A 227,022-nucleotide genomic window follows, 5' to 3' on the forward strand; every position below is an offset into this window, starting at 1 on the left:
CGAGAAGAATGAGGACGCGCTTACCACCGACTAGTGGGAGTTGTCTTATCGCGATATAAATTTCCACTCAGGGTGCAGATGTACCTGCCGAAATCTTTAATGAAACTCGTAAAATTTTTGTAAATTTTAACGATGATGAGTCGGTGGACGTTTTAGCAGCGGCGGCGACACAATTTTCGAAAGCGCATTTAATTAGTCAAGAACACCCGGAAGCGGCAGATTTTTTTTCTTGGTTCACCTGTGAATCGTAAAAAATACACGAGTTAACGAGTTTGCGGGTGGACGACACGTGGCCTCTTTATTTCAATCAAACTTGACGGTTATGCAAAGTCGTCGTTAAACATGATTTAATCCCAGATCGGCTACTAAAAAGGAAGACGAAAAGAAAATCGCATACATGGCTCATGTGGCGGATGCGTGCCGGGCATCTGCACAAAAACATGTGCGGGCAGAGGCGTACGGAGACAAACGACGCGCGTTTGGGCCAAGTTTCAGCAGCCAACCCTGGAATTTCAATGTTTTCAATGGTTAGCTGTGATGTTTTACACAAAAATTTGAACAACCAAAATGAATTTGCAAAATTTCAGGTTTCTTGCAAGCAAAAAATGTTCTGATCCGGACCTGGAATTTAAATAAAACTTATATCATTTGACAGTCCAAAGTTTAAAAGATTTTTTTCATTTTATTCAATTAGTTTAGTATTTGCTGTAGCCGCTAGAGATCTTCAAATATTTTCTACATCAAACAGTTTCGCAGAAGTCATATTTTATGCGAAAAATGTTGTAATCCAGCCCTGGAATTTAACAATAATTTTTGGGCGTTTGGGCGAAGTTTCAAAAGCCAACTCTGGAATTTTAACTTTTTCCATGATTACCTATGATTTTTTTACACAAACTCAAAACGAATTTGCAAAATTTCAGGTTTCTTGCGAGCGGAAAATTTTCTGATCCGGATCTGGAATTTAAATAAAAGCTACATCATTTGTCAGCCCAAAGTTTAAAAGATTTTTTTCATTTTATTCAATTAGTTTAGTATTTGCTGTAGGGCCGCTAGAAATCTTCAAATAATTTCTACATCAAACAGTTTCGCAGAAGTCATTTTATGCGAAAAATGTTACAATCCAGCCCTGGAATTTAACAATAATTTTTGAGCGTTTGGGCGAAGTTTCAAAAGCCAACCCTGGAATTTTAACTTTTTCTATGGTTACCTGTGATTTTTTACCCAAAAATTTGAAAAATCAAAATAAATTTTCAAAATTTCAGGTTTCTTGCGAACAGAAAATTTTCTGATCCGGACCTGGAATTTAAATAAAAGTACATCATTTGTCAGCCAAAAGTTGAAAAGATTTTTTTCATTTTATTCAATTAGTTTAGTATTTGCTGTAGCCGCTAGAAATCTTCAAATAATTTCTACATCAAACAGTTTCGCAAAAGTCATATTTTATGCGAAAAATGTTGTAATCCAGCCCTGGAATTTAACAATAGTTTTTGGGCGTTTGGGCGAAGTTTCAAAAGCCAACCCTGGAATTTTAACTTTTTCCATGATTACCTATGATTTTTTTACATAAACTCAAAACGAATTTGCAAAATTTCAGGTTTCTTGCGAGCGGAAAATTTTCTGATCCGGATCTGGAATTTAAATAAAAGTTACATCATTTGTCAGCCCATTGTTTAAAAGATTTTTTTCATTTTATTCAATTAGTTTAGTATTTGCTGTAGCCGCTAGAAATCTTCAAATATTTTCTACATCAAACAGTTTCGCAGAAGTCATATTTTATGCGAAAAATGTTGTAATCCGGTCCTGGAATTTAACAATAATTTTTGGGCGTTTGGGCGAAGTTTCAAAAGTCAACCCTGGAATTTTAACTTTTTCTATGGTTACCTGTGATTTTTTACCCAAAAATTTGAAAAATCAAAATAAATTTTCAAAATTTCAGGTTTCTTGCGAACAGAAAATTTTCTGATCCGGACCTGGAATTTAAATAAAAGTTTTGTCAGTTGACAGCCCAAAGTTTAAAAGATTTTTTTCATTTTATTCAATTAGTTTAGTATTTGCTGTAGCCGCTAGAGATCTTCAAATATTTTCTACATCAAACAGTTTCGCAGAAGTCATATTTTATGCGAAAAATGTTGTAATCCAGTCCTGGAATTTAACAATAATTTTTGGGCGTTTGGGCGAAGTTTCAAAAGCCAACTCTGGAATTTCAAGTTTTTCCATGGTTACCTGTGATTTTTTACACAAAAGTTTGAAAACTCAAAACGAATTTGCAAAATTTCGGGTTTCTTGCGAGCGGAAAATTTTCTGATCCGGATCTGGAATTTAAATAAAAGTACATCATTTGTCAGCCCAAAGTTTAAAAGATTTTTTTCATTTTATTCAATTAGTTTAGTATTTGCTGTAGCCCCTAGAAATCTTCAAATAATTTCTACATCAAACAGTTTCGCAGAAGTCATATTTTATGCGAAAAATGTTATAATCCAGCCCTGGAATTTAACAATAATTTTTGGGCGTTTGGGCAAAGTTTCAAAAGTCAACCCTGGAATTTTAACTTTTTCTATGGTTACCTGTGATTTTTTACCCAAAAATTTGAAAAATCAAAATAAATTTTCAAAATTTCAGGTTTCTTGCGAACAGAAAATTTTCTGATTCGGAACTGGAATTTAAATAAAAGTTACATCATTTGTCAGCCCATTGTTTAAAAGATTTTTTTCATTTTATTCAATTAGTTTAGTATTTGCAGTAGCCGCTAGAAATCTTCAAATAATTTCTACATCAAACAGTTTCGCAAAAGTCATTTTATGCGAAAAATGTTATAATCCAGTCCTGGAATTTAACAATAATTTTTGGGCGTTTGGGCGAAGTTTCAAAAGCCAACTCTGGAATTTCAAGTTTTTCCATGGTTACCTGTGATTTTTACACAAAAGTTTGAAAACTCAAAACGAATTTGCAAAATTTCAGGTTTCTTGCGAGCGGAAAATTTTCTGATCCGGACCTGGAATTTAATAAAAGTTTTATCATTTGACAGCCCAAAGTTTAAAAAAATTTTTTTCATTTTATTCAATTAGTTTAGTATTTGCTGTAGGGCCGCTAGAAATCTTCAAATAATTTCTACGAGTACATCAAACAGTTTCGCAGAAGTCATATTTTATGCAAAAAATCCAGCCCTGGAATTTAACAAAAATTTTCATTTTTTAATAAAATTTTGCAGCTGCAAATTCAGACTTTTTCTCTACATTTCCTTTCTAGAAGTGTTCTAATTACGGCGATTTAAAAACGAGACCATCCAAAATTACCAAAATTTCGTTCTTTTTCCAAGTTGGCTGCGATTTTTTTAGTATGACCTTCAAACAAAATTTTGGAAAATTTAAGCTGTGCGCAATACTTTGCATGTTCAAAGTTTTGAAATTCAAATATTATTAGACATTATTTTCTATTTAGCCACAAAATCAAAATCCCTGAAACGCTCTGAACACGCATCACGCCACAAATGTGCAAACAAAAACGCGTGGATCAGTGGCGTGCGTGAATAAAAACCTCGACAAGAACTGTCCAAAAAAGTTTTTTGCGTGTCGCCCGTTGAAAAATGAGTCATTTCGCCTCTTGACTGTCCGTTTTCGCATGAGATAATAAGAAAATTACGTCTGCAATTAAACCGCCATCGAACCGCTGCTGGCGCGCAGAAAAAACCCTACAAAGCAATAAAATGTCAAACATCCTTATTGCACGTCAGTTTTGAGAACGTCGTCGTTTTTAGATGACATTGTTGAAACGTTCCACGTCTTGAAACATCGTCGCGGCGTAATTGCCATTCGAAAAAGGAATGACAGTGTTCATGTGTGAGCTCTAATTTGAGGTTGTTGCAGAATTCCAAGATTTTTAACACAATATTGAACCATTGCATGCTCGTTTCTGATTCCCTTTATGGAGGGAGCGGACTTGTCAGCCCTCTGTAATCAAAGCTGGTGATTCCCAGAAGGGCGTCTAATAGACGAGTACATCTCTTATTATCGGATCTATTATTCAAATGAGACTTGCTAAACTGCCGGTTTAGAAACGGATATTAACCCCAAATCCACCGCAATTATACACGATTGGAGTTGTTCTGATTTCTGATCTGATTCCAATGCTCAAAACGAGTTCCGATTACATTGTTTCAAATTACACGCTGCTTGCTCCAAACAGTACAAAAATTTAATTATCGTTCACTTCCTTACATGCTTGCCGAATATCATTATAACCCGTCATCCACTACACCTTTGCGCACATCTGCACGTAATCACTGATTTTATCTCGTACAAATGAATTATCGACTCAACTTTGTGTACAATTAAACGGAAGTGCTCTTATTACATAACGACAATTAAAGAAACGCTCTAATCTCCGACAGATGTCTGTTTCCGTAACCTACTCAAGGCCGACTTTTTCCACTTTTCTGATAACGCCAAGTGTCGATGTAAAGGAAGGAAGCTCTAAAAATGTTAATTATTATCGCGCGTAATCGGATAGGGGAGATCATATCAGCGCTCGCGTGTCCTGACGGGCTTCCAACTAAACTCTTTCGACTCAAAATGAGTTTCGTATCATTTTTCCAAAAAAAAACCTTTTCATTTCTCACGAATAAATGAAACCAATTAATTTAAACAAACATGGAAATGTCGAAACAAAGCGCTGATTAATCTGATAGTCGAGAATCCCAAGCGAGTTGGTTATAAAAATGTTTATTTGACGATGAACGATTAGCTCTCAAGTGGCCACGACACTCATTTACTTCTCTCTATAAATTAGAGAAGTTGCATGCCGCAATTACATTATGGCGCATTTTTGTGAAGACATGAACGAGATGGAAGAGATACAAGTAATTTGTTAGAACTCGATTAATACGCTAAGAAATTGGCCATTTTAATTTGAGTTGGTAACACTGGTATCTATCAACTTTCACGCGAAAGTGATATAATTAATTGACAAGCAGAGCTGCCAACCCATTTCTATTAAATTCAAAGCCTTCTGCGACGAAAGATTACGATAACACAAAAAATAATGTAATTCAAGTCTTCGTTAACTGGATTAATTACACTGTTTCGTAAATATAGGTACTAAAACATTAATTATAGTCATAATTTCCGTCGCTTCTTGTTAAAATTATAAATATACCATAAAATGGCATTTATGAGAGCTAAAACCAGCGAGAAAATAAACTCGTCAGGTGCTGAAAATGGTAAAGGGAGCAAATGAAACACGCCACAAATGACTAAATAACATGTTGATCAGATCATAAGAATAGAAATCACTATAAGAATGGCACTTGGAAATAAAACTTTGAACTCCAAGCACAACGGTGCCTTGAAAAAATAGATACACATAATTCTATATTTAGTATAAGTAAAAATTTAGTTTGTACGATATTGCATTTACGACTACAAGTGTTTGGGTCAATGCTGTGAGATCGAAAAAAAATTACCTTCAACCGTAATAATTCACTACATCCTACAAGCTCAGTGATTACAGCGTAATAAAAATAATACCACAACAATCCTTAATCTTAACCTATTTGAATTTCGAAAAAATAACTTTTAAGATTAGTTTGTACTTTTGCTCTCACCAAAACTACGAATGCCTGTACATTTCTAGTACGAACTTCCAACTTTAGTACGACATTTAAAAACACCGGAAACAATGTGAACACGTTAAAACGAAAACGACTTTTCGAACTAGTAAGCAAGATCCACTTCGTCCATCATAAAGTCGGTGGCGTAGCCCGAATCCATGTTGAAAGGACTGTAAAAAAAACAGTTAGATCGTTTTTTCATCCCAACAGAAAAACTCACTTTACGGCTCGACACGTGAAGAAAACGATACGTTTGAGTCGTTTGTTGTAAAAAAAATAATTGAAACTCCAAAGAAGGCCGTCTTCACCAAACGGGTCGGACGCCAGATCCGGACTGTACGAATAAATGTCGCAGTCTTCGAGGGAGATTTCGTCGTTGATTGCGGCCCACAAAGAGGCACCCAAGCTGCGGTACTGCTCGCCCGCTGTGGCGATCAGATTCGAATCGATGGCGTTTTCTACCCACTGGCGCGAGGGCTCCTTGCTGAACTCGTGGCTCTGGAAAAAAAGTGGTCAAGAAATAGGTTGGTGGCTCCATCTGTCCGGGAACAGTGCAACCAACACGTGAGTGTTTTGCAACCGCGATAAACTTATCGCTGACCTCAACTATAAATATTATGAGTGCAATTATAGAATTGAAACAACAACAACAAAACCCGCGGGCTGCCAAAAATTATGGCGCGCAATCGATTTCACATTGAGTAAAACCGACTAAAAATAACCACATCTGAATATTTCTCACGCTTGGGCAAGCATTTGTACTCATGAAACAGTTTCTTTACCTTTGCATCCATGAAATCATAATCAGGAAATGCTGAATTGAGCGTCGCAATGAGGTAGAAGAGCGTCTTGCGACTGATGGTGTCGCAAAGAGGTCCTTCTTCGTCTCCTGAGACGCTTCTGCTGTACTGCGAGTGCCCCGGCGAGACGCCCTCCGGGGGTGACAGTGCCTGTAAATCGTTGGGGTGCACCCCCTCAGGGTTGAAACGCTTGTACAGAGCCTTGTCAGCCCCAGCCATTTTGCAGGAGTAGCTCTCAATGCGGCCAATAATATGACTGTCTCCAGTTTGGATCGACAGCAAATTACTGATAGTTTCAAATCTTGTACTCTCGAGGAGTTTCATTGTCGCGATTTTGTACTTTAACTTATTTCGGTAAAGACGGACTCAAAACACAAAGAAAGTTTTTGAACATTGCTGTGGGATGTATGAATATTCCTTTTCTCTTCGAGTGTAACAAACTGTACGACGGGACCAAAGTGCGCTTGACTGATTTCTCCAAGAGATGATTAGGGCACATTACAATTTTCGCTGGAAATGAAAAGAAAAACACTATTCCAACAGTCTTTCGATGAGTTTTCACGGATTTTCGAGAACGAAAATGGGCGAGTCCACTTTGTTGACACCAAAACTATAACAACACAATTTCAGTTTAGCTAGTGTTCAGAATACGAAGTATCGATCATTTTTCAAACACTTGTGGAAACACGACACTTTTAAAACCACCAAAACAAAAATATTCACGAATTTACAAGAAAAAACGAACGTTCTGACATATAAAGAAGCTTGTACACAAATGAATGTCAAGCTGAGTCGCTGCCAACATAACGCGACCAAAATTAGAAAACAAACGCGGTTTAAACCGACGCGGGACCTTCTCCCGGTTGTTACTAACAATTCTCGCTCAAGGGCCCCCAGAAATGTTCACAATTTGGCACTAACTAAACTCTGGCAACGACTTTTGCGGGAGGATAAATGTTCCGAAGTTGGCGGCCCTGACTCTTTGTGTCTTGATTTTCTATATTTATGCGACCTTTAGGTCAACTTCAGTGGCGCCGCACTAGGGCAATTTTTTAGGTTTGAAAAGAACGAATTGTTTACGCTTTCTAATCCGCTTTTGGGTAATCAGTTGAGCGGAAATTGGTAACTTGAATTTTTTATGACTTTTGCGATCAAAATTCGGTTAGGTGCTAATTAGTAGAAAGTTGAAGAATCATAATAAACATGAGACGAGCGCCACTGATCGTCCGAAGAACTCACCTTGATTAATTAGGACAAGAACACCGAAATGGAACTGTTGATGTAGTATTTAATGAAGCTATTAAATTCGGCTTAAAGGAGTTATTATGTTAAAAAATTCACACAGGTGCATATAAATTAATTTACATTTAAAATTAAGAAAACAATCAGCGTGCACCTTTTGTTTATTTTATGAAGAGCGGGAAGACAGGAGGCTTTGTATTATTTCTACACGTTGGTAGAAGTGTCATTTTTTGCGATATGACAATAGGGGCTGCCAACCCAATTTAAATTCCAAAGAGGATCAGATAAATACGCTCAACTTACGTAACCCGGTTTATTTCCGATGCAGTTGTATCGAAAAAACTGTAGGAAAATGAGAAAAAAACTGTTTCCCGCGCAGCGTCTCTCTCATATTCCCGTGTTTATTTTCGACGGTATTTAGTAAACATAAAATTGAGGAACAATTTGACAACCGGACGTAGCCGAACCGTGTGCGTTGACTAATTTTAACTCAAGCATCGGGACGCTGAGCGTCGTTTCCATTCGCTTCCAACGTCACGAACGTAAACTCTGAAAATACACTCGAAGAAGCTCAATTAACTCAACTTTTCCGCGATTTATTGCAAGAGAAACAATTGGTAAGTCGGGTGTGGTTTAAGATGTTGCGATGAAATCAGTGCGTGGTGAAGAGGTTTTCCCGGTGACGATGATGTGATAAGATTATGAGTCTGCAGCAAGATTCACCAGAGAGAGGACAAAGTCCTGGCTGTGATCCAAAAAGCAAACGAAACAGTGGTCTTTTTGCTTTCTTGAAATGGTTTAAGCCTTCGGCGTCGCGAGAATCCATAGACACGCAAAATTCGAGTAGTTGTGATAGTTTGAATTCCATTCAGAGCAGCGGGACCGTGGCGTCTTTCTCTTATGTGCCTCCGAGTGACTATACCAATAAAGTCAGCGAGAAGTGTATCATTCTAGAACCTGAGACGGATACGTACAAAGCGAGGCTCAAACAAAGGGATAAGAGACGAGAGAACGACAAGAACGTCACTCTTAGGAAGAAGTACAATCTCTTTTTTAACAGGGAGACGCTGCTGAAGAGTGTTAAGAAGAACGACGAGAACAGCAGGAGTCTACCTCTGATGACGCGACCGTCCATGGAGCAAGAAGAAGAGAAAGCGCATCGGAGGACCAACAGCGAGTCCTCCAAAACGAAAAAAGCGGGCGCTTATCTTCACGTGAAAGGAAAGAGACGGGCACCACAACCCCCAACCAACACCTTGAGTCTGAGAAGGAAGAAGCGTCTGGCACCACCTCCACCAACCGTAGAAAAAATCAAAAACACTTTAGACAACGAGATCATCTTCAACGACTCCCTAAAGTTAGACCACGGCATCTTAAAACCAACGAAAGAAGTCGTCAACGAAGAAGCAAGCACCGCCAGACTTAGCATCGTGGTGGAGGCTCCAGTGTTACCCAGACCTTGGTACAAAAGAAACGTTTCCAACAAAAAAGACGACATCCGCAACTCCACCACCGACTTAGCAGAAGACAAGAAAAACGAGAAGCGCAAATCAGGGATGTCATTCTTAACTAACATCAGCGAACTTGACCGCGAAGCCTCCGAAATAGTTAAAAAAGAACACCAAAAAAACGGAAATGACTTGCAGGAAATACCACACTTCATGCGTCCCAAAGACGAACCCAAAATAAACACGGATAGTTGGGTCTCGCCGAAGAGGCGCTCAGCTAAAGATTTAATAGCCAAGTTCAATGCCATTACTAACGTTACCAAGGCCACGGTCTTCGGAGTGTCCCAGAACCAGAAGAACTATTTCGGGAGGCGGACGAGTCTTTTAAACGACGACCGGAAGCAAGAAAACCTCCTGGAGTCGCATAAAAAGCGAATTGAGCAAATCGACAGGAAACTCAACAATTTGATGAAGTCGGAGAGCGCGAGTGCCATCAAACCCAAACCTGAAACTCCGAAAGCTGAGAGGAAAAACTGGAACTGTCCGAAGTGTTCAATTGAAAACGACTACTGGAGGATTATTTGCCATGTCTGCTCTACCATTAAACCGTACTTTGACGACTTTTCTTCAGCCACACCCGCGAAACCGAGCGAAGAACCAGTTAACAAACCCGAGAAGATGTTCGAACGAGCTAAAACACAAATCGGATTCTCAGCACTGGCATCGTACAACCTCAACAAAAACAAGAAAATTGAAAAATCTGTTTCGTTGGAAGAAAAAACTGAGAAAAGCACCGACAAGAACGAAGAGCGCGAGAGACTAAAGAAGATGCTGATAGAGATGAAGAACTCGCTGCCCAAACGAAAATCCAACATCCTCATGAAGCAGAATAGCAGACAGAGCATCATCGTTGAGAACCCCGAAGCAGCTGAAGACACTAAACCCGTCGAAGAAAACCCTCCAGTTAAAACCCAAGAAGAGAAAGTCGCTGAAATCATCATCGGCACCTCCGAGACAATTTACGAAAACATCAAAGTGAAGAAAACCGACAATCCCAAACCGATTAAAGTTTCGTCTTCCGTTCAAACCACGTCCGTCGTCAAAAAAGTTGAGACAAATTTTGAGCTGATGAGGCCCAAAGACTTCGAAAACATCTACAGCGACTCTAACGCTCAATCTGCAGCTCGCGTTTACGCAAACTTGGCTCGGAGCGACGAGTTGTCTTTGTTCTTCAACATGCCGAAGCGTCTCAACGAAATCAAGAATAACGTGAGTCAGATGGACAAAAACAAAGACACGATCGAGATTAACAGACTGTTGAAAAGACTAGAATCGGCAATCGCGAAAGGGGAACTCACTGAAGCTGCCAGTTACGCCAAAGAACTCGCGCAATTGAAAGTTAACTGTTCAGTGGTCCGGCAGAAACCCCCAGACCAAAGCGGGAAGAAGCAAGGATTCAAGTAAGTTCTGAAAGCTTATGGTTCTTTTTTAATGTGAGTTTTAGCATTGAGATGTACGTGGAGGATAAGATCTCCCACAGAGGTCCGTTTTCTCTTGAAGTCACGGAGAAGCAGACCGTGGCGGAGCTGAAGAAGCAAGTGGAGGCGGAGTTTGAGATTCCCGTCAACGTGCAGAGATGGATTCTTGGGAAGGAGTTGGCCACGGAGGATAGCGCGACTTTGAAGGACCACAACATCACCACCGAGAGGTGTCCAGTGTTTCTGTACCTTGTGGCGCCGGGTAAGGAGGATTTCCTTGTTGTTTCACTCTAATTCGTTACTTATTTTAGATGGTAAAGTTGAAAAGGCTGCAAACCCGGAAGTTCCGAGCACGTCCAAAGCGCAAATTGACAAAGAAACGATTAACCACGTTCCCAAAATTGTTGATGTAATCCCGAAGGTGATTGAACCACTTGTAAAAACAGAAACAATCATAAAATCATCCGTTGACGTAAAACCTATAAAACCAGAAATAGACTCCAAGAGAGAGGAACCAACTGTAAAGGTTGTAACAGTAAGCGCGCCCCTACCAATAAAACAAGAGGAAAAGCTACAAAAGTCGAGCCCTTTGCCTCCAGAAGCAAAAAAAGACAATCTGGCTCAACCCGAGGAAGATTTCGAGGATTACGACTCGAAGACGCTGCGACCGCAAGCCAAAGAATGGGAATGTCACCTCTGCACTCTTCTCAATCCCGTTTCTAGTAATATTTGCGCGGTGTGCGCAACAGTCCGACAAAAAACGGCGAAGAAGTCGCCGAAGAAAAAGGCTCCACAGCCAAGTTCAGATCAAACGTACCTCCAACTGGTAAATCTAGATAACAAAGATTTGATTGAAAACAGAGAACGCTTCGAGTGTCTGGTATGCCTCTTGGAAATTGCTCCTGGTCAAGGCGTCACATTGCGTGAGTGCCTTCACCAGTTCTGTAAAACTTGCTTAGCTGATACCGTACAGTACACCGAAGACGCTGAAGTGAAATGTCCCTACAGAGACAACGAGTACTCTTGTAATATCGCCCTGCAAGACCGCGAGATCAAAGCTTTGGTTACTCCTCAAGCCTATGAACACTACCTTGCAAAGTCTGTGACCGAAGCGGAGAACAAAATCGGAAAATCGTTTCATTGCAAGACTCCCGACTGTAAGGGGTGGTGCATCTTTGAAGACAACGTCAACGAGTTTCGTTGTCCAGTTTGCAGGAGGCTCAACTGCTTGACTTGTCAGGTAAGACGAGAATCTCTTCTTTTGTGGATTAATAGAGGGTTGCAGGCCATCCACACTGGACTCAACTGCAAGCAGTACCAAGAGAAGATGAACCAAGAGTCGGAAGTAGACGAAGACGCACGTCGGACCAAAGAAATGGTTGAAGAGATGGTCAAGAAAGGTGAAGCTTTAACGTGCCCAACTTGCCAAGTGATATTAATGAAAAAATGGGGCTGTGATTGGGTAAGGTGTTCCATGTGCAAAACTGAAATCTGTTGGGTGACCAGAGGACCGCGTTGGGGCCCCGGAGGGAAAGGAGACACTTCAGGAGGCTGCCAATGTGGAGTTAACGGAGTCAAGTGCCACCCACAGTGCAGTTATTGCCATTAATTTAAAAGCGAGCATTTTTAATGTAACGTTAGAACTAATTATTGTAATGTAGATTGTTACTTTTGTTATTGACTGAAGCCTTACAGAACTGCCTTAATGTAATACTGAAATTACAAATAAAGAATTTAAATTTAGCGCTAAGTCAGTGCTACCAACACTACGGCACCGACGCCGGTAGATTTCCCAAGCGCTGCATTTTTAGGTTAAGTTCGTTGATTCAACGTTTTCTGATTTTCTGTTGAAAGTGCCCCAAACAAATCGTCCAAGATGGTAAGAAAGGTAGAAAATTGCAAGTGTTATCTAACTAACCCATTTTTCCCTTAGACGATGGGCAAGAATAATAAAATGCTTCAACACATTAACTACCGAGTCCGGATAACCCTTCAGGACTCGCGTACTTTCATAGGCACTTTCAAGGCCTTTGATAAACATATGAACATGATCCTTGGAGACTGCGAGGAATTCCGAAAAATAAAACCCAAAAACTCCAAAGTAGAACGTGAAGAAAAGCGAGTTTTAGGTTTTGTTTTATTACGGGGCGAAAGCATCGTTTCATTAACTGTAGAAGGCCCTCCACCACCAGAAGAGGGTCTTCCCAGAGTTCCCATTCCAGGAGCTGCCCCAGGTCCTGGTATTGGACGCGCTGCGGGTCGTGGAATGCCTGCCGGTCTCGGCGGAGTTCCTGTAGGGCTTCAAGGACCGGTACGGGGCGTAGGTGGACCTTCACAACAAGTTATGACCCCTGGAGGACGTGGAGCTGTTGCGGCTCCGCCTCAAATGAGTCAAGGACCCCCAAGAATGGGAGGACCTCCACCAGGAATGATGGGACCACCACCGGGAATGATGGGGATGCCACCGGCGCCTATGGGAATGGGACGCGGGGGACCACCGCCACCGATGGGCATGCGCGGGCCTCCTCCGGGTATGATGAGAGGCGGGCCGCCGGGGCCTCCACGACCGTATTAGACTAGGCTATTTTTACTCAATTATAATCATTGTAATTAATATAAAAATTAAACAAACCTACGTGGTCTTTTATTCAATTTTTTCATCTGTGAAGTTAAGTTGAGGTTTGCGGGGCAAAAAAAAATTATGAAAATAAATAAACGCTCCATATAATTCAAAAATCAACAGGCAAATGCGCTTTTTGGAACAAAATAGCTTTAAACCATTTTGAAATTGAAATATATCTGGGGATTTTCATTTCTGGGTTGGCAGTAATTGACACATCCGCAGCCATTTTTGGGTACTTCCTGCCGCCATTCTTTTCCGCTCATGAGAGAAACATGACGGGTTTTAGTGAAAAGGTAAATCCGTTTATTTGTGTTTTTCACTTAAATAATTACCATTATTAACCCAAAAACGTTATAATCGAAAGTTTGCCCGTGTTTTAGTGTTGAAAAAACCCAACTAGTGTCTTACTTATTGAACACCGTGATCATAACCTCATCCCGTTTTCCATACACGTGTTACCCCAATTTAATGTCGCTTTTTTTCTTTTTCAGGCCATTTTGATCGATGGCAGAGGCCATTTACTCGGTCGGCTAGCCACAATTGTTGCGAAAACACTTTTGCAAGGAAACAAAGTCATTGTTGTGAGATGTGAGCAATTAAACATCTCTGGAAATTTTTACAGGTGAGACTTAAAAAAATGTGATTAGTTTCTATTTTGTCGTTGCAGGAATAAATTGAAATATTTGTCATTTTTACGCAAACGCTGTAATGTGAATCCAGCGCGTGGACCCTTCCATTTCAGGGCCCCATCCAGGATCTTCTGGAAGACAGTCAGAGGTAAGAAATTGGTGCTTTTAGAACTGTGGTAATCAATTGCTTTTAGGGATGTTGCCCCATAAGACAGAACGGGGAAAGCAAGCTTTGAGGCGATTGAAGACTTATGAAGGTGTGCCCCCACCTTATGATCGCAGAAAGCGCGTCGTAGTGCCAGGAGCCCTGCGTGTGATCTGTTTGAAACCTGGCCGCAAAGTAAGTGAAGTTTTGATCAATCTAACGCGTTTTTTTTTAACATGATTACAATATTTACCTACATTAGTTGATGTTAAGTGAAAGAAACCTCTTTGAATGAATAATGATATCATTTTAATTGCTTGAATTGGTTTAAGGGATGTGTGTTTATATTTTTCTCATTTCTTACAGTTCTGTCATGTAGGACGTTTGTCCCATGAAGTAGGATGGAAATATCAAACTGTTGTGCGTGCACTTGAGTCTAAACGTAAAGTTAAAGCTGTCCTTTCTATCCGTAAACGTGACAAGCTCAAGAAGCTTACAAAAGAGGCCACAGCCAAAGTTGCCAAGCAGGTGGCACCTTTCCAGGCTGTCATTAACTCTTATGGTTATCATTAAGGACGTTTATTAAATAATATGACAGAATTTCGTTTATCATTCAGCCTTTGACCTTTTTTCACGATTTTGTATCTGTATTAATTTATGAGGGCTAATAAAAAGAAGTAATATAATGACAAATATATTGGAGTACAAAAAACACTCTAAAAATTGGAATCCCATCCGCTGGTTTCGTCAGGCGGCACATCCGTGTCCTTTCTAAACGCTTCAAAGTAACGAGTATCAATTTTTGAGCGAAGTTTTGGTTTAAACGGCGCCGACATTTTGCCCTGGTTCAACTTGGCCCAATCAAAACCCAAAAACCACCGATGGTCTTTAATATCCTTGACTCCTTTCCGTTGACATCCCAGTCGTTCAGTCGGAATGGCTTTACATAATTTTTCTATAATATTTCTTGCACTTCTCGAGACGTACGATGGAAAGTCGACGTTGTCGATGCCCGTCAAAATTTTATTGTACGTTCTCATGTGGCTAACGTCGTTGGTTCTGAACGGCGTCCTTCCAGTCAACAACTCAAAAATGAAAATCCCGAAAGCCCAATAATCCACCGCCTTGTCATGTCCGCGACTTAGGATAATCTCGGGAGCGACGTACTCGGGGGTCCCCGCGAAAGTGAAGGTCCTTCCTCTGGAGCCAAGTTTCTTAGCGAAGCCGAAATCGGTGAGTTTAACATAGCCGTGCTCGTCTATGAGGATGTTTTCAGGTTTGAGGTCTCTGTAGACGATGTCTCTTTCGTGGAGATACGTAAAAGCCTCCAAAACACAAGCGGCGATAAAACGAGCGTCTTTTTCGTCGAATCGTCGACTCTTCTGGCGTTGGAGGAGCGTCCAGAGATCGCCCCCAAGACACGGCTCCATCAAGAAATAAATATACTTGTTGTCTTTGTAACTGCGGTACAAGCGGATAATGAACTTGGAGCGACAGTCTAGTTGGAGGTTCCTCTCGTTGTAAACGTGTTCCTGTTGGTTTTGTTCTAACATGTCAATCTTCTTCAGGTATTTCAATGCGAAAATTTTATTCTTGGCTTTGTGTTGGACGAGCTCCACGCGTCCAAAACCCCCGACTCCTAGAGTCGTGATAATCTTCAAGTCTTTAAGTTCGATATCTTGGTGTTCGTGGACGACTTTTGAATCTTTGCGTTTTTGCATTGGTGTCGTATTAAGTCCTTCTTCTCCCAATTCCCCGAAGTGGGCGATAAAATCTTTGCCTTTAAGTTCGAGACATTCGACACCTCCTGGTGAGTCTGCCGTCACCGTTGCTTGACGCACATCGTCTTTTAACAGTCCCAACTCCCCGAAGTACTCGCCTTTGCCTCGTTTCGCTACGACTCCTTCACCCTCGCGAGTTATTGTAACAGACCCAGCCCTGATTAAATAAAATTTATCCCCCTTTTCCCCTTGTCTTATTATAACAACTCCAGGTCCGTAATACTGAACTTTCAACAAATTCGAAACCTTCTGCAATGACGCCGCTCCGACTTTGTTCAACCTTGGCACGTTCTTCAGGAACGTTAGAATTTCTTCTTGTTCTTTGATGTTAAAACGAACCATGAGCTTCTGGTAGACGGTGCGATCTAAAACCCAAACACGTCCAGGCTGCAGAGCTCGAATTGTCGCGTTACGTTTGTTGTTGTAGAGGATGGCCATTTCACCAAACACGCGGACGTCGTCGAAAGTGTTAACGACGCCTTTACCTTCGACGGAGACCTCGAAACTCCCCGTGCCGGAGACATACATGTGAGCACCAGTCTCACCTTCTTTGATGATGGTCTCTCCTTTGATGATTTCACGATTGTACATTGCGTCTACGACTTGTTTGAGGAGATCTCCTTTAAGGATCTTATTGAGGAATTCGCTGCGCTCGATGGCTTCGCGGATAATCTTGTCGTCCCTAAGAAAAAAACGAAAATTGGAAAAATAAAAAAAATCTCATTTCAAATTTTAAAAATTTAGGGAATTTCAGGTGGTAATAGGTTCAGTACTGCGTCGTCCCAATTCCACGTGACTTGTGTATGGTGTATGTGTTGTGACTTCGAGGTTAGGTGATTCGGCGGCAAACTTGTTGCAACTTGTTCGTGTGCTGTGTTAAATTTGTGTTTGAAAATGCCGGTGGCATCCAAAAAGGACGGATCTGTGATCTTGTTCGATCTTGCAACGCCCCCCTCGGCCAAACAAGCTCTAGTTAAAATATGCACCACCTCTTATTATACCGCTCCCAAGGACCTGACTAAACTCATTTTGTTTAATTCTAATGTTACCAAAAACTACCTAAATGCTCGTCATGGGGGCTACGAGAACATCTATGAAGTCTCCGAGGAGGTTACGCTCTACCACCCTAAAGTCATCCACGAATTGATCACCCAAAGTGAGGTTGTATTTTCCTTTTTCTTATTTCTAATTCTCCATTAACAGACAACACAGTCGGTGAGGCAAACTGGTTGGAAGGTTTACTGGTAGCCCTTAAAAGTCTAGAAGACACTTATGAGTTGATTGGCGGAATTGTAACACTCCAATTGTTGTTTATCACAGATCTTAAAACTCCTCTGGGGGCTTATGACCACAGCTTGATCGATAAAGTCGTGAGTGGTCTCAAGCAACTAGACGCGTATTTATACGTGGTGGGCCCCGACGTGGAGCCTCCGTTTACCATTAAAAGCACCAAAGACGTGAAAAAATGGATGCAAAATCTTGATGTTGCCTCCAACGAGAATTTAATGGTCATGAAAAAAATTATTCAACAACACGAAAACACCGTCGTTTGCTCCTACAAACTGGGGGTACATTTGTTTAATTCGATGAGAAATTGGGGGGGCACCCAGCCGTGGCAAGTCCCATTATCGGTGGGGAGTAAGATAGAAGTCCCTGCACAAACAATGAAGGTTTTAGATACCGACACGAGTTGCAAATTGTCAAAGCCTTCAACCGGTGAACCGGTTTGGATACACGCGGAAGACGAGTCTATTGAAGTCGATAAATATAATGTCATTTTTGGTATCATGAGACATGAGAAATTCGTGCAAATGCCTGAGACGAAAATGTTTCAAATTCAAAATCCGCGTGGATTTAACATTTTGTGCTTCACAGACAGCGTAAACGTGCCAGAGGTAAGATTTTTGCCAGCATTAAAGACGCTACTTTGGTCAATTTTAGTATTTGATGAGGTCCGAAGGCTGCTATAGAGTCTTTGCAAATGGAACCCCCACAACAAGCGAGCCTTTTAACATTCTAGTTGACTGTCTCGCCAAACAAAACAAATACGCGATCGCTAGACGGATTTACAACAACAATTTCAACCCAAAGATCTCAGTTTTGGTCCCCCAACCTGAGCACAACCCTAAATGTTTCCTCATGACTTATTTACCCTTTAGTGATAGCGTTCGTGTTGGATATAAAGAAAAACAGCTCGGCGCAGCTCCGAAAGTCGAGACTTGCGAAGAAGTTTACAGTTTTCTAGACAGTATTAACATTGAAGATGAGAAATCAACGAAACGTCCGCCTTTGGGGATAAACATGATGCTAAATTACAACATTCAGAGGATTATCAATAAAATTGCCGATAAAATCTTTGGTACGTTCCAGCACGTGGAGAGTTCGTTTTTAGTTGTTTTGTAGGTCAGAGTATGGAGTTGGAGGAATTGGATTTGAATCTGATGGAACAACCCACCAGTGGTAGTATTGACGCCTTGAAAATCCTATGGACTGAGAGGAATCCTAAGGAAGGTGCAGAAAAAGCTAAAGGAGAAGAGGACTCCGACGAGGAGTACGATTGGTAGAGCCTATCTGTTTTAAAAGTACATGGGCATGGCCTGAAATCTCCGCAAAAGTAAAAGAGATCTGTCACCTATGTCAGTCAGGGACGTAGTGGTAGAACTGGGCTTGAAAGGTAAAGAAAAATATTTCGCCCCAGCCACAGTAGAGGACAAACACATTTTGAAAGTCGCTACTGAACAACGCAACCTTGACAGTTTTGGCATCTTATCACCAAATTTCGCTTTCTGCGCAATTTTACATGTACTTTTAAAACAGACAGACTCTAATCATGTTTCTTTTTTTTAATATAGTTTGTTACTTACTCTGATGCTTTGGGGTATTTTTCTATTTCATCCACCGAATCCTCATCGTACGTTACCGGGAGGGGAATAACCCCCGGCCTCCTTTCTCCTTCTACAGGAATCTCAGTAGGCTCATCATTAATCGACGTTTCGTGAATCTCAGAAACATCTTCAGTGGCGCCTTCTTCGCTCTGAGTATCGTAAATCGGTTCGGTGCTAATATCATTGTGTCCGTCTCCCAGAGTTTCGCTCTTTTCGTCGAAGGTCTCTTCATCAGTTTCGTTTTGTACCGCTTGAGCGATTTCCACAGGCGGTTCAATTTTGTCTTCTACCGTTTTGTTAACTTCTCCGGTAGTCTCAGCTTCTTCAACTTCGATTTCGTATTGTGGCGTTATACTGTCTACTTCTATCGTTTTATGGTCCCCAATATCGTTTTCTTCTATAGTTTTATTGTCCTCAATCTTATCTTCTACCGTTTTATGGTCTTCGATCTTCTCTTCTGTCGTTGTCTTGACATCTTCCGTCGTTGGTTTCACTTCATTTTCGTTCAGCTTTGTGTCGTTCGTTTCTGGTTCTCTTTCGTCGTCGTTTGTGACGCCAGGAGGCAAAAACGAATGGGGTCTCGTGACCGGCGACTTCCCTCGACCAAAACCGTTTTGAGGGACACTCGCGTGGCTGTCATTTATTTTGTATTTCTTGGTTTTGGAGAAAAATCTCGTGCACATTTTGAACTTGAGCAAACCGCTCTACTTACATGAGTTACACAATTAGGAAAAATTCCTTGATTAGATGTAACACTTAATCGTAGATTAGATTAAAGACTGTTAATTGTATTGTGCGACATCGCGAAGGAAGGAATAATTGCAGGCTTCACAGCGAATTTCTGTCTTCGTTCACTACACTTAATTATTTATTACTTGACTAGGTACACGCAATTGCAGCCTTCGTCTATGTTTAAGTTGTAAATATCAGTCAGAAACTATCGTTTTCTTATCACAAAGGTGTCATTACGAAGAGATAAGATTTCCTATTCTTATCCATGTCCTGAAATTACTATATTGCTTGTCGTAACTATAAAATAATTGAGAAGCTTAGAGACTTCACGGAATTTAACAATTGATATATTTAAATTTCCACATTTCTAATGGAAAAGTTCTTTTTGCACTAAGGTCATTAAAAAAGTTACCTTGACGTGTAACAACTACACTATGACTTGGTAATAAATGATTGTGAATGTTTTGCTGCTCCATGATTGTTTTTTGTGTATATTTTGATTCCGACTAATTAATTTCCGCGGCTTTTATCACCAATGATAAAGTTTAATTGACATCGAGCTGAGTATGCAATTGTGTCATCAATTCTGTGGAAATCGAACAAAAAGTGCTCTAAGATGAATTAAGTGCATTCTTTTTTATCACTGACATTCTTTAAAGATGATTGATTGGGAAAAAAATTACTAAACTGTCCCAGTTTTTGCGATATAATTTATAATCTGTCAACAAATTATGCCATAACACAACATTTCAGTTCGCAAATGAAAACCCACATAAAACATTGGAAATTTCAGGTTGTTATAACTTTTATTGTCAGGAATCAACTTTAATAATAGCCACCGATAAGGGGATTACATTTTTTCTTACTTAGATTTCTTAGTACTTAATGATAGTGATGATATCAATAACGTTAATGACACGTTCTTATCGCGATTACAGAGAAGAATTGCTGAACAATTTATCACTTAGTTTATCGCTAAAATATCTGAAATGTTTTGTTGAGCTGACTGATGTGACAGAAATTTCAAGTTATTGACGCAACTGCTGCAAATCAATCTGAAGTCAAATATCGCCGATTTCTCTTTAATTTTTAATTTTTTTTTCCCGCCATTATTGAACTGATTTGATTGGTAGTTCTGTTCCTTTCCACCAATTATCATTCAAGAAATTCAAAACGAGTGGAAATTGTATTAAAAGTCATCTGTCACCTGTCGTCATGACAAGTAAACATAACCTAAAGCCGGACTGTTAGTGTTTTTCCGCGAGTCTTCTCCAGTTCTTCCATAAGCGATGCATTTGTTGCGTCGCCAGAATCCAGGTTTGACGGGTTTCGCCCCTGTCAACGTCCACTTGATTGATACTAACTTGTATCTCGGCACTTTGGGCGCCGCCACAAGTCTTAAGACTTTGGAAAGGTACAAGATAACTCATATTTTGACAATCGAAGATGCACCTCTTCCTGATTTTATCCAACGTTTGGAACATATTACTACAAAGTTCATCCAGCTTTCAGATCAACCCAAGTCTGATCTCCTCAGTCACTTTGAGGATACCTACAATTTTATTTGTGAGGGTGTCTCAAAGGGGGCTGTCTTGGTCCATTGTTTCTTCGGTGTATCAAGAAGCGCCACCGTTGTCATTGCTTACATGATGAAAACCTACAAGTTATCAGACCAGGAGGCTCTGGAAAGGGTGCAGAAGAGTAGAAACCAAGTCTACCCTAATGCAGGGTTTATATGTCAACTCGGTTTGTACTACAAAATGGGGTACAAACTTGACTCCCAAAACCGCGAGAATAAATTGTATAGATTGAGGGCCGCCGCTGAACAAGTTAGGAAGTTGAAAATTGTACCAGAAGCATATTTGGATGTTATCAAACCTAATCCAGGTTTGAACCAGAATCAGGTTTCTTGCCAGTGCAAGAAATGTGGGCGCGTCCTGGCGTCTGATCTGAATGTGATTCCGCACAAATATAGAGAGGAGTGCAAGAAAACGTACTTTTTGGAGCCTCTAGCATGGATGAAGGTAACAGAGAGTGTGGGAAGAGATCTGCATTGCCCAGGGTGCGGGAAGATTGTCGGGGGCTTCAACTGGCTTGCTGGGTACCGATGTGCGTGCGATTTTAAAATGGCACCAGCTTTTTATCTGAACCCGTTGGAAATCAGCGTTAAGAAGAATACAGTGAAGTGATAAATAATATCAAAATGATTAATGTAACCCATGTGATTATTTATGTGATGCAATAAAGAGAGCTATATTTGACGGTTAAAATTCATTATCCCACTCCGGGGGCACTTGTCTCCCAAAATAGTGTACATCGACATTCGTCTTCAAGTTGGGACGAAACGGCGCTGGTAGTTTTCCTCGTTGGAGAGACTCCCATGGAAACTCATCGAACCATGCGTGGTCCTTAACATCCCTAATTCCCCCATTGAGACACCCCAACCTCTGACAAGGCGTGGACTTGCATAACTTCTTAACCAAGTCCTCTGCTGTTGTTGTTACCTGTACCGGAAACTGCACGTCTTCGATTCCTTTCAAAATCAACTTGTACGTCTTCATGTGGCTAACGTCTTGATTCCGGAAGGGCGTATATCCAACCAAGAGTTCGAAAATGAAGATCCCCAGAGCCCAGAAGTCTACTCCTTTGTCGTGGCCTTCGTTGAGGATGACTTCCGGAGCGACGTATTCGGGAGTCCCCACAAAAGTGTACGTTTTTTTGAACGACTTCTTGATCATTTGAAGCTGCTTGGCGAAACCGAAATCGGTGAGCTTCACGTAGCCTTTGGCGTCGATGAGGAGATTTTCCGGTTTGAGATCCCTGTAGATAATTCTGTGATCGTGAAGGTAATCAAAGGCCTCTACGACGCAAGCTGCGTAGAAACGTGCAACTTTCTCGTCGAAACAACAAGGACGTTGCCTGTGAAGATGGCTCCATAAATCTCCTCCAAGACATGGCTCCAAAAGGAGATGCAAGAATTTGGTATCTTGGTACGTTCGATACAAGCGCACGATGAAATCATTCTTGCACGATATTTGTGGGTTTTCCTGGTGGTTGAGGGTTTTCAACGCAAAAACGAGCTCCTTCTTCGAGGTGTGTTGGACGAGTCGCACTCTCTCGCCAAGAGCAGCTATAAAATTGAAATCTCCCATAGCCAAATCGGTATGTTCTAATATTTCCTCTATGGGTTTGTACGGATGCACTTGGAAGTTAATGCTGAAACAGTCGGGGATGTTGCCGAAGTGCGCAATGAACTCTTTGCGGGCTAAAATGAGGCACTCGGTCCCCGGAGCGTCGGCAGTAACTGTCGCTTTTCTCTCCTTCTCCTTCAGGAGAGCTAGCTCGCCGAAGAAGTTTCCTCTGTAAAGTCTGTCGATGCGACCCTCGCTGGATTTGCTAACAGTGACAGAACCGGCTTTGATGATGTAGAATTTATCAGGCTGCTTGTCCCCTTCTTCTACGATTTTGGTCCCCGTGGCAAAAAACTCCAACTTCAACAACCTTGCCACCTCCTCCAGAACCTCCCGGGGGACACTGTTCAATTTGGGAACTTCTTGTAAAAACTGCACCATCGCTTCGCAGTGGTCAATTTCCGAGCGGATCATTAGGTGTTTAAAGACCACGCGGTCAAGAATCCAGACTCTTCCTGAAGTTTTCGAGCGAATGGTCGCTAATCTCTTTGCGTTGTACAAGAGAGCCAACTCCCCGAAAACGCGTACATCACTGAAGGTAGTTACAACTTCCCCGCTTTGGATGACTTCATACAGCCCCGTTATGGAAACGTAGAGATGGGAGCCGTCTTGGTCTCCTTCTTTGATGATGACTTGGTGAGGTTGCACCGTTTCAGGATACATGCAGTCGATGACATCTTGCAGCTTCTTGTTTTGAAGCAAACTACACAAGAAGTCGTTGTTTTCGATGGCGGAGCGAATAAACATTTCGTCTCTGCAAAATTAGACTTAGAACAGTTGCGGCAATCGGCGGACTTACTCTTTCGTTTTGGGGTGCTTCGTGATTGTAGCGATGATATTTTCATCATAATCGAGGTGTTGGGAGGCCACCCCCGGGCGCCGGTGCTCCAAATTTTTATTTTTAACAGGGCTTGCGCGACGAAACAGCGTTTTCATCATTTTGTTGACTGGTTTTGAAAATTGTTTTGAAATTCGGGAGATTAGCGGCTATGATTTATGGTTTTAATCTCTTATCGGGGAGGAAGTCCTTCGGAAGGGCCGACAGTGGTCCAATGTCCCGGTTTTTGTTGGTGTTGAGCACGAAAAATAGGATTTGGTTTCGTGTTGGAAAAGTAAACAATTTATTGGAACCAACACAGATTTTGCAAATTTTGAGACTGCAGTAAATCTGGATTGTTTTTCTCTTGACTAAATCCCTAATAAGCTAATTGATAAAGAGATTAGTTTGGAATCGGGTCAAAAACGTGAAATTGATTGATTGATTGATTAATTTTTTCAATAGAATGAAATAAAAAAAATGGATTATGGCATGTCAGCGCCAACCCGTTGATGTTATGCAACCAATAATACATCACGTTTTCTGCGGGTTTTTTGTGCTCTTCGGCTTCGGCAGAATATTTCTGCGATACTTAACCCAAACTGTTATATGTTTACACTTCTGAGTCCACTTTCTCCATTCGAAATATCGCCCAACATGTACCAAACACCAGTATCGATTTTGCCACATGTTGGGCGCCACTGACCCGCACGTTTGTGTTGTGATATCTCGTGTTGTCCTCCCCCATGGAGCCTTTCGCTGAATACGAAAACGTGCAAATCGACGAAGTCTGCAGAATCTGCCTCACCAAAAAAGACCAAATGCATCTAATCTACGAAGCGGGCCTAGCCGATATGCTTTTAGAGTGTGCTTCTGTCCAGGTAAACAAACCTCAATGAAACCGCAAAAGTAATTTTTTCTCCAGGTTACCCCCGAAAACGGCCTCTTCAACTTTGTCTGCACCCACTGCCAGAACGAAGTGAGTCGGTGGTACGTTTTCAAACAACAAGTCGTTCGGTCTTTTGAAATCGGGAAATGGTTGTTGAGTAAAAAGCAGAAAACTGAGGAAAAAACAGATTTTGAAATTATAAATTGTCCTGTTGACTTCCCAGATCCTCCTGAAGTGGTAGAAAGACTCAGCGACCTTCTGGAGAAACCAGTCTTTGACTGTGTTCCTTCAGAAGACACGGCGAAGAAAAAAAAAGCACCGGAAGACTTACAGTGTAAAACCTGCAACAAGCAGTGCAGCTCAACAAACTCTTACAATAGACATATCAAAACTCACGACGATACGAGACCTTTCGTGTGCTGTAAATGCGATAAACCGTTCAAAACCTCGCAAGTTCTTTCAGAGCACATGAAGCGGCATTATGACGACAGACGGTACCAATGCGAACTTTGCAACCGAAAGTTTTACTCTAAGGCCAGTTTGAACGACCACACAAGGAGCCACACGGGGGAAAAACCTTTCAAATGTGACGTTTGTGGGCGAAATTTCGGTACCAAGGCTATCCTAAGACAACACATGGCGGTAAGGCCCCGCGTCGTGTACACCAGAAGCTTTTACACCTTTTTCAGGTGCACATGGTGCGAGAAAAGAAGTTTCAATGCAAAATCTGCAACAAGTTCCTCCTCTCGGCCGGAAGTTTAGAAACCCACGTGAAGAAACACAGCGGTGTTAAACCGTTTTCGTGCTCTGGTTGCGAGAAGAGGTTTTTTACCAAAGAGGCGATGCAGCGCCACTTCAGTGCCATCCATGACACGGATAATAACTTCCTCTGTAATGTCTGCTCAAAGGTGTGTTCTACTAAAGTTCACCTCAACAACCACATGAAGAAGAAGCACTTGGGGTTGGGGAAACCGTTGAATGCCGTGTGCTCCGAGTGTGGAAAGCAGTGCGGTTCCGCCGCAGAGTTGAAAGTCCATGTAAGAGTCCACACTGGAGAAAGACCTTTTGTTTGTGATATTTGCAACAAGAGATTCATCGCCAAAGGGAATTTAAACTCGCACAAACAGAGACACACGGGGAAAAAACCCTTTTTGTGTAACCACTGCGGGAAGGCTTTCGGGGAAAAATCCACCCTGAAGGTCCACGAAAGGATACACACAGGGGAACAACCCTACAAGTGCGAAATTTGTGATAAAGCGTACGTGCAGAGTAGCGCGTTGAGGACGCACATGAAGACGCATTGGAAACAATAAAACTTTACATTCCAGACTTTATTATAAAACTCCTTTTCACTCCGTCCGCGTGCTCCTCCCCACAGTCTTCGGCATCTTCTTATTAGTCGAATCTTCCAGTTCCTTCTGCTTGTAGTAGTGGGGCGCCACTTCCAACAACCATTTGCTTTCAATCTCGATGACCTGTCGCATGAACTCTTTCGTGGTGAACACAAGCTCGTGGTACAACACCCATCGTGGTAAATCTTCAAACAGCGCGCTGTTGGGGTGTATCGTCACGCTCTAAAACATGGGTTAGTACCATGGGGTTGCATGGGTTAGCCTCACCTGGTTGTGTTTCACAGTCTTGTAACTACCGCCTTTGGAGAGACGCGCGATGTGGTAAAAGTAACCAGCAGTTATGGCTTTTTTGATGTCTTGAGCTTCGTTGACGTTGGAGACCATGTCGATTTCCACTCGTTGCATCAGACCGACTAGTTGCTCGCGGACGTCTCTGGAGCGTTTCATGGACCTAAAATGTTTAATATTTTACTCGTACGAGTTGGTAGCACTGTTATATTACCTGTATTGTATAAAGTTCTCATAGCACCACTGGGTGGAGTAGTCTGAGTCCCTCCACTGGTTATAAACATTCAGTAAACTCAAATGATCCCCTCCAATGTGGTTAAAGTTTTTCCTGGCGGTGTCGGCATGAATGATCTTGTCCTTCGGCCTGTAGAAAATAGCCCCGTTGACTGATAGCATAGCCGCGATCGTCACGATTTCTTCAGAGCATTTGTACTTTTCCGACGCTAGTAGCATTTTTGCCATCATCGGATCCACGGGGAACTCCGCCATCCTCCTCCCTAACTTCGTCAATTCTCCGTGATGATTCAACGCCCCCAAAGCGTACAACTGTTCCAACGCCAACACGAGAGTCTCATGCGGCGGTGGATCAAGAAAATCAAAATGCACCAAGTCGTTAATCCCAAGAGCCTTCAACATCAACACCGCGTTCCCCAGGTTGATTCTTTGGATCTCCGGAATTGTGTTGTCTTCGAGTTCGTGTTTGTACGACCACGCGGTGTACAACCGAAAGCACTTCCCTGCAGCGACTCTCCCAGCCCTTCCAGCTCGTTGATTAGCTGATGCTTTGGAAATGGGGACGACAATCAAACTCTCCATCCCCGTGCGGGAGTTAAAATGGTTCTGTTTCGCGAATCCCGGATCAATGACGTAGATAATATTGTCGATTGTAAGAGAAGTCTCCGCGATGTTCGTGGCGAGGACGACTTTCCGGGCGCCTGGAGGCGTCTGCTCGAAAATCTTCGCTTGCATGTCACTGGGTAAATTAGCATAAACCGGTAAAATAATCAGTTCTTTGACTTTGGAGCCGAGGCGGCGAACGCGGTCTTGTAACAACTCCTGGCAGGTCTCAATCTCATCCTGACCAGTCAAGAAGACTAAAACATCCCCCAGAGGTTGCGTCGCGTGGATTTGCAGGACCGAAACCACGCAAGCATCCACGTAGTCCGCTTCAGGGGCCTTCGTGTAGTAGATATCAACAGGGAAACGGCGACCGGGGATACGAAAAATCGGAGCGTCGTCGAAGAACTCTGAGAACTTCTGCGCGTCTAAAGTGGCGCTTGAAATCAACAGTTTCAAGTCGGGGCGGAACCTCGCGATGTCTTTAACTAACCCGAAGAGGATGTCGGTGTGTAAAGTCCGTTCGTGGGCTTCATCAATGATCATGACGCTGTACGACTGCAAATCCGGCTCTGATAAAAATTCCCGATGTAAAGTTCCGTCGGTCATGTACTTGATGAGCGTTCTTTCAGAGGTGCAGTCTTCGAATCTAATCGCGTAACCCACTTCGTTCCCGAGCTTGACGCCCATTTCTTGGGCTACTCGCGCCGCGACGGACATCGCGGCCACTCTTCTGGGTTGGGTGCATCCAATTTTCTTACTGTCGTTGGTAAAACCGGCTTCGTGGAGGTACTGAGGGATTTGGGTGGTTTTCCCCGAGCCGGTTTCACCCTCGATGATCAAAACTTGGTGTTCTTTCACAGCTTGAATAAGGTCGTCTCTGAAAGGGAAAACTGGGAGACTCTTTTTGGTTTCCTCAATGTCTAACATTCGTTTTTCCTTTTCGCTGAGAACAGGTTCCTTTTTTACTTCGTCAGAACCGGGCATTCGTAAAATTTGGATAAAATCGATTTGGTCCTCTAAAACCAGCTCATATTCTTCTTTGTTCGCCGAGGCGTTCTTAGCGCCGAATTTGAAGACAGCGGACGCCATTTGGTCCTTTTCCCATTTCTTCTGTTCCGACTGGGGGACTTTCTCAAGATCATCAACTTCAACATAGTCGGCAGTGGAGCCTTTCCCCAGGTCCCGGGGCATGTGGTATCTCTGCACCCTTTCCAACTCCCGAGCTTTTTCATGTTCTTGCGCCAGTCGTAGAAGCTCTTTCTTGCGGTCGCGCTCCTTCTTCTCGCGGGACGACAAACTAAAAAACAATCAGATTTTGCCAATCTCACACAGAAAACTTACATGTCCTCCTCAAAGAGATATTCATCGTCCGCAATGTCTTCTTCCAGCTCCGCGATTTTATCCTCCTTTCGCTTTTCCAGGTATTTTCTCCGGGACTGCACCCGCAGCATTGGTATCATTTTTTCCTTGTCTTCAGCTTCCATTTTGAGTCTCCTGGCGGCTTCTTCGTAAGCTCTGCGCTCAGAAGCTTGGACAATGTTTCTAGTCTTGGCCTCATCTCGCTTCTTGAGCCTACTCGCGAATTCATCGCGTTCTTTGAGGTCTTTTCTTCTAGCCTCTTCCTCACTGTCCACAGAGTCAGAGCCTGAGCTTGACTCGTAGCGCTTTCGACGTCTTTTTTCTTTGGAACTCATTCTGTTTAGGCACTAACGACACGAACTTAAACGTAATTGTTTATTTATTTGGACGAATAAAAACATAACCTAATTGTTATGTGACAGTCCAAGTGTCAAATTTTGACGTCGAGAATTCCACGCTAGTTCAGTGAGCGCGTCATGGTATTGGTGCAATTACGAATTTGGGGCGGTGCAAATTAAGTGGGAGCCAATCATATTAAAGAAATTTTAAAACACTCGGGTGTGGTTAAAAACCCGACTTCGGCAACTACAACCGATGTACTTAAGGGTCTACGCTACGCATATACCCGTATATGGCTTACGATTTTTCGTTTTTGAAGCGCATTTTGGACTTTGAAAAATCGCTCGACCTCTGTATGTATGCGTCTCAGGTAGAGCTATGGAGGTGACATCTTCGAATTTTGAAAAAGTGAAAAATTTGACTTTAATTAATTAAAAACTGAAATTCCCATTTTTCGTTTTTAAGGAATATGAAGCAACCTACGAAGTTAAAAAAAATACCAACATGTGGAGAATTAAAACCTCTATGGAGGTGACATTTTTGTTTTTGTCATTATGCTATAATTTTGAAGTTATTAATAAAAAAACAAATCAAAAATAGGCAACCAACAGTACAACTAACGCAAATCTTCTTATGCAAATCTCATGATTTACGACCGCTCACTAGGGGGTCAGTGACGTTCCGCCCAATTGTAATAAACTGCTGTCGGGTAAAAGTAGGTAAAGACCCAACTCGCTCTCGGCAACAAACATCGAAGGTACTTGTAGCAAGTGAATTGAGAAATAATATTTTTAAACTGTAATATAATTCACTGTTTTCCACACCACCCTTGGGGTACAGAGAGACGGCGCGTTTTTTTTTTAGTGCTCTCCCCAATAGGCCTACTACACTCTTTTGACTCTAACTATAAAACTACTTTATTTTAGAAATGACAATCCGGACATTTGAACGAACATAATTTATAAGTCTTTCTTTAAAATTCTTCTAATCGTTTGTTCTCGGCTAACTCTAGAATCTATTATTTCAGGAAGTAAGGCATTCATATAAAATTTTTCCAAATGGGAAACCATAAATGTATTCCAAAAATCATTGTCTCTCTCTACAATTGTATATTTCAAATCTAGTTTTGTATAAACTACAAAAAAGCATCTATCCCGTTTAGTAATATGCAGCTGACCTTGAATTTGATACATATAATTATGGGACCGTTTTAATTCTATTGTACCTTCGTTATTAGGATTAATTTGACAGAAATCTATAAGTTTCTCGTTTACCGCTCTTTCAATGGTGCTGTTTCTTGCTGAATAAGGACATTTAATTTCAATTATCGCATCAGTTCCAATTAACCCATCAGGGGTGGCGCCTAAAATTTTTTTATCATCGTCTATAAACAAACCGCAATTTTGAACTTTTAAACCCGTGATTTCCATAAATTTATTTGTGGCTTTTTCTTCATTATCAACTCCGTATTGTAATGCATTCGGTAGTTTTTTTGACCTCACACCAGAACCATATAACAATGACTTTACCGTGTTTGACGTGTCTGTTCCGTCTCTCATTTTACAAATTTTTCCGAAATTACTCGCTGTCAATCTAATTTGCCGTTCTTTGTTCCATTCATCGCTATGCCGCTGCTGAACTGTTTTTCTTTCAATATCTAAACCATTGGCCAATGACAGCTCATTTAAAAATATATTTTTTCTTGTTTCGTACTCCTCCAATAATATGTCCGGAACTACTTCGTTGGATTCTGAGTTTTTGTTACACGCACCATAATCCGAATCTGCACTTTGTAATCTAACATTAATTTTTCTACCATGCTTTTTCTTCTTTTGTTTTAATTTATGTTCCCGAAATTTATTAACGTATATTCCCGGAGTATCAAATCCCGCATTGTTTTTTAAAAATTTATATACAAAAGTATGATCACTATTAAAATTCAATGCTGCCGCATAACATCTCCCTTGGTAAGACCCGGCAAGAGAAAAGTTAATTCGTTTCCCACCTACAAATTTATTAACGACAGAATTGAAACATTCCACTATGTTATTATCCACGTCGTAAAGTAAACTAACTGACAAATTCGCGACTCTATTTAATGCAGGTAAAAATATATCGTACAGAAAAAATTTCTAACTTGAAGGTCTGTTCTGGGAATTTTTGAAATTTCGCGCAATTTTGTACAATAATTTCTTAAAACATGATTTCTACACTCAATTTTTTGAATAAAATATGTTGGTCCATATAGTCTTGCTGCTTGAATTTTCTTATACACACTACTGTCTCCATCACCGATAATAAATTTAAATCTTAAATTATGCATCTGAACAGACTTTTTAAAAGCCTCTAAAATAACACCTGCCTCCATTGATGTGGATGATTTTTTCCAATTTGCAAAACATTTATGGCGGGGCACTGATTTCTTATCAGTCTTGAATCGTTTACAAAACTTGCATAATTTATTTTTAACAGCCACATATAAAATTTTTTTGGTTCTCGCACCGATTACACATCCAACTCCCGATAAAGCATTATAATTAGACTTATAAGAACGCTTGGACCATGCTCCATCAACAATTACAGTAATAAAAGGTACCCCATCAGCATCAATATCACCTAATTCCACCGCTAATTTACTTTCTTCTTGTCCAGCAGATAGCATTTCATCAATAGCCAATGTTTGTGTTTTTTCAAAAACTTTTCTTTCCGTGTTAACGTATTTTTTAGAACTCATTTGTGGAATATCTAAAGCGGCACAAAATTCCGTTAATTGCGCATGACCCCCACCTACAGCAACATTTCCGCAAACAATAGATTCATTAATTTCACATCTAGCATTTTCTGGTTCTGAACTGAAAGTATCTACAATTCTACACACGTTACACTTATACGTAAATATACTTTTTAAACCTATTCGTTTTTCCGCAATTATATCAAAGTTCTGAAAATTGCAATTAAATTGATCGTGTTTTAAATTTTTTATAGTATTAAACAAATGATTTATATCTACAATTCTACGACCACTGAGAGAAAAATTTGTATTATTGGAAACATTTTCTATTTCAAAGACATCGTCCGATAACTCTGACTCAAAACCGCTATTTACATTTTCACTTTTGGAACTCTTTCTAACATTTTTCCATAACCGCTTCGCAATTTGCTTTCTACTTTTTCGTTTAACTGATGTGCTTACATGATTTATTGAACCGTTCGCCATTGTAAAATAAAATAATTAAAAGCAAATAATAATCTAATCTAAAAAACAAAAATTTGCCAGCAACGATAAACACTCTCTATATCTGTAATAAACAGCAATTCTGATACAAGCAACTCACCCACTTTGAACAACAAAACTCACTAAAGAGATTTAGAAAAGTAAATTGATTCAGAAGTCGAGCACAGTCAAAAACACAAGTGTTCACAGACTGAAAGAATTTAAATATTTTTTTTCAAGATATTTATACATAGGGCTTTCATCCCTTTATTTGTTGTTGTAGTGGGATAAAGAAGTGGGGCTATCACCCTCTAAATGTCTTTTTCTAAGTAGGTAAGCTAAGAAACTCAAATTCGTTTTTAATTGCTTTTGGATGATTGGAGTTTAGGGATTTGCAATATTTTCTTGAAATGGAAATTATGGTGTTAATCTCGGGATTTTTTAAAGCAAAACATTTTTGAAAGCAAATTGTCTTATTGGTTAAGTGTAAAATCCACCGGTAGCAGGTAGCTTATTAGAGATGAGGATTTTTATGTAAAATTCGTACAATTAAAGACACAAGTGGATACAGGTTTTTAAAAAATAGTTTTTTGCATAATAACATTAAACGACAATTTTGCTTTTCCTGTGTGGTTCTGACTTAAAAAATATTAACCAATATAGAAACTATGATAATTTAAAATGTTAAAATTGTTAAAAATGAATTAGGGAACTATTTTTATTGATTATCGGGATGTATTATGAAGAGTTAATTTTTAAATCACAGAAAACAACAAAATAAAAAAGGCCCAAAAACTCATGTGTCAGGTAAAAGGTTTGGTTAAAAAAAATTAAATGCGTTTTTCTCAAATAAAAATAATAAAATAATAAGTAATTTTAAACTTTCCCCGGCGACCAGTGAGGAAAAATTTCGGACTACATTTACGAAAATTACATTTTTCAATTAAAAAACATTCTGCCATTACGTACTATGGAAACTGGAAATTTGCGGATTTTATACATACATTTTCCATTAATTGAAAAAAAAAATTACGCCCGTAAAATTTTTACCTACTAGAAACAGAAATTTCACGGGCTCAAAACGCAGAGAAACTCAAATCCTGATATTTAAACTCATCTTTGGTCCAACACGAATTTATTGTTCCAACCGCTGGGTTTCTTAGGAAATGTGCAGGTCAAGCGACCGTTTCCATAAAGTTTATGATCCCCTCATTACCAAATCCTCGGTAATCCCTTTTGGCAGCTGTCAATCAAAGGTGTTGTTAAAGTTGCATACTTTTCAAACAGAAATTTTCGGGCAGGCTCGTAGACCCTTAAATACCGAAGAGTAAATCACATGTTGGGTTTAAAATTTGTTTATTCGAAATAACGTAAAATCTACATCGTATTTCCACATTTTTTACATACAGTTTTACTACTAAAGATCACAGTTTCCAATTCCAAGGAATACAGACAACTCCATCTGATAAAACAGAATAATAAGTTGCGATATTTAAGTGTATTCCTCTGAGAAATTGTCGAATTACATCTTTTTTCTCCAACAGGTGTTCACAGCATTTAATCATGACGTCTGGTGTCACATTGTCGTCTTTTTGAAGCGCAAACAATTGAAATTCGGTAATACATTGTTTTTTAAGAGACCGTTCCACATGTTTATTACTGAAACGCAAAGAAGTCAGAGAAAAAGAAAACAATGAAATTAGGTCTCTCACTTTGTGTAGACTTGCGCCTTTTCTTTAGCTTCCTCTAGATTTTTTGTAATGAAATTGACCAATAGGAAGCCTGGAATAGAAGAGGGGACTATAAACTGTCCAGTTGGGGACACCATAACAGGGCCAGCTTCACTAAAAATTGGGAGTAAAATATCTATAAAACGAAAAAATATGATTTGTTACGTCTCTACTACGATTTCGTAGTCTTCTAACGTATTTGGCCATTGCTTAGGGAAGCCCCTTCTGCCTCTATAGTCGCTCAAAGAGGTTGTAATTTGCTGCAAATTTCGCTCATATTCTCCAGCAAGAACTTTGGGCATGAATTTCCTGCAAGTCATACATCAGAGCTGACTTCATTTAAACTCGATTTTTTTACCTTCTGCCTACTTTAATGCCTCTTAAAACTTGAGAAACTGACTTTTCAAATCCGGGTATTCTAAATAACGTGGCGTCGTATTTTTTCACATTTTTAATAAGCTGAAATTAGAGATGAAAACTGCCGTGTGTCTAAACTCAACTTACATCCAGCCAATTGTGTCTAACTTCTCCACTGTTTAGCATGATATGTCCTTCTAGACTTATCCCTGTAAAAGGGGCGAAAACGAGCGTGCGCCCCCTCAAAACGTGCATAACTTCAGGATGTTGCTCAGCCAAAGCCATGAAACTTTGCAAGCAACCTCTGAAATGCGTAACGTTCCACCCGCAGTCCCAACGAACTTCAATGAGCTTCCATTTTTGTGAAATTTGATTGCGTAAGCGGTCCACTTCTTCCCTCAGAGGTCTGTTTGCTTCCAACTTCTCCAAGGCACTTTCGTAGTTCTTAGCGAGCCAATTTCTCAGTCTCAGCGCTTCTTTCGCTTCGTTCATCTTTCGCCTCATGACAATGGGACCAAAAACCGGATCATTCTCGTTAACTTTGGAAAAATCAATATTACTGGCGTTAATTCGCACGGTTTCTTTAACTTCCGGAGGCTTTGGAATCTTGTCGACATATTCCGTCGGCAGGTCGCACGTTTTGAGTATTTTCAGCACAGCCTCGCGAACGTCGCGTTCTCGCAGATCTATTCTGATAAGTCGAAATGTTCCTATTAAGAAGTTGGGGTCAAAATTGTGACTTTTTCGAGCTCAATAATACGAACATTTTACCTTCTTCACATTTTTTATCACGGAGGTAGAATTGAAGATTCGTGGGTTTGATCGAACGCTTCGCCTGGAGCATCTCAATAATTGAACTAAGTTGTTTGAGGGAATTCTCATTTATGGCCTAAAAAAAATGAAAAAGTCAAAATCATGGGTGGTAGCACTGCTTACCCGTTGAATGGGGTACTGGCCGAAAAGATCCGGGTGGACATTGAAATAAAAGGGGCGGAGGGCTGTGGAGACTTCGGTGGTCGTCAACTGACGAATGCATGTGACGAATTTTTGGTGGACCTCGCCGCTGAAAGGAAATTTTGTGGGTTTTCTTACCACTTTTTAGAGACAGTACTCACTACATTCGCAGAGAGTGCAGCATTTTTGAGAAATGAAACGATCATCGTCCAGTGACGCAATAGTTTGAGGTTATGTTTTTGATGTTTACAACAACTGTCAAACAAAAAGTCGGGGATATTCAAATCAGAAAAGGAAAACCAGCTTTTATTCTCAATTTCTTATTCAAATTTAATAAATTCAAATTATTTTGTAATAACCTAGCGATAACCATTCATTTTGATAGAATTGCACGAGCGTTAACGCTTAAGCAAACTTGGGGTTTTTGCTTTCTTGGGTTGGATTTTGAGGTTATGTCCAATCAAAACAAACGTCAAGGAAACATTTTATTTATCAAACGCAATTTTTAAAAATGAAACGTTCCATCGAATCCACCGATATTCCTCAGCTCTTTCGGGATGACAGTGAACCAGACTCCAAAGGTGAGCTCCATGCTATTAAACGTTCCATTCATGCAGTTTTTCAGTGGTTTTGGTGGAAAGAGAGAAGCACCCCCTTGGAGTTTCCTTGGTAAGCCCCGTCGCAGTGGCTAAGAAGACATTCTCAGATTCTATGGAGTTGTCAGCAGGTGCTTCTCATGTAATGTTCACACTAAAAATAGTTTACTGGTAGTAAAACGATTCTTAGGTCTCCAACGCTATCCAAGCAAATGCGAGAAACAAATTAGATATTATTGGAAGACAGGTACGAGGCACTGTCATAGGAACAGACTAAAAATCTGTTTTAGATGAAAAATTTACAAGATTTGATGGTGGATGTCTTTGAAGAGACTAAACTTAGCATAGATCTTCACAATGTCGCCTGTAACTTTGTGAAGAAGCCTGGAAATATTTACCATTTATATGAACGACCATCAGGACAGAGATACTTTGGAATGTTATCTCCAGAGGTGAGGATTCACTTGTCAAAGAACTTTAATATTATTCTTTTGTAGGAATGGCAGACTGTTCCTCACAGTTACCTGGGGAGTTTTTTGCTTGAGGCTGACTCAAGTTGGACCCCTGCTAAACTTCTCAATGGTAAATACCATGGAATCAACTTTTTAAGAGAAATGTTTGGGATGCCCCTGCAGGCTCTCAGTTAACTGTAAGTGGTCCAAATTAAGAACATCTTGTATATAACAGTGTATTTTTTAAAATTAACAAGACTAAGCAACAATCTTCGGCTTGTAAAAGTTTAAAACCAGCAGTCCTCCACTTGAACACATTGGTACAATATATAGCACAAACAGTGTACCAATTGAGCTGATAACTAAACTTTATCACAATTTCTTCTAAACAAAACTAGCAGAGTTGCGTCTTTACTATGTTACGTTTACGCGATGAGCTAGAAAGTGCGATTAGAATAAAATAAAGTCACTTTGAATACTTACAATTTTTCGGTAACCTCAAGGACTCGTTGTCGTTGATGGTAACTTCATAGGGTTGTTCCCGATAATTGTAAATCACATGTAACATTTTATCTTCGCCTATCGCCGGATCAAAAAATCCCGGTAATTGACTCTAAAATCGGGAATTATTGGGGCTCAATTAAAACGGATGTTACCTTGGTGTTCTCGTGCATCACAAGTTTGCTGTCTTTGACTATGCACTGTATAGGAATCGTGACATCAACTACTTCGCTTGTGATCTCATGATCGCCAGTTTCGTTAGGATCTTAAAGGGAAAAATTCTCAAATGAAGCTTACAGACACCAACAGACCTGTTGAGATTTTCCCGTAGATCGCCTTTATGATGACCAATCCTTTTTTCCTTTCTTCATCCTCTTTAATCCTTGTATACGTCGCCGTCATCAAATCCTGAGCTGCCTGCGCTTCCTTCCGTTTCTCCAGAAGCTTGTTGAAATTATTCTGCCTTTGTTTCTCGACTTTTTTCGCCTTCTGCTCTTTGAGGAAGGGCTCAACGAAACCTTTTTTAACTACTATATACACTATTAAGGGCACTGCTGTGGCGTAAAAGACAGGCGATGGCATTATCTCTTCACAGAGGTGAATAGGGAAATTGTAGACCTGATTGGCTCTTGTTAAACGAATCTTTAATTTCACTCCCGATGGGACGCCCACTGTTACAGCAAAAGACAGGTTACTGTGTTTTGATATTTTCTTCTCAGCTCCGTATTCTACGACGCCCCCAAACGTGCCGGCTCTACAACGGTCCTTTAAGTACCACAACGTGGAGTCATCATACTTACTTGATGGAAATCTTCAGTTTCAGCTCCTGGCTTAACATTTTCCGAGTGTAATTCAAGGAAATGTAAGAGTGCGGAAGCCCCACTTGTATGGACAGATTGTAATGATTGAACTCTAAAAACGAGGCGTTAAAACCATTTAAAACCGCGGACTAGTATTACCAGTATCCCTGACTATGGACGTGGAAACTATACTCCTAATCCCGCCCTGGTAACTCAAGTACCCCACAGAATGTTTATCGATTTGCATCGCCAGCGCTACAAAAACCTCTTAGTGAAAGAACACAATACGGTTAAACATACTTGACATGACTCCCGGTCGAATTCCCTCAGGAGTAAACTGCAGGACTGCGCCTCCGTTCCAGAAAAACCTCTTAGTTAAAGTCCTAAACCCCTTGAAGGATATTGACGGTCCACTGCCTGTAAAAACCCACTAATAAACTGTTTTTGCAATCGTATCAAGTACCGGCAGCCATTTCAACTTCCGCCCAACTTTTATGGGAGTAGATGTGCCTCCAGCTGAGGTTGACTGCGCCGCCTCCTGTCCCATTTTGGGTCTGCAACTGTCCCGATAACGTACAAGTGTCTTTCTGAGTCAAAGGAAAATCAACGGACTGTGAAAATTGCATGGAGGAAACCTCAATGTTGGGGACTCTTTGAAAGATGTCTCTGCAACACAAAATTAGTTTTTGCAACCGTGAATGGGGCACTCACGGTTCGAATTCGTCGTCAAGAAACTCGTCTTCGTAAGGGTTGAACAAATCGGTGGCGTTTATTACAACGGTTACGTTCCCATGGGGGTTTGTTCTCTGCTGTTTTCTCCTTTCTGCTCTCTCCTCTGCTAGCTGTTCATACTCGGCTCTGATCTCCGCAGGGGTTTTAGTCCTTTGAACGATCTCCCACCCTTCAGTTTCCAAGCCTTTCATACCGAGGGAGTCATAGATAGCCCTTCTGTGGGGGTCTGAGAGGACCTCATAAGCTTTTTTGGTTTTATTGAATAAATTTTCAGCCTTTGTCTTGAGTTCCGGGTCCACATGCTTGTCCGGATGGTACATACGGCTGAGGCGTCGGTACGCATTGTTGATTTCCTCCCTTGTGGCCTAGAAGAATTTTTTAAATTCACATGACAGGGAAGTGACTTTGAGGTTAGAATTTTCTAAGCGCTCAAACTTGTGAACTTCAGTAAGAAAAATGGAGAAAATTATGAAAATTTAATCTACCTCTTTGGGGACATTCAAAAATGAGTAAAAATCCTCTTCTATCACGTTTTCTTCGTCCGAATCCACATCCATGTTTAGTCCAACACTGACTTGTCTTTGCCTCTCTGGTCAAAGATTTTTGGTTACGTCAGTTGCACGATTTGAAGAAATTCCATAAAGAGCGACAGAATGCGCTAATTCAACAAATCATGCACTAATTAATTATAAACGAAAAAAATAAAGCCGCAAAACGTTTAGTGTTGCTTTTATTGTAAAATTACGTGATTAGTTATGCAACCCAGAATACACCTGTGCGTGGAATTTGCCCCTAATTTCTCCAACTTGACAGTTTGTCACCGCTGCCAACACACCTACGTCAAAAACCCTGTGGTGTTTGACACGTTGAGGTTATGCGTTAATTTAAAAACCAAATCAAACAAACGATGTCTTCGCGGTCCGAGTCGGACAGCGAGTCTAACCGGAGTGGTAGCCCCATAAACCACGGTCCTGCCCCCACTCCCGGGCATGGTCTCGACCGCTCCCCTTCGAATTCGCCCCAATACGCAAGATCTCAAGACGCCAGCCCTGAAAGAGCAGGCAGTCGAGCCTCCCGTTCCCGTTCACGCTCCGGAAGCCCCGCATCGAGTGCCCGCTCTAGATCAGGTTCCGCTGAATCAAACAAATCAGCGACTTCTCACAGATCATCCAGGAAATCAAGATCTAGAAGTCGCTCGCAGAGTGCCGGGTCAGCCTCAGGAGGGTCACATAAATCGCAGAGATCGGGATCTGAGTCCCCCGCGAGGTCCCAAAGATCGAGATCTAGTAGCGGTGGCTCGAAGAAATCCAGATCTAGATCTGGAAGTGCGGCGAGTAATAAATCAAAATCCAGGTCTAGATCGGGGAGTCCGGGGAGCAACAAGTCTGGATCTAGATCTCCATCGAGGTCAAGGTCGGGATCGGCCAGTCCCGCGTCAAACAGGTCGAAATCGGCGGAGTCCAACAGGTCTAAGAGTGTGGAATCCAATCGGTCGCAGCGGTCACGATCACGGTACCGTCAATTTCATTTAATAACAGAAAAATTAACAAATTTTGTAGCTCCAGGTCCCCGTCACAGGAGAAGGGCGCAGCGTCTCGGGACCACAGCAGGTCCAACAGCCCCAATTTACAGATAGACGAACCGGGGTCCCCTGCCAACAGTGAAAAGAGAAAAAGGGACAGTTCTGAGGAACCCTCCGTGAAAAAGAAGAATCGTATTATAACATCCGACAGCGAGGACGAAGAAAAGAAAGAAGATAAAGGTAAACACAGGCATAGTTCCACTCTCTTCATGTTTTAATTTTAGAGGTCAGCGCTGCCGCTATCTTCGGTGACGCCGACGACATCAGCAGCGAGGACGAACGAGACAAAGCGGAATCCGAGCACGAAGCCGCAAGAAGCGAAGGTGAAGGACGCCGATCTGAAGAGGAAAACGAGGGGAGACAACCAGAAGAAGTAACTTGTCCCTCTTTTCCGAAGAGTCACTACAATTTTTTTACAGGATGAAGAAAAAGAAACCGAGCCTGAACCAATTCCAGAGACGCGAATTGACGTGGAAATTCCCAAAATTAGCTGCGATCTCGGTCGCGATATTCACTTCGTCAAACTTCCCAACTTCTTATCTGTTGAAACGAGACCGTTCGACCCCGAGACCTACGAGGATGAAATCGACGAAGAGGAGACGTTGGACGAGGAAGGTAGAGCCCGCTTGAAACTCAAAGTAGAAAACACGATAAGGTGGAAAGAAGTGGTTGATAAAGAGGGAAATATGAAGAAAGAATCGAACGCGAGATTGGTGCGCTGGTCGGACGGCTCCTACAGTTTACATCTCGGGTCTGAGATCTTCGACGTGTACAAGCAGCCGCTACAGGTTGGTGGATTCGATTAGCGACTTTGTTTGAACACGCGGTATTGCAGGGCGACCACAACCACTTGTTTATACGTCAAGGAACGGGTCTTCAAGGCCAAGCTGTCTTCAGGACAAAGTTGAGTTTCCGGCCGCATTCCACAGAGAGTTTCACGCACAGGAAGATGACGTTGTCGTTGGCAGATCGGTCACAGAAAACCTCAGGGATCAAGATATTGTCGCAAGTGGGGGCCGATCCTGATCACGATAGGAAAAATCTTCTCAAGGTGATGGCGAAGTGTTTTCTTACTGGTAGTCATTGTTGTTTGTAGAAAGAGGAAGAGAAGCTACGACAGACTGTGAGGGCGAGTAAGCCGAGGACGAGGAAAGGGGACAGCGGAACGAGGTCTCACAACAGCAGTGTGTATAGAGAGGAGGAGGGCAGTGATGAGGAAGGCGCGATTTCGCTGAACGCCATCAAGAATAAGTACAAGTCGGGAGCGGCGGGGGCAGCGAAGGGTGGAGCGATTTACTCGTCGGACGAAGAAGGCTCGGATATAGAAGCACGACGAGCGAGGAAACTTGATAAAGCGAAAGTTCTGAAGGATTCAGAATCCAGTGAAGACAGCGACTGAAAGAATTCGAGACAATTAATTATAGGCTTGATTTTCATTCAGTTCTTTTATTGATTCCTAATTACTAATTATCAAAAAATTAATACTAATATCGTTGTTTCAGAGTTAAACTGTGAAAAACAAAATTTTTTGTATTCACATAATTTGCACTATCGTGAGATCAGATCATTAATTCTATTGTTTGGGCTTGTGGACCTTCATATGCGTCGCTAGCGTCCCACTCTGCGCAAACGCCTGTCCGCAAACACTACAAATGTATGGTCTTTCCCCCGTATGCGTCCGCATGTGCTTCTTCAGAGTCCCTCTTACCGCGAAACATCTCCCGCATTCCTTACAGGAGTAGGGCTTTTCCCCACTGTGTATCCTCATGTGTATCACCAGCCTCCCACTCTGATTAAATCTCCTATGGCAAACTTTACATTCTACCGGTTTCTCCCCCGTGTGAGTCCGAATGTGAGCCGACAAGTATCCAGACTGCGGGAAATCCTTCCCACAAATCTTACAAACGTGAGGCCTTTCCCCTGTGTGGATCCTCACGTGAGTCATTAGAGTCCCCGGAGCGGCAAAACTTTTATCACACATTTGGCACTTGTACGGTTTTTCACCTGCAATCTTAAATATGAGATAAGAATTTTAAAGAAGTTGTGGACAGACCTGTGTGTATAAACGAGTGGATTTTCAGATACGACATCTGACCGAAACCTTTCCCGCACACGTTGCATAAAAACGGTTTCTCGCCCGTGTGGATGAGCTTATGACGTTCTAAATTGCTGTGGAATCTAAACGTTTTGTTGCAAACGTCGCAAGTTCGAGGTAAATTGCGTTTTTTCGTTATCCCGGTCTTCGAGCGACGTTTCTTGGGCTCATGGGAGGCTTTGTGTTGCTTGAGCAGGTTTTGCGTTTTAAATCTGAGAAGTATTAAATGAGAGGACATGGGAGATTATACTTACTCCTTTTCACAGATTTCACATTTGAAGTTCTTCCCGTGGATGTTAGCCATGTGTTTCCAGTACGCTGCTAAACCTAGACACTCTTCTTTGCACTCTTCACACTTGTAGGATTTCTTCTTTCTCCCATTTTCTTGAGACTGTGTTTCCCCAGTGTTCTCATCACTACTTTTTGAGCTACCTTCATCGCAGACTTCATTCTCGTCATCCCAATTCGTGACACCTTCAACGCTCGCTTTTGGATCGTCGCAAGAAGCCTCAAAGCTCCTCAAAGTGTTGTCAGAGTTCTCACACATTCTCTTGAAGCAGAACGCTTTTCGCAGTTCATTAACACAGCTCGTGCATATGTTTGGGGGTAATCCATCGTCTTGGTTCACCTGCAAGCTGATTTATTACCACTAGAACGTAAATTTTGGGGTGAACCACCGTCACTGAAGCACACTCCATTAACATGTCACACAAAGCGACGCTTTGGTCCATTACTTGTTCGATGTGAAACACTGATTCTGTGTTGGTGGCCTGTCCTAGACAAGCCCTGCACACGTTTGGGGCCATTCCTGTTTTCGTGGGACATAACCTCAACTTTGGAATGTCAACAAACCTGACAGTTCGGTTTCTACTAGACTTGTGAAATACCGCAAACGCGGGGAAATTTGAATGAGACAAAAACGAACAAAACAAAGACTTTAATGACTTGAAGTTAACTCACTTACACAAAATAAACATAAACTCATCAATACATAACAAGATATACAGTGGTAAGTACCCTAAAAACTTACAGAATTTAAAATAAAAAAAAGTATCACGCTGACTTGTAAGGCACAGTATAATAAAAATTGTTAAAAACGCAAGTTGTACTAGTGATTAGTCATACAAAATTTAGATTGAGTTCTAAGGCAGCATCTTGCATTGCACCGTTTTTCGTGATTGGGTTCCTAAAAAGTACAATTTACACAATGCACCCGTTTCTTACGTAAATGAACGAGAAAGCTAAAATTGTCACTTAAACTAAATTTGCACTGTTTATCACGACTAAAGTCCATGAGCAATTGTTCAGTCTACAACCTACTGTCGATTTTTGGAAAGAACCATCTGTCTGACTTCATCTGGGAGCTTCTCCGGCTCTGACAAGATTTCGGTTTTGGTACTCAGGTACTTCAACGAATTAAGAACCACTGAAACAAATACGTGGGTACCTGTCGCGATTTTGTCGCAATTACCTGGACGAAGATCCACAAGAGTGCAGTGCTGCTCGATCCACAAAACCGTCGACCTGTAGAGGTCCTCCAAACTCGACGTAGACACGAAATTGTTGAAAGAGTCCAACAGCGGGCGGAACAACAAACTGAACTAAAAAGCGAGTTAAGAAAAATCTACCAAGAAACTGAAAGACGCAAAAATTGCAAGGATACAATCCAGTATTTCCAGTTCTCCATGGTCCGCTTCCGCACGTAGTCGTCGAACATTTCTTGCATTTTGCTGTCTCTGCGTCGCGACACCGGCGCTCCAGTCGCCGGCAACATGGACTGACAATTGCTAAAATTCCAAGGTGAGTTACAGAATTCTAATAAGATTGTTGAAAGTACCTGATTGAAGTGTTGAGTGTTTCAATCTGTTGTCTCAAGCACTCCATTTCTTCGTTCAACTGGTTTCTTTCAGATCTTAGCTGTCGTATGTACTCTGCGCCTTTTTGAAGCATAGCTGCCTTACTTAACTACAACGGAACATAGAAATATTGTTTGCGCTACCGCGTCCTCTACCTTAGCGTTAGGATTCTGGTTGAGATGTGGGATAAGCGAGTGAATCATATCGAAACCGTTCTTTATGTTGTACCGTCGCTTTTGCTCAGCGTGTATGTGACCTACTCTTCTTTGATCGCGGTGAGGGTTGTCTCTATTAGGCGATCCCATGGACCCTTGTGATGAGGTAGGCGAATGAACACTTTGCGAGTCCAGAATCGGGCTATTTGAACTACTGAAGGAGTTTAACATCAACTGGAAGAAGACCGTCACAACCAGAAGGGGTGGTAAGGCAAACCTACCGGATCACTAGGAGAAGACTGAACGGCGGTGATGCTAACAGGCGTTGTGATTATAAGAGTAGCAGGGGCTGGAGGCGGAGGTTGGGGTAAGATTGGCACGGGACTATTTTCTTCTTTTATTCGAACTTGCTTGGATATTTGATCGTGAGCCGCCATCAAACTGTAAGGTTCGTTGTCATCTGAAACTGTTTTTTAAGAGTGCTACTAGTTTCTTTCTAATCTTACTGTTGGTTAATAATTGCGTTAACAGTGAGGGATCGCTCACAGCAGTCATCAGCGGCGGTCGCCTAATCGGCTCTCTTGTGTTGGAGCGAGATCTTTGTCTGCCCCTTTGACCGCCCCTCAACCGCGTTTCGGTCTTATCCTCCTTCTAAAGAAACGAAAATTAGACAAAGTCGCCACCAACGAAAGTGTTAGTAAGAAACGAAAGTCAAAGAAACTTACAGGAAAAGAATTGGTGTACTGAGAGTGTGCAGAGTGTATGGGGTGCATCATGCGGGATACCTGAGGTGTGAACTTAATGTTGGGGGCTGCTGGGAGTGTGAATTTATAACCCGAAGACTCCTGGGGTAACTTAAACTTCTGCATCTCTAGAGATTGGGTCGTTATCGGCTGTTGTGGGACGATCTGTTGCTGCATGGACACTGAAATTTTGATGAGTACCCCAGAATTGACCACCAACAAACTCACTTTGGATGTGATTGTCAAAGACTTGATTCTGTTCAGGGAAATTCTGGTACATATTGTTCGCCTGTTTGGGGTAGATATTCCCGAGGTTAGTTTGAGTTAATTTAACGTGAGTCGGAGTCACTTCTTTGTGACTTTTGGCATTTTTTGAGATCACTGAGGAGTGGTACGATGGCGGTTGAACGTACGGATTCACGCTCGATTGGATCATATTATTGTAGAGTTGTTCAGGGGGCGACCGATTCTCGATTTTCTCCAACGGCAACTGGACGCTTTGCTGCTGGTACTGACTAACAGGAGGTGCGCTTTGAATCGCGCCTTGGGGGATTAAATCCAACTCCGCATAGTTCCAAGCGTTGTGTGTTTGCTCCTCTGGTACAGTCGGTAACTTACACGCCATGAACTCTGTTATAAACAAACTTAAGAACGAATTAAAAGAAGTGACGCAGACCTTGAAGAGGCTCAAAAGTGTCCATGTAGTCGTCCAAATTGGGCTGCAGAGGCCCCAGACTAGGCTGTATAAAATCGGCAAGACCGGCCCTCGCTGCAACAAATAACTGCTACAATTGACCCAACTACAACCACAGACAAAACAACCTATTTCTCTTGAATCCGGGAACACAAACGGCTGATTCGTTATGGTAGAAAATAGCGTGTCGCTCATCAGCCCCATGTAGTCCTCGTCGACCATCATGTGCATGTTTTCTGTGCTCTGCGAACTCCATGTCAACAAGTCCACGTCGTTCAACTGCAAAAAATCGATGAGAACAAAACACCGGCGTCGGGACGGTTACCATTTCGACGTCGTCTTTGATGTTTTGACCCAGGGCGTGGTTCCGGTAAAACATTCGCCATTTTTTGTACTCTGCGGTGACGGCTGCTAGTTTTCGCTTCCAATATTTGCCTTCCAAGACGACAGCCTGAAAAGTTGCACAATTAAAATGCAATAAAACGCCGGGGGCAACAAGTTTATGCGCTTCAGACACGCGGCGCGTATTTCAGGCGGTCTAATTATAAATTGATAACAACACTTTGGCAGTTTGAATTATTGTTCTGCGCTAGTTTATATTTGTACTAAAAATCCAAGCTACCAATTAGCTTGCTGGCCACTTTTAATTGACCACAATAGCGAGATGTTTACATGGATATCACCTTGTAACAAATTAAAAAAATATGCGGCAAACAACAAATGAATTGTAATAGAATTTTTAAATTAGGACGTAATAAAGAGAAGTTAAACTTGCAGCTTTGCATTGTTAATAACTCCACCTTCCCCAGTGTTAGATATCAGTCCAAAACTAACAAGATAATGTTAACAATAGCTTTTTTGCAATGTTTAGTAATTAGCACAAAAATCCTTATATTTACCTCAGGCTTGTTGTGTGTATCTACATCTAAAGGCGACGCAAACTGGCAAATAAGCGTGTTCTCCTTCTTAATGACTACAACAAGAAAAATTGACCAAACTAATCACCACCAAAATTAAACTCACATTGTAAATGCCAGCATCTCCAAATGACATTATTGAGTCTTATTTTGTCTTTCCACCTCAGTCTTATCCCCCGAAATCGGTTCCATTTAGGTGATGTTAACTTTTGTCTGTAAACAATGACAATCGACGTTAGATGACCCTGAAGCCCTCAACTTACCTATAAGCCAAAGACATGCATTGGAAAAGCTTAGACAAGCTTGTATCTATGGAAAGTTGTTGCTGGTGGCTCCTGCGACTGACATCTTGCGTAAACTGCTTAACAGGGACGATGGAGCTGTTGGCATCCGACTCTTCTGGTATAGGCACGGCAAGCTCGTCCTCGTCATCTTGTGCTTCAGCTTCGAAAGTAGAAACCATAAACTGTCCAGAGTGAATAGTCTCACGTTCACGTTTCACTTCAAATTGCTGAACTGCGTGCATCTTTGGTAAATACTGCAAGAACAATATGCGGATGGTTGAGGACAACGACGCACACGAGCAACTACACGAGATGTCGTTATCAACACCAGAAAGATCAAGGACTGATTAGAAGGGTCATTCGTTAAATACGAAACATCGCGTTGAATATTATATACTTTTCCATAAATAACTACGCTGATAACTTGACACATGTGTGAAGTTCGTAGTTATGACATTTCATTGACAATCTACCAACATTGACAACAAACAAAAACCTGATTCGGGAGCATCTGGGGGCTTAACAAGCCATAATCCCGAAGTCTGCACTCATTACACGGTACTGGATCAACGAGGGATTAACTCTTTGGAGCTTTACTACGATATAAATCTAAAAATACTAGGGAATTTACCCGTCAAAGGTTTGTTGTTGATTGAGATTTGACAGTGGTGACCTTGAATTATGCGCTTTCGGTACCAAATAAAATTAATTTCTGGACGAGATAAGAACTGTTTATCCGATCTGCGCTGGCAGAATTGGATAGATAAAGAAAGAACATTTTATTAATTTATTAAGCTTCTAGGCTAAATTATCACACGTTTTCTTTCGGTTAAATCATTTAATCCTTCAATAATAGAAGTTTACAAAGCACCTGTAATGAAATTTCTTATCACAGACAATGATAAAACTTTTACGATTACCACAAATTCAACGATGATCTAATGATCTAAAAATGCCAAGTTTTGTTAAAATTGCAATTTCGCGCCTCATTTTAATGCAGTTTGACGTTAAAGAAAAAGCAATTTGTCAGACTTTTGGTAATTTTTTGTTTGACTAGAAATCGAGGGAAATTTGAAATTAAATTAGATTCAATCTAAACGTGGGTACTGATATTACATAACTCGAGTGTGTTGTGATAGTAACTCAAGTTAATGATGTTTTGCAAAAACATGGCAATGAAATGATAAGATAACGGCGATAATTTTCCATTTTTTTTGACTGAGAGTAATTAGTTTGTTACCAATTAGCATGATTTATTAAAGGCTGCCGTCTCGTCTTTGCAAGTCGTTTTTTTGAACTTTATTTAACACACAAATCAAACGTAAATTGCACATAGAAAAATATATTTTTAAAGTAACAAACTGTGTACAAAATATGAAGACAGGATGTGTCCTGAAATTGAAGAAGACCAAAAACCTGATTATGTAATTAGGTAATTACAAATTAGAGATTGAGCAGTAAATCGTAATGTTATCACTAGTGTACAATTGGAATAATGGAAGGCTTCCCAATATTCTATTTCTACTCTCAACGAACTTTGGTATAACTACTTAATGTGCTTCAATTTAACTAAAAATTTATGTAAAACAGTATCAAAAGTAACAGACAAGTCTTTTTTATATCATCTATGAATAAATAAATAAATTAACAACTCTTTAACAACTCAAGCCAGTTTCTTCTCTCTTCCGTTATCCAGCGAGTGATTTGGCTGCACCGACTCAGCAGCACTCTTTGAAGTTAGACTCTGTAGCTCTTTAACGAAGCTGATTTTGCTTTTAATAAACCCCAATAAACTACACACAATTTCACCAGGAGTTTCGTATTCGTTGGGCACAATTCCATCAACGCTCGACTCGAAATACGAAAACAACGGAAACCAGACTTTGGTCCTCGTGGAATCCCTTTGCATAAGAGCTTGATTATTCGATAAAGTATGATAATATAAAAATAAACGACTGGTAATATAAAACGCTACGAAGACATCGATAGAATAATGTTCATGAGCAGCCAATATAAAAAAAATCCCAAACATGTTCATCATCCACGTCAAAGTGTGCAGATAATAAATATGGCGCGGAGTATCTAAAACAAAGAGTCAGTTTTGCGTGGTAACGAACAATAACTCACATTCGGTTATAAAAAAATTCAGCATTGTCAATGCTACAGTGTGGCCACTAAACATGTAGTCGCCACAGGTTCGGACGCCTTGGATGGACATTCCGGCGCCTCTCCAGATCACGTAAGCTTGGGAGAGTTTGGTGGCGAGATCGCCGAAGACTGATGAGCTCTGAGTGGGGTAGTTGCGGGGGGTACATTGGAGATGCGCCCCAGGGACGCTGAGAGATGTGATGAGCATTGTTATGCAACGGAGGAGAAAGACGGTCCCGGAGAGGGCAAAAAAGCGACGCATTAGGATGAATCTGGAAGAAAAACAATTCAGTTTAAAGGGGCTGCAATGGAAATTGCGCAGGTGTGGCCTCCAGTAGCTCTTATTGTGATAAAAAACTGTTTTACATTCAACTTGTTCCGTGAAGGTTAAATGTGGCACGACTTTAGTGTCACTTTTCTTCGCTTTTAGAGCCATTTTTTCAAGTTTTTCAAGTTTAGATTTCTGTGTGCCCGAAAAATCGCTCCATTATCATAATTATGCACATTGACGCATTATTTTGCTAAATACGTACATCGTGACGTCGACTTTCGATTTACATAAATATCTTTTGATAACAGACCAAAAAATGCTGCCGAAACCGAACCCACGACCATCATCAAAATAAAAATAATTCTTTGTTGTTCCAGTCTATTGATTTTCACGGTACTTTTCATTTAATTTGTTGTAACAAGACCGTGCTTTAATCATCGATTATTCATTATCATCAGATGTTTTGCACGCATTGTTCCGACATTAATTTCAAGGTTCATTGTCAAGCGTCGACTGTTTGTTGCACCTCGAAATTATATTTATCGTTGTTTAGTGGTATTGTTATCAATACGGAAAGTAGAAACATCGAATTGTAAAAAAAATTAAATGGCAGTTTCGAAGCCAAATTCGTCTGATTTGGCCAGTATGTTTAGATTGCCAAGTTGTAGTTAAATGTCGAAATTTGGACTGTGCTTTGGAAGACCAAATATCAAAAAAAAATTACACCGACCTTAAAAATTCATAAAAAATTAATGAAGGCTCTTAACCACTTAATAGTACTTAACGAATTCTTCTAATAAAAAATTTAAATGCACGTTTGTTTTAATTAATTCTTAATACACAGTTTCTTTTGACTATTTTCCGACAATTGGACTTGAGTGCAAAGTAAAAAATGGTTAAAATAACAAATTTTTAAGAAAATATGTTGCTCGCCGCAAAATTAACGTACAACTTGGTAATTTTTAAAATGGCTTAAGGCGGTTTGACACGATCACATTTTTTCTCAAATTTTTACTCAAAATTCTTAGAGAAATCCGCTTATTTTGTTGCTAAACGACAATTTCTCGCTGATTCTCGCTGTTTTCTGGCTTGGATTCGCAAAGATGAGCTCGAAATCTACAAAACCATCAATTTTTATCAAGATTCAACGGCTGAATTGCAAGAAAACACCAGAAATCTACACGAAATCATCAAAATTCTTAGAGAAATCCGCTTATTTTGATGCTAAACGACGATTTCTCGATGATTCTCGCCGTTTTCTGGCTTGAATTCGCAAAGAAGAGCTCGAAATCTACAGAACCATCAATTTTTATTAAGATTCAACGGCGGAATTGAAAGAAAACAGCAGAAATCTGCACGATATCATCAAAATTCTTAGAGAAATCCGCTTATTTTGATGCTAATTGACGATTTCTCGCTGATTCTCGCCGTTTTCTGGCTTGAATTCGCAAAGAAGAGCTCGAAATCTACAAAACCATCAATTTTTATCAAGATTCAACGGCTGAATTGCAAGAAAACAGGAGAAATCTGCACGATATCATCAAAATTCTTAGAGAAATCCGCTTATTTTGATGCTAATTGACGATTTCTCGCTGATTCTCGCCGTTTTCTGGCTTGGATTCGCAAAGAAGAGCTCGAAATCTACAGAACCATCAATTTTTATTAAGATTCAACGGCGGAATTGAAAGAAAACAGCAGAAATCTGCACGATATCATCAAAATTCTTAGAGAAATCCGCTTATTTTGATGCTAATTGACGATTTCTCGCTGATTCTCGCCGTTTTCTGGCTTGGATTCGCAAAGAAGAGCTCGAAATCTACAGAACCATCAATTTTTATTAAGATTCAACGGCGGAATTGCAAGAAAACAGCAGAAATCTGCACGAAATCATCAAAATTCTTAGAGGAATCCGCTTATTTTGATGCTAATCGACGATTTCTCGCTGATTCTCGCCGTTTTCTGGCTTGAATTCGCAAAGAAGAGCTCGAAATCTACAAAATCACCAATTTTTATGAAGATTCTACGGCGGAATTGCAAGAAAACAGCAGAAATCTGCACGATATCATCAAAATTCTTAGAGAAATCCGCTTATTTTGATGCTAATTGACGATTTCTCGCTGATTCTCGCCGTTTTCCGGCTTGGATTCGCAAAGAAGAGCTCGAAATCTACAAAGCCATCAATTTTTATGAAGATTCTACGGCGGAATTGCAAGAAAACAGCAGAAATCTGCACGATATCATCAAAATTCTTTGAGAAATCCGCTTATTTCGATGCTAAACGACGATTTTTCGCTGATTCTCGCCGTTTTCCGGCTTGGATTCGCAAAGAAGAGCTCGAAATCTACAAAACCATCAATTTTTATCAAGATTCAACGGCTGAATTGCAAGAAAACAGCAGAAATCTGCACGAAATCATCAAAATTCTTAGAGAAGTCCGCCTATTTGGATGCTAAACGACGATTTCTCGCTGATTTTCGCCGTTTTCTGGCTTGAATTGGCAAAGAAGAGCTCTAAATGTACAAAACCATCAATTTTTATTAAGATTCAACGGCTGAATTGCAAGAAAACAGCAGAAATCTGAACGAAATCATCAAAATTCTTAGAGAAATCCGCTTATTTTGATGCTAAACGACGATTTCTCGCTGATTAGTATATTAAGCATCAAGAACGGTTAGGACACTTTACCGATCGAAGACAATTATTGTCTGAGATCGGTATAGTCCTTAACGTTCGTGATGCTTATAATATTTTTTGCACGATAGACAAATTTCGATTATTTTTATAAAACTAAAAATGTTACAAATAATTGGCATTATTGTTCTTCAATAACTCCTGAAAACTCAAAATTTCGGTATGAGAATGTACATAAATCCTTTTTTTTAAATGACTACTTTGAAATTTTTACTTACCGTTCTGTTTATCTTGGTAACCAGTAAACTCAACTTACTGTTCTAACAGCAAGCGCGGTAACTAAGCAAAATTGTTCTATCGTGCAAAAAAAAAATTATTGTCAATTCACACCAACTGAACAGGACTTTGATTTGATAGAGCATTTATAGGACAATCTGAAAATGCAAATTAAACTTTTGCAGTAGCATTTTGGAAAACTTTCAGAACCAACAGTGTCATTAACTGGTTTAACAAATGTAGGAAAAAATCGCTAAGTAAAAAGTGGCTGTATGCCACGAAGAATACAGAATACAGAATTATTAGAGGAGGTGAAACATTCTGTCAACTGTAAAACTTGAGACAAAAATCACCGCAATCTGCACTTTTGTTTTTTACATTTTGTGGGAAATTCTGAAAAAAATTCGACTGTCAAATTGTCAAAATTGCTTTAAGCATGTGTTAGGTACCCCTTTGGGAAAAAAACACTTAATTTATTTTAAGATAAAATAATTTTTCAATTTTTTTTTCTAGTTTGAGACAAAATTCACGGTCAAGTAAGCTACCAAGCAATCAAAATTTAAATGTCGCGCCTTACTTTGATTAATAAACCCCCAACAAATTCCCAGAATTGCCAAGTAACCCAACTTTCGCGCCAGGCTGACGTTTAAAACTGCGCGAATTGTCATGTCAGTGACAATCTTCGTATTATAGTTTCGTTTTTCCCCCAAAAATAAAGCCGCGAATTTTGAATTCGCTCACCAAAAATTAGTTTTTGGAGAGTTACAAATACACTGTACATTGTTTTTGTTATTGGTCGTGATTGACGTCAAGGTTGTTTTGAACAATAAAATGATAGTAGATAACCGTAGGTACATTTTCCCCCGTCTAAAAAGGCCCATAAAAAATTCCCACAGTTATTGATAGACAAAAACATGTTTACAGATGATAAAATCCAGATGTGTAAACTTTGAACTTGATACCATCAACTGGGTTTATCATAAATTACTCATTCATGGCAGAAGCACGTTTGAGTGGAAATGTACGCAATCACACAATGCTGTTTTATCTCAGTAACTAAAAATAGATGTTAAAAAGAAACAATGGGCAAATATAGAGGGTTCTTTTTATGTTGGCTTACCTGTGTTTATGGAAGAGCAGTACTATCAACCAAATGGAAAAAAGGAACGTCCCTGTGACTTCACACATATCAAAAGCCCACGGGATATGAGGTACATTATCCAAAAAAATATCAGGAAGTGGCGGGTACTTTTTCATATCAGGGACTCTGTCATGGACGATAACCATCACAAACGCTGTGATCCACGTAACACCAACGACATAACAAAAACTAAGAAATGCTTTGGTTTTTTCAGCTGGCAGTCTATGGATTCTCCCATCTTCAGACACTGGAGGCGACACCCTTTCAGATTCACTATATTCACTACATTCCTGTTTATTATAATGTGCCTGAGGAGCGTACAAATTGACACTAGAAATTTCAATAAGACCTAAATCCATCAGCACATTTTGGTTGTCCCTCTGTAGGGCTTTGCACGATATATACAAACATTTCCTATCTCGAAGAGTGAGAGTATTCAAAGGCTCCGTCGTAAAATCGTGTTCGTTCAACACGAGAAGACATTTACCGTTGAGCTGGTTTTGGTGGCACAAGATCTTTATAACGGTGTCGTCGAAGCCTTCTTTTCTTAACCATATTTCTGTGTCACCCACAGTCCATTCCATCACCGGAGGCTCCGACATTTTCGTGAAAGAACGACACTGTTATCTGCACATTGTTACGATATATTTAGCTACTGATCTACGTCCAAAGAACGGAATAAACTGACTAACCTACACGTGACGTTTGGCGTTTCTTGACACATTTTTTTTTGACAAGCGATCACCCGATCGTGGTCCGTTCACTGAAATGACAGATCACAGCTGATAGATGAAGAACTCTATTTACCACTTACCGGCATGTGGCGGCATCTGTTTAAAAACATTACGTAAGAAAAGAGCAAGGCCAAGTGCATAAAAACGCTCTCGAGTTTCACAGAGTTGTTTATTGCAGGTTGACATTGAGATTCTAAAATTGCAAACATGTCGTTTGAGGGTTTGAGGTTATTAGAGTGACATTTTTGTCAAATTGGCCGGTGTATAATTGGTTGCCTATACCACTAATTTTTTTATTTATTCGAACTTTTGAAACACGAAAATCTCGACAAAAAGATCTAGCAAAGTTCCTAATGGGCACAAAACACCTCAATTTTCAAAAGGGTAAGAAAAAAATAGAAAACCCGCAAAAAAAGGATTCAAATTTGAGCCAAAAATGTAAGGCGCGAAATTAAATTTTTAAACTTTGATCTTCTGTTTGATTAATTGCCCAGTAAAAACCACAGTTTGGATAATAATTCAAAAACTGATCAGAGTTGAAGGCTGAACTGGCCATTCTGCTTATCTGGCTGTGCTGACGTCTTGCAGAGGTCTAAATTGGTGGTAAATTCAGATAAACTATCACTACTAAAGCGTATTACCACATCCGTCATTTGCAAACGATAACTCTCTGATAAAGTTTCACTGTTGCCCGGCGCTTCTGCACATTCTTGTTGCTTTCCCAATTGGTTTCTTATTTGATTCCAACTCAGGTGTGTCCTGACGTAGGTATACAGATAATTGTCAGAGACAACAAAGTTAATTAGTGCATAACACGATAATAAGCAAATAAACGAGACCCATCCCTTGGCGACTCTGAGTTATCGATGGCATTGCCATTTCATTCATCAGTCAATACAGTGCTTCCTTTTAGTTAGGCAGCCAACAGAAGTGAACAAGTCTACTTTAGTCGCCGTGGGCAGCGTCAGTGTGATAGGTGCTCGTGAACAAACCGTGTGCGTTAAGCGTGTTCCAATATTGCATAAATTAAAGGAAGATAGAATAAATAAATGGCTGCTAAAGAAAGCGAAAATGGTACAAAAGGGTTCGAATTTCGCGTTTACCAGCATCAGACAAAATGGGAAGCCTTTCAAACGGCTATTTATAATCCCTCAACCAAAGAGTTTCTTGGAAGGACCGGAAAGAACTGGGGTAACTTGTTTTTGAGTTTTTCCTCGATTATTGGAGCGGCTTGAAAGTGATACTGTTGGGATTTTGTAATGAAACCTCATTAGGAATCTTTTTTCGCGTTGGCTCCGATTCCAAAATTGCGCGGTTTTTCCCCCAAATTAATCCACGATAAACGTGATCAATATGGCACTTTTATGATATATTTTATTTATCAAAAACATTGCGTAATGACCGTATTATTTAATGGGTGTTTCCAAGATCTATTCTTTTTATAATCCAATCACAAGTTGAATTTTCTCTGATCGTTTCTATAATTTTTATTTTGTTTTATTATTTCGGTGTTTAAGTACGAATTACGTAATAGATCAATTTTTATAACAAAGTGCCAGGTGGTAAAAAGTGTTTATTGACATTGTCCTGTTTACTTTTAGGGTCGTAGTTAGGGAAATTTTCACTATATTGTGTTGTCAATAATTTAGGTCAGTTAAAAGGGGTGGTAATTGAATAATTAATTTTGTTGATTTTTTGTAGGCAATCAATTTTGTTTCCTGTCTTCACTGGACGAAATGAATGTTTCTCGTTACATTTGTAGCTTCTGTGAATTGTTGTGAATCATGGCCAAACAAGCAAAAGCTAAAATATTAGGTAGTAATTTTACTCAGAACTAGCTATAAAGAAATTGTCAGTGGACACTTTTTTCTGATTTTAACACAAAAGAAAAACTTTGAAAAACTATAAAATTGCTCTACAATTTTTTGTGGCAGTCAATTAATAACTGGAAAGTAGTAATCAGCCCCAATTTCATGGCTTTTACATGAAAACTACCAGAGCTACACAAAGTTCAATGAAAAATATTGAAAATTGTTTGTGGCTTGTAAAAATTTGAATTTTTAATATTTGTCTCCATTGTTCTAAAATTTTAGAAGTTGAGTCAATTAGAAAGTGAAATCTACACCATTTCCAAGTGTATTTCAGAAAGGATCAAGTTAATATCAGAAAATATCAATTGTAATTCTGATTAGTAAATTGTATTTGTAATTTTGTAATTGTAATTTAATAATGATGCCGTCTGCAGGGTTTTAATGACTCTTTTTCAAAAATCTGTCAAATAAACAAATTTCAAATTGATTTACATACTTACAATCAGCATAAAATCTTAAATAATCTTAAAAAGTACAGATTTTTCTATAGTTAGAATAGAAAATTGGTGAAAATTTTTGGACAGTTCTAAAAATTAAAATTCGTAAAATTTGTCTTTACTGCTTTAAAATTTTTAAATTTTGTACTATTATTTTGCATTGTAAGAGCAATAAGTCCAAACGAAAATATTGGATTTTTTTGCCTTCTAAAAATAATTTTTTTTAAAGTTTGTCTCCATGGCTCTAAAACTTTGAAATTTAGAATAGCAATTAGCCAAAAGTAGTAGTTTCTTCAAATTTCATCGGTTTTATATCGAAATTACCAGAGTTATATAAAGTTCAATATTGGACATTTTTTATACCTTGTAAAAACGAGAATTTCTAAGATTCGTCTTCATTGTTTTAAATTTTGAAATTATTCAATAATTAGTAAGTGAAAACTAGTAAATTTCCTAAATTTCATCACGTTGATATTAAAACTACCAAAATTACAGGTTCGAATAGAAAATTAGTGAAAATTTCTGGACTGTTAAAATTAAAATTTGTAAAATTTATCTTAACTGCTTTAAAATTTTGAAATTTTGGATAATCATTTTGCATTATAAGAGCAATAATTTCTCTAAATTTCATGGTTGTAGTTTCAAACTTACCAGAGTTACACAACGTTCAACAGAAAATATTGTGCGTTCTATAAATAAAAATTTTTAAAATTCTCCACTGCTCTAAAACTTAGTAAACTTAATTTTGAGTAGTCAATTAGACGGCCAAAAGTAGTAGTCACTTCAATTTTCATCGCTCTGGCATCGAAACTAAAAAAAATTCAGGTTCAAATAGAAAACGTTCAAAATTTTAAATGAAAATTTCTAAAATTTGACTCTTCTGGTTTAAAATTTTTAAATTACGGACAGTTATTTTGCAGGATAAGAATAATAATCTCCCAAAATTTTATGGGCGTAGCTTCAAAACTACAAGGGCTACAAGGTTCAATAGAACATTGGAAATTTTTTGTGGGTTCTAAAAATGAGAATTTCTAAAATGTATTCCAGCAGGTCTAAAATTTTAAAATTTGGGACAGTCAGTTCGCAGGATAAGAAGAACGATTCTTCCAAAAATCGAAGTAGAATTATCTTAATTTAAAAAAGAGTCGTAATTTTACACTTTCTGTTTAAAAAAAATTGATCTGTAGAAGAAATTGAGAAACTTCTTCATCAGCAAATTTTTTGAATAGCTACAACCTCATAAAATGCAAGAGGTTATACTATTGCAACAAATTTTTCTTTCATTTCACATAATCCGAACTTTTTCCCATAGAAAATAAACAAATCGTTCCATCCTTGAACTGTAATTATAATAATCAGCCCCTTTTCATGTAGAATTCTAGTTCTTTGTAATTATAATTATAACAATTTCTATTTTATCTACCTTCCACCTCGTTCTAAGTTCCACCTTGTTTAGGTCGATGACACCTCAAAGAAGCGTACGCCCGCTGGCGTTGGTTCAAAGTTTCTTCCGATTTTTATTAAACTAATGACAAAGCTCTGGTTTTTCTGCAGTTCTCAGCGTATTTCATAGTGAAATGCGATCACCACAGTTGGTGTTAACTGTTCTTTTATTGTGCATATCAATGCCCGACTTTATAATAAAAAGCCTGGATAAATAATCCGTCACAGAAATGAGTTGTTTTACAAACATGTCTGCATGGTCAATGCGTTTTTAATTGTAATAACAAGGAAGTTGCTATAAAGAATAATTAAAAAACAGCGCTTCATCGCCGGATGCGGAAGTTTGGCCACAATTTCCACCGGGGAATAGCAAAATTGAGTTTTTTCGGACACTGCTAGAAGCATTGCTAATAAATAAAGATTCGCCCAAAGTAAGGATTCAAAAATTGCCCCTCCCAAGTGTTCGCAAAACAGATGTGGATATTACGACCCAATTCTATAAATAACATTAACATATTATTAGAGCATGCATAACGTTTCCGATCCGAATTTTAAGCAGTTTATTCGTTATTTATCGCTGGATTATCTGATCAATTTTGCAACTTTTTATCACAGATTTTTTTTTTAATTTCGTCGAGAATCAATGAAGTTACAGGTAATAAACTTCGGTAATTAAGTCGTGTGGGGTAAATCTCATCGATCGTTAGTTTCATTTCCAAATAAAGTAAATAACCGTGTTGACTATAAACATTATGACATTATATCGAACTAGATCAGAAGACAGCGAGGGATCTCGAGTACATTCTACCCCAAGCTAAAAATACGGGGTTCGACGTAAGCAGGTATTATTAATTCGGTTTGCACTAGTTTCATTCGGAATTTTCTGGGCATTCTGTAAACCTTTTCAGTTTTACGTATCTAATCGAATCTTTAAACGCCGAGGGACATTAAAAGTATTACAAACAATTAGCATGGAGACGCGAATCATAGATAAATTATAATTACACATGACGTGACAGCGGGGTTGTGGAAAATTTGGGTCGGAATGACCACTCCCAGGATTGAGGGTGTAGAAATTATTTTCATGCTCATTATTTTGTATTTAGCTCCGAGTTCATTCTGTTTTAATAACAATCCAATGTTAATTGCTAATCAGTCGATAATGATTTACAGTAATTTTCGAAAAAGATGTATTACTGGTTGCCTACGCGATTAAAAGTCGCACCCTCGAACCAATGGGGTTTATTCAATGCCGCGCCAACTTTGAAAATCCTTGACCTGGAGCGTCGATTAACACCTTAATCTCGTCGCTCTTCAAATCCCGAAATAAAACACTTCTAATTTCAATCCCACCCATCGCGTTAAGTAAACTGGAAAATTCCCAAAAGCAACATCCATCATGACTCAGCCACAAACAACTCTCTGTCTTATTCAAATATTTTTTCTAGGTCAGCTCCTCATATTCTACTCGATTTTCTACATAGTCTTAGCCGCTTTGTTTGCGATTTGTATGCAAGGTTTGTTAGCGACGTTGGATGACCGGGTACCTCGATGGACTTTAGAAAGAAGTTTAATAGGGACCAATCCAGGTCTCGGTTTCAGACCGATTTCGAACCGAACAGAGGAAGGCTCGTTGATTTGGTACGATCGCAAGAACCAAACAACAGTGGAAAAGTGGGTGAAACTTGTTGACCAGTTCTTAGCACGTAACGTGAGTTATTGATGCCTCTATAAAAAATTCACGTGTTTTTTTAGCGTACTTGGGCGAACAGAATGGGAAAAATTTCGAGAAATGCGACTTTGATAAGAGACCTAAAGATAAAAACGTTTGCGAGGTGAATATTCAAGAGTTTATGGACTGCTCTAGAAGTAACTCGTACGGATTCAACAGTTCCTCGCCTTGTGTTTTCCTTAAACTAAACAAAGTAAGTGACTAGAGAAACGTTTCTTCGTATTATTAAAGTGTTGCAGATCTACGGTTGGGAGCCCGAGTACTTCGACAACTCCACAGAAGAAATGAAGCAATATAGTCAGGATTTTGCAGACATTGTGGACAGAGTAAGTGAACTTGAGTTTAAAACGCCACTTATGGTCAATCTTCAGGAAACCAAGCAGTTCGTTTGGGTGAGCTGCCAGGGAGAGAAGACCGTGGACAGGGAGAACGTTCAAGACTTCAAGTACTTCCCCAAGCAGGGATTTCCCGCGTACTATTTTCCTTATACCAACGCTAAAAACTACCTCAGCCCTCTCGTGGCCGTGCAGATCATGAACCCCAAACGTAAGGACTGTTTTAAAAGTTTCAACTCTTATTTGTTGTTGCAGCGAACGTCATCGTGAGCATAGAATGCAGAGCTTGGGCTAAAAACATAAGATACCGAGGAAGCGACCTACTAAGAGAAGGCTCCGTTCATTTTGAAGTCCTAATAGATTAGTCTTTGCTAATTTTCTATTCTTCTTAGGCACGGTACTTACTCGTTTATGTTTGTTCTTTTTTTATTTTACGTTTTTAAACTGCGTTCACCGCGTATTAGGTACAAAGAGTACTTAACTTATTTTAGCTTTTAGAAGTGGTAGCCTAAGATAGAGTCATTGCTTTGAAATTGGTGTGATAATGTTGTTTTCCAGAGTGCGTGGAAGTAAGTTGTATTTTCTATAATAACAAAGCGTTTTATCATTCGAATTTTACGTTCTATTGTCTCTGTTATTGTTTTTAATTGTGCCTTAATAAGTTTGTTTTTTTTAATTTGTTTTTATATAGTAGTACTGCGACATTTCCACGTGGCCTTTTGGACAGATGTCCTCAAATTTTACTGTAAGCATGTGTATTGAAAGTGTTATTTTTAGAAAAATAAATTGTTCAGAGTGCATTTCATGTTTCATGTGATTTTACAGCAAGAAGTAGTATTTTCATTTGTGTTGCCACTGAAATAATTGGTAGTGAAATAACCGTTTTTACTCGTTATTTGTCTGTTTTTAAGTGTTTTGACTTGTTTACAATTTGTTTGTTTTTTCATTCGAATTTAATGGATTCGATAAAATCAAGGCCAGAGATGCAGCCAATAATCCACATACGAATCGACCTTGTTTGTTTCGTGCAAGGAATATCAATTTTTAACAGTTTCCACCCGCCTCTTCCATTTTCACTTATCAGCGTTAATTTCCCACGTTTCTTTTTTTAGTGTTAGCTTTAGAAGAATAGCTGTGGAAATAGGCCAAATACCGATTTTTCTTGCAGGAACAAGTTTCGTATCCTTTACCTATAGTATCACAGTGAAAAAATTAAACTGAAGAAGTGCAATAAACCCGAAAGGCAAAAGCCCAAGAACAGAGTATTGCAGAGTTTTCGCGCTGGGGTGTGTTCATAAAGTGAGACGTCTGTTGGAGCTTATTTTTTTGAGTAAACTTAAGTTATGTTAAGTTATACATCAGTGTACTCAGAATTTTTCGCAGATTCCAAATCAAAATTTTGGAAAGCTGATTTTCATTTTTTCTCACTTTTTGTAATTTTTAAAGTTAAATATCTCGGAAATTATTTGAGATATTGAGATGCGGTTTGCACCATTCTTTTTCTCGGCTCATTTTACCTTAGAAAATGTTCTCAAAAGCCCAAAATTCGGTAGTCGATTTTTCGCGAAAAAAAATTCTGACTCAAACGCTGAAAATTTTTCATTTTTTTAATTTTTGGCCATAACTCGTAAACTATTTGTTCGATAGTTCTCAAATTTGGCCAGTAGATAGATTCTGAGCTCCTCTTTGACTGATGTATAATTCAATGCTATTAAACGTCGTTTTCATTTTGAAAACATTGATTGAAAATCACCCTAAAATGACGTTTTCAAAACAGTTTTTGGGCAATGCCTCGTTTATTTATTAAGCAAACTTAACAAATTTGGGTCTCATTTTACGCAGAATGTCACGCTGAATCCAAAAACATGAGAATTTTTTGTCAACAAATAACTGAGTTATGGCCGTTTGAAATTTTGGGTTTTTCGTTAGATGGTCAAATTTTCGAAGGTTTGAAACAATTCATGTTTGATATCTCGGAAACTATTCCAGATATTGGAATGCGGTTTGCGCCATTGTTTTTCTCGCGATTTTTTACATTAGAAATAGTTTTTAGATTTTCCAATAGTCGAAAGTTGCAAATTTTCGCAAAAATTCATGACTAAAACTATACCAAATTTCTCATATCGATATCTCGCTTATTTTTAGAGTAACGTTGAGTTATTATACATCAGTGGACGCAGAATTTTACGCAGATTCCAAATCTGGGATTTAAATTCAGATCCGACGACAAATAACTGAGTTATGGCCGATCAAAGTTTCGGATAGTTGATTTTCGTTTTTTCTTATTTTTCCCAATATTCAAAGTTAAATATCTCGGAAACTATTAGAGATATTGAGATGCGGTTTGCGCCATCGTTTTTCTCGGCTCATTTTACGTTAGAAAAAGTGCTTAATAGTCCAAAATTCGATAGTCGATTTTTCGCGAAAAAAAATTGCGACTCAAACGATGAAAATTTTTCATTTTTTTTTATTTTTGGCCATAACTCGCAAACTATTTGTCCTATAGATCTCAAATTTGGCCAGTAGATAGATTTTGAGCTCCTCTTTCGACTGATATATAATTCAATGCTATTAAACGTCATTTTCATTTTGAAAACATTGATTGAAAATCACCCTAAAATGATGTTTTCAACACAGTTTATGGCCAATACCTCGTTTAATTATTAAGCAAACTCAACAAATTTGGGTCTCATTTTACGCAGAATTTCACGCTGAATCCAAAAATATGATAATTTTTTAAAATTTGTCAATAAATAACGGAGTTATGGCCGTTTGAAATTTTGGGTTGACGCCAGAAGGTCAAATTTTCGAAGGTTCGAAACAATTCATGCTCGATATCTCGGAAACTATTTCAGATATTGGAATGCGGTTTGCAGCATCGTTTTTTTCGCGATTTTTTACATAAGAAATCGTTTTTAGATTTTCCAAAAGTCGAAATTTGCAAATTTTCGCGAAAATTCATGACTAAAACTATGGCCAAACTTCTCATATCGATATCTCGCTTATTTTTTAGAGTAAACTTGAGTTATTATACATCAGTGAACGCAGAATTTTACGCAGATTCCAAATCTGGGAATTAAATTCAGATCCGACAACAAATAACTGAGTTATGGCCGATCAAAGTTTCGGATAGTTGATTTTCGTTTTTTCTCATTTTTCCCAATATTCAAAGTTAAATATCTCGGAAACTATTAGAGATATTGAGATGCGGTTTGCGCCATCGTTTTTCTCGGCTCATTTTACGTTAGAAAAAGTGTTTAAAAGTCCAAAATTCGATAGTCGATTTTTCGCGAAAAAAAATTGCGACTCAAACGATGAAAATTTTTCATTTTTTTTAATTTTTGGCCATAACTCGCAAACTATTTGTCCTATAGATCTCAAATTTGGCCAGTAGATAGATTTTCAGTTCCTCTTTCGACTGATATATAATTCAATGCTATTAAACGTCATTTTCATTTTGAAAACATTGATTGAAAATCACCCTAAAATGATGTTTTCAAAACAGTTTTTGGCCAATACCTCGTTTATTTATTAAGCAAACTCAACAAATTTGGTCTCATTTTACGCAGAATTTCACGCTGAATCCAAAAATATGATAATTTTTTAAAATTTGTCAATAAATAACCGAGTTATGGCCCTTTGAAATTTTGGGTTGTCGCCAGATAGCCAAATTTTTGAAGGTTCCAAACAATTCATGCTCGATATTTCGAAAACTATTTGAGATATTGGAATGCGGTTTGCGGCATCGTTTTTCTCGCGATTTTTTACATAAGAAATAGTTTTTAGATTTTCCAAAAGTCGAAATTTGCAAGTTTTCGCGAAAATTCATGACTAAAACTATGGCCAAACTTCTCATATCGATATCTCGCTTATTTTTTAGAGTAAATTTGAGCTATTATACATCAGTGGACGCAGAATTTTACGCAGATTCCAAATCTGGGATTTAAATTCGGATCCGACAACAAATAACTGAGTTATGGCCGATCAAAGTTTCGGATAGTTGATTTTCATTTTTTCTCATTTTTCCTTATTTTCAAAGTTAAATATCTCGGAAACTATTAGAGATATTGAGATGCGGTTTGCACCATCGTTTTTCTCGGCTCATTTTACGTTAGAAAAAGTGTTTAAAAGTCCAAAATTCGATAGTCGATTTTTCGCGAAAAAAAATTGTGACTCAACCGATGAAAATTTTTCATTTTTTTTAATTTTTGGCCATAACTCGCAAACTATTTGTCCTATAGATCTCAATTTTGGCCAGTAGATAGATTTTAAGCTCCTCTTTCGACTGATATATAATTCAATGCTATTAAACGTCATTTTCATTTTGAAAACATTGATTGAAAATCACCCTAAAATGATGTTTTCAAAACAGTTTTTGGCCAATACCTCGTTTATTTATTAAGCAAACTCAACAAATTTGGTCTCATTTTACGCAGAATTTCACGCTGAATCCAAAAATATGATATTTTTTTAAAATTTTTCAATAAATAACCGAGTTATGGCCGTTTGAAATTTTGGGTTGTCGCCAGAGGGTCAAATTTTCGAAGGTTCGAAACAATTCATGCTCGATATCTCGGAAACTATTCCAGATATTGGAATGCGGTTTGTGGCATCGTTTTTCTCGCGATTTTTTACATAAGAAATAGTTTTTAGATTTTCCAAAAGTCGAAATTTGCAAATTTTCGCGAAAATTCATGACTAAAACTATGGCCAAATTTCTCATATCGATATCTCGCTTATTTTTTAGAGTAAATTTGAGTTATTATACATCAGTGGACGCAGAATTTTACGCAGATTCCAAATCTGGGATTTAAATTCAGATCCGACGACAAATAACTGAGTTATGGCCGATCAAAGTTTCGGATAGTTGATTTTCGTTTTTTCTCATTTTTCCCAATATTCAAAGTTAAATATCTCGGAAACTATTAGAGATATTGAGATGCGGTTTGCGCCATCGTTTTTCTCGGCTCATTTTACGTAGAAAAAGTGTTTAAAAGTCCAAAATTCGATAGTCGATTTTTCGCGAAAAAAAATTGCGACTCAAACGATGAAAATTTTTCATTTTTTTTAATTTTTGGCCATAACTCGCAAACTATTTGTCCTATAGATCTCAATTTTGGCCAGTAGATAGATTTTAAGCTCCTCTTTCGACTGATATATAATTCAATGCTATTAAACGTCATTTTCATTTTGAAAACATTCATTGAAAATCACCCTAAAATGATGTTTTCAAAACAGTTTTTGGCCAATACCTCGTTTATTTATTAAGCAAACTCAACAAATTTGGTCTCATTTTACGCAGAATTTCACGCTGAATCCAAAAATATGATATTTTTTTAAAATTTGTCAATAAATAACCGAGTTATGGCCGTTTGAAATTTTGGGTTGTCGCCAGAGGGTCAAATTTTCGAAGGTTCGAAACAATTCATGCTCGATATCTCGGAAACTATTCCAGATATTGGAATGCGGTTTGTGGCATCGTTTTTCTCGCGATTTTTTACATAAGAAATAGTTTTTAGATTTTCCAAAAGTCGAAATTTGCAAATTTTCGCGAAAATTCATGACTAAAACTATGGCCAAATTTCTCATATCGATATCTCGCTTATTTTTTAGAGTAAATTTGAGTTATTATACATCAGTGGACGCAGAATTTTACGCAGATTCCAAATCTGGGATTTAAATTCAGATCCGACGACAAATAACTGAGTTATGGCCGATCAAAGTTTCGGATAGTTGATTTTCATTTTTACTCATTTTTCCCAATATTCAAAGTTAAGTATCTCGGAAACTATTAGAGATATTGAGATGCGGTTTGCGCCATCGTTTTTCTCGGCTCATTTAACGTTAGAAAAAGTGCTTAAAAGTCCAAAATTCGATAGTCGATTTTTCGCGAAAAAAAATTGCGACTCAAACGATGAAAATTTTTCATTTTTTTTAATTTTTGGCCATAACTCGCAAACTATTTGTCCTATAGATCTCAAATTTGGCCAGTAGATAGATTTTCAGTTCCTCTTTCGACTGATATATAATTCAATGCTATTAAACGTCATTTTCATTTTGAAAACATTCATTGAAAATCACCCTAAAATGATGTTTTCAAAACAGTTTTTGGCCAATACCTCGTTTATTTATTAAGCAAACGCAACAAATTTGGTCTCGTTTTACGCAGAATTTCACGCTGAATCCAAAAATATGATAATTTTTTATAATTTGTCAATAAATAACCGAGTTATGGCCGTTTGAAATTTTGGGTTGTCGCCAGATGGCCAAATTTTTGAAGGTTCCAAACAATTCATGCTCGATATCTCGAAAACTATTTGAGATATTGGAATGCGGTTTGCGGCATCGTTTTTCTCGCGATTTTTTACATAAGAAATAGTTTTTAGATTTTCCAAAAGTCGAAATTTGCAAATTTTCGCGAAAATTCATGACTAAAACTATGGCCAAACTTCTCATATCGATATCTCGCTTATTTTTTAGAGTAACTTTGAGTTATTATACATCAGTGGACGCAGAATTTTACGCAGATTCCAAATCTGGGATTTAAATTCAGATCCGACGACAAATAACTGAGTTATGGCCGATCAAAGTTTCGGATAGTTGATTTTCGTTTTTTCTCATTTTTCCCAATATTCAAAGTTAAATATCTCGGAAACTATTAGAGATATTGAGATGCGGTTTGCGCCATCGTTTTTCTCGGCTCATTTTACGTTAGAAAAAGTGTTTAAAAGTCCAAAATTCGATAGTCGATTTTTCGCGAAAAAAAATTGCGACTCAAACGATGAAAATTTTTCATTTTTTTTAATTTTTGGCCATAACTCGCAAACTATTTGTCCTATAGATCTCAATTTTGGCCAGTAGATAGATTTTAAGCTGCTCTTTCGACTGATATATAATTCAATGCTATTAAACGTCATTTTCATTTTGAAAACATTGATTGAAAATCACCCTAAAATGATGTTTTCAAAACAGTTTATGGCCAATGCCTCGTTTATTTATTAAGCAAACTCAACAAATTTGGTCTCATTTTACGCAGAATTTCACGCTAAATCCAGAAATATGATATTTTTTTAAAATTTGTCAATAAATAACCGAGTTATGGCCGTTTGAAATTTTGGGTTGTCGCCAGATGGCCAAATTTTTGAAGGTTCTAAACAATTCATGCTCGATATCTCGGAAACTATTCCAGATATTGGAATGCGGTTTGTGGCATCGTTTTTCTCGCGATTTTTTACATAAGAAATAGTTTTTAGATTTTCCAATAGTCGAAGTTTGCAAATTTTCGCAGAAATTCATGCCTAAAACTATGGCCAAACTTCTCATATCGATATCTCGCTTATTTTTTAGAGTAAACTTGAGTTATTATACACCAGTGTACGCAGAATTTTACGCAGATTTCAAATCTGGGATTTAAATTCAGATTCGACTGCAAATAACCGAGTTATGGCCGATCAAAATTTCGGATAGTTGATTTTCATTTTTTCTCATTTTTCCCAATATTCAAAGTTAAATATCTCGGAAACTATTAGAGATATTGAGATGCGGTTTGCGCCATCGTTTTTCTCGGCTCATTTTACGTTAGAAAAAGTGCTTGAAAGTCCAAAATTCGATAGTCGATTTTTCGCGAAAAAAAATTGCGACTCAAACGATGAAAATTTTTCATTTTTTTTATTTTTGGCCATAACTCGCAAACTATTTGTCCTATAGATCTCAATTTTGGCCAGTAGATAGATTTTAAGCTGCTCTTTCGACTGATATATAATTCAATGCTATTAAACGTCATTTTCATTTTGAAAACATTGATTGAAAATCACCCTAAAATGATGTTTTCAAAACAGTTTATGGCCAATGCCTCGTTTATTTATTAAGCAAACTCAACAAATTTGGTCTCATTTTACGCAGAATTTCACGCTGAATCCAAAAATATGGTAATTTTTTAAAATTTGTCAATAAATAACCGAGTTATGGCCGTTTGAAATTTTGGGTTGTCGCCAGAGGGTCAAATTTTCGAAGGTTCGAAACAATTCATGCTCGATATCTCGGAAACTATTCCAGATATTGGAATGCGGTTTGTGGCATCGTTTTTCTCGCGATTTTTTACATAAGAAATCGTTTTTAGATTTTCCAAAAGTCGAAATTTGCAAATTTTCGCGAAAATTTATGACTAAAACTATGGCCAAACTTCTTATATCGATATCTCGCTTATTTTTTAGAGTAAATTTGAGCTATTATACATCAGTGGACGCAGAATTTTACGCAGATTTCAAATCTGGGATTTAAATTCAGATCCGACGACAAATAACTGAGTTATGGCCGATCAAAGTTTCGGATAGTTGATTTTCGTTTTTTCTCATTTTTCCCAATATTCAAAGTTAAATATCTCGGAAACTATTAAAGATATTGAGATGCGGTTTGCGCCATCGTTTTTCTCGGCTCATTTTACGTTAGAAATAGTGCTTAAAAGTCCAAAATTCGATAGTCGATTTTTCGCGAAAAAAAATTGCGACTCAAACGATGAAAATTTTTCATTTTTTTTTATTTTTGGCCATAACTCGCAAACTATGTGTCCTATAGATCTCAAATTTGGCCAGTAGATAGATTTTCAGTTCCTCTTTCGACTGATTTATAATTCAATGCTATTAAACGTCATTTTCATTTTGAAAACATTGATTGAAAATCACCCTAAAATGATGTTTTCAAAACAGTTTTTGACCAATACCTCGTTTATTTATTAAGCAAACGCAACAAATTTGGTCTCATTTTACGCAGAATTTCACGCTGAATCCAAAAATATGATAATTTTTTAAAATTTGTCAATAAATAACCGAGTTATGGTCGTTTGAAATTTTGGGTTGTCGCCAGATGGCCAAATTTTTGAAGGTTCCAAACAATTCATGCTCGATATCTCGAAAACTATTTGAGATATTGGAATGCGGTTTGCGGCATCGTTTTTCTCGCGATTTTTTACATAAGAAATAGTTTTTAGATTTTCCAATAGTCGAAAGTTGCAAATTTTCGCAAAAATTCATGCCTAAAACTATGGCCAAACTTCTCATACCGATATCTCGCTTATGAGTAAACTTGAGTTATTATACACCAGTGTACGCAGAGTTTTACGCAGATTTCAAATCTGGGATTTAAGTTCAGATACGACTGCAAATAACCGAGTTATGGCCGATCAAAGTTTCGGATAGTTGATTTTCATTTTTCCTCATTTTTTCTAATTTGTCCGATCGATCTGTGGCTACGATGGCATCTGCATAGTGTTTAAATTTGGATAAAATTAAAGGTTAACGTATGATTTCGTCTTTTTTACATTGTAAGTTGTAAATATTAATAATAAAATCAACTCTTCGAAAAAGTTGCGTTTTTTTTTTAAATATTGCGCTTTCTTCCCACGTCGGTAATACAGTTGCCAATATGATTGTGCCGGTAAACAAGAAAGTAACCAAGCTTGTCATACCGGCCGAGTTTTCAGCGAAAATTACGAAAACTAGTTCGGGTCGCAAGTTTGTGAGTTTAATGTGGTGTGGTTCTGGAATTTGTAGTAAAATTCCGCAAAATAACAATTCAGAGGTAAGCTGTTTTTGTTTTATTCATATTTTTTGTGATGGCTTCTGTTTTGATGTTACCGCTAAAAATTCAGTTTTTTCCTGAACAAAAGCTGCTAATTGCTTTCTGGAGTTGTTTTTTCACTATATTACGTTTATTGGGTTCATTTTCTGGCAATTATAAAGAATCTTGTTTCCGGCTTACCGTTAAATTAAAAAATTGCTAGGAGGCTGTGACAAAAATCAAGTACCGACTTGTTTCCGAAAGCGTCTCGTGTCTCGTGAGATTTGTTTGTGATTTAGCGGTGTATGTTATCAGAATTCACGTGAAAGGTGCTCGTAATTAAAAACTAGAGGTAATTGGCTTTCGTTTAATGTACAAATTTTGTAAGAGGTGTGCAGTTACGTGTACTCTTTCGAAAATGAAGTCTGATTAGTTTTTTCGGTTTTTGAGACTTATGGGGGTGTAATTAATGAAATTGTGTCTACGGAATCGAATAGCCGATTTGGAAGGTTTTTCATTTTTCTTCGTGACGATGACATCATGAAACACCAATCAGTAGACTTCCCAAGAAATAAATTAACAAAATAGATGAGGCGCTCTTTTTTTTGTTGCAGGTTCAGTCAAATGAGTTTTTTTCATGAATAGTGAACTCTGGGTGTTAGTGCTTACTGAGGGAGATGCGGAATGGTCTCTGGCCCGAATGATGGAACTTCTGGATCGAAAGGTAAGTAATTTTACCTTTTTTTTAATTAGTAATCGTGCGGTTTTTCTTCGTAAAATAATCGAGCATTATAATGAAACTTATTGACGGTGAGGGTAAAATAAATAAAACAAAAAGTACTAGTACATAAAATATAATTGATTTATTTATATCTGTATTTATATTCTTTATACCTATAATATATTAATATATCTCTGTCGACTGTGCAGGAAGTAGCACATATACAAACCCAATTTTAGCCAACTTTAAACAATATAGATTAGATTGTAATATACTTAATAGATTAACATTAGAGTTATATAATTTCATTAACCTATATGCTGTATTATATAAGTATATATATTTAAAATTTTTATAGGTACAAGACTTTCCAGCCACTTAAAATTGATTTAATTAATCCTGCATCATAAATACATACATACTGTGTATGGGTTTGCTTACTATACATATGACTGGAATAACAACACATATATCAAACTACAGGTCAGCTGCGACGGCGTCACCGTCGTTATACATCACATCATTAATTAAATTGGATAGCACCACGCCAAGTACGGAAACACGTATAAAAAATACCAAAACTTACGCTTTGGTCCTCTAATTATAATAAGCCCTGTTTAATAATACTTAATATTCCACTCTCATTGGCCAGACGGCTGGGTATCGCTTAGTTTAAGTTTGTAGTGAGCAAAGCGACCACACATCAATTGCACTTAGAGAAAAGACGTAATCCACATCGAAATTATAATTCCTAATATCGTTACCAAGATGGCATAGAAAACTGGCGTATTGGAAACAGTCTTTAAGCGGTTAAATTGCAACATTGACGTCAGTCCGATGCGGCTCCTGTGAGAGTGGCTTGGTGAGCTAGGATTTGTCGAGATTTTTGATATAACAGTCGGTTCGGCAATCATTGTCGAAAAGTGCAAAAGAGGAGAGTAAGGTCCTAGGAGTTCCCCAGTGGCTGTCAGTCGAACGGGGCACACACGAGCGCTGTATTCTACACCGGGCTCCAAGTTCTCGATGGAACACTTCGTGTCAGCGCCTCTATACGCCTACAAACAATTCAAATAGTAATAAACGTTTCACCCTCAGAATTCACCGTCTCACCTCTTTGAAAGTCTGCTCCTTCATCCTAGCCACCTGCACTTGGAAAACAACAGGATCCACAAAGGAATTCTTCGACGGTATCCACTCGATGACACAACTTGTCTGATCTACCTCTCCCAACTTTGGCTGTTTGATTATCGCCGGCGGCGCTATACTCGTAATAAATTCATAAATCTCGGAAAAGTCCCCAACCCCTGCGTCATTTGACGCACAAATCCTAAACCTATAAGTCGTTAATTCATGCAACTTGTTAACTTTGTACGTTAGGGCTGTTCCTTTGTAAACACACTGGAAGTCATGGCTGCGCGAGTTTTCCATCTCCACCAAAAAATGAGTATAATCCACGTTCTTTCCGTCGCCCCATTTCAATTTCAGATAGTTGTGGCCGCTACCAATACATTCAAGTCTTGGGGGTGCCGGGGGCAATTTTAGCGTTGGAACTCTAACCGTGGGCGAGAGAGAGCCGCTGCCTATAGCGTTGACTGCTTGTATTTTGATTTTGTAAGTCGTTTCTGGGTGGAGGTCGTCGACGTGGTACTCCGTGACGGGGCCCTCCGTTACAATTAGTTTGTCGCCAAATTCTATGTTGTAATGGGTGATTTCCGAGCCGTTATCGGGGGGATGAGTCCAGTTGAGCGTTATTGATGTTGGGGTCGCTGCGCAACGTAAGGTGGTTACCGGGGATGGAGGCGCGGCTGGGGTCATTGTGGCGGCGACAGGGGAGAAGAGGCTACAACCTAAAAGAAAAAAAAATTGCGGTAAACCATAGTATTTAACTAATAAAGCAATAAAATATTCAATGCATGACGCAATTCATACGCCAGTTAATCACTTTAAAGAAATGCGTCAACACATTTCATTTGTTTTTCTCATCAGATAGTGTTTTTTCTAATTACGGAAATAAATGAAATCGCAACGAACCTGCCGAGTTGCACGCTTGCACTCTGAAAAAATACGTCGTGAAAGGATTGAGGCCCTTGAGGTCGTGGTAGTTGTCGGGTCCTTGATACGCTACATGGAAGTCTTCGGCATTTTTTGTGCTAACTTCTAGTCTATATTCGTGAATGGGGGCCCCGTTACACGTGGGCTCCGGCCACTCTAGGAATATATGGAATGGTGATTTGCAGACGGTCGACAGAGGTGTGGGAACATCTGGCGGAGCAGCTCCGCTGGTAACTTTGAGTTGGTCCGACCATTGTCCCGGACCTATCCTATTAACGGCTCTGACCCAAAATGCATATTCACATCCTGGATTGAGATTCGCAGCCGTGCATTCAGTTTCTTTGTTCTTGTGTACTAAATTCCGCACGTAATCCGGTGGCCCCGCCATTTCTACTTCGTACTCTAAGACTGGAGCGCCACCGTTGTAGTCTGGTTCGTACCACCTCACGGTGATGCTATTGGATTTCGGTTTTCCGTGGAGTTTTGGGGTGGCGCATTGACCTGGTGCGATGGCTTCCGTCGTCACCGTGCATGGATTTGAATAGTTGCTATGACCACCGGCACTCTTGCAGCTAGCGCGCAACTGGTAGGTAGTGCCGGGGGTTAGTTTATCACAGACAGCTTCCGTTTCGTTACCAGTATAAACGACTTCGTATCCACTACCAGAATTCACTTCTAAAGTATACTCGGTTATTTCGGCACCACCTGTATAGTTCGGGGGGTCCCATTTGAGTTTGAACCAATGGGCGTGAATGCGGCCCTTCACTACAGGCTTCGATGGTTCCCTTGGACGATCGGGCAACGTTTTATAAGTGACCTCGTCCGACCACGGTGATTGACCACCGTCGTTCTCGGCGCGTAATCGAAACTTATACTCCGTAAAATTACCTAAACCCGAACAAATGCAATACGTTTCTCTTCCGTTATAAACGGGACGGTAGTTAGTCCTTGAATCGTTCATTTGCAGCGTGAACTCTTCATCTGTAGGCCTTCTGTTCCAATGCAAATGCAAAGAATTGATCGTGGCTTCCACAAGAGCCGGCGCAGACGGTTTCGTCGGTGGATTGTTGCAAGTACTGTAAGCAACAACGTCAGAATAAGCGCCTTTACCGATCTCATTAACCGCCGCCAGTCGGAATCTATACGGCGTTGCCGGCTGTAACTTATGTATCGTGTATTGTTTCACTTTGCCTCGATGAAATTCCACAAAGTCGCCTCCTTTCCCTTCATCGTACTCCAATATGTAATTTGTTATGTGGGATCCATTGTCGTTAACGCTGTTCCACTTGAGTTGAAGCGAAGTTTTCTGTCGTTGGTGAAGTTTCGGCGGTTGTGGTTGATCGGGTTCACATGGAGGAGTTGTAAATTTGAGCGGATCGGTGGCGGCACCTTGCAATTCGTCGTAGTGCACCTGGAGACAGACGGAATACTCTTGACCTGGCTTCAGATCCCGAATGCGACAAGAGAGCGAAACACCGCTGTATATTGACTTGAATTTCATTTCTTTGCTTTTATCACTAAGTAATACTTCGTAGCGTAGATCATCGACGTCTATCTCGGGACTGTCCGCATTTGAAGCTTCTGATGGTTTTGATGGCGGGGCCCATTGAAGTAAGGCACTTCGGGAACTCAGTTCAGATACCTGAAATTCGAGAAAATTACACTTCTGATTTACTGGACTAGTAATTTAGTTTCTATAAAGCGGAGAATTTACTCAAATTGACGGAAATTGATTTTACAGGTGCTTAATCGGTTGACACGTCACTGGAGTAATGAAATTGGTTACGTTTTCATATTCAAATGGTTAAATAGTTTCAATTTCATTTCTCCCAAGACTCGAAGATTGATGCGTTATTTTTCGACTCTTATTTACAACATCCTGTCTTAATTTCCACTTTACAAACACACTAATTTTCTCATTGTGAATATCGCTCAATCTACAGCACCATTTCATCTGAGTCACACTATAATTATTTTTTTAGGCGACTTAAACTGAAAATGAAATTTTTAGGCCTTAAAAGCGGCCTAAAAGTGAGTCTTTTCTGGCCGCCAACATTTTCGGCCGATCTATGGTGGCGCCATCTATCCATAGTTTTGCATATTACATCAAGATACCGATATTACCCTCAATTTTATAATTATTTGGGTAAAATCAAATCGACAAACTGCTGTAAAGTGCAACAAAGACGTGTTGAATTATTGAAAATGAACATGTCTAGCAGTGCTCCTGCAACAACATTAAAAAACACATTGAACCTAATTCATACAAATTGTGAAGCTATAGTTTATCCGGTGAGAGATTGGAAGATTTCGACATTTGACATATAGGTTGGTAGCAAATTATGCTACAAAATACACTAAAAACACTAAATTCCTACGCGAAATGGGTTGACAGGGTTGTCAGTAACTAGGGTTATTTTGTTATTTTAAATTTCGCGCGTATGGTACACTTTTTATCGCGCAGATTTAGTGACTTTTCTGTCATTCAATCTCTAACCGTACAAACTATACACGTGCTGAAACTGCAAATGTAAATAAAGAAAATATGAACTTTTCTAAAGGATTCATAAATATTTACAATTATTCAGTTGTTATAATTGATTAAATCAATAAATCATAAATAAAAATCAATTAACATGTAAATTTAATGATGTCGCCTAAAAAAATCTTGTGTGTAACACGGCCAAAAAGTGCCATTTTGCCCTCGCCTTCTTACTGGCCTCGGCCATTAAAAAAAGGCCCGGCCAAAAAAGAACCACTTTTTGGCCTTGGTACACAAATAGCTATTTTTACGTACCGTTGGAGCCTGGACGGACGACAAAAAATCGGCAATGATTTGAACGGAATCCTCTTCGTCTGGAATACTGCTTTCTTCGCCGTCCTCCGACGTTCCGACGCTGTTCATATCTTTATCTTTGGCTGACGGCCTCCTCAAACCATTGACCAGATCCTTTTGCATACTGTCTAATTTCTGTTTGTCTTGATGCTTTTTTTTCAGTTTGTTGTATTGTCGTTTAGTTCGTTCATCTTTGTAATAGACTTGGTTTAACGGTGGGGAATGTCCGAGTCGGGTGGGACTAGGTCCTGGATGACCTGATGGGATGTTCGAGTGGAAATGGGACGCGGGGAAGCCCGTCGGGAGTCCTTGATAGAACGCCTGTTGGGGCTGATTTGTGCTATTTCCAGGACCGGCACCCTACAACAAAAAAGTGAATATTTTTAGAGCGACATATGTTAGTTTTTGCTCGGTGGAATAGATAAGAATGTGGGCGAGTGAAATGAGTTTTTCCCCCTAGATGTAAATTACCTTGCTAGCAACTTTATCTTCGCTCTCTTTGGCCATTTCGTGCGGTTCGAGATGTGCAGAATTCATACACGTATGCACAAATAACTACACGTAGGTTGGCAGGCAACGATAGGTGATATGCTCGCTGTTGCTCGACGTCATTCATAAATACCGAAACGTGGAAATGATAAGAGAACTGCAGTTTCCATTTTACGAGGTACTGGACTTTTTAATTAGATTGTTTCATTGGTTGATAACGGCGTTCACGTTTTCACCAATAATCGGCCACGAAACACATATTCATTTGGGGATTTTACACACTTTGAACTCGACGACGTCTGCACGAAATTATTTATCGGCGAAATTTCGAAAGAACATCTAAAATTGGAATGCGATAGCGATTCAAGGAATGTTTACTTTGAAACACAATAAATAACGATATTTACACCACCACGTATAAGTTACGCTATCAACCTTATCTACCATCTGCACTGTTACTTATCTAAGTGTTATACACGATGTTTTGGATAACGACTTCCGCATTACTCATAAATTCATAAGATATCAACAATAGCTCCACCGACGTCTATTCTAGCGAATTTTAGTTCAGACTACTTCCGTGACAGATATTTTTAAGTGTTACGTTTGACAACTTGTTTAAAAACAATAAATAAAGATATGACGGGAAGACATTTGTGTAAAATTAACTAACCATGGCTTTAATGGTTTTTATTGGCGATACATTTATCATTGCGATATAATTTTGGTGAAAAGGTCGACTACCTCTTTCAATATGTCTGCGACCTGGGCACATTCAAAGATCAATGCGATAACTCCGAGCGAGTTCATCGATCTTCATCAAAGCTTATCGAAACTAGGCAAGGGCTAAATTGTCTTTTAAAATAATGAGATTTTTCTGCATGTCTCCGTTAGTCTGAGAGGCTCTGGAAACTGAAATCTGTTGGCACCACTGCGCCCTTTTGACTACTACGAGGTGACCGTATTCAGAAATTTTCTCGAAGAATGAATGCAAAATGACGTAAAACGTCTTCAATTGTTGGAACACATGGAGAAACTTACTTGACGTAACAACCTAATTAGTAGAAAACTACCAATTACAAAGATATCTGTATAGTTATCCAATTTATAAATATGCCAATGATGCAAATGATCGATCAGGAATGCCTAATAAATTCTAAATACATAATGGACGACAGTGACGTGTCAACGTATCTCAACTGTTGCGCTCTACCTCCGAACCATTTTCCATGTAAAATTTATTACCGTTGTTTTTCCGACCACATTCTGGGTGTGTGACAATAATTTATTATTGAATCCGAGCGTTTTCGTGAGAAAATTCCGGCCAAACGGATGACCATTGTTGCACCTAGAGTGCGTGTCAGTGAGTGCCAACCTAATTAAAGAAATAATTTAGCAACGGCAAATCATAAGAGGGCTGATTGATGCCGTCAGACGTGTTATTGTACCGTATCAAATCGGACGATTGTAAAACGGTACTGAGGACGTACGACGCACTTTAGAGTATCCGGAGGCCTCGTGCGGGAGAGACTTCTTGTCTTGTAAATATTCCCATTGAAAACGCTGACTATTGAGAGCTCTTTCAGAAGTGACTTAAGTCGATTTCTTTTTTTTTCTGCTTGCATTGAAACGGACGTTGAGCTTTTGTATCCGATGGTGATGAAGCATGATTTCCGTACGTCTTTTATCATCATCGAGGATTAATTAAGGGTTCGTTCTATCAATCCTATCAAACTTACATAGTGTTGAGGATTATGTGAGGTTAATGGCACGAGTCCGGCTGGATGTTGCGGAGAGAGTATCACATGGCGTAGAGTGCCGCTCTCGTCGACAATTTGTTGTACGACATGACCTGGAGGAACTTGAACTGGCATCGCAATGGGAGGTGACGAATTCGTTGATACCATTGGAACTGTTACAGGACCTGAAGCAAGAAATAATAACGTGAATACTAATAACTGGAAAGTTTCATCGATGATTCATACCGGATTTTCACAAGGAAATTTTAACGATTTGGGCCAAGATGAACCAAAAAAAATCGAAAAATTCTAATGCCCGCAGTGTTCACATTCAAACCACTGAACCTATTTCGGTGTGGAACTTCTAATTATCTAATTTGTTTAATTGTTTTCTAAAACACTCAAACACGGATGTGATAAGAACTTGATAAAATAAAAAAGCCTACGCATTCTTAGTAAAATTCAGAAGTGTAAACATTTAAATGAAGAAATAACTAGATATTATAATTATTATTAGCTCATTATCTTTATCATTTTTTAATTAGCTACTTTGGTTTGTATATTATAATTAAGTTTGACATGAAAGCGGCCACAAAAACCACTCAACCTCATGTTTACGTTTTGGCAATAACAGTGCCATCAGCACTGTCCTTCCAAGAACAAATAAGTGTCCAAACCACAAATAATAATTGGCATACCAATTTAGGCGTATTATAAGTTGTCTCTATAAATTTTCGCAATAAATTCTTGTGAACACGCTTTTAAACTTTGTCAAACTTTTATTGTCAACTCAAGTTGAGTGGAAAAAACCGAAATGATAACTTCTTTGTATCCTGTGGATGGTCTACATGTTATATTTATGCTCGTTGTGATTTTTCGATGTTATCAGAATCAGTAAGATTCTGGTATTCAAATCAAGGCTCATGCTAACATGGCAGAGGTAGGTTTGGTGGACAGGTTGCAATTCATGATGCGCGCAGACTAACCAGTCACCGGGACCAAAGACGTCCTTGACGATGCCAATGTCCTCTAGTTGTTGGTATAGGTATAGGCTACCGTTTGACCTTCTCGTAACGACTTTCATTTCTGAAAAATAAAATTCCGAAGCCTTCCTATAACGTGTTTTCGTTATTAGGGTACAGGCTTGGATTTAAAATGCTGCTAAACTCGATCGAGATGATGGTTTTCTCGAAAACGTTTGGATTTGAATTGTTTCCAGAAAGGTACAATAAACCAGTTCATTTGGTTTTACATTCACATTCACCACGAGATTTGTAACATGTAGACATTCTTTTTGGCGTTACATTACAGCCAGCTTTGTTGCTAGAAAATAAACAGACATTACACTAATTTTTATCGTCTGATTATAAGATTTTATTGGCTTCTAAACAGAATTACCAGTCATTAAGAAGCTAAAGACAGAAATTTTACGTACGATTTGTTCCACTTGAGCCGTCGCTAATTAACTACAGGCGGCTTATAAGTGGTACTTAGTTTTGAGTGAAATAAATGTCAAAGCAGAGCGAATATCCGGCTTCTTTACAAGAAGGTACAACTGTTATCACTATCGATAGGTAAACAAGGTAACTGACCTTATCGTAGACGTCTTGGTCTACCTTACCTACGTGTGTGCTTTCTTCTGGTAGATAAAGTAGTCCCCCACAATGTGAATATTTACATATTTGTGTGGATACCCCATATTCTTACGCAAACAATCCCTTGTTAAGCCAAGAGCTCTTTGATGTGATGGAGATTGCTCGTGGTTTACAGGAGAAATTATCATATTATGTTGTTTTAGTCATATTTTTTGGTATTTTGTCTCTTGGTTACATTTTTTAAATAAAAATACTGTCAACGAGTTGTTTATAATCGATATTAATTCAATTAACTTACATGTGTTCTTTTCCTTGCAACTTTTCTAAAGAACTTTTGTTTGATCTCGTTCATGCAGCCGCGTATGTCACAGTAATCTTGTGTGCGTATTATTAATTTTTTTTTCATTTAAATAAAGTGAAAAGCGAACCATGGCACAAAATAATGAACGTTTTTAATTGACAGCAAGCACACATTGCAAATTTTTAATATCCGGAACATCAGAGATGCGACAACTGCTGTTGGCAACGATATTACGATGAGGATTGGACTGAGCTTTTCAAACGTCCATTAATACCTCGATGGATAAATATTGAATTTAAATTAATAGCTGTGAAAACAAACCGTTTTGAGTACACACAAGACGGAGTAAGAAATCTTTTAACGATTTGTAATTAGACGACATAATTTTCCCATTATCATTGCGGATAAATATTTCTTTTGTGTTTTTATTTCAACCCACACATCCACCCTGTTTCAATGACGTTCGTATCAACGTAAAAGATCGTTTGACGTCAAAAAACATGCAGATAAGTCTGGAGGTGGGTGTAATGCAAAGTGTGATTTTGATTGAATTGAAATGTTGGCACCGATTTTTCTTTAGTGTTTTCCGACACTTAATTTATGTAGCATAAAATTTGCATAAACTTGCTACGAAGAACCTTATCTTGAAGTTTGTGTTAGGTGAAATCTCCAGCTTCAAATATTTACGTTTGTGACCATTAAACGCTCCTACCATAAACTCGCAGTAATAGAGTCGGTATTAATGTAACAAGGAATTAAAAAAGAACAGGTGAAATCTCAGGATGTTTAGTTCAAGGTGTGAGCCCCTTTTGTACACATAATAAAAAGACGTGTCTCACCAAATTCGCTTTGCATAGCACAGACATGCGCAGGACACATCTCAGGTGGTGCCCCTTGAATGAAGTACTGATTATCAGGGTAGTATTCTCCATAAAGGGCACAATACATGTCGGCATTCTGTTGGGTGTCCACGTTCTGCCCTGCCACCATTCCTGAACGACGACTAGCACGATTACTAAGAAACACACCACGAAGTTGCACTTACTACCACTAACACCATTTAATATCGTAACAATGCACCATTATGTAACAAATCACAGATAAAATTTCGGAATAGGCGACTTCGTGCTGGATGGAATCACGTCCTTTACGTCTAAAAAGAGAATAGGGATGTAGTCAAGGGCTAAACATATTTCAAATTAAGACAACTTCAACCCAATTTTGCGTGATTTGTTAGGAAGCGAGAGAAATGTTAGTAGTTAAATTCAGAATTAATTATCTTCCAGGTCCGACTTTGAACAGTTATTTCGTTCGTTTGCTTACTACATAAACAATGTATATTTAGGTAGGGCAACACTGATCGTAACTGTTTTTCCAGCCACGTCACCGAACTATTTTCACGATGCATCGCTGTATTTTTCATGTTTTCGACATCCCAACCGTTCGGAATTTGTTTACAAGTTATCGATTCCGATTCGTGATGATGATTAATGAAGAATTACGAAACGTGCCGTATTGTCATCTTATCAGGTTTGCGTTCGGAATGTAATGTTTACGGTGACGTTTAAAATTTTTACTGCTTTTTAATTGGTATTTTTTGTACACAGGTTATGTTTGTTTATAACATTTCGTGATTATTAGCATTTTTTATGGGCGGTTTTTGCTAAAATCAAACTGGCTTTATCGACAAAATTATTAGATATTGGTGACGTCATTAAAAGTGCATGGCAACCAATGGGGGATTTCCTTTTCATCAGCGACATGTTTGCCAACATTATTTTATTAATGGCAGTTTATTTTCCATCGTTTTATTTTTGCACCTCCAGTCTAATTTTAAAACGTCGACGTGTGAGCATAATAATTTTTCATCGCGATTTGGTGTCATTACGTTTGACCATGATCATTTAAATTACAAAAAAATTACATCTTCCACTTCCGGTAGGACACTTTTGATTGTGTATAATGAGCAATTTTTTTAATATGAGCCTTATCGCAAAGTTCATTCATGTTCTGATGAAATAATCTAATTCCTGACTTTTCGATTATATAACAACTGGGTTGAATGAGTTTATCATCATCTCGGCCCACGTGGAATAGATGACCTCATGACAAATTTCAGCGTATGAATGGTATTTACAAGACAATTCGTACAAAAGCAGTGTTTCAACTCCGCCCATTAAAAACGGTGGTACTCTTACTTTTAGCGTGTCGCCATTAGAAAGATGAAGTGTATCACGGGCAGAATAATTGAATTTTCCTACATCAGCCAATAAAGTGTTTCATTTGTCATATCCGTCTTTCACTTCGGTCATCTTGATTGACACGGATATCTCCCAATCTTGCAACAATTTTCTCTTTGTTTCTTTTTTTTTAACGATCACGAAGAGAAAGATTGTCGGAATGTTAGCACCGAATTCTTTCTCTCGTCTATAATCAAAATTTAACTACGTTTTAACAGTGTTTACTTCTTGCAATTGAAGGACAAGTTAAATTGTAACCACCATATCACGAAACAGTTGTAATTCCGCGAATCATCTTAAGAGTATTGACGTAAGCAAATACCGAGCGTTTATTGGATCTCACCGCTTTGGTTTGTAAATGACTTTTTGTTTGTTTATCATTTGCAACAGGTTGAGTACTTGAGGAATCAGTGCCAATTTTACTTGAACTTGCAACTAAATAAACAGTCTGAAATTAGACAATTTCCTAATCGTATAGCTCCATCGTTGCAGCACTGCCAAGGTCGATCAACAAGAGTTTGTTGTACTCAACCTGAGATCCTTCACTGGTAATAATAATAATAATAAAATCTGTAATCTTTTGATAAAATCGTTTACGACTACTTGAAGATGCTGCAACTGTGGCGAAACGTAAAAACATTTACGACTGTATCACATGTCCTAACAATCAATTAATATGTCTGATCACAGGTAATAATATTGTTACGGCGCGATTCTTGGTAACCTTCCAGGATAAAGAAAGGAAAACTTGATGGACGGATGCATCGTCGTCAAGGAGACCGACTATAGTACGCTGTGTACAAACTATTGGTTTCCGCTGGAGATTTTTAAAAAAGGCAATTGTTTTGGAGCGGACCACGGGAAATTGTTATTGAGAATAATTGCGATTCTTTCAAACAGGAAATATGGTTCTTGCTTTTACATTGAGGCTGCTGGGTTACGTGTTATGAATGGTGAAAGTTGGTGATTTTTTTTAATGTCACCTCCACCATTCTATTGACTGTTGCTAGCTAGATACAAAACGACTCATGATTGGGTTATTACATTTTCATTATTGTGATGCAACGTTCGATTTTAAATAACAAGGTGCCATCTTCTTCGACATGACAGACCTGGCCTGGTTTATCATTGCCTAGAATTATCCTTAGACGAACTTGAGGAAATTTTCCAGCGACTTTCATTCTCGGTATAACAAGTTCCAATAAAGTCGCAAAAACACACTTGGAATAATAATTAATTCTCATTAATTTACGATTAAGATCCCCACCTTTGATCCCACTTCTGTTCATTACCAAACATCCCATTATGTACTAACAAAAAAAACTACTTCCACGGAATGTTTTGAAAGTAAATTTTGAGAATTACAAAGCCGATTTGCATAAAACCGTGGCGCGCTCACTAAAAATATATTTATTGAAAGGTCAACTGATTGTTGAGGCATTTGTGAATTCCAGTTAAGAGAACTCGGATCAGAACTCAGACACTGTTGCTAGGAGAGAAAATCGTGAACTATATTGACATGGGTGGTTGCTCATACCGGTATGAAATATTTAAAAACACACACTATAACAATATTTTGCGTAATTAGTGATTTAATCAACCATTAGTCACGATTCTCCCGTCTTGAAGTGATAAAGTGAGTACTTCATTGTACAAACAAACCGATTTCAAGGCTGATTTAATGTAAACTCAATAATGTTTTGGCGCTGCGTTTAGGGGGTACCTGATTCTTGAGACGTCATCTGCCAGAACATTTCATGCATATTGTTCATAATTCATAATTAATATCATCAGTTTGGAAGGTCAGATGACATCATGCGTCTGGAGTCTTGTGTTCGAGGGTGATATGGTATTTCTATAATTATTGTACGAGCACACTATAAAAGATTTACACATCTGCTCGTTTAATAAACTAGGTAATAAAATAAATATTCATCTAAACACGTCCGATCAGATCGTTATTCCCGTTTATTACTCTACTTCGACTTTTCCAGAAAAAACTCTTCAAAAATAGCTACAAACACAGGTTTTCGAAACTAGGATGAAAGTTAGTGTCTTGACAGATCGTTCTAAATCGCTGTTGTATTTAAAGTTTTCAAATTTATTAGGTTAAGGTTAGTTGCCAAGAATACCGTGGGCAACGAAACGCTAAACATCTTCATGTTCGTGTAGGTAAGGTTAGATTTTATTTGAAGGAAGCTTCCTATCCATTTCCACAATAAAAAGATACATAATTTCCAGTTCTAGGTATCAATAATATCCTATCTATGAATGTTTGTCTATCTTGACACAGTTACATTTAACCAACGATTTGTTTACGATTCCTGAAGAGTCGATTTTAGCACACCTGAGCCGCAAATGTCTATTTCCATAATCTTCATTGTTTTGCGTTTTAAAAGCCTAGAATATATCCCAGAGGAAACAACCAAGGTCGTGGAGGCTCGTATCGCATTATGCGATTGATATTCATTTAAAAATAACTGTTCTTTGTAACGAAATTTTATGAAGCGTGGCATATTACAACTGTTAAATTCTTGGGGTGTGATGGCAAAACCACCAACTTCCTATGCAGCTAATTTCGAGAAACTTTAAACTGGAATTATCCGATCGATCGGCATGGGAAAGTACGATATTTATCGTTCTCAAAGTGCGCAATTCTACTGGGTTTAACCAAAATAATTTCGAGTTTTCCTCTTTTTTTTTCTCCTTTCGATGATACCGTTATGAACGTGTTAAACCACATGCCTGTGATTCATTTTATTACGGCAATCTTAATAGAAAGTGTGGTAAAAACAATACAGATAGTACGCATGTCCTCACTGAACTGAAAAGAATGAAATTTTCGAGAGCAATTAAGTAATATTCCATTGTAGCCTTGTAAAAGAAAATCTTACTGGTTTATTAGCATATTAAAAGTCCGCTTGTTGATTCCAAGTAATCGAAATTTCCGTCTTTTGATACTAGAAGAATTTAGATAAGTCCACTTTATCAATTAACACTCACTCAAGAAAGAATAATATAATTGTCTTGGTAAGTTAAAAAACATTTAGAATTTCCTGACTTCGACATACCGCGTGATTTGTAAAAGGTCGAGGTCTTTTACCGACTGAGTTTTATATCTTGTTGAATTGGTTGTTAAAAGTTCATGACCGGACTGTCTTATTTTCAGTTAGAATTTGACGTATTGTAAAAATACAGATATGACTGTTTGGATTCTGTAATAAATCATGTGTAGAAATGAAGAATAATTGAGAGCCTGTTTACGACGTCATAAAAAAACCATGTTTTATTTACCGAGACTTTCTATGATCTTAGCCAAAGCCATATTTGTTCGCCTAAAGTTGTAGTTACTGCCTACACTGAATTTTCCCCAGTTACAACATTCACGTGAATTCAGCAATATAAAAAGCATCGTAAGTAATTAGTTGCATATTTCACGTTAATGACCCGAAATTTCTACAATTCTTCGGATGTCAGTGACATCGAATTAGTTCCTAATCTATATATCAATAACATATCTGAATTGTTTATAAGTACTAACAACAAGTCAAATAATGATCATTACGACACGGTTTGATGATGAAGAACGGGTTTGATGTTTTTATCAATGCATGTTTACTATTTTACTGAAAATACTTCGTTTCGTCACATTGTAATGTATCATCTCGACTCCATCTAAAAGCCTTGTTTACATAGTTCCGCTCATTGTTATAACCAACCTCACATACTAACTGAAATTCTCATCGAGACTTTCATGTTGGTAATTTCTACATCCGGAAAATAAGTGCGGAATTTGTAAATTTACAAATCGTAAAGAATTGTTTGAATGTTTTTAAAGAGCTGCTGACTACAATTTTCAATAAACAAATTTATCTGTTTAAGTGGAATATTTCGGTCCTAAATTTAGATTCAGAGCCTTTCCCAAGTTTTACAACACGAAAAATTGAAATAAATAAAAGTGAGCGTGAGAAACGAATGTGAGAGACAATTTGAAAATGAAGAGAACGCCACGTGGCCCTTTAAAAATTTAAATGTCCAATTTCCCCAATGATCAGATCATTATTGTTTGACACCGAACCAGCACAAATAACGGAATGTTGAGTGTGACACTCAGTAGATGGGTATGTCGAAAGTATGTCAAAGGTTCTTTGGAGGAAAAAGAATGAATTCCATCGTGTCTACGTCGGAAATACAATTCCACCCTGCGCAAGAAGGAAAAATCGCCGTCAAAACATCGCTGACAAAGTCGTCAATGTATGCGTTCAAGAAGTCAGGTGCAGTTAGGAATGTCATACTCAGAAGTGAGAGGGCGTGTATGTTCTCGAATAACTCCAGGATCCAGGCCATCGGGCAACAGGTTGTTATCATATGTGAAGATTATTTATTATGGATTTGTCGATAAAAGAGAACGACTTTAATCGATTTATTTTGAAAATGCGGCGTGGATTCTTCGCGTTCCTTTCACGGAAATTCCTCAGGTAAGACTCAGCAGCGTTCGTCGGCGCGGAAGAATTTCATATCCATGGTGAAATTCGCGAAAATAAACCGACTGTGGGTTAGGAGATGATTCACTGACCAATTTAGAGGGAAACGTCTCATTGAATATATCCGGATACACCACTTCTTGTGTTTATTTACAGGATTTGCTGGAATATGTTAATCGAAGAGTCGGACGCAATTTTGTTATTAAGAAGGCAACGACCCCGCACGGTTAGTTTACTTTCACCACCCGAAGAACTCTCGCAAAAATTTGATTTTTAATTAACCACTATTTAACACCGAAGAAAGCGCTGACCCCGCCGCGACGTAATCCACGGAAGTCCTTTTAAAATCTTTAAATTCGAGCGAAAAAAGGGGTCGGAACTTTCTTCAAGTACCATGATGGTAAAAGCGACACTTACACTGCTCAAAATTCTCAATATCATCACTTTGACCACCGATTCTTGTACTTTTTGTACACTCACTGATTTCCGCCACGATTTTTGTTAACACAAAACACATATACCTCACATTAGAATCTGACTGATTTGGGTCTCGGGTGGACGACCAGCGGGAGAGTTCAGTTCACTTGCGTACTTACGTGTCGTTGCAAGGCGAGAACCACCGAGAACGCTCGAGAACGTCCGACACTAAAGCACAACTGAATAATAATCGCTGTGGAATGCGCTGGTTCCACTGAATACTCAATGCACTCACTTCGAAATGAAAAATTTGACCTGGATTCTCAATAATTATTGGGAATAACGTATTCTCAAACTGATTTCTAAAGCGATTTTGCGGTAGGTAGTGGCCGGTAATGTTGAGACTTATTCAACTGCTTCGTTCTAGTTTCCTGGTTTTGTACAGTTGGCACTCGTTCTGGGTAAAATGACCATTGAAATAAGTAACACAATGAAATAAATACCGAGCTAATGATACTTAAAGCAGGTGGTAACGTGATCTCTTGGTTCACATGCGACCAGAGCACAAGGAACTCGAGTTACGCTTGTCGAGAACTGCAATAAACAAATTTCTCTTTTAGTTACGTTATTAGGTTGTTGCACCATTCTAATTCAAAAATCCCGCCTTCAGGGAATTCCCCAATGACCACAATTTCGGGAAGTCCACCAGAGCTCTCTGATCGTAAACCTATTAGTAACACTTTTACAAAGAACCATTGATAATAAATCAAAGTGGACTCTATCAATGATCACTTTTGCAACATTTTTTAATAACGGTGCAACTCAAGCAGGCCATGACTTTGGTCCTTAGTTTGGTAGCACTGGAAAAAAGTTCGTAATCAACACCTGTGGGTCAGTCTCAAATTCTTCATTCGGTGTTACCAAAATCGCAGTTACTTCCCGCTGAAGAAGCGTCAAATTTTTCATGACAATTCTGAAGAACTTTACAAATTTATGAAAAACTGAAGAAGTTTATGATCTAAGGAGATAAAAACCTGGAAGCTACAACCTTGAGAAATTAGAAAACGAACTGTGCTACTTTGGACCCAAAAACGAAAAAATCTCAGCTTCTATCATTTGAATTTTGAAACGATTTTACGAGGCCTCCAAAATTATTGTCGATTTTCGAGAAATTGGCAAAGGGTAATGAATCTAATAAACATTAAAATGCACAATTTTACGTAAAGGCAATGACATTTAACCTTTAAATGTCAACCGCATAAAAAATAAATAACGCGGGAAGTCGGACGATCCCCTGAGAAAATCTCACACTCGCTTCAGATTTGAGATTGTAGACGATAAACCGAGGTGAATTTTTTCGCAATATTTAGTTTCAATATTTTTTCTGATCAACGTCAGCTACCTGTATTGAAACGTTTGTCGCAGCTTTTCCGTGTAAGATATTCCACGGATAATACGAAATTGAGGTCTTCTGAAGTGGAAGTTTTTCCACCAGAAATGATGAAATAGGATTTCACATCCAGGTCAACCAACTTTATCAGTGAAATTATATAAGCAATCGGTACTATAGGTCACTAGATAATAGAGTAACCTTATGTTGATATTTTTAAAGCATCTTGTGTTGTTCAGGTAGCGAAAATGAAAATTGCTTTGTGTTGAAGGCTAAAATTCTGTTGGTACTCGTCAAGTGTGACTCAGCTATTACAAGTTTCTCTACGACGTTTAATGACCCTTAATCATTTAAAATCAGTCCTCTAGTTATGATCTACCATACAAGTAAACAGCTATTTTTAAGTCATCGTCCGTTTTGCACAAGTAGTACTTAAACTGTTAAAATTGCATTTCTTTCATTAAAGCAGTTTGCATTATCAAGTGCTCGTAAAATCCATGTTGAAACCTTTATTGCAACAAGTATTTGTTCCCATAGAAACATGCAGTCTACTTTTACCAACGAAAGATTAGAGAATGACGAAATAGCGCGCTAGAGTCACTTTTAAAAAATTCAATTAAGCGCATTTATTAATAAAGGCGAGTTTACAAGCGCAGAAGTAAGTATGTAGGTTATTTGGTTTACAGCAGATGCAAGTAGATGTTTTCTTACGGAAGCAGCCTGCTATAACCTACATACTTTGTACCTTGCACTTGCATAGTTGTCCGAAATTGTACAGTACAAGTTTAGACTAAAACGATGTTGTCTCAATATCAGTTCGGAGCAAATATTTTTTCCAAAAATAGTCCTGTAAATAACGTTTCCATGTCAATTTATCCATAGGAAAATTGAAGTTTCCTGCCATTGTACTGAAAAGACCAGTGGCGTAACAATTCTCGGGCTCCATAGGTCTGTCACGAGTTCGTAAAGTGACATTCTTAAATTTTGTGTTTCCTAGTTCAGAATGTTGTTAATTTTATTCCTGAGAAACCTGCGGAACCCCTGAAGGAACGCCACTGCTACGATATATAGAAATACGCGCACCGTCGGTTTTGTAGCTAAAAATCCGGTTTAAAATATCGCGAATTCGAAAATTCTATTTTTTCGATTTACAGTGGAACCTCGATTAACCGGGTTTGCGATTAACCGTGCTCACTCAATCCAGCTTGGACGATGACTGCGACCTGCCACAGTCAAACAAGTCATGTCAAGCAATGGAAGCAGTTGATCTCCTGAACTTCAGTACACAAAAAAAAATTGATTTTCATGACATGACAGTTTAGAAAAATTTAGAACTGACGTACAAGGTGTTTATAAATGTTTCTAGCATCAAGGGTGGCTCTGGAATTCCTGTCGTGCACATACTTTGCCGCTTTGTTTTTATAGTGAATATAACTATCTTGATAATTATTTATAATGTTATTTACGTCAACGACGCTTCTGTTACGGTTTTGTGTCAAAATTTTTGATTTTCAGGTTTCAAACCACAACTAGAACAGTTTTCTTCTCAAAACTAATTTTGCTCTATGATTGAGGTTAACTACAAACGTCAGTTAAAAAATCTAAACCCACGTTTATAATGAGCGGCAAATTTTTTTGACATTTCATAGCCACCCTTGATGCTAGAAACATTTATAAACACCTAATACAAAACATAGTATTAAACTGTAAAAAACAAATACTTCGTAATTTATCCTCTAAAAACTTGCTAACATGACATCTACATAGACATACGCTAATGTATAGTCGGAATTTTATAACTTTGGTTTAACCGCGCCTACATGAACAAATGACGATTTGAATTTGTCGAATCAAGAAATGGCTAGCCTCCTTTACTCAACATAATCAAAAATTTGACGGTTTAAGTGTCACACATGTCAAGAAGATCAAGGTTTTGCGAGAATTCAATTAATCGTGAAACTTTCGTCGATTTTGATGGTTTCATCTTCTAATGTGTGGACATTTCTACCCCGACTTTTAGCAAATATCGACGAACCATCAAAATTTTGCAGAGTAAATCAGACTTCCAGCTAAAATTCAATTGGCCCAAAAGGTAGACGGAGTTAAACCAAAGTTACAAAATCCTGACTATAGTTTGTAATTCGCTAAAAAAAGTTGTTTCGATTAAACGTGCTTTTCACTTATCCATGTTGCGACCTTTTCCTTCCATTACCCCGGATAATCGAGTGTATGATTCATTTTATTTTGATGGACATTTTACTCTTTTTTTTTAATGTCCCGGATTTGAAATTTAAATTTTACTCCGGTATTATACAGGGTGTTTTTGAAAAACACTACCAAACAAAACACGGTAATTGGAGAAGACAAGTAGAATCAATTCACAAAAAATGTTTTAGGTAGAAGTCTTTTCGTTTTCGAGATAAAATTAATCAAATATTTAATCAAAATTTCCAGTTCGCCACTGGATTAAAGAATTTAGTCTTGATTGCTTAGCAACAATTCAAGATTTGTTCTTTTAAAGTCCATTTGAATAAATTTGGCTCTTATGCAGTACTCTATGAACCGAAATTGTCACTTTGACAGATTCGAGTGGTTCTAAAAAGTTCTCTGCAGTGATCCTGTTTGATGCAATTCGCCTTTCCTCTGCCTAACATCACTTATTACTTCAACAAATGATAGTTATTTCTAACGCAAAGACAATAAACCAATAATAATTTTTGACGAATACATTTCACCCAGGTCAGCCCAGGTTTAACTACTATTTTTTGCCACTTGAATCTGTCAGTTTGACAATTTTGGTCCATAGCGTACTGAGTTAAAGCTAGCGGCCAAATTTATTCAAATAGACTTTAGGTGAATATTTTCATCAGTGGTGTTCCAAGTAAGTGGTTAAAGGTGTTTTCTTTTATATCGTTAAAAAAAATAAAAAAGTAGCCAATTGAGTTTCTTAAGGCAGCGAAAGACCGTGTTTAATTTTTTATAGTGTATTTTAAAAACAGTCTGTATGGTCGTATCACTTCAAAGTTAAAAATAATGAAAAATCTCACTTCTATTTATTTTATATCTGAATACAAATTTAGAACAGCCAAATCCTTAAAATCTGTGAAAAATAGAAACCTTCTAGAAATACAAGTTGGCTTTCTGTTTCTATCTCAATTATAGGTCTTATTAGCTAGAAGGGTTGTTATAATTTTTATGCTACGACCGAAATTTGTGCTGTTTCAATTTTACCGTTATCTTTCAAGCAGAATTCCCTAAAGTAAATTGCAATTAATGTGCTAAAATTAGTCTTTGAAGGTTCTCAAGCTTGTCGAGAAATCCGCGAATGCAGTGGGCGACAGAAAGATTTAGTGGAGTCTGATATAATTTGTCATTAAAACACGCAGTCTCAGACGTGACTGCCGTCATGAATTCGTTGTAGGTGAATAATAAAAGTACTCTGGATCTAACACTCAAATTGTTTCATGATAATTTTATCAACTTACGTTACTGCAATAAACCGACCGGCTGGAGACAACTCACCTGTAACAAAAAATCGTTTGAAAGTCCAGAAAACAATCAACAAATTTGGCACTCACCTCTAAGAATTTCCAAGTTATCTCCGATCTGGAACCTAATGGTAACCCCCGGATTGACATGGAACAGCACAACATATTCGGAACCGTTTTGACTGCTGGGTCCGGCACAGTAATTCCCACCGGAAATTTGGGGTTCGAATCCCGGCCCGAAATAGAATTTTGCAGGAGATCCTGCACCATTAGATCCATTTGTTTCCACGTTATCATTGGGATAAGTGCAATGATGATGAAAATACGTATAATGGTGTAAAGTTGAATGAATGTGATGAGTATGATTGTGATTGCGCGGTTTCCGAATATGAGAATGTGTGGTATTGTTGCTGTTTGTAGTGTTGTTATTGTTAATGGTTGACGATTGTGTTGTTGATGTTGCAGGCTTAGCCTCTGCCATCGGCCCGTCTTTTACCTTCACCATTCGTTTTTTTAAATAGCCGTGATGTTGTTAAACCTGAAACAAAAATCTCTCTCATAATATGCACAATGCACACGTAATTCCCCGATTCCGAGTGATAAATATTAACCCGGCGTCGCCTTAAACGCGGATATTTAGGTTAATTTACAAAATATGCGTAATTATACAATTCGTGACTAAATTAGCATTTATTAAATAACAAATGTGTGGTTTCCAACGGAAATCTTAAACTTGACGTGTTTATACAACGATGAATCACATCAAATTTCCAAAGATTCGTTAAATAAAGTATCAAGCTAACACTGGTGTGAAAATGTTTCGGTATCTAACAGGCAGATAATTAAAATGCAATTTTTGTGTGATTATAGATAACTAAATGAATAATAATACAAGGGAATTTTTAAAGTCATACATAATGGATAGTAGCATGTGAAACATTAAACTTCTCATGATAATAAAACCATTACAGTGCTGAGCTTAATTTGTGAAATATCTAATTCGTTAAAAGCTCGACTAAAATGGAAAGTGATGACATAAACTAATGGTTCTTTGAAAAACTGATAAAAATAAACAACAAACATGTGAACGGTGTCTAAGCGAACGTTGGAATTTCAATTGTGTTGGTAGCTCTGTCTGTCATCTCAAAACCTCTCTTTCGACAGGATTGTCATTATTGACGTGGTAGTGCCACCAACATGTAAATACAAGGTCTTCTAGTCGGGTGTACTATTAAATTATTACATAAAAAATTAATTGTTTTATGCATTACTGGGTTCTGACATGATAATGATCATAAAAATTAATAAAAAATCAGTTTTATTGTATGCAGTTAAGTGTCAATAAGCAACGGTGAGACTTTAATTCGAAACGTGCTAATGCAAGTACTGTAGTACCTTGATAATGTGGAAGTGGAACTTTTAGAAGGTTTTAATATACATTTTTTGTCGTTTGATATGAGAACAGTTCCTTTGGACCTCCAAAGTCGTCACTGCATGAAAAAGTAGCAAAAAATTGAGCTGATATCCACGAAACTAAAAAATTCCCAGCAGAAGACCAGATAACATAATTCCGACAAAGAATCTGGAGAATTGGTTCCAATAATTGATCAACATATCATCAAATAATTACCCAGTATGTATTACGAAAGCGCCATTCACGGTCTAATTAATCTCCGGCGATCTAACTGAACTGTAATGTAGTACTTGACTTCACTGTATCAAGTAACCTTTCAGTTACCACAAGTTTTGATTTTCCCTTTCGAGCGAGTGTAGGTCAGGGGTTGTTGTAACAAGAACCAATGGGCTCATCTCTGCTCATTTTTGCACAATCAGTTACTTTGAGCGTTGGTGGTCTTGATGTTGACGTAGGTCGGAAATCAACTAAAGGACTTCTTTGTTGTTGTTAATAAAATCTTGAAGTCGCATGTTTATCATGTGATAACTTTACCAATATGTGTCATCTGAGATTAGAATTCTGTTTGTGATACAGAATATAGTCTGCGACTATTAAAAAAAAAAGAAGCCACGCCCATTGGACGAAAAGATATCTCCATGATGGGACTGTCTTATCTGACCCAATAAAATATTTACGAAAAGTTTCATTCATGTGTTGATAAATGATAAGTCATGTGCATGCGAGGAATTAATGTCACGAAATCAACAGTTGTTTAGTAATGCATTAATCACCACTTTAAAGCAGTGAAACTGCCATATGCATATGTAAATGAATAGTTTTATGATTGTGATGTTACAAAGATATTTGGAAAATGCAAACGGGTGCTGGTGCATTTCGAAAATGTAACTAGAGCGAAGGAGGCCTTGGTATTAACAATATATTGACTAAAATTGTGTTGGTAACAGTTGGTCGCTAGTCTAGAAGATACGCTTCCAAGGTCCTCCCATAAAAGCCTTAACAATTAGTAGTTAAAACGACTGATTTTCCCACTTGCTTACTTCATTAGTTAATTATAATTAGTGGTTAACATTACGTCGGTATTAATAATAAATAATCAACATACCTGAGTAAAAAGTCAGTATAAACGATAAGTCACTAATTACAACACATGTCAAAGTACATGATAATTTCCTTTTTCTTTTTGCTGTTTAGTATATTACTTATAATAAGCAATAGTCACATATGCAAACAGATTGTTGTAAAAACAGCCGGAAGGCTCCAGTGTTTTTGCATAAAATTAAACTGTAGCCGCAGTACCACTCGCATTGTTGCTTTAACAAACTCAATTCTCAACAACAAAGATATCGTCTTCCGAAGCAATTAGTCCAAGAAACGAATTACATTTTGACAGATTTACGCCCACATGCGGCTGTCATGTTGGTATATGTCAACATTTTTTTTGAAAATTATGAAATAACATTTTGTACTTTTGTTGAAAAAACAAACGGGCGTTCGTAACGCGCTTAGAACTACCATTTTGTTGGAAAATTAATGGTTTTACCTACCGTTTTTTCAAAAAAACATTTCACAAACTCAGAACACACTTACACATTTACCACCATGTTTATTGATTTTTGTTTACGACGTTCTGTATATGCGCAGATGATGTATAAAAGCTGACGTTGAACGGATCTGCACATCCAACTTCTGTCTTTGTTTGTTGCTGGGTTGGGTTGTGGCGCCATTTTGGGGTTCGACGCCGAACTGAGCTTTTACAGGTTTCTGTTTGTCGCGACGAAGTGAGGTTAAGTTTTTGTGCGACGCTACGGTACTGTGCACTAGAGGTCGCCGAAATTTATTTTTTTTAATTACAATAATACAAGGTGTTTATAAATGTTTCTAGCATCAAAGGTGGCTCTGGAATTTCTGTCATGCACTATTTTGCCGCTTTGTGTTCATAGTGAATATAACTATCTTGAAATTTTTTTATAATGCTACTTACGTTAATGACGTTTCAGTTACAATTTTGTGTCCAAGTTTTTTATTTTCTGGTTTTAAACCACAACTAACACAGTTTATTTCTCAAAACTCACTGTACTCCATGTTTGAGGTTAACTGCAAATGTCAGTTGAAAAATTGAAACTCACATTTGTAATGAGCGGCAAATTTCTATAACATTTCGTAGCCACCCTTGATGCTAGATACATTTATAAACACCTTGTAGTAGATTTTGTTATACGGCAGAAAAGTGGTACTTTTTGTCGAGCAATTAAATTGCAGTAGCGAGGCGAAAAGTAGCGTAAAAATTGCGAGACAGCAAAGCCACTTTTCGGCTAAATAACAAATACTACTTTTTGTCCAAAAGTTAAATTCAGTTCCACAACCGGTAATGAGTGAACGCAAATTGAACTACAGGGTGATTTTTAAAAAACGGCAGGCGTTGTAGAATTTTTATTTATGAACCGATTTAAAAAATTAAAAAAACAAATTAAATGACTTTTAATTTACTATAAACTGATGATTTTTCTAAATGTCTTAGTATCTTTTGGGCGATATTCAACTTTCTTATTTTGAATTGGCACCTAGTATATTTTTTTTTGCATAATTTGGAAGATATTAATTTTCTTGATTCAAAAATGTGTAATATATTCTACTTTTACAAAAAAATATTTTTAAAAAAATAGGCAATAAAAGTTAATAAAACCTAAATGCATGGTGTCAATTGTGCAATGAAAAAAACGGGATGGCGTTTCAACAGTATTTTAATTAAATTAGCAAATGTTTTTTCTTATTTGTAATTATTATTGTCTTTTGTTATCAATAATTTCAAAAAAGATTGCCAATCCTTTTTGTTATTTGCTGATTTTTGACATTACAATAACGGTATTGTGTTATTTGACAGCACGCACCTACATTTTATTAACTTTTATTGCCTAAATTTTTTCATTTTTGATAATTTTTTTAAAAATATTTTTTGTAAAAATAGACCATATTCCCCATTTTTTAATGAAGAACATTAATATCTTCAAAATTATGAAAAAAAATTATAGGTGCCAATTTAAAATAAGAAAGTTGAATATCGCCCAACAGATACTAAAACATTAAAAAAAAATCTAAAATCACTAGATTATAGTAAATTAAAAACCATTTAATTTGTTTTTTAAGTTTTTGAAATCGGTTCATAAATAAAAATTCTACAACGCCTGCCGTTTTTTAAAAATCACCCTGTATAAACATGGATGCTTACGCATGTAGTTGTCATTGATGACATTTACTGTGAAAAATATTGGTTTCAAAGAGTTTCAAAGTTAAGATCGTGCAAGTGCCATACAAAATGTAAGTCTCAATTAGTAACCGTCATAAAAAGTACTTTTGCTGCCTAGGCAGCAAAAGTGTTTCCATATCAACGAGCATTTTTCATTACTTTACTGTCTAAAAACGACTAAAAAATAGTAACGTTTGGAGAAAAATAAATATTTTGATCTTTTTAGTAAAGTTGATCATTTCCTTGTGCTTAATGGTTGACTTTACAAGACATGGAACAAAAAAAAAAAGAATTTTTGCTTGCTGCCGCTGTACCAATTTGTCGACAGTACTTTCATAAATGGTGGATGCGCCGGGAAAACTGCTTTTATTTTGTTTTTTGAAATGAGTGATACAGTAAAAATTCAAAGCTTTGTTGCGGTTTGGCGCTGCGGGGTCTTTTCCCGCTAAAGCCTCTGAGCTATGACTACATTAGTTTAAATGGTAAACAGGATTTACAACAGGGTGATATCAGTATTTTACGATTGCGACGACCGTATATACGTTATTAGAGTTGAGTATGACAGTCTTTCCCAGAGCACATCAAGTAAATGTGTTACGTGCAAATGGTTTGTCTGCACACTGGTGTTAATCTCGTGCGGTATTGTCCTGATAGTTTAAAAAGAGCAGAAAGGAAGGGAATAAATAAAACTAGCCGCAAACTTTTTATCTTTACTTGTTCTAATGGTATATGTACAAAAACATTGGTACAGTTTTCAACAAAGGAAAAGGAGTTTACAGTGAGGAACACCTTTTACAATGATTTGTAATTCTTTGTTTCTACGTACGTTATTAAAGATGTGAACGTTTTTGAAAATCGGAAATATTTACATTGTACAGTTTTCACTCAGCACGTTTTCGTTATAACTGAAACGAAACGAGGTCACATGGATTTAACGTCTCGCGTTCTGGAGTGACATCGGGTCTGTTAATTTTCGATGAGGAACAAACCTCGTTCTGTGATTGCTATACAGATATCTCCTGTATCTGAACTCTTTTTTTTACCGTTCCTCCGGATAAATTGCTAGTGGTTCTGACGGGCGGCGGAGGCTTTTCCTTTCTCAATGTATCGTGTTTAAATGAAGGCACATCTGTACGAGATGGACTCTTCGGCATTACGCTGTAAGACGGGGGCAGTTCTTGTTTTTCTTTCCTACTAATGATGGGTGACTGGCGAGATGAACTGTCAGGGCTGGAAGGACGATGTGACATGGGTATTGTCTCTGTTGATGGAGATGAATTGGAGCGGGAAGAACGGACATGATTTTGTCTTCGACGATCGCGATCGCGCTGGTAATAGATGCCGGCGAAAATTAACATGTTAAGGATGAGGAGGAGGCAACCGACGCCCACCGTGACGCCCAGCGCGGCGGTGTAACTGTAGTAGTGACGAGTGGCGAGTTTTTGGAGGAGCTCTTCGCCGGTTTCGTCGTCATCTGCAACTGAGGAAAGGAATGGACGTAAATTAGAACTGTTGATCTTACTTAGATTCAATTCATCATCGTCTTCGAGGTGGTCATCAGCTGTGGTGTTGGGAACGCACTCTGTACCCTCTCCATTTGCGATATGGGAATCTGTCATTGAAGCCGGATGTAGGGATGGGGGTAAGCGAGTGAATGATTCCGCTCTGACAGAACCTACAATGAAAAAGCGAGTTGATAAATTGTATGCAAAGGAATAACCAGCGGCAAAATTAAGGGGAAATCGACAGCACATATTTTCAGAAAAAGCATTATTATTTCGATGACACAGGAAAAGGATCTTCGGAAGCCTCATCATTATTCTTTTGAATAAACCGCTCGTCGGAAAAAGCACCAAAGTGACATGAATAGTTTTTGCAACGCTGCAACACGATAATAAATTTAATTTTGTATCGAATAACATACCGGCATAGTAATGAGGTTCTCGTTCGTGGAAGTGGTGATGTCTCATACTGACGTCGTCGTCTCCTGGTTGATGCAGTTGGGGGATTAGATTCAACCAAACGGCCATCTTGTGGCCCCGGTAGTGGCTCTTCATCTTTGGCTTTAATGCTGTAATAGAATTAAGTCGTTAAAGCTGAGTGAGGGTGAGCGGACGACGTTTACGCCCTTCTTGATAAATTGTGTATACTACAGATTTTCTAGCGCTCTTGTTTTCTTCTAAGCCGATTAACTTATTGCCTTTATTAGCTTTATACATTTTCTATGCGCAACAATTAAGATTTGGGAGTCAAACACAGAAACGAACTAGCAAATGGTGGATGCGCGTCTTCCATAACTGTAGTCATTCTGGGAAATTTTCTCTGTCTAGATCTGAATGCGAGGAATTTTCGAAATATCCACACAATCTCATCACTGGAAAGAACTAGGGATTTATTAAAACAATATCTAGCATTCCACTGAATTAATGCAATTGTAATTTAATTAGGAATTTAATCTAAACATTTAAATCCCTTTTGAACTCTTTTGCAATTATATCCAGTGGCCAAGCAACTCAATTTTCAAACTCTAATTAGATTAAGTCGACGGATCGTTACTTGGATGTGGTCAAGAGTGCTCTTTCCGTTCAAAATGAAACTGGTCGAACATTTTTATTTGTTCACTAAATGAGTCGGAGCTACTGGTAAAAGCACCAATATTATAATGACGGACTTCCGCTTGTAATATACAACGTTTTATCCACGATTGCAACATATTTTTTTATAATTATGTCGGAAGCCATCAGCAAGTTAAAATTTTAATCGCGGGGTTTAATTTTGTCGTAAACACAATTTAAGTTTGATTTTATGCATCAGTTGTAAAAAACTTTCTTTTAAGGTTCAAGTGAACCCACAAATGATGACATTCTCCTACGAGAAATGTAAATGTTACAGTTGAATTTGATTTTTTATAGTATCATTTGTTTTACCATGATGCTCTTGCGTCCAAAAATAATGCACCATCCCATTGCTTATTTCCAAATAGCATCGGAAAACATTTTGAGGGCCTGGCCGGGGCAGGTACAAGTCCGTTCTTGACCGTCCCAGCACATCTGGGTAGTCATAACATGGTAATTTTTCAATGTTTGCAAAAACCCTGTTCTAAAATTATTTAGATCTTCTTTTGCTGTGATGTGATGGTAAAAGAAACGTATAAATACGGTGGAGCGTTTATGACTAACTTTTAAACAGTTTCCACCAAACTTACCGCAAGACCCTATAAACATAATCACCCTCAAGTGGTGGGTCTGATGACCAGAATTGATCCGCAATAAATTACAGCATTTTTGTTGATTCAAATTTACTGGAATTGGGGAAAAAATATTTGGAAATTAAGTTTCAGGACATACGGACAAAATATAGTAGATTACTCAACGTGTGAAGTTCAGTTTTGTTTTAATCTAATGTTAACTTGTAATAATAGAGTTGAAGAATGATTAAAATTTAGATTAGCTTAAAAGTGCAGTATAAAATTTTTCAAATTTCGCTTAACTTAAATAAAAATATAATTGTCAATTTTGACATGTCAAATCACTTGCTCTCATTGTTTTGTAACTTTTTCACTTACTAGTTAGTGGAAACATAAGTTAATTACTAGTGAAAAAAATGAAGAAAATTTGAGTTTCTTAGGTCCCAAACAATGACAGAAAATGTATTTTTATGGCAAAGTTAAAAAAAACTATATTTTATAGCTGGAGACAAATAATTAAAAAAATTATAAAGTCCGTTTTTTTAAAAAAACACCACCAACACCGCAATTTTCCCCTGCATTACGCCCGACAACGTTGCCTAGGGAGATTTTTGGTGAGAAAATATTTGTCAATTTTTTGACATTTCTGAAAATTAGGCAGTGTTCCCGTTAAAAACGTGTTTCTTTTACAGCCTGTTGGATTGCAAATCAGGATTTAATAGACTCGGCACAGCCTGGAAGGTCGTTTTGTGTAATCAAATTGACAATTAGGCAGCTAACCTATTTGATTTTATGACCAAAAAGTCACCATCGACGATGTGGTCACATGAAAGAATAGAAATATAATATAGAAATATTTTTGGTAAAAGTAAAACATATTACAAATTTCTGAATCAAGAAAATTAATATCTTCCAAATTATGAAAAAAAAATGGGTTCCAATTTAAAATAAGTTGAGTATCGCCCAAAAGAAACTAAGACATTTAGAAAAAATTTAAAATCATCAGTTTATAGTAAATTAAAAACCATTTAATTTGTTTTTTAAATTTTTGAAATCGGTTCATAAATAAAAATTCTACAACGCCTGCCGTTTTAAAAAAATCACCCTATATCTGTTCAGAATCACAGTCCGGGTGAGTGGTGCTTATTTTCCGCAAGCTGAGTTTACAGTTGCAATTTATAATAAAAAAATTAAGATAAATGTCTTGCAATAAGACAGAATATGCATGCAAGGGAAATTTATGAATTTCGTTGTGACTGGTAAAAATTTACCAGCAACATCCGGGATAAGTCCCGATAATTAGGCTAGAGCCTTCCCTCGAAAATCACTTGATCCTCTATAAAGAATTTATAGATAGGGTCAGTGAGAGTCCGGAAGAGTGTTAAATGGTCAAATTGATTTGGACCATTATACGCTAGAATAACAAGAGTTTATCTGGGATCAGTGTAGTATATCTCGCACTCTAAGACTCGTCTTGTAAAGAGTTTCAGGAAATGGTTTGACAGTTTGAGGATCGCCTAGAGCTAAATTCTATTCAGGATTCTGACAGATTTATGATTGCTTCAACTTACGCCTTTCATTATTCCCTACGATACGTGATCGATGAAAAAAATTCGGGTTGAGGCAACTTATTATTATACATCAACAAAGATCGTAAAGTCCACAAGCTAAAAGGTGTTCCTATTAAATCTCAGATTTGCGGTCAGGGATCGTTTAAAAAATTAACCAAAACAGTGTCGTTTTTTGCTTAGAATCCAGAACACGGTAAACGTTTCTATAAAGCCATTACCGAAATTGAGGAGGGCGCCTAGAGCAAATGCCAGACTAGCAATATTTCAAGCAATTAAATTGCAAGAACGAATGAGAAACGCCTGTTTTATCCGAGAACGTTCTTAAACGCAAACATGTTAATCGATACCATAAACTAAAGCTTTATCTATGGTGATACGGATAAATCGCGTTGCGAAAAACTGACTTAAGTCATGTTGTTTTTATTAAACGGTTGCTATCGACTAAAAGATAAAGTTCTTCAATATAACGTGTTTGCACAATATTTAGGACCCATCAGATTATCATCGCAATGTTGTTTTCGTGTTTGGGAGTGTTGACTTTTTATAATCTCCCACAAAACGCCGTGTTTAGTGCTTTAGCATCCTGTTAACCAAACCCGTAAAGTTTGCACCTAAATTAGTTTTAATTTGAGATGCGTGAAAACTAAACTTTGGTCCATTTTTTTTATTACTTAATTTAAGCGGAATTAGGGTCGAGTTTTCATTTGATGACTTTAATCAAGTTCGACAGGGTCCATGATTGAGTAGCAACTTTATTAAACTGTAGTTATTGCAGGTAATGGAAAGTTTCTTAAATTCCGGACTGCGTGAACGTCGATAGTATCATGATAGTCGGTGATCAAAGCACTGCAATAATTAACAATTTAACGAAGTTTAAACGAAAGCTGATTGTGCTAAGAGAAATAAACGAGATTAAAGATTTTAATTATAATTTTCAATCAAGAGCCTATAATAAAGTATATGGAAGCATAAATAATTAATGGGGGGCAAGTTTTCACAAAAGACGATCGAATAAACACTTTTTCTCCAACTTTGCAAGTCTGAAGTTAGTTGAAAACTGATAAAGCTTTGGCTTTTTTTACCGGGATATTTTTCACTAATTAAATTATTCCTTTCAATTAGATGAATTAACAAAATATCGTTTCAGATTACCCTTCATTTACGCCTTCATTAGCTCGTTTATTCGACTTTGGAAACTTTTCAGCGGAAATCAATGGCGTACATGGAAGGTGGAAGTCTAAATATATAAAAATGGGCCATTCTTTAAAGAAAAAAGTTTAGCGTGGAAAAAATTAAGGGGCGTAGTGTTCTATAATTTAACTCGGGCAACTCTAATAACTTGAAAAAAGTTGTACGAAATTATATAACTTCAAACATTTCATCTTAATTCTGTCGACATGTCACGGCTTCTTCTGTAAGGTTTTTTTAGAAAAAAAATTGCGAGGAGCGAGAGAATTGCTAAAGGAAGAGGGACGTTGCTTTATTAACTGAGTCATTGATTTATTAAAATAAAGTTGTATTCATTTCGAAATTAATCTTTGATCCAAATTGTGAAAAATCCAGGCTCGGGATTTAGAAACTTTCCAGTTGGAAACACGTACGCAACGTAATTTGAAAAACTTCTTTACTTTATTCAGTTTCCCTTCAATGCATACATTATGAAATTTTAACTCAGTTTTCAAAGAATTCTCTTAAGTGTTTACTTGTGCAGCAATAAAGAAGACTTTTCTCTTTGTAACAGAATAATTAACCCGAATCGTAGAGTCTCAACTCCAATTCAATTACCCCCATTTCTATAGTGTGAACTTTTTAATGCAAATGCATCATTAGTCGAAGGAAATTTTACAACCAAACTTAATTGTTATGTGATTCTGCGAGGATGCTGGAAATCGCCAGAAGCTCCGTTCCTTTATACAAAGTTTTTCTTAATTAAGCTGAACATTCTTTGTATATTTTAAAGAACATGGTAATAAATATCCAGAGCTACAAAGAGAATGTGTGGTCCAGTTTTAATTAAACACTCTGGGCAAGGGCGTGACTTTAACTTCAGCCGCACCTGGCAAAGGTGAAAAGTGCACCCTTCCTGGAAATTTTCAATTATGATTTAGGGCTCCCTGGACGAACGTGTTGAGGCGTGGAGAGATAAATAATGATAAATGCGACTTTAATAACGGAATATGGAACTTACTGATACTGAGGTAATATTGAGTCCCGATTTCGTATGGCTCCCATACGAGACCGCGATATCTCGTTTTTTCCCTGAGAGTCCCGTAATCGGGAACGTCCTTGTGGATTCCTGGAGCGTTGGGATCGCCGGTTTTGGCGAAGTTGCTGAAAAAGTTAAGTACAGCTTCGGCCACTCCCATGTCTTGCTTGCTGAAGTTCTGGGCGAAGAACGGCATCCCTCCGACCAAGGGCATCCCCAATATGTACGTGACGTCCTCACCCCTGACACTTCCTAGTCGCTGAAAACGAAAATTAATTAGACAACTTCATTAATAAAGATTTGACAGATAAATGCGAAACTTTGAATTGAACAATATAGTACCCAGACGGAATTCCTCTTCTATTAGAAATTTAATTAGGGTTGGAGGTAACTGTAATTAGCAAAATAAAACTCCAACTTTAGCCATTACTGAACTTTGCAGTGTTAAGAAAATATTCACTTTTTCATAATGCATTAATTTATCGTCTCGCTTTGAAATTCAGTGGCCATAGTGCATTCAATTGGCACCGAAACAGTGCTGACAACTTTGGGAATTTATAGCGTTTACAAGTGCTGCCGACAATTTTAGGAATGCGGTGGATACATGAAAAAGACATAGTAGTTTGTTTAACTAAAATTCAGAGCGTCTGGAATACAGATATTAGTTTCGTGCTCTCACTGATTTCTGAAAAGAACATTGATCTCGACGTGCTCCACTTTGATACTGCATGTGCAATAAAAAATCCAAGGAAAAGAAAAACACTTCATAAAAGAGGTCTTGTCATATGAAAAGACTCTTCAGCTTTAAGAACTCTCTGCAAGGTATTTAAAATATCGATTTGAAACAAAAACAGGTATTTGATAAGAAAAGCCTGCGATTTGAACAGACGTCACCTTGCATATTTGAGAATTTTTCTGTTGACTCACATTGTTGGCTTTTGCCAACATTTAATTAAATTTCATTTAGTGCTCTATGAATAGAAGCGAGCCAGCTATAACCGAATAATTTTAATAAAAGTCTGCGAAACTATGTAGGAAGACCAGCGTCAACAAGGCTTTAAGAACTGCCACGAAAAACAGCTTTTTATTTAATCTTATGTTGTCACACACTTAAGAACCGTCAGATCAAGTTCATGGAGCTTCACGAGCTTTTTCTTAATAACTTTTTTCAAGATGCTTTTTCGTGTAGAGTGGCGTCGCATTTTATTACTTGCATAATATTTTTAGAGAAAATAAAATTTTTACTTGTGTTTCATGTATGCATGAAAATTTTGATGTAATTTCAGTCAAATTAAAATTTCATTAGAATGTAAATTATTTTCGTATGGCGCGAATGTTATTTAACACACTTTTCAGTTATAAAATAGAAAAATGTTAGTAATTAAAAAACACATTATGGAAATGTAAAACAGCTGATGAAATATTTTATATTTAATGTTTGCGTAAAAACTAATATCCATAAACATTAATTGTAAATTATTTGGTCGATAGTAATATTATTTCAGTTGGTGAAATTATAATAAACTGCTTTGCCATGTTTCATGTCATGATTGAAAAAAAAACTAAAAATAAATCAAAGAAATTACTTATTTCAAAATATACTGATTATAGAAGCTGGCATCAATGGTGGCTCTATTCCTGCTATGCACTATTTTGCCGCTTTGTTTTCATAGTGAATATGACTATGTTTAACTATACTTAAAATGTCACTCACGTCAATGACATTTCAGTTACGATTTTGTGTCCAAGTTTTTGATTTTCAGGTTTCAAACCGTAACTAGAACAATTTGTTTGTCAAAATTAACTTTAGTCCACGATTGAAGTAAACTGCAAATGTCAGTTGAAAAATCTAAACCCACATTTGTAATGAGCGGCAAATTTTTTTGACATTTCAAAGCTACCCTTGATGCTAGAAACATTTATAAACACTAACGGATACTTTTGTGTGGCTACGTTGGATTTCTGAAATAACTAGGAATTAAACATTCTGTCAAATAAAATTATCATTCAAATTTGACAATAAAACGAGATGGAATTAACTATTACAAGGTAACCAGTTTCAAAAGGAAGAAAACAGAATAATTTCTTGCGGAAATCGGAAGGAACAAAGTCAGAAATTTATGGCCAAAATGAATTTCGCAATGCACACCAAACAACTGAAAAAATTTTGTTTCACACTGCGAAATAGATATTTACATAACAAGTACGGAAAGTGACCAATTTTGCACGAGTGTGAAAGTAGATGCACGAGGCGCCAGCGGAGTGTAGATACTACATGAGTGCAAGAAAGACACTTTCCGACGAGTTATGTACACTATTTTTCCTACGACCTTCCATCATCAGGAAGAAACCATAAGTTAAAATTGACAGTTATTTTAAAATACAAATGTAACTCTTGAATTTTTGGCTCAAATATGTAGACGATTTACTGTAAAACAACTTGCATAATGATAAAAATTAATTGGTTGGGTCGTTTTTGACAAATCTATTTGACAGGTCTGTGCGGATATATTAATATCACACTAGTGACGTTTACTTTTGGAAATGGATATATGAAAACTATCTAACTATGTGGAATACGTCACTTTTATATGAGCTTGTAGAAAAATGACATTTAGAAAAGATAAGAAATGAACTATTGTCGAAACTTATGGTTTCTTCCTGATGATGAAAGGTCGTAGGAAAAATAGTGTACATAACTCGTCGGAAAGTGACTTTTTTTATTTTGCGTTCGTACGGAAGCTAGTACCAATACTGTTTTCGGTGTCGTACTGAACAATTTCCGTATCGTACTGAACAGTGCAATTTTGTGTGGTAAGGTTGGCATCGGTCTCATTTGACGCGCATATTTTTTTTCATACAGGGTGTCCCAGAACTCGCGCCCCAGAGAGAAAGGGCTTATGGAGGCAACAATTCTGAACCAAAATTTTGAAACCATATTTTTTTAACTCAAAAAATAACCGAGATAAGACAAAAAAACTGTAGCCAATCCCAAAGCTGAACAGAATTTGAAAATTGGTAACTATGGTCACACACTATCATCCATTGGTCAGTTAAACATTAGACTCTCGTTGCCTAGGAAATTGGGATGGCCATTTACTCCACTTCTCGAATAAGCTTTTGGGATTGGTTGTTAACTTTTTATCAGTTCTTGAATACTATTAAACTTAGTCAATTTTTGTTTTGAAATTTACCATCTGTATTGCTGTCGGCACCCTCCCATGTTCTCTGGGGCGCGAGTTCTGGGACACCCTGTATATTGGCGGTGACTTTGTCGGGAGCAAATTACACATTGTGTTTGCAGCCAAAGCCCGAATTTGCCAACTGTGGCAAAATTCCCTAAATTTTGAAATGTGCTTGTTTTGTTTAAACATGCGCAAAATAAAAAAAATTGCGTATGATAGCTCGTTTATACTGGATTTTGTCGCACTTACTCCTTTTAGGACACTCCTCGCTGCGCTCGTCGTGCCCTAAACCCGTGCGTGCGACAAAATCTTCAGTATAAAACTCGTATCATAATATACTATTCTTGCACTCGTGTAATATCTGCACTCGGCTGGCGCCTCGTGCATCTACTTTCACACTCGTGCGAAATTGGTCACTTTCCGTACTTGTTATGTAAATATCTAGAGGCAAGACTGGACAGCATTCATGGGAGGCGCAACTGTAGACGATATTCCACCAATCATTGTAACACTAACAGAGTCAAATTCAGAAGATGAAATCGATGAACTAGTTGAATTTGATTGAGAACTCTGATGATTTTCTTCTTTTTCGTTTGAAAAATAAATATTTACCTATAATGACAAACCAAAAACTATCATTTTGATGACATCTGTTTTACAAGGAATTACACTAGAAAAGTTATAACTTTAATTACACAGTTCAAAAATAAAAATTACTAAATTTAGTTACTTCTACCGAACCTGAATCATTAATAAAATCCGTTTTTTTTTTTTAAAACCACCAACACCGCAATTTTTCCCCTGCATTACAACCGGCAACGTTGCCTAGGGAGATTTTTGGTGAGAAAATAATTGTCAAATTTTTGTCATTTCTGAAAATTAGGCAGTTTCTGTTAAAAACGTTTCTTTTACAGCCTGTTGGATTGCAAATCAAAGGATTTAATAGTGAAAAGACTCGGCGCAGTCTGAAAGGCCGTTTTATGTAATCAAATTGTCAATTACGCAATTAACCTATTTGATTTTATCACCAAAAAGTCACCATCGACGACGTTGCCGGTTGTAAAGTGCTGGGAGAGTGCGGTGTTGGTGGTTTTAAAAAAAACAGACTTTCGATTTATAAAGCATTAAAAGTAACTACAGAAAAAAGAGAAACTTTATGTACCTACATTTTAAATAAATGAAACACAATTTTTAAGCCACGCCGAGATTAGTGATCGTTTTATTTAACTAAAGCGTGCATACATCATAAAATAAAGATTTATGTTTTGTAGATATGAATAGTTAAAATAGAAAAGACACAAAAATGCTCGTAATAAAAAGTACCAGTATCCATTTTCCGAGTAAAATATTTCCATAAAGCAAGATAAAGGTAAAATATGTAAATATAGGGTAACATTATCCACGAACTTCTTTGATTACACGGTATTATTAAATAAGAATAAAGAAACCCAATTTTGTCGGACTGAGTCATAAATTCGTCGTGTCTTAAAGTAGGCCATCACTTACCTGAGGATAATCGCTGTCTTTCGTCTGGTAGCCGAAATGAAAGAAATAGGTTTTAGCTCCTCTTCTAGCGTGCAAGTACGCGACCCGGATTAACGGCGACACCGTATGCCCGTCACTTAACGCCTCCATTGTGGAGTCCCTAATATTAATGGGATGTTGTATGGGTTTATCCCAGTCCGTGTATTCGTTCCTAATTGCCGAAAATATCTCGTTTAAATGGTAAACGTAGGCGTTGCGCACATAAGTTCGAAGAACGCGATTTCTTTGGTCCTCCTCGAAACCGTATTGTATATCCGAAGCACTAAAGTCACTGTAACTTTCTGTAGTTGTTGTACCTAACATCACTTCGCACATGATGAAGTTTTCGCTGGCTTGTTCCATGGCAAAGGAAGGGTCAGGTGTCTGCGAGTCCACTGGGAGAGATGGGGCAATCCTTGGCATGAATCGTACGGTTTCCAGTTGGACGTCGAGTAGAGCTTGGAGTGGCCTATAAATACGTCGTTTACATGGTATGCGTGTAAGTACCGGAGAATGTTTTTGATGGATATCGTGTAATGTAAAGTATTCAAATTCAGACGGTAGTTACCGGCTGAGTATTGATCGAATGAAGAAACTGGATGGATTGCGGCGTTTTGTTTCAGAAACGCAAAAAGAAAACAATTTATTGTTGGAATTGAAATTTCAAGCCAAGTGAGTGTACGTACAAACTTGGCTTTAGAATTTATTGGAATCGTAGATGGAACAGCTGGAGGGGTCGTTTAAAAATAGGACTTAACTCAAATTAATTTCTATATTTCGCGAAAACAAGAAAAATAAACCGATAGCGAATTTATTTTCTCTTTTATTACCTTTGCCCAAACATAAATAAACATCAACACCTCGAAATCAGTTTCCGTTCCTCCTAATTAGACCTTCCGCTGAAATTTATGTGTGGGCTCAACAACGGTACATTCCGACACACCTACATAGTCAGCGCCCCTTCTTATTTATTATTATTCCCTTACCGTGATCTCAAGCAGGGCGCAATGTCTTGGTTCTGATCCGGCGAGTCGGTCCCTAAACAACCTGTCTGGTGCCCCACACTAACCCGAAGACTATCGGGGTTATGAATCGTAGCCCAAGGACTAAGTGCTGTTCCACTCAACAACACTACACGTTTAAAGAGTCCTGTAAAAGATTGCCGATTTTAGCTGAATCAGACCGTTTGAGATGCGATCGAGTAAATAATTAATAAGGAGCGCATTTAAGTACCTTTGGAATTGGGAGAAACAAAGAGTAAATTAACTAGAGCAGCTCCGGTATCGTGACCTACTAAGGTTACACGAGTAGGGTCTCCTCCGAATGCTGCAATGTTAATCTTAATCCAACGTAGAGCCGCAGCGATGTCCTTAATCCCCAAGTTTTCCGTTGAAGTCTCGCTTTTATCGAAACTTGCCTTCGTACGTAAGAAACCTGCAAAAGAAAACAATCACGATTTAAATATACAAATTTATAGGACGCGCCGGAAAAATGTAACATAATTTATCTCTTTCGGTTGGAAATTACAAAGAAGATTTAGTTGAAATAAATAGTTAAAATGACCAGTAACTTGTAGAAGCCACTCTAAATTGAATTTTCATTTTGCCACCATCTAGCAAAGCTGGTAACCTCTTTAACGCGATGAAGCTTTTTACTGGTTCGTTATGGCTTGGAACGTCAAAGGAGAAAACGGATTTATTTGTGCTAACATTATTTATATTGCAATTTTATAATGCTGCTAAAATAAGTGTCGTTAGTTGCGAGCGGAAAATATCTATGTAATACAATTTGCGAAAATCTGCAATCTTCAGGTGTTTCATATCCATGCAATTTCAATTTTTAAATTTTGTATTTTTCTCAGAATTGGAAATTGTTTTTAGTATTATTAAAATCCGCTTTTTATTAGAAAGCATGTCGACATTGATATTCAATTATTACTACCCAAAAACAAATTCTAAACTCCAGACATGAAAAATCGCTGCCTATTGTCCCCACCTAACTATGCTTGTAAATTTTAAAAATCGTGGAAATTTGCATTAATCGTCGCATTTGAGAGTTAGAAAAAGTTCGCAACAACATCAAAAATTTGAACTGCAGCAACGCTGTCGTCAATTTTCAGCAATTCGCCGCCGCTTGTTAAAACTCGCTTTTTTATTCTATTAATTCTGCCGTGAATTTATAGCTCGTGTACACGACCATAATAAATTGTTGGGTTAGCTAACGCCGCACGGCTCCTGTGTTAGTTAAAAATGTTTAAATGTAAGTGATTCTTTAAAGTTTGTCAATCTGTCTCTGTAAATTATCTCTCTTTTTCCTCGGCTACCTTTCTCCATTCGCGGCGATAACCTTCGTTTGCTTCAAAGCGTCGGATCAATATTATATCGCCCTTTGGTTGCTTTTGTATTTTCGCATCATTCCTTCATGTCATCACGTGTTGTAAAAGCAATTATAAGTTAGAAAACGATGCTTACATCGACCTGCTTTTCCACAAAGGAAAACTTATAATAACACTATTGCTTGGTGAATACGAAATCCTGTCTCATCCTGATGAGTTAATTTACTTTATCTTTGCGATTTTTCCGGCCTCGCAAGTTTTTCCAACAGGAAATTGATCACGTACGTATTGTCAAAATGTCACAGCTAATGGTTGACACGATGAAAGGTGAGAATTTATGGATTAGGTTGCGCTTATATGCTTAGCTAGACATGACATCGGGAAATTCACACTCTTTTAAAATAGATATAAATTAAACTGTGGAAATGTGCACCTTTGTTTTGACAGGATAAAATTGTTATTTAATGGAAATATATTTATCTCTTCCTTTCCAATATATTTCCGCTCACTTCTTCCGACATTCAGGAGATTAATTTATCTTCGCTTATAGAATTCATAATAATTTTTCATACCTGCAGACAATAACACGGAATTCATGCAGTGATAAATAACTATTTTCTTTAGCTGGGAACGTTGCGTTTGCGGTTGCAGACAAAGCAATTAACTTTTCATGCGTTGTTTAATTAATTTGTTGAATTTATATTTACACAATCTGGAGAAAGGATAATTAGCTGTCATTGTAAAATACTTAAGTTAGTATTTTTCTAGTCGGCCGGTGTAAAATGCTCGGTATTTCAATATCAGGCGCTAATAAATTTCAGCAGTAACAAACAGGCGCGTTGCAGTTGGAGTTTTAATTAATTCTTTATAGCCTCGGCGCATAATGATAGATGATACGTACTTCCAAGAAAATAAACCTAGTAGTTCAATATTGCATTCAGTAAGTTACGATCGTACTTACTTTGAAACTGATATTAAACCAGTACTTGGCCGCCATCAATTCACCTTCTTGTGCCGCAGGCAAACTCAATTGTTCCCGTTTAATTAATCGTCTCATTAGAAAAAACATTGGTACTCACCTCTCAAAACGTAATCGTTTTTTATGCGCGAAGCGTGGAAAGTTTTAAATTTACGATCTATCAAAAGCCTATTTATAAAAGGGAGCATAAAGGGAGATGAAGTGGGCCATGAGTGTCGTGTACTCTGGGCAAATCGAGAGACGTGCACTGGGAGAAATTTATCCCAGCTCCTGGTAGATTATGCAAAAAATAAATTTTTCAAGCTTGTAGCTGTTCTTTCTAAAGGGAATTCTCGTATCGAAATGTAAAAGTGTTATGTGCCTTAAAAATTGAATAAGTATGGATCCTTTTTAGGTTGCTTTTATCTCATTCAACAACATATTAAGTGCAAGGAAATTGTGACTCGATAAAAGTTATCATCTGTGGTAACTGCACTGCGGGCAAACCGGCATTGGCACTGTTCGAACGATTGGAAATCTTACGCAATGAATCCAACTTTACATTGTTTGCTTTGCTAATTTAACTAACACATCGTTCATGCATCGTTTTTTTGATAAAATCGCTCTTTCAGGTTTCCCAATTCAGCGGAATAATTGCTAATTATTATAAGGTCTAATTGGGAAATCTACAAATCTAACATTGCTGAACACCGCAACACAATGCCAATGTTGAACAATGGAAATGCATACAAGTGTATATCAGCTCTTACAAACAAAGCTCGAACGAAATAGTCGGTAATTAATGAATACGTCAAAAGACTGAAAGCGCAGCTTTATAAGACCTAAATAGTGGCAACATCTTTACCGAAATTAATTGATATAACGCACTAATAGTGACAGGTTTCATTTCATGATACGAGGAGCGATTTAAAAAAAACGTGTGGCACGCAATATGGAGTTCACGGGTTATAAATGAACCTGCAGAAAATTACGGATGTTTGTAATACAGCAAAATGAAGTTAATATTGATAATAATGAATTCATTATCACGTTAATGAGTTCGCACAATTAAAAATTTAAATAATTTACCTACATCATCGGCTTAATTCCGCGTTCTGGCCCAAATCACCTTCCATACATATTTATTGTATTATAATTCCCTGAAGTTTAATACTAAAACAATCCTCGCCACATCAGTATAAGCCGTTTATAGATAGTTATTAACATTTAACCCTTGCATATCGGAGGGATCGTAAAGATTTTATCCCACGCATTATAAATCACGGCACGGTTAGTCCTCGGGTTTAACGAATCTTGTAGAAAAATTAAATCAAGTACAATTCAACCCGGCGCATCCACCATTTTTCGTATTGTAGTTTTGTATACAAACGTCTCATTCTCGGCAAATCACCACATTTTCCAGGAGATAAATGAACCTTAAACTCTCAGTTAATGAAAATTTAATATTCCAGAACTTTTGCTCTTGAAGAACAAAACGTTTCAGGTTCATTATCGATGCAACTTGAGTTTCTGTTAGTTATTGCAGGCACTCGAACTGAAAATATCCTTAATTAACTAGATAGTTAGGTTTCTTAAAGAGGGTGTAATAAACTCAAATAGCTAAATTTGTAAAATTATCGATCGGCGCAGCGTCGCTCCTAGGTAATCACGGCGCTCCAAATAATTGCTTTTTAATTCGTAATTCATCTCTTCGTTACTTTTTAATTACCAGAAATTGAAAAAGCTGACGCTAACACAAATTGCCGATGAGACGTGATCGGAAATTTTTCAAGTAGGTAAATAGCAGTTTTTCGGGATTATTAATTCATTAGATTAGGAAATATTAATCGAGTAATAAAGAAAATTATTGGCATTCCATTTATTTTGGTTTGTTTCATCTATAATTCGTGGATTAATTAAGAGCCGCAATGTTGTTTGGGAAAATTAGCGTAATTATTGTGTTTGTCTGATAACAATGAATATGTAATAATTATACGGATTTATTGGACCCAGCTCGTAAATAACTCGTCTTTTTGATGAATATGTTTCAACCAAGTTAGCAAAGTCTTATCTTGGTGTGTTTCTGAATGCGTCCTGATAAGACAATGCCGCGGAATTAATATCGCGTCTAGTGTATGTGTGGCTTTCCTTAAATTAGGGTGAGCTAGGGAAACAGGACACAACATAACAAAGTAATTATTGAATCTAACATCCGTGAGTGGGTGAAACGCAAATGAATTTGTGTGAGCACCGTCATTTGCCAAAGAAATGGGATTTCAAGCCGTAATTAATCTTCTTTAAAATGCCACTAGATGGATACATTAAGGGAGTGTCTATCCTACGCCATCTTTTAAACTTTCGTCTTATCAGATTTTACTTTCAAATTTTCAAGGACTACAAGAAGGTGCCACTTTGACACAAAATGTTATCTGGCTTGTTTTAAATCGAAATTCCCACTGTAACAGTTCGTTTGATTTGTTATTATATTTTACGCACCCAGTAAAAAATCTGCTTTTATTACAGTCATCATCCTTAATAGAAGTTAATAAAAAGACTTGTTTGATAAATCGACAGGAGCTTTATTTCCACAAAGCTTTCAATAAATTGAAAATTGAAATAAATGTCTTTTTTATGCTCCGATAAAATTGAAAATTTTTATTGCCAGCTTTGTATCTTAAATGCTTTTTATACAATCGCATTCAACAGCGTTAATTCATCCGTTAAAATTTTCAATTAGAGGTCTACTTTTTCCAGTTAAATAATTGCGAGGATTTCTAGTTTGAATTAAAAATTAGCTTGTTTGCGAATTGCATGGCTGGAACGGGAGAAAAGCGACAAAAAAAGCAGTCGTTTACTAAATATCACTTTTTTTCTTGTTTTAAATTTACTAAAAATAGCCGTGAAATCAATTTTCCGGTAAAAAATGATTAATTTTTGCCAATACCATTTATTTTGGCCATTAGTCGGTTTTGATGAAAACATAAATGAAAATATTAATTCTAATTTTGCCCCGAAAGGAGGCTTTGAAGCTGAGTCAATTTTAAATCTTAATATTTTTTCTTAATTAGCTATTTAATTTCAAATCCTGGTAAATTAACTTGAATATGTCACTTCCTGCGAGCAGTTTATGAAGATTTTTCTTTTCATTATTTGGTTAATTAAGGCCAAGATGCAAAATTGAATTTGCGCAAATTCTTATTGCACTTATTTTAATAAAGCTGTATTTTTCGTTTTAATAAAAATCTGAATTATTAGATGTAATTAATAATAGTATTTAAACACAACTTTGTGGTTGTAATTTTCGCAGTGTAACAATCAATTAATTTTTACAAAAACACATTTTAGTACGTAATTTTTGTTATTGGAGCGGCTTAAAAGAAAAGGAAGCTGAATACAAATTCCAAATTTGCATTTTAAGTTGGTTATTATTAAATTATCTGGATGAGCTTTCTAAAGAACAAATTCCAAAGTGCGAGCGCGGAATAAAAACTCAGTTATAGATACTTCTTTAATAAAGAAAAGTACATGAAATATCTTAATTTATCGACCCGATCTGATCCAAATTCGCAAACTTTTTCTTTACAGCCACAATTAGGACCGTTATGTATCGAGATTTACTCACAACTTTCGTATTGATAAGGAGCGCTGTTCCGTGTGAGCAAAAATAAGACTTCGATAAATTTTACTCCGGTTTTCCGGTTACGCCATCAGCACACTCGATCGTATAGTGTTAATAGAGGCACGAAGACATGAATGGAATTTAAGGAATTTACTAGTCTAGATTAACACGAGAGTTTTTTGCTGTAGATGTAAATATGCGGCAGTAAAGAGTTCTTGAATGAGAATTTTATCACCTCCACTAGAGATAGCAGTGAAGGGTTATCTAGGTTGACCAGGAATTATCTAAATGAGGTGGTAGTAGAATTCTGTCCTTAGGACCGTAATTTTGGCAGTATTATTAATGACTTTTTCAACTTACTTCATTATTCGGTGTTTGATGGACAGGTAACGGTTCAAAGTTCAAAAAAGCGTTGCCAAATGACCCTGTGTAGACACTCGGTCTGCGTTTATCTAGTTTGGCAATAAAAAACGGGTACAATATTGTTTGTTTTGATCACAAACGTGAGATATTTACAGCCGTTTTACGAGGCACATCTCAGATGTTTTAGATGTAATAGGTACTCTTCTAATTGACTTATTTTTATAGCGTCTTTTATTGATATTATTTTGTTGTTTATCCTTATAAATAGTAAGAGATCGATTCTAATGATGCTGGTAAATATTAAATGTTAAATTTTTTGAATATGTGAAACAAAAATGAAACCAATGGAGAATGTAATTCAGAAAATTGTAAACATCAAAGTTTTGCGATATAACGAGGCGACTTTGATTTTGTGATTGGTATTTTGTTGGGTAATTATAAATCTTTGACGTATATTTAAAAAGGAGCGACGGCAATAGAGGAAATTAGAAATCCTTTCCCAACGGATCCGTTTTATGTTTACGTTTTTTATTTCCTGTGTTGTAATCGATTGGTTGCCCTAGTGGGCATTTTCAGGATGGATATAGGAGCCTTACATCCAAACACAGGTATAGAACTGTTATGCGCCCCGGCGTGTTTGTGAGATGGATATCGCTTTACAGGCTAGAAAATATTGAAAGCAAAATGTGTGATGCCAATATTGAAACCGGTAAACGGAAGGGTTTCAGAACAGCTTTTGAAGCTCTAGCTAGAACCTGTCGGATCAATGCAGAGTTGGCGTCGAGCGACGCCCTGACAGACGCTCTGACAAGTGGCGTCGACAGGTCTACTAACGCTTCCAAAATCCCTTACGTGCCTCGTAATTCAAGTGGAAATTCACTTTGCAATTCATCGAATTCGATGGTTTCATGACAACGAAAAAAAAATTTCACGAAAAACTTTCAAACTCATTCATATTAGTTTGCTGTAATTAAATTCCATCCCTTAGATATGAGCCCTTCGTCGGGTTTTATTCATCGTAAATACCCGAGTTTCCCTTGTTAAAATAAAATTTAAATTGGTAACAAAGTAAAGCATTAAAGTGAAATTTCTATATACCTATTAGGGGTCAAAAAGGCATTCATTAATGGAATAAATTGAGGTCAAAGGGAAGTAACAAAACAGCTACCATTCCGTTACGGCGCGATCATTTAAAAATAATGAACCATGAAAAATTGGTTTCAGTTTTGATTGAGCTATCTCTAAACCGGAGGTCGTGTTACTGCGCGGTATTATCTTTCTATTGTAAATAATCAATGTTTGTTTTATGAATACGATTGCTCAAAATCATCCAGGAATACTGAATATTTATGAACCGAGCAGCGCAATACTTCCTTTTGTGTAATTTATTGTTATTTATAGTTATTTTTCATTTTTACGTTTGGTACACCGTATTAATCAGAAAACCAAAGTAGGATTTGTATATTTTATCTACGACTGTAAAGTAATTGTCACTTATCCCACTCATTTTTAGTTTTAACAAACTTATTCCAGAAGAGGACAATTCGTTCGACGTTTCGTTGATCTCAAAATTGCTAATGTCTTTATATTATTTACTCCCAGAATTTTTGTAGCAATTTGTTTCTTATTTTCAAATGACGTTTCAATATATCCTTCAGCCACCGTGTTACTTTTCCAGCCTCCCTTGACTGTTAAAATATCCGCTCCTGAATTTGCAAGCAACGAAGTTGATGATCTCTTTTACATTTGGTAGTTTTAGTTTTAGTAAAAAAGATTTTTCGGCATGGCACCACTGCCTGTTTTGTGCATTTGCCATTCTTATATCCAACAAAGAACCTTTCATGATCGCAGCTTGTTGGACGCAGTGCTATGTATTTTCGAGCTATTTCTCCTAAATTGATTCCTTTAATATCTCCAGAAGTTATAACAAATTCACGCGAAATCTTGGTTTTCGTATTGGGCATTTTAATGCAGAAAACATTTCGTTTGTCTTTTACGTTATTAACGTACATGTAAGTTAGTTCTTTTTTCCTACATGCACCTCCAAGCCCCCAAAATTAGCACAACCTTAAAAATTGTTTTCTTAGATGTTTATAAATCTATGACCTAAATTATTTACCTTTGTTAATAGCCATGTTTCATCTTTGGCTTCCTGTAAAAATTTTGTTATATCTTGCTTAGTCAAAATATTAGATTTTTTCGGTTTATATCCTTCGGATTTTCTTTTTAGAAACATCACCAGCTCAATGTATTTACTTATGTCCACATTTTTCTTCATTGTTGCTCGTATCATTGAATAATACGCCCAAAGACTTGAAGGCTTGTAGCATTTGGACAAATTCTCGAAATAAGCTAGCAGTACTTTCTCGTTCGTCTCGTTCTGAATTTTCTTCCCATTGCACCATTGCATCATTGCACCATTGCTTGTTCATACTTAATTCACACTCACTTATTCTGATAAAACAAGAAGAATTGCAAAAAACTGCACTTTAGCAAAATTGTTGATTACAAATTTTCTCGTTTCCATGACGTCGGAAAACAGCTTCTTTGATCTAAACTTGATCGAAATAAAAAGGATCTGTTCTTAATTAATTTTTTTGCTTTTAGCAGTTGTAGATCAGTCGCAGATAAAAAGTTGTATGTAATACGTGGGCTAACGGCCATTAAAATACTCTTAACGCCCTCGTATGGGCAATTGTCGCATTCGTGTTTTAATAATGCCTTTATCCCACTGATTAAATAAATAACTATTACACTGTCAAGAAGACATTTCAGGGTAACAACTACCAACCGATTTCAAAGCTTTTTCATTTGGTCAAACGCTATGATCATATTTAAACAAATTTAACAGTTTAGTTGCAAGCAAATTAAATTCGACATCAAAGCTAATTCAATCTGGCGCGTTCCATTATGTAGATATTAATTTAGTCTTGCAATTGGATTCCTTTTTTAAAATAACAACGAGAAACTTTATAGCTTCCTTAGTTTTATAAGGCGATTTAATGATCTCGCACCTTTGATAAAATTATAACTGGAATTTTGCTAATAAACTGAGGAATTCAGGGTTTAATGGGATAAAACTGGAATTTCGCGATGTTTTATGACCATTGAGTTTCTTGGTTTCTTAGCAATTGTTCGGGTTTTAAAAAAATCGGGATTGTTATCCATCCACGACCAAGCACGTGTATTATAGTCTTCGTAACAAGATCTGCACAAGTGAGCATTAAGAGAGCTCCATCCGCTCTCCTCTGAATAGAATTATAAATTAGTTTCCAGTTTACAAGTACATGGTGGATAAGTTGCATAAGCCCTTGAGCATACACAACTTGCATTAATAACTGGTTCTTACTTGTACTGCTTAATATACAGCTTGTTTTAAGATTTCATCTCGGAGATTCTCACATGAGTTTCTATTGATTCCTGCCTCCCCAGGATAATGGCTGCAACAGCCACAAACGCCCGCGTTTCCTCCGCCTAATAAAAGAAAATAAATCTCACCTTGATTTGTGTTGCAACTTGCAAGCTTGAGCTAACGTTTTAATTATGCAGCAGATTGTCCTGCTACAAATAAATGATCCTGTTTATGTTATTTTGAGTAGTAACAAGCGAGTTGTTTTACTTTTGTAGCTCTTGAATTGTTTTTGCGCCAAACTCGGAAATCTATTATTTATCCACAGGCTTTCGGGTTAATACTTTACTATCATTTCAATCAAAGTTTTTGCTCATGCAAGTTTACAGTGCTCAAATCAATTAAGCCAAAAGTTAAGCTGGGTACTGAAGAGGGTCAAAGTTTTTTGTGTAATGGTTTGAAAAAAAGTAATTTGGAAGTTAATGACTTTGAACTAGGCCAAGATGAATTTGTCTTCGAATTAGTACAGCTAGTCGTCTTTATATTTATCCCGCGAAGATAAAAAGATCAAAATACAGATGGTAAATCTGGGAACATCGAGTAAACTGTAAACTCAGTTTCAACAAATGCACAATTACATCGGAGAAAACATCGATTTTGAAAAATAGTAAATAAAAAACGCATAGTTTATTGGGAAAAACAAAAATAAATAAAGTGATCAACAAAATAATAAGTAAATAAATTAGAAAAAAAATAACAAATTTGAGATTATTAAGAATAAACAAAATTCTAAAATATAATTCCCTTATATTAAATTCCAGCCTTCTTTATAAATATCACCAAAATCAAGACTAAAAGAAAATACATACATCGAAACCGCAATTATCGATTTTTAATGATACATCGAAAATAAACATATATGTATTAAAAATCGATGTTTTTTGGCAAAATCGGTATTAATAAAAAATCGATGTAAAAGTCCCAGATTTAACAGATGGTGGATGCGCCGGGTCTATAATTTCCCTATAGAAGTTTGCAGGCTCATGAACTTCCTCTCTTTTCTTCAAGTTTCCGTCCATTAGCAAAAATAGCGACGTTTATTTGCACAATTGCATCTTTTATTTAATTTATTTCAAGAGATTAACTGACGTATTTGCGTACTCCTTTTGTTCTTCCAACAATAAACAAGCATAACTCCCTTTTTTCACTTATGTACACAAAGGCCGAAGGAAAAAGGATTTTGGGCGAAATGTTTGTTGTTGACGTTGCAAAATTTATTTCAGTAAGACTTTACAAAAATACGTGAATTAGATCAAACGTAAAGGAGGTTTAAGCTGCATGTCGAGTTCAATTAAATTTCCATTTCCCTAATAGACGACATCGTCTTAAATCAATTTATTGGTGATGTCGCTTAGAAATAATTTCTTTGCTACGATTACGTCAGGAACTAATTTGCTTGAGTTAAAATCAATAAAAATAGAAGCGAAGTAACGACACGTGTAAAAATTTCTCCGATCTCAGGCCTCTCAGTTTACTTATTTGTCCTAGAGATTGTCTTCTCGCTCATCGAATTACCCGAAGCATAAATCATATTAAGGAACTTAATTCCAGGAACAGTTCTAATGTTTTAAGCACACACAGCATTGTAGAATCCACCGATTCCCGAGATATCAGAAACTCATAGTTTGTTTACGCAGACTAGATCGCGTTTTAATTTGCAGCTTAATGAAGCTCTCCGGAATCCAGAGAATGTTTAGAATTTTTGGTGTTTAATACGCACACGTTATTGATGTAAGAAATAGTTTGCGAAAGAGAGTTTATTATGTGAGTTTTAACTTACCAAGAATCCCGAGCCGGAAATTTAGGGTTACGACGATGACGTGTCCGTAAGAAGCAAGGACGCTGCCGTCGTAGGGGTGACCTGCACCCCATTCGAAGCTTTCGCCGTGGACAAACACCAGGACGGCGTAAGGAGCTTCGAAGCCGCGATTACCTAGAAAAGAGAACACCGATTTACACGATCGATTTTGACGGGGAATTATATTAAAATTTACTAGGGTGTTAAAATGAAATGTTGTGATTATTCAAAGCTGTAAAGTGTTTTTTTCAGTACAGTTTAACTCATGCGGGGGTTTTATGTTAGGGTTAAACGAACGCTATGATCGAAGAAAAACACAAAATTTGTCAATTATGATAGCAAACTTCATTTTTAGGCGACTTAAACTAAAAATGGAATTTTTAGGTCTCAAAAGCGGCCTAAAAGTGAGTCTTTTCTGGGCGCAAACGTTTTGGGCCGATCTATGGTGGCGCCATCTATCCATAGTTTTGCATATTACATCAAGATACCGACATTACCCCCAATTTTTTGGGTAAAATCAAATCGACAAACTGCTGTAAAGTGCAACAAAGACGTGTTGAATTATTGAAAATGAACATGTCTAGCAGTGCTGCTGCAACTACGTCAAAAAGAACATCAAACCTAATTCATACAAATTGTGAAGCTATATTGGAAAAATTGGCGAAGGGTGCGACATCTATTGTCGTCTTTGAAAAGTTTTTTTGAACCGTTTTCGTTGTTGAATTTTGCAAATTAACAGTTTTAAATACTTTTACTTTATGTCTAGGTCCTTTCCTGCGTATGACAAAAGTGATTTGTCGTTCTGTTTAGTATTTCAATGGTCAAATGTGTCATTGTTCAAGAGTAAAATGGCAAGAAATGTTAACATAACTAAACAAATCAGGCTCAGTGACGCTGTTAAATGTTGGAAGAAGTCTAGTAGTAACAATTTGTTTCATGAGATATTGAAAATTGGCAGAAACGCAGGCACTAAAAATATAAAATTGAAAAAAGCCAAATACAGCTACGTTGGTGTTAGTTTATGGATTTTACTTGCAAAAAAAATGTTGGAAAACATTCAATAGCCATAGGTGTATTATTTTCGTGACTATTATATAAATATGTAACTTTCTTTTAAAACCAGAGCCAAATTACAGAATAAAATCGTCAAGAACTATTAATCTGAACCGGCATAAGTCCACAACAGCCTTCTTTTAAATGTCCGAAGAATGCTAGTTTCTTTAAGACAATTATCTGCATCGTAGGGCATTTTAAACAAACAAAAATGCAAATTTTTATTGCTTGTTAGATACTGTTGTTCACCGCCATTTTGTAGTTTAGTGGCGCCATCTATTGGCCCCCGAATAGCCCCCAATAGCATATCCGGTGAGAGATTGGGAGATTTTGACAGTTGACATATAGGTTGGCAGCAAATTATGCTACAAAATACACTAAAAACACTAAATTCCTACGCGAAATGGGTTGACAGGGTTGTCAGTAACTGGGGTTATTTTGTTATTTTAAATTTCGCGCGTATAGAACACTTTTTATTGCAACTTTTGTGTCATTCAAACTCTCACTGTACGAACTTTACATGCCGAAACTGAAAATGTAAATAAAGAAATCATGAACTTTTCTTAAGGATTCATAAATATTTCCAATTATTCAGTTATTACAAATTATTACAAATGATTAAATGAATAAATCATAAATAAAAATTAATTAACTTGTGAATTTAATGATGTCGCCTAAAAAATCTTATGTGTATCACGGCCAAAAAGTGCCATTTTGCCCTCGCCTTCTTTCTAGTCACGGCTATCGCCTCGGCCATTAAAAAAGGCTCGGCCAAAAAAGAAACACTTTTTGGCCTTGGCACACAAATAACTATTTTCTTGCATGGCAGAAGCGTGTAAAATAGACCACTTTTACTAGTTAAAAAAACCATTTAGACAATTGGTGAGGAAAATTTAAAAAAAACGAAGGCAATTGAAACCAATTTAATTCAAGCGATGAGCTAAAAACTCAATTTGAAACTGCCACACATACTAGACAATAACCTCTAAAATCAATTCAGCAATGTGATAATGTGACAATACACAACACAGCATTCTAATGGCCAGTGTTATATTCCATTGTTGCCAACTTAGCATTAATTGAAAGTGTTTGAACATGACAGATTCTTCCAATCGCAGATTTTGCTAATTGAAGAGCAGCATCATACTTGTTAATGGTTTAGATGAGAAATACCTTGAAATAAATTCGGCCGGGGTGAATTTAAAGCTGCTCTGAAAGTAGCGAAATTCCATATTTACCTGCATTTGCATATTCATGTTGGTAATGGAAAAATCTTAGACTCCACCAAGGTCTGGTCCTACTTTTTTTGTTAACGCGATTATTCCCCCTAATTGATTTATTTCAATCGAACAAGCGGAGATGCTGCTCCCTAATGTGGTGGCAGACATAAGTAGACATGTTCTGATAGTAGCTAGTAGCGTGTTAATGAGTTAATTTTGAAACTGGTTTCAAGTTTCACTATTCTGGTACGAAGCAAAATGGATGCTTAATAATTGGATGAAAACTTCTCATTGAATTAACATTCTCCGATAACAAAACGTCATTATTGCCAATCAGCTGTTACTCTTCTCGTTGGTCGTAAGAATGTCACTTTCAAACTGAGTCATCGGTAATTCAGAGTCTGATTAAATGAATGGGAGATCAGCACATACACGGATGATTAAACCATGAATTTACTACGTTGATTTCTTAGTGGAGCAAAAAGTCAGATAGTTAATGGTTGACTATTATCGTAAAATTTTCTCACTACAAGATAATGGTCGGAGTTTAGCTAGTAATGACAATAAAGATAAGCGTTTGCTACACTTATGATTTTATAGGGGCTTTCCTGAAATTGTAACAATGAAATATTCGGCGCATTCACCATTTTTGCAACACTCTGTGTAGTTCTCAGTAACACTCAACGCCAGAATTTTATTTAAATTTACTAATTTGCCTCAAGTTGTTGAATGGAAACTCAAGCTGCCACAAAATGTTCATCACGAAGATATTTCATCACGCCCAAAGTTGTAACAAAGCCAAAGCATTTCTCATTGTTTCTTGAATCATGGAAGATCTCTACATGACCTTTGGAACAAAGTTTATGGAGAAACACACAAATATGACGAGGATATTCTCTATGGTAAAATTCCCCATATATTATTCCTCGAAAACTTATTTATGTTATTATCAGTGGAGTTTACATCTCTGTCTATGCTGCTCACTGATTGTTTTGTCTCGTTTTCTCGCATCACCCCAATTACTTTCAACAATCTCCAGAATGCAATAAAAATGTCACCAGTTATCAAGTGAATTCCTCGGTTTTATCAAATGAAAACTTTAATCCGAAATTCCGTGTAATAAAAACTTTGGAAAATTCACATTCTTCGTGTCGAATTTCAGAAATATAAAAATGTCAATAAATCCATCTTGCGGACCTTGGACGTGACACTTCAGATACTAAATATAGAGTTGTTATGTATGATAAATTGATCAACATTGAAATCCTAATTTCTATGCAATCCGTCACTCTCAGTGTGGCATTCGTGACACACAACAAGACAGTTTCACTCTCCATGTGCGAACGAAACTCGTATTTTGGACGTTGGATAAATTAAATTTTTCAATATACTCTGACGTGTTTTGAAGATGCATCACCTGTTCGATTATTTAGAATAGAGCGATATGTAGGTGGAGAGAAAAAAGTAGCTGAATCAATTTGTTTGTTGGAATAAATCCACGACTGGCTTATTTTATTGTTTGTTTTACACTGCAGGGTTTTATTAAAACTCCAAGATTCCAATTCTTTTTGCGATAATCTAGTTTTATCTATTTTCGTGTTTAGCCATCAATTAAATTAATTATTACAGGAGTTGACGTGTTGCGAAAGTTGAGATGCGGTTTGCGCCATCGTTTTTCTCGCGATTTTTTACATAAGAAAAAGTTTTTGATTTGTCTACAGTCGAAATTTGCAAATTTTCGTAAAAATCTACGACTAAAACTATGCCAAATTTCTGATAGCGATATCTCGCTAATTTTTTGGAGTAAACTTAAGTTATTATACATCGGTGTACGCAGAATTTTCCGCAAATTCCAAATCTGAGATTTAAATTCGGATTCGACAATAAATGACTGAGTTATGGCCGATCAAAGTTTCGGAAAGTTCATCTTTATGTTTTCTCATTTTTCCTAATTTTTAAAGTTAAATATCTCGGAAACCATTTGAGATATTGAGATGCGGTCTGCGCCACTCTTTTTCTCGGCTCATTTTTCGTTAGAAAATGTTCTCAAAAGCCCAAAATTCGATAGTCGATTTTTCGCGAAAAAAAATTCCGACTCAAACGATGAAAATTTTTCATTTTTTTTATTTTTGGCCATAGCTTGTAAACTATCTGTCCGATCGATCTCAAATTTGGCCAGTAGATAGATTTCGAGCTTCTCTTTCCACTGATGTGTAATTGAAAACTATTAAACGTCGTTTTCATTTTGAAAACATTGATTGAAAATCACAAAAATGACGTCTTCAAAACAGTTTTTGGTCAATGCCTCGATTATTTATTAAGAAAACTCAACAAATCTGGGCTCATTTTACGCAGAATGTCACGCTGAATCCAAAAATATGAGAATTTTTAAATTTCGTCAACAAATAACTGAGTTATGGTCGTTTGAATTTTTGGGTTGTCGCCAGAGGGCCAAATTTTTGAAGGTTCGAAGCAATTCGTGCTCGATATCTCGGAAATTATTTCAGATATTGAGATGCGGTTTACGCCATCGTTTTTCTCGTGATTTTTTACATAAGAAAAAGTTCTTTGATTTTTCTTCAGTCGAAATTTGCAAATTTTTGCAAAAATTCGCGACTAAAACTATACCAAACTTCTGATATTGACAACTCGCTAATTTTTTCGAGTAAACTTAACTTATTATACATCAGTGTACGCAGAATTTTGCGCAGATTCCAAATCTGAGATTTAAATTCAGATTCGACAATAAATAACTGAGTTATTGCCGATCAAAGTTTCGGAAAGTTGATTATCATTTTTTCTCATTTTTCGTAATTTTTAAAGTTAAACATTTCGGAAACTATTTGAGATATTGAGATGCGGTTTGCGCCATCCTTTTTTTCGGCTCATTTTACGTTAGAAAATGTTCTCAAAAGCCCAAAATTCGATAGTCGATTTTTCGCGAAAAAAAATTCCGACTCAAACGATGAAAATTTTTCATTTTTTTTATTTTTGGCCATAGCTTGTAAACTATCTGTCCGATCGATCTCAAATTTGGCCAGTAGATAGATTTCGAGCTTCTCTTTCCACTGATGTGTAATTGAAAACTATTAAACGTCGTTTTCATTTTGAAAACATTGATTGAAAATCACCCTCAAATGACGTCTTCAAAACAGTTTTTGGTCAATGCCTCGATTATTTATTAAGAAAACTCAACAAATCTGGGCTCATTTTACGCAGAATGTCACGCTGAATCCAAAAATATGAGAATTTTTAAATTTCGTCAACAAATAACTGAGTTATGGTCGTTTGAATTTTTGGGTTGTCGCCAGAGGGCCAAATTTTTGAAGGTTCAAAACAATTTGTGCTCGATATTTCGGAAATTATTACAGATATTGAGATGCGGTTTACGCCATCGTTTTTCTCGTAATTTTTTACATAAGCAAAAGTTCTTTGATTTTTCTTCAGTCGAAATTTGCAAATTTTTGCAAAAATTCGCGACTAAAACTATACCAAACTTCTGATATTGACAACTCGCTAATTTTTTCGAGTAAACTTAACTTATTATACATCAGTGTACGCAGAATTTTGCGCAGATTCCAAATCTGAGATTTAAATTCAGATTCGACAATAAATAACTGAGTTATTGCCGATCAAAGTTTCGGAAAGTTGATTATCATTTTTTCTCATTTTTCGTAATTTTTAAAGTTAAACATTTCGGAAACTATTTGAGATATCCTTTTTTTCGGCTCATTTTACGTTAGAAAATGTTCTCAAAAGCCCAAAATTCGATAGTCGATTTATTGCGAAAAAAAAATCCGACTCAAACGATAAAAAATTTTCATTTTTTTTTATTTTTGGCCATAGCTTGTAAACTATTTGTCCGATCGATCTCAAATTTGGCCAGGAGATAGATTTCGAGCTTCTCTTTCGACTGATGTATAATTCAAAGCTATTGAATGTCGTTTTCATATTGAAAACATTGATTGAAAATCACCCTAAAACGACGTCTTCAAAACAGTTTTTGGCCAATGCCTCGTTTATTTATCAAGCAAACTCAACAAATCTAGGCTCATTTTACGCAGAATGTCACGCCGAATCCAAAAACATGAGAATTTTTAATTTTCGTCAACAAATAACTGAGTTATGGTTGTTTGAATTTTTGGGTTGCCGCCAGAGGGCCAAATTTTTGAAGGTTCGAAGCAATTCGTGCTCGATATCTCGGAAATTATTTCAGATATTGAGATGCGGTTTACGCCATCGTTTTTCTCGGCTCATTTTACGTTAGAAAATGTTCTTAAATGCCCAAAATTCGATAGTCGATTTTTCGCGAAAAAAAAATACGACTCAAACGATGAAAATTTTTCATTTTTTTTATTTTTGGCCATAACTCGTAAACTATTTGTCCGATCGATCTCAAATTTGACCAGTAAATAGACTTCGAGCTCCTCTTTCGACTGATGTATAATTCAAAGCTATTAAACGTCGTTTTCATTTTGAAAACATTGATTAAAAATCACCCTAAAATGACGTTTCCAAAACAGTTTTTGGCCAATACCTCCTTTATTTATTAAGCAAACTCAACAAATTTGGGTCTCATTTTACGCAGAATTTTACGCTGAATTCAAAAACATGATAATTTTTTAATTTTCGTCAACAAATATCTGAGTTATGGTCGTTTGAAGTTTTGGGCTGTCGCCAGAGGGCCAAATTTGTGAAGATTTGAAACAATTCGTGGTCGATATCTCGGAAACTATTTCAGATATTGAGATGCGGTTTACGCCATCGTTTTTCTCGTAATTTTTTACATAAGAAAAAGTTTTTTGATTTTTCTACAGTCGAAATTTGCAAATTTTCGCAAAAATTATGTCAAATTTCTGATATCGATATCTCACTTATTTTTTCGAGTACTCTGACGTGTTTTGAAGATGCATCACCTGTTCGATTATTTAGAATAAAGCGATATGTAGCTGGAGAGAAAAAAGCAGCTGAATCAATTTGTTTGTTGGAATAAATCCACCACTGGCTTTTTTTATTGTTTGTTTTACGCTGCAGGGTTTACTAAAACTGCCTAAAATTCACGAGCCAAGATCCCGTCCAATTCTTTTTTGCGATAATCTAGTTTTATCTATTCTCGTGTTTAGCCATCAATTAAATTAATTATTGCAGGAGTTGACGTGTTGCGAAAGTTTGTTTGCAATTATAACTTGAATGGCAAAATAAAATGATTTAGTTTAAGCTGAAATTCGTTGCTCGATACTTAGTACTAATGAGCGTGTTTTTATATTTCTTAATAACTTACTCGAGGAATCAGAGTGACAGCGAAAATAAATCGCAAAAGTCTGCTACCACCATTTTAAATCGCCGGTTATGAAAAATCGCAATAGCAATGTGGCGATTTGGGATTTTCCAACTTTCAAATCACGTTTTTGATGTTAGCTTTAAAGATGTTAATTTTTTAAATTTTTTTTTGATTCTCCACAATCCTCAGTTTTGCGATTTTGAGCTTTGAGTTTCTCTAATTTTAAAAGTATTGGATTCTAAACATTCTCTTCTTTTTCTCCATTTGTTTTAAACTTTTAGTTTAACAATATTTGAAGCAATTTTTTTTCAATAACTGTTCGCCTTGTTACCTTTTTCTTTAATTGTCAAAATTGCTGCCCCTGTACTCGCTTAAATTACCATGATTGCTCAATAGCAGCGATGTGAAACATTTATTGACAAAATTGACAAGAGAATCCCGCCTCGAATTTCACTGCACTGCAATTAACGTTGAACCAAACAGAACCATTTTATTCTCAATTTATCGGAGCGAATCGCCTATAAATGTGGCGAGTTTGAATAAATATGTTGTACTCTTATTAGGTTTTTGAGTTGTGGTGCATTTAGATAATACTAAATTTAATTACTAGCTTCACGCAATTTAATATAACGATTCGAATTGGAATTTAACCAGCATTGTTTTGTCTGCGGTAAATATAATTTTGAGAGCAATTAATACAATATGTTTCCTCCTACTTAGGGAAAGTTTAATCTAAACGAATTCATTTCCGCATACAATTTCGTTAGCGCTAAATGGCTAAAAAGGAAATAATTCACTTTTGTAGACGTCCATTAAAAAAAGCCATCAGACGCTATTTATCATTCAACTGCAAATTACAGTTTAATTTTTAAGCTAGGAAAATCTGCACTTGTATGCGCTACTTCATAATTATTCCAGAGAATGAAAACACCTATAAACAAGTTGAAAATTTAATTACAGAGACAGCTTTTTGTAATGGCGCAATAGAACAGATTTCAAGTAAATGATCAGAATAACTGGATTCAACTCCTCTGAACTAAAAGTCACATTCATTAAGTACGATGAAGTGTAAAAAATATTTCGTATTGAAGAAAAGCCGCCGTTAACTTGCATAATTCAATGCACAAAAGAGCGAAGTGAAAAGGTTCAACCACTTTTTTCTCATTAGCTGTGTAAAACTTAAATTGGATTAAAAAGTTGAGCTTCTCGAGTGGCTAATGAGAAAGCAGAACGCTGCTTTCCAACATTTCTTAAATGTGGCTTTTCACAAGTAAATCGGTTTATTCAAGTTTTGTGAATGATTGTGGAACACTCCCACGTCGTATCATATTTATAACAAGTTACGCTCCAAGTATTAATATTTAAATACTTTTCCCTCAGTTTCCCAACTTTTTCAAACTCGACTGTGGCCATAGGTATATATCAACTTGACATTACTAGACACATAAAAACTCCAAAGTTACGACGCGGAATTTCAATGAAAATATTATCGAATTATAAAAAAATAATTTTGAATTTGTCGCTTATTAGAAATCTGTCGCGGAATCGGTGAAAAAGTGGCAGACCAAACAAAGATTTCTGGAGACATTAAGAAACAACTCGTGCATGAATGTGAGAAAATCCTTTACAGATAATTCAATGGAGGAGAATAATTCTCGTTTCAGATGTGATATATTCCAATCTAGCGCAGCGAGACTTACAGATAACTTGTTAATCGGGTCACTAACTTCTGCGATGTGTGACATAAAATGATGGAACGAATCTGAGGAGATTCAAATCAAAGAATTTATTAAATGCTTTTCAATTCTTTGAAGTTGTGGAAAAAGGCGGAATTCTAATCTAGCGTGGTGCTATTTATTAAAGTTGACAATATTGTGTTATAAATTGAATTCTATCAGAGTTGTTCGTGTATAATAAATTCAATTGCACTACGCCCAGTTTTAAATTTTGCAGTAGATACCGCTCAATTGATTGAATATTTGAGCTTTAAGTGAATTTGGTTCTAGCTACAGATAGTGTTTGTGTATAATGTGCTCTATTTGAAAGCGGAGTGTAGTTCCCAGTAAACAGGGTTAAGTTAATTAGGAAACTTTTGTGCACCTTAAATAAAACCTGAATTGGGCACTAACATGGCCCTTGACGGTTTTCAAATGAATCCAGTTAAATTACTTCTACAAACTTTACAGAGTGTTAAAAGTGAATTAATTTAAACGGCTTACTTATGTAAACTCGAATGGAAATCAACCCATTTACTGAGTGCGGATTAAAACGGTAACAAACAGATTTTATTAGAACTACTCCCCCAATTTTTCCCTAATGACGTTGTCAGGACTGCTTTAAAAAACACATAAATAAAGTTAATGCAATAACACGTCACTTCTGCCCGACGTCAGTTATTACATTTTGCGAGCTTCGAGAAACATTAAAAAGCTTTTAATTTCAATCATGATCAATAAATTCTCCAATATGTCAACAAGTTTGACAGGTTTAAAACTCGCATGATAAATAAAAAGTGTCGAAGGGTTTTTCCAGGGCGTCATTAAGAGACTTGGACTATGCCTTAACAAATAAAAGTTGGCGGCGGCGGCGATGTATTTGCGGCCGGAGGGCGGCAATAACTAAAGTTCGATGCGGTTGTCCTAACGACTGCGGTTGAATTTGATGTGTCACAAAAGCTGAATTATTGTGATGTGTCGTCAAATTTTAATACTGTCCTGTTTTACATTTACTATGCAAATAAAAGGGAAACTGTAGGAGTGCCGAGGCCACACCACCTAACCAAATTATAGGGGCTTATTTCCATAATATTCACTTCAGCTGGAGAAAAATATACTTTTTAAAATTAAATAAGCGTAAATTCAATTACAAGAATTTAAATGAAAAATTCAGAGAATAAAAAGCTTATAGGTTGGGAGATTTGCCAATTTAAACTCTAGTCTGGAACATCCTCGCTTTAAATATTTCGTTTTAACGCCCGGCTTAGAAATTAGCTCGGGTTAAATGCAGTCTAAATATGCACATGTCAAGACTTCAAAACTTTTATTTCATTTTCGCCCGTCAGATTGCGAAGTTTTTTAACAAAATTGTGTCCAGCGCAAACTTCGTGATTGAAACTCCTTTCGCTGCAATAAACTTGAGAGCATCGACATGATGCAGCCGGCAAATGTAACATCAATTACCTGGGACATGTGGAAAGCGTCTTGCGAAATAACCAACAGTCCTCGAGCGTTTGGTCCGTAATGGAAATACCAGATTCGTACAAACACTAATTGCGTGCTTTCACCATACACCTCGCAGTTACGTCTCAACACTGAAATATGTCGCGCGTTTCCTTCAGTAAACACGATGGAGGAAAGAATCAGAAGACAAACACGGAATTATTTCAGTGTTGGTTTTGAATTGACTTGAATTAACACGCTTATCTAAAGTAGTTGGGATTTTAAAAAGCAAATAAAAGTTTGTAAGCGAGTTAGAAAAGTACAAAGCTGAAACTGAAACGCAAACGGAATTTGTTCTGGAGTGTTATGTTTTTATGGCCATTCTTTTCTAGCTAAGACTCATTTTGACACCGCCGATTTGAATTCCCTGCAGCTGCAGTCGGAAAAATCGACACAATAATTTCTGCAGAAATTGTTAGATACGAAACATTGGCAGCTCGTGTTATCTGCATTTGCAACTAAATTCACGGCAGACACATACCAGACATTCTGGGAGCAAAAATTCGAAGCATTTTATGATAAAAGTGTGATTTTCACAAAATAGGAAGCTTATAATTATGAAAGAAAAAATTCCGGTGAAATCCAGTGAGAGAATTATTTAATTATAAAATAAAATATAACAATGTCACATGGAGATAATGCGAGTACAACAGTATTAAATTTTACGCGCACAAAGCGAATTATGACCATTTTAAATAGCGTCAGCAGAAATGTATTTTCAGTTTGAAATGTTCGACTGATAGCAGTGAAAACAGAAATCTGTCGGCTTCCCTGGACACCTCATGTTAATATTTTACCGCTGGAAGTTGTTTTCTGATGAAACAAAGCTTATATACTTTAGCAGCAAAAGTTTCAACTCAAAACTTTATATCTTATTAGAACGTAACTTTCAATAACTTGAAAACGTCTTCCAGTGTGTTTGCAGCCGTTAAATAATGAATAAAGTTGTAGGAAACACGGAAATCTTCAGTCAGTAAAATTATCGACTCGAATTCAGTCATTAAATCTCAAATTAAGCGACATATCCACTTTAAACCCCTAACTTTCTGCACACTTAACGCCATTGTGTTGTGCTATGTGGCATGAAATCTGGACACTTACCACTTCCCGGGACGTAAATGTTAAGGAATAAGCAGTCCTCAGACTGGTTAACTAACAACGGCACCAACTTCTTCAAGTACTGATATCTCCCTTTGGGCATCGTCTGCAGCGCCGCAGTCCTGTTAGTGATATCCGGCAATTTCTGAGGACAGACAGCGCCAAAAGTATCCGCCAACCTCGTTCCAGGCCAAGAAAGCGGAGATTGAGGTGGTTTGAACCTTAGCGGTCCAACGGGAGGAGCGGCGTAAGGAACACCACGAAATACTTCCACCGGTTCGAGATGGCGTGAATTCAGTTCGAGAATTATGCCACGAATTGCTCCCGTTTGAATGTCTACGATACGGGAACTATAACGGGGTCCTGATCGAACGTTTGTGGTCAATAACACTAACACCAGGAATCCTATTACATGGTGGGTGAACGCTGGGCATCTGGAAAGCATGGTCTGGGGGGGTGCGGCCAACGATGGGGCATCACTTCGCTCCTTACGGTTACATGGATGAACCCCTGAAAAAGAAAAAGTAAATTTCATCCTGAAACTGTTGGTGTTTGCAGAATTAAAGTGTTGCACGTCTAAAGTGCAGACAATGTGGTGGTGTTGAAAGCTTTAGCAAAACAGTTTCGCTCGCTTTATGTTTTTATAATGGCAGAAAAGTCGCTCTGTTTGCATCGGTGCAGCAAAATGCACAAATACGTTTTTTCCACAAACGTCACTATTTTTTAGTCGTTTTTAGACAGCAAAGTTGGCTCGTTGACATGCAGAAAAAGTACTTTGCGATTTGTGATTTGCGGCAAGAAAATCACCTTTTGAATCTCTAGGCAGTCATCGAACGTGACATTCGAATAGTTGTTTTTTTTGCAAGTTGGCATCGCTGCATAAATGTCAATTGTGTCAATTTGTGTGCAGATTTGTAGGCCAATGACCTTCGAAAATAAAAAGGTAAATTAAATAAGTAAAAATACCACAAAAATTTGCTGAAACACATTTGAATTTAAATTAATCTGCAATCGTTTGATTTGAATGAGGTGCTACTAATCTATTTCCCAGCTGATGAGGAAATGACGTTTTAAATTCAAACCAAAAGTCAAAATAAATGTCTATTAAAAATCACTGTGCTAGCTGCAAAATGCAACAAGCTGGGCAGTTGGTGGGTCAAACACAGCCTCCAATAATATGAATTTTATTTAAAAGTTAGCTCGCATTTGCGAATAATTTAAGTTTGACAATTTGTAACACTAGACCCAATCAAAACGCAATTTTTAAAATTTATTGACTATTTATTGAACTTAAATAATAGAAAATCACAACTAGATTCAAGGAGGTAAATCGGTTTTACTAAAAGTTTTTGCAGAAAACAGATTTCTCTTAGTTTTTGTTTTTTTTGTCATTAGCAATTCATTAAATGCATTTCCTTCTGGGTTTAATGCTTTTTAAGCATTTTTAATATTTTTTACAATTCCTAGTTTGATGTAAAGCTGTGGTAATCAAATTTTTTCGATAGGCACAAGTGCTATTTTTATTCTATTGTTTTGACGCAATCTAAATTCCTTCCTTAAAGGCCAGCACAAGCAGCACATATTTTTGGTATAACCCGTTTGTATATCTTTTAAAAGCGCCACTACTTTTAAGTCGGCACACATTTTCCACTTATGGTCATTAATTCTATAATTTTGACCACCTGACCTGACCTGACTTGACTTGACCTAATATGACCTGACCACGGAGTAGGAGGTTGGCTGAAAACTTCTAGAACGTTCACGCATCGTCTATGCAAGGTTCTCGAAGGTTTAGGAAAGCTCTAAAAGACTCCAAAAAGTCAAAATTAAAAAGCAAAAATTTTAAAATTGCAAAATTTCGAAAACGCGAAATTTCCGCTTTTGTTTGGCGTTTTTTGTTTTCATGTTTGTACAGAATGATTTTTTAAAAACGGTAGGCGTTGTAGAATTTTTATTTATAAACCGATTTCAAAAATTTTAAAAACAAATTAAATGGTTTTTAATTTACTAGAAACTGATGATTTTAGAATTTTTTTAATCGTCTTAGTATCTTTTGGGCGATATTCAACTTTCTTTCACATATTTTTTTTTCATAATTTGAAAGATATTAATTTTCTTGATTCAGAAATGTGTATTATGTTCTAGTTTTACAAAAATATTTTTAAAAAATTATCAAAAATTAAAAAATTTAGGCAATAAAAGTTAATAAAATCTAGGTGCTTGCTGTCAAATAACACAATACCATTATTGTAATGTCAAAAAGCAGCAAATAACAGAAAATATTGATAATCTTTTTTGAAATTATTGATAACAAAAGACAATTATAATTACAGAATTAATAATTGCAGAATAATTAAATCAGAAAAAACATCAACCTAATTTAATTAAAATACTGTTGAAATGCCATCCCGTTTTTTCATTACACAATTGACACCATGTACTTAGTTTTTATTAACTTTTTTGTCTATTTTTTTCAATTTTGATAATTTTTTTAAAAATATTTTTTTGTTGAAAGTAGAACATATTACACATTGCTAAAACAAGAAAATTAATATCTTCCAAACTATGCAAAAAAAATATGGGTGCCAATTTAAAATAAGAAAGTATCGCTCAAAGACATTCAGAAATTTTTTAAAATCATCAGTTTATAGTAAATTAAAAACCATTTAATTTGTTTTTAAAATTTTTGAAATCGGTTTATAAATAAAAATTCTACAACGCCTGCCGTTTTTAAAAAATCACCCTGTATAATTTATAGCAGTTTTGTTCGGCCAAGTGCAGGTAGTAAGAATTTTTTGATGTTTTAGAAAATATCAATTTTTTTATTATTTAATATACTTTTAGAAATTTTGAAAAAGTTATCGTTTCACATATTTTTACAATCCATCAGCCTATAAATGTAAAAATGAAAGTGTTGCTTGACGTTTATCGTTTTTTTAATATCGTGAAGGTGTTTAACAACAAAACTTCTTTAATTTGTGGCTGCGGAAGTTTATTGTTTTTCAAGTTTTTCTCAAAAAATTTGTGACAGTTTTGTACCGAAATGGTGAAGAAAGTTAAGTTAGGTGTGGAAATATCCGCGAAATCGCAAAAGAATTAATAATATTTTTAAGTGGGCAAATACTTTTGAGCGGTAGTGTACTTAACTAAGATTTTTTCCCCAACCTGTTGAGGAAAAAAGATTGCAATTCGAGCACAGTGAATTGTCGGCGCACAAAATTTCGTGTGACACGGCTAGAAAATGGCTAGAAGCATTTCCAAAACATTTTCTAGCCTAGTGAAACAAATAACTATTTTGTGACGGTTACTATTAGAGACTTACATTTTGTACGGCACTTGCACGATCTTAACTTTGAAACTCTTTGAAACCAACATTTTTCACAGTAAATGTCATCAATGACAACTACATGCGTAGCCATCCATGTTTATAGTTATATTTATAGTCGTGGAACTGAATTTAACGTTTGGAGAAAAAGTTGTATTTGTTGTTTGGCCGAAAAGTGGCTTTGCTACACTTCGCCTTGCTACTGCAATTTAATTGCTCGACAAAAAGCACCACTTTTCTGCCGTATAACAAAATCTACTATTTTTGAATGTTTTCGCGGAATGTATTTTGTTCTCATATTGACAACTTATTTTATCCACCGTTTATTCAACTGCCTTATAAGTTTACCGTTTCAAATGAACAAACGAAACAAACAAAAATTCGCCTCTGCTTTGATCATTTTCTTCCATAGTAAAAGTTTTATGGAAAACACATTCACGTTTCTCGCCAGCTTGGGTTATTTTATTTTAAAATTTACGAGACTGGCTAACTTTTCGTGTTAGTTTGTTGCGGCGATTCGTCCTGTTGTTTCGTCATACTAATAGCAACGTTGTTTACACTCGTTTTCTTTTTTCGAGACGTCGAGACTATTTGATAACAACTTTCGCAATAAGCCAGAAAGTTTAATTAACCTGCTGCCATCGGTGTTGTTCTCGGGACCTTACATGAGTTGTTGATGTAGGAAACTCGGGCATTATTTGAATACAAGTAAAGTTTGAAACAATGCGATTAGAAGTACTCGAGACAAAGCTTAAACTAAGAAACGTTAGGAATAAACTTCTCTTTGAGTTTAGTCTAAAATAATACGTCGGAGTCATTACTAATAAATTTCGCTTTGCTGCATCGTCCCTTGAAGGTGCTTCTAGTTGGCCGGGTGAAATATGACACAAAAACAATCGAGCCTAACAAAACACAAAGAAAGGATCTGTGAAAAAATCGGTTCACTTACTTTAAAAACACGCGCAGCCTATAAACAAGGGGTGTTCTGTCGGTTGAGAAAACTTTTAGGATCTATAAAAGCGGCTGATTTCGCTTAGTATTCACAATGGAAACACCCTTCGAGTTCCGCTGACATCTGTTGTTGAGCACTGGTTTGAGAACGCGCCTTTCATGTTGTAAAGTTGAAAGTTTCCAAAATACGGTCACTCTCCAAGGATCGGTACTTCCCATGTTCACTTTCTTGTTATTTTAGGTAATGAATGGCTCTTTGCGGGCGATATTTTTTGCTGCTCCTCCTGAAAAAAAAGACATTTTCAATTTCGCTAGAAACTTAATTAGGTGCAGTATTAACATTATTTTAATAAAAGAATTTTCGCTCGAGCGAGCAGAAACGTTTCTTTGAAATTTCTTTCACACACGCTTTGATCACTGTTTTTGTAAAAATTAGAAAAAAGTTGTTTCGTTGCTTTTACCTTAATGTTTTATCCGCAAATAAAATTATTCGGTTTCACGTGTGACACAGCTTTTTAGTTAAAAGCGTCTGTGAGTGGCTTTGTCATTTTCTCGTTCCAGACAAAACTTCTTAATGCCACCTGATATAAAATGTGATTTATTTTTTAACTTTCGCTGTGATGCTTTTAAATTCGGGCCTCTAAGCTGATTTTCTGAAACCACTGGCCGGCGTTTAACCAAATCACAAACATAAAGACACTAAACTCATTATTTTGAAAAACGTCTTCTTTACGAATCCTTGGAAAAAATAATCCTATTTATTTTATCTTTTCTGGACCAAGCAGCTCAGAAGAATGACCCACATCATTTGGGATCGATAATAAATGCTAGCAATTTAGCTTTGTCTGATGATGATTTTAATATTTATAGCACCTCGGGGTACAATGATGTTGGAGCATTTCATAACATTTCGCGTAAAATCAGAGGATTATTCTTAGTGGAAACTGGAAATTAATTACGTATGTATGTGAGTAATCCCCCAGGCCGTTGTAACAAGATAACCTCGTTTACGGTCGTCAAATTGTAGTCATGGTTCGCTCAATTCTTAAGAGAAAAATGGATAATTTAATGTTTCATCAATGTTCATTAAAGCTGCTAGTTGTCGTAGTTTAAGATTAATAATGAAAGATGACTCGACAAAAGTTATAATACATTTCGAGCTTTCGAACCACTTCAACTAACATCATTCCATTTATAAGTGGACTGAAATAACGTCGCTTTTTGCACCCAGTCACTAATTTCGGCCATTCGTTGCTTTAATAATGTCTGAATATAGTCATCGCCCCATTTCTAAAGTGCATTTTGAAACAACAAGTAAAATTACAGCAATTTTACCCTCACTTCTTCGCATTATTTCGAGAATGAATGTCCCGGGCGAGTGTAATAGACCGCAATAACTCAATTAATTGCATTTTCTCAGTTGACCACATTGCAGAAGGGTCAATAATTGATAAAACGATTTTATTCTTTCGGCCAATAAGAGATACCAGAGCAAGCTTGCAGACACGTTCAGACGTTATTATGGCTAGCGTGTTTTCATCTGCGAGGTAAAGATAATTAAAAAAGTGGCTAAATTGCCAAGGAATGCCCAGTTAAAGCGATAATGTGGAAGACAATTTCGTCTGAAAATTGTGGCGTTATGGTTATTAACTTTCAGGACAACAAATTTATCGGGATTTCATGTGAGTGAAAATGGTGGAGGCGCCGGGACATTTCAAATTTTGTTCAAAATAATTCTTTTTCGAGCAGCTTTGAATACTATTGTGTTATTAATCACAAAAGAGTGAACGCGGCGGGCAACTCTTTGACCAAATTTCAGTACATTAGCCCCTTTTGCTGCAATATAACACTGTTGCAGACATTTGCCTGAAAATTCTGATGAGGCCGATTTTTATTATTCATGAGCGAGCAGTCACACGAAATAATATGGGAATATTCGAACTAAAAGTCTTCGCACCTCGTCGATTCATGTCAACAGAGTTTAGTAAGCCGATGCTGCAAGTAACAAGCAGTTTAGACTATCACTACGTGGCCCTCGGAATTCCGTTGATCTTGACCAATTTGGGATCGTTTATTTGTTAGCTTATGAAACAAAAAAGGCGAGTTTTACAGAATTCCGAAGGCCACCTAGTTAATTGTATTTTGTCATTTAACATTTAGCAAGGAAAGTTTTAAAATAACTTCATATTTTGTGTTTTCGATTTTTGAAATTCTGATACAAATAATTTCCTGAAAATTTTAGAATAAAAAACAAACTTAAAGGTTTAAAAGAAAAAAACCAACGGGCTTCGCTATTAAAAATTTAAAAGTACTACGCAGAAACTTCAAAAATCAGGCCTTTCATAGTTTCTGAGCCCCCATTGCAAATTCTATTACAATGAAAGCAGAAAATAGTATATTATGAAACGCGTTTCATAATGAACATTTTGCCGCACGCACGTTTTTAAGGCACGACGAGCGCAGCGAGGAGTGTCGTAAAGTAGTAAGTGCGGCAAAATGCATTATGAGCAAGTATCATACGCAATTTTTTCTATTTCGCCTTATTTTAAACGAAAAAACTTGATTTCGAAATCTAGGGAATTTTAGGGTAGTTGGCATTTGCAAAATCTTCGGGAAAAAATTCGAAGTAGCCAAATCCAATTTCAGTCAGTTTGACAGGTGTTTTGAGGTTATCGGAGCGCAAGGGAGCCAAGAGAGCGAAGATGTTGATCATGATCATGATAGTTATCTTGCATCCAAAGAGTTTTTCTCCGATGAATTATTAAGCCAAGTACAACAAGAAATAATGGTGTATTGATCGATTTATCATGGTTTATCAAAACCAAAATCTAAATTGTCAACGTTGACGGCAGGTTGACGGTTTGTCTGCTGCAAACCTAAGAAAAATATAAGTTCCTGGAAATATTGGCACGGGATTGGTCTATTACGATATCGAAATACGCTCAAACGCGTATCGAAATATCTTCATTATGAACGCGAAATAGAAAAAATATCATTTAGGCACCACGTCATATCAAGAAAAAAAATCTCGCAAATTTATATAAATTGGTGAGTTACTATGAATAAATTCATTAATTCGCAAATAGACATTGCATTTCAATAATCCTCGATAAAAAGAATTATTATTCACACAGGGTGTTTGGGATTTTCGCTGCCATATTTGAAACGAACATACAAAAAAATGGCCGAGTCAAAAAATTTAGAACATTTTGAGATTTCAGCAGTAATTATAAATGGGCTACAATAATTTATATTTTGGAACCACCCATTGTTTGGAAACGACCTGTTTGTTTAAGTTTATTCAGTCATAAATTGGTATTGACAAGAGGCTGAATTCACCTGATTTCCTCGCTGACTGTCTTGTGATTTCGTCAAACTTTCTCTGATTATGATTGATATCTCAATATCTTAATAACTTAATGATTTTTCCTTATTGTCTAGTGATTTCTTATTGATAACATGATTTGTTAGAGGTTTATACTTCTCAAAAATGGCAGTTAACTTTTCTGGCAAATTTCCCCTGATTTCCTTTAGATTTCGTCTAACTTTCCCTGATTTTCTTGTTATTTCCTATTGATTGCCCCTGATGTACTAATGATTTTCCAATGATTTTGTCTAACTTTCTTAAGTAAGTGATTTACTAAGACTGCTACACTGATTTCTCAGAAGTTAAATTTTTCAAAAATGGCATACGCCAAACTTCCCTTGATTTCCTTGTATTTTTTTTTGCCTAACTTCTTCAGATTTTCTTGTAATTGCTGCAATATAACACTGTTGCAGACGTTTGCCTGAAAATTCTGACGAGGTCGATTTTTATTATTCATGAGCGAGCGAAATAATATGAGCATATTCGAACTAAAAGTCTTCTCGTTTCATCTCAACAAAGCTTTAGTAAGCCGATGCTGCAAGTCACAAGCAGTTTAGACTATCACTAGGTGGCCCTCGGAATTCCGTTGATTTCGCTTTTTTCGTGGACCTCGCTTTTCCGTTGGATATTAATTTGGTATTGTTTATTTGTTAGATTATGGTACAAAAAAGGCGAGTTTTACAGAATTCCGAGGGCCACGTAGTTAATTGTATTTTGTCATTTAACATTTACCAAATTTTAAAATAACTTCACATTTTGTGTTTTCGATTTTTGAAACTCTGATACAAATAATTACGCATGATAAATTTTAGAATAAAAAACAGACTTAAAGGTTTAAAAGAAAATAACCAACGGGCTTCGCTATTAAAAATTTTTAAATTAATTAAAAATTTCATGGTGTCTGAGCCCCCCATTGCAAATTCTATTACAATGAAAAAAGAAAAAATATAAGACACACGGTGTAGTCTCTCATTTAGGCACCACGTCATGTCAAGAAAAAAATCTCGCGAATTTATATAAATTGGTGAGTTTCTGTGAATAAATTTATTGATATTAATAAATTAATTAAACAGTCAAACAATTTTAGAACATTTCGGGATTTCTGCAATAATTATAAATGGGCTACAATAATTTATATTTTGGAATCCATTGTTTGGAAACGACCTGTTTGTTTAAGTTTATTCATTCATAAATTGGTATTGGCCAGAGGCTAAATTCACCTGATTTCCTCGCTGACTGTCTTGTGATTTCGTCTAACTCCTCTGATTTTCTTTTGATGTCGTCTAACTCCTGATTTCCTATTAATATCTTAATAAAAGGTGTTTATAAATGTTTCTAGTATCAAAGGTGGCTCTGGAATTCCTGTCGTACACTATTTTGCCGCTTTGTTTTCATAGTAAATATAACTATCTTGAAAATTATTTATAATGTTATTTACGTCAATGACGAGTTTCAAACCACAACTAGAACAGTTTATTTCTTTAAACTTACTTTGCTCCATGTTTGAGGTTAACTGCAAATGTCAGTTGAAAAATCGAGACCCACATTTGTAATGAGCGGCAAATTTCTTTGACATTTCATAGCCACCCTTGATGCTAGAAACATTTATAAACACCTTGTATCTTAATGATTTTTCCTTATTGTCTAGTGATTTCTCATTGACGACATCACACTTAACTTCCTTTTATTTCCTCGCTAATTTCCCTTGATTTTCTTTAGATTTCGTCTAACTTTCCCTAATTTTCTTGTGATTTCGTCTAACTTTCTTTGATTTTTTTATTTCGTCTAAGTTTGCTTGATTTCGTAACGAATTCCTCTGATTCATAGCGATTTACTAAGACTGATACACTGATTTTCCAGGAACATTAATCTCAGAAGTTAAATTTTTCAAAAATGGCAAACTTCTCTTGATTTCCTTGTATTTATTTTTTCTTTCTCGGATTTTCTTGTTGCAGACATTTGCCCGAAAATTCTAACGAGGCTGATTTTTATTATTCAGGAGCGAGCGAAATAATATGTGCATATTCGAACTAAAAGTCTTTGGCACCTTGTCGTTTCATCTCAACAGAGCTTTTAGTAAGCCGATGCTGCAGTAACAAGCAGTTTAGACTATCATGACATCGTATCTCAAGGTGCACACGTGTATTTTCTCATCAGTCGTCTAGATTTGATGTTGGGACTCGACATTTTTTGTCCGCTTGGATTGCGCCTAGCCCATGTTTGGTTTTCCATTTTTAATGGTTGAGAGCTCCGAGGTGGCAGACATGCGTTGAATTAAATCGAGCGAAATGTAAGTGGCTATTCATCCAGAGGGTGTCCTGAAACCTTGGCGGTTGCGGCTGTCGGCGAATACCAATTTGCAAGGAGACAGTGTACTTACATGTACAACCTCTCACCGATTGGATCGACGCACTTCGCTCTTCTCGCCACTAGTGACACTTTAATTAAATGACATCCGGACCAGTTCTCCGGATACCCAACCGATGAAACTTTACATTTCTCTAATTGCTTCCTAGTCTAATTAGGGACAGATAACTGCTAGTATGCTGTTGCAACATTCCGTTAGTCAAGGGCCTAAGCACCTAACTAGAATAGAATTAGATTATAAGTCAATTACCTTATGATTGGATTAGGTTTTATTCCGCGTTAATTTGTCGAGGGACGAAACTTAGGATTAAATTCGAAACACTAGGACTTCCAAGCAGAATAACTCTATTAGCTTAACAGTTCTTGATACGCTCATATAACATTTAGAGACCCGTTTAATTTCCAGATTCTGCTACCAATTAATGGCACACTCAGAACTGCCATTGTCTGATTTCAAGCGATTAGAAATAACGGTCACTCACATGCCGAAATTGACAACTTGAAAAGCAGTTTCAGCACACGTTTTAAAATTTCCATTATTTCTGTGTCAGGAAAGTGGATCGACAAAGAATATTTGATCGTAAATTCAATTCTTGAATTTAAATACGTTCCGCTCTTAGACGCTAGTTACGATCAAAAAACCCAATTTTCTTTTGTTTAACTGCGAAATATCACAAAGTAAATAAGTGCGGCTAAAATTTAGCAGAACTGCATTGCAAAGACGCCAATTTTAATGCTTATTTAGATTCACCACAAAATAATGTAAACATAGTTTTTTTAATTCAACTACCGCCGTTATTTTTTAAGTTGCGCGAGCTCGCCAAAGATTTATTTTGTTAACGTGTCTGAACAAGAAACGCCCTTCGCCATAAATATTTCACGTAGCAATTTGTTGCATAATACCTGCCTATCGTTCAGCGACTGCAATAAAGTTCCAATTAACGAACTTTCGGTGAATGTGCTCCTCTGACGAAGCTTGAAATAATAATTGCTCCCGCCTCGGCCGAGAAGTAAATTCTATAACTTGATATTTGGTCTTGTCGAAATTGTAAATGTAATTATGAGGTGTCTGTAAATAACTTTGAACTCTGAAGGTTGTATAAAAGACGCCGTTTTAGCGATTTCCGCTCAAACTAATGTATGGCAGTAAAAGTTGGAGCCAAAGTGGCCACAGAGTGGTCTTAATGCACAAAAACGGTCGTCGGAAGTCGATAATTGTAAACAATGAACGATTCTGGAGGTTTCAATTTTTCCGTGCAATAACGACTCCGGTGTGTTTAAAGAGAGCTAGTGAGGCGACGTTCCTTTCAGGTTCTACGACATTTCAGGACTAATAAATTTAGTCTGAAAGTCTGCATGGAAGCATTGTATATTCGGTCGTTCTTTAGCGCAGATTTATCGGTGCTGCACAACGCCCAACACGCTTGCGACGCTTTCGTCTCCTCTTCATCTCGTTAGTGCTATATCACTTCTTGTACCATTTTACTCCACTTGGACGACTTTCCCTTCCCTACCATGAATATGAATTTTGGTACGAATTTGGTTAGAAAAGTACAAAGAAAACGCTTTTGTCGGTTTGTTATGTGGCGATGCGACAAAGAAACTGCGATAATACAAGGGAAACCCTTTTTTGGGAAATTAGCCGAGGGCTATGGGTGATAATTCCTTAATTCGGGAGTCAGGGCTCGCAGCTACGAGCGAAATTTGTTGTTGAAGCAAAACAGATCAAAGTGAGGATATTACATGAATTAATAGAAAATTACATCGCGAAAAATTTCTATCTACAATTTTTAGAGAAAGCTCTGATTTCTTGTCTGACATTTCATAATCTCCGACATGCGCTGCTGTTTCCAAATCCTTCTGTCGCACGTGAGAATCCCCAATGAAAGCAATAATTCTCCACAGAATATCCGAAAAAATTAATATATAGCTGGAAAAACCCCGCCGCGTTATTGGGCATTTTCCAGGACGACTAACGTTCCAGCATCCAATTATCCGCAAATCCTGAATCGCGGTCTTTGAACTGTTACTGCGTCATTCTTAATTAAGTAGCAATTATTGCACTTGGATTTATTTTTTTTTTTGATCCAATTTAGCCTTGGAATTTTCATCCCCGGAACGGAAACGGTGGTGCGATGTGAGGCAATAAAACGTGTTGTTCCGCCCTTGCGAGGAAGTCATAAATCCACATTTAATAAAATAGTCAAATTAGCGGAATTGTACCCTAATTAAGTTGCTTTCAGTTAAGAATGTAAACAAGCGGTGACCATCAAAAAAATGTCCGAGGGGCGAAAAACAATAAATGGTGATTGAGAAACAAGCCCTGAAATTACTCAGGTTCGGCTGTTTTACAGGATCATTAAGAACAATGGAAATCTGCGTCGGTCAAACGTCGGAAAGTGTTATATTTGGATTAATTTTATTATTCAAACAATGCGAGAATATAACCGAATCTCGACCGAATTTACGATCAAAAACGGGTACTAAATGCGAGGGTTGAAAAACAAGCGACTGCTACCATGTAAACATCAATATGTGAACCGTGAGTTTAAGTGTCATGACATTTAAAGAACGAAACTTTTATCGGAAAAAGTTAATAGCTCAATTTGTTCAAAGGTTTGAGATCTGTTCAAGGCGATAAACATTAAAGCAAGGAGAGGAGGTAATAAAACACCACATTTTTTAGTGCCCGCGATCAAAAGAAGTTGAGGGCGTCTTGTGTGGACAATTAATAATAAAACAGTTGAAAGGCAACAACTGCGATTGTTGGCCCATTTGCAACTCCGGTCACAAACAATACTAATTACTGTTCCTGTAATTCTCAGTGCTGCTACTAGTTAATAATTATAAAACGTGATTATAACAGGTCTCTAGTGGTGTTAACGTGGACAGACAGGAGATCGATAAGAGGCTCGAGGCCGCGTCAGTGAGAGTAGAGTGGGACAGGTGAGGAGACCTTCCGCTGTAACAGCCACTCTCTTCGGATATTGCAGTTTCCTTGAATCTACATTTCACCAGTCATATGTAATAATCGGGATCCATGTTACATTCTAGTATACTTGAATATATCAATATGTCGCCAATTATTGCTAATAGCTACAAAGTTGCTTGGAAATTACAGCGAAATCGCATTAAAAGATCCATCTTTTGGAAAGCATTACTAATGGCTGTGTACTAACCGAGCGTGAACGTTTCAACTGTTTTGGGGAATTTTAGAAGTGACGCGTAATATGCAAGATGCATTCATGATGTGTTTCTAAAGGCAAACTAATAATTCTGTGGCCAAACTATGTTCGTAGCTCATGTACAGAAATTCTAGCAATATTTTAGTCCACTTGTGTCTTATTCAAACGAAACGATACTTGTTAATAGTTGTTCAACGGGTTTAAAAATATACTTTTTCGAATTTGCCGCTTTAATAGGTCCATTAGTCTTTTATAGGTATCTAAAGTCCAGCTCCACTGTAAATTTTCGAAAATTTTTGGGTGTAAATCAGGCTTTCAAATCTTTAGGGAGAAAATTAGGGGAAAATTGAATGTAACCATTTTTGAAGTTAACACGTTGTCAAAGTTGAGTGTATTAATAATTAACTAACTAAACATTTGTTGCAACAGGAAGTTTTTAATAGAGATTTAACAAATTTTAAGAATGTTGCGCTAGCCGATTAGCTTCTACGCATGCCACAGTTGCGTCAAGGTCAAACGCTCTTACTGTCAATTGTTACCGATAAAAATTGCTAGGGGTTGCTGCCAACTTAACTTTTTAATGAGTGGACCGATAGTAATGAGCTCTGGTATATAAGAGAACTCAAAGTAGGAAATTTTGTTTTTTAAGAATTGGCAGAACTAATTAGTCTGGCTGTCACCTGTTTCCTGTCAAGCTCTTGGTCAATTTCACCATTTTACGATTCGTGTGTAATAAATTGCTGCGTGAATAAAAAATGCATCAATATAATTGAATTGTCCTTTGCGGCCAACAATATAAGTACCTAAATATAATAGATGTGATTACACGTTGTGAGGTTAGGTTAAAATTCAGAAACTCAATAAATGTCAAATTTTAAATTGAATTTGAAAATCAAGTGGCAAGTCATGGTTACAAAACCATTACCAATCGTCTAACATGAAAACTCTTAAAATTGGAAAATTTAAATTTTTTATTAAAAAAAAGGGTGCAAATTTGAAAAAATAGTATAATGGCATTATAAAACACGTTCGTTAATATACTAGTTTCTAGTTCAACGGGTTTAAAGATATATTTAACCCGGCGCATCCACCATTTTTGGCAGATTTTTAAGCTTTGTGGGTTCATCAGATCCTTTGGGTTTCTATTATAGCTGCGGATTTTTTTTTGTTGAATTTCTCTTATTTTTTATGCTTATTACCTTACCTTAAATATCTTCGCTCAAATTTAACAAGAAAAATATTCCAATAAAACAAATTGTACGCGGTACTAACAACTATCTATCAACTGAAATTGTATATTTATTAGATGTATGAATACAGTTACATTTAGCTATGGATAAAATTTAAGTTTTTACTTTACGAAAAATAAATAATTAAAATTCAGGAAACGCAAATAATATTTGGAAGTTATTTTCTTCATTAGAACGTTTTAGATATTTATTCATAATTTTGCAAAATTTAGAATAATCTGTCACTTTTCTGTTACCAACAACGGGAAAATTATTTCAAAAGAAGATATATAAAATGTTCCGCTCAAGTAAAAGCTACAAAAAAAACAAAATTTAAAAATTGACGTCTTTTGTTAAAAATTCCTGGGAAAGCATTCGTTTACAATGAACTCTAAACAAAATATCTCCTATTTTCTCCACCTTTTCCACACTATAAAGAATGAGGAATGCAATATATTGTCGAGAATGTGCACGAACTCTTTTACAGTTTGTAGGTAGATCAATAAGATTACTCTGAGTACATTTTCATCAAGTATATTTCCCGAACTCTAATGAAATTTTATGAAATCTAGCATTCCTCAGATTCGTGTGGCTAAGAGAAGTGATTTTTATGTTACCAACCCGAAGAGAAGCCGTAATTTATGTTAAAGTAATTCGGGCTAATACCAGATTCCCAGGGGATATTAATTATCTCCGTCTTGAACAAACTATTGAATATATTCCTTTGGTACATACATAACGACTGTTTATCTAATAAGTCAAGATAATTTTCACTTCAAACACAGTTAGGTATCTTAATTCCGTTATTTTTCCACCAACCATAATCGGCTTCCAGTGAAATGTATATTTAATGTAATCCTCCGGAATTATACCATAACGTGATAGCCAGTAAATAAGTCTACTTGCAGATAATCCTATTTGCTTTAACAACCCCTCTTATAACAGAAGACGATAATATTTGCGTTCCAAATTTACATCGAGATAAGTCTCTTCACAACTCGAGATGTATTTAACATGGCAAAAATCCCCGTTTACAATTCCCCCATGATGTATGCGCCATTTGCCCCATGCAACAGATGTTGACACTTACATTGCCGATAGTTAAATGAACTGGCGTGTCTAACATTTCATATTCAGCCACAGCAGTGATATGCGTTGTATCAGTGACAAATGATCGCTCACTTAGTTTGCCAGAAAATTTGTCTTCCATCAGAAGTGGAACGGCGACGAAAAATGTTTTATTTCATCAAAATTCAACGCCGCTATCAAACCATCGATCATATGGATTTTAATTTATACATGCTTCCGATAATTTATCGGTTTACCACTAGACGATGTATACGTTTTCTGGAAAGAGTGACAAGACTTTGACAATTACTGTTTCCAGCTGGGAAAATAATGCAATCTTAGAGGAAAACGCGACGCAAAGATGCAGATAACCCGAGGGAAAATTTTTCCGACAGCGCGTTATAACGAGCTCAGCGAGATTTTTCCTTGTCGAATCTCAGATTCCAGTTTTGATAGTTGTAACGTCATAACTTCATTAACAGAGACTTCATTAATTTGGCGAGTATTTAGTGCTTCGCTCGCTATAAATCAACCTCGAGAGTTCTTTGTGGGAAGTCACATTTGGTTAAGAAGCTTACAATATGCGCGAACTTTAAGCTCTCCGAGAAAATAATTTGACTTTGGAGATGGGGAACACAATAACTAAACAGCGCAGACACAACACTTGAGTTTACGTCTAAAAGAGACCACACACTTGGGATAAAAAGCTCAGAACTAAAAGGATTCATTACATCAAAAAGTTGGAAGAATGAACGGGGAGTTAATTATTTTTCCTTTCAAGTTAGAATGCGGTGGAGGTGTTAATTAATTACCGGAGAATTTTTGGAAATTCAAGCCTGAATAAACGGTCTTGTTGAAACAAACTACTCGCTTCAAGCTAAGCTGTATCTAAACCAATCTATGGTTATGCGACTGTATCAAAGCAACATATCATAACTAGCGGACCGAGGGAATAATGTGGACGAAGCAGAACGGAAAATCAGATTCCAGCTCCAAAGGGTATAATAAAGCGAAAAGAGGCCATAACAAGCAAGAAGTTCGGTGTACGTCATCCTCCGTTTTTACCGATCCTAAGAAACTGTCGCCTTGAGCGGTCAACTCAAAGAAGACCCGAACCACAACATAAATATGCTGAGGCGCTAAGATACATGAAATTTTCACGTCGACCTGGAATAAAAGCGCTGTTATTCAACTTTGTATTAATCTGCTTTTTCGGTCTGCATTAAATCAAACAGGATGCGCCGCATTTTTCCTTCAGGCTTGTGAAATATGTTCGACATAATTCGCAAACTAGCTCCCTATATTATCAACCGAAGGAGATAAAATCGGGCACGAAAACAAACGAATTTTTAGTCATGCAGATTTGAGAAATGGTGGATGCGCATCTACATAATCTTGATGATATCTTATTTTTTTCACCTCCTCGTCCACTCATTAATTAATTAACTGCTAAAGTAATTTCTTATAATTAACCTTAATTTGTAATTGGGATTCATAGTTATTGTATTAAGGGAGGCGACCAAAAATATGACCTTCAGAATCCACCAGATTCTGGCAGCTGTCAATCACCATCGATACCCCTTAGGCTAGATTGTAAACGTCCAGATACAGGGTGATTTTTAAAAACCGGCAGGCGTTGAAGAATTTTTATTTATGAACCGATTTCAAAAATTTAAAAAACAAATTAAATGGTTTTTATAGTCGGAATTTTATAACTTTGGTTTAACTTCGCCTACCTTTTGGGCCAATTGAATTTTAGCTGGAAGTCTGATTTACTCTGCAACATTTTGAGAATTCGTTGATATTTGCCAGAAGCCGGAGTAGAAATGTCTACACATTAGAAGACGAAATAAGATCAAAATCGACGAAGATTTCACGATTAATTAAATTCCCGCAAAACTACAAATCTTCTTGACAAGTGTGACATTAGAGTTGTCAAATTTTTGATTATGTTGTGATGTAAAGGAGGCTAGCCATTCCTTGATTCGACAAATTCAAATCGTCATTTGTCTATGTGGGCGGGGTTAAACCAAAGTTACAAAATTCCGACTATAATTTACTATAAACTAATGATTTTAAAATTTTTCTAAATGCATAGTATCTTTTGGGCGATACTCAACTTTCTTATTTTAAATTGGCACCCATATTTTTTTTTTCATAATTTGGAAGATATTAATTTTCTTGATTCATAAATGTGTAATATGTTCCACTTTTAAAAAAAAATATTTTTAAAAAAATTATCAAAATTGAAAAAAAAAGCAATAAAAACTAATAAAATCTAGGTGCATGGTGTCAAATAAAAGAATGTCGTTATTATAATGTCAAAAAGCAGCAAATAACTGAGAGGATTAGCATTTTCTTTTGAAATTAAGAAAAAACATCTACCTAATTTATTAAAATACTGTTAAAATTAATTTTTTTCATTTTTTTATTGTACAATTTCATCATCATTTTTTTCATTGTACAATTGTCACCCACGAGAAATGCATTGTGCATTGTATCCCCATCTTGTTGAAAGAAAACTTGTTCTTTCTGTTGTTTGCTGATTTTTGACATTGCAATAACGGTATTGTGTTATTTGACACCACGCACGTAGATTTTATTAACTTTTCTAGCCTAAATTTTTTCATTTTTGATATTTTTTTTTAAATATTTTTTGTAAAAGTAGAACATATCACACATTTCTGAATCAAGAAAATTAATATCTTCCAAATTATGAAAAAAAAAATTAAAAAATATGGGTGCCAATTTAAAATAAGAAAGTTGAGTATCGCCCAAATGATACTAAGACATTTAGAAAAATTTTAAAATCATCAGTTTATAGTAAATTAAAAATCATTTAATTTGTTTTTTAAATTTTTGAAATCGGTTCATAAATAAAAATTCTACAACGCGTGCCGTTTTTTAGAAATCACCCTGTATAACTTATGGCAGTTTTGGTCGGCCAAGTGCAGGTAGTAAGAATTGGTCCTCTAATATTTACAGCAAAGAGAAATTGTATTTTTTACCCGACCTGATGGTTTCAGACCATTCGTTATTATAAATTATTACGAAAGAAAATTTTAAACTCAGTGGATCCCGCCAAAATTACTGCGCCAAATTTAAAATTCAACTTTTAATTTTCTTTAAATTTTGGTTTGAAAATTGATTCTGTAGATGCGAAGTAAAGGCACTACCAAGAACCGAAACCTGATCGAAAATAGAAAAAAAAAATGTAAAAAACAAAAACTATTTGAACATAAATATCGAACGTGTAAATTTTGTTTTTGTTAAAAAATTGGTGCTTCAACATATAGATACAGGGTGTTATGAAAATGAGTACACAAATTTAAACTGTTAAGAAAACTCACCATTTCCAACAAGTTTTCTTAATATTTTTTTTTTTTGAAATCGCATGTTTTTAAACTAATTTTTCCCCCCTATATTTTGACGAGTCCGCTCACCTACCATTGAATTGCTATAAAATTAAAGAACAAAAAAGCATAAAAAACTGCGTTATCACTCCACTTGTAAAACATTTTTTTATTAATGACCATTCTAAACTAATTTGCGGTGGTGTTTAGAACTATTAAGTTTAACATAAAGTAAAACATTTTGGAAATTTCCAAAAATTTTATTAAAAAAAATCATAACAAGTTATGAAATTAAATACACAAAATTTAACCGGTTAGAACGCTTCAAGATTTACAACTTTTCTAGATAATTTTTTCCGTAAACGCATTTTGATTTTCGCCTTTTTCCGCCCTTAATTTGGCCAGCCGTTCGATATCTCCAAACAAATTCACTTTCATTTCCGCAACGAGGCGGTTTTTTGACTTATCACCTTATCACAATTTTTGTCATAAAAACGACTGATCAGCTGTAATTTAATTAAAACGCTCAGTTGTGAATTTTTATAGTGTCAAAGTTATCAGATCGTTCTTAAAGTGCAAAAGATGGTACAAAAGGGTTTAAATTAACATGGAAAAATTAAGTGAACGTGTGAAGGTTGTGGCTGAAACAATTCGCCAAAATCCAGGGATAATTGGGAGAACACAAACTTCAATAGTCCGGAGAAATCAGGCAGTGAAGGACGGCATTTTGAGCAATTTTTATAAACAAATTTGGCACTCTTGTTCAATTGTGTTTTCGTGAATTTATTACTGTTTTTTTTTCCTACAAACAAATGAGCGGCGAAGTATCACCTGATGTAACCATTCGTTTTTATGAAGCAATGGTTTTTGTCGCATAAAGGAAGGTTAGTAGCCTTAATGCATAGGCGGGTAACGCTTTTCACAGCAAATTTTCATTCGAAAACGAAAGCATTTTGGAATTTCTTTTTATTAAGAAAAGTTGTTGCATATGGTGAATTCTCTTACCAGTTTAATTTTGTGTACTCATTTCCATAACACCCTGTATAAGCAATTAGAAAATTACATATTAATCTCATTATTGGAATCAGTTGTGTTTCGCCTTTTGATAAAGACGGTCGTTTCGTGCTGCTCTGAGAAAATATCTTGCAAGGTAAAGTACTACCCTATTTTGTTCAAGAATTTTCAATTCAGCGAAACGTTAGGCGCCTTTGATTGTCTATTTTTTCCGTTTGTTTGTTGGCGTTGACAAAAGCAGTTTAATATACAGAGCGTTTATGCTTAGTAATTATCGGAATTTAAATTTAAACATTTTTGTTCTTACAAATGTTTATCTAAGATCTGTGCTTGACTGTTAAATACAATGAACAAAATTAGAAGGTTGCTCAAAGAATTTTGTAAATTTTTCATTTAGACGAAAACATTTCTTAAAATTAGCCAACCACTATTAATTTTGCGATTTAAAGTTTATTTGAAAGCACACATGGAACTCAACTTTATAATCGTGTTCTGTACTAGAAATTCTATTTTCTTTGCTTAGATCTTTCGTACAAATTTCCATAGTCACCGTGCTGGAGTGAGTTCACTTAGGTCTCATGTATTCATTTCATCCTTCAATTACGTAATTAGCTGAAGGTCAGACAAGTTGAGCAGAAACGCACCATCGACAAACAATTCGTTTTTTTTGGCAAAAAAATAGTTAGATAGCAATACTGCTAGATAACTTCGCTCTTATTGTGTTCAATTTCAAGTCCAATAATATGAAAAAAGGCCACACTAATAAACCTTTGTTGAAATATGCCTTGATTGATTTTCTTTCTGGAGGAAATATGACAAATTCGCTAAAAATCCTGATGACCCACACGTCTGATTGCATACTTAACAAGGAATCAAAATTAGCGTATCAGCAAAAATCAAATGATTAAATTTTGTGGCATAGTGAAATCAGGGCTTCATTATTTATTATTTAGGCGTGTTCGGAGTTTCGTTTTAAAAATTCGAAATTTGGTTTAATCTGCAATTATTAAATCTGATTATTGCAAGCAGTCTAAATACAAGTTTTTAATGTAAGAGAACAGTTTTGACAAAAACGGCATTATTTTTCGGTAAATTTTTGATTATTTTTGTTCGCTCAAGAAAAACGTAGTTAGCAATTAGGAAATTACATAATAAATCTCATTATTAGAATCAGTTGTGTTTCGACTTTTGATAAAGACGGTCGTTTTGTGCTGTTCTAAGAAAATATCTTGCAAGGTAAAATATTACTAAGGTAATTTTAGTGTTACAGTTATGAAATTTCGGGAAATTAGTAGTTTTTAATCAAATATTAACTCTGCCAAATTGCAAAATTGTAAATCAAAAGACATAAATAGAAATTTTTATTTTTAATGCCCAAATACTTCACTAAAATTGATAACTCTCGTAATTTTAGTGAAATTTGAAGAAGTTACTTCTTTTAAGTCGTGTTTTACCTCCAAAACTCGATTGTTTAAATTAGAATGTAAATCAATTTTGTGGACCTATGACAGATAGAAATATGCGGTTTTCTCTATCGTTTTTCTAGCACTATTGTTGCTAGTCTTTCATTATTAGATTGACAATTTTTCAAACTACGTAAAGTTGCAAAATCTGTTTTGTCTAACAATCGTATATTTGGATTTATTTTAGAACTCGACCTTCTGAAAAATCGGTTATGGTAATAGCGCCACCTGATTAGGTACTTTTTGTTCGCTCAATAAAAAAGTTAAAGTTTTTGTTATAAGCAATTAGGAAATTAATCTCATTATTGAAGACAGTTGTGTTTCGACTTTTGATAAAGACGGTCGTTTCAGAGATGTGTGCTACAGAGTGCTGTTCTGATAAAATATTTTGTAAGTAAAGTACTAACCTATATTCATTTATAAACATGTTAGGCGCGTTTGATTGTCCATTTTTTTAGTTTGTTAGCGTTAACGCAAGCAGTTTAATATACAGAGTGTTTATGTTTAGCAATAATCGGATTTTAAAGGAAGTTAGATACATATTGCAAGGCAGGCTAAATACAACAAGTTTTTAATGTAGGGGAACTGTTTTAACAAAAATTGCGTCGGTAAATTTCCGATTGATTAGTTTTAATATTGGCGAAACGGTATTTTCCGCGAGTTTTGAAATGAAATGTTTTTCTATCAGGAGATATATTTTTTGACTGTATGGCATTTTTCCGTACGTTTTAGTCTTGTTTTTTAATGCAGATTACGTCATTGATGGAACTGCATTGTTCCTAATTAGTAAAAGGTCAGTGCAATCATCACAAATAAATTGGGAGTCATTTTTTTCAAGAAAAAAAGAGTTAAATCATCGTTATCTAATAACGTGTAAAGCCCTTATTTATTTAGTTGTTCTTTGAGTTTTGAGTAAAAAAGACGTGGTGCTACAGTCACTCAAAATTTATTTTAGTGTAGTTTAGTGATTGTCAGAGTTTAAAGGTAAGACTTGCATTGCTACGATGGTTTAAATGTAGGCGTGTACAATTTTTTTATTCATATTCGACTTTTTTACTTATTCGTATTTATTTGTTACAGATTCATCCTAACTTCGGAATTTTCACTCAATCTTGGAACATCTTGAAAAATGTAAGACGAAGGATTAAGGTAGGACAGTTTAGTTGCATCTTTTTAGTTCACTGTTCTTGTTGCATTTTTGCATCATTTCTTCATTTACCAATTTTATCTTTTTTATATTTTTTCTTAGTCTCATGCCTATTGAAATGAAATTCCTCCTTTCTATGACGTTTTGCTCTTTTACCACATGAACTTCTATTTCCTCTCTTTCTTAATACTGGAAAAGTCTGTTCAGTTCTTTTATACCAACACAACAATGAACTTCTATTTTCTCTCTTTTTAATAATGGAAAATTCTGTCCATTTCTTTTATACCAACACAACCATGAACTTCTATTTCCTCTCTTTCTTGATACTGGAAAACTCTGTCCAATTCTTTTGTACCAACACAACCATGAACTTCTATTTTCTCTCTTTTTAATACTGGAAAATTCTGTCCATTTTTTTTTACCAACACAACCATGAACTTCTATATCCTCTCTTTTTAATAATAGAAAATTCTGTCCAGTTCTTTTATACCAACACAACAATGAACTTCTATTTCATCTCTTTCTTGATACTGGAAAACTCTGTCCAATTCTTTTATACCAACACAACCATGAACTTCTATTTTCTCTCTTTTTAATACTGGAAAATTCTGTCCATTTTGTTTTACCAACACAACCATGAACTTCTATATCCTCTCTTTTTAATAATGGAAAATTCTGTCCAGTTCTTTTATACCAACACAACAATGAACTTCTATTTCCTCTCTTTCTTGATACTGGAAAACTCTGTCCAATTCTTTTATACCAACACAACCATGAACTTCTATTTTTTCTCTTTTTAATAATGGAAAATTCTGTCCAGTTCTTTTATACCAACACAACAATGAACTTCTATTTCCTCTCTTTCTTGATACTGGAAAACTCTGTCCAATTCTTTTATACCAACACAACCATGAACTTCTATTTTCTCTCTTTTTAATACTGGAAAATTCTGTCCATTTTGTTTTACCAACACAACCATGAACTTCTATATCCTCTCTTTTTAATAATGGAAAATTCTGTCCAGTTCTTTTATACCAACACAACAATGAACTTCTATTTCCTCTCTTTCTTGATACTGGAAAACTCTGTCCAATTCTTTTGTACCAACACAACCATGAACTTCTATTTTCTCTCTTTTTAATACTGGAAAATTCTGTCCATTTTTTTTTACCAACACAACCATGAACTTCTATATCCTCTCTTTTTAATAATAGAAAATTCTGTCCAGTTCTTTTATACCAACACAACAATGAACTTCTATTTCATCTCTTTCTTGATACTGGAAAACTCTGTCCAATTCTTTTATACCAACACAACCATGAACTTCTATTTTCTCTCTTTTTAATACTGGAAAATTCTGTCCATTTTGTTTTACCAACACAACCATGAACTTCTATATCCTCTCTTTTTAATAATGGAAAATTCTGTCCAGTTCTTTTATACCAACACAACAATGAACTTCTATTTCCTCTCTTTCTTGATACTGGAAAACTCTGTCCAATTCTTTTATACCAACACAACCATGAACTTCTATTTTTTCTCTTTTTAATAATGGAAAATTCTGTCCAGTTCTTTTATACCAACACAACAATGAACTTCTATTTCCTCTCTTTCTTGATACTGGAAAACTCTGTCCAATTCTTTTATACCAACACAACCATGAACTTCTATTTTCTCTCTTTTTAATACTGGAAAATTCTGTCCATTTTGTTTTACCAACACAACCATGAACTTCTATATCCTCTCTTTTTAATAATGGAAAATTCTGTCCAGTTCTTTTATACCAACACAACAATGAACTTCTATTTCCTCTCTTTCTTGATACTGGAAAACTCTGTCCAATTCTTTTATACCAACACAACCATGAACTTCTATTTTTTCTCTTTTTAATAATGGAAAATTCTGTCCAGTTCTTTTATACCAACACAACAATGAACTTCTATTTCCTCTCTTTCTTGATACTGGAAAACTCTGTCCAATTCTTTTATACCAACACAACCATGAACTTCTATTTTCTCTCTTTTTAATACTGGAAAATTCTGTCCATTTTGTTTTACCAACACAACCATGAACTTCTATATCCTCTCTTTTTAATAATGGAAAATTCTGTCCAGTTCTTTTATACCAACACAACAATGAACTTCTATTTCCTCTCTTTCTTGATACTGGAAAACTCTGTCCAATTCTTTTATACCAACACAACCATGAACTTCTATTTTTTCTCTTTTTAATAATGGAAAATTCTGTCCAGTTCTTTTATACCAACACAACAATGAACTTCTATTTCCTCTCTTTCTTGATACTGGAAAACTCTGTCCAATTCTTTTATACCAACACAACCATGAACTTCTATTTTCTCTCTTTTTAATACTGGAAAATTCTGTCCATTTTGTTTTACCAACACAACCATGAACTTCTATATCCTCTCTTTTTAATAATGGAAAATTCTGTCCAGTTCTTTTATACCAACACAACAATGAACTTCTATTTCCTCTCTTTCTTGATACTGGAAAACTCTGTCCAATTCTTTTATACCAACACAACCATGAACTTCTATTTTTTCTCTTTTTAATAATGGAAAATTCTGTCCAGTTCTTTTATACCAACACAACAATGAACTTCTATTTCCTCTCTTTCTTGATACTGGAAAACTCTGTCCAATTCTTTTATACCAACACAACCATGAACTTCTATTTTCTCTCTTTTTAATACTGGAAAATTCTGTCCATTTTGTTTTACCAACACAACCATGAACTTCTATATCCTCTCTTTTTAATAATGGAAAATTCTGTCCAGTTCTTTTATACCAACACAACAATGAACTTCTATTTCCTCTCTTTCTTGATACTGGAAAACTCTGTCCAATTCTTTTATACCAACACAACCATGAACTTCTATTTTCTCTCTTTTTAATACTGGAAAATTCTGTCCATTTTGTTTTACCAACACAACCATGAACTTCTATATCCTCTCTTTTTAATAATGGAAAATTCTGTCCAGTTCTTTTATACCAACACAACAATGAACTTCTATTTCCTCTCTTTCTTGATACTGGAAAACTCTGTCCAATTCTTTTATACCAACACAACCATGAACTTCTATTTTTTCTCTTTTTAATAATGGAAAATTCTGTCCAGTTCTTTTATACCAACACAACAATGAACTTCTATTTCCTCTCTTTCTTGATACTGGAAAACTCTGTCCAATTCTTTTATACCAACACAACCATGAACTTCTATTTTCTCTCTTTTTAATACTGGAAAATTCTGTCCATTTTGTTTTACCAACACAACCATGAACTTCTATATCCTCTCTTTTTAATAATGGAAAATTCTGTCCAGTTCTTTTATACCAACACAACAATGAACTTCTATTTCCTCTCTTTCTTGATACTGGAAAACTCTGTCCAATTCTTTTATACCAACACAACCATGAACTTCTATTTTCTCTCTTTTTAATAATGGAAAATTCTGTCCAGTTCTTTTATACCAACACAACCAAGGGGGAAACATGTAGGTAGACAAAATTGGGGAATTAGATACACACACATTTTGCGTGAGTTTATGGAAACATCCATGCATGTTCTGTATTCTGCACATAATTTAACATCACTACACTTGCTGCCACCTACCCTGTACACTTAAACATACCAACACTAGAAAGGGGACCCACGTTCATCCACGTAGGCACACACATTTAGGAATTTAGGTACCTTTTGCGTGCGTCTATGGAAACATCCATGCATGTTCTGTAGCCGACACATTAGTTTTGTCAAGTTACGGCATTTACAGAGTCTTCTAAAGGTGTTCAGTTTGTGTGAGCTAATGATGCGACGGTGTCAATCCGATACCGACCAGCAGACGTCGGGTACGAATGACTTCATTTGCAGCTCTAAACTCTCAGAGCGCATTTAGTTGAAGCTGTATCTGCATATCTCCACGATTTGACTTTAGGGGGGTGGATGAACCTTAAGGCGGGGGGACTTAGCTAGAAAGCCGAAGTAGAATTCCGGTCGCATCACATGCTAACCTAGAAACAGGGCCAATGTTAGTCATTCAATACCCCAGGCTCGGACTGTGTTATACCATAATGGTTGGAACGGAACTATTGAGGTATTTTGCTTTCATTTCTCCAACACTGGTTGGACAGTATTCATTTGGCACCACCGAAAAACTGGCCTCGACTGGACAATTGGTAGCCGACAGACCTTAGTATGTGGGCGCGCGATGAACGAACATCATGTTGAGGGGGACGAGGACACTATAGGGACGGGAGTTTAGCTAGCTGTCGTTTGAAAGCACAACTGCCCTTCGAATCAAAATTTACCATAGCGTTCAGAATAGGGTTTAGAATCATTTTATGTAATTTATTTTTCAACACGGTTAACTAGAAATTGGTTTGAAAGTAAATGTCCGGTTAGTTTTGCTAGAAGGGTGGACACACTTTACGGGACACCTTGGTCAAGATGCTCACTCACGGGATAAACTTTTGTTTCGTTAAACATGGTGGACTTCCGGGAGCCGAGTTCATTTTGGTTCCACCAAGATCCCCTACGGTGTCTGTGTTCGCGAAAGGGGTGTATTTTGAGACCAAAAATGGGGGGAGAGTCACCCGAATTTCATTCATTGTTTCTTGCCACTTTACACTTTTCAACTCCAACTTGTGCCCTATTTGTTCAATCTTCGATGAGTCACTCTGCCCAACCACCAATAATTCATTCCCCATCTGAGCACTATTTTTATTAAATTTTCCTCCATTCCACCATTTTACGACGTTTCTAATTTTGTCATTTTATCTATTAGTGTTTTTTTTGTTTATTAATGTTCTTTTTTTCTTAATATTCCTCCTATTTGAATTTCACTATTAATTTCGACTGTCGACATTTTTAGTGCGGGAGATAGTTCAGATCAATTTCTTTAGTGTCTTAAATAAAATTAAAATCGTTTTTAAAACAAAGTGAGTGAGTGAGTGGTTCCTGGTTCCTGATTCCTGATTCTTAGAGGGGGATGGATGCAGTGGTAGGAGCCTGTCGATGCAGCTTCGGGATCAGGATTAAAGGGTAAGTTAATAAAATTCGTAATTTTTGTAAATTTAGTGCTACAGCTATGAAATTTGGGAAAAATGCTACTTTTCAATCGTTTATTAACTCAGCCAAATTGCAACATTGTAGATTAAAAGACACAAATTTTAGAAAATTTTATTTCAAATCAAAGCAAGCCGAAATATAAGAAATCCTCCCTTAAAACTCGCAACTTTGGTAATTTTAGTGCCACAACTATGCAATTTGGGAAAATTACTAGTTTTTAATCTTTTATTAACTCTGCCAAATTGCAAAATTGTAGATCAAAAAACACAAATTTTAGAAATTTTTATACTTAAAGCGAAGCCGAAGTATGAAAGATTCTCTCTTAAAATTCGTAATTTTGGTAATTTTAGTGCTATAGCTATGAAATTTGGGGAAATTACTAGTTTTTAATCGTTTATTAACTCTGCCAAATTGCAAAATTGTATATAAAAAAATACAAATTTTAGAAATTTTTATACTTAAAGCGGAGCCGAAGTATGAAAGATTCTCTCTTAAAATTCGTAATTTTGGTAATTTTAGTGCCACAGCTATGAAATTTGGGGAAATTACTAGTTTTTAATCGTTTATTAACTCTGCCAAGTTACAAAATTGTAGATCAAAAAACACAAATTTTAGAAATTTTTATTTTCAAAGCGAAGCCGAAGTATGAAAGATTCTCTCTTAAAATTCGTAATTTTGGTAATTTTAGTGCTATAGCTATGAAATTTGGGGAAATTACTAGTTTTCAATCTTTTATTAACTCTGCCAAATTGCAAAATTGTAGATAAAAAAAAACACAAATTTTAGAAATTTTTATACTTAAAGCGGAGCCGAAGTATGAAAGATTCTCTCTTAAAATTCGTACTTTTGGTAATTTTAGTGCCACAGCTATGAAATTTGGGGAAATTACTAGTTTTTAATCGTTTATTAACTCTGCCAAGTTACAAAATTGTAGATCAAAAAACACAAATTTTAGAAATTTTTATTTTCAAAGCGAAGCCGAAGTATGAAAGATTCTCTCTTAAAATTCGTAATTTTGGTAATTTTAGTGCCACAGCTATGAAATTTGGGGAAATTACTAGTTTTTAATCGTTTATTAACTCTGCCAAATTGCAAAATTGTATATAAAAAAATACAAATTTTAGAAATTTTTATACTTAAAGCGGAGCCGAAGTATGAAAGATTCTCTCTTAAAATTCGTACTTTTGGTAATTTTAGTGCCACAGCTATGAAATTTGGGGAAATTACTAGTTTTTAATCGTTTATTAACTCTGCCAAGTTACAAAATTGTAGATCAAAAAACACAAATTTTAGAAATTTTTATTTTCAAAGCGAAGCCGAAGTATGAAAGATTCTCTCTTAAAATTCGTAATTTTGGTAATTTTAGTGCTATAGCTATGAAATTTGGGGAAATTACTAGTTTTTAATCGTTTATTAACTCTGCCAAATTGCAAAATTGTATATAAAAAAATACAAATTTTAGAAATTTTTATACTTAAAGCGGAGCCGAAGTATGAAAGATTCTCTCTTAAAATTCGTAATTTTGGTAATTTTAGTGCTACAGCTATGAAATTTGGGGAAATTACTAGTTTTCAATCTTTTATTAACTCTGCCAAATTGCAAAATTGTAGATCAAAAAACACAAATTTTAGAAATTTTTATACTTAAAGCGGAGCCGAAGTATGAAAGATTCTCTCTTAAAATTCGTACTTTTGGTAATTTTAGTGCCACAGCTATGAAATTTGGGGAAATTACTAGTTTTTAATCGTTTATTAACTCTGCCAAGTTACAAAATTGTAGATCAAAAAACACAAATTTTAGAAATTTTTATTTTCAAAGCGAAGCCGCAGTATGATAGATTCTCTCTTAAAATTCGTAATTTTGGTAATTTTAGTGCTACAGCTATGAAATTTGGGGAAATTACTAGTTTTCAATCTTTTATTAACTCTGCCAAATTGCAAAATTGTAGATCAAAAAAAACACAAATTTTAGAAATTTTTATACTTAAAGCGGCGCCGAAGTATGAAAGATTCTCTCTTAAAATTCGTAATTTTGGTAATTTTAGTGCCACAGCTATAAAATTTGGGGAAATTACTAGTTTTTAATCGTTTATTAACTCTGCCAAGTTACAAAATTGTAGATCAAAAAACACAAATTTTAGAAATTTTTATTTTCAAAGCGAAGCCGAAGTATGAAAGATTCTTTCTTAAAATTCGTAATTTTGGTAATTTTAGTGCTACAGCTGTGAAATTTGGGGAAATTACTAGTTTTTAATTGTTTATTAACTCTGCCAAATTGCAAAATTGTAGATCAAAAAACACAAATTTTAGAAATTTTTATTTTCAAAGCGAAGCCGAAGTATAATAGATTCTCTCTTAAAATTCGTAATTTTGGTAATGTTAGTACCATAGCTATGCAATTTGGGGAAATTACTAGTTTTTAATCTTTTATTAACTCTGCCAAATAGCAAAATTGTAGATCAAAAAACACAAATTTTACAAATTTTTATACTTAAAGCGGAGCCGAAGTATGAAAGATTCTCTCTTAAAATTCGTAATTTTGGTAATTTTAGTGCCACAGCTATGAAATTTGGGGAAATTACTAGTTTTTAATCGTTTATTAACTCTGCCAAGTTACAAAATTGTAGATCAAAAAACACAAATTTTAGAAACTTTTATTTTCAAAGCGAAGCCGAAGTATGAAAGATTCTCTCTTAAAATTCGTAATTTTGGTAATTTTAGTGCTACAGCTATGAAATTTGGGGAAATTACTAGTTTTCAATCTTTTATTAACTCTGCCAAATTGCAAAATTGTAGATCAAAAAACACAAATTTTAGAAATTTTTATACTTAAAGCGGAGCCGAAGTATGAAAGATTCTCTCTTAAAATTCGTAATTTTGGTAATTTTAGTGCCACAGCTATGAAATTTGGGGAAATTACTAGTTTTTAATCGTTTATTAACTCTGCCAAGTTACAAAATTGTAGATCAAAAAACACAAATTTTAGAAACTTTTATTTTCAAAGCGAAGCCGAAGTATGAAAGATTCTCTCTTAAAATTCGTAATTTTGGTAATTTTAGTGCTACAGCTATGAAATTTGGGGAAATTACTAGTTTTCAATCTTTTATTAACTCTGCCAAATTGCAAAATTGTAGATCAAAAAACACAAATTTTAGAAATTTTTATACTTAAAGCGGAGCCGAAGTATGAAAGATTCTCTCTTAAAATTCGTAATTTTGGTAATTTTAATGCTACAGCTATGAAATCTGGGGAAATTACTAGTTTTCAATCTTTTATTAACTCTGCCAAATTGCAAAATTGTAGATCAAAAAACACAAATTGTAGAAATTTTTATTTTCAAAGCGAAGTATGAGAAATCCTCGTTTAAAATTCTCAATTTTGGTAATTTTAGTGCTGAAATTTCATCGTCGATTTGAAAATGCGAGTAAAATGACTAATAAAATATTTTTATTGCAGTAGGTCCGTGTACGAAGACGATGGCGACGTTGGATCTCACAAGGTAGGATTTTCTTCTTTTTGGTGTTGGAATGTTGCGCTTGCGGTTTTTCGCGGAGTGTAAGTGAACCCGTTTTTGCGCAGTGGTAGTGTTAGTGCTGTTGTGTTAGTGTGTGTTAACATGCAGGTAAGAGATTAACAGTCGCCTAAATGTAAGACACAATATCTGGATTTGTCCCAAATTTGACACAGCCAATATAAATTTCATAATTGCCACTAATTGATTCTATACAAATTTTGAAAACACCTTCGTGATTTACAAGCTTTTATTTTATTTATTTAATAAATAAATTAAAAGCTTATAAATTACGAAGGTGTATATATATATATTATAGCTATTATTATTATTATACATATTTATCATTAAATTATTATTAATTTTATCTTTTATCAAGCTTTTTCAATTGCTCCGAAAATTAGGGTTGACTGCAGATGTCAGATTTTGCATTTAAGCGACTCCTATAAGTAACTGTTTTTTCACTTCTTGAAAACGAAATTGTTAGGTAAAAGACAACTATGTCCAGGTAAGCACACCATTTTATGTTATTTTATCACATAAATAAACACTTTTTTTTTAGGTTTAACTCCGCCTGCAGCGTCCTGGAGTCTGTTTCATAAAACTAACTCTGCTAATTTACAATTAGAAGTTGATTAGTGTTTGAACTAAAAACACCTTAGTTGTTTATCATTCAATTTCGCGGTTGGAGAAAAAACTGGAAACATAGATGACACCGACTTGTCTATAATTATGGAAGCCAGTTTTGTCATGGAGGAATGAAGATGTTCAAGGTGAAGACGAAATATGAGAAATCCTTCACTAAAAATCGTAATTTTAGTAAATTTATGAAATTTGGGGAAATTACTAGTTTTTGATCAAATATTAACTCTGTCAAATTTCAACATTGTAGAATAAAAGACACAAATTTTAGAAATTGTTATTTTCAAGGCGAAGCAGAAACATGAGAAATCCTTTCTGAAGTTCGTAATTTTAGTAATTTTAGTGCTACAGCTATCAAACTTGGGGAAATTACTAGTTTTTAATCGAATAATAACTCTGTTAAATTGCAACATTGCAGATCAAAAAACACAAATGTTAGAAATTTTTATTTTTAATGGCAAGCAAAAGTCGTTTCATTCAATACCCTCGGTGATGCCAATAGCGCCACCTGATTATTTTTTGTTCGCTCAAGAAAAAGGTAGTTATATTATACATATGTTCGACATAATTCGCAACCGAAGGAGATAAAATCGGGCACGAAAACAAACGAATTTTTAGTCATGCAGATTTGAGAAATGGTGGATGCGCCTCTACATAATCTTGATGATCCCATTTTCGTTTTTCACCTCCTCGTCCACTCATTAATTAATTAACTGCTAAAGTAATTTCTTATAATTAACCTACATTTGTAGATAGATTGTATTAAGACCGCGCAATTTTTCATCTTATTAAAACATCCGTTCTTAGAGCAGTTTCGACAGTTATCAAACTCCAGAACCAATATAATCTCCCGCGAAACTTTTCCTTTTTCTAATGTCTTTTTAAATAATGTATTGTTCCAAACTTTTCACATAAAAACTTTAAAACTCAAGATAAGTATGCGATAAAATTCTGACGCCGCATATTTATTTCAATACAAATTCGCCACAAATGTTTCTCTTTTCTTTTACAGGGAAAGTTAATATTGAAGTTACGAGCGATTAAAACCAATGAATTAACAGATATTAAATATAATCGAGTGCGAGGATTTTATATAAAACATTCAGCCACATTTATCACAGATATCATATTCCAGAGTGCGCAAACAATTTTATTTCCTTTTTAACTCAGAAGACGATCTATGTTGTTTCTTCATATTGTGTTTTACATTTAAGTCACGTCGCAGTCGTTACATTTACCGTCATAAGCAAAACGCTGGATATCGTAGCCGTCCTTCGTGTACGTTTTTATTAAATTTGTTACATGCTTTCTTATTTGCAGCTATTTAAACAAAATCTAGGAACAAGGGCTTGTAGCTATACATACAAAGAGTCCTCTCACAGCAGGAGTACAGAATCAAAACTCATTACATCCCAAAATGAGCGATCTAGAACTACCTTTATCTTTCTTTTCCCTGATAAAAAAGACAGCATAATGCAAAGCAAACAGGACTGTTTGAATATGTTTCAAGACAGGTTTATTTAAATTTCCATTTCGTACTTAAGAAAAATGAGAACAGCTCTCGGCGAGATTCCTTCAATAGAGCGGCGTAGTTGATTTAAGTAGAATAAAAAATTTGTTGAAAGTTGACTCGCTCTTTTATTTTATCAAGAGAGAAAATATGCTTTTCGAGGAATTATTCATAACTTGTGGGGGCGAACATGGAATCTTTCAGGACGAAGTAATAACCGAATTGCATTCTGAGCATATTTGAACACATGATGCTGTCATATGAAGTGTTTTTAAGTAAAATGAAAAGTTTTGCTAGGATTCCGTTTTACATTTATTTTAGATCCTGGCTGAAACACGAGCCAACGCTTGATCTTAATTTATCGCAACTAACATTAAGGAGCTCAACTTCCCTTCTATAAACGGTTCGAAACCGTGATGTATGATGTTATTCAAATTTCAATATTGCCTACTTCCAAACTTCAACACTTAACCTTCTATAATAAGAAAATCAATTATAGGATACAATCGAAAGGGTGTACAGATTGCGTTAATTTATTATGTTGGGGGAGTGGGAAAAGATTTTATATTTTAGAGTGACGTTTCTCGGTTCTCTTTATTGATATTTTGCATATTCGCAAAATGATTGACTGCATATTTTTTGCATAATCTAAATCGAAATTCTGGAAATCAGTTGTCATTCAACATGATCAGGTTTAAGTCTCCAAGCTCTCAGACTTCAAATTTCAATTTTATAGCTGCAAAATCCTAGAACAACTCAACGGTTTAGAAAAACAGTAGAATAAAAGACCGAAAGGATCTGATTTGAATAGGTATAAATAAAAAAATAAAATTCAGTGAATTCTCTTGCATATTTTGCTACTTTTTCAGCTCTTCGACAATGTATTTATTTATCTGACTGAGTACCTACTGTTTTCATGATCCCTGCATTTAACATGAAAGATTATAAATCCCCGACAACGAGGACGGTAATAAAACTAATGTGTTTCGTTACAACTCTAGTATTTCAAGGAAGTGTGACATTAATTTTGATGGTTCGCCAACCATTTTCACTCCCTATCTTGATTTTCCACTTTTGTTGATTAATCTGCTCGTGTTTTATTGAGTTTTTATTTTTGGGAAAAATACAACGTTAATAATAATTTAATAGAACGTTGATATACACAAGATGAGTTTCATTATAATTTTTTCTTTTGTACTTTTTGCACGACGGCGTCGCAAGATTTTGTACAATTTCCTGTATTAAATTTGTTTAAAAAAATTCTGTTTGATATCGTCTCAAATTAGACTTTAATATGAGCATTTTAATGATTTTTTTTTAATTGACTTATGACAAAAAGGTGCGCCTTGAAGAGATCGATACATATAAAGAAATCCAAACTATTGGAAAATGGACTTGGTTCACTTTTGCGTTAAACTCTTCATATAACTCAAAGATATTAAAATCTATTTTTCCCTCAAAAAGCTTCTTGATTATGACCCTGAAAACATCCTTTGAAAATGTATTTTGCTCAATATCTAGTTTATTTGTGAAAGAAACTTCGAGAGTTATAGTGCTCGAATCCAAAACTGTCTTAATTTTAAGGCTTTTGAAATTTTCGCCAGAGAGCCAAAATTTTAATTCTCCGTATCTCTTGAATTAGCACAAATACAAGGTGTTTATAAATGTTTCTAGCATCAAAGGTGGCTATGAAATGTCAAAGAAATTTGCCGCTCATTACAAATGTGGGTTTAGATTTTTCAATTAACATTTGTAGTTAACCTCAATCATGGAGCAAAGTAAATTTTGAAAAAAAAAAACAGTTCTCATTGTGGTTTATAACCTGAAAATCATAAACTTTGACAGTTGCATTCGCTATGAAAATAAAGCGGCAAAATAGTGCATGACAGGAATTCCAGAGCCACCCTTAATCCTAGAAACATTCATAAACACCTTTTAGAAAGATACAGTTTTTGCTAGCGTTTTTCTAGTTTTTTTTACTCAGAATTCAGTCATTTTTAATACAAAATTGGCGACTAAATCTATGTAAATTTATCTCGGTCGATATCAACCTTATTTGTGGAAAAAGCGTGTAGTGAAGAAATGTTTTAAAAATGTATAAAACGTGTACAAATCCACAGCACTTTGAAAACACCTTTCATATTATTTTTGCATGAATTTTTGTTAACAAATTTAATACACGGAATTGTATAAAATCTTGGGTCGTGTAAAACGTCTGTTTAAGACACGACATTTAATTATAAAAGGGACGACTAATTATTATTTATGAATATCCATTTACCCGTATCGTCCCGAAATGAAGCAACTTTTGAAAAGAATCGCATTTTTAGTTAGATTACAACACATAAAACTAATCGTGTTGTCTGTGGTAAATTGACCAAGTATACAATTTTATATCGCGTCATATTTTCCGGTGAATTTATCGTTGTTCGGACGTTTTTCTCCACTTCTTGAGAGGTTTCTAATGATGTATCACTCAACCGTCGGCCTGATTCACCCGTCCAAAAAAAATTGACAACCTATCTTTTTCTAGCGTGTATCTGGGAACCTCATTTTCGGGAATTAAGACAAATTTAACGTCAGTTACGTGGAGGGGTTCTAGACAAAGCTGAAGTTTGTGACTGAAAGTAGGTGACGTGATTCGGAATAAATGGGGTAGAAATAGATAGATAAAAGTGATGGAATTATTTGACTTTGGATCACAAACGGTTAGAGGAAAGAATTATCATGATAAACTTGAATTTTATGCTCTCCAGCGAATAAAATTAGTAACTAACTAGTTGTTTCAGTTCATTAAACGTCGTTTTCATTTTGGAAACATTGATTGAAAATCACCATAAAATGATGTTTTCATAACAGTTTTTGGCCAATGCCTCGTTTATTTATTAAGAAAACACAACAGATCTGGGCTCATTTTACGTAGAATGTCACGCTGAATCCAAAAACATGCGAATTTTCAATTTTCGTCAACAAATAACTGAATTATGGTCGTTTGAATTTTTGGGTTGTCGCCAGAGAGCTAAATTTTTGAAGGTTCGAAACAAGTCGTGCTCGATATCTCGGAAAATATTTCAGATATTGAGATGCGGTTTGCGGCATCGTTTTTCTCGCGATTTTTTACATAAGAAATAGTTCATAGATTTTTCAAAAGTCAAAATTTGCAAATTTTCGCAAAAATTCATCAAAAATTCATGACTAAAACTATGCCAAACTTCTGATATGGATATCTCGCTTATTTTTTATCTGGGATTTAAATTCAGATCCGATAACAAATAACTGAGATATGACCGATCAAAATTTCGGAAAGTTGATTTTCATTTTTCCTCATTTTTCGTAGTTTTCAAAATTAAATATCTCGGAAACTATTTGAGATATTGAGATGCGGTTTGCGACATTCTTTTTTTCGGCTCATTTTACGTTAGAAAATGTTATCAAAAGACCAAAATTCGATAGTCAATTTTTCGCGAAAAAAATTTCGACCCAAACGATGAAAATTTTTCATTTTTTTGTATTTTTGGCCATAACTCGTAAATTATTTGTCCGATCGATCTCAAATTTGACCAGTAGATAGATTTCAAGCTTCTCTTTCTGATGTATAATTCAAAGCGATTAAAACCTCGTGTTCATTTTGAAAACATTGCTTGAAAATCACCCTAAAATGACGTATTCAAAACAGTTTTTGGTCAATTCCTCGTTTATTTATTACGCAAACCTAACAAATTTGGGTCTCATTTTACGCAGAATGTCATGCTGAATCCAAAAACATGAATTTTCAATTTTCGTTAACAAATAACTGAGTTATGGCTGTTTTTTTCAAGGTTCAAAACAATTCGTGCTCGATATCTCGGAAACTATTTCAGATATTGGAATGCGGTTTGCGCCATTGTTTTTCTCGCGATTTTTTACATAAGAAATAGTTCTTTGATTTTTCTACAGTCGAAATTTGCAAATTTTCGCAAAAATTCATGACTAAAACTATGCCAAACTTCTGATATCGATATCTCGCTTATTTTTTTAGAGGAAACTTGAGTTCTTAAACAGTGTACGCAGAATTTTACGCAGATTCCAAATCTGGGATTTAAATTCAGATCCGACAACAGATAACTGAGTTATGGCCGATCAAAGTTTTGAAAAGTTGATTTTCATTTTTTCTCATTTTTCCCAATTTTTAAAGTTAAATATCTCGGAAACTATTTGAGATATTGAGATGCGGTTTGCGCCATTCTTTTTCTTGGCTCATTTTACGTTAGAAAATGTTCTCAAAACCCCAAAATTCGATAGTCGTTTTTTTGCGAAAAAAAAATCCGACTCAAACGATGAAAATTTTTCATTTTTTTTTTTTTTGGCCATAACTCGTAAATTATTTGTCCGGTCGATCTCAAATTTGGCCAGAAGAGAGATTTTGAGCTCCTCTTTTGACTGATGTATAATTTAATGCTATTAAACGTCGTTTTCATTTTGAAAACATTGATCGAAAATCACCCTGAAATGATGTTTAAAAAACAGTTTTTGGCCAATACCTTGTTTATTTATTAAGCAAACATAACAAATTTGGGTCTCATTTTACGCAGAATGTCACGCTGAATCCAAAAACATGAGAATTTTCAATTTTCGTCAACAAACAACTGAGTTATGGTCGTTTGAATTTTTGGGTTGTCGCCAGAGGGCCAAATTTTTGAAGGTTCGAAACAATTCGTGGTTGACATCTCGGAAACTATTTCAGATATTGAGATGCGGTTTGCGCCATCGTTTTTCTCGCGATTTTTTACATAAGAAAAAGTTCTGTGATTTTTCTACAGTCGAAATTTGCAAATTTTTGCAAAAATTCATGACTAAAACTATCGCCAAACTTCTAATATCGATATCTCGCTTCTTTTTTAGAGGAAACTTAAGTTATTATACATCAGTGTACGCAGAATTTTCCGCAGATTTCAAATCTGGGATTGAAATTCAGATCCCACAACAGATAACTCAGTTATGGCCGATCAAACTTTCGAAAAGTTGATTTTCATTTTTTCTCATTTTTCGTAATTTTTAAAGTTAAATATCTCGGAAACTATTTGAGATATTGAGATGCGGTTTGCGCTATTCTTTTTCTCGGCTCATTTTACGTTAGAAAATGTTCTCAAAAGCCCAAAATTCGAAAAAAAATTCCGACTCAAACGATGAAAATTTTTCATTTTTTTGATTTTTGGCCATAACTCGTAAACTATTTGTCCGATAGATCTCAAATTTGGCCAGAAGAGAGATTTTGAGCTCCTCTTTCGATTGATGTAAATTTAATGCTATTAAACGTCGTTTTCATTTTGAAAACATTGATTGAAAATCACCCTGAAATGACGTTTCCAAAACAGTTTTTGGCCAATACCTCGTTTATTTATTAAGCAAACTCTACAAGTTTGGGTCTCATTTTACGCAGAATTTTACGCTGAATTCAAAAACATGATAATTTTTTAATTTTTGTCAATAAATAATCGAGTTATGGCCGTTTGAAATTTTGTGTTGTCGCCAGAGGGCCAAATTTTTGAAGGTTCGAAACAATTCGTGCTCGATATCTCGGAAACTATTTCAGATATTGAGATGCGGTTTACGCCATCATTTTTCTCGCGATTTTTTACATAAGAAATAGTTCTTTGATTTTTCTACAGTCGAAAGTTGCAAATTTTCGCAAAAATTCATGGCTAAAACTATGCCAAATTTCTATCCAAGGATCTGAGGATTTCTTAGGACAACATTAAGCAGTCTAAGAAAAGAAATTATTGAACAATCGAAATATTCACCTCTTTAGTTTCATCAGAATTTGGCAACATGACTACAAGACCCAATACAAATTCCGCACATTTGGTCCAAATTTATTGCCTCGAAGAACCTGACCGAAAACATTTTGCATTGACTTTTTAGCGTAGATAGTATTACCCTTTACAAGTCCTCTATGGATTTCAAAGCGAACATTCTGCCGTAAAGGAACGTACACAGAAGACCTTTTGACCGCAAAAATGTTAGATAAATTCGCAAGGAAATATTTCCGTAGCCACCACACCCTACATGAATTTTTAAGATACAGAAGCACCTAGTAAAAAAGTTCTTGTATTGTTGGAAACGTATGTAGTAGTTGTGTTTTTAAATTTGAGATTAAACCAGAATGTGAGCTACAACAGTTTGTGATAAAGCTGCTCGTTATTTACTGCTTCTGTCGCAAGGAACTTATTGTCCTGCGATAAAGCAATATGGAACTTTAGTTTGTTGGTATTTAACAGCGCGCTGGAAATACAAGTGTTTGTTCCGTAAAACCGTGTTTACAGGAAAATAGTAATTAACGTGTTTTTGTGCATAATGTCGAAGAATTCAACAAGACACGTGAAAACTAGCAATAACTAGAGCATGCAAAGAATGAAGGTTGTTTAGTTGTAAATTTAATTAAACAAACTAGGAAATACCTGCTTACTCCGAGTTGTAATTATTTTTCGTGTTTTTTTTTTCTAATAAAATTCGTGGAATGCGTGGCTATCAACCGAATTGTATTTGGGTTAAGGTTCCAATAAAACGAAAATATTACATTTCGTGATTGAGCGCATGCTATAAAATACGACACAGAAAACAGATACTGCAAGAACCAGTAAAATATGCAAATATCATCGACGGTAAAAAATGTTTGCGACAACGCTATGTAATGTCAACTATCTCCCACTTTTTCCCCGAGCAGTAAAAATATAGATTGAAAGCTTTAGGAAATGAGAATAAAACCTCTGGTTAACGGTTCGAATCAAGGAAAGAAAACACAATGAAGCTATCGACAAGCTCGTCACGTTCAGCGCACTTCATGTTGCTGCATTGAATCTACCTTAAGCCATTTTATTAAAGCTCATTTATTCTAAAGCTTCATCAATGGTGGTTCTCCCTTTTTTTAACCTGTTTTTACAACCTATCGACTTTAGATTAAACCACGGTTTAGTGGACGGCGTTCTTTATCACTTTTCCGTTCAACGACACCAAAGTTCTTGATAAGTGCTTATTTATTTTTCGACACCTGGATATTATCGATCTTTCTTGATGTCCTCTCTTTCATCTGTTTGCTCTTCATCTATAATAACTAAACCAAAGCAAACCGCGTTATCTCTAAAGGTTTGTTAATATCTACACTGTTATGTTAGACGAAACTCTGGATTTTACGGTAATCTGTTTAAATTGCACTTAACTTTCGGAGGTACGCAGCGGGCAAACACTATGCTAATTATTATCATTATGACGTAACAAATTATAATATTCTGGAGAGTTTGGAGTTGATTGCGCCGAGTTGTTTTCATAGACAACAATCTGGAACTACGACGAGAATTAAATTATTTGTTTTGGACGCTCTTCAACGCGTCTTCAACTTTAATAAGTTCGCGAAAGTGTAAAAACAAAGACGAGTGACAAATTTAAATTGCTGGTTTTAATATTGACGATGGACGTTTTTTTATTGCGCAAACACCGGATTTTATGAAAAATATTCATTAACTTTTGTGCGTTGCAGATTCAGTATAATTTTCTAAAATTGGCTAAATATTTCAAACGCTAAAAATTCAGAAGTTTTACCGTTTTTCTTTAAGAATTTAACCCTTTAACTGTTATAAACGCATACAGGGTCCGGCAACCCCAAAATTGACTTACATTTTAAAGATAAAATTTTGAAAATTTGCATACGCTCAAAGTTGACAAAGCTTTTTCGTTTTTTATCACTGATAGTTTTGGCGTCGTGACGCCTTCAAAATGTAATTTTTTGCTAATTGTGAGGGTTTGTAAATTCAACCCCTAATATAATTGTTTTTCAATATAAATGTGTTAAAAATATCTGAGTTGTCATTTTAGATTCAATGCAAATTGTCTTCAAAATTTGAGAAAAAAAAATGCTGTTTTATCAAGTTAGTTTAATTTCATTACGTCAAAATTAGGAACTACGTTTACACCCATCTGTCAAGATCTTGGGTCATAAATGATATCTATTCTTTGGTTCGTTTCAAATTTTAACAAAAGTCTTACTTAGTGAAATTGTCGCTTTGTCGATGTTAATTAACGATTTCTGGTGCCCATAAAGTGCAACATGCCCGTGTTAATCAAAATTAACCTTTATAAAAGTGAATGAAGTGACTTGTGAAATTTTGCTGTAAACGTAGTTTGCCACTGCGTCGTCATAATTTTCAAAACTAACTTGATTAAACGCAATTTGGATTAGATTTAAAATAAAAACTCAATATTTCTGTTACAGTTATGTTGAAAAAAAATTAAATTCGCGAATTTTTCCGCAAAAACTCAAAATTCGCTAAAAATTATAATTCTTAAGCGTCGCGACGCCAAACAAACCGTGATAAAAAAATGTTTTTGTCAGTTTCTAAAGCTTTGTCAACTATGAGCATATGCAAATTTTCAAAATTTTATCTTAAAAATTAAAGACGATTTTAGAGGTCAACACAAGTGTTGTATACAGGGTGTCCTAGAACTCGCGCCCCAGAGAGCAAGGGAGGATGCCGACAGCAATACAGATGGTAAATTTCAAAACAAAAATTGACTAAGTTTAATAGTATTCAAGAACTGATAAAAAGTTAACAACCAATCCCAAAAGCTTTTTCGAGAAGTGGAGTAAATGGCCATCCCAATTTCCTAGGCAACGAGAGTCTAATATTTAACTGATGATAGTATGTGTCCATAATTACCAATTTTCAAATTCTGTTCAGCTTCAGGATTGGCTACAGTTTTTTTGTCTTATCTCGGTTATTTTTTGAGTTAAAAAATTATGGTTTCAAAATTTTGGTTCAGATTTGTTGCCTCCATAAGCCGTTTCTCTCCGGGGCGCGAGTTCTGGGACTCCCTGTATACGTTTTGACATTTTTCTCATCAACTACAAAAGATGAAAATTTGAAATTTTGGGAGCAAAAATACGCGAATAAAACAAATTGAATGACAATATTCACATATTCGTGACACTTCCGGTTATACCGGAAGTAGTAGTCAACTTGCTTATTTAAAATGGAACACCCCATATATTATTGGATTTTGAGATTCTACATCTAAATTAAGGGTGACTTTATGTATAATGTGCCATACTTAAATTGAACCATTTCAGAAATATCTTGATTTTTGTGAAAAAAATTGCACAACAGAAGTGAAATTTTTTTCCCGAATTAAGTACTCATAATCTATTTCAAAATTGCCACGTTAATTGGAAAATAAGCAAAATACAAACGTACAATGTAATTTTGCATTAACTTTATTTATTAGACACCTATTTCCTACTAAAAATACGGGGAAAAAAGTGTTTTTAGGCGACTTAAACTGAAAATGGTATTTTAGGCCTCAAATTTTAGGCCTAAAAGTAAGTCTTTTCTGGCCGCAAACATTTTTGGCCGATCTATGCTGGCGCCATCTATCCATAGTTTTGCATATTACGTCAAGATACCGATATTACCCCCAAATTTATAATTATTTAAGTAAAATAAAATCGCCAAACTGCTGTAAAGTGCAACAGAGACGTGTTGAATTATTGAAAATGAACATGTCTAGCAGTTCTGCTGCAACAACATCAAAAAGCACATCAAACCTAATTCATACAAATTGTAAAGCTGCACATGCCGAAATTGCAAATGTAAATAAAGAAAATATGAATAAATATTTACAATTATTCAGTTGTTATAAATGATTATATCAATAAATCATATATAAAAATTAATTAACTTTAATGATGTCGCCTAAAAAATCTTGTGTGTATCACGGCCAAAAAGTGCAATTTTGCCCTCACCTTCTTTCTGGCTTAAAAAAAGGCTCAGCCAAAAAAAGAAACACTTTTTGGCCTTGGTACACAAATAACTATTTTACTCTTTTGTTTCCAATTTTTTTAAGCATACCTTGAAATGATGACAATTCAATTTTATGTGGATCTTTTATGAACAAATTTGGTGGTCTAATAAAAATAAAAAAAATTTCAAAAATGTTTGTGGAAATATTTTTTTTTGTAATGCAAATTTAATTTATTTTTTTTTGAAAAATCGAGATATTTCAGAAATGACACAATTTAGGTATAGCACGATGTACAGAAAGTGATCTTTAATTTGCATATAGAATTCAAAAATGCAATAAAATATAGGGTATTTTATTTAAAATAAGCAAGTTGACTGTCACTTCCGGCATAACCGGAAGGGTGACGTAAATATGAATCTATTTATTCGATTCGTCTTATTCGCTTACTTTTGTCCCCAAAATTTCAAATCCTTATCATTTGCATTTTCTGAGAAAAATGGTAAAACGTACATACAGAATGTCCGGAAAATCGCGCACCACCGTGATACTGTATCATCGGACAAAGTCATAGATCACTGGAAAAATGTTCATGCCTTCAATTTTTCGAGATATGATGGATTAAAGAGGAAAAGTTTAATGCCAAAATTAACGATTTCTGTGCAATTATTTTAGGATTAAATGAATTAGTTACCTAAAGGACATTTTGCGCAAAGGCATGGTGCAAAAAAATCGGAAAAATCTTGTGAGAAATGCCTGAAAACTGTTTACAAAATTTGTGAATCAACAATTTCGATCAATGTGGCATCGTTCACTTGAAACCATAGTTACATTACTTGTTCATGAGCGGACCTGACCTAACGCCAACAATACTGCAGCAACGTTACTGTGGCTTTGAATACTATAAATTTAAATTATTGGGGGAACATTTGAGCAATGTTGCCATTTTCCTAATTTTCTTTTGGTCCTCCTCTGGGGGATTAGCCAACTACCCCCTTTCAAGGTGGTGCGCCACTTTCCGGACACTCTGTATACGTTTACAACAGTTAAAGGCGAGCATCCAATTATTCAAAGTATGTAATATTTTTTATTCACAATCAGTCAACAATTGTTCATTTTCTAACTTTTCGTAAGGTGGAAAGTGAGCTGTTACTACGGTAATTCACTTCCCAACTCGCTGGGAAGTGACCATTTCCCGACCTCCAAATGCCAGATATCTAGATTTTGATAAATGAAGTAGGCCGCTTTACTGAATTTGACATTTCTATCTTGTCATTTGGCGTCGAAGTTGATTTCAAAAAGTGTGTGAAATGGATGCTGAAGCTTCTAAACCGTTTAAAACTAGTACATTTTCCGGAGAATTTTACAAAAAATGAGAAGAATGTCAACATTTTAAGAGGAGAAACAACCTCGTCTCGTCTGACTGCAGGAGTTTAACTTTTCAAGTGAACAACTGAAACAAGGTCTGACACTGTATGTTGCAGGTTATGATCACTCTTCGTTCACATTCAACATTAACGGTGTTTCCTCTAATATAATTTAACTTGTGAGTTTTAAGTTTCGTTGGTTAAATATATTGTTCATCTTACTATTCAAGATATTTATATTAATAAAGTTGTATTGAAATCAAAAATTCTTAACCTAAAACTTCATGAATTGACAGTAGCGACTTTGGTAGGAGGTTGAACCAAGTTAAACTACTTACTCCTCATTTATTTTGAATACCGCATTTCAAGGTCATAATTTGTGAAAATTGAGCTCTACGGCAAATTTGAGAAGATTTATCCATTGAATTGAACATAAACGAGTACTGGAACACCCAAAGACCTGTTCGTGATTGTTTTTAATCCATAAATCCTCTTAAATTTGTCGTAAAGCTCCACAACTGTCACAAATAATGACCTTGAAATGCGATATTCAAAATAAATGAGGAGTATTCTCTTGATGCCGTGTGAAAAAGTGGTTGTCTAGATATATCCACTCCTGATGAGTCATTTCCAATGTAGAGCATGGGCGAAAGTAATTTGGTAACAGTTTTTGGAAGCTAATAAACGTTTAACAATATTGGACTTTTAACTTTCTTTATTATTTTTTTTAATATGATTGTGAATAAAATAGTATACAAACCTCGGTAGAAGTTCGATTCCTATCTCTCGAGAAATTGTCCACCTCGGCTGACGCCTCGGTGACAAACTTTTTCTCTCGAGAGGAATCATGAACTTCCCACCTCGGCATGTAATCTACTATTCCGCTGTTAACTGATAAGTTTTCGTGTCACATGTTCAATTTACAGCGAGCAAAAAATGGTGGATGCGCCCAACTCGAACCCCTCAATCTTAAACCTCTCTAGTTTTATGGTAATATTTCTTTTGAAATTGTAGCTTAAAATCAAATAATCCTCTTATCTTTATTGTATATTCTAAAAGGAGCCAGTGACACGGAAAATACAATAATACTCCGCGTCGATACCAAAACTTTGGCGAACATTTGGAATTAGTTTGCTTTATTCCTCGTAATTGCAAAGAAAAAAAAACATTTAAATGTAAAGAATACTTTGTTGTGAAGTAATTAAAACGTAACGAGATGAAACCGCGGGCGGTGCCAGGAATAATAATAAAACAATCGAAGTAAAATCTCAAATCGTGTCACAATTTTGTAGAATTTAAACGTGAACTAATAGTAATTCATCTCGGGACAAGTGGGGTAATCGCAAGTCGTATTCGGTAATTGTGTGCAAGTTAGCGGACAATACCTAGTGGAATAAGGAGCGATATTCAGGAAGCAGCAGGAGTAATCTCTTTATCCTCCTCTGACAATTGTCTGTGTGGTACTTGTTTAGCTTCTTAATCTCCCCCTTGGTCATATTATACATTCGCTGGGGAAATTAGGATTGCGCTTCTCTACAACCAGCAAGTACCACCATAACGAAATTTCCTAATTACGTCAACAAGCAAAATACAAAAATTATCGTCCAGCGGACGTTTTATTAACTTTCGTTTCGAACGCGCGTGTGTACGATTACATTAATTAAAATAAGCGCCAGAAATTTCTAATTAAGTTGTTAAGTTTTAATTAACGTGCCGTTGTACGAGAGAATGTGTGATAAAATAAATAAAAGCTTGACGGCCGTGTGGGGCACCAGGTTCCAACCAATAACTCTAACGAGACCAACAGCGACACTAAAAATAAAACGGGCGATGTTGATTGCCCTTATTTGTGAACCCCACATATTTGTAATGCTGAAAATATTGCCTCATTCTGCTGGGTCCTCGACGCAATTAAATTATTTCCGCTGAAATTTTTAATCCTGTGATTGGGTTCGAAAATCTCATGCAAAACGATCGCTCGCAAATCGGTTGAAAGGTTATACTGATTTATGATGACTTCCAAGATGGTTTCAGCGTATAAATTTGCGTTATTTATACGGAGACTCTGGGGACAGAAATTTTCCTTATTTTTTTCTGACTTTGATAAAACTGCGGATGCATTGCGAATTCAACTGCTATTTCTCTTCTACAAAATTCACACCAAACTGTTACTCTATGCATAACTAAATCGAGAGAATTGGACGGAAGATTTCAGTTTGACATCTCCTTATCTTGCACGAAATTGGCAATATTCAATTAATCAAAATATTGGATGTAATTATTGACTGCATTGTCTGCATTGTTGTCATACTGAATGTTATCTGACGATGAGAATCATTGAATGGGAATAGTGCAATATTCTACAGTGCATTTCAATACCATTACTCTGTTCAATCTCTTGTCTTTTCGCCTTAATATTGATGGAATTTACTACAAATAATGATTGTGACTTACCACATCAATACCTAATAATGCTTTGATTAATTCAAGCACAAAATTATCCATTTAAAAACGAAATGCTTTGCATCAGATGACTCACCTGTTATTGGAATTGTTTGCATGTCGCATGCTATATTTAATGCAAATCTTTCTACAGCTACATTCAACTTCAAATTACTTCAAAGTATCTTGACGGTTATTATTATATTTCAGTTGCATAAGTATTGTAGTCGTCTTTGAATTCATAATTAATATTTTAATAATGAAGTGCTCCCTCTTTCATCTCGAGCATCATTTTTTAATCAGTACATCAATAAAATCTCTGTCGAGTTGCTCCATTTTTGCTCCATTTTTGGTAACGTTGAACATTTAGTTAAATGTCCTATAAAATATTCTTTTACAAAATATTTAAGTAAGTTGTTCAAGTTTATTTTATTATTCTTAACTTTCTGATTCTCAGGCAATTTCACCGACTTCCAGCGATTTTTGATGTATCGAACTTTTTCTTCGAATTTCTCATATTTACCTATTCAATTTATTCGTTTTATTTGATGTTAGATTGTTAGATTATATAAAACAGAACCTAAAATGTATTTTTATCACTGATAGTATTGGCGTCGCGATGTTTTAAAAATGTAATTTTTTAGTTAAGTGTGGGGGTTTGTGATATTAATACGTAATTTTTTTTTTTTTTCAATATAAATGTGTTTAAAATATCTCAGTTGTCTTTTTAGATTCAATGCAATTTGTTTTCAAAATTTGAGAAAAAAATGCTGTTTTATCAAGTTAGTTTCCAATTTCATTACGTCAAAATTGGGAACTACGTTTACACCCATCTGCCAACATCTTGTGTCACAACTGACATCTATTCTTTGGTTCGTTTCAAATTTTAACAAAAGTCTTACTTGGTGAAATTGTTGTTAATTAACGATTTCTGGTGTCCATAAAGTGCAACATGCCCGTGTTAATCAAAATTAACCTTTATAAGAGTGAATGAAGTGACTTGTGAAATTTTGGTGTAAATGTAGTTTAACACTGCGTTGTCATAAATTTGAAAACTAACTGGATAAAACAGCGTTTTTTTCGCAAATTTTAAACACAATTTGCATTCGATTTAAAATCAAAACTCAAATATTTGTGTTACAGTTATGTTGAAAAAAAATTGAATTCGCGAATTTTTCTGCAAAAACTCAAAAAATTATACTTTTTAGGCGTCGCGGCGCCAACCAAACCGTGATAAAAAAAAATTTTGCGTCAGCTTCCAGCTTTGTCAGCTATGAGTAGCCAAATTTCTAAAATTTTATCTTTAAAATTAAAGACGATTTTAGGGGTGGACACAAGTGTTGCCTCACCCTGTATAAGAGAACTCAAAGTAGGAAATTTGTTTTTTAAGAATTGGCAGAACTACTTAGTCTGACTGTCACCTCTTTCCTGTCAAGTTCTTGGTCAATTTCACCACTACGGATTTTACGATTCGTGTTTAATAAATTGCTGCGTGAATAAAAAAATTTTAAATATAATTGAGTTGTCCTTTGCGGCCAACAATATATTACCTAAATATAATAGGTGTGAATACAGGTTGTAAGGTTAGGTTAAAATTCAGTGACAGTGAAACTCAATAAATGTCAAATTTTAAATTGAATTTGAAAATCAAGTGGCAAGTCGTGGTCACAATACCATTACCAATCGTCTAACACGAAAACTCTTAGAATTGTAAAATTTAAATTTTTTATTTAAAAAAGGGTGCAAAAAAGGACTTGTTTTATATACTAAAATCTGAAAATTTCAGAGCATTTATAGCCTGAAGAACCTGTAAATTGAAAAATTAATATCAGAAAAAATAGCGCCAATTTTAAAAATTGTTGGAACGATTGCAGCAAATCATTGGCTACAAAGCAGCTTATTAATCATTAACAATCTCGATTCTTTGTTCCAATTCCAAACAAACTGAACTAAAATGCCCTTTGATGTAATTTTGACGCAAAGTAAATACCGTTCGTAATTAACATTCGCAACGCAAATAATTATTTCAGAGTCGGCCATTCATTCCAAAGTCAAGAAGTGATTGTTATCAATACGGCCTCTGTTTGTCATGCTTCCCATATGTTTTATCTGTTGGTTCTATAACATTCACAGTCACGTATGTAATGTGTATGCAATATGCATCGGAATGAATTACGTTTTTAGAGCGTCGCTTTATATTCCATTTCATTGAAAAATTTCGGTTTTATTTATAGCAACAGTGTTGTATTTTCTGAAAATTGTTTCCTGTCACCAAATTGAAATGGTATCATCCCGACAAAGTCCATAAGTTTGAGTTTCTAAGCCGCCACTTTAACCGTCGAACAACTTAGCAGCCCAGAAACGATCTCAGCTTAAGACCATCACTCTGCGCATTCAGTCCTACGAAGTTATGGGAGTTTTATGATACGAAATCTTTGCCCTTGTCTTGAGCTATGGCTTCCGTTAAGCTATTTCACCCTAGAAAGCTAAAAGTTGTCTCTTTGATCCGTCGCCAAATCGATGACACTTTTATCAGTCGCAGGAGTACTTAACTCGAGCACTGATTGTGGTTATACAATCTAGGAAAGTTTTACTCCAACTTTAAATAAATAACAGATTTTACGACTTTCGGGGATATAAAGTTTTCGGTGCAATAATCACACCGATCGTATAAAACGGCTTTTTCTGTTAAAAACATTCCGGTTTTATTAGGTAGTGAAAGAGTAGCTTGTAAGACAAAAAAGGAGGTTTCTTTCGTAATTTACATAACAGAATTTACATATGTATGAACGTGGTCGGCAGCCGAAACATCCTCTATAATGTAACTTATGGCAGAGGCGGCGGTCGCGCTGATTGACGGAAGAAAGCGAAAAAAAATACTTTTATTACCATATAAAATTACCCTCATATTGAAAATTTCCCGGCGCCTCCACCATGTTTGCCTTCTTCAGTTACAAACTTTTATTATCCGCAACTGATCAGCTGCAGTAATTAATTTTCCGCTCATTTAACTGTAATCCGACCGAATTTTAAAACAAAAAACCGCCAGTAATGCACTTGAATTCATTGTTTGTTGATGTTCAATGCTCGATCTGTGCTCGTACTCAACCCTGTTTACTCCAGTTTGCAGCTGATCAAATATTAAACAGGAACATTGTTATTGCACAACGGACGGAATTTGCATTGGAGCTCGTGATGGATTTTCCCGTCTTGTTGTGTTTGAGAAAACAATATCGTAGTTTTATCACCATCTGCAATCACAAATCACCCCGAAAATTATAAATTCGGAAAAATCCGCTTATGGCGCCAGTTTTTATACCATTTTACGATCAATATAAGAAATACGGCTCTGTTTACAGCTCCTCTAAAATAGCGGGCGCCTTAAATTTGGATTAAATCAACGTCTCCTCAATTTTATTTAAGTATTACGTTCCGGTGCTTAACTTTGTAGGGCGTCCTAAAGATCTGTCAGTTAAGCGTTGACATTGCTTTAATGGAGCTTATGCAAACCACGGAGAGAAGCGCCAGCTTTTTAATCATTAACAGTTAAAAGTAGCAAAAAACGGTTAATTAACTAGTTTTATGATTCTACTTGCAAGGAATTCACAGTTAGTATCTGTTGTAATGGTGGATATTAAAAAACTGCTTTAATACCAGAGGAGAATAATAAGGAAGTGAAATGAGTTTTAAATAAACATAGTGTCTATAAGCACAGCTGGATAATTCTCTATTTTCTTTATTTTATTCGGCTATAAAATAATTTAGATGCGGAGTTGGTGGTATCAAAGTTAATTCATGAATGTGCAGTATAAACTAAATGTGGTACAAAAAACGAGAAAGTTTATCTGCCTCCTCAAAGTTTCAATTATCTTCTTGATAAAACTACACTAAACAATAAAACACAACTCTTTAAGTGCTCCATCGTAAAATGTATGTAAACTTTCCTCTTTATATGCGAGTTTTGATAAACTGACCATCAAGTACGCAAGATATTGTATATTTTAGTCTTTTGTGTCTACAATAACACCGAAAAGAGCAAGCCTCTTTCATCTCGATTGTTCAAGCAAAAAAAGATAAACAAGTCGTTGGACGTGTTACGGTGCTTATGCAATAAACAAGGCCTCGGTGAGCACCCTAATGGCTCAGGGTTTATTGAGTGAGGATAGTTTAGACTTGTCTTCTTCTGAGTGGGATACTAAGAGGTTGTTGGCAAGATTCTGATTTTTTGTCGTAATTTTCTGAATTGCTTGTGGAAGACTGTTAATTAATGATGAGGCTCAAGTTTTGGCGATCGAGTCGGAATTAAGCAGCTTATAGCCATTAAGTTTCGGTCAGGTTGGCCGGACCGTCTACTTAACGGCATTTCTCACGATAGGAATGGTGGATGCGCCAGTCTAAATTTTTCCTTCAAATATCTTATTTTTTCGAATTTGCCGCTTTAATAGGTCCATTTGACTACTCAATTTAGAGTCGTTTCTAGGTATCTAAATAGTAACTTTTCCAAGTTTCGTAGCCGGTGTACTGTAATTATAAAAACATTCCGAATTTTAACATAGGATGACGATTTTTTGCTTCACCTTAACAATTTCTAAAATTGGGTCTTTTGGTCTACAGTTTTGCAGTCTTTTATAGTTAATTAACGGCTTAAAAGTTGTATGACATAAATGTGAACATTCTGTTGTCGGTTATAGAATTTTAAACGACTAACCCATCAAAAGTTTAAATAATAAGGAAAATTCAAATATTGATAGGCACATCCATTTTCATAATTTATCAAAATAAAAGTAATTCAATCTAGAACGATTTAAAATTTCACCTAAAACACATTGTTGCTTTTCGTTTTCATGAGCACTTTTTGTCGAAAAAAATTTCTTCCGTCGAACTGTGTGCAGTAATTAGGATAAATGTACAGAACAGAGAAAACCATTCTGATTAATATAAAACGGAAATAGAATGAGAGTTAAAGAGAATTTGTGCCTAAAATTTAATATTCTATATTTTAAATGTTTTCCTCTTTTTACTGGTCGAGATTTATTTTATAATATGTCGTGGAAAATTACGATTTTAATATGCTCGAAGACTGCAGTGCTCTTAGGAAAATTGGACAGAAACTACGACGCGAGATCTATGAAAAGTAAACCAAATTTGAGGTACATCTTTTATTAATTCATGACTGTGGGGCACATATCCATGTGAAAAGCTCTATAACAATAATGCAAGCTCGTAAAATCGGAATGTTTTCCATTTGGAATTGAAAATCTTTATTAGGGAGCGTTTGCCGCTTCCGAGTTGTGTATGCACCAATGAGGTTCTGAAGTACGAATTAACCACAGCTATGCAAATGCAATCTGCAGATACGATTTTAAACAAACATTGAACGTTTTTCAGAAGTAAATGATTTAATTGTGTTTATTTGGAATTTCCACATTCCGTCACGAAGCAATTTTTGCCACAAAATGTTTTAAACTCCACCTGTTACAGGATTGGAAGACATAAACTACTTTAAAGTTAAATAACGTAAGAACTTTATTATTCCGTTACTGCTTGCAAAGTTTACGATATTCTATCCTCACATCAAATATTTAACGTGATATTTTTGTTAAAGTTTCCGATAAACTGATACATATAAAACGATTTTTAGGCGTCATCTGGGTGAAGTTTACATCGAAATAAATTTGAGAATAATACAAAGGGCGTCGTTCAAATATGCATAAGCGATCGACTTTTACAGCTCGAGATAGGACGAACAATAATAAAAGAAACATAACCTGCAAGGTACTTAACCGTTTATTATTTATGATCTATTAAATCTGGGCCTGGTATAAAGTGGAATTAAGAAAGAAGTTTTATCTTAAGTCGAAGCCCCGTGCTTCTGTCCGAGGTATTTTATGGCCAATCTCTTTCTGTGGGTTCATTTCCGTCCGCGACCGCCTTTCCGGGCTTCTTGCCTCATCGGTTCGGTTAAACCGCAAAGGCACACCCTGTAGATGTCGCTGTCTACCGCAGCCGTCTATGAATAATACCAACTACGATAAGATATCTCCATAAATTCCTTTTTATTGGCGATCAATTATGTTCCGAAAATTTACATATAAATTTTACTTTGCCAACAATGCTTCGGAAAAGTTTATTCAAAGACACGGCTCTTTATTGCGCTAGTTATTATATGAAACTGAGGTTAAATTCATTATGATTATTGAACTTGGGCGAGCTCAGCCTTTGCAAAGTCATAAATTATCTCTTGCGTCTTTGGCAACGGCAATTAATCTAATCCAATTCGTGTCGATATTGTGTTAAGAATTCGACGTTTAATAAATCATATTAGCGGATGCTTCTGAAAGATAAAGCTTCCTTCATTGCGATTTCATAAATAGATAAATATTAAGGAACGTGCGCCAGAATTAGCATGCCAGTTCACTCTGTTTTAAATAAGATTTATAATGGGGGAAATTTGTTTTTGAACCGCCACAAAAGTAATCGGAAGCGCGGATTTATTATATTGCAAGCCAATCGCATCTACCATTTTTAGCGTCGCTAACGAGCCATGAAATTTTGCAGTGTTCAATTCGGTACCTCAGAATTTCCTTATTTCTTATGCGATTTTAACATTTGTGGAGATTATCATTCTCGACTGCCTTATTAAGAGTGTCGATTTAGAAAAATTTAGACCAAAAAAGAGAATTTTTTATTTTTGTTTTTTGACCAAAAAAAATGTAAGCAAGAATTTTCAACGACTTGTAAGTTCTTTATTTTAAATGCCACTTTAACCAAATTTGTGGAGTTTATAAGTCTTGACTGTCTTATTAAGATTACCGATTTAGAAAAATTTAGACCAAAAAGGAGAATATTTAGAAATTTTTATTTGGACAACTGTGAAAATGTCAATTTTTTTCAACACTGTAATTTCGTTATTTTTAGTGCGACGGGAACGAAATTTATGCATGTTGTTTCTTTTGTTTGTTTTAGTAACATCACCAATTTGCAAAAATTTAGATCAAAAAGTCGAATTTTTAGAAATTTTCGTTTTAAGACCAAAAAAAAATGCCACCAATTTTTTTTAAGATTCGGTAATTTCCCTATTTCTTATGCGATTTTAACGACATTTGTGGAGATTATCACTTCCGACTGCCTTATTAAGAGTGTCGATTTAGAGAAGTTTAGACCGAAAAAGAAAATTTTTAGAAATTCTGACCAAAAAAAATGTGAGCAAAAATTTTTAACGACTTGTAAGTTCTTTATTTTTAATGCCAGTTTAACCAAATTTGTGGAGTTTATAAGTCTTGACTGTCTTATTTAGAGTACCGATTTAGAAAAATTTAGACCAAAAAGGAGAATATTTAGAAATTTTTATTTGGACAACTGTGAAAATGTCAATTTTTTTCAACACTGTAATTTCGTTATTTTTAGTGTGACGGGAACGAAATTTATGCATCTTGTTTCTTTTGTTTGTTTTAATAACATCACTAATTTGCAAAAATTTAGATCAAAAAGTCGAATTTTTAGAAATTTTTGTTTTACCACCATTTTTTTTTAAATCCTGTAATTTCATTATTTCTTATGAGATTTTAGCATTTGTGGAGATTATCACTCTCGACTGCCTTATTAAGAGTGTCGATTTAGAAAAATTTAGACCAAAAAAGAAAATTTTTAGAAATTTTGATTTCGAGGATCAAAGAAAAATGTGAGCAAAAATTTTTAACGACCTGTAAGTTCTTTATTTTTAATGCCACTATAATCAAAGTTTTTGAACCGCCACAAAGGTAATCGGAAGCGCGGATTTATTATATTGCAAGCCAATCGCATCCACCATTTTTAGCGTCGCTAACGAGCCATGAAATTTTGCAGTGTTCAATTAATAGTTGGAAAAATTGTAACGCAAACAAGCGGTTAACAAACTCGTCACGGATTCCATTGAAGAAAAATCGTTCGAAATGACGACCCAATTAAGCAGACGTTTCATTTCGTCTCTTGGTTATCAAAGTGTGTTGTGGAGTTTGTAGGTGCGGTTGGGGTGGCTGGTTAATTTGGGTCAAGATCCAGATCGGTTCCCTATAACGGATGAAGACGTTTTGAGATAAGACAGGTTTCGTAAGGTTTCGGTTAGGTTATAAATAGTTGCTTTGTGTTTCGCAAGGCTGATGTTGTCTAAGTTAGTTCACCTCGCTTCTCATACTACTAGACTTAACATCCCTTCTCATCATCCCACTGGATTTATATGGACCGCGATAGCAAATGACGGTTGGTCCGCCTGGAATGCTGGCCTCGCTAATCTGCACGGCGGTTTTCCAACTTCTGTAATGCTCAGACACGACCTGAATTTATTGAAAGTGTTGTGTATTGAATATTATACACGACGTTTGTTTGGAAATTTCGTTCGCACAAAAGGAAAATGATAATATTTCCTCATTATGGAAAAGAGAATTTAATTCAATCCAGACAATAGCTTTCAGCGAAACTACCAACTTTACCCAATAGGACGAAAAGTTTTCTCATGCACTTGATACTTCAGGACTAGATGAATAGCGCAAAATAAAAAGATGGGGAGAGTAATGAAGCTAAATCGATGCCTTTGTTTCGCCTCACTTTAGTTTCGGGGATGGCTAAACGTAGACTTAACTGTCTTATTTTACCAGACAGGCTTCGATGTTGATAAATTCTAGTTACTTTATTTTTAAATGTACGAGCAATCGCTTAGTTCCTCCGCAATAAGAATCTACAAATTTACTAGAATATGGGAAACCTTTCGAAACTAAAACAGATGAGGCCACTAAGAAACCGTTGCTAGTGCTTCGGGTTTTCAGAACTTTCGTTTCATTAACTCACAGTTTTCAGATAGTTCAATTCTGGAAGTTTCGAGTTCTAGAATTCCAGAATTTCTAAATTATGTTATATTTAAAATTCAAATCAACTTACCATTACTTTAATTTGATAGAGCACTTATAGGACAATCCAAAATTGCAAATTAAACTTTTGCTTTTAATTAAACTAAACAGTTTCATTAACTGATTTAACACAAAAGTGACAACAAATTTTCAAAGCTAGAAATTGCTCTATGCTACGAAGAATACTGACTGTTATCAGTTAACACTTTTCCGCATTCTGGAATTTGAACCAGAAAAACAATCAAAAATAAAAAAGAAATAAATTCAAAATGTAAGTAATTTAACCTAGGATGATTTAAAATTTGACTTCTTTAGAAAGAGGGGTTTTCGATTTCATGAGCAATTTTCTTCCAACAAATTTCTCTTCCGCCGAACTGTGTGCAGGTTTCAAAAATTTTCTATTTAATGATTGTAATTTTGATACCTCAGAAAAATCCTAAAATTGTTCTAAGCATTCTTCTAATTTTGAATTCTTAAAAGACTGCGGATATTTTCGATTACAAGCTTCCCTGATTTTTCTCAGATTCTTGCTGTTCAATTCTATCGAAATTAAGATTGCTCAACGTTTTCCGTACCTGCAGAATATGCATTTTATATGAAAAAAACACAGGGAACATATATGAATATGTAAACAATTTTAAAATAAAGACTTAACGTATTAATATGCAGGAAATTAAAATGTTGCTCACGCTTGTTGTGCACCGCTTTAATTTGGTTTGTTTCCCAGTTATTAGCACATGATGATATTATTTTTGATTACAGTTGATATGATAATTTATTCTGTTATTTATTGTTGGTTTATTTTGTCCACAAATATGTTTTTTACGCTGTGTTGTGAATTGTTTGTACAGCCAAAAACAAGTTAACACATCTCGATAATTGCTCTTCTCTAATTGAATTTATTTATTAACAACGTAAAATGCACCGCTCGATGATGAAAAACTGTAATTAACTGAAACAGACAATATTGGAGTGTAAAAAAAGGTCTCTACGTGACGGAAGTTGACTGAATTTATTGATTGTCTTTAATTCGCACAGAACCGGTTTAAAGATGAATTATGTCCGAAATTGAGTTTTTCGATAATCCCGCTCTTTTTACAAACAATTGATAAATTATGTATTTTTCTGCCAATAATTCCAAGGTTTCCACTCGAACAAACGAACGGTGATAAAGATGAGGGTATCCCGTTCCATCCCATTAGAGAAAGCAACGTTAATACGATTACGCTATTCTTTATTTCATGAGATTTTTATAAATAAATCAGCCAAAGGTCGCCGGAACTGTTGCACCTGAATAAATAGGCACTTAGCCGGATGTAACGACGAATATTTGAGAATATAAGAAAATCAGACAGACGGAAAGTGCTTTTTATCTCTTCAAAGTAATTAAGCAATTAAGCGTGATTTAAATACGCACTTAATTTTTAGAAACTCGGGCAATCTTTAACTTCAGGTACTCGTGCTTAATTGTACTCGAGACAGGAGATTCTGGATGACAAATTGGAAATATAAGTAAGGACAGTTGAAATCTGATACCCAAGTCGAGTGTGAGTATTATTTTCTGATAACGTTGGTACAAACTATTGCACATCTTAACGGTCTCGAAAGCAGTAAACACTTCCCGAATTGACCAACAACACAACCAAGCAACATTATTAACTCAAACCATAAAGTCAAAGCTAAATTACAACCTGTTATAACTTAATAACCACGAATAAACTTTAATAGTTGCCACGAGCCTGTGCAATATGTAGCAAATTAAAGGGTTGGCGGCACTGCTTCCACGCACCCAAAATGTTTTTGGTCACTAGTTAATTAACTGAATTAGAGAAAAATTTCCGGTGGTTGTTTTATTATCTACATTTCTGTTGATTTGTAATCTGGTTAACCTGCGCTTACAATCAAACTGTAATTCAATTATGTTAATTTCTCATTAAAATTCATTAAACCAGTCTGTTCATACATGTAATTGTACGTCTGGCTTCTTGCAACGGTATTTGCTCGAAATTGGCACGAAGTGGTGAAGTGTAATCACTAATTTCCAAGTCGTTTTTTCTGACTGATTCGGAATCTATCAATTTGGTCGATGATCTTCATCTTTTTCTCGTGAATATTTTACAGTCCAGTAAAGACCGCCCGTGGAAGTGGGTAATGCAACCTAAAACTGGAAAGAATACATAAAATCCCCTTTCGAATATTCCTTGAAACAGTGTCTTTTAAGAAGAATGTTTCAATCATGTTATGTGTAAAACGTGTACGGTCATATTTGTGAATAACGTTCGAATTAGATTTGGGAATTGAAGACGCGTCCCTCATTTTATCTCCAATGGCTTACAAATGCGTTTCGTTTCAAATGTTTTATGGTAATTTCAATTCAATTTCCACCATAATAATCCATTTCTCTTGTATCGACAGTTGTAATTGGAGAAAAAGGAAAATTCTTTCACACCAGTGTGGAATTTTTAATCCGCTTAGAGGAGAACAACGCGACACGGATTTGCGATATTAAAACACTAAAAATTAGTATTAAGGATTGTTTCTGTGGCTGCACTGTTGCGATAAATCCCAGCGATTTTTCTTCAACTCGCTGACCTGAAGTTCGGGCGTATTAATCATAAAGTTTTAGAAATCGTCTACTGTTATCGATTCCCATCTGTAACTGTATTATCTGCAGATGTCATAAGTTTGGAAACGTTAAAAAGTGAGCGGTTTTAGTCACATTTTTAGTCACGCAGGTTTTACAAACTGTACCTTGGTTGCCAAATACATTTTGTCATTTGCATTCTTGTTGAAATTGTGATCTCTTTAGAAGTGAATGTTTACCATTTTTTGGTTTGTATCCGTTCTATTTGCGTTTGAGAAATGCTCTTAGTTTTCCGTAATTTTCCAATTTTCTCATAAAGTTTCACCGATTTAGGTGGCGGTAAAGCGACCGTTGTTGCTTTTGCTGCTTTAGTTATCTCGAAAGGAGTAGAATTGTCCAAATCACTATCATCACTATCCATTTTTTAATATAAAACCCTCTGTAGTTCACTGCAATTATTATATTTAGAACGTGAAATTGTAAACTGCATCAGATCACGAGAATCAACAACTGTCACCATGGTAACGCTGCTTCTTTTCTGTGATAGGTTAGCATAAGCGCGGACGATTTGAAATAATGCAAATTGTCATAGCAACCACCCAAGGGGTTTTTATTGGTTCAGTGCACCAGTAAATTATAAAAATCCCCACCTATGATTGGCTGAATTCCTTATTCACATGCTTAAAATGTAGGTAACATTATTAATCGAAAAAGTTGAAATAATGGAAATATTATTAAACGGTCGTAGAAAAAATTCATAAAGTGGAGGTAGAAAGAGCAAAAAACTGCTAGTTTATTTAAATGGAGACACGAATCTCTATCCAACGCAAAGAGAAACAGGAAACGTAGAAATGTGAAGCGAATTGCAATGACCAACAGCTGAGCGAACGCACTGAGAAAACTAAAAAACGGAAACTATCAACAAACCGAGGTTTGATAACTAAAGAGAAAAATTGTTGAAAAATAATTAATAACATAATGATCACATTGCAGCCACTAAATTTTTTGTTGAAATATTTAAGTTACGAAAGGAACTGTGAATATAAATTGAATGGATCAAACGATATAATCTCATGGTCGTTCTATTAATTTAAAACTTGTGAAAACAAGCCAAACGACTGAATAAAATATTGTAAGTCATTGAAAGTATCCAGGTCACGCACCCTCTCTAAACATCAGATAACCACATTCGTGTAAAATATAGCCCAGTTTACTTACAAAATGAATTTCCTTTTCAACTATTTGTATTATGTTGAAGATAAATATTCACATTAGTCTCCAAACATATCCGCATTACTCAATTCCAGTCTCCTTTATCATTAGTAATTCCTGAGAGGGAAATAGCACGCTATCACGACATTTACGATAGAGACAAAAGGTCACCCCTTTAGAGAGCTGTATATACGCTATACTTATAATAATAAGTTTGCTTGTTTACGGATTTAAGAGGTGCTAGTAATATACATGGATGGTGTGGAAGTCCCCAGGTAAAGGGAAGCAGGGATCACCAAGTCTCTTGAGCAAACCTGCACTGATTATACCCTGCCGGGAAGTAGTCGTAAAGGCACCTGCTTCACGTCTGGAGATGATGTATTACGTTCCTGGCTGCATATACGTCCATAGACTGGCAAATGATGCGACGGAAATTAATCAAACTCAGGTTAGACACATGCTACAATTTTAATAACCTCTCAGGATCATGAATAAATAAAATAAAAAGCGACGCCGCAAAATTGTGGAAAGGAGCAGAAAGGAAAAGAATTCGTGAATTATTACTATAGAGACGAAAAACTAAATCCATTCGCGTTTCAGTGAAAATTACATTGCAATTACTGTTTAAAAACAATAAACACATTTTAATACAGAAATTAATTATTTCGGTTTGTGAAATGACAAGCGTACATTTTGTTATTTTAATTAACTTCGTTCAACCGGAACGGATATAAAATATAGAAACATCCTTTCATTCTAAATTAATCACAGCAGGAGTTCAAAGGAATTGGCACTATTCGAGATCTGTGAAAGCAATGTATGATCGGTTGTCACTCAATACCAGCATTCAATGTGTCAAATGCTGCACCTGAGATGCATCGAAGCGCAAACATGTTATGTTTTGTAGGATCGCATTCTGAGCACGCTCCATTAACCGAATTTTTATGTTTAGAGCCATAAAAGAAATTTCTTGTGTTATTTTAACAACTCGTGTGGGAATAGAAGTAAAAACATAAAACGCTATAATCTCATTCAAAAGTGAGTGCGTAAGGACAATAAAAGGGATGTTAAATCTGGTCAAAATTGCGTTGTCAAATTTCTGATTAAAATACGACAATAATATTTCAAACAACGGTGTTAAAGCCCACAAAAATGCATGTCCTCGCCACACACGCTAAGCTTCATACGCGACATTTTTAGCCGTTTGCGCTTAATTAAATTTATGACTGTTTATGTCAAAACGGGTAATAAAAGTAAAACTAGCGGAGTCCCTCGGATTAATTAGCTCTGTGTTGTAAACATTTACACCTTTCACTCACTTGAGGGAATTGTAGATGGAAAATTAATTCTTTATGTTAAGCGGAAATAATATGGAGAGCCACGCACAAACCTCTCTTGTAATGTAGCATGAACTAATAAATCAGCTGTAATTAGGTCAACGCTGTTTTTAATTACGTGAAGTTGTTACACCTTGTTATAGTCAAAGCACGGCTGGAATTTACAGGGATCTATTAATGCGAACGTAAATAGGACATGAGTACTTTCATGATAATCGACGTAAACATGACAAACGAGGCGAAATTAATCTAAAATTCAATTGTTAACGCGTTCAAAAATACGCGGAGAGACACTTTGGAAATGGCAGTATAAATTTTATTTGAAAATTTTGTTTCAGCGCTTTTGTACAAATAAATTATTTCATATTGAAACCACCGAAAGGCTTTTTTGTTTCATGAGAGCTTTTGATATTGCAAAATGTTTACAAGTACTTGCATTATTTTGCTGAAATTTTATGTCATAATAATTTATTTCAACGAAACTGGATATTTTCCTTCCATTACATTGGATTGTTGGTTGAATGAAGTAAAGTTTATTTCGTTTTTGCCTTTGTTTTGAGATATTTATTTGTAGGATCACAAGCTTTTGGTATGATAATAATTGCTTTTATTTCAAAATTTGTAATTTGAGACGTAACAAATCGTAAACTCTATCTAAATAGAGCCAGCCAGGGAATGACTGCTGTAGATTTTATGCTCTAGAAAACTGTCTACGTGTAATTTTGCTCTAGCCCGACGCTTTAAGCTTCGTTTGAGGTCAAGTGTCGTCCTGCAGGGTTTTACGACTTTTTCATTGCTCTTTTATTACCCTTTATTTTATATTTAATAAACAATAATACAGTATTTCGCAACAATTGCTTCCACGCAGTAATTATCAGTTTTATGACCACACATCCCGGCAATTAATTTTTTAAATAAGACGCCGAAACGGTAATTGTTTCCGGAAAAGTCTCCACTTTTTGCCGTTCATATCGCCAGATTTAAACTGCCACTTTAAGCATTACGTGATTAGGGGCGTCGTACGTCACCAGCAAAACAACTAAACAAGAAAGCTGGGTTTTGCCCGTTCTCCTTTCTGGACCTTAATTTTTTGCCGCTCTCCGGAGCGGTAAAAGAATGGTAAAAAATGTCGTTAATGCTTGTCTTGATTTAAGAGGCTGCTATTTAACAAAGGACGGAGATGTGGGTCTCAGATGTCGAGCTGGAAAAGGTTTATGTCATTTCGATATCAGGTATAGTGAGGGATCATGCGATAAAATCGTCAAATGACGTTTAATTTCGAACAAGAGCCGGACAAATGTTCCAATTCAGATCACGACATATTGCAGAGATGTTACGTTGTGATACAGGGAGAAAAATGCTTTGTTTAAATAATTCGCTTGAGTAAACAGGTTACCAACTTTCTTAGATAAAAGTCAAAGCGAAGTTTTAATTGCCTCATAAATGGAGCTGTCATCAAATTAACTTTTCATTGTCAGTTTGAAGCAAGTAAGCGGGAAATTAAGTATGGTTAGGAGTGCTCGAGACAGTTGTTATGAGGTCTTGTCATATCTGCTCTTCCTAAACTGTAATGTTGGATTTTCGGTCGATAGTAATAGGTCCAGTGGATGTGACACTGGCACTTTTATCCCCTTCAGATAAAAGTCTCACAAACGCACAAACGGATGCTGGGGTTGCTCAAAATGTCGTTTTACTTAAAAGATTGCTTCACTTATATCAAAGAACTTGATAAATCTACCAAATGAACTCAAATTATAAGAAAAAGTCCATTAAGAACTCGTTTGGGGCCACGACGACTTTAAAATAACTATCAATAGATGAACACATAAATATAGACAGAAATAAAAAGTCGGAACGGTACGTGTGAAAGCAATTTCAAAATGAAAACAAGGATAATGTAGGTGTTTAGCAATAACGGCCCGTTATCATGAAATACTACTCGTGTCTTGAACAAAAAATCAAATCTAAGTTGCTTCAACTGAGGCTTAAAACTTTGCTAACTGTTGTAAGTTGGAGCAATAATAGTATATTATTATATGAGCAGTTATGGTAGTCATTATTCACCAGGATAAGTAAAGCAAATCATCCGAGTGAATAATGACCATAATTGCAAATATAATACTATACTTTTTCTACGACCAATTAGTGAAATTAAATTTTTACAAATGAACATGTTAACTTTAATTCATGTGAATTTTAACCCTGTTTATTTCTGGATATTTATTAAAATTTCAACAGTTTGCAATACTTAGAGATGTGGTGATGTCATCGAGTCATCGATATAGCCTTTAGCGACTGTACTGGACCTCCACCCTCCGTGTCTCTTCAAGGCCGTAATGTCGCCACCTGCGTCCACAAGTAAAGTTGCTGAAGATCTCCTAAATGAATGTCCAGTATTCAATTCAGGGTTAGGAAGATCCAAAAATGTGGCAATTTGTCTCCCCATCGCAGCAAACTTGTTAATTCCAATTCTTTGACTTGTGCAACGACCATTTAGATAATTGAGAAAAAAAGAGCGGCATGCAACTTTGCAACATTGCGATTTGCGTTTGAGAAATGCTCTTAGTTTTGCGTAATTTTCCAATTTTATATTATGATGAATTTCAAGAGTGCTTCTTAACATGGAATATTGAGTCCAAAGTGTTGAAGGTTTATAGATACTTACCAGCTAATTCTCCAAAATGAGCCAAAACTACAGATTCCGAGAACGGAATTGCTTTTTTGTCCTTCCGCCAGTCCATGAAAGATTTGTATGTAGTCTCATGAAATTTCACCGATTTAGGTGGCAGTAAAGCGGCCGTTGTTGCTTTTGCTGCTTTAGTTATCTCGAGAGGAGTAGAATTATCCAAATCACTATCATCACTATCCATTTTTTAATATAAAACCCTCTGAAGTTCACTGCAATTATTAGATTTAGAACGAAAAATTGTAAACAGCATCAGATCACGAGTATCAACAACTGTCACCATGGTAACGCTGCTTCTTTTCTGTGATAGGTTAGCATAAGCGCGGACGATTTGAAATAACGCAAATTGTCATAGCAACCACCCAAGAGTTTTTTATTGGTTCAGTGCACCAGTGAATTATAAAAATCCCCATCCCAATTCATTATTCACATGCTTGAAATATAGGTAACATTATTAATCAAAAAAGTTGAAATAATGGAAACATTATTAAATAGTCGTAGAAAAAGGTTCATTTTTGAAAGGATCTATTTTTTTGTGATCCGAAACGAGTACATTTCCGCACTGTCGACAACTCCATTAACACTAGTTTCCTCGTTAATTCTGCAGTTGATACAAATCTGAATCTGGTTTCAACATCCCAATACCTGTCAATCAATTTTTATTGGTTAATTTATAACAGCAGATTTCGTTTTTATCCGACATCCAATCGAATTAATTCCTCGAAATGCCGTATCACTAGGTTCCCAATTACAGCAGCTCGTGAATCAAATTTTTAGATAATAGCAAGGAATTGGCAATACAATCATATAATGGCACAATCCAGGAAACAACAGTTACAAGTTCTCTCTATTATGATGTCCTGAAGGGACAATTCGTAGCCTGGTATTGTGGAAATGACAGCCAAGGGTGAAATATCTTAACAATTAACACGAGTTCTTATTATTCCGTCATACGTACCCAGTGTAATTATCGCGTTGTTACATTTAAATGCAAATTTTGTGCAGCAACAAAAAGTCAGTTGATTTAGTGAGTGATTACGATAAGATTATGCACTCTGCCATAATTTCGCAGGTGTTGATGCCGACCATAAAAGCGCGATGCTCCCCGGAATGATGAAAGTGGAAAATATGAGTTTATTTTGTTAGAAACGCTTTGTCGCACTGCAGAAGGATCTTTATAGTTGCATGCGCGGAATTGTTTGAATATTAATTTACACAAGTGGCTTTTTTCCCTACTTAATTCAAATAAGATCGTTTGTTCCGATGCAAGTTTGGTATTAACAGTAAAAGCAAACAAAGCCGCAGAACCAATAGTCTGTGCAATTCTGTGTTTCTCTCGAGACTTGATGTAGTGGACACGGTTCATGCGGTTAGGTTCCTAGTTAATCGAAATTACTTCGAAAATTCCATCTATACCTTCATGACAGAAGCTCTAGATCTAGTTTACAAGTTGCGTTAATTTGAAAACTGTCGCATGTGCCTATAATGCGTTATTAACGGTTCGGGAACTAAATTAGCGATGGACGCATAACGAGGTCTGGGACTTGAAAATGCAACGAATTTAAAAGCTTCAGCTAATTCTACATTCTACATAGATATTTTCATTTTTTTAGATTTTCTAAAGGCTATTTTTCCTGCAGAATATTTTTCGTATTTTCCGCTCTGTGATTGGTCGTTCAGCAGACAAGAACTGTCACATTTGTCAAATTGTCACCAAAGTCAAGAAACACCAGCAATAAACTAGTTTTTGTTGTTTTCTGTGCAGATTAGCAGATATTTTATTATAACTTTATATTTTTCATCATTGTATTTTGTGTTTATCAATAAACTTGACATTTAGTCGTGGAGCCATCTATTAATAAAAAATGACATGTATCCACTACAGTTATCTAACTTATCTCTTTCAAATCCTGCTAATGTCTAAAGTTGCTCCTGTGTAAATCGGTAAATTCTCTGCAGGAAAAATAACCTATTCCTAAGGCTCTCGAAGAAATGTTCTAGATGTTCTGGATTCTTTAGAATTTCCAATTTTTCGAATTTTTTAATTTTTCTAAAATTTTTCGGAGTTTACTTGAACATTGAATGAGTTTCTAGATTTTCTCAAATTTCTCACGACTCCAAGATAATAAGCTTTTCAGTGATTCTCAAATGGTATATTAAAGAACGTGTTTTATAATGGCCAATTTGGTGCACGAGTTCCTACGGCTCGTTTTGTATGAGACGAGTGCACCAATGCCATTATAAAACAAGTCCATTATACTATTTTTTCGAATTTGCACCCTTTTTTTAATAAAAAATTTAAATTTTCCAATTCTAAGAGTTTTTCGTGTTCTACGATTGGTAATGGTTTTGAAACCACGACTTGCCACTTGATTTTCAAATTCAATTTAAAATTTGACATTTATTGAGTTTCACTATAGTATATCCGGTGAGAGATTGGGATATTTTGACAGTTGACATATAGGTTGGCAGCAAATTATGCTACAAAATACACTAAAAACACTAAATTCCCACGCGAACTGGGTGGACAGATTGACAGTAAGTAGGCTAATTTTGTTATTTTAAATTTCGCGTGTAGATTAGTGACTTTTCTGTCATTCAATCTCTCACTGACCGAACTATATCACTGAATTTTGACTTAACGTAACCTAACCCCACAGTCTGCATTCACATCTATTATATTTAGATACATATATTGTTGGCGGCAAAGGACAATTCTATTGATACATTTTTTATTCACGCAGCAATTTATTAAACACGAATCGTAAAATCCAAATTTACCAAGAACTTGACAGGAAACAGGTGACAGTCAGACTATTTAGTTCTGCCAATTCTTAAAAAACAAAATTTACTACAGCTCATTACTATCGGTCTACTCATTAAAAAGTTAAGTTGGCAGCAGCCCCTAGTAATTTTTATCAGTAACAATTGGCAGTAAGAGCGTTTGACCTTGACGCAACTGTGGCATACGTAAAATCCGTTTTTTTTATTAAAAACCCACCAACACCGCAATCTCCCACCACTTTACAACCGGCAACGTCGTCGATGGTGACTTTTTGGTGATAAAACCAAATATAGTATATCCGGTGAGAGGTTGGGACATTTCGACAGTTGACATATAGGTTGGCAGCAAATTATGCTACAAAATACACTAAAAACACTAAATTCCTACGCGAAATGGGTTGACAGGGTTGTCAGTAACTGGGGTTACTTTGTTATTTTAAATTTCGCGCGTATAGTACACTTTTTATTGCGTAGATTTAGTGACTTTTCTGTCATTCAAACTCTCACTGTATGAACTATAGGTTAGCTGCCTAATTGACAATTTGATTACACAAAACGGCCTTTCAGGCTGAGCCGAGTCTTTTCACTATTAAATCCTTTGATTTGCAATCCAACAAGCTGTAAAAGAAACGTTTTTAACGGAAACACTGCCTAATTTTCAGAAATGTCAAAAATTTGACAACTATTTTCTCACCAAAAATCTCCCTAGGCAACGTTGCCGGTTGTAATGCAGGAGAAGATTGCGGTGTTGCTGGTTTTAAAAAAAAACGGACTTTAGAAGCTAATCGTCTTGCACAACATTGGCAAAACTTGTTAAATCTCTATTAAAAAACTTCCTGTTGCAACAAATGTTTAATTAGTTATTTATTAACACCCTCGACTTTGACAACGTGTTAACCTCAAAAATCGCTACATTCAATTTTCCCCTAATTTCTCCCTAAAGATTTGAAAGCCTGATTACACCCAAAAATTTTCGAAAATTTACACAGGACTCATTTACAACGACTCCAAATTGAGTACTCTAATGGACCTAAAAACTTCTTTAGGTTTACTTTATTTATTTCGAATTATCTTTAATTCGCCAGGCTTTTTTGCAAATCTTTAAATCTCTCTGGGTTTATTCAATTCTCTCGACTATTTTTTTCCTTTCTTTCACTTTTTAATTTTTGAGAGTCTTTCGGATAATCCGGAATTTTATTTTTCTCCAGGATTATCAGGGATGCAAAGGATCAGTTAAATGCTGCATAAATATGGTCATATTTCCACCGATTTTATCCCAAAATTTCCGCTCTTTTGCCCCTTGACCGCGAAACCAGTACATTTGATCGCTGCTAGGCCGTTCCCGAGCTTTCATTCGATTAAATTTATTTTCCTTTATTAAATTTAGTGGAAACTCAGGACACATCTGTTTGACCACAGTACAATGCAGAGATAGACAAATGTCTGCGAGCGCTCAACTAACTTTTCGTTTGAACAGATTATTAATGTTCTATAACGCCCATCTGAGCACACATTGAATTATATTTGAATAATAATTAACGATTATCTAAGCTGAGCCGCAAAAACTTGAATCTTTAGAAATTGTGTTTACTGGAATAAATCGAGTTAAAAAATAATCAGGCCATGATGTGATTCCCTGCAATCAATCTAACTCTTTTCCACATTTGAGAAGAATTTATAGCCTCGTACAAGACGTTGTTAAAACAAATCTCTCGAGAATTAATCCCTCGAGATTTTGAAATCTCTTGAGCACATCGTTACGCTTCTGATCAATTGCTAACTGTGAACGTCGGTTGTTCATTTAAAACTTATTAAGGCGTGTCGTCGTATAGTAAATAGGTAAGAGACGTGAGGTTTACATAAATTATTTCAACCCTCGAACCCCTAATGCAAAACTAAACACTGACATAATATATTCATGCATGAATATAACTCTGGTTGTGTGTAACGTCATCAAGTATGCAGGCAGTGTCATATTCTGGATATTCTTCGGCAGCTTACGCAATGTGACGGAGCTGTGCTTGAAGTCACGCACCCCTAACCTCCAGGGGAATTAAATCTAGAGGGAGAAATGTAAAATTTCCAACTTGCACGGCTTTCTTGTGCTGCTATGCTTCGAATTCACTTATTGAATGGTTATTGTGGTCTGAAATATTGATGAGGTTGCTACTGTGATTTTTTCTTCTTTCGTTTTGTTTAGTGTGTGCTTGGTAATTGGATTGTGGCAGTGGGAACTGTTAATGAGAAGGTGAGGAAGCAAAGACAGAACGTTCAAATATTAATGATATCCGACCCTTGTAATTTGCAAGTTTATGACTCGACAACTATTTCAACATGTGTATTAATAACTTGGAAAAACAACAATGGGGGTGTCGGCTTCCATTTCACTCTCTTGACATTTCATTTTACAACTTTTCTATAAATAGATAATGCCCGGACATGCGCCCGGATTCCACGCCAAATTTGACAAAAATTACTCATATTCTGGCCGTATTGATTCTTCGCAAGCACCACTGCAAATACCACAAACCCTTCAGTAAAAATAAACAGAAATACACATCTTTGATACTACAATTCAAACAGCTTTAAATTTAATTGAAAACGGACAAAAAATCGTTTCCTATTCCAATACTCTGCTCTAAAATAACATTCTGTCGATGCGACATTATTTTTCTTGCAAAAACTGCACCGGAATTCAAGTTTTACTCTGCCATCAACAGTAGTGTTTCACATTGCTTGATTTTTCATCCAATTATTCAAATGACGTCAGATTGAAGATCAGTTCAAGTAGACGCGCTTGGGCATTTTTCGACTGACTGACACTTTTAACGCAATAAAAATTTTAAGAAATTAGTTATTTATGACTTTTAAACTGGTCACGACACTATACAAGACTTGTCCACCCCCAAAATCGTCTTTAATTTTAAAGATAAAATTTTGAAAATTTGCATACGCTCACAGTTGACAAAGCTCTAGAAGCTGACGCAAAATAGATATTTACATAACAAGTACGGAAAGTGCCCAATTTCGCACGAGTGTAAAAGTAGATGCACGAGGCGCGAGCCGAGTGCAGATATTACACGAGTGCAAGAAAGACACTTTTCGACGAGTTATGTACACTATTTTTCCTATGACCTTCCATAATCAGGAAGAAACTATATAAACCTTGACAATAGTTCATTTCTTATCTATTCTAAATATCATTTTTCTACGACCTCATATAAACGAAACGTATTCCACATATTTAGATGGTTGATGTTTTTGTACATCCATTTACGAAAGTAAAAGTCACTAGTGATATATCCGCACAGACCTGTCAAAACTGATTTATCAAAAACGACCTAACCAACTAATTTTTACCATTATGCATGTTGTTTTACAGTGAATCGTCTAGATATTTGAGACAAAAATTCAGGAGTTACATTTGTATTTGAAAATAACTGTCAATTTTGACAGGTCTGTGCGGATATACTCATATCACACTAGTGACTTTCGGAGTCATTTAGGTAACCGTGTGGAAAATGTCACTTTCATGTGGGGTCGTAGGAAAATTTGTTTTTTGGCCTCATGAATTGTAAACGTCAAATTAACAATTCACATGACATCTTCGGAAACATTATATTTACAAGCGCCCTGGACGTTTACACACGCCGTGCGATAAAAATTGCCCAAATCGTCTGCTCTTCATATACGTTTATAAATTAAAATCACTTTGCCATAATGAAGATTGATCACCAAAGTGGAATCTACCTAAATTCTTATCTCAATTAAGACAATATTTCTATTTTTAAAGTCAAATTAAAACGTTTTTTATACAGCGCCATCTTGTGTACTTTTTGTGCACCAACTACAAAATTGACAGAATTGACAGATGATAAAATTTATAAATGTCAGATGTGACAGTTCTCATGAATTTTGAAAAACCCAATTATTTAAATTAAATTTTTTCGGCCAAAAAATTTAATACAACTCTTGTGCGTTAACCATTTTACAGCGCTCAATCATTAAAGCACTCCGGCTACGCCGTCGTGCTTCAAACTGATTTCGCGCTGTAAAATGCAAGTGATAGTTTTGGCGTCGCGACGCCTTAAAAATGTAATTTAGTTAATTTTGAGGATTTGTGATATCAATTTTTTAATATAAATGTGTTAAAAATATCTCGGTTGTAATTTTAGAAAAAAATGCTGTTTTATCAAGTTAGTTTTCAATTTCATTACGTCAAAATTGGGAACTACGTTTACACCCATCTGTCAACATGATGTGTCACAAATGACATCTATCCTTTGGTTCGTTTTAGATTGTAACAAAAGTCTTACTTGGTGAAATTGTTGTTAATTAACGATTTCGGGTGTCCATAAAGTGCAACAAGCCCGTGTAAATCAAAATTAACCTTTATAAGAGAGAATGAAATTTTGGTGTAAACGTAGTTTGCCACTGCGCTGTCATAATTTTGAAAACTAACTTGATAAACCAGCGTTTTTTTCGCAAATTTTAAACACAATTTGCATTAGATTTAAAGTAAAAACTCAGATATTTGTATCACAGTTATGTTGAAAAAAAAATTGAATTCGCGAATATTTCCGCAAAAACTCAAAAATTGCTAAAAACTATACTTCTTAGGCGTCGCGACGCCTACCAAACTGTGATAAAAACCAAAATTTTTGCGTCAGCTTCTAGAGCTTTGTCAACTATGAGCGTATGCAAATTTCTAAAATTTTATCTTTAAAATTAAAGACGATTCTAGGGTAGACACAAGCGTTGCAGGACCCTGTACAGGGTGATTTTGAAATAGTGGCGAAAAAAAAATCCCTTACACCTTATTGCAAATGTAGGAAGTTGGCAGGTTTCGCTTTTTAAATTGCTGTCTCAGTTTTAAGAAAAAAATAAAAGAAATTGATTATAATTTTCATGCTACGCCAATGATTACTAAGGTTACTATGCATAGGTAGATTATTAACGAACAAAATGCTCTGCGTTGTTTTTAAGGTTATTTTGCGCATATCAGTGGCGCCGAGTAGGTCCGGATTTTGTAAATTTCTTAATTTACCTTAAAATTAATAAAAACCACCAAAAATGTATTTTTTCCGCTACTATTTTAAAATCACCCTGTAAAACTGCTTCTGGGGTCCATTAATTTCCGCACTAATTATCCGTCTAAAATTAACGTATGTCGGATCAAAATTATTCTTTTACCTCAATTTTTACTCTCACTGATGAAAATTGTGAAAAATTTATAAAATGAATCAAACGGGGAAAATGCACTGAAAAACCTGGAAAAATATGCCACCAACTCGGTTTTAATAATAATAATAATTGACAGACTCACTGACAACGTCTGAATTAAACTACGACAGGCAAAATGTCAAAGGGATTTAACATGTAAAATGTGCAAATGTAGGAGCAAAACGTTAAATAAAAGTATAAAAGTCACCCAAATGAACTTATTTTCCAATTTTGCTATACAGGGTGTTAGGTAACGTTACGGTCATAGAAAAAGGGGTGATGGAGGCAGCCGTGAAAAGTTTTTTTCGGGTTTTCTTGATCCGTTTAAGAGCTGGAAGGCTTTGAATGTGACCAATCAGGGAACAATTTGCATAAGGTTACAAAAATTTGAATCAGAGTTACTGAAGGAAATTTTTTGTTTGATGTCAAACTGACAGTTCTTATTTTTATCAGTGGCGTACTTGTTTCATTTTTGTGGACATCACAAATCAAGTTCATCAAAACGAAAATGTGTGGAGTACAATAAAGGAAACATTGTTGCGTCGTTTACAATTATGTGTTCAACAAGATGGTGGCCATTTTGAACATCTATTGTAGTGTTGCTTTATTGTCTGTTTTTTATAAAATTGCGTTATTGTTTTCCCTTTTATTGACGCCACTGATTTAAAACTTCAAATGTGACGGGAAAGTGACAAATTATTCGTTTGGTCCGAAAGCTACTTGGATTTCTGTAAAATTAAAAATTATTTGAAGCCATTCTATTGGTCAACTTTAAAGCCTTGTAGCTTTTTAACCAAAACGAAAAAAATAAAATTAATTGCGGATTCCAAGACAGATTGCCTTGCTTAATTACCCATTAGTCTATGGCCGTAACTTTACCTAACACCCTGTATGTATGTATTTATTAATTAATTTTTAAAATTTATTTTTCTGAAAATGTAGCAAAAATCAGAGACCTGCTGCTTGTTTAGTATATTTCCAATATGGATTAACTATTCAATTTTAAGTTAATTATTGCCTCCGTTTTGAAACCAACAGTACTCAAATTTTTTTCAAAATTTTCCTCAAACTGGAATCCGAGTTACGATTTTGAAAAATTTAACTAACATTTTTTTTAAAACTTGGTTTTACCACAGATTGTTTATTTAACTCCATCAAATCAGAAAAACAGGAGCAGGAATATGTATTTTATCCAATTATATCGAACAATATAAAATTGAAACTCAAAACCAATAGCTGTGCTTGGGTTAATCAAATCATTTTGCTCATTATCGGATGTTTTTATTTCACATTAATGTTAATTAATTTGTAAAACGAGAAATGAGAGTGTTGCAGTAACAAATAAATTTAATCATATCGTTAATGCTCCAAATCTCACCTTCTCATATCGTCGACAAATCGCTTTTTTCAAGGATTATTCCCGAATTCCGCGAGTCTCCTCTGACAAATTGAGATTAACTGCATCACCCCCACAATAAATACTTTTTATAGTGTTGAGATTATCCCAGCGTCCACAAAAATCCATCTTAATTTTCCGTTATGGATATTTCGACGCGAAATTGCCCCATAGTCTATTATAAGAAGATTTTACAGGATACTGAAAACCAGCCTTCAATAACGTGCTGTAAAGTATTAAAGATCCATTTTTCGACAACGACATAACGGAGCTCTAATATTTTTTCAAAAGCTTAATTGAAAATTTTTAGGTGCGTATTAGGGGTTGTAACAAACGACCGTATGGGGCGCGGCGTTAAATTTTATGTCGTTATTAAAACGACGGCTTGAGAAGAAAGTTACTATTCGAAATTCGAGTTTATAACTGGAAGACAATTAAAGAAAAAAAATTGTATCTCGGATATTAATAGCGACGCTTTTTTAGTGTCAAAAAAACAGAATATATGCGTAATTTGTGACGAGTAAAAATGTCCCTAAAGATGATATCAGGAGATTTTTAACCAATTTTTACTGTTTGTCTCTCTTATTAAAATTTATTCAAATACACACCTCGAATTTACTAAATGTTTAGCAATTCTGATTAGACCTCCCGAAACGAATTCGATAAATTCCAAACTGCGGTATTCCAGTTATTATTTACCGTATTGAGTGATATGTCAGAATTCAGATTATTAGAATAAATCTCACATGTTTGGAAAATACCACGCGTTGCCCGCATACCGTCGATTTATGAAACTTTGTAGGCAATAAATCTTAAACGTTTAAAAACTATGTTTCTATCGCAAACACGGTATTTAGGAAATGCTGCTTTTCTCCTTGATACCGCGAAATACAAATAAACATTAGTGCTCGCTACTCACGACTGTAATTTATTTGGTTTCGTAATTAATGTTTACCGAAAACGTCCCAAGCTGGATATTTGTTGCCTCGTCTTGAGATAATGCGAATTTTGCTCGATGTTACAGGTAACCGTTATGAGTAAATATAAATTACTTTTTCTACGACCGTTTAATAATCTTTCCATTATTTCAACTGTTTCGACTAATAATGTGACCTATATTTCAAGCATGTGAATAATGAATTCATAGGTGGGGATTTTTATAATTCACTGGTGCACTGAACCAATAAAAAACCCTTGGGTGGTTGCTATGACAATTTGCATTATTTCAAATCGTCCGCGCTTATGCTAACCTATCACAGAAAAGAAGCAGCGTTACCATGGTGACAGTTGTTGATTCTCGTGATCTGATGCAGTTTACAATTTCACGTTCTAAATCTAATAATTGCAGTGATCTACAGAGGGTTTTATATTAGAAAATGGATAGTGATGATAGTGGAAAATTCTACTCCTCCTGAGATAACTAAAGCAGCAAAAGCAACAAATTTTATGAGACTACATAACAAATCTTTCATGGACTGGCGTAAGGACAAAAAGCAAATTCGTTCTTGGAGTCTGGAGTTTTCGCTTATTTTGGAGAATTGGCTGATAAGTATAAATCTTCAACATTTTGGACTCATGTTCCATGTTAAGAAGCACTCTTGAAATTCATCATAATAATGTATTTTTCCAAACACGATTACTCGAAAACTAATCGAGTAAATTGCTTTCTGTTTTTTGCATATAAATCTGTTCAACGCGCACTATGTTGAATGCTATATATAATTTTTGTAAAATGATTCTTTAATGACTTTTTGATTAATTAAATATGAAAACTTGGCTAAAAGCGAAATAATTTTTAGCATTTCACATGCGTAGACTTTTCAAAATTCACACATACGTATTTTGAGAACAACCAGACAGTAGTATAACGTCTTGTTGTCAAAATTATGACTTTGGGGTGGTGAAAAGACTGAAAAATTTCTCGTAATTTAAAGGTTTTCAAAGATAGATCAATCACTAAAACAACAGAATATAAATACATATTATTTATAATTTAATTATTTCTAATTATGTTCACTATTTTTTGTTACATTTACAAAAGTCTTGGACAAAATTCGAAGATCTCAGTGCATCTATTAATTCTTCAATTTTTGCAATTACACAAATCCCACCTTTTTGGGAAAAATTTAATTTTTTTATGAAGATAAACATTAAATAATAATAATGAGATATTGTAATTATTAAGTTTCATGGGTGTAATTTGTAAAGTATCGGACTCTATCAAAGTAGTTAAGATTTACTGGCCATCGGCAATAATAATTTGGCCATCAGTGCAATCAAAACTATTATCTATTGTCCTGCCCACAAGATGATGGTAATAATAATCTAAACTACTCGGGCTGGGGTTTTAAGAAGTAGTTTTTATTTATGGTTTTATTACCGTAGTAAGCAGACTGACCATGGGTAACTCACTAAAAGAGTGCCGTCTACAAATAATGAGGGTTGAAGGGAGATGCTACATTTGACGTTTGGATGTTTAAAATGTTTCATATAATTTTTCCTTTACCCAGAATTTTGAAGCAGAATTTACCGTTGGTGTTATGGATGCCTGCGGGTGCAATGAGAAATGAATATTCAGGATATTCAGGATTTAAAGTCTGCAATGTTAGTGACCCAACCGAACACAAAAAACAAGATAGTTTGCAAATTTACAATCACAGGTGATTTTTATGAAATAATCAAGAAATACATTGCCCTACGCCCTCCTGATGTTGCATGCTGTTCTTTTTTTCTCAATTATCAAAATAATCGTTGCACAAGTCAAAGAATTGGAATTATCAAGTTTGCTTCGATGGGGAGACAAATTGCCACATTTTTGGATCTTCCTAACCCTGAATTATATACTGGACAGGTGGCGACATCACGGCCTTGAAGAGACACGGAGGGTGGAGGTCCAGTACAGTCGCTGAAGGCCATATTGATGACTCAATGTAAAACAAATTGGATACGGCAGAAAAAATTCTTCAGTCGATACAAAATAACTCCATCAAGACATCAACGGATAATTTAACGATGGACATCACCACACCATCTCTAAGTATTAATTGCTCATATAATAATATACTGTTTTGTGATCAAAATTGTTTCGTTTAGATTTGGAGAAAAGCGCAGAGTTGTCTAGACGCGCGTTTAATAACTGCAGTTTGCAATTTGCGACAACTGCGTTTCTATTGTAGGATGATATTGGAAGGGTAAAGTTTTAGAAATGTGATTATAGAACGGGCAATAAAACTCGATAAATCGCAATAAAAGAATAAGAGTTTGATACAAAAACTATTATCAAAGCGACTATTTTAAAAGCATTCCTAATTTAGATTTATTCTTTGTCAGTTCGATTTCAATTGTAAATTACACATTTTTCATGCGCTTTATATTTATATTTAATAAACGAGACCGTTATGGCCATTGCTGTAAGTTACGAGCGCAAAACGAATACATGACAATTTGATAAAATTTTGAACTACTTTTAGTCTCGACTCAGCACATGGTTTTATTTAAATTCGCAGAAAGTTATGAGGTTCATTAAATTTGGTTAAATTTTATTCTCCCTCAATTTGAATTTTTGCATAAAGTTACACACGTTATATAAATTAATGAAGGCAAAATGAATTAATTCTCAAAATTGAAAATTAATTTCCTCTCATTGGTTCTAGTCGAATGGTTCCCTGCATGTTTTAGCATTGTTTTTAATTAAATTTAATAAAGTTGCGCAAAAATAAAATAAGTTCCGAGAAAATTCTGCAACTTACATATTTCTACAAGACTCCATTTTCAAATTACGCTTTTTTAATGAAAGCGGAATTTGCATCTAGTACTTGAAAGTTCTAAGCTCATGTAGAGTTCACGTAATTACTAAGCGACGGATCTTGTTAAAACTTCCTGCCTGTTTTTAGTTTAAAAATCTCGCGTTAAAGCTGTTTGAGTCCTCATCAACGTCACCGAACGATTTCCAGAATCAAAGCTTCGATTTTTCGACCAGAAATAAAGGCGAATCAATGATGAACTCTCGGTTTAATCAAGACTCGAGCTACTTTTACGGTTTGTGGCGTCGCGACTGGTAATTTTTGCCAATCGGAAATGAAAGCGAAATAACTTGCCTTGGCCTTCCTGGGTGTTAAGTCTGTTTCCAATGCCACTTAGCAAGCCACTCGTCACGTCAGCACACAGCACAATTCTCGGCTTAACAAAGTTGTAGCACACGCGGGGGTGGCACTTGGGGGCCGAAGTGCGTCGCTCGACGTCTGTTTCACCACTGAAAGTGGAGGCTGTAAAGCTCCACCTCCAGCGCACCAGGATCGATCCCTAAAACCTCGGTGTATTCTCGCTGTCCGCAAGACCACCCAACGCATTTGCGACCGCTATTCGGAAATGTGTGCCCTAATATATTAATATTTTCACTCATTAAGTTTTGCATTATCGATTTCAAGGGGCGCTTTTGATACATATGCACATTTTTACGTGGATATTAAAACGGGGATTTTACCCGAATCTCGCTCTAGTTTAGTGGTGCTTTTCTGGATTTGTTGTGGCTAATACAGTTATTGGCTGTCACGGACCTTCAACAAGGTTTAGTAAAGTTTGTATGCAGATTCTTGATGAGAAACATTTTCGCTGCCACTTGACGTTTGATTGAGGGGCTATTAACAAAGTACATTATGCTAAAATTCCTCAATGACTTGGAAGCGAACAATCTGCGCGTTTCGAAATGCCAGTCTATTGTAAAAAATTCACACTGTATAGTTTCCGGAAAATCATAGAGCGGTTACTCGTTTTTAATGACACATAACGGAAGGTGAAACAAACAGGTGAGTATAGAAAAAATTACGAAAATAACACTTCAAAAGAAAACGTAGCAAAATTGAAAATTACTATCGGTCCACTCATTAAAAAGTTAAGTTGGCAGCAGCCCCTAGTAATTTTTATCAGTAACAATTGGCAGTAAGAGCGTTTGACCTTGACGCAACTGTGGCATACGTAGAAGCTAATCGTCTTGCACAACATTGGCAAAACTTGATAAATCTCTATTAAAAACTTCCTGTTGCAATAAATGTTTAATTAGTTATTTAATAATACACTCAACTTTGACAACGTTTTAACCTCAAAAATCGCTACATTCAATTTTTCCCTAATTTTCTCCCTAAAGATTTGAAAGCCTGATTTACACTCAAAAAGTTTCGAAAATTTACACAGGAGAGTGGACTGATAGCAATGAGCTAAACTTTAGATATTCTTAGAACCCTCGAATTTTCCTTGATGTTTTCAAGGACTTCTGGCCCTTTTCTAAATCCTTTCTATTTTCTATTGTTATTTGAAGTTGTGTATTTTTTCAATACCTATGTAAAGTCCAGCCCATCGCTATCAGTCCACTCTCCTGTGTAAATTTCCAAAAATTTTTGGGTGTAAATCTGGTTTTCAATTCTTTAAGGTGAAAATTAGGGGAAAATTGAAGGTGGCGGTTTTTGACACGTTGTCAAAAAAATGTTTCAATAGATATTTAATAAGTTTTGACAATCTTGCGTAAAACGATTAGTTTCTAAAGTCCGTTTTTTTTTTAAAACCACGAACACCGCAATTTTCCCCTGCATTACAACCGGCAACGTTGCCTAGGGACATTTTTGGTGTGAAAATAGTTGTCAAATTTTTGAAAATTAGGCAGTTTCCCTTAAAAACGTTTCTTTTACAGCCTGTTGGATTGCAAATGAAAGGATTTAATAGTGAAAAGACTCGGCACAGCCTGAAAGGCCGTTTTGTGTAATCAAATTGTCAATTAGGAAGTTAACCTGTTTGATTTTATCACCAAAAAGTCACCATCGACGATGTTGCCGGTTGTAAAGTAGTGGGAGAGTGCGGTGTTGGTGGTTTTTTAATGAAAAAACGGACTTTACGCATGCTACAGTTGCGTCAAGGTCAAACGTTTTTGCTGCCAATTGTTACCGATAAAAATCACTAAGGGCTGCTGCCAACTTAACTTTTTAATGAGTGGGCCGATAGTAATGAGCTCTGGTATACTTTAGATTTAATTCATTTGATGTAATTTTGAATATTTTCAAAATTTTATTCTTTTGTTTAGGTATTTTTATTTTTATTTGCTTTTTTATATTCTCTAAATTTGCCCAGATTTTCCACAAATTTCAGAACTTTCCAAAATCATTTAATCTATCGATTAATTCAATTCTTGGATTTTTTTTCATTTGCATTCATCATTGAGAACTTCTGGTAAAAGAATACCTAAAACGTTAATCAAGAGAACATAATTACTGAAAAAACGCAAAAAATGTAAAAATGTCCATAATGAACGAAATAATTGGCCACTCGGGGTTCTTCAAAAAATGTATCCTGGAGGAGCCGGAAAAGAGAACAAAAGTCATGAATTCCAACTGAAAATAATTTGATACTTTTCCAAATATCAAGCATGTACAAGGTGTTTATAAATGTTTCTAGCATCAATGGTGGCTATGAAATGTCAAAGAAATTTGCCGCTCATTACAAATGCGGGTTTCGATTTTTCAACTGACATTTGCAGTTAACCTCAAACATGATGTAAAGTAAGTTTTGAGAAATAAACTGTTCTAGTTGTGGTTTAAAACCTAAAAATCGAAAACTTGGGCACAAAACCGTAACTAAAACGTCATTGAAGTAAGTAACATTATAAATAATTTTTAAGGTAGTTATATTCACTATGAAAACAAAGCGGCAAAATGTACAAGGTGTTTATAAATGTTTCTAGCATCAAGGGTGGCTATGAAATGTCAAATAAATTTGCCGCTCGTCACTAATATGGGTTTAGATTTTTCAACTGACATTTGTAGTTAACCTCAATCATTGAACAAAGTCAGTTTTAAAAACAAACTGTTCAAGTTGTAGTTTGAAGCCTGAAAATCTAAAATTTTGACACAAAAAAGTCGTTGACGTAAAGTGACATTTGAAGTAATTGTGAACATAGTTATATTCACTATGAAAACAAAGCGGCAAAATAGCGCATGACAGCCCTCCTTGATGCTAGAAACATTTATAAACACCTTGTATTTAAATCAATTAGTTTGGCGCATCCACCATTTTTCAAGATAAATTGTTTGATTTACTTGCATTTAAATTGTTGGACATTGTGTTTATTCGCCTAATTAATATAATTAAAATTAATTATGGATAATTAAACACTAAAGTACCATAAATGTCACCTAAAATCCGAAATGTAATCAAATGTTATTACAGTATTAACTGTAAGTAGAAAATATGGAAACTTTCCATTCTCATTTCATCTTTGCTTTCTTTTATTATAGTTTTTAAATTTCATTAAAAGTTTTTGGTTTCGATATTTAGGTATTAGACTTTTTTATTTTAGACAGTTCTATTATCCCAGTCATTGTGTTTATTCCTTGAATTAAATTTTCTTCCGACCTTTGTAGCAGAAGAATCCTTTGTGGACCATAAAAACTTAAAGACTTTTTCACCGAATCTCGGCGATCTCTTTGAATAATTTCATTTACTCCAGTGATGCCTCGACCTCTTGTATCTTTTACTTTATTTAATACTAGTTGATTCGTAATTTCTGAATGTACTAATGGATAAAATATGAAATTACATCAAAAGGATATACTTTTATGCATTAACAATAAATATTTATAACGAAACTCCCATATAGAGACCAAACTAAATATTCTGTTACAGAATTCCGCGCTGTTTTATTTTAACTAAACTTGAACTCTCTTTTTAGCGTAATGGATTTTAGACAGATTAACAATGTTTGTTGGTAATGAGTTTTGCAAAACACGGAGATCCATCTTCGTAATCGACGTCTCCACTTTTGGCGACAAAACAAAGAAATTCCATCAGAATTTAGAAGAGATTAAGACCAGTAAATTCATTTTCTCAATGCGATATATCGCTGCTGTATTTATTCCAACCGATCCATCATTCCCTTTGGACACGAATGCGATCCCTAATGAGAAGAAGCCGAATAAAAGCCCGTAATCCCATCGTTTTCTGGAGTAATTATCAAATAATTTTCCTGTCTCAGGTCTCCGCGCTCCCATATTTATCTAATTTGGAAATTTAAAAGGTTTCCGTCGAAATCTGGAACCTAATGTAATTTTCTTCAAGTTAAACATTCCGTGATCAAAGAAGAAATCAACAATTTTTTGTAATGGAAATAACGGAGCAAACAAAGATAAAATTACCGGGAGACGTGATCAAAATTCTCGATCAAGATCCAGGTGTTTTCTTTCTATATCATAATCGCCGCTGGCGCTGCAGCGAATTGAAGCATTTTAATTAATTTGTGTTTCATTGTTTCTTGTTTGAAATTCCCACAGTGTGTTGACAGCTTGCGGATGAAAAAATGCGGCCCAAATGTTTTACAATTCGCGCAGTTATTGAATGGCAATAAAACAGAAATTGGAAATGTTATGCAAATGAAGACAATAAATCGCTTGTTGTGAATCTTAAATAATTCACTTTATGCATCGCGAAATTCAGTAATTTTAAAATAAAAATAATGGATGCGCCGGATATTAGTTTAAAAATAACTGCTAAATAATGCAACGATTCGAGCACTAAATTCTGTGCATTGTTGAACTGCTTTTGTTCTAAACTTGGAGTTTTCGCTTGGAAAGGTGGAAAGCGCAAAGAAGGAAAATAGGCACATTAGAACGTGATAATAGTAAGCCGTATTGTCAGTTCAAAATGTTAAATCAATGGCCTGTAAATTTCAGTGTTGATATACAACTTCGTGCCAATTTAAATATTTTAGATTCAACTTTCTTATAGAGCCACATCTATTTCAATTAACAAACGTTTGCTCAGCTTTCTCTAAGCAGTCACTTATCGAAGTGCTGCACCAGACAATTAATTCAAGAACAAACAATAATTGGATCCCAACCCATACATTGTAGACTAATTTTATTGTTCGCCATTAAATCTCACCGCAACCCTCTAAGTCTGCTATAACCACGACCTTTTCCGAAATATTTGAAACAAATATTTAATTTCATGTTGGATTTATGACGCCATAAAGCAAGCAACCATAAAACACGTTATATCTTACGACAAACACCCTATTTTTATATAGTAATGTGTAATTACGAGAAACATGCACTCTTGCATTATCTCCGAATGCAAATGCTTCGCCTTCAGCCAAATAAACTACTGTGCAACTGCTCCCCAAGTTTTTACTGCTAAATAAATTAAACACTGCAGTAAAATGAAGAAAAATTCGGAGCCCTACAAGGTTAATAAAATCGTGTTTAAAGACTCGTTTTGGTTACTCAAGGCTCGTTTGTAGTATTTAATTACTTCTGTAATGACGTCTTTACAAGAAAAGGACCACTTTATTGGGCGGGTTTGCAAATAGAGGGAACAAACATGTGAAGTATTTGTACATTCATTTAATATTCTGTGATTCATGTAGCGAATATGCATGCATAATTTGAGGGAAATTTCGTTTGCGTTGCTCCTACATATTATTCCATAATTTTGGGGGACATAATCTCATAAATTAGTGTAGATATTTGTTACATATTTTTGCTATAATCATGACTAAAAGGGGAACAAACTAACGCAAATAGAATCACATGCGAAATATGCAACAGGTTCGAAAAATATGCAAATGTAAGCGATATTGTTGTGTTCGTATCCGTTTTTGGATGTTTTGAACAAGAACAAAAGTCGATTTTTTATGTTGTTCCAAATTACTAAATAGCCGACTTTGATTTTAGCCATTTATAGAAAGTATCTTATAAAAAACTCAAAATTTTGGAAAGTTACTACTATTCGCTTTCCTTTTAGGTTGACAAAGTGACAGAATTAATAACAAATCGTTTGAGAAAGCAAATTTTTTAAAAATTTTCGGAATATTTCTATAAATTCGTTGCAAAATTATAATAGTATATTAAAGAACGTGTTATATAATGGCCAATTTGGTGCACCAATGCCATTGTAAAACAAGTCCTTTATACTATTTTTTCGAATTTGCACCCTTTTCTTTAATAAAATATTAAAATTTTTCAATTCTAAGAGTTTTCGTGTTACACGATTGGTAATGCTTTTGTAATCACAACTTGCCACTTGATTTTCAAATTTAATTTAAAATTTGACATTTATGGAGTTTCACTGTCACTGAATTTTAACCTAACCTCACAACCAGTATTCACATCTATTATATTTAGGCACATACAGGGTTCGGCAACACTTGTGTTACCCCTAAAATCGTCTTTAATTTTAAAGATAAAATTTTAGAAATTTGCATACGCTCTAGAAGCTGACGTAAAAATTTGTTTGTTATCACGGTTTATTTGGCGTCGCGACGCCTAAAAAGTTTTTGAGTTTTTGCGGAAATATTTGCAAATTCAATTTTTTTTTCAACATAACTGTGATACAAATATCTAAGTTTTTATTTTAAATCTAATGCAAATTGTGTTTAAAATTTGCGAAAAAAACGCTGTTTTATCAAGTTAGTTTTCAAAATTATGACAGCACATTGGCAAACTACGTTTACACCAAAATTTCACAAGTCACTTCATTCACTCTTATAAAGGTTAATTTTGATTAACACGGGCATGATGCACTTTGTGGACACCAGAAATCGTTAATTCACATCGACAAAAAGACAATTTCACCAAGTAAGACTTTTGTTAAAATTTGAAACGAACCAAAGAATAGATGTCATTTGTGACACAAGATGTTGACAGATGGGTGTAAACGTAGTTTCCAATTTTGACGTAATGAAATTGGAAACTAACTTGATAAAACAGCATTTTTTTCTCAAATTTTGAAGACAATTTGTATTGAATCTAAAAGGGCAACTCAGATATTTTTAACACATTTGTATTGAAAAAAAAATTAAATTAAGGGTTAATATCACAAATCCTCACAATTAACTAAAAATTACATTTTTAAGGCGTCGTTAGTTTTGGATCAGTGATAACAACAAATTTTTGCGTCAGCTTCTAGAGCTTTGTCAACTGTAAGCGTATGCAAATTTTCAAAATTTTATTTTTAAAATTAAAGACGATTTTAGGGGTGGACACAAGTGTTGCCGGACCCTGTATATTGTTGGCCGCAAAGGACGACAATTCAATTATATTGATACATTTTTTATTCACGCAGGATTTTATTAAACACGAATCGTAAATGGTGAAATTGACCAAGAACTTGACAGGAAACAGGTGACAGCCAGACTAATTAGACCTGCCAACTCTTTAAAAACAAAATTTCCTACTTTGAATTCTCTTATAGATACGAGTACCTATAAAACGACTCCAAATTGAGTACTCTAATGAACCTATTAAAGCGGCAAATTCGAAAAAATCCAATTTCACCTTTGTTCAGTTGTAACTAGCGATGATTAATCAATTGTGTTTTGATCATATTTGCGCCATACATCATTATCGAGGCATATTAGCCGACGTTTGTTGTAATAAATGTAATGAGGTCTGGAAAAGTTGGAAATTACATGGTAGTTCAATTTCGTTGTGCATGTTATGGCGTGGAACGCCGCAATTCTTGGAAAATAAAATAAGTGCGTACATAAAACCTGATCTGCATTCTCATGTGCATCGTACAAATTACGTTTTACGGGTGCTTTCATGCATAAAATCGAGTAGTTGCATATTGTTCGGTGTTCCATTAGAGATAATATCTTTCAGCCGATTTCACCGTAAACACGCCAATGTTGGATCACACCTAACAGCGCCTCAGAAATTTGGAAAAAACGACGTTAAACTTCCGTTTACATTAAAAATTGCTTCCAACATTGAGTAAGCAGAAGTGATGCTTAAAACTACATTGTAAGCACATTTTGTTAGCCCCATTTGTTTACTTATTCTAAGCAGAAAGCAGTAAAACTCTGGTTTAATGCAGTTATCCTGCGCCGTCTAACTCTACAAGTACGCCCTATCAATAAAGAAGATAAAGTTACTTAAGTGTTAGAAGTTTATAAAGTTCAGTAGAAATCTAGACTGAACAGTTCTAAATTAGATATTTTATGAGCCCGAGTTCACATCTAGACAGTCATCACGTCATTTATTTTTAACACTAAGAATAAGAGGAGTTTTTGGTAGTTCACGGTCGGGTGGAACGTTCAGGTGCTTCGGAGAGAATGTGGAGCACAACACGCAGCAAATATCTAGGATAATTGCTCGAAATGGACCAACACTATGTATTACTGGGAGCCATTACACGCATGGGAAGATTGCCGTCTGTCATTTCACCCCTCTGTCCAACTTCTCACCTCTTCTGCTCAGCCAGCGGCAACGTGACCGCAATTTATCCCTCACACTACATTTGTTCAAAATTGCGCTTTGTGTTATTAATATACATGTGTGCAAGGTTCGTCTCTATTAAAAACGAATTGTCGATCAATTTATAACGATGTGTGTCTCCATTACTGAGGAGTGGAGCACAAACCGCCCTCGCAATAACAAAGACGGACATTGAAACGTCAGAAGCCAACTTTTATCTTGCTTTTGTGCCATTCGGCTAAAGTAACATCTGAAATTAATGCCTTTCGTTGAAAAGCGGGCATTCAAGAACTCTCTGGTGTTACATGAAGGTAAGAGAGTGCACTGAAAACGCATATTAGATTCGTGAAAGAACGTTTTAATTTTTCCTCTGCAACTGAATGTTTCTCATTTCTCGGCTGGATAGTTTTCTTTGTCGTCTGATTTATACTTTGAAGGGAAAAGGTTCGACTTTCACAAGCTATGTAAATAAGAGGATTAAGTGAGGGTCATCGATTGAGTTATATTTGTCACAGTGATCGAGTGGTTTGTGTTTTTCTATCCACCTTCCAACCTCTTTTTCTGTGGCTGCAGAGGCCAGTATTTGTAAATCGAGGGAAAAAGATCAAAATTTATACCGAGAACTTTCCTTTATCTCTTTGAGTATACAAATTAAGGAAGATTTCTACTTTTTAACACGTGAAATTGAAACGTACGCAATGTATTATTGATTTATCCGAGCGTTCCACCTGCAATGTACGTCCTTTAATCCAAAGTGCTGCCTCTAATTTTCCGCAGCGAGCATTTTAAAACCCTTATGTTTGCACATTAAAAACTTTCATGTTCGGTTATAAATATCGATTGATCCGAGTTGTTTCAAGTTTTATTGTTTAATGCTTTTGCAAACTTTGGCTCATTTTTAAACACAAGAGCTGGGATTTAGAGCTGGTCGCTGCCATCTGCAAACACTAAAATTATACAATTATCTATACAGGCAATGTCGTTCGGTTCATCGCACCCAAAAACAATTGATTAACAGAACGTGCAATCGCTGACATTTTTGAAGAGCCAAAAAGCCCCACAAAGTTGTGACGATTTTCCGCTAACTGTCGAGCTTTACGACCGTTTTATTTCATTTTAGATTTTATTCTTTGTTTCACAAATGTGTGTGTATATTGTTGAATTTTTTATACTTTTTATCGGAAAATACCGTCGTGTTTTGTTTTATGACTGCGTTTCTCGTCCGCAAACTGACAATGATTTTCCTCACATCTTTCCCCCGATATATTTGTTTTCCTGCTTTATGGCTACCTTCCTCAGGACGCTAACAAATGCGTAGCCATTTCTCACTGCATGAAAGAAACCCCGTCGACTTTTTCAAAGTAAAGTCAGATCTTTCATTTACACATGGGATGCTCAAAAAGAGGTCAACTTTTATCTGGCGATTTGGGTTTTATTATTTAAATGATTGATCGCCGATAAGATTTGCTTTAATTTCCAAGTGTGCTTGTAATGCAGAATAGTGCATATTTTCTAGCAATCACGACGGAGAATCTTAAGTTTATGTGTGGTAATTCATTATGGTAATTGCTTTCCAGGAGGACCTTCGGACTCCGAAGCCATCTATTAATACCAGGACGACGTAATTACGCGGGATTATGCATCAATTTATGTTTACAACGTACGACACAGCAGTTCACCCGATTCGGGCAAAAAACAGAGCGGGGGTGCAGTTTCCATCTAAAGAAAATATTCTTCGTCCTCGAACTAATTATAATTATTGCTCATTACTTGGCAATTAAATCGGCGCTCTTCAACTTGTGGCGAGGTTCCAAGATGTGCAAAAAAAGGATGAAAACCGGATTCTATCAATTCTTCTCTTAAAATATTTATATCCAGTTCTTTTCAAAATTTTATAATTTTTCGAATTTGCCGCTTTAATAGGTCCATTAGAGTACTCAATTTGGAGTCGTTTACCATCGAGTTCAAGAGATTTAGAAGATAATTAAGTGAACTTTTTTGTTTTAATTCTTTATTAAAAAACTTTTGAGATTAAATTGCTGATTTCAATAACAACTTTGATCAGACAGACTCGACTTCTAGGATGATTGCGAGGCAAATTTCTACAGAATGCCAAACTCTGGTTTTGAATCGAACAGTTTTGTCGTTTTGTTAATCAAGTTTTAAGCTTATTGACTCCATAAATTCAGCTTCCGCAAAATTGATGCTGAATTTAGATATTTTTACTAAATTCGTAATTTTGATAATTTTAGTGCCACAGTTAAGAAATTTGAGAAAGTTACAGTTTGCTGAAGGCACAAATTTTCATTCTCAAGAAAAAGCAAAAAAATTGAACATTCTTAACTAAAGTGCAGCTCATTGCTATTAGTCCGCTCTCCTGTGTAAATTTTCGAAAATTTTTGAGTGTAAATCAGCTTTTTAATTCTTTAGGGAGAAAATTGGGGGAAAACTGAATGTAGCGATTTTTGAGGTTAACACGTTGTCAAAGTTGAGTGTATTAATCAATAACTAATTAAAAATTTGTTGCAAAAGAATGATGTTAATAGAGATTTAACAAGTTTTAGCAATGTTGTGCAAGACGATTAGCTTCTACGCATGCTACAGTCGCGTCAAGATCAAACACTTTTGTTGCCAACTGTTACAGATGAAAATCGCTAAGGGCTGCTGCCAACTTAACTTTTTTACGAGTGGACCGAAAGTAATGAGCTCTCAACTCAAAGTAAGAAATTTTATTTTTAAAGAGTTTGGTTGTCCCTCTTTCCTGTCAAGTTCTTGGTCAATTTCACATTACGGATTTAACGATTCGTGTTTAATAAATTGCTGCGTGAATAAAAAATGTATCAATATAATTGAATTGTCCTTTGCGGCCAACAATATATATTCCTAAATATAATAGATATGAATGCAGAGGTTAGGTTACCTTAAGTTATTATACATCAGTGTACGCAGAATTTTCCGTAGATTCCAAATCTGGGATTTAAATTCAAATCCGACAACAAATAACTGAGTTATGGCCGATCAAAGTTTTGGAAAGTTGATTTTCATTTTTTCTCATTTTTTCCCAATTTTCAAAGTTAAATATCTCGGAAACTATTAGAGATATTGAGATGCGGTTTGCGCCATCGTTTTTCCCGGCTCATTTTACGTTAGAAAAAGTGCTTAAAAGCCCAAAATTCGATAGTCGATTTTTCGCGAAAAAAAATTGCGGCTCAAACGATGAAAATTTTTATTTTTTTTTATTTTTGGCCATAACTCGCAAACTATTTGTCCTATAGATCTCAAATTTGGCCAGTAGATAGATTTCGAGCTCCTCTTTCGACTGATGTATAATTCAATGCTATTAAACGTCATTTTCATTTTGAAAACATTAATTGAAAATCACCCTAAAATGATGTTGTCAAAACAGTTTTTGGCCAATAACTCGTTTATTTATTAAGCAAACTCAACAAATTTGGGTCTCATTTTACGCAGAATTTCACGCTCAATTCAAAAACATGATAATTTTTGAATTTTTGTCACCAAATAACCGAGTTTTGGCCGTTTGAAATTTCGGGTTGTCGTCAGAGGGCCAAATTTTTGACGGTTCAAAACAATTCGTGCTCGATATCTCGGTAACTATTTCAGATATTGGAATGCGGTTTGCGGCATCGTTTTTCCCGCGATTTTTTACATAAGAAATCGTTTTTAGATTTTCCAATGGTCGAAATTTGCAAATTTTCGCAAAAATTCATGATTAAAACTATACCAAATTTCTCATATCGATATCTCGCTTATTTTTAGAGTAAACTTGAGTTATTATACATCACTGAACGCAGAATTTTACGCAGATTCCAAATCTGGGATTTAAGTTCAAATCCGACAACAAATAACTGAGTTATGGCCGATCAAAGTTTTGGAAAGTTGATTTTCATTTTTTCTCATTTTTTCCCAATTTTCAAAGTTAAATATCTCGGAAACTATTAGAGTTATTGAGATGCGGTTTGCGCCATCGTTTTTCTCGGCTCATTTTACGTTAGAAAATGTTCTTAAAAGCCCAAAATTCGATAGTCGATTTTTTGCGAAAAAAAATTGCGACTCAAACGATGGAAATTTTTCATTTTTTTTATTTTTGGCCATAACTCGTAAATTATTTGTCCGATAGATCTCAAATTTGGCCAGTAGATAGATTTTAAGCTCCTCTTTCGACTGATGTATAATTCAATGCTATTAAACGTCATTTTCATTTTGAAAACATTGATTGAAAATCACCCTAAAATGACGTTTTCAAAACAGTTTTTGGCCAATAACTCGTTTATTTATTAAGCAAACTCAACAAATTTGGGTCTCATTTTACGCAGAATTTCACGCTCAATTCAAAAACATGATAATTTTTGAATTTTTGTCAACAAATAACCGAGTTTTGGCCGTTTGAAATTTCGGGTTGTCGCCAGAGGGCCAAATTTTTGACGGTTCAAAACAATTCGTGCTCGATATCTCGGTAACTATTTCAGATATTGAGATGCGGTTTGCGCCATCGTTTTTCTCACAATTTTTTACTTAAGAAACAGTTCTTTGATTTTTCCTCAAACGAAATTTGCAAATTTTCGCGAAAATTCATGACTAAAACAATGGCCAAACTTCTGATATCGATATCTCGCTTATTTTTTAGAGTAAACTTAAGTTATTATACATCAGTTAAAATTCAGTGACAGTGAAACTCAATAAATGTCAAATTTCAAATTAAATTTGAAAATCAAGTGGCAAGTTGTGGTTACAAAACCATTACCAATCGTGTAACACGAAAACTCTTCGAATTGAAAAAAGGGTGCAAATTCGAAAAAATTGTATAAAGGACTTGTTTTATAATGGCATTATAGACTCGTCCCATTCAACTCGTGCACCAAATTGGCCATTATAAAACACGTTCTTTAATATACCATTAACGACCGATAGTCTATTTTTGTCGCTTCTTGCCCGGGACTTGACCAAAGTTACTCTCGGTTTCTTGGTGACGCGACGGAAATTAATTTTCGCTTTCATTCTGCAGTATCAACATCTGAAATGTTATATTTATTGATAAATGCGGCGCTCAGCAAGTTCAAAGATAGGGAAATCTGTCGGGGTCGAATTTACATTTTGCGGTCTGAAACTCTAATAATTTCCCGATTTTGAATGGACAGGTAACACAGGTCTACACACTTTATATCGCAAAAACTTCGCAGCCTGAGAAATCTTGCATCCATTACGACGAAAAAAAGGCGGATGCGCCTGGAGTAAATGCCGCAATATTTAATTTTATATTTTTGTTCTGGAATAAGCACGAACTCTTCAATAAAATTTCAGCGAAATGACGTCGTCAAAGTTCGTAAACGCGAATTAAATCACAAAACAAAGAAATTACGGAGAGAAACTAAATTTTTCTGACAGTAAAATGTAAGACCGCAGTTGAGAAAAAAGCGGAACAAACAAAAAGATTACGTTTTGCCAGTTCATTAGGAAAATTTGTTAAAACTCCGTCTCAGGTTGATTCAGCCTAATTTATTTAACCTTTTGTATGTTTCCTCGGCGAAATTTTTGTGTTTTGGATAAGAATAATATTTCATCATTAAATTGTTACGAGTTGTGTTTTATTATCTGTAAGGTGGGTTTTGTATTAAGGAAATAATGGATGTGGTAATAGAATATCAGCACACAATGCTCTTTAAATATAAATTTTATCTGGTAATCATAACGGAATGACTTTACTAGGTGATGAATGTTGGTGAGGGTTAAGAGATGTCTCTGGGTAATTCATATTGCTATTAAGCTGTCGATAACACGCCAACAGTTAAGCGACCTCTGAGTCTTCTCCATTTGGTTATAAATTATAAGATTTTTGTCTGAGGAGCTGTAATTTAGCGCTCTCTGACAGATTCCTTTCATGTAATAAGAGGGTAATTGCTGCTTCGTCCACTCACTGAAAAAGCACAAACACGGACTGATGACATTGCATCTCATTGTACTTTTTCTGAAATCATTCAAACTATTTCTATTTTCCTACTCTAAACATGAATTACTATAAACTCTGACAGTTTTAGCTGTTGTGGTAGCCTCATAAATTTCCATATTCAAACGGCTATTTCTTGCTCTCCACGGACGACTACAGCCACTCCCGAAGGAAACATGTGCTTGAATTAGTTAAATTGAAAAGTCTGAGGTTCTGCGGACACTTTTTACGTGTTTAAAAATACCGTGTTAATCCGCACGGTTGACTTTAGATGGAAAAACTCGACGTTGGGTAGCAGGAAAATATTTTTCATCAAGATCATGACGTGTTTTGACGTATCTTGTTTATGCCAACTTAAGCGAATAAAACGTTCTCAAACATTTACATGGCGGTACTTTTATTAGGGTATTCAACAAGTTTTGAGGGTCCTCAAACAAACTTGAGGTGGTTTCTGCCTACTTCTTTTTATTTAATGTAAACGAGAGGAAATCTCGTTGAAAGCGATGATATTTACAAGTGCAAGTTCATGAAACGGTTTAATCGAGATTTCGGTCACTTTATATCGAAACATGGCGAAAAGTGGCCGTTTTTGCATCTTCAGAAAGTCAACATTACTATCGGTCCACTCATTAAAAAGTTAAGTTGGCAACAGCCCCCAGCGATTTTTATTAGTAACAATTGGCAGCAAAAGCGTTTGACCTTGACGCAACTGTGGGATGCGTAGAAGCTAATCGTCTTGTACAACATTGCCAAAACTTGTTAAATCTCTATTAAAAACTTACTGTTGCAACAAATGTTTAATTAGTTATTTATTAATACACTCAACTTTGACAACGTGTTAACCTCAAAAATCGCTACATTCAATTTTTCCCTAATTTTTTCCCTAAAGATTTGAAAGCCTGATTTACACTCAAAAAGTTTCGAAAATTTACACAGGAGAGTGGACTGATTTCCTTGATGTTTTCAAGGACTTCTGGCCCTTTCCTAAATCTTTTCTATCTTCTATTGTTATTTGAAGTCGTGCATTTTTTCTATACCTACGTAAAGTCCAGCTCATTGCTATCAGTCCACTCTCCTGTGTAAATTTTCGAAAATTCTTGGCTTTCAATTCTTTAGGGTGAAAATTAGAGGAAAATTGAAGGTAGCGGTTTTTGAGGTTAACACGTTGTCAAAGTTGAGTGTATTAATCAATAATTAAAAATTTTCTGCAAAAGAGAGATTTAATAAGTTTTGGCAAACTTGCATAAGACTATTAGGCACAGTTGCGTCAAGGTCAAACGTTTCTGTTGCCAATTGTTACCGATAAAAATTACTAAGGGCTGAGATTTGGAATACTTTAGATTTAATTCATTTGATGTAATTTTGAATATTTTCAAAATTTTATTCTTTGGACTTTTTGAATTCTCTGATTTCTTAAAATTTTTTTAAATCTCTATTAAAATACTTCTTTTGCAACACATTTATAATTAGTCATTGATTAATACAATCAATTTTGACAACGTGTTAAACTCAAAAATTGCTACATTCATTTTTCCCCCAATTTTCTCCCTAAAGAATTGAAAAGCTGATTTACACTCAAAAATTTTCGAAAATTTCTGTAACTCTCCCAAACTTCATAACTGTGGCAGTAAAATTATCAAAATTACGAATTAAGTAAAAATTTTTGGAAAATTTATCGAGTCAATAAGCTTAAAACTTGATTAACAAAACGACAAATCTGTTCGATTCAAAACCAGAGTTTGGCATTCTGTAGAAATTAGCTTCGCAATCATCCTAGAAGTCGAGTCTGTTTGATCAAAGTTGTTATTGAAATCAGCAATTTAATTTCAAAAGTTTTTTAATAAAGAATTAAAACAAAAAAGTTCACTTAATTATCTTCTAAATCTCTTGAACTCGATGGCAACTCTCGTCGTAAAAACAGCTCAGAAAACATAAATTTCAGAATATTAATGATATTATATCGAAGGAAGCGAAACAACTTTGATGAAAGCGTTGCTGCAAGTTATTAAGAATGACATTGCGAATTATTTTTAATTATTTTAATATCGCGTTATAGACAGTGAGTGCTTGCAAATTTCATTAGATCGAGGAGGACAATAAAAAAGCTTCGTTAGAAATTAAAAAGTAATTAAGATTTTTTTGATGTAAACGCGGCGTGGCATTTTTTCCAAGTCGTAAAATTAGAAAAGATATGAGAAGCTGGGAGCGAAAATAATCTCCGAAAATGAATACGTGAAGTTGCAGAGAATAACGCAATTTCATTCATGAGGAGCCGTGACCCTAAATCAGCAAATCAGGTTCTGTAATGGAAAGCACCTGGTCTATGTTTCATCAGTCTTTTTCACTTTTTTCTCACTAACTCAGTTTCTTTTTACGCTCAGCCAATCTGTTTTTATCTAAAAACAAGTTTCCGATTGCAGAGAAGAAAAGTTGGATCGTTTATTGGAAAAAATATATTAAGTAAACTTAACGCTTATAAATGAACAATCATTTGTAACCAGAATCAAATTTGTTTTAAACCGCAAGGAATCAATACAAGCTAATTTATCTAACGGAAGGAAATCGAAAAATTAAATTACTTTTTTGCGAGAATTTTTTACGCTTAATCAAGTAAAGACGGAGTTTAATGAGATTGAGAAAGTTTGCGACTTTAATTACAGGAATTATTCAAAAGATGCGACACGTATGTAAAAATCAAAACGAGCAGTTTTATGTGTTTCGTGCCAGAATGAGAGTTTTATTCCCCCGGAATAAGACAATAAAAACTGTTTTAAAACCGGAAGTATGGCAACCAAGATCCTCAAGGGTTGTAATAACCATCAAGGTTGTGTAAAAATAAATTAAGACTTCCAATATTAATCAAGCGAGTTCTTAAATGGCTCGTTTTAATAAGGAACATCTTGTAGAGAAGTTCCGGGAATGTTAAATTCAAATTATTATTGAAATATATTGTCTCACTTCATCAAAAGAATAAAAATTGCGCTATTTCAGCCGGCGTCTCCGCATTGAAGATTTTCGAGTCAGATTATTTTTGTTTTATTGCCGAGACTATATGGAAGTAGCATTAAGAGGAGAATATGCAAAAAAATGGGGTTTACACGAGATGGTTTTTTATTACTTTTATTATAAAATATGTGCAACTCTAGATCATGGAAATATTTCTATGAATTTTTTTCAAAACATTAAAATCTATAGCTTCACAAAACTTCTCGCGACAAATCAATAAATTTGGAATTATTTTTGAGCAGAATTAAGAATTTAGTTGTATTATAATTTAATTAAACAAATATTGAACAATATCGAGTAAATTTTTCATATTATTCTGTTCATATTTGGCAACACTGTATTTTATAACACATCTAACAATAGTAGATTTTGTTATCCGGCAGAAAAGTGGCACTTTTCGTCGAGCATCAGAGCTACTTTTCGGCCAAATAACAAATACTACTTTTTCTCCAAACGTTAAATTCAGTTTCACGACCGACAATGAGTGAACGCAAATTGAACTAAAAACATGGATGGCTATGCATGTAGTTGTCATTGATGACATTTACTGTGAAAAATTTTGGTTTCAAAGAGTTTCAAAGTTAAGATCGTGCAAATGGAAGTCTCAAATAGTAACCGTCATAAAAAGTACTTTTTCTGCCTAGGGTGCAAAAGTGTTTCCATGTCAACGAGCGCTGTCATTACTTATAACAAAATTGCCTACTTTACTGTGTAAAAACGACTAAAAATGGTGACTTTTTGTGACGTTTGGAGAAAAAATAAATTTTAGATGAAGAACCACAGGTTCTATCCAAATAATTCGTAAAAATTCTAAGAATAGTCAATCTATGAGGATCTCTAAAACAACAATTTGAAAGAGGTTTTCAGGTTTTCAAATTCTGGAATTTTTAGTTCCCAGACTTGCGACCGCAGATTTCGGCACGAAGGGCGGCCTGTTTTTTTAAGCGACTTAATCTGAAAATAGAATTTTTAGGCCTCAAAAGCGGCCTAAAAGTAAGTCTTTTTGGCCGATCTATGGTGGCGCCATCTATCCATTGTTTTGCATATTACATCAAGATACCGACATTACCCTCAATTTTATCATTATTTGGGTAAAATCAAATCGACAAACTGCTGTAAAGTGCAACAAAGTACATCAAACCTAATTCATACAAATTGTGAAGCTACACATGCCGAAACTGCAAATGTAAATATAGAAAATATGAACTTTTCTGAAGGATTCATAAATATTTATTCCAGAGCTCATTAAAGTCCGTTTTTTTTTAACTACCAACACCGCAATCTTCCCCTGTCAAAATTGTCAAATTGTCAAATTTTTGACATTTCTAAAAATTATGCAGTGTTTCCGTTAAAAAGGTTTCTTTTACAGCCTGTTGGATTGCATATCAAAGAAAAAAAATTACTGGTATTATAAATTAATTAAACAAATATTGAACAATATACTGTAAATTCTTCATATAAGGTGTTTATAAATGATTCTAGCATCAAGGGTGGCTATGAAATGTGAAATAAATTTGCCGCTCGTTACTAATGTGGGCTTAAAGATTTCAACTGACATTTGTAGTTAACCTCAATCATTGAACAAAGTCAGTTTTGAAAACAAACTGTTCAAGTTGTGGTTTGAAGCCTGAAAATCTAAAATTTTGACACAAAACCGTAACTGAAAAGTCGTTGACATAAGTGACATTTGAAATAATTGTGAACACAGTTATATTCACTACGAAAACAAAGCGGCAAAACAGCGCATGACAAGAATTTCAAAGCCACCCTTGATGCTAGAAACATTTATAAACACCTTGT

General features: G+C 35.8%; 19 protein-coding genes, 2 long non-coding RNA genes and 1 pseudogene across 30 annotated transcripts; 9 read left to right on the forward strand and 13 right to left on the reverse strand.

The window, feature by feature from the left end:
- Positions 1-5,243: 5,243 nt before the first annotated feature.
- Maf1 (repressor of RNA polymerase III transcription Maf1) lies at positions 5,244-7,045 on the reverse strand. Its single transcript, XM_088036500.1, has 3 exons — positions 6,388-7,045; positions 5,826-6,103; positions 5,244-5,775 (listed from the first exon to the last, which is right to left on the reverse strand). Exons 1-3 carry the CDS (start codon positions 6,727-6,729, stop codon positions 5,709-5,711), a joined length of 687 nt encoding a protein of 228 aa, XP_087892626.1. The 5' UTR covers positions 6,730-7,045; the 3' UTR covers positions 5,244-5,708.
- A 1,048-nt stretch (positions 7,046-8,093) lies between these two features.
- Positions 8,094-12,316, forward strand: LOC148175492 (uncharacterized). The gene is made up of 4 exons (XM_088036346.1): positions 8,094-10,555; positions 10,600-10,835; positions 10,885-11,813; positions 11,859-12,316. Exons 1-4 carry the CDS (start codon positions 8,349-8,351, stop codon positions 12,180-12,182), a joined length of 3,696 nt encoding a protein of 1,231 aa, XP_087892472.1. The 5' UTR covers positions 8,094-8,348; the 3' UTR covers positions 12,183-12,316.
- A 5-nt stretch (positions 12,317-12,321) lies between these two features.
- SmB (small ribonucleoprotein particle protein SmB) lies at positions 12,322-13,204 on the forward strand. The gene is made up of 2 exons (XM_088036502.1): positions 12,322-12,452; positions 12,507-13,204. Exons 1-2 carry the CDS (start codon positions 12,450-12,452, stop codon positions 13,146-13,148), a joined length of 645 nt encoding a protein of 214 aa, XP_087892628.1. The 5' UTR covers positions 12,322-12,449; the 3' UTR covers positions 13,149-13,204.
- Positions 13,205-13,397: 193 nt separating this feature from the next.
- RpL13A (ribosomal protein L13A) lies at positions 13,398-14,570 on the forward strand. Its single transcript, XM_088036505.1, has 5 exons — positions 13,398-13,489; positions 13,688-13,818; positions 13,864-13,973; positions 14,020-14,165; positions 14,337-14,570. The coding sequence occupies exons 1-5, from the start codon at positions 13,469-13,471 to the stop codon at positions 14,541-14,543; spliced, it is 615 nt and encodes a 204-aa protein (XP_087892631.1). The 5' UTR covers positions 13,398-13,468; the 3' UTR covers positions 14,544-14,570.
- Positions 14,571-14,651: 81 nt separating this feature from the next.
- LOC148175495 (cGMP-dependent protein kinase 1-like) lies at positions 14,652-19,795 on the reverse strand. Its single transcript, XM_088036357.1, has 2 exons — positions 18,616-19,795; positions 14,652-16,433 (listed from the first exon to the last, which is right to left on the reverse strand). The coding sequence occupies exons 1-2, from the start codon at positions 19,317-19,319 to the stop codon at positions 14,687-14,689; spliced, it is 2,451 nt and encodes an 816-aa protein (XP_087892483.1). The 5' UTR covers positions 19,320-19,795; the 3' UTR covers positions 14,652-14,686.
- Positions 16,530-18,416, forward strand: LOC148175496 (uncharacterized). The gene is made up of 4 exons (XM_088036386.1): positions 16,530-16,907; positions 16,955-17,646; positions 17,693-18,110; positions 18,155-18,416. Exons 1-4 carry the CDS (start codon positions 16,646-16,648, stop codon positions 18,313-18,315), a joined length of 1,533 nt encoding a protein of 510 aa, XP_087892512.1. The 5' UTR covers positions 16,530-16,645; the 3' UTR covers positions 18,316-18,416.
- Positions 19,796-20,368: 573 nt separating the features above from the next.
- LOC148175497 (dual specificity protein phosphatase MPK-4 pseudogene) lies at positions 20,369-21,629 on the forward strand (annotated as a pseudogene).
- On the reverse strand, positions 21,591-23,844 carry LOC148175498 (cGMP-dependent protein kinase, isozyme 1-like). Its single transcript, XM_088036372.1, has 2 exons — positions 23,359-23,844; positions 21,591-23,313 (listed from the first exon to the last, which is right to left on the reverse strand). Exons 1-2 carry the CDS (start codon positions 23,496-23,498, stop codon positions 21,633-21,635), a joined length of 1,821 nt encoding a protein of 606 aa, XP_087892498.1. The 5' UTR covers positions 23,499-23,844; the 3' UTR covers positions 21,591-21,632.
- Positions 23,845-23,959: 115 nt separating this feature from the next.
- Positions 23,960-25,594, forward strand: LOC148175499 (uncharacterized). The gene is made up of 3 exons (XM_088036400.1): positions 23,960-24,257; positions 24,302-24,907; positions 24,955-25,594. The coding sequence occupies exons 1-3, from the start codon at positions 24,123-24,125 to the stop codon at positions 25,576-25,578; spliced, it is 1,365 nt and encodes a 454-aa protein (XP_087892526.1). The 5' UTR covers positions 23,960-24,122; the 3' UTR covers positions 25,579-25,594.
- l(2)37Cb (DEAH-box helicase 16 lethal (2) 37Cb) lies at positions 25,582-28,562 on the reverse strand. Its single transcript, XM_088036348.1, has 4 exons — positions 28,087-28,562; positions 26,120-28,042; positions 25,885-26,068; positions 25,582-25,839 (listed from the first exon to the last, which is right to left on the reverse strand). Exons 1-4 carry the CDS (start codon positions 28,437-28,439, stop codon positions 25,615-25,617), a joined length of 2,685 nt encoding a protein of 894 aa, XP_087892474.1. The 5' UTR covers positions 28,440-28,562; the 3' UTR covers positions 25,582-25,614.
- Positions 28,563-32,996: 4,434 nt separating this feature from the next.
- On the reverse strand, positions 32,997-34,949 carry LOC148175501 (T-cell activation inhibitor, mitochondrial). Its single transcript, XM_088036395.1, has 8 exons — positions 34,860-34,949; positions 34,681-34,807; positions 34,516-34,633; positions 33,892-34,454; positions 33,746-33,846; positions 33,553-33,696; positions 33,370-33,501; positions 32,997-33,316 (listed from the first exon to the last, which is right to left on the reverse strand). Exons 1-8 carry the CDS (start codon positions 34,880-34,882, stop codon positions 33,082-33,084), a joined length of 1,443 nt encoding a protein of 480 aa, XP_087892521.1. The 5' UTR covers positions 34,883-34,949; the 3' UTR covers positions 32,997-33,081.
- A 179-nt stretch (positions 34,950-35,128) lies between these two features.
- Positions 35,129-36,075, forward strand: LOC148175502 (uncharacterized protein C1orf50 homolog). 2 transcript variants are annotated; one of them, XM_088036510.1, is made up of 6 exons: positions 35,129-35,279; positions 35,324-35,436; positions 35,485-35,541; positions 35,585-35,746; positions 35,792-35,943; positions 36,004-36,075. In XM_088036510.1, exons 1-5 carry the CDS (start codon positions 35,210-35,212, stop codon positions 35,939-35,941), a joined length of 552 nt encoding a protein of 183 aa, XP_087892636.1. In that variant the 5' UTR covers positions 35,129-35,209; the 3' UTR covers positions 35,942-35,943; positions 36,004-36,075. The 2 variants fall into 2 exon arrangements, with proteins under 2 accessions (XP_087892636.1, XP_087892635.1); XM_088036509.1 differs by having other exon boundaries at positions 35,792-36,017.
- LOC148175503 (dnaJ homolog subfamily C member 11) lies at positions 35,969-38,541 on the reverse strand. The gene is made up of 10 exons (XM_088036382.1): positions 38,265-38,541; positions 37,759-38,144; positions 37,511-37,713; positions 37,348-37,464; positions 37,207-37,302; positions 37,048-37,159; positions 36,559-37,001; positions 36,403-36,512; positions 36,230-36,359; positions 35,969-36,183 (listed from the first exon to the last, which is right to left on the reverse strand). The coding sequence occupies exons 1-10, from the start codon at positions 38,334-38,336 to the stop codon at positions 36,161-36,163; spliced, it is 1,692 nt and encodes a 563-aa protein (XP_087892508.1). The 5' UTR covers positions 38,337-38,541; the 3' UTR covers positions 35,969-36,160.
- Positions 38,542-38,597: 56 nt separating this feature from the next.
- Atu (Another transcription unit) lies at positions 38,598-40,797 on the forward strand. Its single transcript, XM_088036370.1, has 6 exons — positions 38,598-39,291; positions 39,339-39,541; positions 39,586-39,734; positions 39,781-40,149; positions 40,197-40,412; positions 40,458-40,797. The coding sequence occupies exons 1-6, from the start codon at positions 38,687-38,689 to the stop codon at positions 40,758-40,760; spliced, it is 1,845 nt and encodes a 614-aa protein (XP_087892496.1). The 5' UTR covers positions 38,598-38,686; the 3' UTR covers positions 40,761-40,797.
- LOC148175505 (uncharacterized) lies at positions 40,792-42,323 on the reverse strand. The gene is made up of 4 exons (XM_088036437.1): positions 42,134-42,323; positions 41,711-42,084; positions 41,415-41,668; positions 40,792-41,365 (listed from the first exon to the last, which is right to left on the reverse strand). The coding sequence occupies exons 1-4, from the start codon at positions 42,260-42,262 to the stop codon at positions 40,935-40,937; spliced, it is 1,188 nt and encodes a 395-aa protein (XP_087892563.1). The 5' UTR covers positions 42,263-42,323; the 3' UTR covers positions 40,792-40,934.
- Positions 42,324-42,378: 55 nt separating this feature from the next.
- On the reverse strand, positions 42,379-46,626 carry Mondo (MLX interacting protein mondo). 2 transcript variants are annotated; one of them, XM_088036350.1, is made up of 15 exons: positions 46,085-46,626; positions 45,928-46,034; positions 45,804-45,877; positions 45,230-45,355; positions 45,033-45,183; positions 44,887-44,979; positions 44,439-44,840; positions 44,253-44,392; positions 43,974-44,118; positions 43,749-43,927; positions 43,468-43,701; positions 43,294-43,421; positions 43,120-43,243; positions 42,928-43,057; positions 42,379-42,882 (listed from the first exon to the last, which is right to left on the reverse strand). In XM_088036350.1, exons 1-15 carry the CDS (start codon positions 46,345-46,347, stop codon positions 42,773-42,775), a joined length of 2,406 nt encoding a protein of 801 aa, XP_087892476.1. In that variant the 5' UTR covers positions 46,348-46,626; the 3' UTR covers positions 42,379-42,772. The 2 variants fall into 2 exon arrangements, with proteins under 2 accessions (XP_087892476.1, XP_087892475.1); XM_088036349.1 differs by having other exon boundaries at positions 44,193-44,392; positions 46,085-46,625.
- An 805-nt stretch (positions 46,627-47,431) lies between these two features.
- On the reverse strand, positions 47,432-53,367 carry LOC148175507 (ceramide phosphoethanolamine synthase-like). The gene is made up of 3 exons (XM_088036401.1): positions 52,552-53,367; positions 48,233-48,525; positions 47,432-48,187 (listed from the first exon to the last, which is right to left on the reverse strand). Exons 1-3 carry the CDS (start codon positions 53,172-53,174, stop codon positions 47,769-47,771), a joined length of 1,335 nt encoding a protein of 444 aa, XP_087892527.1. The 5' UTR covers positions 53,175-53,367; the 3' UTR covers positions 47,432-47,768.
- On the reverse strand, positions 53,110-53,532 carry LOC148175508 (uncharacterized). Of its 2 annotated transcripts, XR_015770137.1 has the most exons (3): positions 53,387-53,532; positions 53,265-53,335; positions 53,110-53,199 (listed from the first exon to the last, which is right to left on the reverse strand). It is a non-coding gene; the product is annotated as an uncharacterized LOC148175508 (long non-coding RNA). The 2 variants fall into 2 exon arrangements; XR_015770136.1 differs by lacking the exon at positions 53,110-53,199 and having other exon boundaries at positions 53,246-53,335.
- A 737-nt stretch (positions 53,533-54,269) lies between these two features.
- On the forward strand, positions 54,270-59,924 carry nrv1 (nervana 1). 2 transcript variants are annotated; one of them, XM_088036755.1, is made up of 6 exons: positions 54,270-54,497; positions 58,506-58,763; positions 58,813-58,982; positions 59,029-59,115; positions 59,161-59,335; positions 59,380-59,924. In XM_088036755.1, exons 1-6 carry the CDS (start codon positions 54,356-54,358, stop codon positions 59,487-59,489), a joined length of 942 nt encoding a protein of 313 aa, XP_087892881.1. In that variant the 5' UTR covers positions 54,270-54,355; the 3' UTR covers positions 59,490-59,924. The 2 variants fall into 2 exon arrangements, with proteins under 2 accessions (XP_087892881.1, XP_087892880.1); XM_088036754.1 differs by having other exon boundaries at positions 59,029-59,335.
- Positions 59,925-69,517: 9,593 nt separating this feature from the next.
- Positions 69,518-93,526, reverse strand: mtgo (miles to go). Of its 5 annotated transcripts, none has more exons than XM_088037943.1 (7): positions 93,393-93,526; positions 90,522-90,969; positions 76,517-76,701; positions 74,250-74,648; positions 71,432-73,094; positions 70,511-71,247; positions 69,518-70,455 (listed from the first exon to the last, which is right to left on the reverse strand). In XM_088037943.1, exons 2-7 carry the CDS (start codon positions 90,934-90,936, stop codon positions 70,114-70,116), a joined length of 3,741 nt encoding a protein of 1,246 aa, XP_087894069.1. In that variant the 5' UTR covers positions 90,937-90,969; positions 93,393-93,526; the 3' UTR covers positions 69,518-70,113. The 5 variants fall into 5 exon arrangements, with proteins under 5 accessions (XP_087894069.1, XP_087894070.1, XP_087894072.1 ...); XM_088037944.1 differs by lacking the exon at positions 93,393-93,526 and adding an exon at positions 92,951-93,036; XM_088037946.1 differs by lacking the exons at positions 90,522-90,969; positions 93,393-93,526 and adding exons at positions 79,252-79,565; positions 85,554-85,645.
- Positions 93,527-95,790: 2,264 nt separating this feature from the next.
- LOC148175511 (neuroligin-4, X-linked-like) lies at positions 95,791-135,480 on the reverse strand. 2 transcript variants are annotated; one of them, XM_088037092.1, is made up of 10 exons: positions 135,392-135,480; positions 131,121-131,627; positions 119,230-119,382; positions 107,999-108,199; positions 107,752-107,914; positions 106,748-107,234; positions 102,039-102,315; positions 97,017-97,163; positions 96,615-96,767; positions 95,791-96,572 (listed from the first exon to the last, which is right to left on the reverse strand). In XM_088037092.1, exons 2-10 carry the CDS (start codon positions 131,560-131,562, stop codon positions 96,097-96,099), a joined length of 2,499 nt encoding a protein of 832 aa, XP_087893218.1. In that variant the 5' UTR covers positions 131,563-131,627; positions 135,392-135,480; the 3' UTR covers positions 95,791-96,096. The 2 variants fall into 2 exon arrangements, with proteins under 2 accessions (XP_087893218.1, XP_087893217.1); XM_088037091.1 differs by having other exon boundaries at positions 95,791-96,767.
- A 107-nt stretch (positions 135,481-135,587) lies between these two features.
- On the reverse strand, positions 135,588-209,368 carry LOC148175512 (uncharacterized). The gene is made up of 3 exons (XR_015770164.1): positions 209,349-209,368; positions 208,113-208,267; positions 135,588-135,677 (listed from the first exon to the last, which is right to left on the reverse strand). It is a non-coding gene; the product is annotated as an uncharacterized LOC148175512 (long non-coding RNA).
- Positions 209,369-227,022: the final 17,654 nt, after the last annotated feature.

This window comes from Gnatocerus cornutus, chromosome 5 (genome assembly GCF_029298725.1).
Source record: "Gnatocerus cornutus isolate USDA-ARS CGAHR chromosome 5, icGnaCorn1.1, whole genome shotgun sequence".
NCBI classification, from domain to species: Eukaryota; Metazoa; Arthropoda; class Insecta; order Coleoptera; family Tenebrionidae; genus Gnatocerus; species Gnatocerus cornutus.

What these genes read in the sequence shown, in the direction of transcription:
- LOC148175498 (XM_088036372.1), bottom strand. Translation starts at nt 23,498, where the DNA reads ATGATGAAAACGCTGTTTCGTCGCGCAAGCCCTGTTAAAAATAAAAAT. An exon ending in AAGCACCCCAAAACGAAAGA is followed by an intron (nt 23,314 to 23,358) that starts GTAAGTCCGCCG and finishes CTAATTTTGCAG; the next exon opens with AGACGAAATGTTTATTCGCT.
- Mondo (XM_088036349.1), bottom strand. Translation starts at nt 46,347, where the DNA reads ATGCACGCAGTTCAGCAATTTGAAGTGAAACGTGAACGTGAGACTATT. An exon ending in CACTTTTGAGCCTCTTCAAG is followed by an intron (nt 44,841 to 44,886) that starts GTCTGCGTCACT and finishes TGTTTATAACAG; the next exon opens with AGTTCATGGCGTGTAAGTTA. An exon ending in CTTTGACAATCACATCCAAA is followed by an intron (nt 44,393 to 44,438) that starts GTGAGTTTGTTG and finishes TCAAAATTTCAG; the next exon opens with TGTCCATGCAGCAACAGATC.
- LOC148175496 (XM_088036386.1), top strand. Translation starts at nt 16,646, where the DNA reads ATGCCGGTGGCATCCAAAAAGGACGGATCTGTGATCTTGTTCGATCTT. An exon ending in CCACGAATTGATCACCCAAA is followed by an intron (nt 16,908 to 16,954) that starts GTGAGGTTGTAT and finishes CTCCATTAACAG; the next exon opens with ACAACACAGTCGGTGAGGCA. An exon ending in ACAGCGTAAACGTGCCAGAG is followed by an intron (nt 17,647 to 17,692) that starts GTAAGATTTTTG and finishes GGTCAATTTTAG; the next exon opens with TATTTGATGAGGTCCGAAGG.
- RpL13A (XM_088036505.1), top strand. Translation starts at nt 13,469, where the DNA reads ATGACGGGTTTTAGTGAAAAG. An exon ending in TGACGGGTTTTAGTGAAAAG is followed by an intron (nt 13,490 to 13,687) that starts GTAAATCCGTTT and finishes TTTCTTTTTCAG; the next exon opens with GCCATTTTGATCGATGGCAG. An exon ending in ATCTCTGGAAATTTTTACAG is followed by an intron (nt 13,819 to 13,863) that starts GTGAGACTTAAA and finishes TTGTCGTTGCAG; the next exon opens with GAATAAATTGAAATATTTGT.
- LOC148175495 (XM_088036357.1), bottom strand. Translation starts at nt 19,319, where the DNA reads ATGTGCACGAGATTTTTCTCCAAAACCAAGAAATACAAAATAAATGAC. An exon ending in AAATACCCCAAAGCATCAGA is followed by an intron (nt 16,434 to 18,615) that starts GTAAGTAACAAA and finishes TTTTTTTCTTAG; the next exon opens with GGACGACAAGATTATCCGCG.
- nrv1 (XM_088036754.1), top strand. Translation starts at nt 54,356, where the DNA reads ATGGCTGCTAAAGAAAGCGAAAATGGTACAAAAGGGTTCGAATTTCGC. An exon ending in AAGGACCGGAAAGAACTGGG is followed by an intron (nt 54,498 to 58,505) that starts GTAACTTGTTTT and finishes TATTTTTTCTAG; the next exon opens with GTCAGCTCCTCATATTCTAC. An exon ending in TGTTGACCAGTTCTTAGCAC is followed by an intron (nt 58,764 to 58,812) that starts GTAACGTGAGTT and finishes GTGTTTTTTTAG; the next exon opens with CGTACTTGGGCGAACAGAAT.
- LOC148175501 (XM_088036395.1), bottom strand. Translation starts at nt 34,882, where the DNA reads ATGCTGCACTCTCTGCGAATGTA. An exon ending in CTGCACTCTCTGCGAATGTA is followed by an intron (nt 34,808 to 34,859) that starts GTGAGTACTGTC and finishes ATTTCCTTTCAG; the next exon opens with CGGCGAGGTCCACCAAAAAT. An exon ending in AAGGCGCAAGTCTACACAAA is followed by an intron (nt 33,317 to 33,369) that starts GTGAGAGACCTA and finishes TTTGCGTTTCAG; the next exon opens with TAATAAACATGTGGAACGGT.
- mtgo (XM_088037943.1), bottom strand. Translation starts at nt 90,936, where the DNA reads ATGGTGAAGGTAAAAGACGGGCCGATGGCAGAGGCTAAGCCTGCAACA. An exon ending in TAACTTGGAAATTCTTAGAG is followed by an intron (nt 76,702 to 90,521) that starts GTGAGTGCCAAA and finishes TTCTTGCTTCAG; the next exon opens with GTCCTGTAACAGTTCCAATG. An exon ending in CGTCCGTCCAGGCTCCAACG is followed by an intron (nt 73,095 to 74,249) that starts GTACGTAAAAAT and finishes CTCGAATTTCAG; the next exon opens with GTATCTGAACTGAGTTCCCG.
- LOC148175503 (XM_088036382.1), bottom strand. Translation starts at nt 38,336, where the DNA reads ATGGATGTGGATTCGGACGAAGAAAACGTGATAGAAGAGGATTTTTAC. An exon ending in CTTGACGACGAATTCGAACC is followed by an intron (nt 37,714 to 37,758) that starts GTGAGTGCCCCA and finishes TTTGTGTTGCAG; the next exon opens with AGACATCTTTCAAAGAGTCC. An exon ending in GTCCATAGTCAGGGATACTG is followed by an intron (nt 37,160 to 37,206) that starts GTAATACTAGTC and finishes CCTCGTTTTTAG; the next exon opens with AGTTCAATCATTACAATCTG.
- LOC148175511 (XM_088037091.1), bottom strand. Translation starts at nt 131,562, where the DNA reads ATGCTTTCCAGATGCCCAGCGTTCACCCACCATGTAATAGGATTCCTG. An exon ending in AAGACAGCGATTATCCTCAG is followed by an intron (nt 102,316 to 106,747) that starts GTAAGTGATGGC and finishes TTTCGTTTTCAG; the next exon opens with CGACTAGGAAGTGTCAGGGG. An exon ending in AGAACCTCATTACTATGCCG is followed by an intron (nt 96,768 to 97,016) that starts GTATGTTATTCG and finishes TTTTCATTGTAG; the next exon opens with GTTCTGTCAGAGCGGAATCA.
- LOC148175507 (XM_088036401.1), bottom strand. Translation starts at nt 53,174, where the DNA reads ATGTCGGAGCCTCCGGTGATGGAATGGACTGTGGGTGACACAGAAATA. An exon ending in CTGCTCTTCCATAAACACAG is followed by an intron (nt 48,526 to 52,551) that starts GTAAGCCAACAT and finishes TTTTTCTTCCAG; the next exon opens with ATTCATCCTAATGCGTCGCT. An exon ending in GAATTTTTTTATAACCGAAT is followed by an intron (nt 48,188 to 48,232) that starts GTGAGTTATTGT and finishes TCTTTGTTTTAG; the next exon opens with ATACTCCGCGCCATATTTAT.
- Maf1 (XM_088036500.1), bottom strand. Translation starts at nt 6,729, where the DNA reads ATGAAACTCCTCGAGAGTACAAGATTTGAAACTATCAGTAATTTGCTG. An exon ending in ATGATTTCATGGATGCAAAG is followed by an intron (nt 6,104 to 6,387) that starts GTAAAGAAACTG and finishes CTTTTTTTCCAG; the next exon opens with AGCCACGAGTTCAGCAAGGA. An exon ending in TTCACGTGTCGAGCCGTAAA is followed by an intron (nt 5,776 to 5,825) that starts GTGAGTTTTTCT and finishes TTTTTTTTACAG; the next exon opens with TCCTTTCAACATGGATTCGG.
- LOC148175492 (XM_088036346.1), top strand. Translation starts at nt 8,349, where the DNA reads ATGAGTCTGCAGCAAGATTCACCAGAGAGAGGACAAAGTCCTGGCTGT. An exon ending in GGGAAGAAGCAAGGATTCAA is followed by an intron (nt 10,556 to 10,599) that starts GTAAGTTCTGAA and finishes TGTGAGTTTTAG; the next exon opens with CATTGAGATGTACGTGGAGG. An exon ending in TCTGTACCTTGTGGCGCCGG is followed by an intron (nt 10,836 to 10,884) that starts GTAAGGAGGATT and finishes TACTTATTTTAG; the next exon opens with ATGGTAAAGTTGAAAAGGCT.
- LOC148175499 (XM_088036400.1), top strand. Translation starts at nt 24,123, where the DNA reads ATGGAGCCTTTCGCTGAATACGAAAACGTGCAAATCGACGAAGTCTGC. An exon ending in TAGAGTGTGCTTCTGTCCAG is followed by an intron (nt 24,258 to 24,301) that starts GTAAACAAACCT and finishes TTTTTTCTCCAG; the next exon opens with GTTACCCCCGAAAACGGCCT. An exon ending in TCCTAAGACAACACATGGCG is followed by an intron (nt 24,908 to 24,954) that starts GTAAGGCCCCGC and finishes CACCTTTTTCAG; the next exon opens with GTGCACATGGTGCGAGAAAA.
- Atu (XM_088036370.1), top strand. Translation starts at nt 38,687, where the DNA reads ATGTCTTCGCGGTCCGAGTCGGACAGCGAGTCTAACCGGAGTGGTAGC. An exon ending in TCGCAGCGGTCACGATCACG is followed by an intron (nt 39,292 to 39,338) that starts GTACCGTCAATT and finishes CAAATTTTGTAG; the next exon opens with CTCCAGGTCCCCGTCACAGG. An exon ending in TGTACAAGCAGCCGCTACAG is followed by an intron (nt 40,150 to 40,196) that starts GTTGGTGGATTC and finishes GCGGTATTGCAG; the next exon opens with GGCGACCACAACCACTTGTT.
- LOC148175502 (XM_088036510.1), top strand. Translation starts at nt 35,210, where the DNA reads ATGAAACGTTCCATCGAATCCACCGATATTCCTCAGCTCTTTCGGGAT. An exon ending in TGTCAGCAGGTGCTTCTCAT is followed by an intron (nt 35,437 to 35,484) that starts GTAATGTTCACA and finishes AACGATTCTTAG; the next exon opens with GTCTCCAACGCTATCCAAGC. An exon ending in TAGATATTATTGGAAGACAG is followed by an intron (nt 35,542 to 35,584) that starts GTACGAGGCACT and finishes AATCTGTTTTAG; the next exon opens with ATGAAAAATTTACAAGATTT.
- LOC148175505 (XM_088036437.1), bottom strand. Translation starts at nt 42,262, where the DNA reads ATGGCCCCAAACGTGTGCAGGGCTTGTCTAGGACAGGCCACCAACACA. An exon ending in TGGAGTGTGCTTCAGTGACG is followed by an intron (nt 42,085 to 42,133) that starts GTGGTTCACCCC and finishes ATCAGCTTGCAG; the next exon opens with GTGAACCAAGACGATGGATT. An exon ending in TGTGAAATCTGTGAAAAGGA is followed by an intron (nt 41,669 to 41,710) that starts GTAAGTATAATC and finishes AATACTTCTCAG; the next exon opens with ATTTAAAACGCAAAACCTGC.